Consider the following 276,513-nt stretch of genomic DNA (forward strand, 5'->3'; position numbering starts at 1 on the left):
CTCTGGGGTAATATGCACCCATGATGCCACTCGTGGCTGCCCCATGGGGGTGAGGTACGTGCTAGGGCAGGGGTTGTGTGCCATGTGGTAGCATGTGCTGGGGCTGAGTGCAAGCATGAGGACAGGGGCAGCTTCGGGACAGCGTTAGCAACCCTGCCAGTGTCCAGTCCTGGAAGCTTCTGAAGTCCAGGATGCTCCTGGGCGCTGCTGAGCTGCATGGGTTTGTTGGGATGCTTTGCAGTGTGGTGGGAGGAGCTGGAGGGGCATTGGTGGGTGGGGGCATCTTGCCCACCCAAACAAGCCCCTGGCCAAGGCTGCAGTGGGCTGTCTCCCAGAGAAGCCAGCAATGACAAGCTTTAGGGGACTCCTGTGCAAACCAGCTGGGCTCGTGCTGAGCCATGCCATGATAGGACTTCTCCCTGCACATGCTTAGGGGGAATATAAAGAGCTGTGTGCTGCCTTAGTCCAGCAGCCTCTTGGCAGCATCACTGGGCAGCTGTGGCAGTGCTGTGGGTCTCCTTGACCGAAATGCAGAAAGCCTGTGTCACCTCTAGCTCCTTCACCCTGCACCTTCTGGTCTAGTTGTCTATGGGTGCTGTCCAGGGTGTCCGGGAAGGCAAAATGAAGCCCAGGCAGGAGCAGTGGGGATGCACCTCTGCAAACTGGGCCGCAAACATAATTTAAGAAGAGGCCTTGAATGCAACCCCCTCCCACTGGCAGCCCTCAGATACCATGGGGTAAATCTCTGGCTGGTCTGGAGGCATGCATCCCTCCATGTCCCTCATTCCCACAGCTGCCCTTGCTTTGGCTGCTGGTTAAGGGGAGGCCTTGTATTGGAGAATGGCAGGGAGTGCAGGGTTATATTTTGCGTGGATATGTGGTGGCTGGGAAACTCGTGCTTGCTTTGTATGGGAAGAGATTTGGAGGTCCTCATGCCTCAGGAGCAAGGTGTGTGCAGAAAGGGGGAGACCCGGGCTGCAAAAGAGGGGTTGGGGAGCACCAACACTGGCTGGTGGGGCAACGTTGGAGGTCCTTTGCCACCAGTCCCGGCATGGGACCGAGCTGGTCAAATCAAACCTGCTGAAGGAGCTGGGGTGCAGGTTTCTGGGTGCTGCTCCAGCCCAGAAGCTGGGTGGGTGGCTGGTCACGGGGTGGCCGAGCTGTCCTGGGCGGGCAGAGACGCGGCAGTTGGCTCGGTTGTGCGCCCTGTCCTTACGCCCGGTGTGTGTGCAAGGGGGTGTGCCCGGACGGTTCCTGCTCTGTTTTGGCGGAGCTTGTCTCCTTCCCTCCTTTGTTATCCCCCGTCTGCCCCCTCTGGTATATGTGCGAGTTCCCTTTCTCCGATTGTCAGAAATTTCTTTTCCACTGTGTGGGCAGGAGACAGATTTTAACTGTCTCTATTTTCTCCTTTTTTTTTGTATTTCGTTTTATCCCCCCTCCCCCTTTCGTCTCGCATTCCTTCCTTCCCTGCTCCTCTTGTCTCTCCGTCCCTCCTTCCTCTCCCCTCCCTCCCTTTCTCCCTCCCTTCCCCCGGCTCTTTTTCTCCCTTTCTATTACAAATAATGTCTCTGGAATAATATCCCGACCTCGCCCAGCTCTCCTGCAGGAGCCATGCCTCTATTTCCAGGTAAGCGGTAGCCGGCGCTGGCTGCTGGCAGGGATGGTGGCCCCGGGGAGCTCCCACTCGCTTTCCCAAAGTAGACAAACGCTGTCGCCGTGGGGACATCGTGTCCCCCCCACTCGCTGCTACCTGTTGGGGACGGCCGGGAGACGGCAGTCCCCACCAGTTGGGGCTGTCTCCATCCTCCTCCTCTCCTTGAGCGATTCGGTCTCGGTGGACACCTCATCTCCTCCCCTCCCTTCTCCGGCGGCTTTTGTCTCATCCTGGCCGCCGGGGATGCGCTGAGCTCCGGGCGCACGTTGCGCCGTCGCTCCGGGGAAGGAGGACAGGGGAAGGAGCCGGCGGCAGCCAGCGGAGAGAGGTGGGCTGTGGCCCCGGGGGGGGGGCTCTTCTCCCCGCACGGGAGGATGGAGCTGCGCTTTGGGAGGGGACCCCAAGTTTGAAGCTCGACTCCCCGTTTTGCTCCTTCCCGAGGGTTTCTCCGCGGCTGGGGCTCGGCCGTGCCTGGGAAAGCAGCTCTGCTCTGACAAAGTTTTTATTAAGGTAGCCTAGGAGCTGCGGGAGCCTCGGCGCTCTGCTTAAGGTGGCTCGCCGGCCGAGGGAGGGGGGCCGGGGGCGGCCGTCGGGGCCCCGGGCGGCGCGGCGGTGCTGAGGCTCCGGGGCCGGGCTCGGCTGGTGGGGCTGGGGGTCCCGCTGCCCTCGGGAAAGAGCGTGTGGGGGGGCTGTGCCGGGGGGCTGCCCTGCCTCATGCCCCGGGTGGAGTGGGCAAAGCCGGTTCGGGGGTCTAAGCCCCCTCTCTTCCCTTGCCTCAGGTGCCTGAGAGCTTTGAGGGCCCTGGAGAGCCCTTGATCGGATGCAGGGGCAGTGGTGGTGTCTGGCGGTGGGCTGGTTCAGCTCCAGTCCTCCTCTGCCAACCCAAGGCCTCCCAAATGTGCAGGGTCTGTCTTCTTCCCTGGCAGTGCGCAGGCTGCATGGGTGCCCTCACAGCCTCCCCTGCCTGCCCTGGGCACCCAGTGTCTCGTGTTGTCTCCCTGCGCCCAGTGCCCACTTTCTGTGGGTTCGGGTGCCGCTCCTAAGTTTGGTCCCTGCCCAGGTATAGCTGATGGCAGTGATGAGCGAGTGGTCCCCAAAATCAGGGTTTGTTTGCCTTGTTCCTGCAGCTCTCCCGGCTGCTCTTGCATTGCAGAGCGTGTGTTTTGGTGCTTGTGGCTCCTGCTGGCTCTCTGCGCAGCTGGAGGGGGGCCAGGGATAACTCCCCCCCCACGATCCTGAACAGACAAGTGCTACTTGTACCCTGGACCACCCTGCCTTCCCCCATGGGCCGCATCCCCCCGGGTGGGTGATCTCATCCTGCTCTTGGTGCTGACACGAGGCCAGGCTTGGTCCGTGCTGCAGATGGGGAGGTCTGGGCTCAGGATGCTGTGGGATGTGGTGACACTCTTGGCTGGTCTGGATCCATGGCCAGGGCTGTTTGGCAGATGAGGCACAGTGTTACGGAAGGTGCTGTCAGCGAGATGAGACACACATTCACAGCCTCGGCTGCTGCTGCTGGCATCTTTGGCAAGACCGGGGCATAGCTACCACCCGCTGAGTAATTGGAGGCCTAGCGCCATCCACATGGGAGTGTCTTTTGGAGGGGTTCCCTTCAGCTCCCTCTCCCCAAAATGTTTGCATAGCGTTGCTGGCACACGGCAGCAAGCGGGGTGCCAAGGAATCAAGGTCTTGGCTCGCTCCGGTTGGCTTTTGTGGGGGTCTCTCTGCAACACGGATCTCCAGCAGCACAGCACAGGCAGGCATGGCAGAGCCACAGGGCAGGTCTCAGCGCTGGTGGGCTGGGCTCCCCTGGATGCGCATCTACAGGTTTGGGAGATGGAGGAGATGGTTGTGGCAGCAGGCTGTCCCGTGGCACTGAGCTCCCCCATGGTCTCCGCTTCTGCCTGGCTGAGTTTCCTCACTCCTTGGTGGTCCTGGAGGACCTGGAAAGTTTGTTCACTGTAGTTTGGGATGCATTTGCATCCCTTGAATGCCTGGGGGTTTTCTCCTCCTCTGCCTTCACTCAGGACAGTGTAAACCCAGTGAAAGGCCAAGCAAGAGCGTGGCCCATCCCCGTTGCACCTTGGCACCTATTTTGGACAGGCGACAGGTTGATGCTGAGGTACAGAGTCTCCCTCGGGTTCACGCATGCTGCTGAGGGCACTGATGAGCTGAGCATGTGTGTGGGATCTCCCGGCTGGTGGTGCCTTTGACCCCCTGCAAACAAGACTGTCCCTGTGGCCGTGTGAGTCTGCAGCCCCCCGCGCCCCCTCCCCGGTGTGGTTGAGTCAATGCACCCACCCACTGCATCCAGTGCGTGAGTCACAGGCTTTTCATACACTGGTGTGAATCACTCGCACACAGCCACACTGATGACTTTAGTGACAGCTGAAAAGAGAAAACAATCCCCCCACCTCTCCCCCATCACCACTGCTGCTGCCACTGGGCTCCTTGCTCACAGTGACCCAAGAAAAACTTCTGCGAGTGGCACCCTGGTACTGGCAGCTGGAGTTTCTGCTAACTTTCTGCATTCCGTGGTTGGGTTGATCCATGGATGCCACCGAGGATGCTCATGGCTGAAATGGATGGCTGGACACTGGGCTGATGCAGCCTGGAGGATGGCTTTTCTGCCTTGGTGCTAAGGAGGCTCTGCTTGCTAGATTGGGGTGAGTGTCACGGTGTGCTCAGCCATCCCTTGGCTCATCCGTCAGGGCAGGGCACATTTTGGGCCAGTTTTCCCAAGGCTGTTCCATTTTCCACCTCCATCTCTCTGGGGACGCCATGTGGAGATCTGGAGCCCCATCCAGGCGGCCTGTTCTTCCCTCTCCCCTAGCCCACTGGGATGCAGTAGGACCGTCTGGGCCCCAGCGTGAGTGGCTGGTGATGAACAAGAGCTGTCAGTGAAAAAAGCCAGATCCCCCCCCATGGCTTCGGCTGCTCCTCTCCCCGGTGCTGCTGGCTGGCAGATGGTCACGGCCAGCATCTCGGCTGGTGGCTGGGATGCTCTTTGCTCCCCTGCCAGAGGCTGGGGCTGTGTCTCCACTTCCCCCCCTGGGGCCGGAGGTGACTGTTTTAACAGGAAGATGCTTGTTAATTAACCTCCCCAGGGATTGCCTTCCTGGCACTGCTGGAGAGAGCCTAAAGCAGGGGGCTGGAGGAGGCTGGTGGGGATACTGCCTTCTCCTGCCTGCCTGGGCAGGGGACCAGGGCAATCCCGCATCCCTCACCACCAGGTACAGGCTCAATAGGAGTTAGTGGAGCATCCCTGTGCCCCACTCAAGCAGTGCAATTGGAGGGGGATATTAAATAAATCCAGTGCTTTGCACCTCTACAGAGCTCAGGGAAGGCACAGGTGAGGAGCGGATCAGACAGGCTTCCCAGGTGCCTTCCAGGTCCCAGCCTGCCCCTCAGCCATCTCCTGCATCTTTTCCATGCTGCTTTGCTTTATTGCTGCCTGTTGCTTTTGTAAAAGCTCTTCCTGCTCCTCCCTCCTGGTGCCGGTTCCCCACCAGCATGTCCCCTCCTTCCTTCCTGCTCCCCGTGGCTGAAATGAAGTGCTGGAGTATTTCAGGGATGTCAAAACATACCATTAGTCACAGCTGTGAGGTCTCATGCCTGGGGAGAGGCTGCTGAGCTCTCTGTCACGCTGAGAAATGAGCAGGGCAGGCTGGAGCCGGGGATTGGGGGGCAAAGGCTTGGTGGCAGCCCAGTGAGGGCTTTGGGGTTTCTCCCTTTCCGGTATCTCTGGCATCACTGTGACTTAGCTTTGAGCAGCAGGTTGGATCAGAGGTCCCCTGGCATGAATTATTCTGCAATTCCCCTGTGATATTGAGATGTGGCATCTGCAAAATGAGGGGCTATGTCCCCCCAGCAAAGCAGGGGGGTTCTCCCCAAAAATACCATGCCAAGGGGACCCTCCAACTGTGTTCAAGTTCCTATGTTAGTTATCGGCTCAGAAGGGATGTTTTCCTCCTCTTCAGCACAGAGAGGTGTTATCTTTAGTGCTTTCCATGCTGGGTTACATGCCCCCTGCCTCAGAGGCCACCTCTTGCGGACCTAAATCAAATATTGGGTTTCCTGGGCAGTTATTTAAACAAGGCAGCACGGGCACAGAAACACCCGCTGCTGGCAGAGGCGCAGAGCCCTGCTGCCCCACTTGCCATCTGCAAGCATCTGTGCTTCCCAGCCCAGCTCAGGTTTGTTGTTCTTCTATTTCTTTGGTACCAAAATACTCTTATTTCCTTTCATTTAACAAGCAGGGAATGGGGGATCCTGTTAAAAACACACTGAGCTCCTGGTGTAAAGCACCTGTCTGATGGCATGGGCAAGATGCTAGAGATGCCGGAGCCTGATTTTGGTTCTCTCTGGCACTGCTCCCCTCTCCCCTGGCTTAGCCAGTCGGCAGAAAGCTGCTCAAAGTTGTCAAGCTCCCTGTGGGAGGGGTTGAGCTTCATCTCCTCCTGTGATTCTCTGAGGATTGCTGTCTATAAATAAGGACCAAACCAGCCGGAAAGGTGCCTTAAAGCACGGAGGTGTAGGCAGGCCTGGGCGATGATGAGCCTTACCCCTGTGAGCAGATTCCCGAAGAGGGCCGATTAAGCTGTGGCTAATGTTTTTATGAAGCTTTCTGGTTCAGCAAAGCATTTGCATTTCCCCTGCCTTGTTTTTCCAATCTGTGTGCAGAAGGTGGGCTTTAACCCCTTGTTACCCTGGGTGTGGCAAGGGGTCCATCTGCTTTGTGCCCTCCAACGGGGACCAGCACAAGTGCTTTTAGGAAACTGGTTCACGCTGGGCAGCTCGTTTGATGTTGACCCATCCTTGAGGGTGACTTTTGGGGATGGGTGCTGGAGGGTGAAGGGCTCTGTGCAGCCTGGCACTGCTAGCAAAGAGCCCTGGAGAGCTTGCCTCTTCCTGCAGGCAGAGTGAGCCTGCTTCCCAAAACCAGGGCAGCATGCAGGCACGCTGCCTGTGCCGCCCTGCCCGCCACGGGGGTGCGAGTCTTGCTGGGAGCAGGGGTTTGTGCGGTGGTGGGAGCACACAGGCACAGCTCCAGAGAGAAACCCCAGCTCCGGTCTGTGCTCAGGGCATGGATCCAATCCCCGTGGTGGGTGGGAAAAATGCAAGCCTCTCCCCTCCAGCCCTACAGCATCTGCTCTGCAAAGCCAGTGTGCATTTGCTGAGGCTTCCCGAGCAGGGCTGGGAAATAAAACCCAGTTTAACATTAATTAAGCTGGGTCCTTCAAGGAAAGGCGCGCACCTCTTCTGCATGTTTCCATGTCCTGGATGAGCCCTGTGGTGGGCCAGGGTGGCTACTTCCAAGTTGGCTGCGTGGTGAGTTTTAATTGAAATCTTGTGTGCTGACTGTGCCTGAGAAAATCAGGCTGTAACTAACGGGAGTTGCTCAAGACAGTGGCTAATTACCATGATTAACTGAGCAACACTTTGGGTGACTCTTCTGCCTGCTCTGCACTCTGCCAATCATCCCAGCCCCTGGTGAGTGGCTGCAGCAGCCAGGGCAGGATGGTACCCTGTTTACCCAGGGGTGTGGGGAGGAGGGTGGGAGATGCTGCACAGCCCCCTGGCAGTGGGGCAGTCTGTCTGGCCATCGCTGCTGCTCTGCTTTCTGTATAAACAAGGTTTTTGCTCTCTGGAGGCAGTGGGCGTGGAGGCATTGGTTCCATGGGCATGGCTGGAGCTGGGACCCCTCCTGGGGGGTGATACGGGGTGAGAAACTCCATCTTAAAAGTGTGAGTTGAGGCATGAGGGACCATGCTGGGAAACGGGATCCAGCCCTTGAGTTGTCCCCATCCCATCCTCTGTGGGATTTTTCTCTCTCATTGGGTCCCCCCTTCATTTCTGCCGCATCAGACAATGGCTTTGCCTGTTTGATCAGTAGCTTACTAAGCAACCTTAAAAAAAAAAAAACCCACCCAAAACTGTTTACAAAACATATTTCCACTGATGCAAAGTGAGTCTGGTTCTGTGGGCTGCTGCTCGCTGGCTCTGCTCAAAATGTGTCACTTGCACCGATGGTTATTTTTAGAGCCAAGGTTTGCAAAATGCAAAGGCTGGGCAGGTTTTTCCAGGGTGCCAGATTTCTGGGAGGAGGAACGGGGGGACCAGGGTGATCTCTCGCTCTGTGCCGGTGCGTGGCGGCTGCTGCTTTCACCAGTGTCCTCTGGCGAGACAATGCTCACGTGGCTTTTCCCATCTACATGGGGATTTATAAATGCTTTATATGCCTTCTCCTTTTCCTTTCTCCTGGTCCTCCTTGCTTTGTGTTCAGTGATACTCCATCTTCGACAGCTGGTGCTTCCCTGGAGGCTACTCCAGGTCCCCAGTGTCTCTGTTGAGGCCAGCTGCTGTGCAGCCCTGCCTGTCCTGCCGGCCCCTCTCCTTGCCTGTACCTCCTGTGTTTCTGCTCCAGGAGCTCAGGACCCTACCTGCTGCCGCCTGCTCTGCCGGCGGTGTGAGCTCAGGCTGTGCCAGGGCAAACATTTGGGTACAAACAGCCAGGGAGGCAGTGGGAAGGGGTTGGAGGAGATGGGGAGTGCAGCCCCTCTGTTCCCTGTGGCAGCCGAGCTGTCTCTAAGTTCAGTGTCGGGATGGAAAGGCAACAGGAATGGGTTGGATGTCAGCCCTGCTTTCTCCTCAGGCGCTCTGGGGCTGGATGGGTGCAGTGACCCCGTGCTTATGGGCCCAGCGGCTGTGGGAAGCTGGTCCTGACAGGAGAGCATTGCTTCGTCCATGTTCACCTTCATACCTGTCTGTGCATCTCTTCTACCCCCTTCCAACCTGCTTCTGACCCAGGCTGGAAAGCCATTGGTCTTGCACCCTATACCCTGACCCCAGCCTACTGCTTGGCTTCTCTTAAACCCTCTCCTGCTCACTTTCTCAGCTCATTGCAGCTGGGTGCTGAGGTCTGGGGGCTGCATCCCCTTCCAACCCGGCCTGTCCCAGAGCTGTCATCCCTGGGACTGTTCCAGGGCCATCCCTTCAGTAGCTCCTGGCGGGGGAGCTGGCGCGGGGAGTGGGGCTGGGCTGAGTGCACCCCCAAGCCCCTCTCCAGCATCAAAAGCACTGCCGGGTCTTGGAGCACTTTGCGGTTGGAGGGCAGTGTCACAGGGGATGAGGGATGCCCTCAAACGCCTTCTTGTGTGTTGGGGTGATGCTGAGCAAGGAAAGGAGGAAGACAGCTCCTCATGGTGCAGCTTCGTGGCCCGGGGAGTCTGTGGGCATCCTGTGTGTTGGACCAGCGTATTGCAGTGCGGTCTGGTGGCCACGCACAGAGGTTTCCCCAGCCTTGGAGACAGCAGTTTGGTTGAAGTTAAAATGCTTCTGTGGAGTGAAGCTGGTTTGCACCAGGCAAATTCACGAGAACAAGCAAGAGGGGTGAGAAGAGGGTAAAAGCTTTGAAAAAACCCATATTTGATGTTGCATGTTGGAATAGGAGGTTGAAGGTTTGAAGGCTTTAGGTTTGAAAGCCATTTTTCAAATCTGGTGGTGTTTTTCTTCTGGTGGATGTGATACAAAAAGCAAAACTGAAATGAAGTGTCTGCTGTGGTAGAGTAGAGTAGACAGTTTCCACCAGCTACAAATGACCTTTTTTTTCCCCCTTTCTCTTGGCACTTTTTTCCCCCAGCAACTTCTGGAGCTGACACTTTCTTTGCTCAGCAGGTCTCTCCTGCCCTGGGCACGGCTCCCTGCCCTGCACCCTGGGCTGGCAGCACTCGCATGTGTTGTTAAAGGTCTGGGAGGGGGAATTTCTCACTCTGCTGCGGGGTTTTACCCTTCTCCCAATGAGTTATGACAACGCACAAGTATTAGCCTTGGTCCTTGCTCTTGTGTAGGACCTTTGGAGAGGTGTTGCTCTTCTCCCAGCACCGCATGGCCGGGTTACAGCTGGACATGGAGCTGGGCAGCAGGGATGCTGCAGCTGGCTCTGCCTGCTTTCTTTTCCAGTGCCTGTTTCCAGCCAACTGTCAAAACTTACTCAGTCGTCCTCATGTCTCACTTGACTTACTTGTGACTGTCGTGACTTTGTTTTAGTCACTTTATCTGTTTTGCTCATGCAGAAAGCTGTTAGTGTTGCTGGGAGGGTTTGTTAGCCTTGAAGCTGTCACCTGTTTCCTACTTGTTATTCCAGGTAGTTAATTTTCTTTCTGCTCCTTGAGAGCTGGAGCTTGTTTTCCCCGTGATTCCCTTCAGAGGAAGGCGGCTTTCCAGACTCTGCCCTGGAGAGGGCTGCTGGGGTGATGGAGACGGCTTTGGTGTGCCTGGGGATGGGGCTGTGGCTCAGACCCGGGCTCAGACCCGCCGCTATCCATCGTTGGGATTTTTGCGTGACTCGAGCTCGCTCGGAGCAAAAGCTGCAATCTGAATTAATGTTTTAATTATCTTGGCCTCTTCCCCAAAGGCTGTTCTCTTTGTTTTTAATTTTGGAAAGCTCTCATATGCGATCTCTCTCTTCTCCTGCTCCCATAATCTGTACCGTGCAGCTCACCCCAGGAAGTGAGCCGAAGGCGTGGATGCTTTCCCTGGCATGAAACACAAACTGCTGCCGGGGGCTGAGGAGCAGCTCCTGGAAAGCAGGCAGGTGGGCAGCTCAAGCACTGATCCCACCAGGGCTCCTGCCACAGCATCCGCGCACCAGAACAGGCGAGTTTCTTGGCCCAGGCTTTCAGAAGAGGCACTGGGTAATGAGATGGGGAGCTCCTGCATTGTGGATCTCCTAAAGCTGCGTCTCCCAGGGGTGCAGGTGATGGAGGAGAGCGTGATGCTCTAATCTGAGCATCTTGAAGGTGTCACCAGCTGCTTTTGTAAAGGTGGACCTTTGTATGCATTAGGCCTGTAACCGCGAGGGGTGTGGGTCTTGCTGGGGTGCTCCGTGCCCTGGGGAACGGCACGCAGGTTGCAGAGGATGGGGGCAATTCCCGGGGCTGATGAACACCGTCATCTCCGCACTGAAGCGAGGAGGGGGGTCAGTTCTCAGCAGCACTGTGCTCCTCCTGCCAGGGGAGACATGGGCAGGGGAGGGGGCTCTGGGGCACTGCTGCTTGTTTCTCTGTGCCCGGAAGAGGGGGAGAAAGGAAAGCATGTGCGCACACACGTGTGTGTGATACTCTAGCCCTGTCATCTTCAGAGCAGTATCCTACCTTCGGTGCCAGCGCAGGAGAGCTGGGGTGAGGCGATGAGAAGAAAGGCTGAAGCTGTTTTATTGGATCAAGTATGTATTTTATTAATAAAAGGCTTATGCTGTGTTTGGAGCGCCCTGCAGCAGGAGCAGTATTGTGTCAAAATGAGGATTTAAATGCTTAAAAAAAAAATCAAGTTGGGCAGATATGAGAGCGCAACTTACGGTATTTTCATCTCGCTCTGTTATTCATCAGTTCCCTTAATAATTCAGGTTTGTTTTATATTAGAGGAGACTAGACAAGGCAAATAAGTTAAGTGTGGCTCTTGGAGTTACAGAGTAAGTACTGAGGCTTGACAGTTCTCCCTTCCAGGTGATATTGGATTCTTGCTATTGGAAAACACGAGTACCCTGCATCAGGAACCGATCACCCCATTTCATGCTCTTGTAGCACATCAATATTAACACTGCTTTATGGGATTGCGTTGAGAAATGTTTATATCTGACCAGGTGAGGCTGTTTTGCTGTGGTGGTCTAAACTGTACTGGCGTACTGGGGTGGGAAGGACCCTTGGCTCAGAAGTGCAAATGGAGGTCTCAGCTGTATGGTGATATTTGTGTGTGTAAAATGAGGATTGAGGGAGATCTTTGAGTGCTGACCTTCCCAACCCCTGCCTCGGTGTGGGGCTCCTCTAACTGAGGCTGGACTGGGTGGATGTAATCAACAGAAATAGGTGCTGCCTGCGTGACGCTGGCGCCTTTGTGCACGTCCTGCACTGCTGCCGTTAAATCACCCGGGCTGCCGGTGGCTATTGCTGTGCATCACTGGGAGGAGAAGACAAATAACTTCCCTCAGGCTGTGCGCGGTTCCCAGCACAATACATAAAAGCTGTCTCAGAGTATTTAATGTGTTTCCAAAGGGCTAGGGGGTATGGGTGGCTTGAAACGTCTCCTTGCGTGCTGGTTGCATTAGATGTTGTTGGATTTTAGCCCCTTTTCTCCCCCTTTTTTTTGGGGAGGGGTTTCTAGTTCTGTGGATTCAAGGGTTGAAGGCTGCAGGCTCTGGGCTGCCGTATCATGCTGTTTCCTCCAGCCAAGGAGATGCAAACATTGCATTGGGATATAGAAACATGTAAAAATCATAATTTGTGCTCTAAAAAATGAGCTGAAAACAATTAGCGCTTCTTGTATTCATGTTTTCTGGTCTATCTCTGCTTTCTGAAGCTTTGGGGCCAAAGAGGGAGTGGAGGGAGGGCTGAAAGGGACTTCTGGTCCAGTCTTGTTCTGGCTGGGGAGCAGTTTATTCTGGTGGCCTCTCAGCGATGCTTGGTGTGGTTGAGGATGTTGTTACCTCTGTTTCCTCTTCTTAATGCCAAACAACTGCACTTCTTCCCACCTTTCCTCCAAACTCATGCTTTTCCAAATTGTGCTTTTTTTTTCTGGACTCTTCAGTAAATCAGCATCTTCCTTGGTGTGTGTTTTGTTTGGTTCCCCCCCCCCCACCCTGAGGCCTCAGTGGCTGGGGTTGCTTTAGGGATTGTCAGACAACGCTGCTCATCTAGTGCTGAGCCAGGATTGCACCTCTGTAGCAGGTGCGTGGGGCTGGTCCAGCCCTTCCTCTTGAGTGAGCTGAGACTTCCTCCATTTCCTGACTCCAGGCCCCAGCATTTTCAGAAATAACCAAAACCTCATTAGATTTGCAGGATCCCTCAGGCACACAGTGGTGGATTGGGATGGCAGCCTGTCCCCGGCTACGCAGCAGGACCTAGAGGCTAAGCTTTGGTCAGAGCATCCCTGTGGTGCTGTGCCCTGCACTGGGGCTGGACTGGCTTGGATGCTGCAGCTGGGTGGCACCACCATGACTCTCTCCCAGCCCGGGATGGTGCACGCCAGCAGGGTAGGTGAGATGCATGGAGAAACCCTGTGAGGAAGAGGGGGGAGAGCTCACTCCAGCCAAAATGCTGTGGCTTGGCCACCCACTCGTGCCTGCCTGTGCTGCTGGGGGCCGTCTCCCTCCCCAGTGCGGGACAGGGTGTTAGTCACATGCCGCCAGTGTTAGTCACGTCAGGAAGCGTGCCGGGGCCAAGGTGATGACGCCCATGTGAGCCAGGAGAGTCATAGGTAGAGCCTATTTTTAACAAGGATTACTCTGGGTCCAGAGGGGATTAATTGGTCCTGGCGCAGTGGCTGACATGGGGTCCCAGGACACCATGAGGGTCGGGTGAGCCATGGCAGGAGCTGCAGGAGACATGGGTGGTGCAGCCCAAGGTGAGCACCCGTGGGCTTTCCCCCCCTGCACACTGTAAGCATGCTGGGGCTGTGCTGCTGCTGCGAGGCTGGCTGGGGTGAGGGGCTCGCTGCCCAAGGCTTTCCTGGATGAAAAACTTATGGCTGGGTTGGAGCTGGCCCTGGGGATGCCAAGGAGTATCAGTAGCTCCATGCAGGCTTGGCTGGTGCCAAGCCCCTGTCCCTTGTCCACCGCCCTGCACTGCTGTGACCAGGCGCTTGGCATGGGAGCGGGCCTGAGCCCTGTGCATCCTGGCACATCACTCTGGGGGGATGCGATGGTCCCTGGGGTGAAGCACAGCAACAAGGATGGGTGAAATCAGGCCAGGTCCTATTTGGTTTAGGATGAGCCCTTGTCCCTTCTGCCAGCCCTGGGTAAGTCCCTTTAGGTGACAGCATGGTGGCTGCACTCTCGCCTGGGCAGTGTGGGGCCAGCCTGTGTTCCTGTGCCCTGCTTTGGACCCGAGGGCAAAGGTGCGGGTTTTACTACTTAAATAACAAGCTGCTGAAGTGGATGCTGAATATGAAAGCAGCAAGGGACCGTGGTTAGTGTTGTCCTTTTGGAAGGAAACACGATAGCAAGCTGTTATGGAAGGGTTTTTTCTTCCTTCTTCCTTTTGACTTAATTTGGCATTCACAGCGCGGGGAGTTTCTGGGAGATGGCATGAGGCTTCTTCTACTCCGGGTTTTTTCTTTTCCTTGCTACAGTAGCTTTAGAAATTTATCATCACTGCTCTGGTTTTGGGCTTTTTTTTCTCTGGCATATGGAAGTAGCAAGCTTGGAATAAATGCGATTCGTTAGCCGTTTCAAGCAGGCTGTACGTACACGGTGCTCTACGTCTCATGGCAGACTGGGATTTTTAGAAATGCTCTGTACTGGCCTTGTGTTAAAGCTCCTGTGGGCTGCGGAGAGCACCCGAGCCTCTTTAGAGGATGCATTGCTTGGTGTGTAGCATCCTTGGTCAAAACCTGCTCGGGGGGGTTAGGCTGTGCAGTGGGGTCTGTGCCCATAGCACTACTTCCTGGGCTCCAGATGTGCTGGGTCACATCTGGACCAAGCAGTGCACCATAGCTGTGCGCTTAGTGCTGTGGTCCCCATCCAAATTGTTCACTTTGATTTTCAAATGGGATGAGAAAGCCCAAAGGCGAAAGGAGGCGTTGGCTCGGCTCCTGGCTGTTTGATGGGGCGGTGCGGGAGACACCCAGCTCTCGGCAGCGGGGTGAATACCTGGGCTTGATCTTGGACCCACACCAGGCTACAGGTGATTCAACGCTTTGGCTGGAGGTCCGAGGTGGCTGGAAAGAGCCTAAAGCCGCTGTGGACTATTCTTGCCTCTAAGAAGTTTCTCCAGAGGGTTAACTTGGGCACTGAGGCTGCGTTGAGTCTTGTGTCTAGAAGTCCCTCAGTGGCTGTGTGTGATCTGCAGTCAGCCTTGCATCCCCCGCACCATGGGGATGCTGACTGCTTGGAAAGTTCTTCACGGTCGGCTTGACAATTTTTTTGTGCACTTGCTGGTGTTAACAAGCTTCACTGTTGCATTTCTGAGGCCAGGTTTTCTGTGCAAAATAAAAATAAGTGTGGTGGAAATGAGCCACAAGTGTGAGCAGCGAGGAGTGGCTTGGGGAGGGGTGTGGGTATGAGTGGGTGCTCTGGCAGCCGGACCCGCAGTCGGCGCTGGGTGATGCAGGGTGTCTTGGGAGGCGCAGGAAGGGCAAATATTGGGAGTGCTGCAGATGTGTATCCTCAGTGAGTGGCTTGTCTCGTACGGAGCGAGACATGGTCTGTGTGTGCAAGCCCAGTGATGGATGGGGAGATGTCCTGAGGGTGTGTGGATTGCGCCTGGGAGGTGGCTGGTATGTAGGGTGTCTGCTCTGGTCTGTACTTGGCTGACAAAGGGGGTGGCCCATGTGTAGTAGCTTTGACTTGAAGGTGCTCAGTACTTTGGCTCAAGGGTGTTTTTGGAGGAGAGATGGGACAGGTTTATGTCTTGGTGTCCAACTGGTGCTTCCTTGATGAGGGATTGTGTCCAAGAAAGGGAAGGGCAGGGGGAGAGGGGACAGCGAAGGGCTGGACACAAAACCGCCTTCTTCCCCATTGGGATGCTAAAATTTCACTCGGAGGCTTTAGGCGAGAAAAAAGGACCAGGACAGACCAGTTGCCTTCACCTATTTTCCTGGACACCAGTGCAGGTTATGAGCTGAGCATCACTTGCAGAGGGGGTGATGAGCTGAGCAGTGCTGACCCCTGTGGAGCCTGCACCGGGTGCTCTCTGAGACTGAGAATCCCGTCTGGGTGCTCACAGGCTTTAAGCATCTTCTGTTTTCAGCTGGGGACTGTAACAAATTGCTGGCCTGTTTGTAGGGGCTGTCCAGCCCATTGCAGTCAGAGGGAAAGGTGTAAAACCCAAGGAAGCATGAATGTTGTGTTCCTGGATGGTGATTCTGCAATAGCGTGTAGCATAACAGGGTTTTAATACAGCCCCAGGCAGACCAACAGGCACTGGAGGAAGGCTGGAGCCCTTGCAAGCAGTTCTGTTGGTGGCTAACACACAAACAAGGTTTAAACCCAGAAAATGACCTGGTTTAAACCCTAAATGTTGTATGGGAGTTGTGTATCAGCTCCAGCTTGGGAAGTGTGGATGTGTCAGCATGGTACCCTCCTGGGAGGGATGAATTTTGGTCACTGCCACTGGGATGGATGGAGGTGGGGGGCTGGGGACCATGAAGATAATTTCTTGCATCACCCCAGCTTGCTCAAACATCTTGCTAGTGCTCTGAAGCCTGCCGGCAGACGGTGGATGGCTGACATGGGAAAATCCATGGCGTTAAACTATTTAGGAAGGAGCAAGTGGGCAAGAGGAGAGAGGGGGAGTGACGCTGCCAGAAATAGCGTTGCCCGTTTCTGAGTCGCTGAGGCTCTGAAAGTGAATGGTCTCTGGTGTCCAGCATGAACATGCACAAGGGGGTGGTGGTGGGCAGTGCCAAATTACACGGCAGCGCCAGACAGCTGTGCCAGAGGAGAAACCCCCGGGCGGCTGCAGGCTGAGTGACAACCGCCGGCAGTCTTGCGCTGCTGGTCCTCAGCCATCCTCGAGATGTCTAAAAATTACAGATGGCAGTTTCCTAGTGTAAAAAGAGCTGCATGCCACCCGTGGAAGAGCCTCGTTTGCCTTCCTGGAGACAGAGAGAGAGACGGATGGGGGGGCCACCAATTAGCAGCCGTTTCTGCACTCCACAACATGATTGCCGATGTTTGCAAATATGATAAAGTCCAAGCACAAACACTGTTGTAAAAGGGCCAAATTCATGATAGTTATGAGCTAATTCAGCTGTCGGGTATTATTTCAGTGAAGAGATGGGGCTGACAAGTGAAGCAGTCGGCTTGGGTCAGAGCAAAGCTCCTTCTAGCTCCGTGCCTGGTGTGGCTGCTCAGCCAGGACTGTGGAGGATGCTGGGCTGGACTGGTGCATGTCTTAAGAAATATAAGGAATAGTGTAAGAAATAGGATGTACGTTGCTCTTTGCCTGCTGGATCTTCCCAGGCTCTGACTATTGTCGGTGCAGAGCTTGGCGATTGCAGCTAGGCTGCCATTCCTGGCTGTGCCTGCCCTCCTCTCCTCCATGAATTAGTCTCATCCTTATTTTGAGCTCGTTTGTGCTGTGCGTAAGTGTCCCACGAAGCAGTTATCTGGCAGGAAGGTTGCTTTGGTATAAATTATTCCGAGTAACGTGCTTCAGAGGGATGAAAGAGCAGCAATGAAATAATGCCACAAATAAAGAGGAGAAGAAGGGGAGGCAATCGTGGTATTAACAGCTCTATGCCAGCAATTGTAGTAAACTGGTAAAAGAAGGGGAAGCGGAGTGCATGAGCTTTCTTCAAAAGAAGGAAAATTTTGAGGAGGAGAGGGAGCCTGACGATAAGGTGGTGGCTTTGATCCCAAAGGGAGGTGCTGGAATTGCTGGTGCTAATGAAGCAAGGCAGACAGTGGGCGATAAAACATCATTGTCGCTGGGGTTTGGAAGGGGAATTGGCACCAGCATTTGGGGGCAAAGCTGCATTGTTGGAGGGAGGGGAGGCCACCGATGGCAGCTGGGGTCCAGCTGGACATATCCGAAAGAGCAGCGCCTAAAAATGCTGTGCTCTGTGCCTGTCCTCTTGCCCAGGTGGTTTCCAGAAGCGCTGACCTCTTGCTTCGCACCTTAGGGAAGCGGCTGGGCTTGTGCCCAGGCTGGCTTAGCCCACGACTCCCCAACGTGTCCACAAGCATGGACATGGAGCCTTTAGGAGCCCGAAGGAAGCACCCAGGCTTTCCTGAGGGATTTGGTGGCGTCCCCTGAGGAGAAGGGCTCCTGGGACTTCCTGGGAGTGTGTGCATTGGGTAGGAGGTGAGGACTGGGCACTTGCTAAGCCAGGTTACTAGTCCTGGTGGAAAAAGCAGGACTGCCAAAATGTTCTTTTTAGCTCCCCATAAATATTTATTTGTTTTCCTCCCATCTCCCATACTGTAGGAGACTGGGGAGAAACTGGGCTCAGGGAATGAGCTCTGGGTGTGTGTGGCAGCTTGGAGAGGCTGAGGGTGGAAGGGACAGGTGAGGATGAGGAGGGGAAGGAAGGGCAGGGGCTGGCCCAGGCTTTTGCCCCTGAACAGCCGGGTGTCCTGGGACATGTTCTCCTACCCTTTGGACCCAGCAGGGAAGCTGGTTGCTTGCTAAAGGGCCCTCAAGGCCCCATTTGTGCATCTGTTATGCTGACAGGCAAGAAATACCTTTTTATTGTCCATTTATCCTGACCCAGCTCAAGCCAGGATAAGGTAAAATGCAAATCCACTCAGTTCCCTGCAGTGTGTAAGGTAAACAGGGAAGGTTTATAGAAGACCTGGGTGAAGGAGCAAAAGGAAAACCTACCTTTCCTCCTTTTAGATTGAATCAGGAAAATCTTGCTCTACTTACCCAGTAATTTGGCCTGCTTGTGTGATGCCCACCCCATCAGGTGCTCTGGCTTGTCCTTGGCTGGTGAGGACCTCGCAGCCGCGTATGCATAGCACACTTTCTTCTCCTAGTCTTCAGCATGGCAGGACAGACTTATTCTCTATCCCCTTCCCTTCTTCACCATGCAATTTGTGCAAGAGAGTGTCTTTTTTTTCTTTGCACAAACAATAAGACCTTTTCAGTGAGTCTTTGTACATAATGAGAACAAAAGTCAAAGAAGAATAAAGCCTGCCGTCGCTCACCTTTAAAGCATCCCTTTGTTTTAACCTCTCGGGGTGCTGTGACTCCTTGTGCCGGGAATCTGATGTTTGCATGATCGTATAATTGCTTTTGTGGGTCTATTAAGTAATGACACACATTGTGGTTTGTGAGTCACCTCAGCGAAGGCACCGTTGGAAATGAGAACTCTTTCTCCCTGGCTTTGCTAGGTTAAACAAGAATTTTGTTGTTATTTTTGTTAAGTTTCCCGGCTGGAGGGAAGGAGGGCAGTCTGAAAGGGCTGCCAGTGAGCCCGGTTGGGGTGAAATGCAAGGAGGGAACCCAGAAGGCTGGCCTGGGAGATGGCCATGGGATGCTGTAGTCCGAGCCATGTGTGTCCTTCCTGCCCCATCCCAGCAGGCAGTTCCTGGCTAAGCCAGACGTTTTTGGAGAAGCTGTAAGCCGTAGCACGAAGCCAGAATCAGGCATGTGCTGGCGATTCCCGGGATGCACAGGGTGCCATCCAGACCGACAACCACCCTCTGGGGAGCCCAGACCGAGCAGCTCCTGGGTCTCATGGTCCATCTTGGGACCGTGTGTGTTCAGCCTGCCTTGGCACGGGGGAACAAACTTTTCCTGGGGCAGTGCTCTGGAGGCCTGAATGCTTCATGGTTCCCCATTTTTCCTTCTGTATTTGCATCAAATCCTCTTTGTATCTGTGGTTTCAAGCTGACCTGGGTTTCTGATCTGCTACATCAAAAGCAATGCCCTGTTCTCAGCCCCTTCCTGCATGCTGCCTCATTTCAGGTGCTCCAGAGTGAGGAGCAAGGGCTGGGCTGTCTTCTGCCAGCAGTGTTTCCCAGAGACCTGTCTATTTATTTTTTTTTTTAAAGCATTTCTTTTTGTGTTGCACAGCAACTTCTAACACACCCTGGTTCATGCTGGCAGCTCCTCTCTATACCTTGGCAATTCTTGCAGCTGCTTTTGGGCTGAGAGTAATGGGGACTGATGCTGAACCCTGATGTCATTTGGGGTCACTTGTCCTCTTTGAAATGAACTAGTTTAGGCTGAGTTACGGGGCTGGGCTCGGCTTCCCACATCCCCAGGTGCAGGAGCAGCCGAGGTGTGACGTGCAGAGCCATCTCTGCTGCTGCATGCTAATTAAAGCATAAATTCAGGCTGTCCTTGGGATGGTGGTGCTCTGTCTGTGACTACCTGTATGCACTGGCTCTTGGCTTGCCAAATATCCAGGGAATGGCAGGCTGGGATGTGGAGACGCTGCTCTCCCTGTGCCCATGGCTGTGTGAGGGGACGGTTTTGAGGCCTATGAGCTCAGGGCTGTTTCCATACATGCACTTTATGTTGGCTGTCTGCCCTGCATTGCAGGAATGATAGGCAGCCCAGGAGGATCGTTGTGCCTTTCTGAGGAAAACCTCCTCGCGGTGGGAGCCAGAGGGAGGAGGGCAGTGTGGCCCCAGAGGGGTGACAGCCTGCACTCTTGTGCAGGAGCAGAGTTATATTCCTGGAGGGTGGCCCGGTGATTACAGCTGGAAATTATCTTAAGAAGTCCTTGCTCTGCCCTTCTTTGGAAGGCAAACTCCTAAGGGCACGCGCTGTGCATATGCGTGTGCATATAGTTCCAAGCACTGCTGGTTTCTAGATGCTGCTGTTGCACAGATCACGGCTTTCTTTCCTGTGCCCGATTATTTCTATTGCCAGACTTGGTCCTGTGCTGTTTGCAGAGCAGCGGTGCTGTGCTAGGCGAGTCCAAGTCCAGCACTTGCCTGCTGGAGTGATACCTCTCCCCTTGGCCCTGCTGAGGGGAAGAGCTTGTACGAGGAAGGGAAACGCTGAGCTGTGCCGGGCATCGTCCTGCGTTCCCCATCTCTGCCCATGGCTGATGGCACACACGCTATTAGGTCTGCCTGTGCGTGTTTTCTCTGCCTTCTGGGGTTGGAACTGGGATGCTGGTGTGGGGCTGGTATTGGGGGTGGCAGGTTGCAGGCATGATGGATGTGCGATGAGGGGTACCTTGCCTTGAGATGCAGAAACATCTGCCTGTCTGGCACTGAGGGGCGCAGGAAGAGGTGAAGGGATGAGACGGTCCCAAAGGTGGTGCTGGAAGAAATTTGGGCATCGAGTTGTTTGTCAGGATGGGCATTCCCAAGCACCGGGACACCTTGCTGTCCATGCCTGGTGCTACCCCATCACTGAAATCCCTGTGTCAGGCCAGCCAGAGCCTCACTGCCGCCCCAGCAGCATCGTGCCTGCCCCTGGCTGTGCCCCGAAAGCATCCTCAGGCCTGGGGCTTACTGCCTACAGCCAGCCCTGGGGCTGGGGGTCCTGCTGCCCTGGCAGTCTCTGGCTCTCCTGTCTCTCTGTGCCGGAGATGGAGGGCTGATTTCTTTGACATACATTTATATAAATAATAGTGGTGGTGTTTAACAGTTGCTCTTAAAGGAGAGATGAGATAATTTCATGTTTTGATATTCTTAAAGCTGATTCCCCTGGGAGCGGTGCTCTTCGGGAGGGCTCTGGTATCCGGGGCTGTGCTACCCCGCTGCTGGCACAGGCAGAGCCCTCGCACCCGCCATGGGCTCGCTGGCCTTTGAGATGCCTCCTAGTTGGGATGGGGTCTGTGCAGCAGCCTGGCCCCATCCAGGCTCAGCGTGGCTTTTCCCGGGAAGCAGAAGTGGTGCTCAGCCCTGGGGAGTGGGCTCTGCCGCTGGAGCATCACGCCACCCTTGAAAACCCTGGCGTGGCAGAACAAAAGCTGTTTCCCAGACAAAAGGTTGTCTGTCTGGTGCAGGAGCATCTCCCAGTCTGAAGCAGCCCCTGGGTATTCGGAGCTGTGCTCTTTCCTCCATCTGATCTTTACAGTCATTCTAGGGATCTTTGTAGTGTCTTGGCACTGTGAAGGCCCAAAAAATAGTTTATTATATGTGAAAGGGTGATGAGAAATGAATGCTTCTTGAGAAATGAGCCCAGCGGCCCTTCTTTGGTTGCACCATGTCCCTCTGCCCCAAACACGCTGGCGTGTGCGGTGCTGCCTTCCCCCGGCTCTCCTGTATCGGGACGCTTGACCTGATCCTTTCACCTGCACCTTTTGCTGAGCATAGGAATAGGTCTGCGCAAGGAGCATTTGCCTGTAAATGTCTTTTTCTTTCTTTCCCACCTTGCTTAAGTCTCTCTATTACTGGTGTCGTACAAAGCTCCCAAGCATGGGATGCAGCACTGGCTCTTGCTGGGTACGTACCAGGGATGCTGGGAGCAGCTCTTCCCAGCAGAGCCGCTGCAAACCTGCCAGTGGTGGGGGCTATGGGAGGGGGGTTTAATCCAACAAACTTTTCCCCAGTAACAAATGACTCAACTAAAAATAGCTCACCCTCGCCAGCTGGCTCCTGCAGCCACCGTGCTGCGCAGACTCAGCTGCTGCATTTGGTGTAAGATGGAGGAGCTGGAGGACTCGGGGGGGTGTCCACTAGGGCATCCGTGCCACTGCGAGGAGAAGTGCACGTGGCAGGAGAGGAAAAGGCCATGAAGATGAATCAGTCACTCACAGCCCATCTGTCTCTATTTGGAGGGGCCCCATGCTGAGTTTCTTCCTAGTGCTCTGAGGTTTAGTGCTCTGCTGAGCTGTGCTGCATGAGCTCTCCTTCTCTCCTTGAGCAGGGACTAATGATTAGCAGCTCGGGGTAAGCATGGCTCAGTGGAGAGAGGCAGATGGCATTTGATTGTCCTGAAAACCAAGTGGCCTCTGTGGCCTGGGAGAGGCAGGTTAGTGAGCCAGAGGGAAGGAGTGGCAGTGGATGGATTTGGAGCATCCTTGTGCCCCAGGAAGGATGAAGTGGGGCTGAGATGGCTGAGCATGTGAGTTCCCAGGGAGACCAGCCAAGGTTGGGGAAGAGACATCCCCTGTGGGCTGGTGAAGCGGAGGAACCCTGCCTGGCTCGGGGTGTCCCCAAGATGCTTGGGGGCAGCATCCTAGATGCTCTCCTATATATATATATATATACACACACACACACACATATATATATATATATATATACACGTGTATATAAATATGTGTATATATACACACACACATCTTCTGGAGGGGTTTGCTCTTGTCCCTGTTGTGCTTTCTCCTTGCTCATTCAGGAGAGAGGAGGGACACTTGCTCAAAAGGGGAAGCAGGAAGATCAGAGCAGCTTCTTGCTCTGATGCTGCTGTTGAAATCATCCCCCAAATCCCCAGGGAAGGCTGCTGGGCTGATGGACCGTGATTGGAGGACTCTGGCAGCTTTGCTGCTTGTTGCGTGCAATACAGCCGGGGTTTATCCATTCTGGGCTGAGGCCTCATGTCCTCTCCAGGAAGGGGTCTCTGCCTCCCTGCTCACCTGGGGCTCGTGGCAGCGCTGGAGCTCAGTGCTGTGGTGCCGGACCCTTGTGCTGCCTCAGGAAGGTCAACCCCCACAGGCCAGCACAACATTAAGCCTTTCTGCTTTAACTCTGGGGGTTTTGGTGAAGGTTATTCAGATTATGGAAGCAAAGAGCTCTCCCAGAGCCTTAAGTGCCGAGTGTAGTTATTATGGTAATACATAGTTACTTGGCTAAAGACTTGATTGCTGCCATTGTAACACATACACAGAGAAAACCCCTAAAAGGAATTTCCTGTTTGTAGGTCAGTGGTGCTGCTGGGAACCTGCTTCTCACTGCAACTCTTTATTAGTTAATCAGCTGCTAGAAGGAAAAAATGAAGTATGGTGTGAGAGTCCAGGGTCTCCTGCCTGCAGAGGCTGTATTCCTTGGCTGTGGCGTGTGGTTTGGGTTGAGATAACGGGGTTGAGTCACCTGGCAGCACGTGGTCATCTTTCAAGGATGTCGCAGAAGACCTGTGCATGTCTCTTCTATCACTTGTCATGCTGGTGCTGAGGTCTCGAAAAAGCTGTTCTTGGTGGTTTGTGGGGTGGGATGCTGCCCTGGGTTGTGTCCCATTTCAGCCCGTGTTGACGTACAGGCCAAGGGTCAAGAGGTGCTCACTGCGCTGTCCCTGTTTGGCCGTGGCAATCCCAGCATGGGAGGGGATGTATGGATGCTGGGTGTGATCTCTCTAATGAGATCCCTATTAGATGGGGTGAGCTCCAGCTGTGCGTTGTCACAGCTGGGTGGTCTGTGTCCTCAGATGTCCTGCACTGCTCCCAGCTACTGTGCAGGTGAAAGCAAAAGTGCCAGCATTTTCACAACTGAATATCCATACTCTAATTCAGTTTGACTGCTCCCAGAGCCCTGTGGCCATGGTTTTGTCTCGACTTCTCTGCTGCAGGAGCAAACACTAAATTTCCTCACTCTTATTAGTTTTAGCCCAAAATTTGGGAGCTAAGAGCCTCTAGAAACTTCATTTTCTGGTATTGAAAGCCTGCTATGTGTCACAACAGCAGCTGTTTCTCAGCTCTCCTGTATCAAATGCAGCCAAAGGCACCGTTGCTGTGCAGTGATGTCCTCTGCTGCTGCAGCAGTCGGGTGAGCGGAGGGCAGCGGGGGCTGCCTGGAGCCGCGTGCGGCTCTGTGCTGTGCTCTTGCCATGTCCCGGCTGTGCAACCAGGAATACAGACCACAAGCATCAGCTGGAGTCACCAGTGGGAAACCCGTGCGGTACCATGGCAGGGGGTTGGACAGGTGGATACACTGGTTTTTTTTGCTTTTTTTAGTTATTAATTGTCATTAACAGAGCTGCAAAGCCATCTTCTGTGCAGCTGTTAACAAGGAGCTGTGCGGCAAACCTGAGTTTATTCCCACACGAAGGCTGATTTGCAGCTGGAAGTGTTTGGAGGCACCGATACACACCTGAGTTGTATGTTATTAAGCAAACCCAGTGTGGAGGTAGGACTGCCGGCTGGCTGCGTGGTCCTGGCTTCGGCCATGGCCTGTTCCCAGTGGATACCGAGCTGTGGGTTTCCACAGACAGGATCAGAAGATAACTCCATGTTTTCAAAACTGACCACGTGTTGACTTGCCATAGGTTTCCCTTTTGTGGGAGGCAGGGCTGGCGTTTAAACAGCAGAAGCTGAATTATATGAACAAATGTGGTGTTTTTCCCACTAATCCGGATTTTGTGTAAAAATAAAGTGAGCTTGTTTTCGGTGTAAAGGGGGAACCAAAGGCTAGAAGATGGGCAGATGCCCTGATGTCAGATGCTTCGTACGCGGTGCGTGGCATCCCATGAGCACACTTGTTAGTGCGTAGCCTCATCGGCTTTCCTTAACAAAATGTTCTGGCATCCTCCCTTCTCTGCTTGTCACTTCTCCGGAGGGAACGTGTCTTGTTCCGCTGGCAGTGTGAGCCCTGTTTGCTTAGGCGGAGGCAGAGCTAATTATTTCTGTTTATTTCCTCAAACTTTCTCAGTGTTTCATTTGAGGGCTCTGCTTGACCTTTTTTCACTTGTCTCCAAGCCTGGGAGTCACCAGTGTCCCTGGAGCAAGCCTGGTGGGAGATGCATTGGTAGGCATCAGGAGAGCCGGTGTCCGTGTGCATGCTGGACCTGCCCTTGGGATGTGCCCTCGTTTGCTCTTAGCTAATTGTCCCTGCAGCTCTGCTGTCAGCCATGCCGTGGCTGAAACCTGGAGTGCTCGTGCTTGGTATGCAAGAAAGCCTCCCATCCTCCCCGAGGGAAATGCTCAGGGAAGAAACAGGGCTGCAGAATTGTTGTTTAAAAAAAAAAAAAACAGAACCAAAAAACCCCACAAAAACAACCAAAATATAAACCAAAAAAAAGCCCCCAAACCCCAAAGGAAACCTGGCGTGGTTACGTGAGTTAAACTTTAGCAGGGGAGGGCTGAAAATGAACAAAGCAATATGAGAAGGAAAAGCATACATTAGGAAAATCAGAAATTGTAAAGGTACCCAGGACTGGATTGAAAAAGTAATTAATTAATGCCTTTAAAAAAGTAAGTGGCATGGGTAAGCAAAGTAGTGAAGTGAAGAATTTGTTTGTAGCTTTCAGTGGGAGCAGCCAAACTCTTCTTATCGATGTGCTAATTAATTTGCTGAGGCTCTTAACGGTAGTTGCCTTCTTCTTTCTGGAGAGCTTGCCAAGGAGTGAGTATTCCTTGGGCCAGGCAGGTTTAAATTTTGGGGCAACTTTAGACACTTCATATTTGCAGTGCAGCACCGCAGACCTGAAGGAGATAGGATGCTTCCCTGGCTATGCTGTGCACCCCTTCCCCTGTAGCGTGGGGGTGTCAGGCTTATTTTGGCTAGCATGGGAGCCCATGCTTTGTTTTGTCCCCTCAGTTACTCTTGGATTTTTGTCTATATTTAATTTCTTTTTGCTCCTGGTGTGGTGATTTCCCAGCTTTTCTCCCGACTGCTGTTCTTGCCTCCCTGATTGCCCTGGAGGAGGAGTTCAAGGTGCCTCCAAACAACACCCTGGGAAGGGGCTAAGATGACTGATGTGCTCAATTTGCTGCGTTATTGCCATATTTCAAGAGGCTTAAATCTTCCTTTCCCTTGCTGGGTTGTTTTCCCCTCATGTCAGGGATGTAGTTAGGAAGGGGGTGACAGCCCTGGTGTGAAGCGCCTGCTGCCTTGCTCTTTTCTCTCATCCTCTCTTTCATCTCCATCACGGAGAAGCGCTGGGGAGGGGAGGGAATTTCAGGGACTGCCGGAGTGAAGCCCTTCCTGCAGCAATAACGTACTGAACGGAGCTTCTCCAACATGACAATAAAGCATTTCACCACGACAAGGCTTCAGGTCTATTCTCAGACATAAGCATCTCCTGTCTATAGAGCATCATCTATTTTGCTTAGCCAAGGAGCGTTGCTTGGTGCGATGTTTCTGGCAGCATTCCTGCACCTTTCGCTCCAATCTGCAGTTCCCGAGTCAAAGCTGCGCATTGACAAATCCAGCCTCCTAAGCTGCTGCCTGTCTCTGCCAGGCTGCCTGGCTGTCATCCCGCAGGCGTGGGGCTGGAGGGAGGACATGGCTGCTCTGGCCAGGGATGCTCCAGTGCTGCGCCCACCTGGCAGGCAGCATGCGAGGGCACTGCACCATCTGCTGGCATGCCTGCCACTTGCATGGCCCCTGCCTGTATGGGCAGCCGAGTGCGGGCAGCGGCTGGCTTTTTGGCGAATGCATGGCTGCCTGCTGGGCTGGATGGAGAGAGCTGTACTGTGGGTTACCAGGTCATGCTCTCAGCTGAGCTGTGTTGTGCCAGCCCCTTTTATTCCCCTCAACCCCCTGCAAAAGCAAAAAAAACCCAACCCCAAGAGAAAAAAAAAAAAAATAACAAAAGCAGCAGAGTAGTGGTTTGATCCAGGTCTCCCAAATCTCCTCTTTTACTGTCTATGAGACAGCGTGGGGGCTCATCACGTTGTGATCCAGCCACGGGGAGCTGTGCTGCTCTGAGGACCCCACGGAGGGCTGGCTGTGGGGTCAGAGAGCTGCAGGTTCAAGAGGTGCAGGGGTGCCCAGATTGGGAAGGAGGAGGAAAGCAGTAAGGCAGGAGGTGCTACACGTTCCCCTAGCCTTGGGGATCCAGTGTTGTGTGCCCTGTGCCTGGTTTGAGAGGGTCCAGCCCAACAAACCCAGAAGAACTGGGACTTTCAGTTGGTGTGGGAGGAAGGGAGGGAATTGGGGGGCAAACGGAGCAAACCCCTGAGCCTCCCCTCTCTGTCTTGTGCCCCTCTAGAGTGATGAGCTACAACAGCACCAAAGATGCTGGGATTTGGCACGTGCTCCGTCAGCGCCCCAGCGCCGGGTAGGGCGGCTGAGCTGGATGCTGCCTCCCCCCGCTATGTCCTGGCCCTGCCCGAGGAGGAGACGTGGCGCAAGCACCGGCTTGGCCTGATGCAGACCACCCAGTCCTGCAACCTGCTGGAGCCCGAGAGCCTGGCTGAGGCCCTGGTCTTGCGCGCCGCCAGCTTCGATGCCCTCTACGAGCCCCAGTCCCGGCATGCTGATGCTGGCACGGAGATGGGCAGCACCTTCGACCTGGGGCTTGGCCAGTATGTCCCCGTGAGCCCAGATGTTATCAAGCGCCGGCGGGGTGGGCTGATCGAGCAGAGGGACATTATCAAGGCGCATGAGGCGCACAAGATGCAGAGCACGCCGCAGGCACGGAGGAAAGAGTGGGAGTAAGTACCGGACAGCCCCCAGCCCAGGTGGGCAGCTGGGGGGAGCGGGAGCATTCGCAGTTCTCCACGGGGCTGGTGGGGGGGTTGTGGGGTGTCATGTCAGTGTCACCCCCATGGAATAGCCAACACCAGCCACGCTCGATCTTCTGGTGCTCCTGAGCTGGGCTACTTTTCCCCATTGCCTTTGTTTTCCAGGGAGGGTTTTTAAAGATAGGGAACAACTTGAAACAGAGGGAATGAGATATTTTGGGGTTTTTTTCCCCACCCTGCCAAACCTCTTCTGGGTCCTTTAAGGACCCATCTGGGTCCTCCCTGTGCTCTTAAAACTGATGGGATGTGTGGTCCTGCCTCCGGCAGCTGGGACCTCGTGCAGCACCCGTCCTGCTCTGCCCTGGGGCTTGGCACATCCCACAGGTCCTGTAGGGCTTGGGCTGGTCTGAGCCGGCTGGACCATGGTATTTTCCTGATGGGGTGAGTTTGCGGGGTGTGTGCGAGAGATGGAAAGAGATACCAGTGTGCCATGTGTGGGAGGCAAGTGTTTGTCAGCCGAAACGGTCAGAGGTGCTTCTCTCGGCTCTGAGCACCTCTGGCTCAGAGGTGCTTCTCTCTGGCATCTGATGGGAATGGCGCAAAGGAGCCTCTGCGGAGGAGGGGCTTCCCCAAATCGTGGGGCCGTTAGTGGGATGGAGAACCTGGTAAAAGGGAACTTGGAAGTTCTCTGTCTCTGAGAACTGGCTGGGATGGAGTTCCCCTTGGCTGCGGCAGGGCTTTTGGATGCATTTGGGATCATCGCCTTCTGCTTTTACTGTGGCTTGAGCCCTGCTGCAAGGGGATTTGTATTTAATCTGAAGAAGTGGCTAAGTTCCCCTGAATCAGAGCAAGCTGGAGACATTAATGAACCTGGGAGAATGGAAGAGAAGTGTTTGGCAGAGCTAGAACCCACTTATTTTACTTATTATTTTCCTTTAATTAATTTCTTCCTGTAGTTTGTATTGGTGCTGCAAAAGAAACCTAGCTCCAGGTCCTGTACTGTTCTCCCTTGCCCAGCATTTGCTGCACAAACTGTATTTAAATTATAAGGTTCCCCCCCCTTGTGTCTACTCAGCAAAATTGCCTGGGATAAGCTGCTGCAGAACATCGTGCTCCAGTATCGCTGGTCCGGAGCAGCTCCCTGCATTGGGCAGTTTATTTGGGGAATAATCAAAGTACTATAAAACACTGGGGTGGTGAAGGAGGTGGGAGCCCCTCTATTAATTAGATGCGGCATGTTGTTTCGGTGAGATCCAGGTCAGTGGTCCACTTGTTTGAAGCGGGTGGGATTTCTTTGGGATGCTTTGCATGATAAAATTGCTTGTGATAACACTGAGGCTGCTCCTGCCTTTTTTTTTTTTTTTTTTTTTTTTTTTTTCAGGGCAGCCCATCAGCAAGGCAGGCTCTCCTCAGCCCTTTCAGCTCAGTCCTCATCCCTTTGCACTCAGGGAACCTCCTGGCTGGTGACTCAGGAAGCCCCACGCAGGGGAAATAAATTGACATATGGGCTCGGCAAGTGCTCGGTGCCTTGTTATCTTTCGCGACCCACCAGGGATGCTAGATGAATAAATCATGGCTGGGCAGGAAGCAGAGGGATGGCCTCGTTAATTGTCGACTGGCGGAGCGAGTTCCTAGAACGGCTGCTTGCTAATTAACTGCCTGGATGACTACAGCTCTATTTCGTGGCAGGGAGATGAAGCCGGAGCCCTTCCTGTTCATACCATGTGGGATGTGCCCCTTTTGCCGCTGCCGGCTTCTCCATCTAGCAGTAACTCAAACACAAAGTCTAATATTTCTGTCTTTAATGCAATGGGAATATGCAGGTGGCTGCCATCCCAACCTCTCCCTGTTTAATTGGGTGTTTCCCCAGGCTGGTAGGGTCCAGTCTTTGCATTTCCCAGCTCTTGGATGCTTGGTTTTGGCATTTTAGCCTGCTTTACAATGGTTTTGTTGGTGTGCGTGGGAAGTCATGTCTAAGGCAGGCGTCCCTGAGATTTGGGATGGGCTGTGCTCCCTTCACCAGCCTGGGCTTGTTGTTGTCAGGGTCTGGCCGTGGGGCTCTCTCTTTGCAGATGCCCAAGTCCACGGCCCGCAGGAGGTGGAGATACTGACACTTTGCAGAAGCCCCCAGTGCTGGGGGGACACCAGGTTCTGGCACGGACAGCAGCCCTCAGACTTCGCAGACCTCATGTCCCACCAAGGACCGGAGAGCCCCACTGCCTGTCCTGGCCAAGTCCCTTCCCGGGGAGCCGGAGATCTCGGCACAGCAGGCTGAGCCCCAGAGGGCTGGATCTGTGCCTCTCCCAGAGTTAGATGCCCTGATACCCCTTCAGCCTGCAAAACCCACATGCCAGAGGCTCCTGCTTTAACATCAGACTCATAAACCAGTGAAGTTTCCCCCAAAACTTTGCCAAAGTCCAGGCTGGTATGCAGAGCTGGTAACCCCAGTGCTGTAGCTGCTCTCTGGGACTAGATGGATAGCATGTGGGGGAGAAAAAGCAAATTAATTTCCTTATCTATGATTTTATTAGTAATAATGTGGTTGCCCTGTGATTTAATTTTCAGAAGGGCCCATCTCGCAGGTGGGCATGGGTTGAATCACCCTAGGGGCTTTTGCCTGGGAGGTCTGGTGCTAACTCTCCCGGTGAGCACTGCTGAGCACGGAGCTCAGCCATTGGTGGGGGTGGTATTCTCCCATGGCCCCAGCGTGGTGGTGGGCTTTAGATGGAACATGGGAACCAGGAAAATGGCTTTTCTGCTTGGTTTTGAGCTGTGGCAGACCCAGGGGGATGGCTGGCTTGCCCATGGGGTCAGGGCAGGCCCAGAATAACTGCTTCCCCCCCCCCCCCCCTTGTTGTCAAAACTTGATGAGTTAAGTCAGGGAGGTTCAGAGAGGTCTGCACCTCCTTCACAAGACTTCTGGGGAGTTTTTGGTTAAACATTGTGCTCCAAGTGCTGTCTGTCTTTCACGGGATAACTCTGACACGTGTTTCTGTCATGAGTATCTGCTTGCCTTGGTCAGGGCTCCGGGAGCGACTGGGTAGCTGCTGGAGGTCCCCTCGGGCTCCTGTTTGCCAGCTGTGGCTGGGTGGCGTGCAGTGGGGTGGGCACGGGGAGCGAGTGCCACGTGTGCCTCTTCTCTGCTGCACAAGAGACATCTGCTCCCCTGGGGCAGCTTTGTCTTTGGAGATGCGGCGTTCCTGGTGTGCAGCCAGATGTTTGTGTGCAGCCGCTCTTGTGCTGGGTTGCGATGAGGGAAGAGAAGTGAAGGCTTTTTCTTACTCATTGGTGTTAGCGTCAGCAGGTCTGATCCCTTCCAAGCCTCCATCCCTGTTGCCTTTTGCCAGTGAAAAACCCACAAGTGAAATGTGCTTTCCCCTTAAGATGGAATAAGAATAGGAGGGGGAAAATGCTCTTTTCCCTATTTTTTCATGGGGAAACTGAGGCAGAGAGCAGAAAAAGGTCTACCACGTGCTGCTCAAGCATGTGCAGGGCAGTGGCTCTGTGGGAGGCTTAACTTTATGGTGAAGGGTTCATGTACCAGCCCACCTTGTTCTTGTGTTAGGGGACTTAAGCCCAAGGCAGACACTAAAACCCATTTTCCAGCGTCCCAGCCTGATGCCCTGCCCTGCATCCCACTATTCACACGTTAGGGTTGGCGATGGTATTTGCTGTGCTTCAGCAAGGCTTGGCCTACTGCTGCTTCGTGCAGTGGTTGAATCACCGGTGTCTTTGCTGTGTACGCGTGGCAGCATCATTTGGACTATGGCTGAGAGAGAGCTCAAAAGAAAAGCTCCTTGTTAAAATAAGCAAACTGGGAACCTCCTGTGGCTTCTCTAGGCTGAGCAGCTGCTTCCTTAGCTGATGGTAAGGACAGGTGGAGCTACCCGGGGAACATCCCAGAAAAGCCTCAAGCTGAGTTTGCAGCAGAGAGGACCCAAACCTGCCTTGCATGGCTTAAAAACACGCGTGCATGGATATTTGTTTGTGCAATTGGGGGATGCAAGTTGTGCCCTCATTTTGGAATGATATCTACAGCAAGGATGCATGGAAAAGCCTGATTCCCAGAGGTCAGGAAGGGAGCACGGGAGATGGGGAGAATGGAGGGAAAGCAGCTGGGTCGTGGTACAGTTTGGAGGTGATAGTGTGGAGGTGGGATGCTGTAATTCAGTGTTGAAGTACCTGGGGCTCAGAGGTGATGGGTCGCAGGTTCCAGTGTCCTGTGGGAAGTGATCCCCTCTGCCCATGGTGCAGGACAGAGCTCCTAAAGGATAGGGTTGTTAAAAGCAATCTCCTGTCTTGTAGCATCCTAGAGTTAATGGCTTTGATGCTGGGAGCTTGCTAGGTCTTCCTTGCATGGTATGATCCGCAGTGAGATCCCTGTAGCCCATCTGGGAGCCCGTGGTCCATGGAGCGGCAGGGCAGGAGAGCTTTCTGTTGCTTGCTCAGATCCGTACCTGCAACGCAGATCGTGGGGAGCCTGTTGGGCTGGAGCGTAATGTTACTGCAGCTCTGCCTTCATATGGTTTTATTGGAAGAAGTAAGAGAACAGAAGAAACTGTGAAAACGCACAGAGTGTTGCTAACAGATCTCAGGGGCTCTTTACGACTTGGCAGTCTCTGTCTGGTTATGTGCACACTCTGCATCCCAGATTACAAATGAAGCTGACTTTTTTAATCTTTTTTTTTTTTTTTTCTCCTTGGTGCTGAATGAGACAAAGGGCCCCCTTGGCGTGTGCCGGGCTGCCAGCTCCATCGCTGCTTCCCAGCATATTCCCCGGTGCATCGCACTATCTGGGTTTAATTGGCTGCAGTGATGGAAAGGGCAGGAGCATGCATGGGGTGGCACTGCTGCTTGCTCCTCGGTGCCAGCGAGGCTGCCTGGGAAATGCCCCCGGGCTGGGGCTGCTTTGGCAGCAGCTGGCCCTGGCTGGACTAGCGTCTGTCACCCCCCCCCCCCCCCCCCCCCCAGCTCTTCAGGAAAGGGACAAGCCCCAGGATGGTTCTGAGTTGCCATCACAGATGCCAGTAGCTCTGTGGCACAGTTTTGGGAGAGGTGTTGGATGTAGTGGGTGTTGCTGCTGTGCTGTAAGCAGCAGCGCTGCTCTGTGCAGCAGCTCCTGCCCATCCAAGTGGGCTCCGTGGGGGGCTGCTCGGTGCTGTCCTGCCCCAACATGGGGCTGGATGCGAGGGGCTGGAGGAGGGCGCTGACTCTTGGCTGCAGCGTTGACATTGGGAGGGAGGGACCTACGAAATGGCAGCCCTTGCTCCCCATAGGTGCTGCCAGGGAGGGAGAAGGTACTCCGGCATCCCCTCCTGGTCTTGGCTCTGGCACCAGTGTCCATCACCCCTCCTCGTGCCTCCCTCCCTGACCTTGCCCTGGGAGGTAGATGACCTTCCTCATCCAGTACCTCTGCAGCGTCGGTCACTGTTAGAGGCAGCTTAGCCACGTCCTTCGCTGCGGGCCTCTGTTCAGATGTCTGCTGCTGCGTGCCCAGGAGCTTGGGGGAACTGGGTGGGAAGGTCGGGGCAGTGCAGGCAGCTGGCAGGAGCTGTGGGGCCTCTGTGGGTGAAAGCCCTGAGGTGTGGGTGACAGGCAAAGCCAGGCTCCTGCACCTGGGAGCATCCTTCATGGAGATACATGCATGTCTCCTATGCAAGTCCTCTGCAACCTAGGGCAAAACAATTAACCTCTCCGAGAGTCTAACGAGTGTGTCTCAGTTAAGACGACTCTCCCTGCTTATGTTTTACCCTGCAAGAGTAGCAATGCAGGTGGTGGAAAGGGCTGTGGATGTGCTAAACCTGGGGACAGTGAAAGACGGCTTCTATCATGGTAACTTGGCCTTGAGCAGCAGAGAAGCATCTCTCCCAGAGGTATCTGCCCTGGACCTCCCTGCGCTCTCCCCCCTTCCCTTCAGTGCAGACCAAGGTTTTGATGCATGGGGAGGAGATTGCTTTCTGACCCTGGACGAACTCGAGTTCTGCTGAATGTCCTGGCAACAGCATGGAAATAGCAGCATCTTTCCCTGAACTGCCTCAAAGTCTGGGTTTCTGGCACACCCTGGAGGAAGAATTCCCTTTTTGAGTTAATTCAGGTGACTTTGCAAAGCCTTCCAAGGGCTGCTGGGAGGGTAGGCACTTACGGTTGGCCCCAGCTTTCCTGCACGGCTGAGGCCACTCTTCCAGGGAGCTGGGCTCGTTAGGAGCTGGTTGCTGAACGTGGAGGACGAGGCGGTTCCTGGTGGATGCCTCCGCTTGGGAGCTGTTGCCTCGCGTTTTGTCACTGCATCCTGGCACGCCTCGTTTCTGCTTCCCTTGCTGGAGTCTCAGCTGCAGCTGTGGGTGTCGGAAAGCTTCATTAGCACATCTTGGGGCTGTGTTGAAGCCATGTACCGTGCTGGGACTGGTTGTGCTTCCCAGGAACCAGCCTTAGGAGAGAGCTTCCCCCTTGGCCTGGGGCTGGCCAGGGCTCAGAAGCAAAGAATTGCTGGGAGGTGGTGAGGTGGGAAGGACCTCTGGAGGTCAGCTGGTCCATTGCCCTGCTCAAGCAGGGTTACCTAGAGCAGGCTGCCCAGGACTGTGTCCAGGCAGGTTTTTTAGTATCTCCAAGGATGGAGACTCTACAACCTCTCTGGGCAACCTGTCCCAAATACTCAGTCCCCCGCACAGTCAAAAGGTTTATTCCTTTGTATAAATGGAGTTTCTTTTATTGCAGTTTGTGCCCATTGCCTCCTGTCCAGTCACTGGGTGCTGCAGAGAAGAGCCTGGCTCTGCCTTTACTCCCCACCGTCCGGTATTCATACGCATTGATAGGATCTGCTCTGAGCCTTTTCCAACCAGGCTGAACAGCCCCAGCTCTCCCAGCCTCTCTTTGTAGGACAGATGCTCCACTCCTTTAGTCACCTTTGCTGGAGTTGCTCCAGTAAGTCTATTGTCTCTCCTGTCCTGGGGGGCACAGCACTCTGGATGTGTCTCACCAGGGCTGAGCAGAGGGGAAGGGTCACCTCCTCAACCTGCTGGCAACGCTTTGCCTAATGCAGCCCAGGAGGCTGTTGGCGCCTTTGCTGTAAGAGCACACTGCTGGCTCATGGTCAGCTTGGTGTCCACCAGATCCCTCAGGGCTTTCCCTGCCAAGCTGTTTCCCAGCCAGCATGTACTGGATTGTTCTTCCCCAAGTGCAGGACTTGGTATTTCCCATGAAGCTGAACTTCATACTGTTCCTCTGCCTGTTTCTCCAGGCTGCTGAAGTCCCTCTGGATGGCAGCACAGCCTTCTGCTTTACCAGTCCCAGTTTTATATCATCTCCCTGCACTGTGAGCATGATTGAGTGCAGCATACATGCAATGAAACTTCTGGTATTTCATACTTGTTTGCACCTTTGTCCTTTCCCTCCCCTGGAATAATCCAACCTGTTCCCCTCTCCCAGGCAGCCCCTAGCTGTCCCTATGTGATTCTGTTGGGGGGGTGGGGGGGCCTGTCTGCTGGCCAGGAAATGTTTGTGAGAGAGGTGCTTTCCAGCCTCTCAAGTGTGTATGGTTCACATTATTTTCTATTCACATTTTCTAAGGTGTAGTACACCCCACCCTCTCATACTATTTGTATTTAAGAGATGACAGGGTAATAAGATCATTCAGGGTGGAAGGGACCTCAGGAGGTATCTAGTCCAATCAGACTATAACTTATTTTTCATTTAACTCAACGTTTTACATTTTAAAACATAGATGATGTCTTGTTGCGCACTCCCAGAATGGCATTTTCTTCATTTCAGACCACACAGTCTTCAAACTTGAGAAAGGTTTTTGAAAGTTTGGTGAAAACCCAGCTGTAAAGATTAGTGCACAACCTGTCCCCAGAGAGACTTGATCCTTGCAGACTTATCTGTACTATGGAAATGGTACTCCCACCTAACTGCACAAACAGATGCCAGCGACGGTGAAATTTCTACTCTGTGTGTATGTGTGGGACACGGTCTCAGTTCAGCTGCCTCTGAAGGCTTATGGGCTTTTCTGCACTTGCCAGTTCGTCCTTCCTAGTTCAAAGGGTGTTTGCTGTGTTTGTGCATGACAAACATTAATCCCTGGCTTGGACCGCTTGTGCTACGTGAGAGCTGAAAAAAAATCCATGTGAAACGTTAGGAAGGTCCCTGGAATTGTACTAAAGCAGCTTTCAGATGTGGCTTTTGGTTTCCCAAGGTGGCTTTGAAACATCAAGAGATGTTTCTTAGTAAAGCAGAGAGGAGAGATATGTTTCTTGTCTCTACTTACCTTTTGCATGCTCGATGGGAAAGTCTGTTCTGATCCTTCGGCGGAGGGTTATGGGTGCGTGGGTTACCCAAAACACGTTGCTGTTTCTGTTGCTTGGCTTGTTTCAGGCTGACGCTATGCATGCCAGCAAGGCTCTCGCTCTTTAACTGAGAAAAACATGCTGGTGCTTATCCCTAGCCGTGGGGGACCGCACGGTGCCGAAGGAGATCAGCATGGCATCGTCCTTCCCAAAACACACCTGAAAGAGCCAGTGTTGTCTCCTCTTTCATGGATGATGCTAATCAGCTCTGTGAGGGTTGCTTGATGGGAAGCAGCTTTCCTGTGAGCTTGGGGCACACCACTGTGGTGGATGATGCTGGAAAACATGCGTCGTCTTTGTGAGCTCTGATACCAACCACGAGTCCTTTTTTGTCATCAGAGGGGTTCCACAGGGGTCATTTTTTCCCCACTCTAGCTCATGAGATGATAAAACAGTAGCTAACATGCTGTAACTCTCTTCTCTGTGCATTTGCTCGAGTGGAAATAAGCCTAAAAATTCTTCAATGAGCTTTTTCCCATTGAGGAATTGCACTCAGCCGTGCTTTCCTGGGGATGGGCGAGGGTGTTTGCCTTCGCAGAGGCTGTCGAGCTGATGACTGCCTGTCGCTGCAGCAAGGGGGACAGTTTTTTCGCACCTCCCAGCACTGAGTAGCTTTTGGAGAGAGGTTTTGCTCTTTGGCCTTTTCTCTTTCACAGGTTTGGAAGATGGAAGCAGCATCTCCTTCCTGGCTGCATGCCAGGGCTGGGGCTTCTCTGGCTGTCTTGAGCATCAGCTGCTCAGCGTAAGTTCAGACTTGCCGGAAAATTTTTTCAACAGCTCCATCTTCTCCTGGCTCTTGTCCTGACAATGTAATTTTATTGACGGCACCCCTGTTTGCTAGCAGGTTGCTTCTGAGAAAGCTGAGCCTGTGAGTTTGGCTTCATGAGATTGGTGATGGAGATGGTGGATTTCTGGTCCAGCTTTCTTTTGATTGCCAGGGATATTTGCAGCCCAAAGGCAGGAGGCTCCTCCGTCATCCTGCTTGCTGGTACCGTGGTTGCTGTGTTTGTCTGACTTGAGAGCCTTGCAGGGCAGGCAGAGGATCAGAGAAAGCACAGATGATCCCTGGGCATGGACCTGCCTTTTGTGGGGATGAAGAGGAGATCTAAGGAGGAGAAAATCTTCCGCTGGCTTTGGCAGGAGCTATCGCTGCTGTGCCAGAGGGGTCACGAGGATGCTGGTGGAGAAAGTGAGGGATTTCTTCCGCTTCGGGTAGTGCAGAGGTTGAAAAAATGCCTTTAAAAACATCCCTCTCCAACCCTTTGGCAGGCTAGAAATAAGCTTTCTCCTGTTGACTGTCTATGGCTGGCCCTGGGGATGTCTTTTTTTGAGCTTGATCTCCTCATTCCCACGCATGCATAAAGCTTGGCGGCTTGGTGTTTCGGTTTTTGGCTGTGGCAGGATCTGCCCCCTCGAGCCCTGTTCTTGCAGGGCTTTGGTGGCAAGCAGGGAAATATCCCCCCGGGTCTGTGCTCCTTCCCTCCCTCCTCTCCTTGGTCTCCTCTTATCCATGCTGCCCAGTCCCGATCCTTTTGTCAGGGTCATTCTCAAAGAAAGATCCCTATTTTTTTCCCATTGGATCCTCTCAAGTCAGCCTCTCTGGAAGTACAATGCCCAAAACTGGACCCATCAGAGACAGGGGAGGATGGAGAGGTTATATCTCACCTGCTGCCAGCTCGGTTACTGTGGGGCTGGGATGCTTGGCCGAGGGGAGAGATTGTGCAGAGGGATTTGGGGGCTGGATGCAGGGATGGAAATTCGCTTTAATCTGGTGGAAAAAGCAGGGGCAGGCAGATAGCTGTTCTCTGGGAGGTGGGATTGCTGTGTGCCTGCCCGGAGCAGCCGGGATGCGGCTGAGAATGCTAATTAGAGCCTGACTCGAAAGGCTAAATAAAGTAGCAGGGCACTCCAGACAATTTATTAACGAGTGATTATTTCAGGCCTCCTCAGCTGAGCTGCGAAGCCTCCTGGCCTAAGGCAGAGAGAGGTAGCCCAAGGAGCACTGTGGTCATCAGAAACACTCAGCGTGGGGTGTTTCAGTAGGAAATAAGAGAGTGGGCAGCAGCAGGCCAGGGGATGCTTCCCTCCTGCATGGCATCGCTGCGGCCAGCACCAGGGCAAAGCAATGCTGCCTCTTGGCTGCAATGTTTTGGGGGGACGGGGTCTCACCTGCCTCTACCTGAGCTGTCAACAAGCCCCTTGTGCTTGTTTGGTGGCATACACAGCTGCAGAGGCGGCCCTTGGCTTTGCTTTGGGCTTTTTGGAGAGCACAAAGACTTGCGCAGCCCATGGGGAGGTGGGTGAGTGCAGACACCAAACTTCATGGTGGCAGAGTGAGACCAAGCATCAAAACCAACTCCCGTGGGTTTTGCAGGGCTGGATGCCTACAGCTCTATTGTGTCCCCATAAATGCACAGAACCAGAGGTTTCTTGGCTATCCTCTAAACCTCTCCCAGCTCTTTCAGCCTGCGATCATTTGGTTGCTGAATCCCCCTTTGATTCAAGACACAGCATCCTTCTATTTTATTGGTAGCTCTGATGTATGGGCTGCTCCAATCCCACAGCGACGCAGTGTGGGGGAACATCCAACTTCAAGGCTCTGTGGTGCATTTGGGCACTTTTGGTGGCTTCAAGAGGTACATGAGGAGTTTAGCTTGGGGTGCTTGTGATACCAGGGCACTGTGGGCAGTAGTGAGCCCTGGGGCTCGGGCCACCTGAGCAGGACCTGGTGCTGGGCTGCGGTGCCGGCATCTTGGCACGCCTGGCCTGCACCGAATAGCACTTGGGGAGTGCACAAGAAGCAGATTATACACAGCGCCTGATCCCTGTTCTGACATCCCGCCTGGCTTGCAGAGGCACCTTTAGCATGTCTGTCCTTTGCTGACACAGATGGATGTCACAACAGATCAGCCACTGGGAAGCATCTGCATACGCGCAGTGAGGGGAGGAGGAAAAGGGATGGAGGCTCACTGGGTTTTCTCCAGGCTCTGCCCGGAGCTCCCTGATGCTCTGGGCTGCATTCTCTTAGGCAAACACTTGCAGAGAGGTTAGGGAAAGGGATCTCTGGGGTGGGAATGCAAGGTATGCTGCATCTTGTGTCTTGGGAAGGGGATGCAGGGGGGAAGGCTGGGTGAGAGCTGCTATGGCACTACTCCTTCTGCACCTCCATCACCTGTGCTCCTGCTTGCGAGAGCTTGTTGGAGGGGAGATACAGCAACCAAAATCCACATTTCCAGAGGGTTATTTCTCCATCCCAGGAAAGAGAGCTTTACAAGATTGTTATCCCATTGATTTTAAAGATGCTAAGACTGGATGTTGGACTCGTGTCTTGGTAATTAAAACCAGCAGTGTTTGTGAATATGGGTATGTTTTATGGCAGCATGCAGCAAATTACACTTTCAGTTTAAAGCAGTTTCAAGTTTTTCTGCCACTGCTGCTGTGTGACACCTGGTATGGCTGCTTCAGCCGAATGACCGGGAGGCGTTTGGTGGAGCAGTGGCAGTTGCTTAAATTTGGATGCATAGTTTATAGCTTGGTATGAAATTTGCTGGCTTTAGCTAGTCTTCCAGCTGTCTAATTTCTCAGTGAATAAATTACGGTGCTGACCCTGAGAAGTCAGCCCTTCAGGTCTGTGTTGGGGATGTGTCCAGGCAGTTTTGCAAGAAGATGATGCTCCTCTCTGTCTTTTGTGCTGAGGAAGGCACGTTCCGGTGAGGCAGGCAGCTTGGAGCGAGCAGGCATGGGGAGCACTGACTTGGGCAAGGCTGCTACCAAAAAAAGTGAGCAGACAGCAGAAAGGAAACACTTGCCCTGGCTTTAGTGAGAGTTGCCTTACTGCAAGGCAGTGCAGACTTTCTGCAGCGTAGCCGAGGCTGTTGTGCCTGGCCCGGGGCTTTGTTGGCAGGAGAGATACCAACAGGGCTGTCGTGGCCCATACCACAGCTGCTAAGATCTGCACAGATGAACATCAGGCAGAGACTGGTGTGGTGCCCTCCTCTGGAGATGCCATCCTGGAGCTGCTTGGACCTTCTCCACCCGCATGCCCGGGTATCCATGGGTGAGCTGCACCAGCCCGCGGATTCTGCCTCCCTGCTGCAGAGGTGTTTGGCTTGGCAGGGATTCCCCTTTGCAAATGGGGAAAACGTCTCTTCCTAATCCAGCAGGTAATGAATTTGTTCCTGGAAAAAACCCCTTCCATTCCTGCATGGTTATAAACATGCTTCTGAGTCACAGCTACCCAGCCCCAATTTGAAATTTGGCCAGAGCACCGTAAATGATTCTCATTTGATCCTATTTTTTTTTTTCCTCTCAGCATAGCTAAAGCCTTATTTAAAAAATAAAATCAAATCAGGATGCCAAAAGCCACTTTCTAAGATGAGTGCAGCCCATCAGAGCTCCTGGGAATATCAGTCACCAAAGCAGAGCCTGTCCCCCCTCTTCAGACCCTGCCTGGGCTGCCTTAGGGATCTGTCCCCTGCATGATGCCGTCCCTGAGATGAGGAGCAGCCTCTGGCTTTCTGAGCAACCCGGGGCTCGGCAGAGGATGCTTTTAACGATATTGCCAGTACCCAGAAATGCATAGGTGGGAGATTTTGGGTTGCCTGGGGTGAGCCAGAGGCTGCTCCAGTGACAAGAGAGCCGTGGAAAGGGATGCAGTAGCTGCGCGGGGGGCTTTGTGCATCTGCTTCAAAGCACCCCGCGGGAAGGGCGGGCAAAGGGAGGGCTCGGCTCGGCTAACCCCGACTGCAGCCGGGGGAAGAAAAGCCGAGCCCCTCTGCCTGCTGCCGGGAGGCTGGGATGAGCGGCGGGAGGGGCTGCAGGGAGGGGGCAGCGGCCGCTAGATGGCAATGCCGGAGCGGCGGCAGCCCGGGCGCACCGGCCCCGGCCGCGTCCCTGCGGCGGAGGTGGCGGTGGAGGTGATGGGGGGCGCTTGGTCCTCCCCTGGGAAGGGGTAGCCCAGTGTCTCCGGTGATGCCCTGCTGTGCAGGGGTAGTGGCGTGGCTGGGAGAGGGGAAAAAAAGCAAGGAGGAGGCTTGGATGGCAATATCAGTGTGAGGACGGGAGTTAGCCTGTCACTGTAAAACCCAGCGCATCCAAAGCACCTTCCTGTCCCAGCACCCGCTGTTGCCCTGTCTTCTTGGACTTCCTTCATTCACAAAAAAAAAAAAACCCAACACCCAACCCCACATAGCCGGCTCTGAATCTCTGTGCCATGTTGAATCATGCGGGTATCAGCCACACTTCTCCCTGACTCACCGATCCCAGCGTGCTGGGGTGAGGGTCAAGACGAGAACGGCAATAAACATCCTGGGAAACCGAGCCTGCATCTCTTGGCACAGCCAGGGACTTTTTTTTTTTTGCTTTCAATCTTCTCTTAAGGAGCTGCTTTCTCATAAATATCCCATCCTTTAGCACCGTCTGAGCAGGAGAGAGGCTCCCAGCGGGGTCATCCTGTGCTCTGCTCTGCAGCATCAAATACAGAGTAGAGCCAAGAGCGAACCCCTGGGCGCAGGCATAGCCCGCTGCCCCAGCAGAAGTGTCCAGGTAAGGCTTGCATCCCTGCTTCAAGGGGGCAGGAGGAACACTGCCTTCCTCCTCGGCCCCTTGCACCGAGCGGTGAGGCAGGCGTGGTGCCTCTGAGCCAGGCAGGGGATACAGCGGGAGTGCTGCGTCCAGCCTTCCCCATCCTCCTCGGCCTACAGGTACCACCCAGAGCCTGAGCATTTAGGCTGGGTGGAGGCTTGCCTACAGGCTCAGGGGGATGGGAGAGGTCTGGGGGGGTCAGGGGGGAGCTGAGGCAGGAGCTCTGCAGGGCTGAGCATCTGCTCCTGGCAATCGGCCCAGCCTTGGGCTTAATTAACAGTGGCTTAAAGGGTTGAAAGGTGGGAAGAGTGGCATTGCTCCTGATGCCATGCTGGTGGTGGGAAGGAGGAGGCAGCAAAGGGGATGAGCCACAAATCATAACCGATTCGTTTAGGGCAGCGTCTTGCCTGGAATGAATCGAAGGGACTGGAATTAGTCGGTAGCTGGTGTGGTCTCCTTGCTGCCCATTGTTAGTGGAATGAAAGCCCAGGGTCACTCTGGTTTGTGCCGGGGCCAGCCGGTGGTCTGGGAAGCATTTTGGGAGGGCTATGCCCACCCGTGCTCCACTCTGTGCTGCAGTGTGGTGGTGGCAGAGCTGGGGAGCTTGCTGAACCCCCCAACTACACCCACGTCTGCTATAAGGCTAATTGGAGGAGCAAAGTCAAGCAGGGATGCAGCAGACAGGCATCATGGTGAGCTGGTGGGCTCTTGGTGTCTGGGTGAGGTTGGGGGAATGATCCCACAACCTGTTTGCAAATCTTCCTCTGTTATCTTGCTGTGGAGGGCCTGATCCTTCCTCTTCCTTGCCTGGCTGGCCCAAGGGCTCCTGGCAACGCACCTGTGAGAGCTTGGGCCAAAAAGTGAGCCCCGTGGCTCTTCAGTCATGGTAGTGCCTGGAGGGTGGGGAAGTCTGTGGTGAGGTGCTGCCAGGCTGCAGGAGCAGCCCTTGCCCAAATAAGTTAATCACATAAATTGTTAAGGGCATGATTTTTTTTTTTTTAATTTCTTTTTTTTTTTTGAGCTGCCCCAAGTGTTCCTGGCTGCTGCACAGCAGATGTGGGGGACAGGGCAGCAGCCACTATTTGCAGAGCAGGTTGCTGGTGGTGGGGTGGACAGGGAAAGAGCATCATGGGGACGCGGGATGTCTTGTGACGCCGGCTGGAGCTGCGGGGGCTCTTCCTGCGGGAAGGGCAGGTAGCAAGCACCGAAAGCCCTGGGGAGCCCTTTGGACGCAGGGTTGAATGGGAGGGGTGGGGGATCCTGTGTGTGAGCAGCTTGCAGCGTCTGCTGAGTGGTGAGGCCAGTGCCCTGCCTGTTGGCTAGGGAGGACACTGGGGATGCCCCTGGGGAGCTGCATGTCCCCTGTATGTGCTAAAGGGCAGGGTGGGTTCCCCCAAAGGCGGGTGGGCAGGCAGCCCCCGTGCCAGGGCGCAGCCCAGCCCAGGGGACCCTGAGCATCCCTGGGCGACCTCGGCACCCGCATGGCTGCAGAGGTGAGGGCACAGCACCAGCCAAGTCCCTGGTCCTCCACCTGTGGGATGGCTGGGGGGAGTGGGATCAGTGCCAGACTGGCCCTGGGGCCAGCCCCTGCCCCATGGCAGTTGTTGCAGGGACACATCCAGACCAGGTTGTTTACACCTCTCTGATGAGCTCCTGCTTCTTCTGGCCAACATCAAGCATCAAAAAGAAAATACCGAGGTGGGGGGGGTGCTAAGGAGGCTGATCTGTATGCAAGTGAGCAGGAGGGCTCTCCCCGGGCAGCTGCTGGCATCGGGGTGGCTCTGGTGGGGAACCAAGAGCCCCAAAGTTTCCCAGGGATGGGGGGACAGTGCATGTGGCCGGAGAGATGCTCAGTGCGGGCTGAGATGGGGTGAGCCTCTTGCCTCCCCTGCAGGCAGGGGGGAGGCAGAACCCCCTTTGTCCCCCCTTGCCCCCCAATTTAGCCACTCACCTAAGAACACCCCTGTGCTGGAAAGCCCTCTGCAGCCGGGGTGGGGGGGCTTCTTGCAGGCTGGGGGCTCCTTCATTGCCTTTGTTCCCTTCAGACCCTCCCCTTGCCTCTGACTTTCCTTTGCGGCAGCTCCCGTGCTTGCCAAAAGAATGCACTGGATGGAGCGAGGGAGCGAGCCGGGCGTGCGTGTGTGTGTGCGCGCTTGTGTGCGCGTGTGTTGCCACTGACTTCATTAAAGCAAGCTGTCCCTGAGCTGCAGAGGCGCGGCAGCCTTTAATTTTGTGGCCCGGCTCCTGTGGGAAGCTGGTGTTGCCTTTGCACGCTCCTGCCCTGGCAGCGAAGGGCTGAGCATCCCTGCCGCCGCAGGTGCCTGCCTGGGGGCTCTGCTCGCCATCCCTGCCCGCTGCCCCGGGGAACCCGCAGATGGGTGGCTGGGCTCTGGCACACTGCTGAAGATGGAGTCGGGAGGAGGGAGTTGGACACTTGGCTCCAACTAGGCTGGACCACGCTGCAACCTGTTCCCCTGGCCTCCCCTCTGCTGCGCTGGGTGCTGTACCAAATTGCGTCGTCTTTTGCGACGGGGCGGATGGAAGGACTTGGATCCCAGCCCTTTCCCTGTCTGATCTCTGCCAGCAGGCAGTCCCTGGGCTTGTCTTGCTGGGCGGGGGTGGGGGGGGCGTTAAAAGGGGGCTGGTTTGGGCTTGCAGGCAGAGCGGTGGGAAGGATGTGGCTGGGTTTAACCCCTTGCTTTGTGGCGGAAGGTGCTTAGGGACTGAGCCCTGCGGCCTCTGCTGAGCACGCAGGACGGCTTCCTGCTCTCCCCGCTGGCCAGGCTGCCCGTGTGGCTGTCGCGGGGTGGGGGGGCCGGAGGCAGCTGGTTGCCCACCATGCTGCGCCGGAGGCGCTGAGCTGGTGCCGCGCGTTGCCACCTCTCCTTCTCCACACGGGTCCCTGCTCCCCTGGAGGGATGGTGTAGAGACGGAGCTGAGCATCACCCGGAGAGGAGGAGGGGGCTGTGGTTGGCACTGTGCCCCGCAAACCCCCTCCCTCTTCTCCCCCCCCACCCCGCTGCCTCAGTGGTGCTGCTTTGGCTCACCTGTGTGTTTTCTTCCAGGATGGCTCGCTTTGGGGAGGCGGTGGCCGGCAGGCTGGGCTCCGGAGACGGGGGGTCCGACCAGAACCGGAGCCGGCAAGGACCTCCTGCTCCTGCGGGAGGGACCCCGGGAGCCTTCAAGCAAACCAAAGCGCAGAGAGCCCGGACTATGGCTCTGTACAACCCCATCCCCGTCCGGCAGAACTGCTTCACCGTCAACAGATCGCTCTTCCTCTTTGGGGAAGAGAACATAGTCAGGAAATACGCTAAGAAGCTCATCGACTGGCCATATCCTTTCTGCGCCCCCCTGTGAGCCCCCCCCTTGCTCCCTGGATTTGCCTCGGTGGCCGCCCAGGACACGTGTGTGTGGTACTAGCCGGCAGGTAAGCGCCTGCCTTCTGCTCTGCTTTGGCTTGTGGAGAGGGGTGCCCTGTCCCCTGGGGATGCTCTCCTCGCCCTGTTGCTGCTTCCCCTCCTGTGCTCTGCTTGGTGCCTGGTGGGGAGCTGAGCCCCTTCTGCCCACAGGGACCCCCCCGGCCCCTCCTCAGGCTTGGATTTGGAAGGCCCCCATGCTGGCAAGGGGGGTGTCTCTGATCATGGTTTAACCCTGCATGCTTTAGGGTGCCTTGCGTGCATGTGGCTGGGGGGGGCATTGCAGCCTTTCCTCTGTGCCTCGACATCTTGCTGGAGTTTTGTCACCCCACCTGGAGCCACCCATCCTATTGGGGATGGGCCCCCAGGAGCCTGCTGGGTGGAGGCTTTGTCCCCTCCTGTACCTGCCAGCGTGTGCCACCTCTGCTGCTGATCACACCTGGCAGGGCATGGCCATCTGCGCCCTGCAGCCCCCGGCCCCCCACGGCAGCTCTGGGAACTGGCTGCCCCCTCCCTGCGGCAGAAGGGAAGATGCTGAAAACCTCTGGCTGTGCCCCATGGCCCCTTGGGGGGCTGGCGCAGGGGACCGCGGTTTATCCCAGGGACGCCCCTCCTAGGGCTTGGTGGAGAGCGCAGATCTCCCTGCTCCTTCCCCTGCTCCTCCATCCCTTCATACAACTCTGCGTGCTTCTCTCCCCTCCCACCCTCCTTGCAGGTGCCCCCGGGTGCCCTGGCTAGTGCCCAGCACCGCAGCACGCAGCTACCCATCAGCCTGGGCTTGGTGGTCTGCTGCCTCCCGAGACCCCTCCTGGGCTTTGCCCCCCACTGAGGACCAGAGCCTGAAAACTTCAGTGTGGCCATGCTTTGGCTTTAGGACCCTCCCTGTGCTGTTTTCTGCAGTGGTGATTACATGCAGCTCTTGCTGCTGCTGCTTTCTTTCCTTGCAACTTGTTGGTTAACTTGCTGGCTTCTCCAGCGGGCGTGGGAGAGCTTGCCCCGGTGCCAAATAGCAATGCCTTGGTCTGGTGCAACAGGTACCTTGGGGAAACCCCCTGGTGAGATGCAGGGATGCAGGACAGGTCACCAACCCTGCTGAGCAACACCCTTTGCAGCTCCCATATGTCAGGTCAAGCCTCTGCCAGGCAGGAGCTGGTCCTGGCTGGGGAGCTGCAAAGCCCCCAGGCTTGGGGGGGGGTGACCTGGGTGTGAAGGGGCAGCTCAGGGGGGCTGAATTCCCCGTGGCATCCCTAAATCTGTCCCTGCTGGCAGCACCCCCTGGGTGGGCAGCTGCAGGAGCATCAGTGCTGTAACCAGGATGGGGACGTGGCAGCTCAGCTCAGAGCCCTGCAGGGCAGCGGCCAGGCTGGCCTGCCTGCTTTTCCAGAATATGCCAAATTCCTGTGCTTTTTCAGCACGGTGTGGGAGGGCTATTGCCCCTTCAGCTTTCATTTAAAGCAAGAAGGAGCTGGGGTGCTGCCGCTGGCCCGACATGGGCCAGGGTCCCGTGCTGGTGTGGCGCAATGTCTCATCTCCAGGCAGCCGCTGTCTCCTAGAGACTAGAGCTTCACCACCACGCGGTAAAAACTCCCTAGCATTATTCTTTCCTGGAATTTACAATGCATGAGGGAGATGGGCTCATTTTATACTTTTTTCCAGAATTAAGTGACTTATCCCCATGTGAGTGCTGGGAATGGGTGTGCTCCAGGTGTGGGAGCTGAGCATCCCTGGCCATCCCCCGCCTAGCTGTCCTCTCTTTCCAAGAAACTCATCCACCCCAGAGCTCCTCTGCACTGCTTGAGCTCTCGAGGGCTTGGGGATGGACAAGGCTTTTTGGTGATGAGCTTGGTGATGTTGGCCAGGCAAGTTGTTCCCATCCTTGTAGTTGTAGCCTGGCACACGCAGCTGGTGCCTTTCGGTAGGGCCAGGGAAAAAGTGTGAGCATCTCAGCTACCTGGCCTGCAGCCCATGGCATCGCTCCTGGGTGAGGGTGGTTTGGGGAGGTGAGTGTTGGATTTCAGCCACAGTCAATGAGAGCTGCTGGCCTCAGGAGGGAGATGGACTGGTCCCGGCACTGCGGGTCAGAGCAGGCACAGCACTAGGGAAAGCCAAGGGGGCTGGAGTGGAGTGCGGGAAGGGGTGGAGGCTCTTCTTCATCCAGCTCCAGTTGACTAGGTAATAGGGCTAAAAATAACTGGTGATTCAGGCCTGTATATCTGCTGGGTAACTGTATAATTATAACCAGCAGCCTCTGCAGTTTGGCTTCCCAGTGTAAATAGGGATGATGCATGGAGGGGAAGGAGGAGAAATACGAGCAACTGGGATTGGGATGCTGCTCTGTGGGGAGATGAGTCTTTGCCGCTGGAAAGCCCAGTGCGTTACCTCCACTGGAGCTGCTCTTTTTACTGGTCCTGCTCAAAACATGAGGCAGCTGCTGGTTTGGCTGTAGGAACATCTACTCCTTTGGAAACAAAACCTCGTCCTTCCTGCTCTCCTTCTGCTGATGGCCAGGCCTTTAGCCCTGATTTCATTTGTTTGGCTGCCTGGAAAGCTGCAATTCAGTTAGCACATGAGATGGGCTGCAGCTCATCTATATCTGTTCGGTTCTTCATCCACTTAATCACATTTGACCTGGATAAGATCCCTCTCCTGCCCCAGAAAGGCCAGATGACATCGTGTGGCTCTGGCTCTGTCCCCAAGGACAGCCTCTGGCTGCAGGCGCACAACGTTCACTGTACCTGTCCCCCCAGTTTGGCAGGGGAGAGCGATGTCCATCAGTCAATCCTCTGGGGACCTTGCTGTTCCCTGCAGTGAGGGCTTTCTCCTATCTCAGCCCCTTTGAGGACCAAATCTGGTGTTGGGCTGGCCAAGAGCAGCTGGGGTGTCTGCAAAGCCGCAGTGCACATCCCTGGTCCAACACACACGGGGATTTTGCTCTGTGGGATGCACACCCATGTATGCCTGAACCATTTTGCTCGTGATGACTCCCACTTGACCCGTGCATCTCTGATGCTGTGTGGGCACTACCCCTCGGGAACCCTGGTAGTGTTATGCCACACCTGGGCAAGCATCTCCTGCACCTTTGCTTTTGCCCAGCCAAGATTTCGGCAGGTCTTGCATCCCCACAGGAAGAGCTGCGCCATGTCATGCTGTCCTTGGGCAGCTCCCTCCTTGCGCTACCCAAGAACATCTCCCCCCCCCCCCCCCCCCCCCCCCCGCCCCGGCTGTTTTCTGTGCCCTTCATTCATCAGATTTTTAAAATGTTTTTTTTTGGGAGGGGCGAGTAGGTGTAATGGCAGGTCCATCTTTTTGACAGCCGGAGAGAGCGAGGCTGCCTGTCAGATGGTGAATTTAAACAGAGGCAGCTGTTGTCATGGTGATGCCAAGTTGCATCCTGTTGCTGTGGCAACCAAAGTTAAAAAACTGATGTTAAGGCAGGAAAATCACATGATGTGGTTCTTTTTTGTTTAAAAAAAAAAAAAAAAAGAGGAGAGGATTGAGATTTGATTTCCAGTTCTTATGTGCAGGGCGAGGTGGGGGAGAAGATGCTTCTCCACAGAGCTCTTTGCACGTGGCAGGCAGATGCCCTGCATCCCTACGGGAGTGGCAGCAGTGCGGGCAGCTCTGCCCCAACCGGCTCCTGGCTGCTACTGCCTTCGGTTTAGCCCCTGATGGAGACCAGACCACGACGTTTCGGAGTTGTAAGCAGTGACGTCTGTGGCCGCAGATACTGAGTGGAGTCTCCCCAGCTGAGGCATGTCTGTGCAGTGAGATTTAGGCAGGCTGAGCACCTTGCCTGGGTGCTCCCTGTGAGCTGCACAGAGACATGAGCACAGCCCTGAGCCCACGGTCGCTCTCCTGAGCCTATTTTGCTGCATGTAACAGGCACGCAGGAGCTGGCTCGCGTCCAAAGCATGGCTGGAGGATTTGGGGTCTGTTGGCACCTTGTCCCTCTGGACATCACTTTTTGTCAACCCCAGCAAAGCATGGATGGTCTGGGAGTGCTGGGTGGCATGACGCAGGGATGGGGACATCCACGAGGGGCCACAGCTCTACGACTGCTTGAGGGAACTGGATAGCCTTATCTGCTGGGGGAAGATCCCCTGTGTCTTCAGGGACAAGCCGGGGAGGTGCTGTGGGGCTGGAGAACCCCAGAGTTGAATTAGGACCACTCATGGTCTTTGCTTCATTTGGCATTTTGGGTTTCTCTTGGAAAACAGCCTTGGAGAGGAGGTGCTTGCTTTTCTGCTGGGGTATGGAGCTGAGAGGGGGGAGGTCGGGATGTTCTAGGGATGGGGATGTTGAAGAGGTGGGTGGGTCTTTCTGTCACACCATGTCTGTGTGGGACAGGCAGCAGTGGTGGGGTTGGGACCAGCAAGATAAGTCCACAGATGTAGGAACTGAAGCTCCCTCTCATTGACACCTGGGGAGCAGGGAAAGCCTCTCAGTGCAGCAGGTCCTAGGGGAAGATGGGGGAGTGGTAGGAAATGGAGACTTAAGTTTCTAGGAGATGTTGGAGCTGGGCTGGGTGATGCAGGCAGGGTGAGGCGTTAAATCGTTCCTGCCCTTCTTGCTGGCCCTCTGAGGCAGACTTCCCCTCTGAGGTAGGCTTCAAGAGCCCTTTTGGAGATGTCCATGTGGTCTCACTCCTCTGGCTCTTCTGCTCCTTCCCCACCTGCCTGCCCAGGAGCGGGGAGAAGGCATGGTCACTGAAGTGGAGAGATGGAGGGGGCCTCTCCACAGCTCCCAGCCCTTGCCCGCATCCAGGGCAGGATTTATCTCGGACCCATCCTCTTGGGGAGGGTTGCATCAATGTGCCATCAGCACCATAAATCCATCTTCAAGGCTTAGAGCTGGGCACACTCCCTGCGTTAGCGATATAGATGTTCTGGGTGGGCTGGTTTCGGCTCCTGGCTGGGGAGGAAGGAGAAGAGGAAGGTCACAGCTGGAAGCAAGGATCCACCGGTGGCTGGACATCTCCCTGGTTCTCCCTGCCAGCTCCTGCCAGACCCATCAAGGAGCTCCAGCTCCAGGCATGGGGTTAGCTCACAGTGCCTGCTCCGGGTGGGCTGGGGCATGGGTCGGGGTGGTGGTGGTGGTGTCCATGCGGCCTGGGGGCATCTTCCCCACCTCAAATGCACTGGGAGGGAAGTGTGGAGCTGCAGGTGTGGCATGCACTGGGATCGGCCGAGTTGCTAAGGAAACAATTCAACGGTGCAGGGGAGAGAGCATTGGGTAAAGGAGATAAATCAATAAGAAAACCTATTTTTATCGGCTCCCTAATGATCCTCCAGGAGAAGCCAGACGGAGGAGGAGGAGAAGGCTGGAGGGAGATGGGCTTTCATTACCGGGCTTGGAGGGAGGCAAGTGCTACTCTGCATTTTGGGTGGCTGGAAGGTCGTGTAATTAGACACCTAATGAGAGAGGAAACAAAGGAGTGCTAGAGCATCGTCTGGTGGGCTCCAGCCCTGAGCTGGGAGGATGCTTGCTTAGCAGAAGTGAAGTGTGTGGATAAAATTTCCCCTGGTTCAGCCAGATGTTCCTGCTGTCCCTTGGGGAGGGTTTTCTTACCCTTGGCCTCTCAAAACCTGGCACAGCTGGAGCTACAGGGGCTTGTTTCTGTGGGGTTGATGCCTTGCAGCTCTCACCCAGCTCCAGATGCGATAACCCATGCTTGGGTCCTCAGAAAACTGGGCCAGCAGGGCTTGGAGAGTCACTTTTGGTAGCGACCTCGTGCTTAGGTCGCTACTTAGGGCAGCGATTGCCCTGTTTCCCTTAGACTTCATATCTGCTGTGTGCAGATGTGCCTAGTGCCTGGGGAGCTGGCTGCACCGCCCCACTAACATGCTGTTTTCTTTTAAGCCTGTGCTAATTGCTCGCAGACTTTCAGGAAAATGAAACAAAAAGACCCCAAATAGGCCAGTGGCTCGGGGCCAAGCGCCGTAGTCTGCATATCAGCTGAAGTGTGCGGCCAGAGAGGGGAAGCAGGGAAAGTATGTGGCTTTCGCAGGAGCCATGCAATGAAATCCTCACTTGTATTAAGCCTCAGAGGAAAACTTTTGGGGTCTGGCCTTCCCCCACCAAGCACAGGAAGCTGCTCGTGATTCGTGCTGGGCTGGCACAGAGGTCCGAGCCTGCAGCAGTGAGCTCTGCAGAGGTCTTCCTTTTGGTTTGCCTTTAACTTAGCAACCATTAATTTCACTGAGTGGCCTTTTAAATGCCTTGGCTGAATCTTTCCTGGCTCTTCTCCCTACTGGGCTAAATACATCCCAGCTCCTGCAGGCTCTCCTTGGCTGCCCCTCCTGGCCAGCTCTCCATGGACCTGCTCGGATGCCCGGCCCCACTCCCAACTTGCCCGTGAGCCGCAGTGTGCACGGGGTCTCTGCTGCCAGGGTTGCTGCAGCCGGGGTCACTTCACGTTTTCCAGTTTTCCATGCTCGTGGCCAGCACTGGGATGTCTTCTCTTGCCCATAGGCTCAGGGCCACTGGTTTAAAGCATGTTGCTGTAGTCAGTGTCTTCGGCGGCCAAAAGGCAAGGTTGCAAAAGTGAAAATCGTCCCTTTTCCTGGGGGTGATGGCACGGGCATTTGGCACCTCCTGGCCTGAGCAGTGCGAACCTGAAGCTGCTGGGTCTGGAGAGGCCAGGTGTGGTGGGGAAGGGCTTAACCGGGGCGCTGCTCCCTGTGCCGGCTTGGTACAGCAGGAGCGTGGATGATTTCTTTATCAGCAAATCCATCCCAGGTGGGATCACATCCCTTTTCCACAGACATAAGCCTTGGGAAGGTGGCTGTTCCCTCCCAGGGGATATATAGCTGTGGGTTTTTGGCATGGAGGGAGCGGAGAAGGGGTGTGCTGCCTGCTGATGAGTCTCGCCTCATTTTGTTATTGAGGACAACAGGGCTTTTATTGCAAAGATGTGGTAAAGATGGATGGGAAGTCAGAAAGATGTGGCTGTCCTGTTGCTTGGAAGTGCTTTGTTTTCAGGGCTTGGCAGTGGACCAGGCAGGAGGAGGAAGCTCCACACCCCTGCCTCACTCCTGGCAGCCCCTGTGAATCAAAAGGCAGGAGGGAGCTGAGTTTGGGGTGCTTTCCTGGGTGTCAGCATGCCTTTTCCTCTGCCTCCCCACTCACTCAGGTCCTCAGATCCCAGCATCTGCTGCCACTTGTCCTGGCGCGGGGTTGCTCCCGGAGAAGGGTGTGTAAGCCCTAGACATGGCTGTAGGCTTTAGGATGCTCGTAAGGGTCCAACCAGATCCTGTTGATAAGGTGCCACTACCCCTTGGGGTCTTGCTGAAGTGTGGCCAAGCTGGGATGTCTCTGTGGGGAGTTTCAGCCCTGCCTGAACTGGAGCTCGGACCCAGGCATCATCAGTGTCTTGAGCTGCGAATGCTTAGCTGGTGCTCTGCAGCTCCCAGTGCTGCCTGGGCTCAACCTGCCACCCACAGGGTGCTTGGCAAGGGACCCACGGTTCCCAGGGCATGTCCACCTTACCAACACGGGGCACAGGGTGGGCTGGTCTGGGTCGGGTCCCCAGGACCTGCCAGGGATGCCCTGTCCTGCTCATGATGTGCAGATAGTCCCTCCCACAGGGATGCTTTAGGACCAGGGCTGCTGATAGCCCGTGACACCCCATCTCTTGCTGCTTCATGTTGGAAGGGAGAAGGCAAGCAGCACGGCCATGGTGTGCAGGGACATGCCAGCCCTGGCCATCAGCATGCCGTGCCAGGGAGAGCTTCCCTGACACAGCCAGGGACCACACCAAGCCCTTTTCCAGATGAAGCCCAACCTGGTCAGAGCCTAGTTGTCTACCTTCATACCTTTGTCTGTCTTCTGGGCTCCCACCACAAGCAGCATCTCTCTCCCAAGAGAGTTCAGAGCCCAGCAAAGGCCACTGGTTAAATGTCCCATTGCCTTGGGAAAGAGGTGATGATGCTCAGCAGGTGTCCAGTGAGGAAGGTCCTGGGGACTCTCAGTTCCTGTCACACTTCCCGTTTCCAAACACCACCAAGGTGGGCTTCACCCACCTGCCCAGGAGCAGCAGGAGCTGAAAGCTGGGCTGTGAGTGTGCATGTTCCTGCGGGGAAAGTGGTGGTGGCAGCTAACGAGCAGGTGAAACGAGGCATGGGCAGGGGTGGGCTGGCAGGTTGGGGATGTCATCCACCTCTTCTCTGCTCCTTAACTCCCCTCCACTCCCTTCGAGTACATGATCCTGGCGACCATCATTGCCAACTGCATTGTGCTGGCTCTCGAGCAGCACCTCCCTGAGGATGACAAGACACCCATGTCACGGAGATTAGTAAGTACCCCGTGTCCATACGTCTCCGCCCCGTGGGTGAGCAGGGGGACCAGCTGAGGGGAGCCACTCCATCCTACCAGCCAATTTCTGGTGGTTTCAGGGTGGTAGGGCAGGAGGTTTCCTCCAGGACCAGCCCCTCCAGTCTTCCTGGGGCTGCTGTCACATACTCCTCCTTCATGGAAAGGGTTCAGGAAGGTTTAAGCCCCTTAAAAAGTGGTGTAGAGAAGGGGGACTGGGCAACTTGAGTGGGTCGTAGCCCCCACTTTTTGTTTCCAAGGCTGATGCTGGCAGAGGAAGGGCTGGGAAAGCTCCCAAAGGGGAGGATGGGGCTGGGGAAGGTGGGATGGGATGTGAGTTGGGTCAATGTGGAATGGCTGGTGCTGTGTTTGCCCCGTCTCCATCTCCCCCTCTCACCGTGTCACTGGTTCCCCTCCGGCAGGAGAAGACGGAGCCCTACTTCATCGGGATTTTCTGCTTTGAGGCTGGGATTAAGATCGTGGCTCTGGGGTTTGTTTTCCACAAGGGCTCGTACCTGCGCAATGGCTGGAATGTCATGGACTTCATCGTGGTCCTCAGTGGGTGAGTCAGGTGGCGCGGGGCCATTGGTGGGTTTGGGCAGCTGGGCACGGGGGCTTGTCCTGGTGGAGACATGAGCTCCAGGATGCAGGGCAAGACCCTGGTTTGCTGTTGTCGGTGGTGTTTCTTCATCGCAACGAGGGAGGGGAGGATGGTTCCCTGCGCTGGAGGCTCCTGCATTGGCTTTGCTGTGGGCAGCTGACGGTGGGACAAGGTTTCCCATCGGGCAAGGAGGGCTGGTTCTGAGGGCATCGTGTCTAGCTTTCCTCAGCTGGTGGCCTGGTGTCTGTCATCCATCTGGGCATGGGGTGAGGTGGGGATGTGGTGGGAGTACGACCTGATGAGCAACTGGACATGGTTTGGGAGAGGTCTTGGTAAAAGCCTCCAAGGGGAGGGAGAGAATCTCTTCTCCTCTTGCCTTCCCAAGTGCTTTCCAGTCTTGGCCCGGTGCCGGGGGTTTGAGAACAAGGTCTGGGTGGGGCTGCATTCCCAGGTGATGCTTGTTCAGCATCCCAGCACGCAGTGGTGATGCTGGGGGTGGTAGTGCACAGAGCTTCGCGGGTGCTGGTTGTGTCACTGGTGGTGTCATCTGCCGGGGACATGGCCCAGATTTGAGTCCTGCTTGCGGTGTGATGGGCTGTGCTGGTGACATAGGAACAAACAGGGGCATTTGGGCTTGTGCTAGCCAACGGTGACAACTGACTTGAGCAGAAGCCTCCCAGGGTGACCTCCCAGCACCTCGCTGTGTTGGAGGGCAGGTGGGTGCTTGCAGCCATCCAAGGGCCCCAGGGAAGTGGTGCCTGGATCGTGGCTGTTGCTTTTTGCATGCCGATGGAAACACCACATTCAGAGGAGCTGGTTTGATGCATACAAACAGATGGTGTCTGTGGATCTCTGAGCACTTCATGAGCTTTGCTGGGTGCAGAGCAGCTGCAGGGCTGGCTGGGAAACTGAGGCATGGGAGCCAGGTGAGATAGTAGGGGTCTCTCCCGAGTTGCTTGCTGTACAGTCCTGTCTCTTGGCTTGCAGTCTTCTCCTGAGTGGTGGCACCGTGTGGGACATGATACCTGTTTAGGTGTTTGGAGGAGGAAGGCGACGCTGAGCCTCGTACTGCCAGGGATGTGGTGATGGGTGCTGCTTGTTTGTCGTGAAGAGGTGCAAGTTGGGACTGTGCTCAAGAGAAGGCTTGAAGAGAACATGGTCGGGAACATTTTGACTCCCTTGGTCCAAGGCGGACCTGGACGACCTCGCTGGGGAGTGGGACTGTCTCTGCCTGTGAAGGCAGGGTGTCTCTGTGTGCTGGTGGTGGCGTGATGCTTCTCAGTGGGCAGCGAATGGGCTGCCTGTGGGTGGTGCAGCCATCACACAGGATGCTGCTGGCTCTTCTGCATCTGCAAAGTGACTCTCAGGGGAGGGCTCTGTGGCCAGGCAGGCTCGCTGCTGCGGGGAGAGCGGCCGGGCACAGCTCCTGGGCTAGGCAAAGGTGGTCACATCCCTGGTCACATCTCTGGGGGCAGTGTGGGACACGTGTCACCTCTGGTAGCAACAAGAGGGGATGTCTCGGCCTCACTGTGCGGCTGTGGTGCTGGGCTGAGTGTGCAGAAAGTGGCTGGGTGGTTGGGAAACGCCCATCGGCCGTCTCCTGGCCTGGGCATCCTTTGGGGCCTGGGCCAAGGGGAAGCACTGGGCTGAGCCGGGGGGGGGTTGCCGTGGACCTCTCCCTGCCCTCCCCACAGCTCCGGGCGAGCTGACTGTAGCCGATCTGGTGCTGAGTCAGCGCTCGGCAATTACTCACTCACAAAAGCCTCGCCAGCTCCTTTCAGTGCCGCGCCACGCCAGGCCCCGTGCCAGGGAATCAATTGTCCATGAAGGGCTGTTAGTGCTGTGCCAGCTGCCCTGCCGGGAGGTGCCCAGGTCCCCCTGACACTGCTGGTTATGGGACGCAGCCCTCTGGGGTCTGCTTCACCACCATCAGCCCCCTTGTATCCTGAAGTTTGCTCCAGCAGGACGAAAGTCTCTCCAAGAAATGCCTGATTACCTGCCGGCTTTGCCCCAGTGGTGCCAGTGCCCGCTGGGATGGGCTCACTGGGCTTTCGGGGTGAATTCTGTTGTATGATGGGTGGAGGAGACAAGCTGCAGATTTTCATCCTGGACCGGTTTTGGGGAGGATCAGGTCACTGGGGGATCAGCTGGACCAGGTCATGGGCTCCTCTGTGCTGTTCAGCTCTTGCTTTTGCCGTGCGGTGCTGGCAAAGCTACTGTTCTTCAGTGCCGTGGTTACACCTCCCTTGCAAGAAACTCTTGCCTGTTTGATCTGCTGAATTATTGGCAAATTTCTTCAGTAAATAATCCTTGGCTGGCAAATGACTTGCAAACAGCTTGCGGGAGAGGGTTTGCACTTGGCGGTTCACTCTGCATTGGTTGCGTAAGGCGAGTGGTGGAGTCTGCACAGGGGATGTGTGTGGGCAACCGGCCGGTTCAGGGTCATCTTTGCAGACTAAAACTTTACACTTGATTAATATGTGAGTGTCTGGACAGAGACTATTGAGCTTGGGAGAATTAATAGTCGTTGGGATCTTGTCGCGACTTAGCAAGAGGCAGTGGCTGTGGTGGAGGGGATGTTGTGAGCATCAGAGGTGTAGGGTAGTGCTCGCCTCAGGATGTGCTGACCAGTTTGGGATGCTGATGCATCCCATGATGATGGACCAGAGATGATATCCACGTGAGCAGGACCCATCCTATCCCTGATGGACCCAGACAGACCCAGCATCACGCTTGCTGGCCCTTGTCCCTCCAAGGGTGACACAGGGTATTACTCTTCCTTTCTGGACTTATTTTTTGCCATATGTCCAATGGGAGAGGTGCTTAATGCAGGTGGTGATGCAGTGTTGGGGTTTCCATGAGCCATGGGATATCCTGGGCACACTCTCCCTGGTGTTAATTAGCCTAATGAGGGGCTGCTGCCGCGAATGGCCTCCTGGGACCCTGTGCAGGAATGGATGGCACTGTCTTGAGTTCAACTGGTGTTTTCTTCTTATGTCAATAAATCCAGATTTTTTCATCTCGGTGGAAATCAACGCCCACCTAAAACTCCCTGATGCTAAAGCTTCCACTGGGGAACTAATAGTCACATTTGTAAACCTGCTCTGTTTATAACCTGTGGTTTCCAAATCATCATCGCTGCCTGAAAAAAACAGCCTGTTCTCCCCCAGCTAAAAATATTTTTCTCTGAAAACGTGCATAAAATACTGGCAGAGCTGGGGAGGGGAACGTCTGTGTTTCCCCTGGGGCTTGGGGATGCTCGTCTTGCCCATGCGTGAACCAGACTTGGCTGGGTGCTGAAGCTGGACTCGTGACCTGCTCGATGCAGTGTGTCCTGGACCAAAAAGGGGAAAACTGCTCAGAAATGGTCAGAAGGGGCAGCGGGACCTTGGCGACCTCTTAATCTGTGGTTCCAAGAGGGACACATTGAAGGTCCTTCAGCCATCAGAAACTGGAGCATCAGCTCCCTGCTCCCCGGGTGCCGTTAGCGTAACAAATAGAGAATAGACCCTACACCAGCCCGCCTTGTCCTACACCTTATTTGAAGGAGCTCGTGGGAAAAGAAGGGTTAAACTCCCTCTGAAAATATCCAGGTGGGTGTGTGCTTCACACACTCCAATGCCTGAGCATCGTAGCACCACCACGGTGGCTTTTTTTATAGCAGTTGCAGCAGTAATACAATAACACCTTATGTGAAAGGTGAAGGGGTGGGGGAACACTTCTAACAACAGGAAAAAATCAAAATGGAAATCAAAAGGCCCTTGTTTGTGAAGTTGTGCTGCTCAGGAGCTGGGGAAGCAGCCGCTGAAAACCCAGGATAAATACATTGGGGTCACTAAAAGGAAGAGCTGGCATCAGGGTTTTTTGGAGGGTTTAATAACAGCTGCTACACCTGGATGCCTTTTGTGAAGCCCTTGGGCACCACAGTTTTCATTAAGGGATTTTGTGGAGTGGAGTGTGGCCAAGGGAAGGCAGGAATGAACGATTGCCGGCGGTGCCTGCTGTGCCCTTAGCAAACCCAGAGCCGACCGGAGGGGCACCAGCCCATGCCAGCGGAGGAAAGCCCAGCTCTCCAAGCCCTGACAGCTGGCCTGAAAACCAAAGTCCTCTCCCTGCAAAGGCAAGTGGCAGTTGTGAGCCCAGCCTCTCCCTTTGGCCTCCCGGTGAAATCCTGCGCACACCTATGCCCTGATTTTCAGCCGTGGCTGGGGTGAAGCAGGAGAGAGCAGTTCCTAGGAGGCTGCTTCCCTCTGTGCTGCCAGGTTGCAACGTGAGCATGGGGATAAGGAGGGCAGGTTGGCTTATTGCTCACTGTGGTGCTGCCTGGATTTTGGGATGACTGTCCTGGAAAATGCCCAGTGCCCTTTTTGCAGTTCCCCTGAGCTCCCCCATGGCAGAGGCGAGGATGCTTTGCCCTCTGGTATTTTAGTGCACCTTGTGCAACCCAAGTTCCGTGTGTCTTAGCTGGTCTTTTTGGTCTTGGAGATCCAGAGATGGGGGGTGGGGGGGGTGGGGGGGTGGTCCTTGAATGGGTGCTGGCTGAAGCTCTGTGTGGGAATATTCATATGTTGCATCTCCTTGTGGTTTGAGGTGTCAGCCCCAAAACATGCACAGCGCACCTGCAGGCAAGGAAGTTTGGGGGAGTGGATATGAGGCATGGAGCACAAGTGCAGCGTCCTAACAGGATTATTCTGCTGGAGCCTGTACACTGCAAGGACTCTACAGGAGCCTGCAGGGAGTGTTGTCCTGTAGGGTAAACCAGTAAAGAGAGAACCCAAGTCCAAAAGCAGAGCAATGCTTTGATCGTACCAGACAAGACTTTTTTCTTCTTCCCTTCTTTTTCTTGCACCCAGTCTCCAACCTGATGTCTGCCCCATCTCCCACCCCCTTCCCAGCTCTTTCCTTCCAGGACAATTAGTAAAGCATTTGGTCTTTCGTTTGGATGAATAATTAATTCCCTAGCTTTGTGAATGATTCATGTGCCATATGCCACGGCGACAGGACGTGCCTGACATCGACACCTCGTACAAAGGGCAGTGCCGTTTCCCTGGCCCGACGAGGGGACGGGGTGGGTGATGAGAGAAAAGGCTTTGCGCTGCTGGGGACGGGTGGTGGAGGGATGTGGGGTGACCCCTGGGCAGGCAGAACCCCACGGCTCTGGCTTTGGGGGAGACAGGCATCCTGCCTTCCCGCCGCGCAGGATCCAGCCCACGTGCAGCTCACGCGCTTCGCCCGATCCTTCCCGGCTTCTCTTCCCTGGCGGTTCGTTTCCCACAGCCCCTGCGCGGTGGAGTGAGTCAGTCCCTCCCACGTGGCTGCTGGTCCCTGGGGGCATTGCCTCCCCTCCCAGGCACCCCTCTGCCCCATGCAGTCCCCAGCGGCTCCTTCCACATCCCCAACACCCCTGCTCCGCATTGCTGGGTGCAGAGCTCCCGGGCTGAGGTGAAGCCCTCGTCCTCCCAGGGGGTAAAGCCTTGGGCCAAGCTGCAGAGTCCCTGTGCACCATTTCTTTGCACTGCCATGGACCTCGCTCTGGGAGAGGTGTTGCAGAGTAAAAGGCTGGCTTGAGGGAAGGGTAAAGGGGTTATTTTCCACCACATCCTCACGTGGGGAGGTGGTATCACCCAAGCTTGGGTGAATATCCCTGGGGTGTTGGACCTCTCCTTTGGCATGAGTTCAGCCAATTCCTGCCATGCTATGCGGTTGCGTGTGCTGTATTTGTCTTTGCAGGGCCAGCTCTCCAGCCTCCTGGCAATGACTTTAGGTTTCCACCAGGTCCCGTTTGTGCAAACACGGTTTCACCAGCATCTCCTCCCCCTGCCAAATCCTGCATCTGCTGACAGGCATCGCAGGGGCCAGAGGGAGGCACAAGGTGGGCTTGCAGAGGGGATGCTCCATTGTGTGCCAAATCCTGGGGGCTTCTCCAGGAAGAGGTGGCCTTGGGGGATCATTTTGTCCCCCAGATCGAAGGCTGGTGAAGGCAGATTTTGTGTTCATCCTCATCACACCTTGCAGGGAGTCGTTGGTGCCCATTTCAGGGCTTTCAAAGCTGCCAGGAAAGATGGGATCGGCAGCTTTGCAGCAGTGCAATCCACTTGTGTCATGGCCCTGAAACCTGGAAAGAGCAAGTGGAGATGATGGAGACTTTGAGGTTGCTCTGAACTGTGCCAAGGGCAGGACTTGGGCCTGGTGTTCCTGTCTCCTGGCATCCCCAAAGCAGGAGTACTGTGCTCTGCTGGGGCATCCTCGGGGTGGGCAACCCAATCCTGCTGGCCCTGCCTCGAGCAGGGTTTGGACCCAAGAGCCTAGAGTCCAGCCTGCTGCTCATGATGCTGTCTGCAGAGAGGGGAGGGATTGATTCACCAGCAGAAAAGGGCAAGAATGGGGTAAATTCATCAGGTAACTTACTTTCCCTGAGCCGTTTGACCAGTGTATTAATTATGAAGTAGTCTCCCTCATAGAGTCAGGTGGCAGTGCAGGCCTTCAGAGGCCTTTCCACTTAATTATAAATATTAATTTGCGTGTCAGCCAGCCAGCCAGCCAGCACCCTCCCTGCCCCAGATTTTGAGCTGAGATTAGTCTGTCTCAGACGATCCCTCCCTCCACCCAGCACACCCTGGAGCCGCCCTTTGCTGGGGCGGCTTGTCTGCATGTGCCTCTGCAGCGGTCCCTGATGGAAGTGGTCGAGGGATGCTCAGTTTGGGGTGGGGGGATGAATCGAGCGTCGATCTGATTATTTGGGGGTTCAGCCTTTGCTTGGGGTCCTCGGTGCAAAGTCCTTTGCGGCATGCCCCAAGCTGTGTGTGTCATGACCAAGGGCTGAGGCTTCAGGGCTGCTGGTGCTGCTCCTGATGGGATGATGGAGACGGGAGTGGGTGCGATGTGCAGCCCCTGGCACGGGCAGCGGAGGCATGGTGGGTGCTGTAGTGTGTGATAGTGCCTGAATTTGGTGCTGGCTCTGTGCTAGTAAAAAGGCTTTGTGTGGGCAGGGTCACTGAGCATTGCTCGTGGTTTATTCTGCTAAGTCCCAAAGAGCAGAGAGTAATTTTTTAAATGTGATTATTCTTTTTTTTTTTTTTTTTTTTTCCCCTTCCCCCTCCTGGGAAGAGAAATCCATAGGTGCGGGTCTTCAGCTGGAGGCGAGGGCGTGCGCTTTGCTCAGCTGCTGTGAGCTGGAGCAGTGCCCGAGGGCTAAGTATCACTCTGCCGGCAGCCAGCCCCAAAGCCTGCAGGTGCAGCGGGCCCAGCGGGAGCTCGCCCTTCGCTCCGCAGCCTGTAAATAAATAAAATAAAATAATCATCCTGGCTGCAAACACAAAGCATTGGATTTTTTTTTTTTTTCCCCGCTGAAAACATGTTTTTGTCTGCTGGTGATTGCTCACTATTCAATTATACTTTGGGGATTAGCATATATTTCCCATCCTGCCTCCTCTCTCATTTGCATTCTTCCAATAGCTCCTCTCTGCTCTTTTCTCCACCTGAAGTCTCTTCCCCCTTTCCTCTGAAGAAGTAAAACTAACCCCTTTGCCTGGGTGACCTATAAAAACGCCTTCATTTTTTTTTCTTCTTTTTTTCTCCAGTACATATGATGAAAAGCATGAGATCATTGTGATTTTTATAGCCCAATCTGGCAGCTTTTTCAAATAACTTGGATGGTGAGATGTAATTTTAGTTTGGGTCCTTGCCTAAAAATAAAGAATAATTATTAGCACATCAGACGTGGATATTGTAAGTGTTTGAAAAGGGTTTAAATTGTTCTACAGATACCGGAGCAGCCACCCTGTGTCAGCACAAAGGTCTGTCACAACCTGAGTCCCATCTCTGCACCGTGCATCTCGAGGAGCTATAAGAAATGTGTGTCAATAAATAAATTGGAAATGGGTTGTGCTGGGTGATACGGGTGGCCCTCTGGAGAAAAAAGAAAAAAAAAAAAAAGGCATGCTTAGAAGGTTAATAAGCAATTAACAGGTGAGATGCTGAAGTCCGGAGCAGGAAGGTGTGTTTTGCATGTTGTATTTATTATTAGCGGTAATGTGGTGGTGGTGTCTGTGTGTACTAGTGAAGCCTGGCTATCTGGGAGAGGTGATGTCTGTTACTTAGAGCCACTGAAGGGCTTGGGAAAAGCAGGCAGAAGCCAGGCTCGTGTGCCTAGAAGCTTGCTTAGCTTTTTCCAGCCACCTCAATTGGTCTAAAAATGGCCCAGGGCTGCTCAGACCCTGCTCGGAGGCTCTGGGGTGTCTCAGTGCTCTGGGATGGATGGGTTTGCCAGGAGCAGCTCCAGCAGCACGTGCTCCTAGTGCATCCACCCTCGCCAGGAGACGCTGGCTGTGCCTGCAAAAAGATGCGCAGGCACCTATTTCGTAGCAGTGGGTCATCTTTCTGTTGTCAGTCGGGAGACACGTCTGCACTGCAACCGCCTCACTCTGGTGATCTGTCCAAACCCACTTCCGAAAGAGCTCGTGATGTCCCTTGTCCCCCAGTGAGGACAAGGAGCATGTCACCTTGCCACAGAGGAGTCCCATTCTTAGCAGCTAATTTAGAGCACTGGGAAGTAGTGCCCTGAAATCGCCTGAACCTTGCCTGAAGGCTCAGTGCGACGGCTCCTGAGCCCTTCAAACAAATCTGGGTTAGCAGAGGACTTTGCAGCCAGGGCGCTCTGCTCCCCTCTGCCGTGCCAGTCCAGGGGTGCCTCAGGTGATGGACCTGCCCCAGGGAGATGATGTGCGGTGGGGCTGGGAGCCGTGATGGCTCCACCTCCATCGCTCCATGCGGCTGTGCAGGACCACGGCTCGTGCTGCTCCATGGTGGTAGGAGAGAGCTGTCGATCCCACTCTGCTGCCAGGAGCGTTCCAGCTGGGCTTACATCAGCGAGCCCTCGGGAGAAGGGCTGGAGCCCATGTCCAGCCCAGGAGCATCCCTGGCCTTCTGGAGATGCTCAGCCTCAGCTGGAGTTGGCGCAGGGGCTGCAAATACCTTTTCCCCGTCCCTTTGGGAGACTGGTTGGACACCAGGTGTTGGGATGTGAGGAGCAAAAGCTGAAGGAGGGTCTCGGGGTCTCCAGCGTGGCGTTGGGCACAGCATGTCCTCTACACCGGTGTTTTGGGGAGTACTGGGTTACTCTGCTCTCGCTGGCAGGTTGCATGAAAGAGATGAAAGCACCCGTGCTCTTCTCTCTCCCACGTGCTGCCGAGTGGCCGTGCTTTATCATATTTATTGATTTTGATCTTACAACCAGTTTAACAACGCAGCTCTCCCTAGCCTCTGGGTGCTTCTGACTTAATTAAGTCCCTTTTCTGCTCTCCCATCAGCCCCGTGGGTAGCGGGGGCTGGTCACTGGCTGGGGCATGGGGGAAAGGGAAAGTGCCATCAAGGGTAAAAGGTCCTCATATATATCGGGGGTAAGCAGCCTGATACACGGGGAGTTGTGGGCGATGCTGGGGTGATGCATCCCGGCTGCTGCTGGGATGGGTTTTGCAGCTGACCCCTTGTGCCTGGAAAGGGAGGAAGAGGAGGCTAGGAAAAGGAGTTGAAACAACCTGGTTTACTGATGTGAGAGCATTTCTGCTGTCAGGGTATCCTAGGAAACCCAGCTGCCTTTCTGGAGGGGCAGGTTGGTACCTGCCATACCTCGGGGAGAGGGGGAGAGAAAGAATGCTAATTGCTCAGCTCACCAGAGAGCTGCTCTGGCCTGTAATTAGATGAATTAGTGGAACAATGACCCAATTTCCCTCGGTTTTTGGATTACTGCAAACAGCCCCGAGGTTGCTGCCTCCCTCTGTCCTGCTCTCCTCCCCATCCCCTCCTCTCCCATCCCCTGCTCCTCCACTGCAGCCCTCCCTCCTCCTCCTCCTCATCCAGTGCCTCAGGGACCAAGCCCGGATGGGAGAGGAGGCCACGAGCTCTGGCACCGCCATCTGTGCTCCCACGGCTCTGCCAGCATCCCTGAGCCGCAGCATCCCCGTCCCGCCAGCAGGTACAGGGGCCCCAAGTATTTCCACTGCTGGACTCAGTGTGTACCTACTCCCTTCTGCCCCAATTTGTTTTCCAGAGATGGGCTTGAAAAAATCTTTGTGTTTTAAAAGAAAACCTCTGGAGTCCTTCCTGTGCCTGCCGGTTGCCTTCCAAGGTCATCAAACTTTCATTACTATAGATTTTTGAATGCATGTGAGGTTCTCTGCTCCTTCTCGGCAGTCCCAGAGGTGGGACTTTAAGGAAGCTCCATGTGTGGAAAAAGCCGGAGCAGCTGATGGATGGTGGTGCTGCCAGGGGAGCATGGGTGACCATCAGGGGAGCAACCCCCATCTCTGGGGCACCATCTCTGGTCCATGTGCCACCTGCCTGGAAGAGAGTTTAAACCCATTCAGCTGTGATGAGCACTACATCTGCAGCGTTGACTGCATGGCATGGGTGATGACCAGCACTGCGGTGTGGGGCTGTCCCCAGCCATCCTGGCACACAGGGGGCATCAATGGGGGGCTGCCAGCGCTGGCTGGCCCCTGGGTGGCTTTGACTGGCCAGAGTGGCTCATGAGCTTTGGTGCCAGTATCAAACAGGGCTCGCTGGCATGTGGGCTTTGGGAGGTTTTGAATCTCTGTATCTGCCCAGGGACATGGAGCTCCTCACGGGTCCCCCCGGCCTGGAGTGAGAACATGGCTCTTAGCACCAGGGTGGCCGAGGGCTCTGCCTGGGGTAACTCTGCTCTGTCTGTCTGCCCACAGCATCCTTGCCACAGCTGGGACGCACTTCAACACCCACGTGGACCTGCGGACGCTGCGGGCTGTGCGCGTGCTCAGACCTCTGAAGCTTGTCTCGGGCATTCCCAGTAAGTTGGATGCTCCTAGTCCTCCTCCCGGGGTGTCTGCATCCGTCCCTGATGTCCTTCAGAGTGAGAGGGGTCCTCGTGCCACCTCAGAGACGTAGGGTGAAATCAGGGAAGAGGGGGACAAACCTCCCCATGCAGTGGGAACTCTAGGATGGCAGCATTTGTTGTCCCCGGGTGGCATTTCCCCTCACCCAGCCTGCTCTGTGTTGGCACAGGCTGGGCTCGGCGGCTGCCGGGGCCCGCCAGCAGCTCCGCTTCCCTGGCCAGAAGGCGGTGGGTGGATCCTTTTAGGACTGAGGTTTATTCAGGGGAAATTTTGGGGTTTTTGCAAGATTTCATCTTCTGGCACGGGGATAAATAAAGAAACTAGGCTGCTGCTGGCTCCGGTCCTCCTGTCCTTCCTGCCCTGGGCACCGGCTGGGCGGTGTGCTGGATCCGTGCCCTGGGGGCAGTGAGGGGGACAGAGCTGCATGGGTCATGTCCCACCAAGTCCGGATGGGACAAGGACAGGCAGGACACCAGAGGGGGGACCAGATCCAGAAACCAGCCCTCCTGGAACCTTGCTCTGCAGCCTGGCCCTCCCTGCTCCCCCTGGGATGGTGCTTTCCTCCATGGTCCTCAGCTGCCCAAAGAGATCCTCCAGGCTGTGCTGGCCTCTTGCATCTGTCTGATGACTGTCCATCCTCTCTGCTCACTGTTCTCCTCTTGCCAGTGGTGGGATGGACGTGCCCCAGGCAGGGGGTTTGCATCACTGTGCTGAGCTGTGCTCTTTCTTTCTCCTCCCAGGCCTGCAGATTGTGCTGAAATCCATCATGAAGGCCATGGTGCCTCTCCTCCAGATTGGCTTGCTGCTCTTTTTCGCTATCCTCATGTTTGCCATCATCGGCCTGGAGTTTTACAGTGGGAAGCTGCACCGAGCCTGCTACACAAACAATTCAGGTGGGGAGAAGGGCTCTGCACCTGCGCCACATCCCACGGGTGGAAAACAGCCAGGGCAAGTGCATGTTGGTATTGTGGGAAGCCCAGGGCTGAGAAGATTCTGCATTTTGCTTTGGGCACACCAGGCATCACCCAGTTGCATTCAGGATGTCTCAATTTCTTACGGGAGCAGTTTGCGTGCAGCCAGGGCTAGTCCCAGCAGGGTCCCCTGCTCTGCCCCAAGCCCGTCTGCGTTCAGGCTCTTCCCCTTGCCTGTCCCCTGCCTCTCTCTTATCTCTGCCTCCTTTGGCTCTCTGCTGTGTGCTTGCAGGTGAACTAGAGGAGCTGGACCCCCCCCATCCGTGCGGGGTGCAGGGTTGCCCCCCAGGCTACGAGTGCCGGGAGTGGATTGGTCCCAACGACGGGATCACGCAGTTCGACAACATCCTCTTTGCTGTGTTGACCGTCTTCCAGTGCATCACCATGGAAGGGTGGACCACAGTCCTGTACAATGTGAGTAGCACTGCTCTGGGGTCTCTTTGGGCAGCTGGAGATGGGGATGGGGAGCCACAGACCGGATTTCTGTGTCCTGGGAACCTGTGAGATGCTGAGTTTCCTTCATGATGGAGATGGGGTCAGTCCATCCCATTTGGGCAGGAGATGGGGAATAAAGAGGCGTGTGTTACATGTCTCTGGGCAAAGGGAGCTCTAAGGGCTTTGGCCCCCATCTCTGGGCTGGTTGTGCAACCCATTGCAGAGAGCAAAACCTTGTGGGCATGGGCTGCAGCAAGCAGCCAGGCTGTCCCTGGGGAGCAGGGAGGCATCCTTCCTTCCCTCCTCCTCCTCCTGTGCTCCCCAGGGCAGCGCTGTAAGAGTGGACGTGGTTTCTGGGCACTGTGCATCCGCTCTCCCTGTGGACCAGGTGGTGGATGTGCCTGCATCCCCGTGGCAGCCTTGGGAAGCCCCGGAGGTGGTCTCAGACCCCCTCCCTGGGGCAGGGGCAGCGTTTCAGTGTCCGACAGGGAGGTGAGACCTTTGGTATTCGTGCTGCAAACGTCTGTCGGTGCTGATGAAGCTGTGCTGGGTTCCTGTGGTTTGCAGATGCTTGAAGTTGCTGATGCCCAAGCTCTTGGGGTACACAGGGAGCGAACTGGGGGCAAAGCTGGAAGCAGGAAAAAAGAGCTACAGGCAATCACAAAGTGCGATGTTGTTGTGGGTGATTGGCCATATACGTACATTTTAGTTTATGGGTGAGAAGCAACCGTGCCAGTTCTGTTCCCAGCCTAATTTCAGCATCAATTTTGGCATCGTTGCACCGGGAATGTTTTTATACCCTGGTTCCTATAAAGCCTGGAGATTTGCAGAGTGGTATTGCTCTGCGGGATGCAAATTGGATGGCTTGTGATGGGGAAACATGCTTCAATAGTTACTTCGTCATGAGCAGAAAGGCTGGATTTTAACCCCAGGCAAAGGCACCATGCTGCCAGCGTTGGGGTCCCCCTCCTGCTCAGTCCCTCCCAGGGTCCTTCTGGGGGTGCAGGATGGAGTGCGTGGGCAGACGGATCATGAAACCCAGGCTGGGGTAGAAAGGGGAGAGTTCGTGGCAAGGGCTTGACCTTGCCACGAGGATTTGGTTTTCTTCTTCCTAAAGGAGATGGCGGTGTCTGGATCTTGCTGCTTTGACGGGGGAATTAGGCAGGATTGAACCACCTGGGAGTTCAGACCGAAAAAAGACCATTTCTTGGCTGCTTCTGGCGTATCAATGAGATTAGAGACTTGACTGCAGCACCTATTGCCCAGGCATAATTGAGTATAGCAGGAAAGGTGAATTTTCATGCCTGGCGGTGTGGTTCCCCTGCCTTTATCGCGGCTGTGCAGCTGCTGCCTGCTCACACTGCTGTGCTGCAGCCCGTGCGTGCCCAGCACTGCCCATGCCTGGCACCAGCGACCTGCCCTGCACCTTGTTTCTTGCATTAATGACCGTCTCTCTGCAAAAGCCAGGGGCTGCTTCCATCGGCGCTCCTCATGTGCCCTCGTCCCTGTCCTTCAGCGCCTGCAGCAATTAGAAGCAGCGCTCCCCATGCTAGAGCCCCAGTTGCGGTGTGCAAGGAGCTGGTGAGCTACATGGATGGGCAATTTATGGTCTGATCGACCTCATGGGTTTGTACCGGCAGTTCCCGAGAAAGTCTGGTCTCCTGCCATTTAGGGTGTCCTTACTGGGAAGGCTGGAGCTGATCCATTTGATATCTGGGATTTGCTGATCCACCATCTGGATCTTACTGGGGGGTAAGGGTGGGAGATGCTGCTGGGAGCACTGATAACCATGCTTCGCAGGACCTACCCGCGGGATCCCCTGTTTACCACCATAGCTGCTAAATCGGGGGCTCTCTGGGTCACTTGGGGAGCCACAGCCCTTGTATCCGAATGCTTTTCCCAGCACCAGTCGCAATGCTGGGCAGACATGCTCTGTCACGGTGTCCCTGATGGCTGGGACCATAAGGTGCCTCCCTTTCCTGCTCCTCTGCAAAGAACCAGCTATTACTTATCTATAATGGAAAGGATTAGGGACCTTCCTTGGCTTTTAATTGAATGAGGATTTGGGCCTTAGTATAGTAAAATGCTGCTGATTCACTTTGGGAGGCGGCGAGGGACAGACACTGTTCCCAGCACTCTCGGGCTGCGTCTCCCACCCTCCCCAGGGACAAGGGCTGTCTCACAGGGTGCCTCTAGGTTATGGGTGCTCAGTCCTTTCGCTGCTTGGAGGCAGCAAAATGGGCTTTTGCCTTTTTTTAAATAGAAAAATGAGGCATACATATCAGGGATGAGGTCTCCAGGGGATGCTGGAGGAGGGCTGGGCGGGGTGGAAAGCCACTGGGATGCTCTGCCGTCACCTTCATCACTCGGAGGAGCAAACCAGAGCAGGCTCCCACTGCTAACCAGCGTGGACCTTGCCCGGACCTTGCCCAGCACATGCCCCAGGTTTGGGGGGATCGGTGGGGGACTCTGCTTTCCCATCAGAGTAAAGCGATGGGAGGCTGTGTCCTTGCAGGTTAAAGCTGCGGAGGAGAGGGGGATCGCAGGAAAACCACTTTAGCAATCTCTCAAAGAAATTGCTTACTATAGTATTCCCCTGTGTAACTGTATCGTGATTTTAAGATCCATTTTTCCACAATTTTACCAGGTCTAGAAGAGTGGCTCCTGGAATTTGTAGATAGCATCACGAAAAGCTAATCGGCCCCATGGTACTTTCCACATGTATTATTTCACGGATGTGCTTGCCTTTTGCCTTGTTTTCATCAGCCTTGCCTGCGTCAAATGCTGTCTTGCTAGGTAGAAATCACAGTATGGGTTAAAAAAAAAAGAAAAAGCCTCAAATTGCAGGGTGTTATGGCTTTTCCAGCTCCCGTCCTGGGAGCCTGAAGGACTTCTTTAATTTCTTTTAGAGGGGAGTTTCAGCTTTGTGGTTCTTCTGGCTGTCTCTGTGGTCCAAAACAGAGGCTAAAGAGTATTTTGCTTTTCTTCTTATACTGGAGCAGATGCCCCTTCTCGGGGCTGGCTCGAGGCCAATCCTGACTTCTGTAGGGACCAGAGGGAAAAATAATGCTGGCAAAGAGGCTCGCTGTCCTACTTCTCCGCCTCTGCCGGCGTGCCGGCATGGGGCAGGGGCCGCGTTGCAGTTCTGTCATTAAACAGCAATGCTGGGGTCCGGGAGGGGTTGGCTGTGTGGTGAGGGGCTGCCGGTGCGTGCCACGGGGCTCGCCAGGCATGGCACAGGCGCTCGGTGGTGCTGGTGGCTTCAGATGCTCAGCCTGGCTCCCCCGGTCCCGGAGAGCAAACAGGAGAGGAGTCTGAAATCGTTATTTCCTTTGAAACGCCAACTCGAGAGACTGTATTTATTCACTGAGATTGTTTATTTGCTTTCCCATTTGGAAGTGCTCAGCTGCTGTGCTTGCAGGTAGCGAGGAGGAGCCTGGCTTTCTGGGAGCTGCCACTCTCCTCTTCCCCCACGCTGCCAGGAGCTGAGATGGGAAGAAAAACACCCGTGGCAAGCATGTGCTGGGGCTGTGGGCTGGCCTGGTGGGCTCTGCAGGGAGAGGGGTCAGCCCTGCCTGTCCCAGCTGGGTCCCTTGCCCGGAGCACTGCTCTGTGCTCTCTGGAGCCGGTAACACCAGCCACGTGGCACGGGAACCGCAGCCCCCAGTTGGGCATTAGTGTTAGGTTAGTGTAGGACAAACAACAACACAAGTGCATGGAGAAAGCTGCTCTTTATAGCTGTGGGAGCAATGCGAACCTAGACAGATGCAGGCAGAGGAGCCAGGGCTGCCTGCTCATCCTGCTGGCATTGCTCACAGGGTCAGAGGCTGCCGTGAGGTGCAAGTGGTTGCAGTTGCGAGCGGTTGCTGAGGTTGCATGCGGTTGCAAGGGGTCACGGGTACAAGCATGGGCACGTGTCCGACCGTGGCCCTGGGCACCCTCTGCTTGCACCGGGAGAGGCTCCGAGTGCTTCACAGGTACAGCACAGCCGGTGCAGAGAACCAGAGCCTGCTGCGTGGGGAAAGCCTGTTTCTCTGCATGGATCTGGCCATCAGGTTGAACTCCTGATTCTAATGTTGTGGCTCCAGTAAATTACCGAGAGTCGGGGCAACCACCAGACAGGCAGGAATGCCTGCACGGCAGTGATAACCAAGCTGCAGCTGGACCATGCAAAGAGCTGACTTGAGTTTGCACAGGGCCACGGCTATTAGCAGTGATGGGTAAAAACATTTGCCTCCTAAGCACACACATTAAAGCAGCACTGGAAGAGCATCCATACTGCTAATTAAAAATGCATGGCAAGGTCTAACGGGAGCAAGCTGGCCACAGTTTCTTGCTATAAATCCAAAAGGCCTCTCGTGGCACAAGGGATTGGGACTGTAGGGAAGCAGGAGGGCAAAAAGGTACAGGGAGCCTTAGGAGATGCCAGGGCTGAGTGCGGAGAGCCTTCTGGGTGATTTTGCAGCAGGAGGAGAGCGTTTGCTGGGGGAAAGAGAATCAAGTCCTTGGCAGCTTCCAAAATACCTACCAAAACGCAGTGGTTGTGGGCAGATCCGTGTGCCATAGCCTCGGAGGAGATGGGGTGTGCAGGTCTTATAGCCTCATGCAAAGCTGAACAGCCGCCTGCAAGCAGCCAGGTGGTTGCAAACGCGCTCGTTAGGTGCGAAGCGCAAGCCATGCATGCAGAGCCTGGCAGCACAGACTCTCAAGAGCGGCTGTAAAACGCGAGCTGCTGCAAGGAAAGGGGTTTGCAGTGAGCGTGACTCAACTGCCACGTGCTTCCAGCACGCCTGACGTGCTGCGGCCAGGAGGGTGCAAGGGGAGCCCACCCTGCAGGAACGCTGAAGACCAGTACCACCCTGGTGTTTGGGATCTCCTCTAAATGTGGGGTGCAAAAGGGCTGAGATGAATCTCACCACGTGCACAGGTCGGGGTTTCATGCTGCTGAGTGCAGGGCTGGATTTTGAAAAGTTGGCTTGGGCTGGTTTTGACTGTGAAGCACCAAACCTGAGATCTTCTGCTGGAGCCTGGTTTTCAAATGTGGTGAAACATTCATCCTTTTTGAAACAGGGACTGTTCAGGCAGCCCTGATTTGGGGTGCTGGGAAAGGGAGGTGTCTTAAATCACTGGCCATGCTGGAGCACACAGATCAGAGATGAGTGCAAGGCTCGGCTGTCCTGCTCCCTGCCAGGTCCCCGGTTGCACTAGTCGAGTGGCCTTGGAGGGGCTCAGAGGAGGAATCTGTTTCAAAGCAGTCATTTTTCCGTGTGTGTGTGTGTGTGTGTGTACAAAATTGCTCGTCACTTGTTGGCATAAATTCCCGGGGTGTCACGGTCGTCCCTTGAGATGCTCAGCACTCAGCTGCTCTCCCCAAAGCACCTGTGTGAACAGTGTGAGTGGGACCTGAGCATCGTGCAGGTCTGTGTGTTTCTCCTCCCTTTCGGAGAGCAAGGGCAGTGCCTGTCTTTATGTGGGACAGCCAGGGGCCAGTGAAATTAATGACTTGACCAGAGAGGAGTTTGCTCCTGTTGGGGTTTGCTTGGACTTGGAGCTGAGCTCAGAAACCTCCCTGAGCCCTGGTGCTTCCAGGAGCTGCTGCAGCTCCTTTGGACATCAGTGCCTGTCCCCTGGGGTCCCTGCTCCCAAGGCAAGGGCTACAGTGGTGCCAGCCACGTGCCAGGGGTCATAGGGACTCTGCAGCGAGGGCTGGTGGTGCAAAGATCCCCCCAAAACAGCACCTGCCCTGACACCACGGAGGTGGGCAGAGCACTGGAGGAGCTCAGTACAGCAGTGGTCCTGCAGCTGGGGGCTGAGCCTGCCCTGTTGCTCCTTCGGGCACTGTGGAGGGTGAAGCTGGGAGTGTGATGGGTAACGGTGGCTCCCAGCAAGGAGTGGCACTGGCTAGAGATGATCTCTGGGGAGAGGAGGAGGAGGAGGGAGAGAGGTTGGAGAGCGGAGGAGATGGGAGGGATGGCGAAAGAGGGAAACCACTTGGTTTTTCAGGCTCTGTGCCCTCGGACATCACCAGGCTCTCGAGCTGGAACACTTGCAAAGGGAAAAGGAGTCCCTTCTTGTGTGTTTTAAATTAAAACGCAACACAAAAAAATATCCTGTCAGGGAGGTATGAAAATTTAATCAACACCCAGTGCTCTTAGCAGTTCGGTAGCAAGCACAGATCTTAATGCCTCTGCAGCTATTCCTGGCGGCTCCCGACTGTGCGGGTGAAGCAGGGTGTGCTGTGTGCTGAGGGGGGACGGGGGCTGCCGAAAAGTCCACAGCATTTGTGGCACTGCAAGACGGAGCCCCTTCCTACTTCTTCCTCCGAAATGTTAAATGCTGAGTGTTTTAAATGCAATTAAGTTTGCGAGGACTTCAGAGAGGAGACTTCAAATTCCACCCCGAAGTTTTAAAACCTTCCGAACTTAACGAGATGATCTGTTCTTCCCCAAATGACTCCTGTTGGTGCCCGAGCCGGCAGCTCGTGTGCTGCCAGCCGTGGGTGCTGGAGCCCATCCCCGACGGGCACGTGTGCAGCAGACAGCCTGCTTTATCCTCTTCTCTCCCTTTGGAAGAAACGGCTCTTTTTCCGCACTCAGCAAAGCCAGACCTTCACCAGCTTGCCAAATGTTCCTGCCTTTTTTTTTTCCCCTTTTCCCTCTGTGTGTGCGCTGAAATGACACAGCAAGAAACAAACTGTGTCTGCTGGATCCCCAGCTTTGCAGGCATGTTCTGTCAAAAGCTCCCTGCCCACAGCCTCCTCCCTGCCCGCGCAGGAAAGTCTCGCTCCTAGACCGTCTGCCGGCAGGAGTGGGGGAGCTGAGGGGCTGGCGGAGGCACCAATGCTCCGGCACCAATGCTCTGGCACTGCCCAAGAACTCCAGGCTCAAGGAGAGGAGGTAGCAGGGGGTCTCGGTGCTGCCTGGCCCCCGCTGCTCATCTTCGTTAAGCCCAGGGTCTCTAATTTCGTTAGCAGATTTGGGGCTGAAAATTGTGCCAGTGGGGCTTTGCAAAGCTGTTTGCACGCCCCTGTGCTGGCGCCCTGTGCTGCTGTGCATCAGGGCTGGACCGGGAGTATTGGGGTGAGTTGGGGTCCTTGAGCAAGGTCGCATGTGGGTCTGTTGCCCCAGAGCATTGCAGCCAGGGATGTTCCTGCATTTAGGAAATGTATTGCAGGACCTGAGCTGCCTCTCTGGGCTTGCAGCATGCTCAAAACAAAGTAGGGATCCAGCCTGGCAATCACGAAGCCCCATTGAAAAAAAAACCCCAAAGCTGATCCCATGAATATCATGCCCCACTGCAGCGTGCAGGCTCCAGGTCCAGCAGGAGAGGCAGCAGCGCTGGCATGTGTCCGAGCCCGACGCTGAGGATCTGTGCTGGGAATGCCAGTGCTGCCTTAGCCAAGTGCTGGGTTTGATGAAGGCTGCAGAGCTTTGCAAGTACTCCATAAAAGTTCATCCTGCCGCCAGGGCAGCTAAGCGGGCGCTGTCGTCTGGGGCTGGGGAAGATGCAGGAGGGGTCCAGGCAGGGGGAAGGTGGGGGTTTGGGAGCAGAGGTGGGGGCAGCTCGGGGTTCACAGCAAGGGATGGCTGCGGGGAGAGGAGGAGGCACACGTGGGGTCAGGGTCTGCGGATCGATGCTGGGGCATCTGGGTGTGATTTCTGGGTGGATCAGAGAAGAACAGAGCAATAATTGGTCTCCGTGCCCATACCAGATGTTTTGAAAGCACTTGATTTTTAGTAACGCTTCTAGCAATGCATTTTTTGCATTCCATTTAGAAAACAGAAAAATGAAATATTCTGGGTTTTTTCCTGTTTCTCCACTCCTTCCCCTTCCCTGCACACGCACAGACACAAGCATGCCCACACGCTGTGGGCTTTGATGAGCTTTCTGGGCCCCTCTGCAGGGACTCCTGCCTGCCCCTGGCACCCCAGAGCACCCTGGGGCCAGCGAAAGGCAGCGCTACAGGCAGGGCATCAGGCAGGAGGTGCCCACCCTGCCTGGAGACCCCGGCGTGCGGCCGTGGCAGGATGCGTCCCGCCGCAGGCCGCACCCGGCCCTGCAAAGGAAATGTACCAATTTCCTCATTAACCTGATTTGGAAAAACAAAGCATTTTCATTCAGATCTTGTCCAGCGCTGGGGTCGCTGATGGATACCAGGCAAAGCTGGCGGGGAGTGAAGCATGGCCCTGCATGCAGGAGATCAAATTACCGCTATTAAAGGGAAGAAAGAGATCTGTTACTGCGCTGGGGAGAGCGGCAGCAGGTGTCAAGGACTTGAGGGAACTGGTTAGGCCAGGGATTCTGCTGTAAGGTTTGTTTTTGGGTTTTTTTTCCCCCTTTTTTGCTGGTGCGTGGAGATTTTGAGGCTGTTCCTGCTGGCCTGCATGTGTTTCTCAGCTGGATGCAGCCGTGGTTTGCAAGGAGGATCAGGTCGGAGGCCATGGAGGTGATGTTGGGGGATGGCATCAGCCATGGCAGGGGCATGGTGGGTGTCACCACCAGGCAAAGACCATCAGGAGTTGCCAAGCCAAGGATTTGGTGTACAAATCATGGAAGCTGTGGTGTTTTCGCACCCGCTGTCCCGACAGGTCTGCTCTGCCCCCACGCCGGGCAGCAAGCCCCTGGGAAGTGCTGGGGAAAGCAGGCACAGAGCCCAGGGCAAAGCCTCCTGAGATCCTGGCTTTCCCCATCATCCCTAAACCCCCTTGCTAGGGGGACAGACAGACCTCTCCTGCCCAGCCATGGTGGTTGGGACAGTTTGGTCACCCCATCCCTGCCCGTTAAAGCCTGCCTGCAATGCAGGCAAAGCTGTGGGTCCCCACGGGAGCTCTCCGTGGGGTGAGAGATCCCTGGCAGAGGACCATGATGAGAGCAGGATGAGGCTACCTGTGCCACTGGAGGTCCCATGGATTTCCACACCCGCCCCCCGTAGTGCAGCGCTGCCGTATCCCCTGAGCAAGTCATGGCCAGTTGGTTACAGTAATGAATGTATATTACCCCAACCTAATGATGTGCCATTTTGGTCCAGATTAAAACAGAAACCACAGAGGCTCTCTCCTAATGCAGATGGATTTTGAGAGGGGACTTGGCTGCCTACGGGGCATCAGCGCAGGCAGTTGATGTTGGCCAAGCTGGTCGTGGAGGTCTCCAGGACGCGTGTCCTGCTGGGGAAGGGGCAGAAAGCTCCCCTCCTCTACTGGGAAAGCCTGAAGTGGGAGCCCGGCCCTGTTACTAGACACCAGAGAATCAATGAGGGTGGATTGCTGTGTGAATGAAGTCCAGCAGTTCCCCATGTCCTGCTGCTCCCTGAACGAGATGGGTGCCCAGAGCTTTGGTCAGCCTGTCCCCAGTTCCCCTCCCTGAGCTGGTGGGCAATGAGCGGTCATTAAAGGTGCCCTGCACAGGCAGAACATGCTCTCTGTTTATATTTAGGTAGGAGAGATTGAATTTGTGGGGTTTTTTGTTGTTCCTCCCCCCTCCCCTTCCCCTATAGCAAAGAAAACCTAAAGTTTCCCATGCGAGTGCAGCCCGAGGGAGGGTACGTGTGGGCTGCGAGCTTGTGCTTTGCATTCGACTCGGGTATATATTTAGATTTCTTTAGATTTCTGGCCCCCCGAGTGAGACCTGCTTTTGCAGCTCCCTGCGCCTTTTCCTGCCCTTTGAAAAAAAAAAAAACAACAACAACACAAGAGCTGCCAAAAGAATAACCTCGTGCCAGAGGTTGAGAAGCGGGAGCCGGCGGGGGCTCCTTCGCCGGGTGGGGACCTGCCGTGCCGGCTCCATCACCCCACGAGGGTCCTGCTCCCACGCCTTGGTGGTGTCGTTTATAGGCTTGGAGGCTTTGCCGGCAGCAGGATGGGTCGTGTCCGAGATGTGAGTGTGGTGGTTCAGCTCCGGCTGGGGGTCTCCACCGATGCCTTGGCGTGAGAAACACCCTTGGGTATGTAGTCCCTTGGGGAAGCTGTGGCTTCCGAGTCTTCACTGACAAGATCACGTTGGTTGTGTTGGTGTCTCGGGTATGCCTGGGGGCAGTAGCAAATGTGTTTCTTGGTCTGGTGGCCACGGGAGAGCCTGGGTGGTGGGGTGCGTAACGAAAAGGTGGTTGTCTTAAAGGAAAGGGAAGAAGCAGCAAAGGTCAGCCGTCAGGCAGCTCCTCTGTTTCCCAAAGGGCTTGGGTGAGCGATGAGACCTGGTCTGCAGCACAGGGAGTCGAGCATTGCTGCGAGGCTGGGGCAAGAGCAAGGAATTTCTTCAATAAAGGAGTTACCTCATTCATGCAATTTGGGGATTAAACTCCTTGTGTCTACCCTGACTTCTGCACATGACGACCTCCTGGTACCTTCAGCAAAGGGGAAAAAACCTGTGGGAAGGCACAGTGGACCAAGGTGATGAACCACTGCCTATGGAGCAATATTAAGAACAAACGATGCCCCAAAGGGATAGGAAAAGGGGCTGCTCAGTAAAGACAACTACATCTTGGTGCCGAAGAAGTTGGGAAGTGCTGCGGGAGCTGCCAAAAGTCATGCCAACATGGACCTCATGAAGGATGCTCAAAGCAGTGGCAAGCGGTTCCCCACCTCTGCAGATGGAAGCAAGGCACAGTGAAGTGACAGCTGAGGAGATTTGGGCACAGATGGATATTTCACCCTGGCTTTTGGTCAACACAAAGACAGAGGCCATAAAAAAGCCTGGATAGTGGGAATGAGGACACGGCCACGAGCACAGCTGATGTGGAAGCCAAGTGCCGAGACCATCGTACCCATCAGTCCTGCGCTCGGGATGGTTTCTCCCCCCTCCCTGCTCTTGGAGGCAGATGAAATGGCAGGTCTGGTAACAAGTATTTTTAACAACTCCATCGAGTTGGGGGAGGCACCATCTGACTGGAGAATAGCAAATGCAATGCCTATATTTAAAAGCGGGGGGAGGAGGGGAAAAAAAGTAAGGCAGGCAGGAATAGGACTGTAAGCCTGACCTCGATTGCATGCCATTTCAGAACAGATTTGGAAGGCAAAAGAGGAAAATGAATCGTGGGTTTGCCAAAGGTAGGTCACACCAGGCTAACCTGGCATCAGAGACCTGGAAACGTGTAGAGCTGCTCTTTGTAGTAAAGCTTTTGCTATGGGGAAGTGTTAATGAAGCGGCGAAGAGGGAAAGGAGAAGAGGAGCTCTGCAAGGCTGGCAGGGAAGTGAGCAGTGCTGGGATGGCGCTGGGTGGTGTTGAGGGGACATAGTGGCTGGTGGCGACTGGCGGGGCTCCTCGAGGATGAGTTGCAGGCTTTCCTGCTTCCAGCGTCGGCTAGCTTCCCGGAGCTGAGGGGACAGAGGCTGCCACCCCGAGCTGGAGGAGTTTGAGGGCTGGAGGAAGAGATGTGGGATGCAGTGAGAAATGGAAAGCCATGTGCTTGTTGAGGAACAGCAAAGATATCTCCTAGGAGCCCAGGTCTTGCTGATTGGGAAGTAGAAGTGTGGAGGAAGATGAGATGAGAGAGTGACCGCAGGGTGACCTTAGGCCAGCAGTGCCCTGGAGGAGCAAGGAGGTTTGCAGGCAGGATGGCAAAGTCTTGGTAGCATCGTGCAGGGGTGGAGTGGGATGCATTAGGACCTCTTACTTGGGTCTTCTGCATCCAGGGAAGATGAACTGAGCCTGGACTGGAGCAGGGAAGGAGCTACTAGATAAAATAGGGAGGGATAGCCAGTCATACAAGAGAGAACTGGAGGAAGCTTGCTTTGGCTAGCAAAGCAGAGGCTGGGGATGGCCATGATAGCTATCTATAAATACATCAGGATGGGAAACAGTATTTCAGCCAAAGGCCAATGCTGGTAAAAGAACAGAGGGATATATAAAATGACCACAAATAAATTTAGGCTGAAAATTAGAGCAGCTGTTAGATAATCTGCTTGAGGAGCCTTCCAGTGGGAATAGTGAGTTTTTAAGGTAAAGTTGACCAAAGTCTGGGGGAGATTGCATGATGCAAGGGGGTCTGGACTCAGCAATTCTGTGAGAACCTGTCAGTCTGCATCCTCTCTCAGGCAAATGCAGCCAGGTGTTGTAGTTCCTTTGGTTTCCTGGGCAGATGTGCTTCAGCTTTGGGAATGGAGAGATGGGAATACATCCACTCGTGTGTATGCACACACGTGCATGCACGCATGTTGTTCTCCGTGCTGATGTCCTGCTGCCCTGAATGCTTTGTGGTCATGCTCTCCACCACGGGCTAGAGAAGCAGTGGAAGATGCAGAGCCTGTGAAATGCCAGGCCCCTTGTCTTTCCTAAACAAGCCCCCTTGTCCCCCCAGCTGGGCCCTCTGCAGCCTGGGTGCTGCAAAGGTACTGGAGCAACTCTTCCAGCTCCTTGGGGAATAAAAGGGCAAATTTTGGCAGTCGAAGTGGCTGAGCAGGTACCAGATGATGGGCTGGACCCACCACAGCCTGGCTGGGCATCACCAGCTCCTGGTTTTGTAGGGAGCATTGGGATGTGCCCTGGGAAATTTTATCTTGGGGCTGGAGGGTCCTGTCAAAGCTGGCACCAGCCAGGGGACCCGTGTGGCTGCTCAGGGCAGGACTGTTCCTGAGCCTGCTGGCATCATCCTGGGTGGCTGGGACCATTCCTGAGCTTGCTGTGGTCAGTGGTGTGTCCTTGGTTATGTGGGGTCCATGGCCACAGCTCCTCATGACCTCTCACCTGCCCAGCAGTGCCCCTCCTGGAGTCACTGGCTGCTGGCAGTGCTGGACACGTAACGCCCCAAACCCCCTAAAATCTCTCTAATCCCCTTTACCTTCAGCCCCATGGGAGCTGGGTACACAAATGCACATAGAGGTGGAGATCGCAGACAGCCTGTCCTGGCAGGGCCCTGCCGAGCCCCTGCCTCAGCTTTCCCAGATGTGGGTCCCTGGCGCCACCAGCTTTGGCCATGTCCACAAACTGCAGTGGGAAGAGGTGGTCTGGGTGCTGCTACTGGTATCGCTGGCTGATAACCCCAGGGAAACTGCCCTCTGCTCCATCATCTCATCCCTGTCTCCCACTCCATCTCCTGATGCGCATCACTGGAGGGGAGAAAGCCAAAGAAGGGGTGGTGATGGCCCAGCCCTGGGGGAAGATGTCTTCTTCACCTGTAGGAACAGAGCTCATCTGTTTTGCATCCCCTGTGCCAAGGACTTTGGGGAAAGCCCATGGTTTTGGGGCAGGAGCCAGTTTCAAAGGCGAGTGATCCTGGCACAGGTGGCAGATACCCAATGACATCTTGTTGGGGAGCTGAAGCCCGGCCAAGCTCGGGCTGAGGGGTTCCATGATGCCTTGAAGACTAATGCCATGGCAAATGGTGCTGTCAGAGCAGAGCGCGGTAGCCTGGGTGTCTCTGGAGGGCGGTGGTGAGCATGTGCTATACGGGATTCCCATGCACCATTCCCACCTCCCTGCATGTGCTTCTCCCATGGCCCTGAGGAAAGGGGCTGGTGGTGGACTGGGGCTCTTGAAAGGTGCAGGACCTTGAGAAGACACGCGTGGTTTCCCCGGTGCCAAAGGAGGAGGGTGGTGAGACTTTCCAGATGCTTTCCCCAACCTCAAAGTCCTTATTGTTGCTGTGTGCCAGGCACTCCTCAGCACTGGGGTCTGCCCACAAGCATCCCTCTCCCGGTGCTGTGGTTGGTGCCTGCAGCGGGATGTGCTGGCACCGCCCTTCCTGCCTTGGGCTCAGCGTCAGGGTGGTGGGGACACCCGGCTGAGGTTCCTGCTGACACCTTGGTCACCGAAGGAAAACTCCAGCGTGGTGACTTTCTCTCCCCCTCAGAGATGCACTTCTCCCCTTTCAGAGCCTCGTCTTGGCTCCTGCACTGGCCGACCGGGAGACGTGGTGCCAATGACTCAGACGAAGATGAGGGCTTAATTAGCATGGGGAGAGGGGGGAAGAGAGAGAAAAGAGAAAGAGTCTTTCATTGCAACAAGATTGATACCACCTCCCCCAGACAGTCACGTTCTGCCACATCACCCTCCAGCCCGGTGTCATGTGCGCTGTGCCTGACACCAGAGGACAAATGGGGCCTGGGAAGTGGCTGTGAGGTACAGAGGGGCACTGCTTTATTAAAAGCCTCAGTGAATAAATGTCTGGAGGTATAGAGCAGGCTTGCCAGCAGCCTTTTTAGCTGTTGGGCTTTGCCCTGTGGTTAGAGTGACTCTCCGCTCTCAGCTCCTTGGGGTTGGGGTAACGCACCTGGGGCAGGAGGGTGTCTGCAAGGTATTAGCAATGATGCCGTCAGCAAAACGCCCATTTGAAGGTGTGGGGCTTGTCTGCACCAGCCCCTTTCCCCCTGTGCATGGAAGGACAAGCATCTTCTGTCTCTTCTTTAGCTGCCAGCTTTGCTGGCCCTAAGGCACCTTACAAATCTTTCCCTCTTAACCTGCACCATGCTCAGCAGGCGCTGCTGCTGCGAGGCTGCTTTGCCCTGTCTCGGTGGGATGTGCAGGCGAACACCAAATCAAGCTGCTGGGGGGAGCACGCTCAGGGTGGCCCCTGTGCTCTCAGCACCCCGATTTTGGGCCGCAGGGCCCTGCACCTCCAACTATACCATTGTCTTGCAGCCCCTGTGTCCCTGCAGGGATGGTAGGAGGAGGCAGAGGAGAGTGGTCCTGCCCAATGAGGGCTGGAGACCGTGGAGGAGAGCATGGCTGGGGTAGGATGCAGAGGGGCATCAGGGCACTGCTAGCTGGGAGCCCCCATCTGGGCATACTTGCCTGCACAGGCAGCTGTCTGGTGCCCGTTCAGGCTTGGCGGACATGGCCACAACACGTCGAGGAGCCTCGCGTGGTCAGCCTGGAGGGAGAATCGTCACCGTGCCTGAGCTAACGCACCCTCCCTCTGCCCCGGGTGCTGGTGTTGAACATAACGTCACACATGTTTTTTCTTTTCCCCTCCAGACCAATGATGCCTTAGGAGCCACCTGGAACTGGTTGTACTTCATCCCCCTCATCATCATTGGATCCTTCTTTGTCCTCAACCTTGTCCTGGGAGTGCTGTCAGGGTAAGCAAGACGCCATCCTTCCCCTCCAGGCCATGCCTGTCCCCTGCCTCTTAGACCCAAGGTTGGCACCCAGTACTGCCGTGCTCCCCAGGATCCCAGTAGCTGGTTCCTCCCGTCCCCTCCATGCCTGCCTGCCCCACAGTGAGGGATCGCTCCCTGGCTCTGCTTACCTCCTGCACTCCCTGGGGAGCCAGGGAAGGGGCAGCGTTGAAGATGCTTTCTCATTGTTTTGCCTTGCTGAAGAGCTCACGGGTTTGGTTACCTGCAAGAAATGGTCAGTGTCAATCTTCTGGCTGCTTGGGACCTGCTGGAGGGGAGAGATGTGGGGGAGCCTTATGGAAACGTGCTTGAGTCTGGGATGCATTTGTAGTGGGGTGCACGTTTGCTGGCTGATGGACTGTGGTGGACATGGGTTGGGATGGGTTTGGGGCATGTGTGGGAGCGATGAAAGGCACCTCCATGCTGTGCGGGCCGTGGCTGGGAGGATGTGCCTGGCGCCAGTGGGGGATGCACAATGGTGAGAGTAGGGGTGCCTGGGGTGCGTGTGGACAAGCCGGGGACATAGGGACAACGAAACTGCCCCTGTTCTGCTCTTCCTAGGGGAAAGGAGGTTTTAATCCATGCCATTAAGCTGGGTTTGGAGAGAAAAAGGCTTCTTGTCTCCATGACAATGAACTGTGGTTGCATCCACATAACCTCAACTGCTGGCAGGGGTTGGTGCATGGGGAGAGCATGCCCTCTCCTGCACTGGAAGGGGAATGTGGGCTCCTCTGCCCTCACCGCAGGTGGCAGCGGGGACCCCGTGCCCAGCAGCAGGTCATTTTTTTCCTAATTGCCCCTCATGGCAAAAAAAAAGCCACTGTAGCACTGGTTTGGCCAGCTGGAAAGCCCTTAGATGCTGGGATCAATGTGGAGACTGGCCCTGGTCATCTCTGTCACTGTCCTGTGTCCTTTTGAGTTCAGGTGTGATGGTGGTGGTTTCAGGAGTGCTTCTGGAGCAGCAGGCTGGGCTTCAGGGTCTGTTGGTGGGTTGAATTTCCCCAGCTCTCAGTCTGGGGTCTGACTGAGTCAAGGGGCTCTGGGGACAGGGTGCAGGAAGGGCTTCATGTTGCCTTGAAGGGAGCTCTTACGGAGGCTGAAGACATCCAAGCAATGTTGGGTCGCTTTTGCATTTCTTATGCCACATCCAGCTTGGGGATTTGAGCAAAGTCCAACTGGGTGTCAGTGTCAAGCAGGGGCTTTCCTACAAAAGCCCAGAGAAGGAAAGTTAGGAAGCTCAGGGCTAGGCAGCTGGAAAAGCCCCTTATTGCAGTGTTGAATCGTGCCAACATAGTGTGTTGTGTGGACACTGAGGCTTTTGGTGCTGGTGTGATGCTGAGAGCAGCCTGGGGACACAGCAAGGTAGCACTGCTTTGGCCTGCAAGCCAGGCACTGGCAGGAGGACCACAGGGTGGCTGGTGGGATGCCCGGCCCGTGTCCTGGTCCATGCTCGGTGCTTGCCTGTGTGGGGACTGCATGAGGCAGCTGTTCCCGCGCCCGCAAATTGGATGCAGTTGTCTAGGGCCCTTCCCAGGCACCGGCTGGCATTTCAACTGTTTGTTTATTGCTAATAGGGTTTGTATTGGGGAAGGATGCAAGTGGGTGGGTGGCCTAATTGGCAATGGAGATGCTCTTGTGGTGTGCCAGCTACCTAGGGAAAAGCGTGACTGCTCAGCTCCCCGGAGGGCTGAGCGAGGTGAGTGGAGGCGGCAAGCTGGGCTCTGCCACCCGATGGCAAGGCCACCGTGCATGCCCTCCTGCCTGGCCATGGCCACAGACATCCTTTGCAGCTCAGTGGATGCAGTACCTTGGCGGCGGTGAAGCATCCTCTTGCCAAAGCTGCTGCCAGAGCCGTGGAGGGGTGCGATGCAAGGCAGGAGAAGGTACTTCTGCACACAAGCAATGTGTGTCCTTGAGTGCAGTAAGAAGGGCTTCGTTCCTCGCTTTGCTTGCTTAGTTTTTATTGTTTTTAACACTTCTTGGAATCCTCTTGTGCTGGAAGAGAGCACTTGGCTCTGCTGCGGGAGGGAAAGGGTGACCTTTCCATCTCCCAGCCTCTGAGCTGGATGAGCAGGCAGGGTCTGGCTGGATCCCCCTGCACGCCCCACGGCTGGGCTGAGCTGGGAGGAGAAGGTCACTTTGGGGATGAGCTCCATGGAAACACCTCTACGTGAAGGAAACCTTCCCCTGGCATTGTGGCACTGCTTTGGGGGAAGACAGGCAGCCATGCCCAGCTAGCTGAAATCACGGTCGCTCTGTTAACTTGGGGCGCAGTGATGAGTGGCGAGCCCTGGTAGCCCGCTTGCAGAAACCTGGACCCACGTTGTCTGCAAACTGCACCATCTGCACCGGAGAATAACAAGGTCTGCTCAGGATTTCCAGGCTTCTTCTCGAAGTTCATGCTCACAAGCTGCTGCAGAGCTGCCTCTCTGCCTCTCTTCATCTCAGCAGCGGTTTTCTTTGAGGAAACAAACACTCGAGGCAGGTCCTGAATGTGAAGAGGCTGCAGGAGGACATTTGTATGTTTAACTTGCCACCATCAGAAGTTTGCCGGAGCCCAGATTTAGCAATCTTCTGGTTGTGATGCGCATCTCTCCCAACAGTCAGTTCCCCAACTGTTAAGCTGAGGCATGACCTCCGTGATGTAAACAGCCTGGATCCATCTGCTCCTAAGCACAAAGTATGTGGGAGAGGAAAAGAAATTATTTCCATCATAACGAGACTCCTTGATTTTTCTCTCTAAATACTAACACGCACACATGCACTGGGATTGCATGCAACGCTGTTAAGAGGAGATGGAGTCACTCCAGGCAGGGGCTTGGAGAGCCAGTTCTTCTGGGGCTTTGGCATGTTTTACTGTGTCTATTAACTTTCCACCTCTATGGGTGCAATTACGGATCAATTAATTCTAACTGAAAGCAGGGAAGAAAAAAAAAATTGGCCCTGTTCCTCTTTGAGAGCAGGTATGAAGCCCGAGGAGATGTGACTGTTCAGCTACACAAGCTACCGAAATAATCCTGGCAGAAGAGAGTCAGTGGGAGCGAGCAAGGATGGAGCATCAGCTGAAATGCCCTGTTTTCTGCCGCGTGGCAGCCGGTGGATTTGGGAGCTTGGGAAGATGCTGAGACTCATATCAAGTGTTGCCTGCTGCCGTCTTTTGGCCTGAGGTTGGTGTCATCCAGCACCCTGCTGCGGTGTGGCAGGGTGCACCTGCAGCTCTGCACCTCTTCTCAGGGAGAACCGTTGTAGTGCAGAGAGAGAATTGCATGCTGCAGGAGGAGTTAGGAGGGGTGGACGGGACCTCCTCCTGCCCTGCAGCTGATGGCCTGTTGCAGACGGTGCCCTGCGGTCGGTCGGCTCCAAGTCAGGGGGATGCAGAAGTTGCATGTGCCCCGTGCTGGAGATTTGCAAAGGTCTGCTCTCCCTTCTTTGTGAAATGGGCTTTTGTTTTTTGGCTCAGCTGTTTCTCATGTAAAACAATTTGGACCTCTGTGTTTGGGCTGCATCTCCAGAGCAGCAGAGACCGGGTGAGAGCCACGCTGCCCCGTCCCTGCCGCCTGTGGCATGCGTGGTGCTGCAGTGGCAGTAATGCCATCCCAGTAATGACCACAGCTCATCACTGGTCCTGTCCTAGCTACTGCAGAGGTCCTGCCTGCTTTGCCCCTCCTGGCAAGAAGATGGCTTATGTCTAGCTTGTCGCTGGGAGCAAGAAGATGAAAGAGTGAAGATAAAAAATAAGCCATGCTTGGAGGTATAACATTGAGGACTCATGTGGAGTTTCTGATACCAGACAGGCTGTGTTTTGACTCTTTTCCATCTCCCTTTCCCCAGCCCCTGCAGAGAAAACATGGTTTGTAATCGCCCTCCTCCATTCATTGCAGCATCTGTCCTCCTGTTGAGGGCTGTAGACTCCTTTCCCCTATCCAGTCTCATACTTCCAGCCTCTTTCCAGGGTGACAAAGCTGCCATAATCACCGGTATTCGTGGTCCGCAGCAATAGCTGAGTGGGTGCAGAGTGGAAGGGGATGCTGCCTGACCTGGGAAGGCTACATCCTCGGATCTGCCAAGGAGAAGACCTCTGGAAGCTGATGGCAGAGCAAGAAGTTGAGCACAATGGCAAGAAAAATGAAATCCATCTGCCTTGTACCAAACAAGAGAGTAATTTAAATCCTCCTAATTGCTTCCACTCATCCTGGTGTTGTTAAGTCTTTTCTCCCTTTAAGTCTTTTCTGCCCCCCACCCCCAGCTCTTGCACTAAGCCTTTGAAAGAAACGACTAATGTTATAATTAAAGGATCAATTTGGCAAGATTTCTTTGTCTTAAGATCTTCTTTCTTTCAGGTTGGGTTAGTGCTGCGTTCCCAGTCTCCGGAGAGTTTTCTTCAGCTCCTTCAGGAGCCTTCTGTACCATCTCTGAAATCTTTTCACTTCACTTAATTTGAATTTTTTTCCCATCCAATTTTGAGGCATAACAAATGATGAATAAAATTAAGTTTTATAGCAATTAATAATAAGGGCGTTGAAGGAACAAGTGTACATTTTCAATGGAGACAGGAGTTTTTTTGCTGGCTCTACGCAAAACCTGGGCCCCGTGCATTCGAGCTGGATCAGGTGGTTTGAAGCCAAAAACGCTGGGAAGAGGATTAATGTCTCAGAGGTAGGCGGTTTGTGGAGGGGAAAGCAGGGAGACGCGTTGCCACAATGCAGGAAGGCTTGTGGGGAGATCATGAGGGATAGCAAGATGCCAACAAACATGCTCGAGAAATACTGCATCGGAAGCGTGAAAGCTTGGAAGCATTGGTTTGGTTTTTTTTCTTTAATGGTTGTAGCATCTCAGGCTCGGATGAGATGTAAAATGGCTGTGCCCATTGTGTGTTTGGGGATTCACTAGTTGGAACCACTTTTGAATGGAGGTGTGGGTGTAGTGGGGAGGGGGGCTGCGATGCCTCCTATCAGGTCCCCCAGCACCATTATGGGATGCACGTTGGTCAGGCCACGCTTGGTGAGAAACGGCCATGCTTGTCACTTTGTTCTGGGGAAGCTCTTGTGTCATCGACGTGATATTTGAACATGAGTGAAGCAAAGGAGCCTTTGAGATCTTCATCTATATTCAGCAGCCAGGTGGGCATCCATATTCAATGAGTGCCTCTCTGCCTTGCTCTGTTGTACCACCTTTCTGTGGAGGGCCTCCAAGCCCTTTGAAAATAAACTGCCTGACAAGAGACACGCGTGTCTGGTGTGCCGTATCCCCCAGTGTTACAGGGAATAACGAATCATCTTACAGCCAGCCGGACAGGATAAAAAAAAAAAATCCACAACAAAGAGATGACTTGGTGACTTTCCCCTTTGATTTCTCCCTGCAAATTATTTGCCAGTGTGTCTCAACTGCTTCAGATTTGCTCTTATTCGTGCTTACTTGCAAATCTGCTGTGGACTGCGCGTTGTCTGCAGACTGTGGGTGAAAAGGCTTGGTTTTGATCCTCTTGACAAAGCACTTGGCAGATAGTTCTTGCTTAGAGATTGCTTTTGGAGTTTGTTCCAGATCTTCGTAATTTCCCTCATCCTGGTTAATGACAGCAATCGTGTGGCCATGGCTGCAGCTCTTTGACTTGGCGGATGGCTTTGGAGATGCCCAGTTCCTCCATGACCAAATCCATGCTTGCAAGAGGGTGCTGGGCGCTCCTGTTGGGTGAAGTAGACAGGATGTCCTGAATGAATCATGTAGCATTATCAGTTCTTTGTACATCATGGGCAGCTGTTTGTTTGTTTTGCAGTGGCAAAGTGACATATCTAGCAGTTGCATTGTGGGTTTCACACTTGATGGTTGGTTCTGAATTCATTGTATCTGTGTGTTAAAGGCATCAATTAGAGTGCTTGAAAGTTCCTGGGAAGTTAACGTGATGAAATGTTGAAAATTGGTGATTTTTTTTACATGCTGTAACTCACCTTCAGTACTGGCCCCCCACCCCGCATCTGCAGATCGCTGTCACTTGCAAAGGGGGACTATAAAACTGTTCTCCACTTACAGAGGATAAAACTGGAACATAGGAGGGAAGGGGAGGAGTGACATTTTCCCAGCACTGCATGAGCCAGTGGGAGTGATTGCGAACAAAGCCCAGGGCTCTTGAAGCAGTGAAGCTGCACTGCTCATACCAGCCCTGCCTGATAAGAGCGAAATAAAATCCAGAGCTTCCATCTCTGCTTCTTGCTGCTGGGGCTACCAGACCCTATGCCACCTTTTTGTAGCTTTCTTGCAGCATGGGTTGGCCATGCTATTGCTGCCTTTGGTGCAACATTGCAAACAACAGACTTCTCTGGGCAATGGGGACAGAGATGCAAACCTCAGCGTCATTACCCTTGGAAAAATGTTGAAACTGAGACTTTACAACTGGAATGTCGGTGTCTCCCTTCTCCTGGTGATATTTGTCCTCTTTGTCATTTATTTTTCTCTACTTCAAAATGATAAGCTCTCCAAACTGTTGGGTGCTCTGAGCCCAGCCCAAGTGTCGTGGAAAACCTGTCTTTTTTTTTAAAGGTCACAGCAGGGTTGAGCTGAATACAAAGCAAGCATCCATGCATGCTTTTCTCACTTTGACCATGGAGTACTTCTTATTCTTGGAGAGCATGCGTGAAGGGTGTGGAGAGGCATCGAGCTGCCTGGAGCTGATCCCACCCTGAAACGCAGAGGCTGGACTGGACACCTGTATCTCTGCTGGGATCCATCGGTGAGGGACAGGCTTTGCCGCAACATACAGCTGATGCCCAATCATGTTCCCAAGCAATGGGTGAACCTGCTCTTGGATGAATGAGAGCCTGTTGACTGAAGCTAACTGTAGACAAGAAACGGGGGTTACTGGAGAGAAGAGGGGAAGTATTTAAAGTCCTTGCTGTTCAGTGGGCTGCGTTCCCCATGAGCAGATGCAAAGTCTGAGTTCTCCTGTGTTTCTCACTGTTTTGAATCATTTCAGTGTCTCCATTGCCGCTCTGGCTCTGCAGCAAATACCAATTATTCGAATTCTTAAACTTCATCTTCAAAGCTGCCCAAAGCCTGGACCCAAGAGATCTCCAGGTTGTCTGATCTGTCCTCCCATTGCCTGTTGGCAGCAGCACCTGTAACAGAGTTGCTCCTTGGGAAGAGCGCAGTGTCCCATAATGCAGGCAGCCAATGGTGGTCTTGTCCTCGCTGCTTTGGGCCCTATGTGGAGCCACGATGGCCCATATCTTTTTGAGGGACAAGCTTATAAAAGGAGCTCTTTAGTGCTGGGAGTCTTGACTTTGCTTCTGGTGGCTCCTCATCTGGAGCCCCTCTGTCCTCTCCCCACTTGTGGAGACAGTTTCCCATTTGGGCTGCCTTCTCCCTGTGTCTTCATGTTGTCATTGCCTTTCCCTTCTGCCTCTTATTTTTGTTCACTTCTCCTGTTAGCATGGGGTGTCAACGCAAACTAGCATGGCAAGGTCTTTCTGAATTGTTCATGCTGTTTGGTATCAATCCTGTCTAATACAAGCCCCTTTAGGAACTGGTAAAAGTGACAGATATCAGCGAGTACCTATAAGAAAATCTGATTTAAATCACAAGTTTTCTCCAAGGTAGAAGGTAACCACCAGCATCCGCCCCTTCCTAAATGGGACAGTGATGTAATGGGTAATCTCAGGGCTGGTATCTCCCAGCTCCTTCCCATTTTACCATTCGATGTCACCAACAGCTTGTCAGCTTTTCATTCCCCAACTCATGTGTCTGCCGGCGCTCTATAAATATGCTCTCTTTAGCATCATCAGCTGTATGCTCTGTTTCTTGCTGCAGCTTTGTCACAACGCAGCGAACACGTAGCTCTCGCCAAAGTACACAGGGATGATGAAAAGCTAACAGCCACTGCTAAAAGGGAATACAAGAAATGATGTTTCTGTTTTCTTTTTTTTTTATTCTTTTCACCAGTTAGTGCTTCATGGGAAAACTTTCTCAAGGCAATCCAGTTTTGTTAAGGAATCGTAGAATCATAGAATAGTTTGGGTTGGAAGGGACCTCTAAAGGTCATCTAGTCCAACTCCCCTGCCGTGGGCAGGGACATCTTCAACTAGATCAGGTTGCTCAGAGCCCCGTCCAGCCTGACCTTGAATGTTTCCAGGGATGGGGCATCCACCACCTCTCTGGGCAACCTGTGCCAGTGTTTCACCACCCTCAGTGTAAAAAATTTCTTCCTTATATCTAGTCTAAATCTATCCCCCTTTAGTTTAAAGCCATTCCCCCTTGTCCTGTCGCAACAGGCCCTGCTAAAAAGTTTGCCGCCATCTTTCTTATAAGCCCCCTTGATGTACTGATAGGCTGCAGTAAGGTCTCCCCGAAGCCTTCTCTTCTCTAGGCTGAACAACCCCAACTCTCTCAGCCTTTCTTCATAGGAGAGGTGTTCCATCCCTCTGATCATTTTTGTGGCCCTCTTCTGGACCCTCTCCAACAGGTCTATGTCTGTCTTATACTGGGGACCCCAGAGCTGGACGCAGTACTCCAGGTGGGGTCTCACCAGAGCAGAGTAGAGGGGCAGAATCACCTCCCTTGACCTGCTGGCCACGCTTCTTCTGATGCAGCCCAGGATACGGTTGGCAGATGTATGAAGCACATCTTCCCCCAGCAGAGGTTTTTGTACCTTTTGGACTCCCTGCTCTAGCCTTTACTATTGGTTCAGTGCAATAATCCCAGTCCGCAATGCCAGTTCTGCTGTGTCTGCTTGCCACCATCTGTTTAAGTTGAAGCACCAAGTTACAGACTGCACAGTTAGTTCAACACTCTTACTTTAGTTCCTTTACACCTCTTGGATAAATACCATCTGATCCCCCTGGTTTGCAACTGTCTTATCCGTGTTTTCCAAACCGTCTGTTGTCAGTTCTGTCCCATAACCTTCCCTGACACCCTCCTGGAGTCGAAGGCGGTTTTTGCTCAAATTGTGGTGCTGAAAACTGAGTCGGAGCCATGAGCTGAGACCTCGCGAGTGCTGAGGAGAGCAGCAGTATTACCTGATGTCTTACAGATGGTGTTCCTTGCTATACGTCCCATTATATATGTTTTTTTCACAGCAGCACAGTACTGCTACCTCATCCTCAGTGTGTAATCCAGTATTTCTCCTCTTCCCACCCCATCCTTTCTGCTGCCTCATATCATTTTAAGACCTGTTTGCTAATTGGTTTGTTGGAGGCGTCTTTAATGGTGGCAAAATGCGATGAATTGATGGGTTTGAAGATGTTTGGCTTGTAGTTTCAAAGCATGGAAGCCACGATGTTGATATGACCAGTGCTATATACCCGCTCAGGACTCAAAGAAGATCCAGAAAGGATACATGTGGGTTGCAAGATCTGTGATATTTTTTTCTTAGCTAGTTTTTGGGTTTGGGGTTTTTTTGTGGTTGGGGTTTTTTGGGTATTTTTTGTTTATTTGTTGTTTCTTTGTTTGTTTTTTCACAAAAAGGGACCCATTTCCAAGCTGGATGCTTTCACATGGGTTCTTCTCCCGGTAAAACCAGACCTGGGCTCTCCAGCCCTTTGAGCGGAGCACACCGATGTAGTAAAAGCATCGCTGCCCTGGTGCAAGTGAGGGCGTGGGAGCCCGGGGAGGAAGGCGGCCGAGCGCGGCGGTGTCCCCCAAGGTCTCCTGCTGGGAGCAGAGATGCTCTCAGGCCATGTGAGGGGAATGCCAAGGCTGTAGAGGAGAATTTGCAGGCAGAGGAGGAGCGAACCATCTGTGCTCCAATCGCCCCAGCAGGCTGGGCACGGCATGAGGATGGATGGTGCCCTTGAGTGCAGGAGGACAGATGGCACACTGCTCCCCAGCTCCCACCATGACCTTCAGCGCTCTCCTCCATTGCTCGCTGCGTGTCTTTGGCTTTACAAGGCCAGACGGGGAAGGGCTGCAATGACACAGGGTTGGCATGAGTGGAGTTCGGCTGTCGTGGGTGGACGTTTTCATGCTGGAGGCATCAGGATTTGGGGCCAGGAGACCCAGGTGGACAAACAGAGGTGTGGCTGGTAGGGACCGTGCTTTCTGCTGGTGTCCTCTGAGCCCCCTCGCAGGGATCCCATGGGACAGCACAGCCTCAGGCTCTTTGCAAGGCAAAATTGGGCCATCCTTGGCGATGTAACCCAAACACGCCGGGGAGCAGACCCCTTCAATGGGAGGCAGGCGCCCGGCTCTCTCAGCGATGTGATGTCGCCCTGCCTGTGACTTGGAGCCTTCCCAAGCGGCTGTCAGTCACTGTTGCTGGCCCTGTTCTCACTCACATACAGTATTATCTCTACCCGCTGCTGCAAATTGGCTCTGAGCAATCCTTGATCTGTCAGCATCGCCTACCCACTCTCAGATGTCACCAACCCCCGCTGCTGCCCTGCTCGGTAACGTGTCTCTCTGAAATGTAATAATTCATTAAGTTGAGCTTAACTTTTTTTTTCCCCCTCCCCTTTCTGCCACCCCTTCCTCCTTCTAATGGACAAAAGCAATTAAGCTCCATTAGGGATCACGTGTGTGGGAAGCATCTCCCTCGGAGACGCTGCTGCAGCTCCACGGACCTTGTCCCTGGATGCATGTGGCACCAGCTTCTTGCAAATTAGGGCTCCGTGAGCAAACAGTTGGGTAGAGGGAAATGGTGCTCAATGAGGGGGGCACTGGAAAAGATGCTCCCATTCCCTCCTCTGGGAAAAGGTGATTTGAGGCTCAGCTGGTCCTTCTGGGTTTCATTGTGGACACATGATGATGGCTCCTCTCACCGAGCAGCAAAAGGAGGCACTGGCCTCAGCAGAGGAGGAGCTGGAAGACAGAGGGATGGGCAAGCAGGAGGTGGCAGAGAGGGGCCAGATTCCCAGCTGGTGTAAATCAGGGAAAGCTTTCCAGGTGTTTCCGGTTGCAGAATATATCTGCAGGGTCTGGCTGGCAAAACTTCTGCCAAGGAGCTGGCTGGTGTGAGGTTATGGCCCATGGAGCAGAGGTTCAGCGCATGGGAGGACCAGTGGACCAAACCAGAGGGTGAGAGGCAACTTCCCCGCTAACTCTGACTGCAGATGGCATCTTCTCATTTCTTGACATCCAATTTGCTAACAAACAAAGGCCGGTGGGGGATGATGGCACAGCCAAAATGGTCCTGCCTTTCCTCCAGCTAGGGCAAGGAGGGTTTTTGGCATGGCATGCCCAAAACTGAGACTGTGTTTTGCTGTTGGCTGTGGGAGGTCCTTCCTTCTCCCCCGTCTCCTCCTGCCCTCCTTCCCTCCACTTAGCCTGCTTTTCTCTTCCTTGCCTTTTGTTCTCTCCCCCTTCCCTGCCCTAGGAAGAAAGTCTCATTTCAGTCTGAAAGCCCGCGATGGAGGGGGAGAGTCATTTGATGCTTAATGCCAGAGCGGCAGGAAACTTCACCTTCCTGGAGTGGAATTAAAAATGCTTGAATTGTCTGGGAATCTTAAACAAGAGATGCAGGGAACATTCAGGGCTTTTCACACAAACATGCACATATACACACATGCAAAAGCCCACACAGCATTAAGGGTGTAATAGCTCAGCTGGGGTAATGCACTTGAACTCTCTCTGCAGCAGACAGACCAATTCTTTCAGTTCTTTTGAATATTTTTTTTTTAGACTGGAGATTGCTGCTAGTCTCCGGGGAGAGAGACGTTTGTCTTGCAGAGAGAACGGTGCCATTTGTTCTTCACAATCACGCTTCCCTGGGAGCACCCTGGGACCGGGAGGAGGCTGAGGGCATGGGCTGGGTTCCTCCATGCAGCTGGGGGCTCTGTAGCTGCTGGGGCTCAGGGACGGGATGGGGAGCTGCAGCCAGCAGATTGCATCCCTGTGATGTTGTTGCAAGGAAGGAAGGAAGGGTATGCTTGGGGATGTCTGGTGTCAGGGATGCTCCTTGTGTGCAAACGTGGTTGTCAATAGAGATATAATGTGCGGCTTGAGATGCCCAAGGTATGTGGTGTGTGTGAGCACTGGGTGTGGGACCTCCTAGAAGCAGGTCTGGCCGTGTTGTCTCATGTATAACCCACGGTGTGGGTGGGAGATTACCTATGTTGCCACCCCTGTGCTTCCTGCCAAGTATTTCCATTTCTCTGTGTGTGATGGCCTTTGCATACATGCTTAGGGCTTCAGGTGCTTCTTCGTACAGGGTGGGTGAAAACCTCAGGAGGGCAGCCTGCATGGGCCTTCTGTGTGTGACCATGAGCATGTGTATACCAGAAAGCAGACCATGCTTACCAGCGTGGTCTTGTGTTTTATCTGCACGTGAGAAGGTGTATATAGCCCTAGCTACATATGGGTGTCTTTGGACAGCTCTGGGCTGGGCTGTAGGTGAAATCATATATCTTATGTACTGAGGAGTGTGTTTATGATTGTGCCTAGCAGTGCATGTGAGCACGTGGATGCTAGTACATCTGTGCACCACGTGTGTTAGAGACTGCATGAGCAGTGGGCATGGCATTAGCTCCGGCCGGTGTTGTTCAGTATTTGGCCCCAGGCAGGCAGGTGTCTTTGCCTGCGCAGAGCCCATGAGGTCCTGCCTGCCTTCCTGCCTGCTGCGGCGCCAAGCCAAGCTGTTGTCCTTCTCTGGACTGCTCATCATGCCTGGACAGTTTGCGTGAGACACTGAAGTCCAGAGAAGGACAGCAGGGATGTCTCAAGTCCTGGGAAAACTCTCCAAGGAGAGGCTGGAAAGAAAAAGGATTCAGAGGAGGATGTGAAGGCAGGGTACAGGACCTGCCCTTCTCCATTGCCTTGCTGCCTCCTCACAGTGCCCGGTTTTTATTCCCTGAAGGGACACACAGAAGCTGAACTGGTGCTGGAGTTGGGTGGTGCTGGGAGCATCCTCCCCGAACAGCAGCACCTCCCAGCCGGGGCATGCGGGGCTGAGTGACCAAGCAGGGCGTTTGCTCACGTCTGTCTGCACCTTTCCTTCTGCAAAGAAGCTTCTCCTCCTCTCTGTTCATTCATCCATCCCCTGGCCATGCTTTGGCTGGGGATGGCCATGCATTGCCCCAACATGCTCCAGCAGCCCTTGGCTTGTGCTTGCCCTTGGTCCCTGCCTCCCCTCCCTGCCCAGTGGTGCCCCCAGCCCCCCTGCGCACCCTGCTGCCCCCTGGCCGCACTCTCACCACCTCCCTGTGCCCTTCCCCAGGGAGTTTGCCAAAGAGCGTGAGCGAGTGGAGAACCGCCGAGCCTTCATGAAGCTGCGGCGCCAGCAGCAGATCGAGCGGGAGCTCAACGGCTACCGGGCTTGGATAGACAAAGCAGGTAAAGGCTGGTGGGCCAGGGGGACTGCCAGGTGGGTGGTGGGCACTGAAGGGTGCTGGTCATGCAAAGTGGTGGGGACGGGAAGGGATCCCTGAGCATCATCCAGTGCAACCCCAAAGTTGCACAGGTGCTCACATGGTGGCATTGGGTGCACGGGTGAGCTTGGCCCCAGATGGTGTGATGGTCCGGCCAGGCTGCAAGCAAGGACATCACCAACAGCTGATGAAACCTGTGGCATGAAACTGTCCTATGTTGAACATGAGGCGTATTACATCTCCAGGGAAGGCTGTGAGCATCACTGCTGCGAGCTTTGCTCTGCCATGGTTTCCTTTCTCTTGATGTTTGCTGGAGTCCCCTGCAGTGGTGGGAAAGTAGAGCAGTGAACAGTGACAGTGGTTTTCCAGTTAAACCTGCTCCTGGAGCAGGCTGGAGGGGATGCACTGGCTAATTCCCAGCTCAGGGCTCCCACCTGGACCTGGGTGAGGGCTGGGGATGGTGGAAGTTTCCAGGCTTCCTGCTCACACCCAGCCATGCACAACAGCCCATGGGTCCTGGTCCCCAAACTGCCACAGCCCTTGTCCTTGCTTGCACCTTGTGGGGATCAGTTCAGGGTGTTTGGCTCTGGGAAGGGAAGATTTACACTTTCATCTAGCATTCAGACTTGAAAAAGGATGGTAACTTGAAACGAGGCCTGAGCCCCAGACCTCAGCTTTGGTCCTGGGTTGGGATGTTGGGCCCCAGACCTGTCTACAATGTTTAACTTCTTTAGTGGGGTTAATTACAGTGGAGGAAGAAGGGTTGATTACAAGTAATTTTTCTTTCTGATGCAATGTGTGGTAGCTGCCACTTGCCACCCTCCAGAATTTGCTTTTGGACACTTAATCAATACTTGACAAGAGTTTGCAACTAGAGCGACAACCTCCAGGCTGGGCAAAGTGTTTAGGTACAAGGCAGTGAGGTCTGATGTGCTCAGCCAACTGTGTCTTGTCTCCTGATGCTGAACTCTGTGTTTTGCGTAGAGGAAGTCATGCTGGCTGAAGAGAACAAAAATGCTGGGACCTCAGCCTTAGAAGGTAAGACAAGCAAAGTCCTGCCTAAGCACCTGCCTGCCCTTCCTTCTGCCTGTCCACTGTGATGAGAGGAGGGAGGTTTGGGGATGCCCCAGTGAGGTCCATGGCCTGAGAGAGGGGTGTGGGGAAATGGATAGACAGCATAACCCCTAAGAGAGCATGGAGGCCAGGAGATGTCTGATCCCACACAGGGATATTTCTGGACTAGGGTCACCTGGGTATCTCCATCCTGTTACCAGACTCGAGTTAGCCAAGTACTGATCACCAGGTCATGGTCCAATATGCTGGCTACTGTCAGAGTTGGGCCACCAACACCCCTTCCTCTTCCCTTCCCAGTGCTCAGGCGAGCCACCATCAAAAGGAACCGGACAGATGCCATGAACCGTGACTCGAGCGATGAGCACTGTGTCGATATCTCCTCCGTGGGTGAGCGGAGGCTGGCGCAGAGAAGACCTCTTCATCCAACATTGGGTTAGTGCAGTTTTGAGCTTTCCTCCCACAAACCTCTGCCAGTTTATTGAGTTGCGAGGGTCATACCTGTCATGTGGAGATGGTTGCAAATCAGCCATCTTTGCTAGTTTGACAGCAAAGGGGGCAAACGACCCACTGCCCCCTGTACCATTTAAAAACTGTGTGGTTAAGTCATGTCCCATAAGTGCAAAGTCTGTGAGCCGTCTGTCCTGTCTCATGTTGTGGAGAAGGCTGGAGCACCCAACTCCTTCTCTCACCTTGATTGGAGCGCCCAACTCCTTCTCCCCCCTCTTTTCCCTTAGGTAACCCCTTGAGTCACTCTGGCCTCAAAGGCGCCAGAGTGGATGGTGCCTCCTACTTACGGCACAAGGAGCGACTCCTGCGCATCTCTGTTCGCCACATGGTGAAATCCCAGGTCTTCTACTGGATCGTCTTGAGCCTGGTGGCTCTCAACACTGCCTGCGTGGCCATTGTCCATCACAACCAGCCAGCCTGGCTCACCCACTTCCTCTGTGAGTCCCTGGGCTTTGTGTAGGTGTGAGAGCACTGCGTGGGCAGGCAAAACCTCCTGCAACCTTTTTATCTCCAGCAGCCGGAGGTTGCAGCACGTCTTCGCTCCTTGCCCCAGGGCACATGGGGATGAATCCCACCAGAGTCATGCTGGTATGGAGCTGGGTGGGGAATAACCTGAATTACATTCACTGTTGATAAAAAAAGGACTGTGTACAGCCATTTAATACAGCTTTGCCCTTGGCCCTGTGGCCACTGATGGCTGTCTCAGCCCTATGGGCAAATGTGGAGGAGCTTTAGTGGCCTCATGCCCTTCAGGTCCGATGTGTTTGTCAAGAGAGACAAACAGACTGCAGGTCTCAGTTGGGTTTATCCTAAAATTGTGAACAGTGGTGATGGAAAGCTTGCTGGAGATCCATCTTTGAATGCCCACAAGCAATTGCTGGAAAGGCGTGAGTTTGCAGGGATGGGACTGGTCATGGGAGAACCCCCTGGTTAAAGTTTTGGTGCAGAGCATGGCATGGAGATCCCAAGCTTGAAACCAGTTACTGGAGCATCCCCCAGTGCACCGTGGGCCATGGTACAAGGTCAGGTCTCGGAGGCAGCACACCCATGTCTATTCTAGCGTGGTGCTAACTGCAGAGCAGCGTGGTCAACCCCATGGCAGCCATGTGTTACTCCTGAGCTGCTGCAGTAGGGACAGTGCTGCTTTCTCAGCCATGTTATTCTTATTCTTACTCACCTTGAAAACGTCCCCGTCAAGCACCGGGCCTGCCCAAATTTGCATTAGCACGCTTAGGCCTGCCGGGATCCCAGCACGCCACGGTGTGGTACGGCAGCTGGTCGTGGTGAGAAGCATCTTTTGGACAAGGTGAAGAGCCAGACTCTTGCCTGCTAATGTTCATGAAATAGCTGGAGAAGCTTTTCACTGGCTGTTGGCTGTTCAGCTTGGTTACCCTGGCTAAGTTCCAGCCATGCAATGATTTAAATCCAGGTTGCTAATATTCCCCTACAGTGTCGTGTGGTTAATGTCTTTGCAGATGCCTCAACAACTGTCATATAATGCTAAAGAGCTGCTCTGCTCCATGCCGGCCATCTCTGGTCTTCTCAAACCCCTGGGACACTGGTGCACCTACCCTGAAAGATTAACTTGTGGGGTTGGTGCTCTGTTATACACAATTTAGCCCCTCACAGACAAGCTTCCCTCGTCCCAAACCCTGAGGGCTTGGGGAAGCAGCGTGGTCCTCGACTTGTCCCATCTCTGTGGTGTGCTATATGGGGCCACTGGTGGGTGCATGCAGGATGCTCCGCGTAGCTCGGTGCCCCAGGGTTAGCGCGTTTGGGTTTTCTCTTTCAGACTATGCAGAGTTCCTGTTTCTTGGGCTCTTCCTCCTGGAGATGTCCTTAAAGATGTACGGGATGGGGCCACGCCTTTACTTCCATTCTTCCTTCAACTGCTTTGACTGTGGGGTAAGCGGCCCCAGAGATGCTGTGGGTGTGGGGAGAGATGTTTGGCAGGTGTCTGCAGCGCAAGCACCAAGGGGGAGAAGAACGGGATGGCCCTTGCAGTGGGCAGGGGAGCCCTTTCTGCTGGAACAGCCTGCCTGTGCCAGACCGAGACACCAGGTCTTGGGTAGGGTGGAGGGTGCCTCGTCTTCAGGCCTGTGAAGATTTCCTGCAACGGCCCGTCCTGAGCCTGTCGTTGACTCATGGCTGTGTCTGCTTCTCAGGTCACGGTGGGAAGCATCTTCGAAGTGGTTTGGGCTATCTTCAGACCAGGAACCTCTTTTGGGATCAGTGTCCTACGAGCCCTTCGTCTCCTGCGAATATTTAAAATAACCAAGTAAGTACCAACCATGTGTGCCTGTCACCCTTCATCTCCGACTGTGGCTGCAGCCCAGATTCAGTCGCTCCTGCTCTCCTGTCAGCATCACTGCGAGTGCTCCAGCAATGTCTCTGTTTTCTAGGTACTGGGCATCCCTGAGGAATTTGGTGGTCTCGCTGATGAGCTCCATGAAGTCTATTATCAGCCTGCTCTTCCTCCTTTTCCTCTTCATTGTAGTCTTTGCCCTCCTGGGAATGCAGCTGTTTGGAGGCAGGTAGGTCGTTTCAAGTCTGGGGAAAAGGAATTTCTTGGTGTTAAAGCCAAGTGATGACACCCCCTTAGGTGCCTAGGAAGACTGTAGCCTTGTCCCTCAGTCTGCTGCTAACAGTGGTACTTCTCCCGTACAAAAGTCCCTGCTCGAGGGGTGCCTTTGGGCTGTGTGGGTCCTTCTGGCCAGGAGACCTTTTGAGTTCTGGCACCAAATGCTCGAGAGACCTTCCTTAGCGTGGGGAAAGGTCCTCCTAAGCACAAGATAGCTGATAGCACAGCAGTCAGGGGTTTGATGACCTTGGTACTCCAGCCCGTTTATGTCCTCCTGGTTCCACTTCCAGGTTTAACTTCATTGATGGGACGCCATCAGCCAACTTTGACACTTTCCCTGCGGCCATCATGACGGTGTTCCAGGTAGGAGCTGGGCTGCAAGGGGACACAATCAAAGGGACTTGGGACCACCTGCTCCCTGCCCCCTGGCTGGAAGGGGCTTTTTAAACCAAACAAGTTCCCTTCCATCAGCTGTTAGGATATAACTCACTTCCTCCCTCTCGCCTGTGCAACACAGTGGATGGCAAGAGATGGAAACTCTTCCACCTGTGTTACAGAAGGTGGAAGATTTTCAAAACTCTTCTGAGGATACCTAAATCCTCAGCAGTGTCTAACATCATCTCCCTCAATTGCTGCAGCTGTAGAGCTGGGTTATCCACCACACAGGGTCTCTGTACTTGGCTCCTGTGCATTTGTGGGATGGATCGAGGGGGCTGTCCAGGTGATGAGAAGGTGCAGGTGACAGAGCTGCTGGCTTGCTTTCCTGCAGATCCTGACGGGTGAGGACTGGAACGAGGTGATGTACAACGGCATCCGCTCTCAGGGAGGCGTTCGCTCAGGCATGTGGTCCTCCATCTATTTCATCGTCCTCACCTTGTTTGGAAACTGTATCCACCTGGCTGCTGTTCTTTTAGTGGAGACAACCCCATCTCATCTCCCTCTCTGGAGGCACCCCCTCCCCACCCACTGCTCCTTCCTCCTCTCCCAGTTGAGGGAGTCCCATCAAATGTGCAGCAGCCCTGGATATCCCAAATGCAGAGAAGGAGCCCTCTGGAGGTGCACTGGGGGCTGTATATATGGGATGGGTCAGGAGTTTGTCCCTCTGGCTGCTCCTCACTAGGCTGGTGAGGAGCCGTCAGGGCCACCCTCCCTTGGTGGCTGCAGACACCCATGTCCTTCACACATGCCTTGTGCATCCTTAGCTGCTCACAGATACTCTGCTGAACGTGTTCTTGGCTATTGCGGTGGACAACCTGGCCAATGCTCAGGAGCTCACCAAGGTATGTTCCAGTTGCTCCTTTTTCTTCTCTTGCTGGTGTGAAGAGAGTGAAGAAGAGGGCCAGCAGGGAAGGCACCAGAAGCACTGCCTGTGACTGTTCTCACTCCAGAGCCGGGACCACCTTGTCCTTTAGCTCAGCCTGCTTTGGAAAGAGGTCAGGTCAAATTGCAAGTGGGGGCTCTTCCTCCAGGAGGGTGCACAGGGTGCTCCCCTGAAACACAAACCCGTATCGCTGGGCAAAGCCATTTAGACTTTGATACAGGAAAGCACTTAAACCTGTTGGTCTCATGTCTTTCCAGGAACAGCCACACTTCCCATCAAGTGTGGCTTAACTATTTCTCCATTTAAGCTCCTCAGTTTCGTTTGCCTCCAGTCAGATCGAGATAACCCTCATCTATCTGATGGGGTCTGATGTGGGGACGGTTATTTGCTGAAGCACTCTGGAGATGCGGAGTGGGAAGTGCTTTCCAGTGGTGTCAGTATTTATTCCCCATCTGCCTGCGGGGCAGTGGACGTGATTTAGGATGCAATTTAGGATGGTGCTTGAGAAGGTTATTTGGCTTAGCTGTTTTTAAGACCGTGCTGGGAAATATTTGGGGAATGCTAAAATGTTGGGCCACCATCTGGATAACGGTGAGTAGGCGAGAGCTGCAAGGGTCATTGCTGCTCCTTGGAGGGAACCAGCGATCCTGCGGTGCCCGTTTTCTTGCAGAGCCCATACCTATTACTCAGGTCTTTGGGGCTTACTGAGAGGCCTCCACACTGGTGTAAATCTGACCTGTTAGCAGCAAATGAAATGGGGCATGGTGCTTGTTTGCCTGAAGGGTGTGTGCGGGGGTCCCTGTCCTCCCACGGTGGGTGCAGGTGGCACTGCTGGCTGCCGCTGGGGTGAGAGGGGTGGGAGAGCCCCGCGGTGTACCAGTAGTATCAATTAAGGGCGCACTGAGTTTTTGAAAAGGCTGAATGCATTCTAATGACTCCTAATGACATTTTTTGCTCTGGAGACACAACCATACTCATTAAAGCAATACGGTCTCTGCCGGGGTCATTCATGGATGCCTTGCCTCCCACTCCATGGATGCCTGTCTCACCCCTGTGGCTCTGAAGAAGGGAGGGCTGAGTTGGTCTACGCCATCTGGGGCTGTTCTAGCGTGCACAGCCCGGCTCTTGCCTGGAGTGTGCTGGGTTCACGTATTTAAGTAGCACTGACACCTTCAGTAAGATCTGGCATAGCGGGGAAGTTGCATCCCCATAATAAAATAAAGGCTGTCTCTGGAAATACAGGTGCCGGCTCCCCTTTTCTCCCGCACGCCTTGGTATCTAAGGTAGCCCCGTGCATCCTTCGCTGCCTCCGATGGCTGCACCTTCCCTTGAAACTCCAGCATCCCACTAAGCAACTCCCCTCTTTCCTCCGCAGGATGAGCAGGAGGAAGAGGAGGCCTTTAACCAGAAGCACGCCCTTCAGAAAGCCAAAGAAGTCAGCCCCATGTCCGCCCCAAACATGCCTGCTATCGAGTGAGTGACCCTCTCCGACCACTATCCCGGTGTCCCCCCAAGGCCAGCGGGGCTTCTCAGCAGGGTGGAGAGCTGAAGCAGAGCCTGGCATGGCAGCTTGCGGGGCTGCCGCAGTAAAAAGGGGTCCCCGCACAGTGTGACTCCCTCTCCAGGTGTCTTCCTGGGGATGGATGGAGATCTAGGAGCATGCTCCCCGTGAGCAGCAGTGCCTTCGGAGAGGTGTCGGAGCAGGGACCAGCTCACCCCACGGGACCTGGGCTTGCTCACCCTTGCCCTGAACAGCAGCCTCAGAGCTTGGGCATGGCAGAAATCCACTACAAGAAGCTTTCTGCCCCAAATGTACAGCTCAAACACTCAGGGCTGCTGCTAGGGGTGGGGAAGGAGGCTGGGAAGGAGGAAGGTATCTCATTTTTTTCTTGAGGAGGGGTAATATTTGCTCCCGGGGAGCGTTTCTTCATGGCAGAGCTGTGGGATTGCAGCCAGGGCTGGGGGAGAAGGGAGCAGTGGTGTCACAAATCTCCCCCAGGCTCCTTCCCTGGTAGTGAATGCAGTTATGAGAGATGGAGCAGGTTTGCAAAACCATGTTTGATTGTACAGAAATTTGATTTGGGCAAGGAAAAAAAGCCCCAAACCACATAAACCCCCGGCGTGGTGTTAAGGAGCCTTGTCTCTGCGTTTCAGCAGAAGAAAATTCTGTTTTTTCCTTTCTAGACACCTTTTTTCCCTTTATTGTGCAGTGTCATATGGTCTAAATCACATAAAACTTTCAAAGTCAACATTGGAATGAGACGTTTTGATTTGTTTCCCAAAACAGTACATTTCAGTATGGCTGAAAGGTTTTTTGTTTTTTTTTCTTTTTTTATAGAATCCTTTCCCAGGGAATTTTAGGTTTCGTTATGCTTTGAAACCCAGCCAAGCTCATACACAGCAGAATCTCTTGCAGATTTGCCGAGAGAAACCGCTGTCTTCAGGCGAGCACTGATCTGGGGGGGGTTGGAGGCAGCATTAGGAATGGCCCCAGCTCCCTGGCTTGGCAGTGGTGGGATGCGATGGTCGCCCATCCTGCATGCATCACCCGTGGTTTTAGGGGCAGCAGGAGCTGGGGGTACTTCTAAGCCCTGCCTGGTCTCCCAGCAGCCACAGATATCGCCATGGTTTGGGGGTGATGGGACGTTCATAATAAAACTGTGCCTGGCCAAGTACTGGGGGGGTTTACAGGAGAGAGCAGAGTCTGTGTGTCGTGACCGTCTCTGGCTACCAGTGGGAATGTATCAGATAAAGCGAGGGAATAAAGGGATATAGGCAGCAGAAGAGGCTGGAGGATGGGCAGATAGGAGAGAGGAAGAGAGAGAGATGGACTATGTTAGGGCATTAAAGGATTTGCCCACGCTGCACATCCCTACTAGAGTTTTCTAGCCATTGTCAGATATAGTTGGTTAGGAAAACAGATCTCTTTAACCTTTTGTTGTTGTTCTAGTGGCATTGAAATGGGAGGTATTGATATTTGCAGATCTTTTTTCCAGCTCCTCCCCCTCATCAGGATGGATAGTGTCAGTGGCAGGAAGGGGGTGCAATGCCATGGGGGTGACCATCTCCAGCATCAGGTCTGATGTGCCTTTGGCGGTGCAATACTGATGCCAGCAGCCAGGGAGGGCTGGTGGGGACATCATAGCAAGGGACAAACCAAAGCAGAGCCGGTACCAAAGGGCTGCTGAAAACTCGGGACCGTGAAGCCAAGCCGGTCTCTGCATTTGGGTGTGCGCAGACACAGATGGCTTCATTTCTATGTGGGTACCCAGCGCAGGCAGGTTTGGTACACGCGTTCCTGCCTGCAGAGAGGTCCGGTGGTGCTCAGGGATGAATGCTCCCACGTGGCCAGGTTGGCGTGGGCAGCTGCGGTGCCGATCGGAGTATTGTATTTGTACATGGGCGCCGTTGGTGCAGATGGCTCAGAGCTGTTTGACGAGTGGGTGGCCAGATGGACGCATGCGGATGCTGTCATGTGTTGGTGCATAACGTGGTGCGTGGATGCGTTTGAAGGCTCGGCCACTTGCTGCGGGGATGGCGGCGGGTGCCTGCAATTCACTCTCTGCCTTGAGCATGGCACCGGGCTGTTCCCGTGCACGTGGCCGTAAGGAGGCAATCACCAACGTGATTCACCCAGGGGCTGAGGGTATCGTTGCACTTGCAGGATGGCAGCGAGATGCACCCCGTCTCACCTGCGTGAGCTCTGCGTGCACGCGGGCGCTTAGTCCCGTGTGGTTGGAGTATATTTGCTTGCATATCCTGCACACACACACGGCATTTGCAAAGAGCAAAACTTGTAAATCACTGCATGCACATATGCTCGTGGCTGTTTGCTTGGAGCTGTGCATATCTGAATCTTTTCTGTGGTGACACAAAGGATAAAGCCTTGAATGTCCCAGCTGCCTGAAGTCAGTGGGGGTGAAGGGCTGACAGCCCTGTTAAGCTTCTCTGTATCAGGGCTGCTCAGGTGACAGGAGCTCTGTGGCATCTCAGCCCTGGGCTTGTGCCTTTGCTTTTGCTGGGGAGCTTCACGTTCCCCTCTGCAGTCTCAGGGCAGCATCAACCCATGGTGACGGCTCTGAGCAGCTCGGGGCTGGCCTCTGACACATTGCTTCCTCTGCAAAATTGTCACATGTTGCTCGGGAGAAGTGAATTTGGAGGAGTTTGAAAGAGCTGTTAAATATCTAAGGATGCACCAGGGCTTCTGAGGTGCTGCAGCCTGCACTGCTCTCCCCATGCCACTGCTGCATGGCTGGCTGGTGCAGGGAAGGCTCTGTGGCCCCCACGAGATGGATCTGCATCCCCAGCACGAGCATTGCTGCATGCATCTCCCTAGATGGCAGCGACGTGTGCCACGGTGGGATGTGGGAATCCGGGTGCAGCACGTGAGTGTGAGCGCGGGCAGCCCTGCAGGCAGCTCGTTGCCGGTGTGCAAGCGTGTATGTGCAAGAGGTTCGCTGCTGGCTGCTGCGCTCCAGCATCCCAGCAGCCTGTGGCCGATAGGCAGAGAGATGCTGGCTGCCCGGGGCGGGGGGACATCTCTCTGCCTTGCCCACACAAGTTAAAGGAGGGGTGAAGGGGGGATTGAACCCATTTGTTTTTCCTCCCCAGAAGAGACAGGCGAAGGAGACACCACATGTCGATGTGGGAGCCACGCAGCAGCCACCTGTATGTGGGCCGCGGGGGCGTGTGTCGTCTGTGGCTCCTGTGCTTTCTGTGCGTCCGTGGGGCCGGGACACACGCCGCTCCCCTCCGGCCTCCTCGGTGGGGGGGGTCATGTGTGTGTGCCTGTATTCAGTGTGCTACTTTGCACCCCTGTTTGTGTGCGTGTGCGCGTGCATTCATGGTTTTGTGTGTGCCTAACCCGCTTGTGTGTGCACCGTGCACTAAGTGTGTGTCGGTGCGTGCCGCTACCCGTGGATGTGCTCCGGGGGTGAGCAGTGTATGTGTATGCACACGTGTGTGCTCGTGGGTGTTTCCGTGTGCCTCGGTGTGTTGGGAAGGGCACGTCTGTCTTCTCCAGGGTGTTTGTGTGCACGTTTACGGCACTGCAAAGGTTTCATGGCATAGCCCAGTCCTCCCTAGAGCACACCTGCAGGAACATAGAGAAGCCCAGTACAGCTCCTTCCCCCACCAGCAGCCAAAACTGCTGCTCCCCGAGCCTTGGTGCAGGCTTCCTACCCGGGATGTGCCGGGCGAGGGGCTGTCCTGGCCGAGCATAGCTGAGCGCCGGGAGGGAGGGGGCCTTCTGCGCCCAGTGATATTCTCCGTTGCAAATGTCTCAGAGGGCCATCTCTCACCGAGAAAGGCAGGTCTTGTACCTGGCATCTTTTTCCCTCTTACCACTGTCCCCGTCCCATCAGGGCTTCCACCCTTGCCAGCAAACTGGCTCTTGCGCCAGCATCCCCTGCACCATCGTTTGTACAGTTAGGGCAGCGCTGCTCTGAAAAGAAGCCTGGCTCCAAGGAGCTGGTGATGCAAAGACACCCCCAGTGCAAGGAGGGATCCTCGGCTGCAGTGAGAGGGCATTGCCTATATTTAAGAAGGTGTCCCCAGGCAATCACGCAAGAGGAAGGTGGTCACCCCCTGGGTGGGATAGGGCAAGCCGGGGTGCTGGTTGCTCCCAGCAAGCTGGGCATGCTGCCTAAAAGCTTCAGGGCAGCTGTGAGGCTGCTGGGGCTGGTCCTCCATCAGCCTGATGTGTCTGAAGGGGCAGAAGTACAGTTTCAGCCTCATTTCCAGCCCCTGCCAGCACCAGAGGGATGCTGGAGGGCTGAGGACGAAGCAGGAGCCCAGCCCGTAGCCCTGGGGATGGCATTTCCTTCTCCCTGGGATTCCCAAATTAAATCCAGGTGGATGCTTCACCGGGGGGGGGGGGGGGGGGGTGAAGCACCAGCAGCAGGGTGGGTGTCCAGGACGCCGACCCCTCACTGTCCCCCGTTGCAGGCGGGAGCGTCGCCGGCGGCACCACATGTCGGTGTGGGAGCAGCGCACCAGCCAGCTGCGCCGGCACATGCAGATGTCCAGCCAGGAGGGCATCAATAAGGACGAGCCGCCCCTCATCAACCCCCACGCCAGCATCTTCCGCAGGAAGAAACCCGGGGACGGCGTCACCCTGGAGAAATGCGCTGAGGAGCAGGGTGGCAAGGGTGAGCGGCTGCCGGCTGAGGGCCCCGAGCAGCCGACCCCGGGGGCCAATCCTGGCAGTGGTGAGGACAGGAGGAGCCCGTCGCCTCGGGCCAAGCGAGACAAGGAGCTGTGGCACCAGAAATCATGCCATGGGAACTGTGAGCCGGGTGAGCAGGACGGGGCAGGAGGCGGCACTGAGGACAGGGCGCGGATGAGGCAGAGCCAGCGGCGCAGCCGGCACCGCAGAGCCCGGATGGAGGGGAAGGAGCCAGCCGGCGCTCTGGGGAGCCGCTCGGCCAGCCAGGAGATGGGTCTGGAGGAGGCCAGCCCCACAGAGGGGGCGCAGGATGGGGACCAGTGCGGCGATGCAGCCTCAGCGGAGGCACTGATTCAGGGGGAGCTGGAGGCGAGCGGAGAGCCCGTCAGGTTGGTACTCAGGGAGGGCATCTTGCATTTCCCACGGCTCCTTGTCCCCTCCCCTTATCTTCTTGCACCTCTTTTCATCCCACCTCCCTCCCCCAGGACAAACGGGGTCCCTGCTGGCGATGCCAAGCTGGTTGGGACCACCGAGGAGGGGAGCCCCCTGCAAGCGGCGCCCGAGCCCCCCCGGCGGAAGACAGGCAGCCTGACGGAGCAGGACTGCAGCAGCCTGGACACCAGCGAGCAAGCGCTGCTGGAGGCCAGCCGCACTGTCAGCCGGAGCGAGCCCGACCTCTCTTCTGTCACCCCCAACACCGAGAAGGCCACAGAGAGCACCACCATCATGATCGATGTCCACGACTCTGCTGTGGTACAGAGTGAGGACCCATCTCTCTTTCCTGAGCCCCTCTCCTGGCCCTCGGGGACTCTGGGGTGGGATGGAAAGCCGCTTGCACGGCTTTTCCTATCCGTATCCATCAACTGGGGGGCTTTCCTTGCTGCTTCTTGCAGCACCTCTCTCCAGCACTCCAGTTTTGCAGGGGAGCCCGAACGCAGTGCTGATGTGCCACTGTCCCCTGGGGAGCTTCTCCCTTTCTTCCCTCCTTCCCACCTGCCCCTTTGCCTGATCTCTCCTTCCCTCTTCCTCCCTGCCCAGGCAAAACACTCACATTCCCTGTTTTTCCTAACACATCCGCAGCCCCTGCCCAGCTTGCTGCCACTCAAACCCCTTAACAGCATCCTCGCTGTCAAGGTGAGCTGCTTTAAATGGTGTTATTAATTAAACAGCACCGTGAAAGCTGGCCTTGTTAAAACCTCTTTCGTCTGCTTCATCCCGGCAGCTTGTGTCTTTTCTTCCCTTCTGGTTCCTCTCCCTGTAATGGCACGGGGATGCAAAGCAGAAACCCGGGGGGGTTGCACGTGCCTGGGTGGCAGGGACACCCCAGGGTGCTGCCAGGGTCCAAGACCAGGCAAAGGCTCTCGCTTTCCTGCAGTTAGCAACAAGACAGACGGCGAAGCCAGCCCCTTAAAGGAGGCCGAGGCCAAAGAGGATGAGGAGGAGATGGAGAAGAAGAAGCGGAAGAAGGAGAAAAGTGAGACGGGCAAAGCGATGGTGCCGCACAGCTCCATGTTCATCTTCAGCACCACCAACCCGTGAGAGATTTTTTGGACCATAGGAGCCCGGGGCTGGGGAGGGCTGCAAGGGGAAGGACCCTTAGATGTCACTGAAAACCGGCGACCCCCCTTGGGAAGGGGGCTGTATATCTCCCAAAGAGCCTGGATAACCAGCCACAGTGTTCCCCAAGCCCAGGGACCATTCTCCCTCTGTGCCAGCAACGCTCGTGGCTTTCTCTTCCGACTGCTGATTGCTAGCTGTGATTTTTATTCAATGTTTGTTGCATTTTTCTGCAGTTGTCTGCTCCCCTGTAGATCTTGCCCAGCTCCAGCAGCCTGGAAGAATAAGCCCCCCAATTTCTCAGGGACTCTCCCTGGCTGGCCACAGGGTGTCCGGGGGGCTGGGACAGCCAAGCAAAGGGGTCAGCAAGCCCAAACCACCCTCGGGCTCCCTTGTTTTGCTCCTCAGACTTTGCTGCCCATCTTTCTGCTCTGGAAGCTGGCGATGTGGGGTCGGTTTTGCACGTGGGCCATGCCTGGGGCATGCCAGGGGCTCACAGGTCGGGGTGCGGGCTGTCTCCCTGCAGGGTGCGGAGGGCTTGCCACTACATCGTGAACCTGCGCTACTTCGAGATGTGCATCCTCCTGGTGATTGCCGCCAGCAGCATCGCCCTCGCGGCGGAGGATCCTGTCCTTACCAACTCCGACCGCAACAAAGTGATTGCAAACCTCCCCTGCTCCCCCCATCCCACAGGCAGAGGTCCTGTAGGATTTTAGCTTCCATGGTGGGGCACATGTGGGACATGGATCAGGGCAGCTGGTGGCAGCGCTTGCACCATGCCATGGGATCTGACTTCTCCCTCCATTGCCTTCCTTTATAAACCCTGGAAATCCCTCTCAGCCTCCCACACATGGGGTTTAGAGGCTGGGGAGCCGACCAGGGTGCCTTGTTGATAGTAAAGTAGCTTAAACCAGGGAGATGCTGATGTGCACAGGGAGTGGTATGGGGGAGCATGATTTCAGCTTGCAGCATGATTTCAGAGCTGCTTGCACCATGCACGGAGAATGTTTCTTTCCTGCCTACGCAGGCTGGGTTTATGGCTGTCCTGAACTCTTAGGTGACAGGCTGGGTTTGGGGCAAGCAAAACTGACCCTCCGTTTGCACCTGAGCCAGGCGAGTGCTGGGTGCGGGGCAGAAACAGGGTCTGGGTGGGCGCCAGTGAGCCCGTTTGCTTGGCAGCGGCTGCAGAGTGCCTGTGCCCTCTCTCTGCAGGTCCTGAGGTATTTTGACTATGTCTTCACTGGCGTCTTCACCTTCGAGATGGTTATCAAGGTAAGAGCCTTTGCAGGGCTGCGCTGGGGGTGCCGAGTCCCGCAGCGTCCTTGCAGCGGGTAGGAAATAGCTGTTTTTCGGTTCTGGTCCTAAATTTGGATGATGAAGACTTTAAAGGCTGGTTCTTAGCGCTGGGAGTCGAGAGTGCTCAGCACCAGGCTCCCAAAATATGATGCTCTTTGATATATACCTGGGTCGCAGGGACAGGTCCGCTGCTCCCCAGCGATGTCCCTGTCCCCAGCCCATCCCACCTACAGCTGCTTCCACTTGATGGCCGAGCTGCTCATTCCCTGCCTGTTTTTCTCACCATTTCCCCCCCGCAGATGATTGATCAGGGCTTGATCCTGCAGGATGGTTCCTACTTCCGAGACCTCTGGAATATCCTGGATTTCATCGTGGTGGTGGGAGCACTGGTGGCTTTCGCCTTGGCGTAAGTGGCTGTCATCCTTGTCAGCTCTTTGCCTTCCCTTGGCTGGGGAGGGAGGAGGATGCAACTGTGTGTTATGGCTACTAGACCCCGATTTTTTTTTTTTAATTTCTCTGCACCCTTCTGCTCTGCTTCTGGGATGGCTCCTGGCAGTGGTGCGCAGCTGCTCCAGAGATGTATTTCTCCTTGTTTGTCAAATGCTGGTGAGCAAGCAGGCGGGGGGCAAGGCAAGGCAAGCTGGAGATGCTAGGAAGAGATTGGTGGTGAAAGTGAACTTGAAAGAGGGCAGAAGGGGCTGTTAGAGAGGGAAAAAGACCTAAGGCTGACAGAGCTGGAGTTATATGCCTGCTACGCATCCCGGGGCACACAGAGACAGCAAAAGCAGCAGCCTGCCAGGTGGAGCTGCCCTCTGAACGTGTTTGTGCTGGAAATGGTACCCCCAGCCGGTGGCTTTTCCTCTGCTCCAAGGGGGAGCATTGCCCCGAAGCCCTGCAGGGATGGGGAGGCAGCCAGTGGGGTTTGTGCCTGCATCCTCTGCAGCATCATGCTGAGGGCAGGGTGCTGTGTGCTTGCTCTGCAGCGTGTTCCTGCTGAGCATCACCTTGCAGGTGGGCTCTGGTACCGAGCTTGTGACACCTGGGGGTCCTCCTCCGCAGGTAGGTGCAGGGTGGCTCAACGTCTGCAGTGCCCATGCCATGGAGGGGAGAAGTGTCCAGGGATGAGTTTCATGCCGCTCTGCCCTCCTCTGTGCTGCTGGCTGGGGCAGGCAGTGCAGTGTAAGCTTGAGGAGGGGACAAGCGGGTGCCAACGTGATGCTGCCCCTGGTCCCCAGGGCCGTGGTGCCCCGTTGGTGCTTGAGGAGGAAGAGGAGAAGAAAGGAGGGGCTGGCACTCCTTTGTCATGCTGTTGTTCTCTCTTTGTGCCTTTGACACTGGCGGCAGTGGCGTTAGTGCTGGTGAGAGGGGAGGGCTTGGCAGCAGCGCATACTGGAGCCCTGTCCTTGTCCATGGCTCTCAGGTACCATGCGAGGCTCTCGGGGTGGCTGGCTCCGAGTCCTGGGGTCACTTGATGGATTACAGCCCATAATCCATCCCTCCCATCTCACCCCTGGCCAGGCGGCAGCTCCTTCCCTTCACTCTCACCCACTTGCACCTTCCCTTGCTCGTTGCTTTTGCCTTCCTCACCTTCCTCACCCCCTTCCTTGCCTAGTGCTTTCATTTGCTGCTCTCTCCTTGGGAAGAGCACGGGAGAATTCAACTCACTCGGCAGAGGGATGAACCAGCCCCTGGGCAGGGCAGGGGGCTGACCGCAGACCCTGGCATGGGGAAGGGGCACGGGACAGGTCTGCTGGCTGAGAACATTGCTCTGAGCCTCCAGGAGGCCACCTAGGCCACCATGAGGATGGACTGAGTATCTCCAGAGCCTGGCTGATCCCTCCTCCTCTGCCAGGGCAGCCCTTCAGAGCATGTCCGGAGCAGGGGCTCAAGGGCATCAGCAGCCTGAAGATGTGCTGGGTGGTTTGAGGGGTTTAGGAGGACAAGGGAGCCTTTTCCTTCCAAGGCATCTTTCATCAATACTTTTTGATGGCTGAAGGAGGGAAGGTTGATGGCTCAGTCCGCTCCCAGGTGGTTGGGTGTCCTCGCTCCCGCTAACAGTACTGTAATCGGCACTTGCTGTCCCCTTGCCTCCACCCCACAAAGATGGTGACATGGTTCCTGGAGTGGCCCCTGGAGCTGGCAGGGTCCCCACGTGCCAGTGCCGAGGACATGGGGAAGCTGCCTTGCCCCTTCCAACCCCGCTTGCCACTTGCCTGCCTCCACCCAGCCTCCCAAGGGAAGGACAGGTCCCTTTGGGCACAGGGCAGCTGAATTCTTGCAGGCAAGGACCCCCATCGGCTGCGGCACCAAACCCCCTCACATGGAGAGGGTCTTTGCATCTCCACGTATGTTTGCAGCAAGCATCTATGTCGCCTGCCTACTCTTGTAGCTGTAGCTGGGTAGATACTGAGTTGCTTGTGTTGTGGATGAGGGCTCTTTATCATGTAAACCTGCAGGATTGTCCCTCTCCCCCATGTCCAATGGTGGCTCCTGCTGGAGGAGATGATCTCATGGCTTCAGGGTTGAGCAGAACAAAGGAACTGGAGCGATTTCCGATGGGTTTATACATTATAAAGCATTTATAAGAACACCTGCCTCTCCCCTTGGCAGCCTATCACTGCCGTGGCCCCGGGAGCCACAGGATGTTCGCCAGCTATAAATGTCCCAACCTGCAACGCTCCCTCCCTCCATCCTCGTCTGGAGAGGAAAACTCTGGAGGTGACATCTGAATCCCTCTCCTTTTCTCCTCCCTTCATGAGCTCTTTGATGTGGGGCTGGGGGGGCGATGTGTCCTCCTTCTCCCCCTCCTCGCCTCCATGGCGCTGGGTGGGCAAAGCCATGCCCACAGAGCAGCTGCGGCAATTACGTGGCTGAGAGTCGCTGGTGACCAGGTCCAGGACTTGCCAGTAGAAGAAGTGCTGGGACACACCATGCCATTCGGGTTTTCTGCCCTTTTTGCCTCCCTCTGCGGTTCGGTTTTCCTGCGGGGGGTCCTGGGTAGCCGTGGGCGCAGCAGAAGGTCTCTGAGCTGGTCCAGCGGTGCCACCATCATCTGCTGGACATCAGTGCCACATCAAAATCACCAATGAGCAAGTGTCCACCTGTGAAGCCGTGTCTCCATGTGCCATCATGTCTTGTCCACTGCCCCCTTGGAGCCCGTACATCCTGAGCAAGAGGTCATCTTTGCTCATCTGTAGCTCTCTGCGTGGAAAGCTAATAAGTCAATCCAAACGCAGCCTAAATAAAAAGCCCAATATAAAACTATAAATCTCCAAAGAGTTCAAATTAAATTAGCTGAAATAACCAGAACCATAACTAAAGACTCTGCTGGCTTTTGCCTCCTGTGGCACCCTCCGAGGAGGCATTGTGCAGAGGAGCAGCGCTTGCTTGCAGCTTTGCAGAGCTGCCGAGAGGTGGTGATGCCTATGCCTGCGGGCTTCCAGCAGCAGGAAAGGTTGAGCGGTGGAAAGGTTGAGCAGTGGTCAGTGCGTAGCCCTCGTCGTCTCACCTGGTCAACAAGGGCAGGAGTTTCTCCACCCAGAGGTACCCAGCAGAGCTGCCTCTTTCTTTGCGGAGTAGCATCTCCTTATGCTTGTCGGCACCAGTGTCTGGAAGCAAGAGGGACCCCTACGTACTGCGAAATAACCTGGTGTGAGGCTGGTCAGGACAGAGGTCTGATATCCCATCACAGAGGTGCTGCAGAGTTAAACTATCACCTTTTCAACACACCTTCCACCTGTTTCACTAACATGCAGCCAGGGTCTGGGGTTATTTTTATGGTTTTCAAGAAATGTTTTACTTCGTAGGCTTGCCCCCAGTGCTGAGCCCTCTGTGTGCACGTGGCAGGGACTGAGCTGAATCAGGGATGGAGGTTTGGTTACAACTAGGGACCTTGTAGACCACCTTGGCTTGTCTGAGTGGGTGTCCTGCTGGGTTGCAGGAGATCCTGTGCTGCGGTTCAGGCTCTTAATCAGTGGATTTCTTGATGGAAATGATTTACTAAAGTTAGCCTGTCTGGATGGGAACTACAGCCTTGCAGGTATGTTCCCTCAGAGGCACCTGCCTTTGGCTGGTTGGGGCCAAGCCTCAAGGTCCCTCCCCGATTCCTGGCTGAGGAGGACCATGTGCCCGCCCGCTGTCACTGACCGTCCCGCTCTCCACGGGTTCTTCTTGCAGCAGAGGTTTCACTACGCACCCCTCTCCCAAAACCTCCAGCAGGGAGGGCAGGGGCTCCCAGCTCACTGGATGAGTCTCTCCATGCAGATGAGCCCCATCCTGGAGGACACAATGTGGTCTAATCACTGTGCCTTTCAACCCAGGTGTGGTGTGGTGGAGTGCTGCCTCAGGGTCCCTGCTGCCTGAAGGAGGCGGTCATCCCCACACAGCTCCCCACTGCTTTTCTTACCTTCTTCCTCTCTTCTCTCTTTTTTCCTCTCTCCGTTGGTGCTGTTTGGTGGCTGCCGGGCTGGATCGCTGACAGGAATGCTTTGGGGTAACTATGCCGTTCGGGTCGCTGCGGGGTGCCGCCCTGGGGAGCGTGGGGGGATGGGCACAGGTGGGTGTCTGTCTGTCTGACACCTGTGCTGACCCTTAGCTGCGTTTGCAGAGACTGGAGTACGTTGCTCTGCACACACACCTACATTGCCCCAGATGCATTAAAGGTGGTGTGCTCCGGGAAAGTGCAGGCGGGATTTTTCTTTGCAAGCACTGCAGTCCCTTGCCTTTGAAGGAGGGTGCTTTCATCCTGGATCTCGGTGTCTGTGCAGTACCCTGAGATGGTGTGAAGCACACCCAGGGGAGCAGGGCACGGGGAAAGTGGTGTCTGCTGCAGAGCTGAAGGCTCTGCCCCAGAAGGGGCTTTGCCTGCACTGAAGTGCTGCAGGGACTTCAGCTCTGATGTCCTCCAAGGGCATGGGATGTGGTTCATGCCAAGCTCAGGGGGCTGGGGAGAGCTCAGCCTCGGCCGTAGAGACAGCAAAGCCAGGCTTTCCTCCAGGCATTATCCAGCTCTATGTCCCATATCCATGTTGGATCCCAAGCAAATCCACAGGAGGTTTCCTGAGGTCTGAAGAGGTCCCTCCTCAGCAGATGTAAACCACTGCAGCTGAGTTGCCCTTGATGGCAGCTTGCACCAGCTGAGCGCTCCCCTCAAATCCTCACCCCAGCCCCGAGTCGGATGCCCCAGCCCTGAGTTGGATGCCCCAGCCACTTACCCACACCCTGATACTGAGCAAAGCAGGAGACAGGTGGTGCAAAGTGAGTCCCAGGGCTGTTTGTACAGTTGCTTCCCGTGCATTTGTGGGGCTGTGCTCCTAGGGAGGACTATTAATTAGTGATTTTGTTTACATCTCTTAATGATTAAGCCCATTATTGTGCTCCCTGTTGCATTAACCCTCGCAAAGGAGCTGTATAATTTGGAGCATCTGTTGTCGTAAGTCATTTCTTTGACCTTTTTTGAGTGTGCATGGTGGATCCAAACTGTGCCACCTTCACCAGGACCTCTCTGGTGAATCCCATCCTGGGATCCAGCCCATGGGCTCTAGTTAAAAGACAAGAAAAAAACCTGGTATTGTGGTTGGGATTAATCGTCATATTCAAGAAATGAGGGTCACAAGGGGGCTTTTCTGGATAATTCTACTGGTAAGCTCTACCTCTCTCAGCTGACTTGGGGTGGAGGCAAGTGCAGCCCTGATCTGGAGAGGGAAGAGAGGGCTGAGATGTTACATGCATGTGAGATAGAGGAGCAGGCTGACCGTGTTGGGTAGCACTGATGGAATAAGGCAGAAAGCTGTAAGAGACAGCATTTGTGTGAACAAACCAAGCACAGAGCAGGTGCTTCCGTAGGTAACGTAAGGGCCATGAATCTCGAGTTCAAACCAGGGTGGAAAACCCTTTGTGAGACACCTGCATGTAGACCCCATTGAGTGCATCTTCCTCATTTTATTATGAATTTCTTGCAACCAGTAGTAATGGTAGAAAATAATTTGCAATGGTGGGTGCCTTTTGCAAGCCCTGTCTGCAAATGGCACATGCCTGCAATAGGGAAGCAAGCCTTCTGGCCCTGTTGAGTGGCGTGGCTTGGGGACATGGGGGAGGGCAGCGTGCCACAGCACCCTTCGGGCAGCTGCCCTTGCTCAAGGAGAGCACTGCATCGCCTGCCCCAGCCCTGGCATCTCACTGCTTCCCACAACGAGGGGATTTGTTAAGGTCGCTGCTCCCCAGCAAAGGGGAAAGGTGCTAATCCCGAGGAGGAAAGGATTGCTTTATTTTTCATCTCTGCCAGCTGTCAGCGTGTGTGTTGGAGAAGACTTGTTTAGGTGGGCTGAGTGCTCAGCAGTCACATGTTTGTGGCCCTCCTGTTCCCATCCTCACATGTGCTGGGGGGGGTTGTCAGCAGCTGAAACCCCCAGAGCATCCAGCCTCAGGTCTGCAAGGTTATTGTCTCTCCGTTTCATTTTTGGGTGCGTGTGCCTCCCTCCGACACGGTAGGACCAACAAGGGCCGGGATATCAAGACCATCAAGTCTCTCCGTGTGCTACGGGTCTTGAGGCCCCTGAAAACCATCAAGCGACTGCCCAAGCTGAAGGTAATGATCCCCATTTATCTCCTGCCTTACATTTGTCTTCTCCAGTGTGGGCCGGTGGGTGCGGGGACCACGTGCATCGATTTACTTGTGAGCAATGAACAAGTAGTTTTCAAAGCATTTGCTGTGTTTTAGGAGCCCCATTTTCAAACACAACAGCCTTCAGGCTGCTTCATATCTGGAGGTGCAATGAGTTATTAAAAGCAAGCCTGGATCTCTGCAAGGTGTCAGAGTTAGTTCCTCTGCCAGGGAAAGTGGGGCTGGAGTGGACATGAGACAACAAAGCCCAGATACTCTCCTGATAAAATAGGCTGCCCTGGCTTTGGGACAGCTCAAATCTCTTTCCAAAGTTCATTATCTTTCCCACCAGAGCAGCTTGCAAACAACTAGGGATTTTGTGTGCTGTGCTGTCATGGTGTTGCACTGGAGGGGGATTTCCCATCTGAATAGAGGGATTATTTATGCAGCACAGGTAGCATTATGGATTTCCCTACCTTAGCCGATGGGGTATAGAGCCAGAAAGGAGTAAGAGACCGAGGAAGCCCTGAGTTTTTTTCACAAGGCGGTATTTGGCTAATGGATGAGGCCCAGGGTGGCACCCCAGAGACATGAGTTTTGACCCCAGCTGTTCTTCCCAATCAGTGGATGGATTCAGCCCATGTCAGTTCATTTCTGGACACCTCTGTCTTCACCATGAAGCAGGGATAAGGACATTCCTCTCTTTCTTAAAGTGCTGTGAGAGCTAGGGCTGAGAGCACAGCCTGGGGAGGCGCTGCTATTGCAGGCAGAGGCATTCACTCTGCCTTGTTATTCAGGGTGATGCAAAACAAAGAAGTGTTTACTAATTGGTCTTGGGTGCTGCTAATTGCATCATCAGGGCCGTCCCCTGTCTGCTGCCCTGGTTGCAGAGAACATTGGAGGATATAAATATCCATCCCTGCTGCTGTCTTAGGGGCTGCTCGGTGTCCGTGTGTGTGCTGGGGGGGGTACTCCAGGTGTTAAACTTGCTCAAAAAGTAGCCCTTTGCCTGGGAGAAGGCCCAGCTCTTTCCTCCTTTCCACCCCAGGAGTGGGAAATGTCTTTCCCCATGGTAGTCTTGAGTAAGGTTTTGGTCCTGCCCTTTGCCAAGGCTGTTGGTTCCCCAAAGTAAGCTATGCCCTCTCCTGCAGGCCGTCTTCGACTGCGTGGTGACTTCCCTCAAGAATGTCTTCAACATCCTCATTGTCTACAAGCTCTTCATGTTCATCTTTGCTGTCATTGCTGTCCAGCTCTTCAAGGGGAAGTTTTTCTACTGCACTGACAGCTCTAAGGACACGGAGAAGGACTGCATGTAGGTGCCCTGTTCAGTAGGTCCGATGCTGCTGACACCTCTGGCAAAGGCAGGGTGCTGGGTAATGTCATCTTTGGGTTCCCAGTTAAGTCCTTGGTCACAACTCGCTCTTGGCCATAGTCTCTTGAGGTTGACGGCATGGGCTGAACCCTGTCCCCATTGCTGTGTCAGCGCTATGCATCCTTGCATGGGATGCAGGATGCAGAGCCCTGTATTTTGGTCCTGTTCTCTTTCCTCCTTCTATCTTCCCTTTTGCTTTCCTCTTCTCTCCTTTCCCCCAGTTGTTATCCAGCCTTTTCCCATTTCTCCCTCCAGCCCTGCAGGAGAGATGCCCCCACACACCGCGCACACACGCTGCCCCCAGGGTTTAAAACCACTGTCTCATAGTCTGGCAGCATAAAAAGCAAAGTCACTGCTCTCTCTCAACGTTGCAGAGGGAACTACGTGGACCACGAGAAGAACAAGATGGAAGTGAAGTGCCGGGAATGGAAACGCCATGAGTTTCACTACGACAATATCGTCTGGGCTTTGCTCACCCTGTTCACAGTCTCCACCGGCGAGGGTTGGCCCCAGTGAGTATTCTGCTCTATCCACCCCCCTTGAATTAGGGTGGGCATGTCCCCATTGGGGTGGGGTGGGACTGAGAGAGAAACTGCTGGGCAGGAAGGAGGAGAGGAAGGACGAGAAATTATGTCAGGACAAAAGAGCTTTAGCCCCCATATGAGGCTGGGACTGTGGCTGGGGTTACCTTCTTCCTTAGGGAGTAAATGATGGATAATCCTTTCTCCTGCGTGGCCCTGAGGTATATCTTAGCTCAAGTTTAGAGATGACCATAGGACTAGCCCTTTCTTCATGCTCATGTGAGCTTGGGCAATTTTTTTCTCTGTATGTGGAGCACTGGAAAATCCATTTTCCATCAGGGACACAGGCAAAGCACCATAAAACAAGCTGTAGCCACTTAGAAGGGTTGTCCTTGTAAAGCAGATTAAGACAGAGGTTTATCTTATCATTGTTACAACTGTGGACAGATAGAGCTGACTGTACAAAGTGGGTCCCGTGAGAAGTGCCACGTGGTGACAGTCCTGATGGGCATATCTCTGGTTGCTTTTCTTCACCTGTCTGCCCACAGGGTGCTGCAGCATTCGGTGGACGTGACAGAGGAGGATCGTGGGCCCAGCCGCAGCAACCGCATGGAGATGTCCATTTTTTATGTCGTCTATTTTGTGGTCTTCCCTTTCTTCTTTGTCAATATTTTCGTGGCTCTCATCATCATTACGTTCCAAGAGCAAGGAGACAAAATGATGGAGGAGTGCAGTCTGGAGAAGAATGAGGTACGGTCTGGGGAGGGGGAAAGAGGACATTTCCATGGGTTTTCTGCAGTTTGGGAGCTTGGAGCTCCCTAGATGTTGAAAAGGTGTAAGAAACCTGTGAGCTACCTGCCTGCCCAGCCCATGAAGGAAAGAGGTGTGGCAGCCACCGTGCCCCACGTTACCATCGGCCAGGGGCTGATGCACGTTATTTTATTCCAGAGGGCCTGTATTGACTTTGCCATCAGTGCCAAGCCCCTCACGCGGTACATGCCCCAGAACCGGCACACCTTCCAGTACCGGGTCTGGCACTTTGTGGTCTCCCCATCCTTCGAGTACACCATCATGGCCATGATAGCGTTGAACACCGTGGTGCTGATGATGAAGGTGAGCCAGTCAGAGGGAGCCTGTCCTGTTTGGGGCAGTGGGGAGAAGGAGGATCGGTCAGGATGGGATTGGAGGGTATTTTGGTTGTTTCTAGGAGATGCTTTGATACAGAGTCTGAGCATGTATTCCCTTGGCATAGTCACTTGAAACACCACATGCCCCAAACTGGAGGCGAGATCTTCCCTAAACGAGATGACCCAAACGATCTGGACCTCTTAACTACTGCAGAAGGATCTGGATTTACTCTGTGCTTCCTTCTCAGAAGGAGTGGCAGCTGTCCTGGGAGAGGGGTGGAGAGGGGAAGGAGGAGATGGTCTTGAGGCACCCACGGCAAGGAACATGGACCACCGCAGGCCTTTCCTGGGACAGTCATCAGCCAAGAGGCTGGCAGACCCCCTCCTGGCTAGCTATGTCTGTCTCTTTCCAACAGTACTACTCTGCTCCATACACCTATGAGCTGGCCCTGAAGTACCTAAACATCGCATTCACCATGGTGTTCTCCTTGGAGTGCGTCCTCAAGATCATTGCTTTTGGCTTCCTGGTGAGTCGCTGCTCAAGTTCTAGATGAGGATGTTAATTTGGACTTTGGCAGCACACAGGTCACAGAGGGAAGGTGTTAATAATGTGAGGTTGTTGCTATTTATTTTGGGTCGAGCCTGAGAGCTGCTTTTAGGTTGAAATCACTTCTTTGGTTCTCATTAAACTTCCCACTGCTGGATGCTGGTGGGGGAAGCCACGCCGTTGCTTTACTTTTTGCCTTGTTTCTGTGGTACTTTGGTGCCTGGACCACATATATGCTGTGCAGCCGCTCTGCTAAAGCCAAGTGCTGCTGCGATCATGCTGGTGGCTGCAGTCCCGTGTCCCTGGGAGCCACGAGATGCTGGTGCATTGCTGTCCTTGGGCTGTATCAGTTGGACCAGACCTGACCAGCAGTGAGACCTCCCTGCCTAATTCACAGTCCTCAAGTCCCCAGCTGCTCATTTAAGATTTGAAGCCACGGACTGCCTTTTCTTCAGCTACTCTTTGCTGCTTATGAGCAACTGTTGGATTTGCTCTTTTATAGTTTCTTTCCTGTTTCTAACCCATACTGGGAGATGAGGTCCACTAGCAGGATGGTTTCTAGCCACCCTCCCTGCTCCCAGCAGACAGCCATGGTCAAGTCCAGTCTTGCACCGGCTGCTGCACAAACAGCAGGGGCTGAGGTGGGTCTGGGTGCCCACAAAGAGGAGGGCAAAGCAGCCTTGTGGCTGTGAGGGGCGGCATGATGAGCTGTAGCAGCCTGACCAGGGCTGGCTGTGGCCGCTTTTCCCACTCCTGTTCACCAGGGTGGCCTGTTGGATGCGTGAGTCATCTCCCAGGAGAAGCAGCTCACTGCAGACACGCTTAGGTCTGCCACCATCTCAGACGCAGCATGGTGCTCCAGACTACGGCTGCATACAAATGGGCAGCAAGGTCTCTGCCACCGCTGCTGTTGTCCATGAGCAGCCTTGGCCTGTGGCCCAGTGCCCTTCAGACCTGGCATCACTGAGTTCAAATTCATGTTCTCTCTCTCCTTCCTTTTGCAGAATTATTTCCGGGACACCTGGAACATCTTTGACTTCATCACCGTCATCGGCAGCATTACAGAGATCATCCTGACGGACACCAAGGTGAAGCAGGGGCTGGGAGCAGTGGGGTGAACTGCTGTGGGGTGGGGGACTCCCACTTCCCTCTGACCCTCTCATCTCCTCCCAGCTGGTGAACACCAGCAGCTTCAACATGAGCTTCCTGAAGCTCTTCCGGGCTGCTCGGCTCATCAAGCTGCTGCGCCAGGGTTATACCATCCGCATCCTGCTCTGGACGTTTGTGCAGTCCTTCAAGGTAAGTCACATGTGTCCTGGCCTCCTCCCAGGCCACAGTGCTGGGGTGCTGCTCCCAAATGCAGGCTGTTCCCAAGGTCTTGCTGACTTGTTGGCTTGTAGGAGAGACGGATCAGCACAGCTTACCTGCTCGCTGTGCTTTTTGTACTCGTCTGGAGCTGGACCTGTGCTAAGTGAGATGACTCATCTGCTTCTCTTGCAGGCTCTCCCCTACGTCTGCCTTTTGATAGCCATGCTTTTCTTCATCTATGCGATCATTGGGATGCAGGTGAGCACAGACATCTCAGTGTGCATCTCTCTGGCGCAGACAGGCTGGACCAGCATGTCCTCAGCATTATGCACAGCAGCCAGCCTTGTGCTTGCCCGTCATTGCTTCACTCAGTCATGGTGTCCGGGAAGGTTCCGAGGGTGGAACAGCTTGTTTGGGAGCTGCAGAGCCACATGCCCTGGTGGAGCTGCCATGGGCTTGTTCAGTCAAGCTCCACAGCTGCCTTCCCAACTTGTACCCTTGGAGATGTGGCCTTGCGGACTCAGCTGGGCACGCTGTGTGGTGGCGGCTTTCAAATCGCCACCCCTTTGTTTAGAAGTTACACCCTATCTCCAACTCCCTAGCAGCCCCCAGAGATTGATTTCATGCCTAAGGGACCTGGTGAGCAGCATTCTGCCTTTCCCATCCGAATGGCTGGATCACGGTGGTGATCCCTGCAGCCCACTGTCCACCATGTCCCTCTGTGGAGGGTTTATGTTGCAGCCGTGCTGCTGATGGTCTGCTTGGGCTCTTGTGCTTAGGGACCTGCAATGACCTACCAGATGGTGGGAGGTCTGCAGAGCATGGGAAGATGTGAGCTTTCCAGGCTCCAGCTGGTAAATAAGAAGCACGTGAGCTAAAACCCTCAGCTCCACATGTGCCGCGGGGCTGGCTCGGTTCTGCGGTGACTAAATCCCACGCTGAAGATCTGACAAAGCATCTTCGACGACGAATGCTTGGGATCTGGAGCCGCCTGATGAGCGAGCTGCCGCAGTACCCAACACCATTGCCTGACATGCGTTGCCAGGACGGGCAGATTTTGGGGAGGCAGTGGGCAGCATTGTGGCCTCCCGCTCAGGCTGCTTGGCAGCGCTGGTGTTTAGTCTCTTCCACACCCTTTCTCCCACCCCGAGAGTCGCGTGGCTGGTTTTGGCCACTCTGTCCTACACATCTCAGCACTGGCTCCAGGTGTTCTCCGTGCTAAACAACCGCCATCTGACTCAGCCCCCCTCCCTGCTGTGTGGTAGTATTTGATTTATTTTATATTTTTTAACACCATTGTGAACAAATCCCCAAGCAGTAAAGTCTGTGGGCGTTATTTGAGCAAAATAGCTGGAGGCAGAAAATATTCTACAATTACACATTCCAAAAAACCTGTACAAGGAAAAAAATACTCTGCAGTTAGTGTATTTTTAGGTTCACGGAAAGTGGAATAAATATTTAACAGTAATAACAGCACATTTTTCCTATTTGAGGCACTTTACGAATGTTCGTTATGTCCTACCACGGCCTTGGCTGAGGGTCATTATTAGGATATTGTCCACGTTTGGGACTTCGTTGCCTCTTTTGGCCCTGGGGATGGTAGTCCCTGGTGTTTGGCTGTCCGTGGTGGGTTAGCAGTTGGTCTGTCCCTCCCACACTGAACCCTTCCCCACCCTGTTTGCACTGCTGTGCCTGACCCTGACATCACGGACCATTTCCCCACCAAGGGAAAAGCTCCTGGGAGTTTCCAGGACTGTGACCCAGCACCCACCCAGGGTGGTGTGACTCATCAGTGTGCCTCCAGCACGCTCGGGACCTCCGGGTGCTGTGCGGTGCTTGGATGCTGCCCGTAGCACAGCAGAGGAATGGATGAGGAGCGGTTGGACTAGGTTGATCCCAGGTCCTCCGTGCTCCTGTTTCCATGGCAGCTCGGCCTCTCGCAGCCTTTGCCGCCCACTGCAAATCACTGCCGAGGAGAGGAGAGTCTCCTTCCCCAATGGCTGCTCAGCGCCAGCTCCTCAGCATGCTGGCTGTGCACCAGCGTGTGTTTCCTGGGGTGCTTTTCCATGGGGGATTGCACAGAGAGGGTGGATGTCGGCTGTTTTGGGGGCCAGCTGTGCTGAGAGTGATGGACCTGGGGCAGGATCGGTCCCTGCAGCACAGGGGTATGTGCCCGTGAGCCAAGGTGAACGTGCAGCCACTTCCCTGGCTGGCGAGCTCTTGCCTGAATAACTGAGCCCTTTTTCTCCCTCCTGTAGGTTTTCGGCAATATCAAACTAGATGAAGAAAGCCACATTAACCGGCACAACAACTTCCGCAGCTTCTTGGGCTCCCTCATGCTCCTCTTCAGGTAAGCCACCATAGAAAACTCCTTTCGCAGTGTTTTTGGGTGCAGGCATGCCAGGAGCCGCGCTGGGCAAGTTCTCACCACAGGCTGTTTGGTGGAGGTCAGCTTTTGGTGCTAGAGAGCAGCTGGGCAACACAGGCCACAGGAGCTCAGGAACTCCTCTTTTTTTTCACCCTGCCCCAAAAAGGATGGCTGTCTCCCAGCTCTTTGGATAGGCTGGCTGGGGGGAGTTGGCCCCGCGTGCCAGGAGCTACACCCTGGCACGGCTGCGCTCATGTCGGTCCAGCTTGGTTGCTGCTGACCCAGTGCCTTGCTCCTTTGCATGCCAGAGATGTGCTTAATTCGGGTAGGGGGTTGCGCAGCTTCTTGTGAGGCTTCTCCTGGGGGCATCCTGCTGCAGCTCCATCCCGTGCCACCACGAGCTGCTGAACACGGCTGTGTTGGGTGCAGGAGTGCCACGGGAGAGGCATGGCAGGAGATCATGCTGTCCTGCCTGGAGGGCAAAGGCTGCGAGCCAGACACAACGGCAACATCCGGGCAGAACGAGAACGAGCGCTGTGGCACCGACCTGGCCTACGTTTACTTCGTCTCCTTCATCTTCTTCTGCTCTTTCCTTGTGAGTTCCTCCCCTCTAAGAGCCCTGGGGGTTCCTCTCATCAGCCCCCTAACCTGCACCCCCGCCATAGGGTCATCTGCCATCTTCCATCTTCCCACGATTACCCTTCTTTCTCTCCCTCCCTTCCCTTCTCTGCTCCCTCTCCCCCCACTTTCCTTTCTTTCTGCCTTTTTCCCTTTCACTTAGATGCTCAACCTGTTTGTGGCGGTCATCATGGACAATTTTGAATACCTGACTCGGGATTCCTCCATCCTGGGACCTCACCATCTAGATGAGTTTGTCCGGATCTGGGCAGAGTATGACAGAGCAGCGTGGTATGTAGCCAGCTCCTTCTCTCCCGAGCAACCTCTCAGAGCTGGTTTTAAACAGGCATCCGTGTTCTGCTATTGGAAACCCGCTGCAATGCGTGGGACGGTCAGGGAAGGGCTGTCGCAGTCGTTACAAGGGCAGCAGCCGGTTCCTACAATGCCTAGTGGCACAGGCGTCTTCCATGATGTTGACGGTTTGCCATGGTGTTTATCCTGAGTGCTGGAGGTTCCTGCTCTTCCTCTCCTCCCCGGCCAGGAGGCAGGTCCCTCTCAGCCTCCTTCCCTGTCCCTGTGTGCCAGCTGGGTGCCTCTGTCCTGAGAACAGCTCCATTGCCTGGTCCCCAGCACCCACAGCTCCCCATCAGAGCAGGGCTGAGCGTGTCTCTGTGGGGAGACACTGGGGGACTGCTGGGCTCCTGCCAAGTCACCTATGGAGGACCTTGTTTGGAGTGTGTTTGATGGGCTTGGGGAATTGTGTTCCTATGCTGGCCAGACCTCTCACCCCTCTAGAGACGGGAGGACTTTGTTTCCTGCACTCATGCCTTTGCTGATGAGGACCCAGCGAACAGGGCTCCCGTTTGCAGGCAGCAGCCTGTTCCCAGTAATGGGATGGGTTCACAGTGGCTATATATACCCTGGGTGACCAGGCTTTGGCTCTGCTCCTGCTGCTGCTGCAGAGGAGCTGCTCTCCGCCACTCCTCCCAGCATGGTCTGGAGCATCCCTAGGGCAGTGTGGAGCCCTTGGCAGCTCTGGGACCATGTTTGCCCTCCATTCATTCCCAGCTCCATGAGGGCACCTTGTGTGGCCCCATCCTCCCTCCCCTAGCCCAGGGACAGCCTCTTTGGAGCCATGACCCACTACTGTTGTGCCAGGGAGCATGGGCGATCTTAGCTCAAGAGCCTTTGGCAGCCACACGTGCTCCCTTTGGAGACTCTTCACCTCCACTGCTAACGTCCTGCCCCTTGAGAGACCAGCTCCAGCCAAGATATTTTTTTATGCCTAATATCATCAGCTCCTGACATAGTTTCCTCCACCGTTTGTCCAACCCTGTGCAGCTCAGTGCTGGCCAGGTTCCTCCCCACATGGCCTCCTCCAGCATTCTTGCTGCTGTGCAAGGCCCCCGTGAGCAGGTGGGTTTGCTTGTTAGTGGGCGACTGTGCCTTGTGCAAGGGGGAGAGGTCAGCATGGGTGAGTAGATGTCCTGATGGACAGCTAGAGAAGGGAGAGGAGGTGAAAGCAGTGAAACACCCAGCCGCTCAGTGTGGGGCTACTCACCTGTAGCTTTTGGGAAGGATTTCTTCACACCAGGCACTTCATTCACTCTCGCCCCCCATGTTGGCAGCCTGGGTCTCCAGAACAGTCACTGAAAAAGTGCCTGAGCTGTCCTATCGATGCCATGCACCCCTCTGATTTCTGAGCAAGCCGTGCTCTTTCATCGTGATATGTAGCCAATGGTTAGGGGACGTGCACAGGAGCTGGTGGTGCTGGGCCCCTGGGGGCAACCCTGGCCCCCATGGCTGGGTGAGGAACGGGTGAGTACATCTGAACGGTTCCTGAGTGGGGCAGCAGTTCTGCATCCTGACACCAACACCATCACATGAAGGTCTCTCAGGGAGACCGCCCAACACTGGGGGACTCAGGGATGGGTTTTGTCCGGATGGTTGGGTTAGCTCTGGCCAGCGATGGAGAGGGGATGGGAGAAGAGCAAGGAGAAACCAGAGGCAAAGGCACCAGGTAGGACGGTAACGCTGATCTTTGCCTCCTTGTGCGGTTTCCCTCCAACCTTGTCTAAGGATGCCCAGGAGGCTGCAGCATGCTGCACCTCAGCACTTCCACCCCACATGGTCCTGCTTCCTGAAGGGCTCTGCTCTGGAGCAGAGTGGGGAGCTCAGCATCCAATGGCCCCTGCACCTTCTCCTGCCAGCTCTCTGCCTCGACAGCTTCATTATTTCGGCCGGTGCAGGAGGGATACGTGCCATATCCTGCGATGACTCCACCCGGGTTTGGGAAGATGTGCTCTTGTGGGCGAGAAGGGGTGTGTGTATGGGAGGGTTTGCTTCTAATAATGTGTACCCTTGGCAGAGCGTGGTCTCGTGGTCAGAGCACAGGACTGGACCGTGGGAGACCTAGGTGCTAGTGCCAGAGCCACCGGTCACCAGCTGGTCACATTATCTCTCCCCGTCTCAGGTTCCCCAGATATTGGAGATACAAGTGACTCAGCTGCCAACCTCCTTGGGACCTTGTGAGGACTAGAGAGTTGGCCGTGCAAGGGCAGGCTCTCTGGTGGTGTGATGGGACACAACTCCATCAAAAGGGCTCGTGGTGGCTAGAACCCAACCAAGCTGCAGTCTCACCCTGTCTAAAATCCCAGCCCTCTCCCACCAGGTGTAGGCGGCCAGGGGCACGATGAGGAAGGGTGATGGGGTGGTGTTCACCGCCAAAACTGTCCTTCTCCAGGGTCAAGATGGGTCAGTGTGAGGAAGTATGAGCTGACTCATGGTGGGGAAGGCAGTAGCTGATGCTCACAGCTTTCCCCTCTCTGGGTCTGACAGAGCCAGAAGGAGAAGAGCTGTGCACCCCTGGGGGTCTTGCCCCACAGATGGCCCCAGCATCCCCCCATTAAGCTCTCCATCCTCCCCTCCACCCTCTCAGTGTCCTATTAACCCACCTGTGCTTCCTTTGCAGCGGCAGGATCTCGTATAAGGATATGTACAAATTAGTACGGGTGATCTCGCCTCCTCTGGGCCTAGGAGAGAACTGCCCCTACAGGGTGGCGTGCAAGGTTTGCCTCCCAGTCCTCTGCCACAACCTGGCCACGGGACGCACCATCCACCCCTCCTTCCCCCCTGCTCCACCGCCACCGCGCCTCCCGAGGGAACCCTGACGTTGCTTTCCTTCGAGTTTAAAGAGGTCCGCGGCCTCCCAGAGCCAGCAGCTGTCCTCCTCGAGGGGAGGCATGAGTGGGGCCGGGGGGGCTCAGAGCCTCCCGGGGTGGGTTTCGACAAATTGCGTCCCCCAGCCAGCCCCCCGCCCTGGCTCTGTCGGTGCAGAGAGCCCCTGAAGGGTGCCAGGCCAAATGCCACCATACCTGCTTGGCTTCTCAAAGTGCCCTCACGTGGGAGCAGGAGTTTTTTTGGGGGTTCAGATGTGGTTTACTCCTGGGGAGGGAGGGGGGAGCAAAGGCAGGAGGATGTTGGGGACTTTGCTGTTGTTTTGGAGAGTGAGGACTGGGGGGAGGATGGGGAAGCCAGGGTGACCCCTAACTTTGGGGGACGCTGTGCTGTGCCCAACAGACACTGCTGCAAGTGTGGCACTCAGAGCACACACTACCACCTCTCTGGGGAGCAGGACTTCTGCTAGTCTTGCCCTTGGCTTGCCAGACCTGCTGGGAGGAGGTGGCACCTGGGCACGTCTCTGGACCTCAACAGTTCCTCTTCCTCTGCTTGAGCCGAGCTCCCAGCTGCTGGCTGTGAGTCCACAGCAGTGGTTTGGCCTCCTTGTGTCTCTCTGACTTGCACATCTTTTAAAAATTTTATTTTGGGGTGACAGTTGAGCAAAATCCTGCACCTGCCATCTTCTCCGAAGTGCCACGACACCCATGCCTGTGTTCATGGCACAAAAGGATGAACCACAGAGCCCGTTCTTCCCTCTGCATCCCTCGCAGCATCTAAGGAGATGTACAAGGGAAGCTCAGATGCCCCCAGACTGTGATCTTGGCTCTGCAGGGGAAGAAGGTTCCTCAGCATGGCATGTTGTAGCCGCCACATCCTCCCTGCCACATCAGAAATGCTTCTTCCAGCCAGCATCCCTGGAGCAGGTCTGTCACCCTCCATGGTTGGTCATGGGGATGATGCACACATTTGAAATCTTGAAGTAGACCACCAGAAGTAAAGCAGAGCAAGCGAGACAAGGCCTTGGTCATCTACTTTATGAAGAGGTGTTTAGGTGTTAGGATTTGCAAGAATCTCAGATGTCTCATCTATTCAAGAAGGGGCTCCTTGCAGTCTTTCCACTCTTCTCTGTTGCATCCCTGGTAAAGGATGGTGGCTTTGCCAAGGGCACTTGCTCAGGTCCCTGCAGACAGAAGACACCTTCAGGAGGAATTCCTAGTCTTTCTCATTTGACATCAGGGCTTCACTGGCAAATGCTGCTCTCCTAAGCTGGATCACCTGGTACTCAGAAAGGTACCTGTAATGCTTCCTGGGAAGAGGGAGCTCTGCAGCAGTCTGGGCTTTCTGCTGACTCGGTGAGATGGACAGAGCAGTGAAGGTAGATAAACTCAAGGGGAGGTGAAGGCAGAGAGAGAGAGAGAGAGACCAGCTTCTGCTGTCATGTGAGGGAGACCATCCCCATCTCTTCCTTGTGTTACTTCAGTCTCCTCCTCCCTGTGCATGGGGTATTTCAAGGACATGAGAGATTTTCAGGGATTCCTACTGCCCTGGAACAATTCCCAGAAGGCAGTTGATGAAGAAAGAAAACCCACATGGTTGTTGCATCTTGCCACCATGGTCCAGATCCCAAAATGCCAACCCAACTTGCTCGTCTTTCAGTTTGGTGAGCCTGCCCTGCACATCACAGCGCACAAGTTCACTTTCCTGGAGCCCACACCCCTATCCTGCCAGGCAATGTGACAATGATGACTTGCAGAAGCAACCACCAATGTGTTTATGGAGTGGTGGACAGCCTGCTCTGGAAGAGATGGTTCTTGGGCAAGTTCAGGATGCAGCATAGTAGTGCAACATGGTATGGAAGCATACCCACTAGGCTATCTGCAGGTGGGCTAACAAAGGGGCATTGATGCAGGAAGACTTCCCATGGAAGTCCAGCAAACTCTGTCCTTATACTGGGGAGAGCAGGTCTTGTAACCAAATCTTGCTGGGACTGTATCCTGGCAGCCAACCCCGCTTCTTGGGGCTATCTCTACCTTTCTTCACCCTCCCTGCTTCTAGGAGTCATGCAAAAGTGAGCCAAGGCATCACTTTTGCCCCCTAAAAGTAGCCCTTGAGATGGTCATGGGTCAGGTGAATGCTCCACAGACATTCATGTCCCTGTGGACATCTCCTATTCCTGAATCTACTCTCACATCACTTGCTGTTCTGGTGCTCTGTTCCTAACAGCCTGGTACAGCACAGTACTTATTTCCTAACCACAAGAGGACAGATGTCCCCCAGATTTCCCCCTCCATCACTCACAGTGTTCTGTCAGAGCACCAGGACCCAGCCATTAGTGCTTGATGGTTTTACAGGCCACCCTGTGCCATAGCCACAGGGCACATCTCCATCCAGACACAGGACAGATGGCCAGCTCTCCCATCAAGGATGCACCCATGATGGGACCAGCTCTTGGGAGCCATCCTGTTCAGATGGATGTCATTCCACGTGCCTTCCTGTGCTTCACTCCATGGGGATGTGGTTTCTGGGCACTGCTGTGCTGCTCAAAACACTTTAAGGTCTCTTCTCTGAGAAGCAGCAAAGTATGCAGCCTGTCTGTGACAACAGACAGTTTGGTCACTGATGCAAACTCTTCCTTTCATGGGAATCCATTCCTCCTTCATTGTGCAGAGAATTTCAGTATGAAAGACAGAGTCTGATGTGTGCTGGGTACACTAAAATCCCCCCTGCCAGGAAGGGTGAGTGGAAGATCACTGTCTTGCTTCCTTTTTGCACAAAGTTCTTGAACATGAAAATTTTGCAGTCATCTTCTCCCCTTCAGACACCTCAAGTCAGTGCACATCCAGCTCTGCCAAGGTGCTGCTTTACGGACTCCTGGACCTGGATATTTCCTGTTGATCATCCCACTTAATAGTCTCCAACGTTGTTATCAATCCTCTTTCCAACGCGTTTAGGTGTGTCAGGTCTCAAAGGGGGATGGCTTGCCCAGCCTTTTCTGTGCCTGCACCCCGAACAGCTCCCATTGTGGGTCATCACCATCCCTAGTTCACATCCAAAATGTCAGGACTAATCTCGGTGGGGGCCTTTTTGGCCAGGGGGCTGCTTCCAAACCAGCCGGTACCCCCTGAGAAGAGGAGATACCTTCTTCTCCCCTTTTCACACTGCTCTCAGCACACGGATAGGGAATTGGCCAGGATCCCATGGGGAGTGCTTAATTTTTTGGCAGTGCCCTCTCTCCCAGGCCACGCTGGCTGAGACGGGTTCCTCTCTAGAAGGATCCTCCCAGCCCAGCGGTAATGGTCGATGCCTTTGCTGTTGTGAGATTGCCCTTGCCCATTAACCATCCTGAATGTTGCAGTGCAGGTTGGAAGCCTGGCACAAGGGGAAGAAGAGGAGGCTGAGCCCAGAATCCCTGGGAGAGATGTACTTGAGTGGCCTCCTGGATGTGCAGAGAGAGGGAGGCACAGCCCAAATATCTCAGCCTGGCAGAGGGCTCAAGGCATCCTCGGGTGGCCCGTTTTTGGTAGCGTTCCTCACTGCAGCAACCCTAGGCAGGTCCTTACAGAGCAGAGGAGCACAAGGTGGGGGTCCGTCCTAGCCGCCTCCCTTGGGAAACCCAAACAAACCCCAATGTTGGAAGGCCCGAACAGCTGCCTCTGCTGAGACTCTTTAAACTCCAACCTGGTGGAACTTGCAGCCGCATGTGGGAGAGAGCCAGGGTGGGAGCATGGCATGTACAACTTTTCCTCCCGGTTTTGTTTTTTCAGCCAATTCAGCATGCCTTTTGCACTGGTGCATGGTGGGAAAGTGGTCCATCCGCAGAGCCAGACAGAAGCAACTGGGCATCTTCCTTTGACAAGTGACCCTGGCCCACTGCCTTCTATGCAAGATGCTGCCTCCCAATTGCATAGACCTTATGAGCTGGGGATACACAGCCTTCTGGCTATGGGTTAGGTGGCGATGCAAAGCAATACCCAGGCCCCCCCCGGGAGGGAAGATGCTACGGAGGCCACAGAGCACTGTGGTGCAAACCACCATTATCTCAAATAACCCATGGCTTGAGTGCCGTGTATCTGATTTATACCACTCGCACACAGCCCTGGAACCTGTGGGACAAGTTTGGGGGCTGCTGGAGGGCTTTAGGAAAGGGGTTGAGACCAGAGAAGGACTCCCAGACTGCTAGTGAGACAGGCGCTTGAGGCCAGCAGCAGAGATGAGAGGGGTGAGTTGCTTTCTGCCAGTATTCCTGGGCCTGTGTGAGCAGTGCTATAAATCCACATCAGGACAGTCTCTCATGTATGATTTGCCTTGATTAACGGGTTTCCTGTTTTTTTCCTGTTTGTCCGTTTGTTTTTTCTCTCCTGTTTTCCTGTACTATTTTTGTTTGTACGTTTTTCTGCTCTCTGGGAATGCCTCCTCTCTCTCTGCATCTCCCTCCCTCCCCTTCCCCCTTCATGAGCAGTGGCCGAATCCATTACACTGAGATGTATGAAATGCTGACTCTTATGTCACCACCGCTAGGCCTCGGCAAGAGATGTCCTTCCAAAGTGGCCTATAAGGTAGATCAACCCTTCCTTCTACGGGGGCTAGAGCTGAGCAGGAGCTGGGGCTCAAGGGAGCTGTGGGAGGTGGGGCTGGGGGGAGCCGGGGAGGCATTGGGGGTATCCAATGTGTTTAGCTTGCTCCTGGGGAGCCTGGTGTGCTCAAAAGAGTCCTGGCCACACTGGATGGTCTCCACTGCCCACGCACATGATGCTGCCGTGGTCACTCACAAGCCCGAGGAGCTCTGGGGTGGAAGACCCCAGTGGAAGAGGAGGGGCAGGATCAGCAATAGTGTGGAAGTGGGAGCGTTGGAGAAGATGAGGTGAAGAGCAACCCCGTAGCACAGTTGGGAGGGTGGGGTGTCCCCAGGAGCTCACTGGCCCAAGCTCGTCCCCTGGGCTTGGAACCATCTTTGTCCCAGCCAGCACAGAAACAGGGCTAAAGCCCATGGAAATGGGAAGCAGGTGGGCAGCAAGGACATATCCTGAAGGAGCAGCTCTGCAGTTCGTGAGGAGCCAGGTGCATTGGCACGAGCTATCCCAAGGATGGCTTGTGCAAGGCAAAGCCAGGTGCCTTCAGAAGCAGCTCTGAGTTTACCCCCCTTGCTCCTCCTGGGGTGGTGGCCGGCAGTTGACTCACGGCACAGGCACAGCGTGCTCCCAGCTGCCTAGGCATGGAGCAGGAGCATGGGAAGCCCTGAAGGACATGGAGTGGGAGCTGTGTGGCTTTGCTGAGGGCAGCAGCTGCTAGGACAAGACCCAGAGCTAGAGAGCAATGTGTTGTCTAGGTCTGGAGCAAACTGAAGCTTTCATTGGCCACGGGCTGCTGCCTGCATCTCTTTCAGCAGCATTCAGGGCTAGTGAAGGGGGGATTTCTGTATACTTGCAAACGCACTGCCACCCTCTCCAGCTCTCATGTGTTTGTTCACGTATGCATACCTCCACCATCGCACTTTTCAAGGAGAAAAAGGGAGTCTTGAAGGCAGGGAAAGGACCTGAGAAGCCGGGGGAAAAGGAATGGGCAGGGAAGGGATGACCCAAGGTATTCACAAAGCAAAATATACTCTCTGGAAAGTGGATCTGGCCACTTCAGTTTGCACCCCGCCTGCCCAGGGTGGGGAAGGAGCATGGCGTGTCTAACCTGCCTTGGTTGCCCTTCTCTCTTTCCTTCTGCACTTTTTCTACCCCTCCTTCCCTTCCCCACCCTTGGATAATTTGGACCCTGTGCATGTGCTGGCAAACTTCATCTCTGAAAGACGCAAAAAGGGAGCGCCAGGATGTAGCATGCTAGAGGAATCCAGCCGATCTGAAGTCCCTAAAGGTTAGGGACACTCCTCTCCCCTGCCCCAGGTGGGAAGGGTTGAGAGCCGGAAAGTTGAACCACCCAGGAACGGAAACCTGAGCCCCCTCTCCCCTTCCCGAGCATTCCCCACGCCTGCATCCCTGACGGATCAGGCATGTCTTCCCAAAAGTGCCGGGAGGTGCCGTGGCAGCCCTGGTGCCGTGGGGAGGGGGGCTCAGGAGCCGTTCCTGAGGCACAGGAGTAGCCCTGGAAGGCAGTGAGCCGGTGTCCTGGGGTGGAAGGAGCCAGGGGGGTGGCGGGGTGATCCTTGCCCTTCTTTTTTGGCTGTGCTGTTTTGACGCTCTTTGTTGCTTTTTATTTTTTAATTTTAATTTTTTTCCCTTTTGTTTAATGTTTAATTTCTTTTCCTCCAGCCTGGTCGATGTGTTTTTCGATATTGTTTTCCGTCCGCTGTTTTCTTCTCTCTCTTGCGCAGAGACTGGTGCTGATGAACATGCCTGTGGCCGAGGACATGACGGTCCATTTTACCTCCACCTTGATGGCGCTGATACGCACGGCCTTGGACATCAAAATTGCAAAAGGTAAGGTCGGTGGGGTAGAGAGGGGACAGAGCTAGGAGGGTTTCAGAGTGACCAGCACTCATCCTTTGGGCAGGCTGAGGACATCACAGCCAAATTGGGGTTGGCTGCCCAGAGCCTGGCATGTGGATGGAAGTGATTACCTTGAACAGGCAAATTTCTGCTGCTCTCTATAAAAAATCTATTTCTTTAGGGAAGAGGTGGCCAGTTTTCCACTAGAAGCTGCTTCTAGAGAGCAGAAACAGCTTGATGTCCACCGTGTAAAGGGGGATAGAGAATTCCCCTTCCTCCCCATATACAAAACCCAACCAAGGAGGGAAAAGATCACATGTGCTTGGTTTCCTAAGGCTGGGAAACAGAAATCTCTCTCTCAGGGAAGATAAAATGTTCAGAGCAGGAAAACCTGCTTTGTTGTTGTTGCTGGAACGCTCTGATTCATCAGATCAAAAGCTTTCTGCAGAAACATGCCATTTTCAATGAAATGTCCCCTGGGAACAGCTCAGCTGTTGGAGAACAGAGAACCCAACCCAGGGCAAGATATCAGCAAAAGCCCAGTGCTGAGACAGCTCCTTGGGTTCGAGCCCCTCTAGATAAAGCAGAGATTTGAACCTGGGTCTCCTACAGCTCGGCAGAGTTGCCCTGGGCTTGGGTGTCTCCGGTTGGCGCATATTGACAGCTCCCTTTGAGCCTGGGTCTTCCTAAGCTCAGCAAATCTCTTCACCGCTGGCCAGAGAGCTCTGCTCTTGCACAGCATCGCCGAGTATTTAAGGATTTCAACCAAGTGGAGCTGCTCTTTCACATGATCTGCTCACCAGAAAAGAGAAAGTGGGGCAGCAGCAGGTGTGTGTGGGCTGGAGTAGGATTGGAGCCACAGAGACGGACCCAAGGCGAGCTTGAAGATGGCAGCTTTGAGTGGGAGGGTAGGGGATGGGTTGATGGAGGCACATATGGAAGGGATGGTAGGAAAGTTTCCCTGCAAGAGTAGGAGACCAGGCTCGGTGGTGCAAGATGGCCCTCCCAGCCCAGAGAGCTGGTTGCTGCTTGTGAACCTCACTGCAGGATGGGAAAGGGGTGTTTTTAGTTGGACCCTGGTGCCAGGTCTTGATGTACGTGGGCCATGTTTTTTCCCCGCTGTTCAAGGTGGTGCAGATTGGCAGCAGTTAGACTCTGAGCTTCAAAAGGAGATCCTGACCATTTGGCCTCACCTGTCCCAGAAGATGCTTGACCTGTTGGTACCCATGCCAAAAAGTGAGTCTCTGCAGGGGCTGTCATCGCTGCCAAATTCCCGTCATACCTGCAGCAACTTCTTCCCAAAGGGAGGTGGGGACTGGTCAGACCTGTCCCCAGCTGGGGGGAGAAGTGGGAAAAGGGTTTGTGTTGCTACAGGCTGGCTTCTGCCTTCCTCTGCCTGGCTGCTTGGGAACCCTCTTGAAAAACGCCCAGTTTGCAGGGATCTACTCCTGCCAAACCCAGTCTCCTGTAAATCATCCCTGGAGCATACAAGGGCAGGACGCTGAGCATCGCTTGCTCCGTTACATATGATGATGTGATGAAGATATGTGTCTTGGTGGTTTATGATGATGCTTTCGAGCCACCTCCATCCATTTTATCTCCACGCGGAGTGTCTGGGTGTTCATCTCTCTCTCTTTTGGAGCGGTGAGCAGAGTTTGAGGGTCACCAGGGTATCCCATAGCAGGGCTTGTCCCGAGATCCGCGCTGGTGCCTTCAGACCTGCTGTTTCTGTTAACACACAAGTGTCCCCACTTTGTTCCCTCTTATGCTCTCAGCCTCTGACCTGACTGTTGGCAAAATATACGCAGCCATGATGATCATGGATTACTACAAGCAGAGCAAAGCGAAGAAGCAGCGGCAGCAGCTGGAGGAGCAGGTGAGGCTCAGCAAGGGCACGTAGTGGGCAGGACAGGGATGTTCAGAGCACCCTCGCTGCTTCCTACCACGTCCCAACCAAATGTGTAGCCAGCTGCATGGGATGCAGCTGAGGGATGAAGATGGTGGTACAGGTTTGGGTTTGGTGACTACAAGGCATGCATACATGCATCCTCAGTCCCCAACAGTGAACATGAGCACGCCGTCGCCTTCCCAAGCGGTGGGGCTTGGCTGGTGAAGCACTGGATGTTCATCTGCATTTCCTACAGGCTCAGCTTCTTCCTTTCTTCAATACAGAAAAACGCCCCCATGTTCCAGCGCATGGAGCCGTCCTCCTTGCCACAGGAAATCATCTCGAACGCGAAGGCTCTGCCTTACCTCCAGCAGGACACCCTCTCAGGCCTGTGAGTATTGCCCTGAGAAGAAGGGAGGTATTCCTGTCACTTTTCTGTTTCTGCAGCCCTCGTTTTGTTCTCTGGAGCTGGCACTGGGATGCACAGAGGGTTAAAGAGCGGCCAAGAGCAGGGGAAACCCAGTCCAGGGCAGAAAGCTCCTGGCACAAAGCTTTTGCAGGATCCCATGTAGCTGGTGTGTGTCAGCATCACCAACAGCAGCGGAGGTGGCCAAGAGGAATGTCCAGGTGTCTGCATGGATGCTCTTCTTGCAGGACCATCCTGGCACTAAGTGCAAATTCTCTTACCTAGGAGGGTCTGGGATGGACCTGAACCTCAAGAGCAGTTGAGCAGCAGGTTCCTGGGTGCTGCAGGGTCAGTGGGGGATCCCAGAACCCTGGCTGGTGGGAATGAGATGGTGGGAGTTGCTGGCACTGCACTTGGGATGTCCCACTGCTGCCGTGGGACCTGGGACACTGGTGTCCTCACCTGCTCGGGCACCACTTCAGCTGTCCAAGAAACAACATGTTTGCCCTGGAGGTCTCAGCCTTGACAGCCTGGGGGGCAAGCACAGGGGCTCCCCAGCTCTGAGCCACTGGAGAGGCGATACTCAGCGATGGCAGCAACCGGCTTGTGGCCTCCCTGAAGCTGGACCATCTTTGCAGGAGCAGCCGGAGCGGGTTCCCCTCGCTGAGCCCACTCTCACCACAGGAGATCTTCCAGCTGGCGTGCATGGATCCAGCCCACGGGCAGTTCCAGGAGCACCAGTCTCTGGTAAAGTCACATACTGCCTGGCGGGCACTCACCTGCGGTCCCAGCGAAAATGCTGGTGGGCACAGGGAGGTGTGGGGTTGCCGGCACAGTGGTGAAATGCTGCTCCCTGCCCCTGTGGCAGCGAGCACAGCAGAGGGATGGCAGCTGCGGGGTCACACACAGATCTGAGCAGGGGACAAACGTCCCTGGGTATCCCCCAGCTGGGCCTCTGGCCCCTCGTCTCTGTCCAGGTGCTGGGGATGTAGTCATCCCTGGACCAGCCCTGGCTGGTGGGGCCAGGCAGCAGCAAGTGCTTTGGGGGCGAGAGCTGTGACCGGGGTCCAATGTCCTGCAGTAAAATATCCTTCTCTTCACAGGCTGCTCTTTTTTCCACTGAGTGCTCATTTCAGTGGGTTACCCCATGCTGAGTGATGGTATCTGATGTTTTCAGATTCACATTCATTTTGTTGTCAGTGCTGGTGTCCCTAATCCCAAACTGAGCTGTCAAACTGCCTCCAATGGCAGCACACCCCTCCGGCTTCACACACATGACGGCCGGCAGCAGCAGTGTCTGTCTGTGTGTGTGTGTATATATATATATATACGTATCTATATATATCTCTCTCCATGTCTGTGTGTGTGCATTCGCGCACCACCCTGACGCTTGTCGGATGCAGTGTTGTACCACTGTGCATCTCCAGCCCAGTCCGTGTCCCCGGGGTCTGTAGTACTCTGTGTGAGCTGTGTACCGTGCAGGCAGGCGTCCCCTGCCCCGGCCACCCTGACCATGCCACCGTCCTACCGGCGGGGAGGTGGCAGATGAGGCTCCCCCCTCCCCATAAAGTCACCTTCTAGCAGATCTCCAGGGTCACGCCCTGCCCATCTCCTTGACACCACATCCTGTACAAAAGAGTCCCCTAAATCAGGAATTAACCAAAGCGCAAAGGTGCCATGGTCGGCATGCTTTCTTTTAATGGGGATGTGGCCAGAAGGCCTTTAAGGCAGGGTCAGAGAGAAAATCCCCTATGTTTGTCCCCTTCTGGCACAAGGAGGAGGAGTTAAAGCCTGGGCAGTCAGGGCATCCCCAGATCTAGGCAGGGTTTCCACTGCCACTGAAGACGTGCAAGATGAATTGGCCACCAGGCAGGCCTGAAGCACCACATCTGGGCTCACCTGCAATGGATTGTGAATCGTAGATTATTTTTCAGTAGCGACATGACGGATGATATGTCTTAGACTCCCTTTTTGGCCCCACTTAAATTCTGCCCCTGGTTGAGCGAGCAGGGCTGCCCTCTGCAAACGGGGCAGAAGCAGTGCACTGCCCTGCTCCAACCCCATCCCAAGAGCTTGGCTGTGTGTTTATTTCCAGGAGCCAGAGGTTAGGGAGTTTCAAAGAGTGCAGCCCTCTAACCGTGGCAGCTGCCTTCCCGTGGACACTCAGGACCACGCTGTCTCTGGGAGGGCCTCCTCCATGCCTCGTCTCACTGTGGATCCCCAGGTAAAACCAAGAAAAGCCCCCACGGGTGCCGGGTCCAAGCAAAGCCTGGGGCTTCTCTCCGCGCTGAGCAAGTCCCGTGGCTTCCCCAGTGCCTCAACATCAGAGCATCTCCCCACCTTTGGGGTGCTGCACAAGTAGGAGAGCTGCTGTTCCCCTACATGGGGGACACCATCAGCAGAGAGCAGCCAGGGGAATTGATCTCCTGGCTCATGTGGGAGGTCCACGGTGGAGCAGGGCCACGCCAGGAGGTTGCAGGGTCCCCCCATGATGGGACACCCCTCCTTTCCTCCAGCCCCGGGCACTGGCTGAGGTTCGAGGAGTACCAGCCCAGCTGTCAGATGATCTCCCAAGTGATGAAACACCTTTTCCTTCCTTTCCCATTGTCCCAACATACACGCTTCTCTGTCTGTCCAGGGGAACCCAGGCCACATCTCACCTTCTCATTTGTCTGCCCAGTTTCTCTGTTGTTCTGTCTTGTACTCAGCCTCCACTGAGACACAGATGCTCTTATGGGATTCGGTTTTGCTGTGAAGTCTCTGGGTCTGCTTTCTCACAGAGGTCCTGGTGTCGGTGCTGGTGTGACATGTCATGGCACTGTGGGGGGACGTGAAGAGGAAGGGAGGCTTTGCCTTGTGGGCTTTATTGACCATTTGGCAGCAGGGGAGATGATCAGAAGGAGAGGATGGGAGCAGAAAGGATATGGTGAGGGGAGAGGAGACAGGGAGAATGGCCTGAGGCTGCAGAGGCAAAAAGCTGCTAGAATAAAGTGAAGGAAAATATAGAAGGAGGTGATGTTTTCCACAAAATGTGTGAGAACACAGCTAGAAGGAGGGGAGAAGGTAGAACGGAGAAGCATGGGAGAGAGAAAGAAAAGGAGAAGAAAGGTAAAACAACAGTGTGAGCGGGGAGAGAGGGAATGAGTGCAGGGGATGGGGATGCAGGAATAAATGAAGAACCAAGGAGGGGTCTGGAAAAGTGGCAGCAGCCAGGAAAATAAACACCGAGCAAGGGGCACTGGAGAATCCCCTTTCTGTCAATGATTTCTTCTTCGATGTCTCTATTTGCTCCGCCTGAACCTGTTTTCAAGGCGGGGAGGGATGCTGAGATGGCCTGGGGGGGCAATGGCCTGGTACCCTCCATGTCCCCACGCCTGGGGCGGGATGCTGCTGTTCTTCCCCTGACATGCTGCGCCTTGGCTTGAACCATAGTTGCTGATTTGCCTGTGGAGCACAGTTCCCAGCCAGCTGGGGCAGGGGAGCTCACAAGCACAAAAGCTAAATCCCACTTTCCTCCTGCCCCTGATTTGCGCAGAGATTATTTGGGGGGCTGTCCTCAGGCTGGCCGCCCCCCCCCACCCCGAATCTCCCCATCCCAGAGGTTGGTGTGCCAGTGATAATGGGTGAACCATTGCTCGACCGCAGTCCCCCCCAGCCCTGCGTGGCGCTAACGCCATCCCCGGCTGGCCGGGGTTGCTTGCAGGTGGTGACGGACACCAGCTCAATGCGGCGATCGTTTTCCACCATCCGGGACAAGCGCACCAACAGCTCCTGGCTGGATGAGTTCTCCATGGAGCGCAGCAGTGACAACACCTACAAGTCCCGCCGGCGCAGCTACCACTCCTCACTCCAGCTCTCTGCCCGGCGCCTCAACGCCGACTCGGGTGAGCAAGGGTGGGTGGCCCCATCCCACACCAATGCCAAAAAACCCCTCAGCCGAGCATCCCCTGCTCCTGGGGAGGGTACAGTGGGGACTGACGGGGATGTGCTGCAGGCCACCGGTCCGACGGGCATCGCTCAGGTGGCAGGGAGCGGGGCCGATCCAAAGAGCGCAAGCACTTGCTGTCCCCTGATATCTCCCGCTGCAACTCTGAGGAGAGGAGTCCCCAGGCGCATGACGAGTCGCCAGAGCGGCGGCGCGAGTCCCGGTCACCCAGCGAGGGCAGGTCGCAGACACCCAACAGGCAGGTGGGTGACAAAAACCCCTTCCTAAGCACAAAGGGAGGCATAGAAAAAGCTCCTTGCCAAAACCAGGAAGATAAGCCCCAACTCCAGGAGCTCTGCGCTGTCTCTCCTCCCTACGGTGGCATCTCCCTGTTCCCCTTGAGCTGAGCAGGCTGGGGCTGCTCTAGCACCCTGCAGAGCATTTGGGGAGAGGGGTGGATCTCCACACTGATCCTCTCACCACTGTGGCATCCGTTCCCTGCCAAGGTCAAAGTGTCCCAGCTACACAAGCCTGGAGATGCCAGTGCTTGAGTGTGCTTGAAGCCCACGGAGATGCTACCTGTAGAGACCAGCAGCTGGCGAGCCGTTAGCTCTTTCTGCAATGGGTTTGCAGGTGCTTTTTACTTTTGCCCACCAAGAGCATACACCATCCTCATCCCTGGAGCAGACCCCGAGGCAGGGATGGGGCAGGCAAGGGTGCAGCGGGGCTTCATCCAAGCGGGAGGATGCTCCGGGGAGCCCAGGCTCAGGGTGGGAGGGAGTGGGTGCATGGCGCTGCCCATCGCCCCTGTATTCCCCAGCATGTCTTGGTGCATTGCAGGGAACGGGCTCCCTGAGTGAAAGCTCCATCCCCTCCATCTCGGACACCAGCACCCCCCGGCGAGGCCGCCGCCAGCTCCCACCGGTGCCCCCCAAGCCACGTCCCCTCCTCTCCTACGCCTCCATGCTGCGGCACACCGGAGACGCCTCGCTGCCCGCCGAGGAGAGCGAGGGGGGGTCCCCGCTCCTCTCCACCCTGGAGCCCAACGCTGCTGGCCTGACCGAGTCTTCCAGCTCCCCAGTGGGGAAGCAGAGCCGACAGTCCACCCCGCAACGCTACATCTCGGAGCCCTACCTGGCCCTGCACGACGACTCGCACGCCTCAGACTGCGGTGAGGAGGAGACACTCACCTTCGAGGCGGCCGTCGCCACCAGCCTCGGCCGCTCCAACACCATCGGCTCAGCCCCACCGCTGCGGCACAGCTGGCAGATGCCCAATGGGCACTACCGGCGGCGGAGGCGAGGGGCAGGGCAGGGTGTGATGTGCGGGGCCAGCATCGACGTGCTCAGCGACACCGAGGAAGATGACAAGTGCTAGAAGCTGCCCCCTGCCCCGTCTCAGCTCCCCCCTGCCCCGCCGCCGCCCTGCCCCTCTCCAATGCATGCTCTTCGCCACGCCTGGGAATGAAACAAAACCAAAACCAAATGCAGGGGAAAAGGAGAAAACCAAACCGACCGGAACAGAGGGGGAAAAAAAAGAAAAAAAAAAGTCTTTGTGCAAAAAAAAAATTAAAATCTGTCAACTTTCATTTATTACTATCACTTTTTTTTTCTGCACAGAGAAGTATTTGATGGGCGGCGGAGCGGCCTGGCCAGGCACACGTGCTGGGGGGTGAGTGAGAGCCCCCCCAACCGTGGCCCCACTCCCTGCCCTGAGCGGGACCCCCGGGAAGGCTCATCCCGATGGTTTTCTGCTCCCTGAGGCTGGAGAGTCCTAGTGAGGGGGTACCATGGGCCCCCTTTGCTCTGTCACTCGGGTTTGTGCTGCTGTGGCTTTGAATTTCCCTCCCCAAGGGTGTCATCCAGCCCAGAAAAGGGGTGAGGTGTGATGGCGGGGTGTGGGGAGCCGAGGGGTCAGGGTGAACCAGGCAGACCGGAGAGGCTCTGTCTGCTGGGGGAGGGGGGGGGGGGGGGGCAAAACGGAAGCCAACTGGTTTGTACTGGGGCAGGCGGGAGCAGGGCGGGGGGGCTCAGTGCTGCTGAATGTATCCTGTCTCCCACCGACATATGTTTGTTTATATACGGAGAACTCTAGGTGTGCCTGTGTGTGTATATACGGTATGTGTGTGTATATATATTTATATGCTGTATATATAAAGATATACACATACATGGATTTGTTTTAGTCATCTGACAATGCTGGGGAGCCCCTTGGGATTTTTACTGCCTGCACCCCATTTGGCAGGGGCAGGACCAAGCCTCCACAGGAGCTGCTGCGCACCCGTCACTGTAGTAGAGCATTGGGAACATCACCCCGCTCCCCTTGCCCTGTCCCAGATGTTTCCAGTGGTGGGAATTGCATTTTCTTCATTAGAGGTGGCCATGGCGAGGGGTCTTTGGGCAGCTCGGCTGCTGGCTGTGCCGTGTGGTGCCTGCAGCAGTGGGATGCCAAAGGGATGAGGACAGGGCTGTCCCTTGGGGGTATGGCTCGCTTGGCGCCAGTGGTGCCGAGGGGGTGATGGCAAACCTCTCAGAGGCCTCTTTGCTGTGTTTTCCCAGGAAAAGAAGATTCCCATGTCCACAGGGGAGAGAAGATGTTGTGCATGTGTGACGGTACCCTAAGATCTGTCCTCCAGGCAGAGGAAGCCTGGCTTCAGCACCTCCCCTGCCTCAGTTTCCCCTGCAGCCATGGCCCCTGCCTGCTCCCGGGGCCTGGCACCACCTTCAGAGGGGGGCTGCCATGGGGGTGGCTGGGTTTGCAAACCTCATGGCCCCGGTGCGGGGGCAGGTGGGTGTCTGAGAGCTGGCCGGTGGGGCTTTGGGAGAGGAGCGTGGTCCGGGGGGTGAGCAGGGTGGTTTGCGCCTCCTGCAAATACTGAAAATGCAGTATAGGGCCACCTTCCAGCACTGGTCATTTAATTAATCTGGTAATTATGTGCTGTCAGCACTAACGATCTGCGTGCACCCTCGGCTGCAGGGGCAATGCTTTGCCTGCCAGCCCAGGGAGATACTGGTGGCCTTGTGGTGATGGGTGGCTCACCCTGGTGATCACCAGTGTGTTTCTGCTGTGAGTTGCGTCTGTCATCAGCCCGAGCGTGGTCCTGGGGAGCTGGAGGGTGCTGTGCCTTTGGAGCCTCAGGGAAGGGCTTGCTCCGTGGGCTGGGGGTCTGGTCAGTGTGGTTGGACCAGGCATGGCCATGCGTGTGGAGATGGGGTGTGGCCTTCAGCCGGCTGGGCTGGGTGGGGGGAGGCAGCGCAGCCCTCATCCTGCCCTTCCTCCTGCCTATGGCTTTGCTCTGCTGTGGGTTGTTGTGGTCCGGGTCCTTGGGGCTGTTCTCCAGTCCCTCTGGCTGGCCAAGCCGCAGCTCTGGCCAGGCTTTACTTTGGTCCTGGATAACCCATGTCTTCTCCTCACCAAAAGATGCTATGGGCACAAACTGCCCTGCTCCTGCATGTGCAGAACAGCCCCTGCCCCGATCACTTTGTGAGCTCCCCCAGAGGAGCTCTGCTTTGTGAGAAGCAAATCCCACCAGCTCCGAAGGCTGCCCGCTCCTGGGCTCGGTCATGGACCAAAACCCCTCTTTCTAACGATCAAGCTGCCCTCTGTGCACCCAAGGAGCAGGTTTCGCTTATGGGGCCAAAGACTCCTACTGCCTTGATTGGTCCCTGCCGGTGGGTGGCACCTCTGCTGTCCCTGCTCGCCCCGTGCTTCCTGAACAGCCACTTCCAGCTGCCAAAGGATCCAAAAATTCCCCAGGAAGCCCTCTCCATTGCTCTGGCTCAGGTCCTGCATCCCCTATCTTGGTGCTTGGGGGCAAGCCATGCCCCATGCAGCTGTGGGGAAGGTCCCTGGTGCTGGCTGGTTGCATGGGCATCTCCTGTCCCCTTCTGGGCATCGCCTGTCCTCCCTTCCAGCCATCTGTGAGCAGTTGGTGGCTTCAACCTGAAGCTGCTGGAGCATTGCTCCCTGTGCTGGAGTTTGGGGGAGCCAGGCCTGATGGGCAGCATGGGACCGCATGGAGGCTGGGGCCAGGGATGCGGTGGTGCTGGGGCCGGGGGAGGCGATGCTGTACGTGCTCTAAATATAGGTGCTGGCATCGTCTACTTCTAAATGCAGAAAGGTGTCTGACAATACGCTGGGCTCTGAGTAACAGCCCGCGGGGAGGGGAGGAGGTGGCTTTTTGTGTCTGTGCCTATTGGGTGGGAGGGAGGGATGCTCGGGGCGGGGGGGGGGGGTCACGTTTCATGTGGATTTCAAGCTTTGGGTGTTTTTCTTTCCTCAGCCCCAGAATGGGGCTGGCAAGCAGTGTGCGGCAATCCTCTGCAGTGGTGGTACGGGCTGGGGCAGAGCCCCACAAGTGCACCCACATGTGGCAGTGGGCTGCAGCGTCCGAACCTGAGCTTTTTGGCATGTAAAACCTGTGTTTTACTAACGTACAGAAACTGAAGCAAACCAGAGCCCCTTTTTTCCCAAGGGGGGCCCAAATATGGCCTGCTCCTGTCTTTCCTGCAATAGCCGCAGTCCTGCTCCCGCGGTGGGAGGGCAGGCAGGGACCCGTGGGGGCAAGGTGGCACCTCCAAAATACGTCTCTGAAACCAAAAACAACCCCCAGGAGAACCACGGAAAAGACTATGCTGAGGGGGAAGGAAAAACAGCCCCGCGGCACCATTGCAGCCTGTGTCTCACTTTTCAAGGTGCTGGACTCACTTTGCTGCTGTACGATCTCTCATCCGTGGCTTTTTGGACATCTCCTTTGCCTCCCGGACACCAGGGATCTGCCACTGCGCTCGCCGTCAGTGGCTGCTGGCCATGCTTGACCATGGGAGGGAGAATGAGAAAGCGGGGGGATGTGTTTCAACCTTTGCCTGCATGGGACAAGACCCTGCCCAGGCAGGAATTCACCAGTAGCATGCAACTGGATCCCAGTTTGGTGCTGGGATTGGGCTCAAAGCCCTGCAAAGCTCCTGGAGGGACAGCAGAAGGTGCGCGGGGAGATGAGGCAGCCCCGGAGCATGGAGCCCCACTGTCCCCTCCAGACTGGCTGTCCCAGCCCCATCCTCCTGTCCCCCCATGAGGCCTCGGAGGGCAGAGCCCGCCGGTGTGGGGCTGGCGGCTCCTGGGGATGAGGGAGGGTGGGTGGGATATGCTCTGCCTTCATCCCCCAGGCACTGGGGTGGGATGTTGTAATATAACATGCTCGTTTGGACCCAAACAGGGAACCGAACTGACTGACGGCGATGTACAACTTCAATGTTTTTTGTCAAAAGGAAAGAAAAATAAAACCTTGTTGTAAAGAACCACTGTGGACCTCGTATCGTTGGCACCCCACCACACTGGCGGGGCTGTAGGAACCACGGGTGAGATGCTGGACCCCGGCAAAAGGTCCCCATGGCAGGGAGGGGGTGGCACACAGACTGTGCTGGACAGCCCCATCATGCGGGATGGGGTGTTGCCCAGCGTGGGCACAGGGGCCATCCCCTGCCAGTGCTGCCCTGGCATCCCTATGGTCCCCAGGCAGGGTAGGGGGCTACGAAGGAGAGAGGCAGGGAGCACATTTGGGAAGGGTTGTCACCCCAGGGGAGCTGTGGCTCATGCCTGGCTGCTTCCAGACACACCAGCTGGGGGGCACTGTACAACTGGTTTGTACACCACCAGGGGTTTGGGGGCACTGGGGGGACCAGGGCCGAGACCCTGCAGAGCTGTTTTATCAGCAGCACCGCAGTAAACTGGCCAGGGGAAGCTGAGAGCATCGCGGTGACATCGTATCGCTGGAGAAATGCAAGGGAGCACCAGCCTGTAAACCAAGGGCTTGGAAAACTTGCTGGGATCCGGGGCTTTGGGGGATTCAAACAGCTTGGCCACCCCTCCACACCTGTGCCCAGGAGATGTCAAGTGGATTCAGATGCTGTTGCCCAGTCTGAAGCTCACGGGTGAGTTGTCAAGCAAAGATGATGAAGTCAGGTCTTATATTTCTTTTTTGCAGAGCTGTTCAAAGCACAAAAAGTTCTTCGGCGGTCAGAGGCGAGTCAGCAGCCTGTGGCAGTCTGCAGGCTGAACACGGGTGACAGGGATATTTTATGGCTTTTCAACAGGACTCTTCTTTTTCTTTCCCAGTGATGGGAGGGTGCTGTGCCAAGAAGAGCTCAGGGAAGGATGAAGGCAATTGCTCTGCTCATCTGGACCACTTTGAGCCGAGCTTAACCCTGTGTGTCTCCCACGCGCTGCTGCCCTTCTCTGCATGGTGCCACCGAGGACCAAGCCCAAACGTCGTGACCTATAGGAACTGGCTTTATGTTGCCCTTCACTTTGTGCATCTTTCCCTTTACTTCCCAAATGCTGTCAGGTTTGGTTTTCAATTCTTTGGCTCATGAAGTGCTAAAAAGCATGTTTTCAGCGGGAAGTGTACAGTTCCATAGGGATATCACCCAGGAGATGGCCCAGCTTTGAAGGCACTTGCCCAGGCGATGGATGCAGTGACAGCAGGGACTGGAGGTAAAGCCCAGCATTTTTCAGGCTGAGAAGCACATTCCCATTTTATAGCCGAAAAAGTGATCTGCATCCCTGACTGTGGGGAAGGCTCTGCAGGGTGGTGATGCCTTCTTCATTGCTGAGGGCTTTGCACCAGCGCTGGAAACAGTTTAACGAGAGGACCTCCTCCTGTGCAGGCCAGAAGTCCTGCATTAACATTTTTTGAAGTGAGTGTCTTAAGTATGAACTGCCCCAAAGGCTTTGAAAGTGGGACTGAATGTGCAGGTCTCTGATGGACATCCCATGGAGCCCTGCCTGGGAGACTGGTGCCAGGATGAGTGATGGATGTAGCTAGCTGAGTGCTTAACCTCCTCTGATGCCTTTCCCCAAATCCCCTAACATATCTGGGGCCATGAAAAAGATACCTGGAGCAACGCAGTGAATGCAGAGCTTCACCCTAGCAAGGGAAACCGGTGCTGCAAAATGGGGAGCCTTCGCTGTCGGAGAGCCAGTGCTCTGCCTGGCAGGCGCAGAGGCTAAAAAAAGCCCCTTGACAAATGGAACAGAAAGGTTAAAATTATCTGTACATCATCTGAATAACAATGGCAATGCAGATTGTACCTGCTTATAATAGCTCCAGGAGACAGGGGATAAATCGGGAACAAAAGTACCCCAGAAACAGATGCTGCTGGTGTGCGGCTGGCAGAAGTGCTCGGGCTGCTCCTCCTCGCTGGGGCTTGGGGAGCCGCAGGGGACAGGGCAACCAGAAGCACCAAAACCTGGCCTGTGTGTGCTCCCCTCATCTTACCCATGGGTGCTCCAGGGCCCTTCCAGCCCTGGGTGCCAGCGGAGCTGCCCAGGTGGCTTGCAGGCTCCCGGGATGTGGGAGCAGTCCCTGTCCACAGTACTTGCATCACAGAGAGTGTTGTGCACGGCTCGTCTTGCCTCCAGGTACCTGGGGGACATGAACAGTCCTTTTTCTGGGACTGCTGCAGATCATCACCCTGTAACCTGGTTCTTCTTCCTGGGAAAAGACCCTTCCCAGGAAGAGAATGGGATAAGAATCCCATCTTATTAGATTTTTTCTCCCTGTCTCTGCCCTGCTTTCCTCCTACTGCCCCCTGCAAAGCCAAATGAAGGCACATGGCGCTGGGTGCATCTGTAACTCTGCAGGCACTGGCTCTTCCCTAAAGGCTCCCCAGATTATTTTTAAGGCAGGATGCCAGCAATTGTGCAACCCTGGGGGGTTGCGAGGGAAGCCTGGCTCCAGTCCTTGGGCACTCAAACACCCCCTCAGTCAAAAGCCTGGTGATGACCATGCTCGCTCCTCCAGCAAAACAAGGAAAACTTGGATATGAGAATGCTGGAGTCAAACCCAAGCCCCTGGGGGGAGGAAAAGACAAGAGGGGGGGACTGGGAAACTTGAAAGAATGAAACCTTTTGTCTTCCTTTTTCCAGTCCCAGTGAGGTGTTTAAAATCCATACGTACAAGGCTGAGCGGGCAGGGGTTTGCTCCCTCTGGGGACACACCTGATGGCTTGGAGGGGAGACACCAGGGGTGGCTCTCGTCCCCCCCCTTCCTTTCATTCCTCTGGTGGTACTTACAAGTGTGCTCTCCCAGTGCCAAGGACGTGTGTGGGCTCTGAAGTGGGGCTGGTGCTTACTCATGCCGGGAGCCACATGGCATTGTTGGCTCATGGGCTGGCAGAGCCGACAGTTCCCCAGGCGAGCATCCCCCCCATGGGTGAGCATCACCCACGAGCAAGCACATGCAACCGCTGCTCCTTTCTGGCACCACCGTGGCTCCCCAGGGAAGTGGAATGCGCTCACGAGGGTTATCCTCCCCAAAGGGCTTGAACAGCCCAGCCTGGTTCAGCACCTCTATTTTTTATTCTTCTCATTTATTTGTGTCTCTTGACAATGATCTTCCTTGCTCGGTGATGTAGTGCTGCGCATCCACACTGGCTGTGTTTGCCAGATCCAATGTGAGCAGGTGAAATACCATGGACTGCCCTGGAAGTTGGCCCCTACCAGTGCATGGAAGAGCAAGCTGGCAAATGCTGTCTCCCAGAAGCTTTTTGGGAGCTGCTTTGTGTCACCTTTGGCTTTACGGGCAACAGGGAGCGAGGGGGTGGGCAGGGCTGGTCTCACCCCTGCCTCTCCCATGGGCTTGTCTTGTCTCGGTACCCACCGCCCCATCTCCTGGTTAAATGCCACAGAGCAGGAAAGAGCCCACTGTGCATTTGCCTTTGCTATTTCTGTGTAGATAATTAAAAAAAAAAAACAAACCAACACAATTCTGCCTTCTAAATGAATGCAAAAAGCATTAATTGCTCTCCTTCCCCAGCTGGTATCTTCCTCTCACCAAAGCGGGGCTCTCCAGGTGCCATGCACCCCTGGCAATGGGCAGTCGGGTGCTGGGAGTGGCGGGCGAGCATGTGGAAACCCAGCAGTGGTGATCTGCAGCCAAAATCACCTGGTGCACTCGGCTCAAAGCCATTACAGGGCTGAGAGCTGGATGTTTCCACAGCAGTCCAGCACACAAGCGAGCTGCCGTAGGGACCAGGGCACGATGCGATGCACCTGGCAGGCCGCTCCAGCAGACTTCAGCAGAGGTACCAGTGCCTCTTGGGGTGCAAGGGAGAGGGAATAGGGATAAGGGTTAAGGATGCACAGTTATTTGCTAAAGCCAGGCCTAAGCTAGACTCTCTTTCCCTCCTGCGCGCGCTCCCCTGGGACCCAGTCAGTCAATTTATGGAGCAATCTGCCATAGATGATGTGATTTTCAGATTGATTTTCACAGATCTGCATCATAGCCGTCATGAATAATGTGGGGTTTATTCCTTTCCAAAAGGGGAGAAGCAGAGGCAGGAAATAAATCCAAGAGTTATACCTCCCAGCGGAGTTTAATCCTATGGTATCTGGGCAAACATGCGGGCTTTGGGCCACAGCGTCACACCTCTGGATCCTCTGGGCGAAGCATGGAGCATGCAGGACCATCAGCCAGAGCCACAGCTCCCAGCTGCCCCCTTCCCTTGGCCTCTGATACATTGACAGGGGCTTGCAGATAGCCTTATTTCATTGCTAATTTATTTTAGGAGGAAAAAAAAAAGTGCAATCAAGATTTTTTTTAGGTTTTTCTCACTGATCAAAGGGTGGGCTTCATTTACACAGCCATAATTTTTTTAAGGACCTGTCCCAGCTTGAGTCCCTCTTTCTCCAGCGTGTGATATTGTGCTGTATCAGCAAGTCTCACCTCCTTTAGCAGCTAGGAACACATTAGGAAACCAGTGTGAGCTGTGCGAAGGAGCTGTGAATTAGCAAAGCCTCCCCTGCCCCTTGGCAAAGCCTTGTCTTACACCTCCTAGCAGGAATAGCTACAGCTGCTTTCTGCAGCAGAAGTGAGAGCAGAGGGGGTGCAATGGGGGGCAATGGGACAGGGGCCATGAATCCTTGCATCCTCTCAAGGACAGAGCCTCAGATCACAGCCAGTCTGCTACCCACAGCCCAGGCTATCCACACCGGTCCTGGGAACAGGGGCTTTGCTGTGGTCACCACATCCCCAAATGCCCGGTGTCTCCAGCTGCGCGTGTCCCATGGTGGATGGACCACCCCGCTGCAAGGACAAACATCCTTGCCCCCAGGTCTCAGTGATCACTTAGGGGTGGAAGATGCCCTAGCGGGTCAGGTAGCAGGGAAGGAGAGCAATGGAGGGTGCAAGCCAGGCAGAGAAAGCCACCCATGGCCACCCACTCCTCTTAGCTGCTTGGGGACATTTCTGTGATGAGTGTTGGCAAATCCCTGCTTTGCCTGGTACTGGTTTGGGAAGAGGGACATCTTCCCACCATGCGCTGAGTGAACCAATGCTGCAGAGAACCAGCTTGCTTTTCTGCGCCTGCGACATCTCAGCAGCGCCGGCGGGGATGAAGACCTACGGCTGACAGAGAAAAAGGCAGATGGGATTATCAATCACATGTGCCACTACTCTCTTCTTGTCTTAGCCTCCTTTCTCCCTGCATTAACTCCTTGAGCGGGTTTTCAGCCTGTGCTAGTGACAGCGATTTGATGCTTGACACAATCGGCTTCTTCCCACTGTCTGTGAGAGGCGGGTGGGTGTTTAAACATACCCAACGGGACATTTCTGAGCAAGGCTGGCCTTCCTCCACATCGCGCCCCAGAAGCATCCCAGCCGGAAAGCCTCCCTGGGTGCTGGAGAGCCCAGCAGCTCGCAAGGGAAAGGCCTTTGCAGCTTCTTTGCCCGCTCCCACCCCGGTTTATGCTGTCCCAGATGCAGCCCACCACCATCTGCAAGACAAAAAGAGGCTGACCTGCCTAATTGCCTTTGCTAATTTTCCCCTCTCCTGCATCACTCTCTTTGCGCCAGTATTTAGCGATCCTTGCCCCAGGAAGAGCTTTAGAGATACGCTCCGGTGACAGCAGCCAATGGCTGGGAAGTCATCTCAGCCACAGCAGGCAGCTTTTGCTAGACCTCCTTCTCCTTCATGTGTGCTCCCTGAGCGCGCCTGCCAGAGGAAAAGGGGTGAGAGAGACAGCTGGCCCAAAGCTGGGATTAGCCGCCAACTCTGGGTGCTACACATGGATTAATACCAGCACAGGCTTGTTCTAGAATTACTTATCACCTCTGACTGTAAAGCTGTGGCTGCCCTCTGAACCTCTGCTTCCACCACACCCCCTGCTAGAGGGACCCCTTCAAAATATTCAGCCAAAGCAAGCAGACTTTAGGAGCCTGTAGCAGAAGGAGATTTTGCAAGTAAAATCTGCAGCCCCTGCTGGGATTAGCTATTCCCAGACCCTGTTGTTTGCACTTGCTATGTGCACACACCTTCCACCGACGCACATGTACCACTGCGAGGCTCGTGCAGTTTGGAGACAGAGCTGCTGGCACCAAGTGTGCCCCTGGGCTTCCCGTGAGATGCTCTGCAGCGGGCTTGGTGCCGGCTCCAAGCTCAGATGCCCGTTCCCAGCTGTGCAGGGTGGAGATGCTGCAGTCCCCAGGTGTGGCCTATGAGCCACCTCTTAAGTAGCAGTGATGAGGCTGAGGGGCCCTCCCTGCCCTTCTCCTGGGGGAGTTACAGCCGGTCGCTGCAGAGATGGGTCTGTCCTTCAGCCAAGACAGGCTTTCACCACCCCTGAGTCCAGTCCTGCTCATGGTTGGGGAAACTGAGGCACAAGATCATAGGGCTGAGAATAGCAGCTCCTAGTGGGTTGGGCATTGCTCCTCTGGACTTGGCAGGAGCTGGTGCTCACTGCCTGAATGCTTTAATCATGTTTCTTAAAGTTTCCCCCTGTAGAAATCCCTTTTTGCTCTGCTTGCAAGGGTTATCTGTTGGGGGATCAGGAGGCTTTCAGCTGGGGCTGCGCTTGCTGGGGCTGAGCTGCTGCCCCCATTGCCACCGGGGCTCTCACCTACCCCTCAGACCAGCCTCTGTATCAAGAGAAAGAGGTTAAGTCATATTTTTGGACACAAATGACTACAACTCTAGTGAATTAACTCAGGGATGTTATTACAGGCCATGAGAACAGGTCGGGTTTCAGTCTGGGAAGGAAGCGGATAAGTGATGTTCTACAGTCGTCTCCTGGCTGAAATCAGGCCAGAAAATAAGCTTTTTTCCATATTCTGCCCCTTCCCTTGGCTTATGGTGCTGGGGGATGGCTCTTCCACCCCTGCGTAGTGCTGCAGGCAAAAGGGAGCTGGGAGGATGCTGTCCCACAAACAGGCTGGGGCAGGGGAGAAGCTCCAGCAGTGCTGGGAGGGAGTCTGGCTCTTCTCCCAGCAACAAAAACTTATTTTAGCTGGGAAATTGGAGGTCAGGAGGGCTAGACAGACCTCCCAGGCTGAATTTCACAGCCATGAGTAGAACAAGTTGTTGATTTTGCCAGCGCTGCCATAAGGAGACATGTTGCAGACGGAGAACGCTGTATTCTCCGTTCCTGACAAACGCCTGTCATGATAGCTTGCATATAAAGCAGGGGCTTAGACAGAGGGAGCTTATTTAGTGTTTGTATTTTTCCATAAATTCATGTTTCTATGTAGATCACAAGAACCTCCAGAAGCCCAAAGCAAAGCCAGGGCTCCCGTGTGCACAGCAGAAACGCAGGAGTAAGCCCCATCACCTGCAGGCTGGGTCCTGCAGAAGAGGAAGCCAAGCCACAGTGTGTTGGCATCCTCGTCATGAGGAGGCAGGCAGGCACAGAGGATGGCAGTGATATTCTCATGAGGTACCTGGACTGGATGGGCCTGGTGTTGCCTGGTCCTACAGCACGGAGCCTTGTCTTATGCCATAAAGCCGAGAGGACACGTAGTAATGCTGGTGGCCAAGCCACCAACCTCCCCACCCCAGTGTCAATGCCGTGGGCCCCTGCCAGGACGTGCTGCGGGGAGGAGGGAGGGCTTCTTTTTGCCAGGGTCACCAAGGGGGACCCTCCTTGGCATACTCCTCCTGCTCAGCTCCCTTGTTCCTCACCATTTGCTCCAGCAGCCCCCGTGCACCCCCAGAGAAAGGATTTACTCTGAACAGGGTCGTTTCCTGGCAGTGTCCACCACCCCACCTCTGTCCTGGCAGTCGGAGAAGTGAGACAGACAATGGCAGGACCAACGGGACAGCTGAGAGACGAGTGGTAAAACTGCAGACAGATTTATTTCAAGATGCAGCTGGAATTTTATCTCATTCCCTGTGCTTTGTGCCTGATGCTGCGGCATATGGGGACAGATGTGAAATGTGGCTCCACTTAGAGCCCGGGAATAGCAAAATCTCCCTTGAGCAGCCATGTTTTAATTTGTATTTCTAGGGCTCTGGCAGAAACCTGGGTGCTGTGGTGTAGTCAGCAGTGGATGCACTAAATGGCCATGAGTTTCTATATTGCTGACCTGCTGGGGCAATCTGGGCAGTTGGCAGACCCGATAGCTCTCCTGGTGTTAACACAGCAGTGCTGTTTGCAAGCAATAGCTTGGGAACTGGGGGGTGGACCAGCTGGTGGGATTTTTTTAGTGGGTTTTGGTCTGTTAATCCAAACCTCAGCTTGGCTTGACTTCTTTGGTGCAGCTGGTTGAATAGGCTGCAATGCAGGATTAAATGTCACTGTGCAATCAAATGGGTGATGGGTGTAGAAAGGAAGGGAGGGCAAAAGCAAAACGGAGGGGAGAGAGCAGCAGGGCTGGAAGGATCCATGCAGACTCTGTCCTAAGAAACACAGTCCCCAGGAGCATGAGGATGAACTTCTAGAGAAAATAAAAGGAGGGAGCTACCACCAAACAGCTGCTCTTTCACACTCCTTCATAGAGCTGCGATGCTTGTGGGTAGGACTCGCGTGGTCACGGTGGCAGATGTCTGCAAGGTGCTCTCACTTTTGTACCAAAAGCTCTCTTGGTTCTCCTCTGATGCTGTCAAGAAGCCTTGGGCTTGCTGCTGCCATGTGCTGCAGTAACAGCCTGCCTCTCAGTGGAGATGGGGTTCCTGGGGGTGGTGCCATCTGGACGCACAGGAGGAGACAACCTTTGATCCCTGAAACATGTCAGCTCAGGGTGGGAGAAGCAAATCCTATTTTATGGAGGCACGAACAGCTTCATCGATGGAAGAAGGAGACTTTACTAGAGGTGGTTATCAAGTCCTGAGCATCCCAGTTCTGGCTCCAAGCATGAGTTACCTCATGACGTGAGGTCTCAGTGGTGGAGAGAGCAGAGTGTGCCTTTGGTGAGAGCAGATGCTTGTGGGCAGCTTGCTTGCTTGCCATATAGGCAGTGGTTGCCTGCCTTGCCTGCCCATTGCAGATTGAGCTCGCCTGGCACGGGGCTGGCTCCGTGCAGACTGGTTGTTTGCATGCCTTGTTGGCTGCCTGTGCCTCGTGTTGGCTGGTGTGATGCTCCCCAGGGCAAGGATGGCTGCAGATGTTTTGATGAAATCTAAAAATCTTTCAACAGATAATCAAAGTGCACCCAGCAATCGGCCCATGCTCTGTGACTTGGTCAAACCTGGGATGTCACAGGGGTCTGCATCTCAGGAGATGCGTGCAGCGTGTCCCAGTCAGAAAAGCCCAGTGTGGCTTTTCTGTCACATGGAGGTTTGTGTGGCTTCCCCAGTCAACAAAAGAGGCTGCATGGCAATGGCTTTGCAGCTGTGGCTGAAAAAGATTACTCTATCCTCCGCGAGGCTGCAGCAGCTGCGTGAGGTCACCCAGCAGGCATTTCATGGAGCAGCAGCAGGGCAAGAATCCCCTGTAAAAGGGGATTCTGGCATTTTCTAAGTTCTCCAGCAGCAGCCACAGCCACGAGTGTCTCATAACAGCCTCTCCCGCAGGGACCCCGAAGACTCTTCAGCAGTGATCTTTCAGCACTGAGTCAGGAAGAGGAGCTCTCCGGGCTGAATCACAGCAGCAATCACAGAGTGTGCCTGACAACCTGCTCATGCAGGTGTGGGTCCTGCTGGGCTTTGGTCACTTCAGCTGAACCATTCAAGTGAACACAATGTCTGTGTTTTTTAAATGAAACCTGCTCTTTCTTCCCTTCGGTCTACTGCACTTCCAGCTGTCCCCATGTGTCTGCTAAGTGCTAGGACTGTCACGGATAGATGACCCAGACTCATGGCTCTCATCCCCTCGGACTACCAGCTGCTGTCTGGAGGACCAAGTGGCCCGAGTTTCTGGTTTGCTCCCTGTGATGCCACTGCTGTCTTGTGTGGACATCATAAGCCTGCAGGGATGTGCAGAGAGGCTTGTCCTTGCCCTTTCTGCAGCGATGCTCTATCACTCTGCAGGTATCTGTTGCTGTGTGTCTACTTGGGCACTGATCTTGCAGACCAAGCCAAGGGTGGATGAATTTCTTTATTTTTAAACAGAGGCTATGCAGAGGCAGCTGTGAGGCCCTGCCAAAGGAGAGTATCTCTTGTTCTGCAGGAATGCAAAAGCCAGATGATTTCTCAATGTGCCCAGCTAAGATAATACCAAATAATCCTGTTTGCATTTCAATTTCCCAGCCCTGTTGGGAAAAGCTGATACACCACCATTCTCCCCCTCCGTGGGTGGTGTGTGCCTGCAAACATGCTTGTCAGAGGGTAACACTAGCAGCAGTTGGGCTTACCCTGGCTGTTGCTGTCTGCCAGGAGCCACAGATCAAAGGGACATCGAGGGCTCCAGGGACAACTCCAGGGTGGCCAAGAAAGCGTTGGAGCTCTGACAGTGAAAGCTGGCCCACTGGCTGGAAGGCACAGCAGGACACTTGGCTTCTTTTCTTCGTGTGCCTCACAGAGGCTGGATATGAGTGGCGGCTGCCTCCTGCCCCCTCCCCGGTGAGGTTTTCCTGTGCTGAGAAAATGTCCAGCTCCACCTGGTTGTTTTTCCTGGCTGGTGGAGCTGAGTCATTGCTGTTCTTCAAGGAGAAAGTTCATTTGCCCCCAAACGGTCCCTCTGTGCAGCGAAGCCTGTGTCCCTCTCGAGACTGCTGTAATTTTCTTCTTGTGAATCCATGGGTTTCTTTAGCTGAGAAATTTGTTTACCATTCATATATCCCTGTTCCGTAAAAACGGCCACTTCTCTCTGGGGATGCACTGTTGGGAGGCAATGTTACACCTTCATTCATGGATCAGCCCGGTGCGTGTGTGAGAGACCACTCCACGCAGCTGAGTGCAGCAATAAACCCCATCTTTGGTTCCCCATCAGAGAAGCAGGCACTCCTCAAGGCCTGAAGTCATCCCATGGGCTCCCCAAATTCAGTCTATGTGCAGGGGAAGGATCTCTGCTTTCAGAGGAGCAGGCATGCAGATGAAGGCAGTGTAGGTTGTGACCCCATCCCGGTACAAGAACACCTCTCCCTTGGCCCGGGCAGTCCAGCCTCGCTAGCCGAGTGCCAGCATCCCCGAGCCTGACCCCACTGCCATTGCCCTGGCAATGCTCTCGGGTTTTGTTTGCCTTTCCTCAAGACAACATAGAATCATAGAATCATAGAATCATTGAGGTTGGAAAAGACCTCTAAGATCATCGAGTCCAACCGTCAACCCAACACCACCATGCCCACTAAACCATGTCCCTAAGCGCCTCATCTACACGACTTTTAAATACTTCCAGGGATGGGGACTCAACCACTTCCCTGGGCAGCCTGTTCCAATGTTTCACCACTCTTTCAGTAAAGACATTTTTCCTTACATCCAATCTAAACCTCCCCTGCCGCAACTTGAGGCCATTTCCTCTCGTCCTATCGCTTGTTACTTCGGAGAAAAGACCAACACCCACCTCGCTACAACCTCCTTTCAGGTAGTTGTAGAGAGCGATGAGGTCTCCCCTCAGCCTCCTTTTCTCCAGGCTGAACAGTCCCAGTTCCCTCAGCCGCTCCTCATAAGACTTGTTCTCCAGACCCCTCACCAGCCTCGTTGCCCTTCTCTGGACACGCTCCAGCACCTCAACATCCTTCTTGTAGTGAGGGGCCCAAAACTGAACACAGTATTCGAGGTGCGGCCTCACCAGTGCCGAGTACAGGGGCACGATCACTTCCCTACTCCTGCTGGCCACACTATTTCTGATACAGGCCAGGATGCCATTGGCCTTCTTGGCCGCCTGGGCACACTGCCGGCTCATGTTCAGCCGGCTGTCGACCAACACCCCCAGGTCCTTCTCTGCTGGGCAGCTTTCCAGCCACTCTTCCCCAAGCCTGTAGCGCTGCATGGGGTTGTTGTGGCCGAAGTGCAGGACCCGGCACTTGGCCTTGTTGAACCTCATACAGTTGGCCTGGGCCCATCCATCCAGCCTGTCCAGGTCCCTCTGCAGAGCCTTCCTACCCTCAAGCAGATCAACACTCCCACCCAACTTGGTGTCGTCTGCAAACTTACTGAGGGTGCACTCAATCCCCTCATCCAGATCATCAATAAAGATATTAAAGACCGGCCCCAGTACTGAGCCCTGGGGAACACCGCTCGTGACCGGCCGCCAACTGGATGTAATTCCATTCACCACAACTCTCTGGGCCCGGCCATCCAGCCAGTTTTTGACCCAGCGCAGAGTCCACCTGTCTAAGCCGTGAGCCGCCAGCTTCTCTAGGAGAATGCTGTGGGAGACAGTGTCAAAGGCCTTACTGAAGTCCAGGTAGACCACATCCACAGCCTTTCCCTCGTCCACTAGGCGGGTCACCTGGTCATAGAAGGAGATCAGGTTGGTCAAGCAGGACCTGCCTCTCATGAATCCATGCTGGCTAGGCCGGATCCCCTGGTTGTCCCGCTCATGCCTTGTGAGCGCCCTCAAGATGAACCGCTCCATAATCTTCCCCGGCACCAAGGTCAGGCTGACAGGCCTGTAGTTCCCCGGATCCTCCTTCCGGCCCTTCTTGTGGATGGGCGTCACATTGGCAAGCCTCCAGTCGCCCGGGACCTCCCCCCTTAACCAGGACTGCTGATAAATGATGGAGAGTGGCTTGGCGAGCACCTCCGCCAGCTCCCTCAGCACTCTCGGGTGGATCCCATCCGGCCCCATAGACTTGTGAGTGTCCAGGTGGCATAGCAGGTCATTGACTGCTTCCTCCTGGATTACGGGGGGTTCGTCCTGCTCGCCGTCCCCGTCTTCCAGCTCGGGGGGCCGAGTACCCTGAGGATAACTGGTCTGCCTGTTAAAGACTGAGGCAAAGAAGGCATTGAGTACCTCAGCCTTTTCCTCATCCTCGGTGACAATGTTCCCCCCCCACATCCAATAAAGGATGGAGATTCTCCTTGGCTCTCTTCTTGTCGTTAATATATTTGTAAAAACTTTTTTTGTTGTCTTTAACGACAGCGGCCAGATTGCGTTCTAGCTGGGCTTTTGCCTTTCTCATTTCTTCTCTGCACGACCTAACGAGATCCCTGTACTCTTCTTGAGTCGCCTGCCCCTTCTTCCACAAGCGGTAAACTCTCCTTTTTTTCCTGAGTCCCAGCAAGAGCTCCCCGTTCAGCCAGGCCAGTCGTCTTCCCCGCCCGTTCTTCTTACGGCGTACAGGGACAGCCTGCTCCTGCGCCTTTAAGACTTCCTTCTTGAAGATCGTCCAGCCTTCCTGGACCCCTTTGCCCTTCAGGACTGTCTCCCACGGGACCCTCTCAACCAGCGTCCTGAACAGGCCAAAGTCCGCCCTCCGGAAGTCCATGGTTGTGGTTCTGCTGCCCCCCCTCCTTACTTCACCAAGAAGCGAGAATTCTATCATTTCATGGTCGCTAAGCCCAAGACGGCCTCCGACCACCACATCTCCCACCAGTCCTTCTCTGTTTGTAAACAGCAGGTCGAGCGAGGCACCTCCCCTAGTAGGCTCACTTACCAGCTGTGTCAGGAAGTTGTCTTCCACACACTCCAGGAACCTCCTAGACTGCTTCCTCTCTGCCGTGTTGTATTTCCAGCAGACGTCCGGGAAGTTGAAGTCCCCCACGAGAACAAGGGCTAGCGATTGAGAAACTTCTGCCAGCCGCTTATAGAACGCTTCATCCGCCCCTTCATCCTGGTTGCGTGGTCTATAACAGACTCCCAGCAGGATATCTGCCTCATTGGCCTTCCCCCTCATCCTTACCCATAGACACTCAACTGTACCATCATCACAATCGTTGAGCTCTATACAATCGAAACACTCCCTAACATACAGGGCCACCCCACCGCCTCTCCTTCCTCGCCTGTCCCTTCTGAAGAGTCTGTAGCCATCCATTGCAGCACTCCAGTCATGAGAGTCACCCCACCATGTTTCTGTGATGGCGACTCAGTCATATCTCTCCCGCTGCACAATGGCTTCCAGCTCCTCCTGTTTGCCGCCCATGCTGCGTGCATTGGTGTATATGCACTTGAGCTGGGCTATCGATTTCGCCCCTGGCATCGGCACGCCACCCCTTGGCTCATCTCTAGCGAGCCTGGTTTTATCCCCTTCCCCCTTCGAACCTAGTTTAAAGCCCTCTCAATGAGCCCTGCCAATTCATGAGCCATGATCCTTTTTCCCTTGTGAGACAGCTGGACTCCGTCTGTCACCAGCAGGCCCGGTGCCATGTAAACCTCCCCATGATCAAAAAAGCCAAAATTCCTCCGACGGCACCAGCCCCTGAGCCATGTGTTGATCAGGTGTGTTTTCCTGCTCCTTTCGGTATCCTTCCCTGCCACTGTAGGGATAGAGGAAAACACTACCCATGCTCCCGATCCTTCAACCAGTCGCCCCAGTGCCCTGAAGTCCCTTTTGATCGCTGCAGGACTTCTCTCTGCAACCTCATCACTGCCAGCCTGTATAACCAGCAGCGGGTAGTAATCAGAAGGCCGTACCAAACCAGGGAGCTTCCTAGTGATGTCTCTGACCCGGGCCCCAGGGAGGCAGCAGACTTCCCTGTGGGATGGGTCCGGTCGGCATATTGGGCCCTCTGTTCCCCTCAGAAGGGAATCGCCTATGACAATTACCCTCCTTTTTTTCTTAGCAGCGGCAGTCATAATGCGTGGGGCTGACTGCCTCACCCTAGGCGACCCCCCGGATGGACCTTCGTCTACATCCTCACTTGCCTCGCCCTCAAGTTCCAGGGCCCCATATCTGTTGTGTAAAGGCAACCGGGAAAACATACCATGGTCTAAGAAAGTCTCATCCATTAATTTGTTGCTTGCACCCCCTTATGTACTTTACCAAACGTGTGGGACCAGCATATCTCCACCCCTCTACCTGGTGAGGGGAATAGCTACTTCTTACCACTTTGATCCAATACCACCTACTGGTGGTGAGCACTGGTGTAGGATCCTGCAAGCCGGCCCCTTCCCACTTTTTCTCCACCCTGCCTGTCTGTTTTGCAACTCTTTCCTTACTCTGGAAAACTGTGGAAATAATCAAGCGTTTGCAACAATTTTCTACAGAGCCCGTTTCCTCAGAGAGCTGATTAAAGGTGAATAGGAGAGAATCTAATTGCATCCGTGCTTTTATCTCCTCCTGAGGCATCATGATTTGCCAGGAAAACAAGAAAATCCTGGATTCTGCGGGGTCAAGGAAACTTCTCTAATCTCCCTCATCAAACAGAAGTGGCAGCTTTCACTGTGTTGATAACGCCGTTGGTGTCAGCGGAGTTGTACCAGGGGTGAATTTGGCCTGGCTTGTGTCAAGCACATGAGAAGAGATGGGCAAGGCTCTCAGCAGACACCCCGCAAAGGGAGATGCTGGGCAGAGGCAGCCACTGACACTGGGGCTGCAATGTCCCGTCCCACACGGGATGGAACAGCAAGTGCGGCTGGTGAATCACAGGCTGAGCATCGCTCAGCATTGATAAGGATGCAGGAAGGTTTCTCCCAGCAGCTGCTGTGCTGCAGGGCGATGCTGCAGTGGTGGGGCGGGATGTTGCGTCTGCCAGAGCGGCAGGCCTTGCGCTGCCCACGCCCCTCGCAGGCAGTGGTAGGATGGCAGCTTTCTGCCTCGTACTTTCATCCTCTCCCTTAAGAAGATGTCGTTTCTGCCTTTCATCCTCTTGCTGTTTTACAGCCAGGCTCCCCTCATTTACCTCTGAGCTCTGGAGGGGTATGGCTGGGGACATCCCCATAGGGGGTGCCAGGACCTGCCAGAAGATCTGCTGTGGCAGAGAACACCAGCTCCTGTGTCCGGTGGGGACAGGCTGGGGGTCTTGTCATGCACCCGCACTCAGCCCCATCCAGGAGAGTGGAGGCTGCTGAACACCGCAGGCGCGTGAGACATCTCCTGTGATGCACAAGGACAAGCCCTTGTGTTTTCCTCACTAATCTCCATCTTTGTCTCATGTATTTTTCTAAGCAAATCTCTATGGAAACAGGTACTGTTTGTAATAAAGCCTCTGTTTTTCACTTTGCTTCATTGCTCTCGAGGAAGGAGGGGGGGCAGAGACCTATAAAGGGCAGATGAGGTTTAGGCAGGGAGAGACGTTTCAGCTGCCTTGGCCCTTGGCACAGACGGGAGCAGCCTTAGCATCCCTTGGTCCTGCCCTCGCTGATGGGAGACGGAAGCTGAGATCAACCAGACCCCTTCTTGGCTCCCTCAATTTTGGTGAGGACTCGATGCCCGGCTTACACAGCCCTTCATCCTGTCCCAGTTGGATGGAGGGGAGCACTGCGGTGTTGAATGGGGGGTAAATCATTCTTGCCCAGAGTTAATAACACAGATTTCATGTCTCCCCAGTGAGCTACCAGCCCTACAGCACCCTGGCTCTCTTGAAGGTCACCGAGTGCTAGTCCTGTCTTGGTGTCCTGAAAGCACCCACTGTGACATTGCTACAGGGTCCATGTGAGCCACCTCCACGCTAGCTGCGGTGTGGGGGGAGTGGGAGCTGCAGGGTGTGATGCAAAGGGGCCGGAAACCGCCATGAGACAGAAGGATGCACAAGCCCCCACCTTCATGGGACACTGGAGTTCCGTCATCTCGCAGAGCTTCCTGCCCGCAGCCCGTTCCTAGGCTCGTGAGCTTTCTAACTTGTTTGTTTATTTTGGGGAGGGATGGGGATGTTTTAGGAGCTGAGAGAGGAATGTTTTAAAGGAGGAATTCAGTGCTGGATTGGCATCCTCTGCATCAGACAAAGCAGCACACCAAGGCATGCTCAGAGCTGCAGGAGGGAGCTGTGTTTGTCAGCTCCTTCTGCTGCAAGTCACCCTTGATATTCAGCAACCCTGGGCCTTTCCAGGGGCTACACTGGCTGCAGGGGCTACTAAGTCCAAAGCAACCAGCAGTAGACTAATACTCAGATCCTGGCATTTTTTAGGACACTCTAAGCTGTTTCTGTTTTCCACACAGACAGAGTGAATTGGGCTCTGAATCAGATATAATTGGCTTTTGACACAAAGATAAGTCTATGGTGGCACCTGGCTCTCTGGGTCTGGAAGGAGGGTCTTCCACCCCGACCAGGAGCTGGTGTCCTCTCCCCACTGAGAGCTGGTCCTGCTGCCCATCACATTGGCCAGAGGCTCCTTGGCCCACGGAGGATAGAAGGATGTGCTGTAAGAGGTCTATCTCCCCACCCTGCTTTTCTTTAAGTAATTCTTTGTGTTCAGCCCAAACCAGCCATGTGTAGCCACCCTGCAGGCAGGGCTTGCTCCAGATGAAATCCACCTCACCCGTTCCCCTACCCACTCTGCTAAGAAGCAGAGCCCAAGGGCTGCTCTGCTGGAGCTGTCAGGGCTGATGTTTGGAGATCATCAGCTCCAGGTCGCTCCAAGGGCACTGAGCATGGAAAACATTCCCTTCCCACTGCTGTTTCTGGGAGAATTATATTTGCTTTAAGAACAGGGATTCAGACTGTAATGCTAATGGTGCTTCTTTCCAAAAGGAGTCAATATTACAGAGTCTTTGTGGTTCTGCTAGAATTACAATACGTGATTACTGGGGTTGAAACACTGGTTAATTACCTAGTCATTTGTTGTAATGCTCCCAATTAGCTTGTGAAAGCATAGCAAATGCATTACTTCACACCTGTTTTTAATGGCTTATACAAGGTTATTCATAGATAGTAGAAGATAAACAGTGTTGCATATGATACTAGGGTGGTATAACACTTTCCTGCTTCCTTGGGTGTCCTTTCTTAGCCTGGGGAAGACAGGAATTCATACGTGAAATGAAGTAAGCACCTTGATGTGATTCATTTCACATCCAAGCTGATCACATTATCTTGGATATGATTCAGTCAAGCACGGCTTTCGCGGTAGGCATGGGAGCCTGTCAAACCCCATGGCAATGCCAGCAAGGTGGGATGCCGCCTGCTGGGAAAACTGGTTGAAAGGAGGTCCTGCAACATTGTCCACCTTTCTGAGCCTTGTTGAGCTTAGTTATCCTGGCCTTTTGGTGTGGGGAGTAGAGGAAGGATTTTCATGCCCAGGCAGAGGGGCCAGCCTTCACCCAGCCCCACTTCTCGCCGCCTCTGTGCACTGCCTGATTTCATGCCCACAAGAATGTGTGCGTTGAGGCAGTGTTTGCCCATACAAGTGCCTGTTTGCCCACACAACACATTTGTACATCTGGCTTGGCAGATTGGTGCACATGCAAAAATGGGCAAGAAAACACTGAGGCCTGGATGGCAAATTGGGTCTGTTTTTCCTTCCTTTTTTTGTGAAGGTGCTGCTCACAGTTACCTGGTTACAGCTGCATTGAAACATGCCCTTCAGGAGAGCTTTGGCTCCCAGATATTGCACACCAACAGCCTAAATTTTGTCTCCATGTTTTGTGCAGTAGGTCACCTAAAAATATTTCTTAGCTTTTTACCCATAAAGCTTTCTAATGACCCTTTCCTGAACTTGGTGGCTCAAGGCATATCCCTCCTGCAAGGCCCTGCCCCATGCTACCCCAAAGCAAGGTGGTCTGTCAGCACAAGACATACCACCCAAGGAAGGATACTAACTCAGGTCTTAGACCCAAGCCCGGCGCATTCATGTGATGATACCCTAAGGGGTAGTGATTTAAAGCAAGCTGCCCTGCCCAGGGCAGACTCAACCTGCCCATACAGATGCCAGGAGGTAGCCTTAAGCTGCCAATAACTTGGTTGTGTGTCTGGACCCAAGATCATATATAAGAAGGACAGGCTACAACAGAGTATCTTCTCCAGCCTCACCAAGTGCCAATGGCTGTTGCGGTGTCCAGTCAGAGAGACCTGGCAGGGCCAGCACTGGCTGAAAGGTAAGCGTTTCTGAACGTGGCTTTCTTGACTTACTCCATCTGCCATTTCACCCTCTTTTAAGCAGAGGTCTGTGGGAGACTGTCTGCAATGGCTGAGAGACAATACATGGACATCTAGGTGCAGCTCCCCATCCAATTTCCCTGCTCAGCAGACACACTCGAGAGATTATCCCAGCGCTGGTGATGGTTTTTAACCACAATGGCCATGAAAGTCTCCATTATTTATCTCCAAGCTGCTTAGTGATAAAGTGGGTGGAGAAGGAAGCCACATTTCCTGCTCAAAGAGTATGTGGGAATACCTTTCAAATGTTAATTTCTCATGTTTTTCAAAAAGCTACCCAAAGGCACTGGTCTGAGCAAACGCTAAGAAGCCTGTGCATATTCAAACCAACTAGGTTTTAAAAAGTCTGCAAAGATATTTGGGGGGGGGGTGGGAATAAGAAGGAGCTCCAGGAAAAAAACCCGCCACCATTTCCGCCACTTCAAAATTAAAATTAGATGTGCACATTTCCCTCTTCTCTGATGTACCTCCCTCCAGGGGAATAGGTGATGAATGCAAAAGCCCGGAGGGAGCAGGATCAGCCAAGGGGTTCCTCTCCAGCAACGCTAATGAATGTCCTTCTCTCAAATCCTTCACCCTATGGGCACCCATCATCAAACCCCAACCAACTGGTAAACAGTAAAACCACCAGGCAGGGCTGATGGGGGCTGGCTTTGGACAAGTGCCCAAGAGATACAAAAAAACACACATCCACACTTCTGTTTTGCATCTGAGGCAATCTGGTTCTCCAGTATTAAATTGTCCCACTGTAAAATTCATCAGCTTCCAGGACTTCATTATTGATAAAAATCCTTTCTACAGGAGCCGCCCAGGCAATATGTGGCTAATTGGCTGTTGTTAATACACATCCTAGGGTTTTCTGTTGTAGCTTTTACTTTAAAAGCAAAAAAAAAGCCATGTGTGATTTTAATGCAGATTTGAAAGAAAAGAAAAAAAAAAATCTCTGGTCTGTACCCACCACAAATTTTAAAGTGCAGAATCTGTGTCTGTTATTGAATAAGAAATGCATGCCGACTGCCAAATTTCAGCTTGAAAGCAGCCAGAAGCTATCTGGGAGAAAAAAAAAATGTTTTACAAATACCTTTTGTAATTGTAAAAATAAAAAAAAAAAAGAAAAGAAAAAGAAAGAAAAGAAGAAAAAAACAGAAATAAATCAACAAGTTATTAACCCTTGAAAAATACAGGATTTTGTATAACTCAGAGCCCGGAAGTGACATCTAAGCTGAACAAACTCTTAAAAACACGAATTCATAGTTTGCATCTTATTCCTCATAGCCAAGCAGTTTTATAACCAATAGCTCTTCATCCCAAGTGCTCAAGCAAGAACAGAAAATGCCTCAAGCCTGGCAGTAAATGTGGTGAGGGGATATGGATCCTGCTGTCCGTAAGTACAAATTCCCTCATTTGTAAGGGTTTGGTTAACTCTCATTTTGGCCAGCCCTGGAACAATAATGTCCTCTCTTGGTCTGGAAGTTGTCATCATCGAAAGGGGACATGCAGCACCCAAGAGAATCATCTGATGGTCTTTGCTTGCCTCTTGCTTTTCCCTTGGCCAAGCAGTCCTGGGAAGAGATGGGGATGTTTAGTGAAACCCCTCCCTGCTTGCTCCTCCACAGTAATGAAACACGAGAAGAGGCTTTTCCACTGAAGAATAAGAAATCTGCAGTAAATGAAAAGAGGATGGAGATATCTCAGCTGGACTGTGACCCTGAGCTGTGCTGCGGGTGTGCTTACAGCTAGGTGAGCATCCCTTTGCACCTCGGTGAGCGGGCGTCTGCGTCAGGCAACACGGTTCAGGAACTGCACGGCCCCATCATGGTCAATATCGACTGTGTCTATCTGCAACAGCTCCTGAACTCAGAGTCACTAAAAGTAAGGGGTTTGGGGTTCAGCAGGGGCACCTCTTCCCCATTACAGCACCCTGAGTGCGGGGCCGCACAGCTGATGCTGATATGCTTCCTTTTGCCCTCGCTCTCCTTGGGAGCCCCTCCTGACTTAGTCTGCATTTGCAATCCCCACTCGGCTATCAAGACACTTAGTGCACAAAAAAATAAATCTTTGTGATGCACAAAGCAAAAGAAATCATGGGGAAAAGCTCTTCAAAACATGCATTTTTTACAGATCAAGAATTTCACAACCTAGTGGAAAGCATAAACAATACTGGACCAGGCATTTGTAATATTTGGTGCCTGGTTTGTGCAGCTACTGCAGCTAATATCCCCAAATAAATACTTCCGTGACTAATCCCTTGGAAAGAAAAACACAAAGAAAGAGGCTGTCACATGAAACGAGACGATTTTGATGTTTGTTTTGTATTTATGAACACAAATTTTGCCTCTTGGGCTGTGTAATATGCTTCATCTAAAACCCTGTTAGTCTCTCACTAGGTAAATATGTGTTTGCTTTCTGTCATCATCCCATCCCTCTATCCTTCCCCAGAAGTCACCCAAGGAGTCCTTATACTCCTTTCTGGACTCAGGCAAACCTCTGCATATTTTGCTGAGGATCTAGAGGTACAAAGTTTTAAATTCTAGAAATAATTGCAATTTCATTCAATGTGATTATACTATGGAAAATTTGTCCTTGGGATTTTTTTGCGTAACAGCAACAATAAAACCCCATAAAGAAAAAAACAAAACCTGTTGGCGTCATCAGAACCTAAAAATAACGGGAAGATGACTGCTGGTGCCAGAATGATACCAAACAAAATCTATTATTGAATTAGATTCTTTGCAATTGTTGTTCTTAGGAACTTATTTCCCTTTTCCCCTCAGGGTTTGTTTGGAGCCAAGGTATTCTGCCTGCCAGTGCCATTCCAGCACTCAAATTAACAAGAAGTGATGTCTCTTCCAGTAAAAACCAATATCTATTAAAATATTGATGAAGGTGAATAAGCTAAGGAGTTTGCGGTGTCTGGTTTCTAGCTGGCAGTCAGGGGATAACTTTGAACGGAGGAGAGAGCTGTACAGCCTCACCCCACTGCCACAGCCAGGACAAGCCTCCTGTTCCCGGAGGATGGACCTGATGTCCCAGGAGCAAGCAGCAGGAGAAGCCTGACTCCAGGTACTGATGTAGCTCATGGTGTGTCTGGAGCACCCGGCACTCTTTCCTCCCTGCTTTTCTTCCACTGCCAGATCAGCAGTATCTGTTTTCTCTCTGGTGTAGGTTTAGAGGCCCTGCTTGCTGGGGTTTGCTGTCCATTCATTTAAAGGGTTTCATCTTTTATTTATTCCCCCCATCTTTCACTCTAATTAAGCTCCTATCAAGCTCGTTTCATTGTAGCTGAACATCTTGGCAACCGTGGGACTTTCTGCTATGATGGAGAAGGGACTTCATCCAACAGGTCAGCTTTTATAGCTTAATCTACGCTTCTTTCCTGCTCTAGCATCTTAGCATTATTTTAAGGGTCTCCTGAAATCATCTGTCACCATTTCTCAGAGTATGTCTTGCTCGCTGGTATTGCTGCCCCATCATTACCATTATCTTGACCGGCAAAAATGGGCTGATTGCTGACGCTGCAGTGAGGCCGTCTTGAAATGCAGGCTGCGCTTTCATTAGCTTAGTGGCATGCACTTAATCTGCAGTACCACCCTGAATTTATCTAACCATGTCATCTTCATCTGTAAGGATTCCCTGACCGTTATATTAATACTGCTGGCATCCTCCTCCTCTCTGCCCTGGTTGCTGACTTTCTCATGGCGCAACATTTCAGGCCCTCCATCAGACTGGAGCTCGCCCTTTGCATCCCCGCTGTCACAAGCGAACTTGGTCCTGCAGACACGGTGTTGCTGAACAGACCCACCATGAGGGCTGGAGGAGTCCTGGCATCGACCCAGGATCGGCAAAAAACATCCGTATTACACAGCATCCTCTCCTGAACTTTCCTGCACTGATGGGAGGCACATGAGATGACCAAAAGCTGGTGCAGTCCAGCAATGCAGCCAGGGTGATCCCACTGTTAGCATTAACATCACTGACCTGCTTTACCCTGAGTGTTTTTTCAATAGCCAGCAAGCGTGTCAGATGCGAAGCCTTCAGCTCCGCCATCCAGACGCACACTAAATGACACAATCCGGGCCGGAAGGAGCCATGTGTTTTCTTCTGCATGCAGCTACCGCTGTGCTTCCAAACACGTTTCTCCTCTTTCCTTTTTTTGTACGGTAACTTTGCACACACAAATGTCAAACAGCAGCTGTTTGGCCAGCATTTTGAAAAGCAACTAGTGATTTTAGCTGCCTTAATTTTGAAGCTAGGGTTCCCACTCCACACAGTAAAAAGGCTTCCTTTTCTTCTCCAGTAGCTGTAGATATTTTTACCTATTTCCTTTGTAAATGTGAACCATGGAAACAGTCAGACCTTATCAGGCATGAGCGTCTTTGAGGTTTCCCCTTGTAGAAAGAAAATGTCACGGTGCCTGTCAGAGCCAAGTTACTCAAGGTTTTTCCTACTTCAATTAAGCATGAGCAAACCTATAATGTGTCAGAGCTCATGCTAGGTAAACAGCGTGCTGGATAATTTTGGAGGTGACTTCAATGCTGGGTTTGAAAACTTGAGCAGGAAGCTGTGCTGAGAAGGGTTTCTTGAAAAATCTTTTGCTCCTGTCTGAGCCATCCCATCCCCAGAGCCTTTTCTGGCGGTTTGGCCCCTCTTGTGTCTGGCTGGAGCCTGAATTGAAAAGCACATGTGCAGTGTTTGGGAAAAAGGACTCAAGCCACAAGTCAGATCAAGGCTTTGAATCCTCCAAAGTGTCCAAAGGAAGCCTGAAAAATGCAGCTGAAGGAATTGATTTTTAGGGCACAGATTTCATCTGCTGTAGCTGAAAGGTCACCTGTTAATAGTTTGGGGTTTTTGCTGTGGGCCCAGAGCAGACCTCTAAGCTTGCAGTGCACGGCTGTTGCTTTTCCAGTAAGTAGTTAAGAGCAGAAGGGAATAAAATTCAACAGGTGTCCCCTTGGGATCAAGCTAGGAGCACTCAGCGAATGACGTGCTGTTCACTGGGGGAAAAGCTACAGGATACCGATTTTTTTTCTGTCCTTATTTGACAACACGAGTAAAAAATAGTTTCTTTACTTGTGCTGGAAAGCATTAAAACAGAAGTCCTAACTGCAGAGATGGAATCAGTGCACCAAGTTAGCTGCGGACAGCCACGCTGGTGTGCTCCCACAAAGGTGTGGAAAAAGGGTCAAGCCTATGTACTTCCCAAGGTCAGGATAAAGCCAAGTATCCCACCTCAGAGCATCTTCAAAGGGTTTTGTTGATACCCCAAAGGACAAAGGACAGCCTGGCAATGTCTTTCACCTTTTGCCTAGAATCAGCACCAGGACAAAGTGCCCCAGAGATCAGCTCTGTATTCATCAGCCTCTCATGGATGGAGGCAGGGCAGCAACTGTGCAGCGTGCAGGTTTGCCTGTAAATCCCATTCATCACACACCAAGTCTTCTTCTGTGTAATCCTCTCTTCTTCCACGCATGACTAAATGATTTCATTGCAGCAAGACAGTTGTCCCTGATAACATGATAGGATGCGATTGCCTGACTGGCTTATGTCAAACCTCAGAAAAATGAATTTTAAAGAAATGTCGCTATTAATTTATCTACTTCCCATAAAATTCATCTTGCTAATCCTTGCTTCTCAAACACCTTTTTTTGGTGGGGTTGACTTCAGCCCACACCTAGGCTGCTCAGAGGGTGCGTTGCCTGCCCTCTGCCACTTCTCTACAGGGACTAGCCCAGGTCAGCAGTCGAGGGAGGGAAGAAGTGGGGAGATCTGATAACAGACTGCACATTTGTAAAAATCACGCTCGCCACACATGGGCTGGGTGGGAGAAGAAGGAGTAGGCTCAAACAATAGCAAAGCAGATGCAGTTTGAACATGACAGAGGAGGGAAAGAAAACATGGTCATGATAGGTATAGGGTAAATGCTAGAGCAGATCGTGGGAGAGATCACAGAGGCTGCGTCTGAAAAGTTTTTGTGTGGAGCCCATTAAAATTCTCTTTCTGGAGAGGATTTTGGTGTAGATGACCATGCCCTTGTGTTAGAGAGGTGAACTGCTGGACCTCTGCAGTTCACTTCAGCCTTATTTTTTATGATTTTTGTAGTATCGCTGTTGGAGATCAGGAAGAATAAAAGGGAGCATCTGTCTTCTCTTATAAAACTAGAAGTAAATGCATAACACAGCTTAATTGAAATTACTGACTTCCCCAGATAAGCTGGATGTAACTAGATCAACAGTGATCTGGTTAATATAGAAAAATGACTTGTGTTATCCAGTGCTCACAGATTAGAGCACTGAGGATGGAGTGGCGAGACACTGATAGCGAATCTCCGTGGGGAAAGAAGACGATGTAGATTTGCTGCTGCCACAATAAGGATAACTTGAGCAAAAATGAAATCCAGTAGTGCAACCCTAGAGCAGAAAAAGGAGGGAATGAGGAACTGGTTTTAACAGCACCACCCCTGGGGTTTTGGTTCTTTGTTGAGTTTCTTGAGCAGTTGCCTGCTGTTCTGGACCTTAGTTGAAGGTGTAGGCGCAGTATGATCTCTAAAGTTGTGGAAGAAATGAAGTAATTTAGGAATATAATTGAAAACACAACAAGTCCATTGAGCTGAGCTGAGTGCTTTGTCCTTGAGTTCGGCTGGAAACCTGTAACATTTGAGGGACACACTAGAGGAAAAGATGACTATTTAAGGAGCATCTGGAGAGATGGGCTTCAGATGCCCTTTTCCCTATTTACGCTTATTAGAGATGAAATTGAAGTGCAGCATGATTAAAGTATGCATATAAAGAAGAGCTTCCACAAACAAGAAAACATAAGCAATGTGGGAAGGAACAGAACTGCAAAGAGAACGAGAGGAGCAAAACCAAACACGATGCCAAACTGCAAAAGACATTTCAACAGCACCTAATTAAAACTGTTCACATTTGCAACAGACAGAAGGTAAAGACATTCACTAGGAAACAGAGGAAAGGAGGAAAAGCATTAAGAGGAGTGATTTAGTCAATCACAAGAGATTCTGGAAAAATAGCAAGCTTGAGCAAAGGCCAGTTGCAGAACATGAAATGCATTTAGAGTTGGGGGGTTATTTCCATTTGTCTTGCAGCAGAACTGACTCCAGCTGGTAATAATGAAAAATATAATGTGCAGCAGCCCCTGCCCACAGTGCCTGCAGCCTATGGGGAGCTGGCACCACCAATGTTTTGTGTTTATCTCCATGCAGTGATTTGAATAAGATCACATAGCAACCAGTCCAGGACTGAGAAATCAACTCAGTTCTCCCAGGTCCCGCTCCAATAACTTAACCACAAGATTATCTCCCACCTTCTTTTGTTAATTAATGAACCTTCATCTTTTGGCTTCAGAAACCATAGACACAGCAGTAACAGTGAGGCTGAAAATCCAGCATGATACCTTTGTTAGCGGGATGAACTAATAACACTTTCTCTCCTGAGACACCTTTCAAAACCTGACATGTTCACCACTGGGTTCATCTGGTTTCAGATGTGTAGCAGAGCAGCACCAGCTTGAAAGTGGAATAATCATGACAAATGAGTCCTTAGCCGTCTTTCAAAGAGACTGAATCAAATCTTCACTTGTGTGACAAAAACACGGAAGATGAAAAAACAAGAAGAAACTACACTGTACTTTGCTTGTATCTGTCTAAGCAAAATCATTTTAATAATTGGTGAACATGGAATGAAAAGTGGTGAATAACATTTGAAAGGGAAAAGACTGTCGTGTAGTATGTCTGAGAATGAAAAGGGGAAGGTTTTTTTTTCTTCTTGCGGTAGAGCCTTCACTTTCAGAAAGAGCCGTCTAGGTGAAAACTGAGCTTTCTTGCTAGAGAGAGGCTGATTTATGTGTACACAAGAAATCTCACTGTTCAGAGATAAGACACCTAAGTGCTTCGTTAATGATGAATGATGAAGCAGCAGTCAGAGCTGTAGGAGGGAGCTCTTCATTAAGTAAATCAGGAGCTGTCAGAAGCCTTTGGTAACCCACCAGTCTAGATGCTGCCTGAGATCCAGCCATCCTCTCCTTATCCACCCATGATGCTACGCGGAGATGCCATAAATCACTTGTACAGTCCATGAAGAATTACCATCAGACCAAAGGTGCGTGTTAAACAATCCCATGCTGGGGCGGCAGGGGGATGTTTGCTTTTCCCTTCTGCCTGGATAGGTCTCAAATAATTAGCCCTGTGTCAGTGGATGGCAGCCAGCAGAGATGTCTTATCCCTCCTAACCCCCAGAGCAGGAGGGTGCCCAAGGGGCTGGAAGTCCTGCTCAGGCCAATCCAGGTTACTCTCTCGCCTTTAGCGTGTTTGTGGTTTGGCCGTGAGGACCAAGACCAGACAGCACTATTGTTCCTAGCCCTGACACTGAGACATGAGCAGTGTCACAGAGAGACAAGTGGCCCAGGCATGTGGCTGTAGTCATTGTCCACCCAATAATGTCATTTTTGCAGGGGCAATAGGAGGAGGAAGAGCAGAATCCCCCCCGGACTGCTGCCTTCTCGGGGAAGTGACTGATGAGCCTGGCAGCCTCTGAACAAATATTTCTGATGCAGAGAATTCACTTGTCAACTTGGAGGAGCCCCGAGAGGAAATTTCCAAAGCAGATCTGTCGGAGATAATGACACCGCACAAGGAAGCCCTCCTTGGGAGGAATGTCTTCAGAAGATGTGGTGTGTTTGAAAATACGATGCTTCTGTGTGTTCCTGTTGATGAGTTAAAATTCAGGCAACCGTGGCTGAATTTTTTATCTGTGAGCTGTAACAGATGAAGCACAAGGAAGCAGTGATTCATTTTTTCACCTTCCCTGATGCTTCCTTGGTCAGTCAGATATTTTTTACCAGAGCAGAAACCTCTTTTTAGGCCCGAGATAACTCGCCATGTTCTGCATTGTCCAGATTACAAACCAGGGAATTTTTGTGCATCTGGATGTTTGTGTAATTGCCTAATGCTGTGAAACCTCATCTCAGCTGAAACCTCTTAGCTCCACTGTTAGATAAAAAGCAATTAACAGTAACTATAACCAGAAACACTTTTAGTGTGAGGACAGGCAGCAAATGGCAAATAGATACATCAACAAATCTGTTTTTGCCTTGTACTTTGCTGTCTGCAGTCAATGGGTCATTAATTTTTATATGGGTACCATGTACTTATAAGCGGTTTGGGAATCTGAAGTTATTACCTATGACAGTGGCTTTGATTATGTTGGCTGCTCTGCATTGCCCGTGATCCGTCGATTTAAGAGCCACCCAAAAGGGTACAGCAGCCAGAATCGCACCCCAGGGCAGTCCTGGGTACCTAAAGGAACCCAGGCTGTGTCCTAATTACTCCTCACACTTGTTGAACCTCTCAAATATGTTGCCTCAAAACAGGGCTGGGTTTGTAAAGCCATTTCCCCTCTGAAAGCTCATCAGCATGCACACTTCATAGGTGTTGTTCAGCTAGCTCTTCTAAGTAGCAGTATTTTATGCTGTCAAATATGAAATTGGCTCAGGTCAGAAATTTTGTGCTGAGCTAGCCAATCTTTGTGGTTTTCACTAATTAAATCTAGGACAGATAACCAATAGATTCTTCAGCTGAACAAGAATAGCTATCTTAACCTTTTTTTCCAGGTGTTTTCTGATCATTTTACATTTTCTGATTCATTAGCTCGAGTTTCAGTTCTCTGGGAAAAAAAAATGTAGGACAACATATTTTATTTGGCAAGTTGATCGTTTTATATAAAATAAGGTTTACTTTCCGTGTGAAGTTGCAGAGGCACTTGTAGAGTATATATGTGTAAAATGATGTGAATAATGTTAGCTGGATTCATGCAAGTGGTGGGTTTTAATCTGAATAACTGCAGAGTTTCAAAAAAAGCAAATACAGAGATGTCAAGAACAAGATTGCCCGTTACCACACGCTGCACTGGTGCAGTGCTTCGGTTATCAGTTATTTTTAATCTCTCTCTCCTGGATTGTTTGGCGTTAGCCTGTGTCTCCAGATAATCTATCAGCTATTACCTGTTTAGTTTTATTACATTTTGTTCCCTTCTGCACTCATTCAGGACTTCATTTGCTCCCACCTTGCAGACAGTTTTAAATGTTAAGCTTGTTTTCCTACCAGATGGAGAATAGACGCCTCTATTTCAGGTAAGCGTTTTGCGATATCTCCCCGGTGTAAGAAGACGATACTGTGTTTGTTACACTTCAGGTCAGGAAGGCTGCTAAATGCAAATCAAACCAGACCTTTTGTGCCTCATAGGTTAGAGGGGTTTTGCTGGGATATTTGTGTGTTTGATGTAAGTTGGGCGTCCTTCTCTTACAGTCAGTATCTGTGGGCAGTGCAAAGGGATTTTGCTGGAGCAGTTCAGCTTGGAAAGCTATGATGCTGGCACGAACCTTGCCAGTACTGCCATGGCCACCTCGTATGCGTGGGACGGTACAGGTTCATCTCCCTGCCAGAGAAAGGCTCTTACAGAGTGTTTGCAGGGCTGAAGGCAAAGCTTCTCTGCTGCCCTGAGTGTGCCTAGTCCCACACGACCATTTTCACTCCAAGTTTCTCTTTCATGGGAGATGACAGACTGCAGTGGCTAAAAAATGGCCAGCCTGGGCTCAATAGCTGCCTGTTGGCAAGGGATGTTTACGTCTTGACTCTTTCTGAGGATTATAACAAAGAAAACTAAAAAGGAGCCATGAAAAGGCATTAATACAAACATGCAAAGACAGGCACTTTGGTCGTCCCAGCAGTGACCAAAACATTCAGGGCAGAGGGATTCTCTCCGTTGAATGATGTGACCTTTGTGAACACTGTCCCCAGCACAGTCCTGCAAGTGGGTGCGCAGATCCCAGCAGCGATGTGAGAGGGATCCGTTCTGGTGGCAAGGGACTGTCTCCACTGATCAAGCTGTGGTCCAATAATTCATATAATGAGAGTTTGCACACATAGGAGAGAGGGGAAAGTAGGTGTTTCTATAGTTTTTCATTTTTTCCCCCTTGCTCCTCTTATAAAGGGTAAGTCTGCTGTACAAGTTTCCCGACAGCTGAATGCAAGCAGACTGCCTTTCTTATCTCCATTTGCCCCCTTCTGTGCAAACGCTTCAGTCACTTCCCTGCAAATTTAATGTTTTTTCAACTACTGACTCATTCCTCTTCCCCACTCTGCAATTATGAACAGATGTGCTGATGTTTTAAGTAAAATGTTTTGTTTTAAAATGTGCAACATCCAAATTTACCAAAAAAAAAAAAGAAAAAAAAGAGACAGCTCCCTCCCCAAATTCTCTCTGATGCTAATTATAGAAATCTCAGCTCTCCAGCAGAAGCATCAGTCAACAGAGGTTTCGGCTCTTTTTAGAGGCTGAAGCTTTGGAAAAATATACTGAGGATGGTGCATACAACTGGGAGATGTGGCAGGTACATGCTGGAGGTGAATGCTGAGTGTTTGGAAACGCAAACAGATTTCGGGGTCTGCCAGTCCCCTTCCTCCCCCAGCACCTAGAATATTGCATTGTTGGTTGGTCTTCAATTTTAAATCATCTAACGGTATGCTGTCAAGACACGTGTTGTTTTCATAGAGTTGGCACCAGAAGTTATTTTCTTTTTCCAGCTCAATTTAGAGAAGGGTAACAAATATTCTGGGTTTGCTCTGAAATTTTTTACAGGAGGAGATCCTGGATTATACATCACGGTTGCTCCTGCAATGAAAGTGCATCTACTCTCTCAGAGTTTCAGCCTGGTGATGTTTCTGGCTGTTAGGATGAAACCCCAGACTCTGTCCCCATCACAAGAAAGGGTTAGAATATGCTTGCAAATTCATTCCAGCACTGATTTTTATTAGGGAATCTTATTTACGTACGGCATTCTCTTCTTGCACGAGAAAGCTGGAGGCGTTTTTTTTCCTTCTAATGCATTTTAGAGGCGATCAGACATTTTCTAATGGCTCTCAGGTAGGTATAATTCAGCCTGTTCCATCTCTGCGTTTTCCAAAATAACATTGGAAAATTATTTGGGTTCCTGCTTTTTTTGGACAATCATTACTCTCACTTTTTCCAGGTTGACCTATAAATGTCCATATGCTGCAGGATATCTGCAGTAGGTGTAGGTTCCTTTGGAGACAGTCTTGTGTGGGAGACAATATGACAGCTCATCTGCATAGCACAGGCATCATACCCCTGACTTGATGTAGCAAAGAGTCCTGGATCTGGAGGCTCCTCCCATATAGCCTGTATATTTAGGGGATTGCTCATATACACACACACGCTGTGCACTCACGCTCTCTCGTGCAGTCATTTTTCTGTTATCTGTGGGCAGCTCAGCTGGTTTGGGAATAAATCACAGCGTGCAACAGGCGCGGCAGACTCCAGCTTGGGGGCATGGCCTCTGCTGTAGCCAGACATCCACGCTGTATCCAGACATCCTGCGTTGTTAAAAGATGTGTGTTAATGTACAGCCGGAAGTTTTTATGTGAAAAACTTTGCGTTGACTGTGTGTAACAGCAGTGATGAAGGCTGTACTGATAAACTGGTGGAACTGATGTCCCCAGGAGAGTGCTCAGTCTTCCAAATGCCATGACTTTCGATTAGGAGCTATAAATTGTCCCTAGAATCGTTGAACCTATGTAAGACTCTTGGGGGGAAAAAAAAATCTTGAGAAGCTGGGGTGCAGGTTGTCGGCTTGAAATTGGGATGAGGTGCAGGAAAAGGAGCTGTGTCACACCACGCCTCAGCATCCCTAACCCTGTTTCCCTAACCCTGTTACAGTTGCATGTCAATGATTTTCACCGGGCAGCTAAAGAATTTGTGGGCATTTAGGTGGCTTTGTACCAACGTATGGCCAAGTCAGGTGTTTATTTTAAAGACCTCCAGCAGACAAATATCCTTCCCATCTGACAGGTGTGTTTTGGAGAAGGATTGAGCAGGTAGGCTTGAACACATAACGGAGATAGGGCACTTTTATTCGTTTTGGAGCCCTTTGTGCTCTGACAAGGTGTTTTCCATGGCTAAAGACCCTATAGAACAGTGTGCTCCTCCTGTGAATGCAGCGGTGCCGTCTCCTGTTGTGTTTTTTGGTGTTTTGGAGACTCCTGTGAGCAGAGGCTGCTCTCTGGCTTCCTCAGCCCCACGGAGGGATGTGGCCTGCGCTCACCAGATGTGCGAGGAGGGGGGACATCACGGCCATGAGGGGCTGTGACAGGCGACTGATCTCTGTCAGGCATAGTGGGGGAGTGGTAGGCGTGCTGGCATTGTTTGCTGTCAGGTTTTCTGGGCCTGTGTACAGGGTGCCAATGGGGTGGTTGCCCTGGGTGTCAGTCAGACTACAGCTGTGGAAAGATGAGCTGGTCTACGGGTGTGTCAGCCACACTGAGGGGCTGTAGTGGGAGCTGGACTCTGGCTGTGACAGACCTACGGGAGGGTGACAAGGGCTGGTCTTTGAGTGACAGTCTCACCGGGGGTGGTTGTGTCAGCCTCATGGGAGTGTGATGCTTCAGGGGACAGGGGTGGTGTCAGCGTGTCAGTCACATTGGGGGTTGGTCCCTGGCTGCGTCAGTCGCACAGGTGTGTGTGACAGCGCAGCAGCCTCAGAGTCTCAGTCACACTGGGAGAGTGACGAGGCTGGTCCCTGCCTGTGTCAGTCGCGCTGGAGGTGTGACAGGGGTGGCTCCTGCCCGTCTCAGTCACACTGGGGGTGTGACAGGGGCGGTTCCTGCCTGTGTCAGTCACACTGGGGGCGTGATGGGGCGGTCCCTGCCTGTGTCAGTCACATTTGGGGTGTGTGACAGGGGCGGTCCCCAGCTGTGTCAGTCACAGTGGGGGTGTGACGGCAGCTGGTCTCCAGATGTCAGTCACACTGGGGGTGTGATGGGGGCTGGTGTCTGACTGTATCAGTCAAACTGGGAGAATAACAGGGACTGGCGTCTGGGTGTCAGTCACACTGGGGGAGTGACAGGGGCTGGTCCGCGACTGTGTCATTCCCACTGGGGCAGTGAGGGGGGCCAGCCTCTGGCGGTGTCAGTCATATTGGAGGTGTGACAGGGGCGGCCTCTGGCGGCGTCGGTCACATGGGAGGCGTGGCAGGGGAGGTCCCTGGCGGTGTCAGTCACATTGGAGGTGTGGCAGGGGCGGCCTCTGGCGGCGTCTGTCACATGGGAGGCGTGGCAGGGGAGGTCCCTGGCGGTGTCAGTCACATTGGAGGTGTGACAGGGGAGGTCTCTGGCGGTGTCAGTCACACTGGGGTTGTGACAGGAGCATGTCATTCACACAAAGGGTTGTGCGAGCAGCTGGCCACCAGCTGTGTCAGTCACACTGGAGGTGTGACGAGGCTGGTCTCTGGGTGTCGGTCACACTGGAGGTGTGACAGTCACACTGGAGGTGTGACAGGGGCCAGCCTCCAGCTGTGAAAGTCCCGCCGGGGGTGTGACAGGGCCCGGTCTCTGAGTGTGAGTCCCATGAGGGTGTGGCGGGGGCTGATCTCTGGCGGTGTCGGTCGCTGGAGGTGTGACGAGGGCCGGTCCCCCGGTGTGTCATTCACTGGAGGGTTTGAGGGGGGCCGGCCCCGACCGCAGTGGGTTGCGTCGGACTGCCGTTCGCGCGCGCAGCGGTTGGTGACGCGGGCGCTGCCCGACAGCCGGGATGCGGACGCCGATTGGTGGCGGGAACTGTCCGTCAGGCCGGGGCGGGGCCACGGCCGCGTCATGAGCGGGGCCGGTTTGTTTACCCCCTCCTTGCAGATAGTGCCGGCACGACATGGCGGCCGCCGGCCGGGCCGCGCTGTGAGTGCCGCTGCCCTCGCCCGGCGCGGGGGGAGCGCGGGGGGCAGCGCACGGCCCGGCCCGGCCCCATCGCCCACGGTGAGGGGGTGCGGGCGGCGGGGGCCGCTGCGGGGAGGGCCGGGCCGGGCCGGGCCGGGCCGCGGGCAGTGTGAGCTTCCCGCCCGCCCATCGCCCTTTTGCCCTGGGAGGAGCGAAGGCCGAGGTGGGGCAGGCCCTGGGGGAGAGCGCTGGGAAACTCCCCTCGCGGGGTTTTGCGGTGGCTCGAGTGAAGTGCCGTGTTTCAGTCAGAGCTGCTCGTTCGGTTTCCTTTTTAATCAAAAAAGGAACTCGGAGAGAGTGTGTGTTTTCCTGGGGCACCGCTAAAAACGTCCCACTTACGCTTAATCAGGTACTCCAGTAAAAATCCTTTATGCTGAATGGTCATTTGAATAGATCATCGAATGCTCTTCTGAGTCAACCTATTAATCCAAGAGTTACAATAAAAACAAGTAAGTACAGATCAAGGGTATTGAGATAACTGTTTAACAGGTACAGATTTCTCCTTTAACTCTTTAACAAGCTTGTGTACACATTTTGTGGGTTTTCAAAATTAAGCATGTATAAGGTACATATGCAGATAACGGATACATCTCTTCTAAAACCACAGCCCGCCATTGCAGGAAGCCATAGGGCATGGATGTTCTTGCATATGACCTTCTGTCCTGCACCAGAAAGGTCAGGTTATTGCTTTGCAGACTCCTTTGCAGTCTTCCATGTCCAGCACTTGAATTGAGCTGTCAGAGTTGAGCTGGGGATGTTAGCAAAATCACACACGAGTTTTGCATAGAGATTTGTTGGCAATCTAGATCGATATGTGCAAAGGAAAATGCAAGTTTGAGAAACAAGAGCATGCCAGAACATTACTACTTGACTAACATGCTTTTTGCAGTCCTTGCTTAGTTTCCTCCTATTAATTGTTCCATGTTCTTTACAGCTTGACTCTAGATTTTGTAACTGTATCTGACTTTGGCTGTAGTTAGGACTTGTTTTCTCAACAGGTTCGTTTCTTCCAAACGCCTTTTTTATGAGATGCTAGTTGACTGGGGCCCAACGACCTAGAAGATCCTGGCAAGCTTCACGGAAAAAAGCATGTTATGATAACAGGCTGGAGCTGGCTAGAGACAGTGAAACGATTCCTTGCTCCAGGTGATTTGAGAGAGGACAGCATCAGAGATCCTGAACCTTCTTTTAATCGTACTCTCAGCAGGGTACTGCTGGACTGTTGGCTGCTTGCTCTCCCTCTCTGTGGCTGTAGCACATAGCATGTGGTGTAATCAGCTGTGGTAGGAGAGCACTTGCTGTTGATGGTGTTCTTGCAAAATTCAGTATCTCTAACAGTAAACAGCTATTGCTAGTCTTTCATCAAGAGTTCAGTGTCCTGAAGGGAGCCCATCTTTCCTCTGGGGAGTTAAAAGTTCGAGCTTCAGCCAAATATCAGTTAAGTCTCTCTGAATTCAGCTCTTACTTAGAAGAAAACTTGGGGGTTTTTTTGTTTTGTTTTATGTAGAAGAGTCTGAAGCTCTCAGATGTTTAAGGTGTTTATGGCAGTCCTAAAAAAAAGTAGCCAGATGTCGGGAGAGAAACCTATATGGGCAATAAAAATTCAAATTTGATTGGATGTGATTTTAAAGCCTTCATAAAATATATTAAGCTCCCATTGTGACAGCAAGGAAGTTTGCACTTAGTGAATTTAACGGAAACATGGGAGTGTGGAGTCTGATCCTTTAAAAAAAAAAAATATTCCAAAGCAGATGTAACTGACAAATAGTAGGTGGCAGATACTCATCTGTCCTGACAGTCTCTTCACTTTTAAAACATAAAAGTGAGGTAGCATAAAGAAAAAGAAGGATTTGGGATCCAGATATTTCTGTTGGGAATATAAATGTAGGACGGGTACAAAGCACCAATAACATAATTTTAATAGGAATCATATATTGTAAAGAGATAGGTGTTTCACTTATTTTTTTGCCTCCTTCCCCTTGAGGATTACAGCTTATTTTTTGCATGTGCTGGGATAACTCATCAAGGCTGATGGGAAACGCTTAGAATGCAGATTTTAATGAAATCACGTGCTCATAAATACAACATATGAAATAGAAGGCAGAGTACATTTTAAATACCTCAGTATTAGGAGGAAAAATTAAAATATGTGGAACGTGATAGAGCTAAGTATATTAGTCTGAAGACCAACCTGCATGAGATAAGATCTCCAAATTTCATTTTTTATTTTAGGTTAAAAGGGCAACCTTAGTAGAGTGGCCTGCTCTTCATTATTGAAAGCAAGAGGCTAGTTTTGGGACCATACTCATGAATTTTATGAGTGTGTTGACACTTTTGTCGGTCTAAGTGTTGGGGTGTGTACATGCTGGTTTTATTACCTTGCCATAGAAGCCCTTTTCTCTCTCCTCTCAGACCAACAACAGAAGACTGAATAGAGTTGCCCTGGGTCCTTGATCTAACCCATGAGACACCATTTGGAGTGTTCTGCATTATGTATTACTACTAAAGTATTTTCAGTTAAACTGACATCTTAAATGCTAGCTTTGCCTGGCAGATAATGAAATTCTTGTTTCTTTTCTAAGGAAGCTGACATGAAAGAAGCCAACCATGAGAGGTCACAGGAATTTGTACTGCCTGTCTCCACCATTACTAACAAGTAAGCACTATATGGTACCATAGGATGGAGGTGGACTTTGTTTCTATTACTGACAGTTGTCACGCAGGTGAGAAACACTCAGGTGACTCCAGACAAACCTCAGAAAGGGTGGGCTGCAAAGCCAGCCCGCAGCCGGAGGTGGAGGAAGATTACTCACCGCCTTCTAGTCCTGGGTGCATCCTGCTAGACCTTCAGTCAGACAAGAAATCCATATAGAACTGCAGTGCCAAGAAGAGGAGACCTTGGAAACTTACTGCTGGAAGCGTAATTCAACCAACCCACCAATTTTGACCTGCAGCGTGAAGATGAATGTTTAGAATGCTGTTCCTCAGAACACTCTGAGGAACCTCAAGAAGGGATAAGTGAGGATGATGAAAGCATCATCCCTATTGATGCTTTGGAGGAGGAAGAGGAGGAGGACCTGCAGCCCATCTCTGGAGATGCTTTGATCATTTCCTCCATGATCCCTATGAGGAAGACCATTGTTTGCTGGCATTGGGCCATTCCTTGGCAGCTGCAAGAGGAAATGCTGCCATTGTATCAGGTTGAAGTCAAAAGAGATGTGCAGTTGTTGGATATGATCAGGACTAGCTGGACTCATCTGGGCATCTACGCTTGTAAGACTGACATGTTAAATTAGAGCTTTTGTGTGCCTGTGGTCTCCAAGTTACAGTGTTGCTGTCTAGATTATGAGCACCCTCTGGGGTTGGTTTTGCAGAAGTGTCACTGTTAGGCTACACAGCCCACTTGGCCAGAACGACTCATCCATCTCTTCTCTCCATACATCCTCTCATGTTGTAGTGCATTAGCTGTAATAAGCTGTGATTTGGATTTTTTTAAAATGGCCATTTATCCTCTGCACCCCACACAGGCATGCTTGGCTGTGGCGATATTGGTGCTGTATGTGCTTATATATTACTCGAGTTTTCCTTATGAGAACTGATGAACAAGGGGAGGGTTGTGTGCTTGTCTTGCACAAGGGAGGTGGAAGGGGTATGTGATTCCGTGCGTCTTGGGTCTAGGTGGAAGAAAGCCTTCACCCTGCCCAGCTACTGCATTCCAGTAAGAAACGTCTAAGAATTTTAAATTCAGAAAAACGGTAATAAAAATAATGAAAATCTTCTGAGGTTTTTTTCCTAGTTTGTGAGAGTTGGAATGACGGTTCTTTCTCTGCAAGGTTCGCCATACTAAGCAGCATGTGGGTTTCTCATGGATCCAAGGACTGCCATTAAAGGAATGTTGTTAACTTATTTTTTAACTGCCTGATCTGAAGAAACTGAACTGCCACTTACTGTGCTCTCAAAAGTAGCTCGCTTTTCCGTGTGAAAGGAGTAGGTACGTTTCTTTTCCTCACCCTCAACTCCCAGCAGAGTAGTTTCTGGTTTCATGTTTATTTTTAGAGAGATTTGTGAGATCACAAAAAAGCAGAGTATTTTTAGAAAGATCTGTGAGATCACAAAAAAGCAGAACATTGAGCATTTTTATATACCATATTTGCATATTTTGCTAGTAATGTACACTCTTGTTCATTTTTAATTTCAGTTCTGTATTTGCCGCTAATTGTAGAAGCCCATTTCCAAAAGTGAGAGTTTTGTTTGGCTGTCCAGTGTGCAACATAACTGCAGTGTTTAAAGCAGGAGCAATCTCTGCGAGGTTACACGGTGATGTTGGAGAGTAGTTTTGACTACAGGAAGCGCAGAAGTGGTCAGTACGGTAACGGGGGGACAAATGCAGAGCGCTAAGGGGACAGGGTCGGGGACCACTGGTTGAACAGAAGCTGTTGGGGGCTTCCCAACGGTGCTCCTGGGGGATTGGACCTTGGATGACTCCTGTTGAACGGTTACGTTATTGATGGGAACGTAAAAGTGGACATGTGCTGACGGGGAATATGAACAGGAGGGAGGGCTGCAGAGCCATGGAAGAATGAGAAGTCTTCCAGAAATGGCAGTAGAGAAACGGTGAAAATTTCTGCTCCAAATTGGTGGGTAATCAGCTATAAGGGATGGAGGAAAAGAGCCTGAGAATGCCTACAGGCTGTGATCCTACTGTGGCTTTGAAAAAGGCAAATGGGACCCTAGGATGTGTCGGGCAAAGAACTTCCACTAGGAGTAAGGAAACGGTGCCGCTGTGAAAGGCCCTGGTGAGACTTCGCTGAAGATACCGAGTGCAGTTCTGGGCACTCAGGGTAAAGAAATACTCATTCAGGTTGGAAGCGAGGCACAGAAGTCGGGGACGTGGACAGAGCCTTCCTCACAAGAGCAGAGCCTATTTCTTCTGACAAAGCAAAGCTTGAAAGTGAACCCAATCGCTGCCAAACTTCTGCGGGAAGACACACGGTTATTGCCATTGCGGGGGGGGTGGAAACACCCCGTGAATTGCTGCAGGCTGGAGCTGGGGAGAAGGCTCCAGTCCCCCGGAGCACCGAGGGTTCGGGAGAGCCTTTCAGCAGGAGCGGTGGGAAGGGCACCTGCTCGCTTTCAGCCAACGCTTGACCCACCGGGATGTTTCTCCGCACCTCGCGGCCCCGCCGGCAGCTGCCGCAGCCGTTTGAAACAGGCGCCGGACCCGGGAGGGGGCTCCCGGCCCACCCCCGGTCGGCGTCGCCGGAGCGAGGACTGGCGCGGGGGGGCTGCCCGGGTCCCGCCCCGCTGCTGGCAGCCGCCGGCCGCTGCGGGCCTCGCCGCGCTGCGATTGCGCCGCCGCCGCCGGGGGCCTCCGCGCCGGCGCGAGGGGCTGCGCGGTGGCGGCGGGGCCGAGGGCCGCGGGGCGGGAGCCCCGCAGGTAGGGCGCGGGCAGCGGGGCCGCTCCGCGCCGCAGCGCGGGGGACGGGGGCGGCGGGCGCGGCGCCGGCGTCTCCGCAGCGGGACGGCCCCCTGCGGCAGCGGGAAAAGTTTGGGGTTTCATTCTGCCTGGAACAAAAAATCGTTCGTTTATTTTATTTTTATTTATTATTTTTAAGCCTACATCGTGATTTAAATATCCCCCCCCGTGGAAACCGGACGGGCCTTTGTCAGGGAGTTTTCCTAAGCCAAGCAGTGCCAGGCTCCCTTGAAAAGTTTTTTTCTTCGACAAAGGAAATAGCAGATCAGTTACACGGCTCGGGAGCCGGCGGTGTGCTGCTGGAGGTGCTCAGCCCCTTGCAGGAGGTGAGGAATAGTTCCTGTTCTCATGCGCGCGTTATTAAATTAATGGGAACGGTCGAAGTTGGGGGGTGACTTGAGCCATTCTGTTCCAGGCAGTGACTAATGAAGAAGACTAATTCAGCTTGTTCTCTGTATCACAGCAGAAGAAAGCGCAGCTTGTGTCTCAAATGAAGCTGGCCTTTCTGAGATGTGAATAAGACCTTTCACTTAATGCACATTGCTGTAGTGCCCTTAGAACTATTTAAACCTACTGAAACTAAATAGGCAATCTTTATGTACACATGTAAATACAGAAATATGTCCATTTTTACATATATGTTTGTATAGATATATGTGCTCATATTCAGAGGAGTCTCACCTAGACAAAAACAGTCAAAAGGAAGTGAAGAAACAGTGGGAGCAAAGACAATATGGAAAAAGTGGGTGTGAAGGAGAAGGTGGGGGTTGGAGGACCAGCCAAGGTGTCCATCAGGATGGGAAGAATGCACTTTCTGAGGTTAGACTAGTGCGTCTAAACCTGAATGCAGGTTTAAACCAGATGAGTGAAAGCTCCCTGTGGAGCTGCCGTCAACAGGCTGCCTGGACAAATCCAGAAAACCTCTTGCAAATCCACACTTTGATACGGCATAAACGAAAGCGTCTTCTTCACAAGAAAGTTTGTGACTCAGACAGGTATTTCTGACCAATTACCATTGCTCATATTTTCTGCTAGCAAGGCTGGTCTGCAAAGGGAGTTTACCCAGAGAATTTGAAGCTGTTCATTACTAGCTGTGCTTTGAAGCCTGGGAGGACGATTAGTAGTCCAGTTTCTGGACAGCTCTTTCATGCCTTTCCTTGCATATGTCTTCTTTGCATGGTGCTAGCTGGCAGTGGCACAGGGACCCCAAATATCCTCAAGACAGTTACAATAATGCTGGTCAGGATGGGAGGCTAAAGGTGCTCCCGAGCTCTCCAGACCCCCCTTCCATACATTGCTTCTGGTTTTGGCTGTTTGGCTGACACAGTTTCTGGGTCTCATTGCATTACCTAACTGGTTCCTGAAAAAAACCACCTTGTGACTGGTGCTCCTAGTTCGTATTTAGCAAGGTAAAAACAAGGATTAAGCATGAATCCTCGGAAAAAGATCTGTGGTGGGGGCAGCTATGGTGTAGGACTTGCTGAAAGTGTTTGCACCCTAGAGTTCTGAAAATTTCTCATCTTTAGGTGAATTTAAAATGGAAATTATCAATTTCTATTTGTAGTGAAGGCTGGATTATGATAGAGGATTTATCGTCATTAAACGTAGTCTGTCTGTATTTTGTACGCTGAATGTATATTTTCTACATACATAATAGTAGATGATTCTGTTTCTTCTACTGCATAACTAATAGTCTGTCCCATTCTTTTGATCAGAAAAAAATCTTCACTGTGATAACTTTATCTTATGTTAATATCAGAAAAATCACTGATGAAATGCGTGTTTTATTTTCTAGGGAGGACTGTAAAGAGAGCTGAGAATGAGATGGACTTACCATGAAAGAGCAGAAGCTCTTGGTATACACATCATCGATGAGCTGCAGATGAACACAGCGTACGCCTCAGAGGATGAATGTCAGCGTGGACTGGGACTCTGAGAATAACATTTTTGACACAGATGAGAAGCATTCAAATTATTCCAGAAAGAACACTAAGCAGGTGGGCCACACATCTAGCCTCCAGAAGGAGGTAGACATGAGTTATTCGCAGACGTTCAGTCCTCGTTGCAACTCTGCTGGACCTTCAGGTAAGCAGGAGCTTCCTGCAGAGTTGCAGTGTGAAGACAAAGAAACCTATGAGACCTACTACCAGAAACAAGGTGAGAGTACACCTGGGGTATTTGTCCCCTCCAGTACCAACTTTGACCTGCAGTGTGAAGATAAATATTTAGAGCACTGTTCCTCTGAGCGGTCCAAGAAACCACGGAGAAGACTATGTGACGATAATGAAAATACCGTTCTTGCTGATGTGTTTGATGAGGACCTGGAGCCTGTCTCTGAGGAAGCTTTGCCGTATCGGTGCAAGAAGTGTGGTTCCTCTTTCAAGGGTATGAGCGAGCTGCAGGAACATAAGCGAACTCACCTTGTGGAAAACTCATACCGATGTCCCGTCTGTGCCAAAGAGTTCTTCCGTGCAGCAAATTTGCGAATGCACAAGCTCATTCATTCTAGTGACAGGCCACACAAATGTCCAGAGTGTGACAAGGGTTTCATTCGCACAGCTGATGTCTGGAGGCACCTGCGCAATGTGCACAAGATAGAGCGCTCCATGGTGATCTTGGGAAATGGCATGGCTAGGAACCCGTGGTCGATAGTGCACCGTAACCAAAACACTGTTGAGTATGCTGATCAGCCTTGTGCAGAAAACCAAAAGTCTGAGGAAGACGACTATAAACCTTATGCCTGTCCAACATGCGGCAAAGGTTTCGATAAGCCTAACCTGCTTTCCAAACACAAGGTGATTCACCGACAAGACAAGCCCTATAAGTGTCAGGAATGTGGCATGGCGTTCGTCCAGCTGCTCAGGCTGAAAAGACACCAGCAGACTCACTCTGGAGAGCGCCCCTTCTATTGCGAGGAGTGCGGAGGGACATTCACCCGGCTGGCATCGCTCCAGCGCCATCACCGCATCCATACTGGAGAGAAGCCCTACTCTTGCAATTACTGTGGCCATTCCTTCACCGAGTCAGGTACCCTACGGAGGCATGAGCGCACACACAAATTGGACAAATCTTAATTCTTAGTTCATTTGTGATTGTGGTCTCCTTGGTTGCTTCTTACCTGAACGAGGCCTGCTCAGTTGGGCTGGAGAAAGCACTCCACTGCATGCGCTCTGGCCAGTCCAGACCCACTTCCCAGCAGTGGCTGATAGGGAACACTACATCATGGAGATCTCTGGAACTTGTACTGGTAGAGATTGCACTCACTGGCTTTAAACTGGCTTTGTATGAAAAAATAACCTAATTACCCGTGAGTAATGAAATGTGAGACTTGAGAAGACTGAAATCACTCACACGTGCTAGCACTGTCTCAATTCGCTGAACTGACGATGCATCAGCTTGAGCTTTTTGCAAGGATGCATGGGCTATGAGACTTCTCTCTGCAGTCTTGGTCACTGGATAAATTGGCCCTGCCCTCTTGAGTGTGATGGCTCTTTGGCACTGGGTTTGGTGATCTGTTGTTGCAGGTCTTTGCTAAGTCAGAACAGTACAGAGTTGTCCCTCTATCTCTTCTCTCCTTGTATTCTGCTGAGTTTTTCTTTCCATTACTTTTTTTTATTTGGAGGGGAAGTATCATGTTGGTTATTTAAAAAAAAAAAAACCAAACCACAAAACAGTTCCTTAATAAACTCAACAGTTACCAGCTGTATTTCATAAATGTTTCTATCCAAGGGAGTACCGATCCCTTACGCACTTCTGTGTGATTAGTTGAATGTCTGTTAATAATGGAAAAAGCTTTATTTTCGCTATGACAGTGCATGTTCTTGGGGTGAGGGATTTGAATACATTTGTGTCTCTGATGGAACTGTGCACTCTAAATCTGTCCAGCTGAGTTTTACAGTAGGAAATGTTTGAGAACACAAAATTCAAAGAGCAGAAGACTAAATTTAAGCCACCTTTGCTACTCGTTGCATAGGAATCTTCTTCATTTAAACGTTTTCACACATAAGGAAACTTCTCATAACAAAACCGTGTTTTGTGTTCTGTGACGTGTCTGAGTACTACCCAAAGTGTCTGCTAGACTCTTCACTTTGATTTAGCTTCAAATGATTAGTGAAGAAAAATTTCCTTAGAAACTAGCCTTGCACACTCAGGTAGGTGCTGCCAAATACCCCAAGGCTGTAACTTCCAAAGAGGTATGTATTGCCTCAGTTATGGCAGTGGGGTTTGTAACTTTGAAACTTAATAATGACACTTAATCTACTGTTAACCACTGTGGTGGAAGCATCCAGTTTGTCCTTAAGTTGCAGCCCTAATTTCCTTTCCGTGTCAGAAAGCTTTGCTTCCTTCCCCTGCCAGCTGCCATAATTTCACTAATTTCTTTCTAATGCATTCTGCCTTTTCATCAGGAAGTTGTGCAGCAGAGTGAAAGTAAAGCTTCGGGGTAATGTACCTTTGCATTTACTACCAGGCTATTTAATGTAAAGTACTGATTGTGTCATTTGTTTGCATATTTCATAGAGCAAAAAATGGTGATGGCTGCTCAGCACCTTCCACCCATGCAACAGCTGAGCAGGCATTTTACAGTTGTGGGTACTGTGTTTGATGTGAGGTCCTCAGCTCAGATCAAGCTGAACCACTGTCCTCAGCAATACTTTAGCTTGATTATGAATGGGAGACTAATTCTCCCGGCCTCACTAATGGGACATTTTAATTTCATTCCTCAAAGAAGTCTCCAGATTAGGGAACTGATCTGCATCCCATTTCTTAGGGATGTGTTATGTTGTCTCTGAAATGATGTACTTTTGTAACGCAGATGCCTCAGCCGGGATGACTGGACCCTGTGTACCATATGCATTCGCTGCAGCTGTGAGTGAGACTTCTCCAAACTCCCCTCTGCAGGTAGTTCCAGTATGGTTTTAGGTTTCCGAAGGGTTTTTGATGGGGCCTCTTAGCAAAGGGATGGTCTTATCTGAGGGCTGCTTAGTCTCTCTAAGAGGAAAGATCTTTGCATGTAAAAAATCCTGGCTGAAAGGAGACTGGGTAAATGATCTGCAGAGAGAGGTCATCAGTGCTGTTCTGTGGGGACCATGCTGTTCAACACAATCTGAAATGACCTGGAGAGAGGGCGGATAGCAAGGTGAGGAAGCCATTCCAGAAACTATTGTGCATTAAGTTTCCACCCTCATCTTCTAAACCCATTTTGAAGTTCTCGGCTACAGTCTTCCCTTTTCAGCATCCTGCTTCTCTCTTGGGTACGTGGTGCTCTTGCTGTAGAGGGTTTTAATATCCAATTAAACTGCACCACTATGCGCACCTTTATGTTGTGTGACTGTTCTGCTTAGACAGTTGCAGTAATTGGGAACATCTATTTACTCTGCTTTTTGGTGTTAGAAGTTGGTGGAATTTGTACCTGTAAGAGCATAATGGTGAAAGTGTTCTGAACAAGGCCTGTTTAATGGGAAGAGTAAATGGTTGGTGAAATGAAAACTACTAGGCTTAACTAAAAGGTTATTAAAAAGATACTTGCCTGGAAGGTTGACTTGCATATAAAGTGCTTGGATGTGTGAAAGGAGTAATTAAAATGTGTGATGGTTTCTGGGAAAGTGTGTTGAACCCTCTTCAAAGAAACTTCCTCTAACTCCTGCGCAAGCTACAGGAAATCCCTTGGAGCTTAATTTAACCCAGAGATCGTCACTTCTGCACTTTACATTTTTAATATAAAGGTTTGGAAATCTCTCCCAGGCCCTGACACTCTCACAGTGTCACTCTGAGTTGCTGATAGCCTACAACAGACATAGCCAGTCATGATATCTAGCTGAAACAGGAAGAGAGAGAGTGAGCAAATATACCTGCTCTACAGCATTGCTTCATTAGAGAGGTTTTGAAGTGTGTCGTTTCAGCAGAAGTCATTTTTCTTTGTTCAGAGTAGCCAGTATATCTGTAGCTCATTTTTGTCTGTAAAGGCCATGGAAGAAGCCGTTCCCTCTGATGCTGTGCTGTGCAGAGGACTCGCTCACAGGGTCTCATTGCCGGGGCATTTCAGGAAGCATTCAGACACAGGCACAGGGCTGGAGCTCTGAGCTAGGCAGGGGATCCTGATGGTGCAGGTACTTTTGATTGCTGGACTGTGTTTGTTAACAGTGGAACATAGAAATACCCTTTGCTAATTTTCCTGTCCCCTCACTATATCGCTTCTGCCCAACTCATTTCCATCACAGGAAAGTTGTCTCAAGACTAAGAAGTTAGAATAGCTCCAGCACTGCAGAGTCCTGGCACTTACTGACCTGGAATTGCTAACCAGTCCTTGGCAGCTACGGTACTATTTTCTCACTTTGTTAACAAAGGTGTTGCATGGTAAATACACCCGTGCTTGTGGAGTGTAGATACAGCACCTTGCACAAAAGAAAAGCTACTACTGTACAGTCTTTCTGCTCCTCTGCATACCATCATCCTCCTCTTACACTATTTGCCTTCTCCCAGCATGGAGGAGTCTGAAGCAGGAGTCTTTGATGTAAACAGGGAGCACTAAGCAATCCATCATTTGTCAGTTAATCTGAGCAAAGGGCATTGAAATCTCTGGAGTAGGCAGCTTTTATTTAAAGTGAGGCTTCATCGTGTGATGATCTGCCTCTGATCTTGTAAAGTTTCTGTTGGCATAAGGAGCCCCCACTACGGTTTTCCTACTTACAGACTGAAAACGAGCAGGGGCTGAGATCTCGCCAACAGAACGGCAGATGAATAGCATTTCACTAGGATAACATACTGGAAGTAGAAAGTAGAAAGGAAAACACTGTTTTTATTTTGGTGTTCCCAGCTGTGTCTGATGCTTTGAGAAGTTAAAAAATTGTAGGCCTGTGCAAGGTTAGAGTCATCTTAAAAGAGCAACCACTGAATGGGAGCTAGCCCATGAAGCAGGTAATACCGGTCTCTGCAACAGAGTGCAGCCCACCTGTAAACTCACTGTAGGATGGCTGTGCTGCTGAACTGCGCCCTACTATGTGGGAATGTTGTTTTCCAGAGGAGGGTGTGGTCAAATGAATGTGCTCATGCAGTTCATGTAATGGCTTTCCCCTTGTTTATGTGCTAGAAGAAAACATCAGAGCTATCCACTTCTTTTCTCATTAAGGGTTTTATCTTAATTGTTGCTTACATGCTTCAAATCTGAAAGCAGGAGTTCTGAGCAGGTCTGTTTCTGTACAAGCTACCAGCACACATCTTGTTGGCTGCAAGGGACTCTGAAGGAATAGGTCCCTGGGCTCAGAGCCACGCACAGGTAACAGGAAGGTAGCCTAGCTGCCAACTTGCCATTTAACAGCTATTCCCAATAACTACCTGGCATGTTTTAAAAAGAAACATATTCCTCGACAGAAGGGGATGTTCTTTGTTGAGTGTGGTAAGTTTTACCCCAAAAGAGTCAGCATGTTTTGCTGGCCTGCTTGCCCAGCCTCTGTTTTCCTGCTTGAAAGAGGGTGTGCTAATTGTCTTCTTCCTTGATACCTTGACCATTGTTGCTGCTCCTGAAAATACTGCTGGTGGTGTCAGCAGGGATGGTTTAGTGACTTCGGTGGGTTCTTTTGGATTGCCTGGTGGACTGACAGCAGTTTAGAAAGAGAAGTTACTAAAACCTGAGGTGTCAGCAGTTGTTATAAAACTAAAGGCTTTGGTCTGAAGACTTTTGCTTGGTAAGTGGTGTGAGTGATGGATGACTTGTTTTCATTGTTTGGGAAAGGGAACTGGGAGAAGGTATGATACAGCATTCAGTCTCCCAGACCCCAAGATTAAAGTGTGATCTAACTGACCTTCCTTGTGGGACCTCTTAGGAAGATTGCTAGTATGTATGTCTTAGTACTTGCATTTAAGAAGCTCTTGGACCAGTTGTTAGCTAGATTTCATGTTTATACCTTACTTGTTTAAAAAGAAGATAAACTGGCTTGTAGAAGTCTGTCTGCTGACTGTGCAAAATGGTTTGCCCCAGGAGCCTGAAAAAAAGAAGGCATTGACTTTTGCATTGAGAAGAGTCTGTACTCTGTAACGTGGTTCAGTGCAGCCCCACGGAAGTATTTCTGCTGGCGCAGTGTTACATCTACTGGATAAAAGCTGACCTTGCCAAAAAGCTTGACTGTGTTGGAGCACTGTGGGAAAATGTGGGTACTTGCACCACACTGCCTCGGCTGCTGGTGCCAAATCCAGCAGACTGGGGATGTTTTTCACCTGGTGCAGTGTGCTTTGGGAGATGCTTCCTTCTCAGAGAGCTGGGAGGTCAGGGGCTGCATTTCCTGAGTACAGATGGTTAGTTGGTCCTGTCTTCACCTGCACATCAGCTCCTGGTTACAGCACAGAGGCGTGCGAGCACGACAGAAGTGCAGTACGTGGAGAAGGCTGAGGTCTGTGTTTGTGACTGTGGTCCCACAGGTGGAACCCTGCTGAGACAAGGCTGCCTGCACACTCACTGCAAAGCCTCCCCCCAGCCTTTGATTCTCATGTACCAAACCTAGGGATACCTGCAGGCTTGGGTTGAGGTACAGGAAGACATCTGTGAGTAGCTGCAAGACCTCATGTCCTGGTTTACTTCTAGACATGTGCAGGTGCAGAGTCTTTGCATACAGTAATAGACACTGAAATATGCTATGCATCTGTACAAATACCTACATTTGCTCAAGACCACAGCAGCACATGTGAGCTAAAAGCACAAGAGATTTTCTTTTAGACTGTTCATGGCATGCATGAGTAGATATTGAGTATTTATTTCCAGTGTATTCACTTGAGATGCAACAGCGGCTTTAAAATAGCTCCAGGACTGGGGAGTTCATGTAAACATAAAGAATATCCCTCATTTTAAGTACATTATTTCCTTCTCTGTTCACATACTATGACACAGCATCCAGTTTGTGATGATCAGACAGTAATCACTGCCAGAGTAAAAAAATAAAGCTAGGCTCCCCCCGCCTGGACAGTCCTTGGCAGCTACAATACTGTTACAATACAAGCACATTTATTATTAGCACATTTATATATCATCATTTACAGATATATTTACATGCCTTTCAATAGCACTGCACAGCCAGGTGGTCTGGGACCAGGGCTCAGCTCTACAGCAGGTTTTTACCACCATGAAGGGCAGAATAAGAAATCCAGAAGCAATTTCCAAGCAATGTGGGACATCCTCCCAAAGTGCAGGGGTGTAATGCTGGCAGTAATGTTGTTGTAAAGGTCTGACCCGCTAAGGCAGCAAGGTGAAAGACCTCTGCTCCTCTCCAAACTGGAAACAAGGACAGCTCTCTTTTTGGATGTACTCCCTCAAATTGATGTGATTTCTTGCTGCCATTGAGACAGAAGACGGCCAACTCTGAGTGAGGAAAGGCCTAGCTTGATCTGTTTTATTCATACTCTCAAAAGTATGAGAGTATGAATACTCTCATTTTGAGGGGCCTTTTGGCAATTTCCAGTGCAGAGCCTTGCTGACTGCATTGTGCACTCACCTGTCTTTTGACCTGACTTTCTTTTTATTTCACAGTTTGCTGTAATTGTTTTTTCTGCTTCTCTCATCAGGAAACACCCTTGAGAAATAGTTTTAAGTGACTTTTCTGTCTTGTAAAGATTTTGCTGGCTGACTGTGTACAGACCTATAAAAACCATGACCACCCCCCTGGCAGTGGAAACGATGGAGTCAGCCTAACATGCACCTTCCTTACTCTTCCAGACTGGTCCCCAAATCCTTCCTGGAAGAGCTTGCATGCAGGAGGTTAGACACGCTGAAGCAGAGCGATACGGACTCTGGAGCAGCACACACCCGCTACGGTTCTGGGCTTCATCCCTTACCTGCTCATGTTGTGGGTGAAGGGGATGCTCGTCCTAAAACCACACAGAGCCCTGTTCTCCCTTCCAGAAGGTCAGTGCTAAACACCAGCCCAGGGTATACTCAGCCTCGCTCTGCATGAGAGAGACTAAAATCCAGGGATACTCTGACTCGGGGAAGCATCAGAAACTTTCCTATACTGTTGTTGTCTCCTGCAAATGAACCTGGTGTTGGGCTGGCATGGCAGGAAGGTTGGAAGGAAGGGCCAGAGGCAGGGGTGCCCTTGGGTGATGGGCTGAAGCATAAGCCAAGCACACGGCTGCTGGAGGTAATGATGAGGGTAAGGATGACTTAGGGTTGTGTCAAGAAGCATGAGGTTCATGTGAAGAGCATCCTGGGACTCGGATTCTGACCAGGCTGACATCCGGTGAGCAGGCACTTAATAAATATCACTCTTTTCTTTTAGCTAATGAGAAAAGTGGAAGGGGCTTTCTGTTTTCTCACACATGACAGGGCCCTTGCTGCAATGAAGAGGTCAGTGAGGCACATCTGTTGTGTCTCCTGGCCATTCCCCATCTTTCAGGCCCACCTCTGGTCCCATGGGGCGCTCAGGCTGGGGGTGACTCTTCCTTCCCGAGCACTGTGTTGCCAAGGTAGCTGCAGATACCTCTGCAGCAGTTCATGGAGTTGTGAAAAACAGCTGGGAAGTCCCTTTCCAGAGGTGATCAGCTGAGTTCTGGGTAGGAGCAGGCAGCATAAGCTCTATCTACATGAGGATGCTCCAAGGTGGGTTCCCATCCAGAGGACTACTTCCCCTGCCCGAGAGGCTCAGATGCAGCGGTGTAACTGGTGGGGAAGCAAATGATGCTGGACGGTAAGAGACAGCAAGGGATGGGACTGCAGTCCCATCATGGAGCTGCTCCCAGGCAGTTGCTTGGAAAGACCTTTCAGGCAAGTGCTGTAAACCAGAAAATGAAGCTCTGAGCCCTTCACGTGAATAACTTGAGCAGGGGGATCTGGCTGGCAAAATGTTGTTTATCACCAAGTGAGACTGGATAAACGAGGTACTAACCACTAAATATCTCTGTCGTCATTTGGAAAACCCTTGGGTTCTAGCATTTGGGGATGCAGCAATAACTAGCAATTAATTATCAAAAAAGAGAGAGGAAAAAAAAAAGCCAAAAATGCTTCTTGCCCTTTTGTTCTTCACAATAGACGGGTGAGAACAGGATGTTCCCAGCAGTAACTTAATTATTTCACCACTGCATCTCTCTCTTACAGTACAAGTTAGAAATGTCAGTTTAATTTTGTTTTAATTGCCTCAGCTATCAGGTACCTAAGAAAAGCCATTTTACCAACTGTCTAGTCCCTGTTCTTGGTCTCAGAAAGCAGCTTATTGCTGTAGAAACACTCAGTGTACTTCTGCTTCGGAAAGGGGCTCTCCCGGGAGGAGAGTGAGGGGTGCAAATATTTTGCCTGTAATTACCATATCCAGCGTGCTCTGCATGAAAGGACAGGGTTGTGTTTTGCAGCGTTCATCTCATTGACAGCACAGGAGGGTTCGGACTTTGGTTTGGTTTTCCTTGCCCATTTCCGTGTGGAATTTAAACCTGGTATGTATTTGCTTCACTCACAAAGGTGTCGGGGTTTTCACCATCCCATGAAATGCGTGAGGCGCCTTTGCACGGCCAGGGCAAGGAAGATGGATCCCGTGCCAGCCAAGCTGGGATCCTGTTTTCCTGGAGGGAGAGTGCTCAGAAATAAGTAATGCATGAGTGACTGAGCTCTGCCTCTTTCCCCTGTGCTTGGGCAACCAGCTTTTCACCGACTGCCTCCTCTTTCGCCGACGGCCATGTGCCAGGGGCTCCATGGGGTGCAGGGGCACTCACAACCCCAGATGTGGTTTTTCCCCAGCCATGCTGGGGAGGCCAGGGCTCCTCCGCACCATGCTGGGAGGTATTGCAGTCCATGCAGAGGGGCTGTTGGGGTCGGCAGGGTGCCGCACCGGTGCAGGGAGCTGCCGTGGAGCTGCTGGTGCCACTTGAGGGTGGCCGCACGGGTGAAGGCGTGGGTGCAGTGGGGGCGGGTGAAGGCATGGGTGCAGTGGGGGCAGGCGAAGGGTGGCTCGCCAGTGTGGGTGCGACGGTGGCGGGTGAGGCAGGAGGACTGGACAAAGGCCATGCTGCAGTCGGGGCACTCGTAGGGCCACTCACCCGTGTGCAGCGTCTGGTACTTGAAGAGGTTGGATGACTTGGTGAAGGCCTTGCCGCATATGGCGCAGGCGAAGGGCCGCTCGCCGGTGTGGACCCGCTGGTGCTCCACCATCCGGCTGGCCACGGCGAAGGCCTTCCCACAGTTGGGGCAGGGGAACGGCGTGGCCCCTAAGTGTGCCCACTGATGGCGGAGCAGGGAGAGGGGCTTGTTGAAGGTGCGCCCACAGTCGGGGCAGGGGAAAGGCTTGTTGTTGCGGTGCATGTTGCGCTGGTGCTTGCGGAGTTCGGAGGAGGGGGCAAAGGCCTTCCCACAGTCAGCGCAGCCGTAGGGGCTCTCGCCCATGTGGGTGCGGATGTGCTTGCGGTAGTTTGAGGACCAGGTGTAGGTTTTGGCACAGAAGGGGCACTCATAGGGCCACTTGCCCATGTGCAGGTGGTGCTGCTGCAGTGTGCCCTGGTGTGAATAGGCTTTGCTGCAGAGCTCGCAGAATTAGGGCTTGGCCCCGCTGTGCGTTTCCCAGTGGCTCAGCAGGTTGCTGGACTTCTTGAAGGACTACCTGTACTGCTGGCACTGGTAGGGATGCTCCTCCAAGGTGGACCTCTGTGGACCCCCTGGCCTGATGGTCTCTGCGCTGGCAAGAGCCGACGCTCGCTCAGTGACATAGCTGGAGCGGCCATCTCTGGACTCCTCCCCAGAGTTGCTCTCCAGGGTCACTGCGGTGTGCTCAGTGCCACAGGGCCCGGTGGCCCCGCCGTCCGTCCGGGATGGGTGCTGCTGGCACAGGGGTTCCCCGTGTCTGGGCTCGCCACCCAGGGCACGAAGGCTCACCAGCAGCTTCAGCTTCCTGGCCACAGGAAGTTAGTGTTGATGAGGGTGAAAGTTTTGTAGAAGACCTCACCTTCCTGGCACAGCAGGTCCCCAGGCACATCCTCCCTTGGGCCATTCCGTGGACTGCTGTGGTTGCTCTCCTTGGTTTCCTCCTCATCAGCATTGCCATCACCCTCCTCTCCAGGCGGTGCACATCGGACCCCCTTCCTCTCCTTCAGGCTGCCACAGGGGTACTCCTGGCCCAGGCATTCGGGGCACTTCGGGCTTGCCATGCTCCTCACCTGCGTCAGGCATGGACATCTCTAAGGCTCCTCCACCCCCGGTGCTGTTGCTGTAGGGGACCTGGATTTTGGAGCAGGAGGGGACAGGCGTGAGGAGCAGAAAGCAACCAGGCAGCTGTTTCTTAATGTATAGCTGGTTTTGTCTTTGGTCACATTGATTTATGCTTAGATCTCATCTGCTTTTTCCTTCTTCTCATGGCTGCAATGCTTATTTGAAAGCATGGATTTTTATTTTCTGCACTTAACTTACTTTTTTGCTTTTTTAAATACAGAACCACCAGGAAGCAAAATGCAGATGTTAATAATTACAGAGGCCCTGATGCTCTGCCAGGTTTCAGATCCGGTGGCTGTTTCTCTTGACGGCTAAGGAGCTCACGTGTTACAATACCAAGCAAACAGTAGCTGCTGCTCCCATTCCTGGAGTGCCCAGCAGAGAAGAGAGCTCTATGTTAATGCAGAATCATGCAGTATAAAAAATATGATCTTAATAAAGGTCACCTGGCCGCACAGAGCATTTCCAGAGAAATAAAAATAGCAAGAGCATGATAAACCAAGGACATCTTGGAGCTGTGACGGTGAAGGTGGGAAAGTTGCCTGACAGGCCCTCTGGGCTGGCTCAGCAGAGCGGATGCCCTGTGTGCTGCTGACAGCAGATGTGGGCAAGCCAAGCTGCCTCCTGCCCCTAGGCACAGGAGGAGCAGTGCAACCACATTTCTACTCTCCTTTTTTATGCAGAACATTTAAAGATAATTAAAATCAGACCTTGACCATGAGCCAGATGCAGCCAGCAACCAGTGGGTTTGCTGTTTATGGGCCGTTGCAGCACCGAGGAGGGGAGGTTAGGCCCGTGACAGTTTTATTTTCACCAGTGCTCTTTACAGTTTTGCAAGCGAGTCAGTGGGCTCTGCCCTGCTCTCACACGCTTGTGCAAAATAGCCCAAGGAGCTCATGCTGCATGAGGGGTCTGAAGAGCAATGTGTATCTGCTCCCCATGCTGCAGCAAGGCTGGGGAGGAGGGCGTCTGAGCAATCGCCTTTCAGGAAGGCAAAACTGTTCGCAAACCCCAGCAGATAAAGGGAGAAGCCCCATTCTTCTCACTGACGAGGGGTGCAGTGAATTCCTCTTTGGATGCTGATTTACTAGTATCCCCCAGCACCCTTGTTCAGAGGCTGCTGGATAGTTTGAAGCCAGCTGGCTGAGCCTGAGCAAGCCTGCTGCTGACAGAGACAGCACTTGCAAGCGTTGGGAAATGCTAACACTGCTTTTATCTATTTCCTTGCTCCCCAAGGGGAAAGCTATAGACAGTTGTGTACAGGCTGTCCAGCCTGCTGCAGCCCACTGCTGCAGAGAGGTGGGAGACCACCTGCAGGAAAGCCGCTCACACTCACCGCAAGGGCGAACCTGTTTCCCCGAAGCAGCTTTCCAAAGACAATAATCCACCCTTGGTCTGCCAGGTGATGCCAGGGGTGTTTGGAGGTTTCATTGCAGAAGGGGACAGACCCCAGCAGCCTCTTGCCTGTGCCCTCTCTGGGGTCCCCCACCGGTGTTGCTTCCCATCACCCTCAGGCCTGCCTGCCTGCCTTCTCCCACCTCCCAGCTCCAACTGGCAGAGCCTTACCTGCATGGGTGAGCATGGGTGGGCAGCCGGCCCCGGCAGGAGCAGCCCCCCGGGCTCCTGCATAGGAGATGAGGGGGGCTGGCGCAGAGCATCCTGTGCAAGTGTGCTGGTGTCTGGCTCATCCTTTTGTGTCCAGCAGAGCAACTGCTGAGCCTCCGGAGGTGGGGCCTCTTTCCTCGCCCCAACCTTGCTGCCTGCATCGCAGAGAGCAGCCTGGGAAATGCAGCAGGGCTGCCCTGCCTGCCTGAGCCCTTCCCCTGTCCTCCACCCCACCAGCGATGGAGAGCACCAGCTGCCCGCTCGAGTTGTCCCTCCCACTGCACCTACCAGGAGGCTTTTGCCTGCTCCTGGCTTTTAGATGCCATTTCCCCTTCTGCTGGAGAGATCCCCAGCACCAGTAGTGCTGGCTGGGTGCTTTTCCCCTGCCTGCCTCCCAAGACTTCACACTGTGACCTTCAATTCATCTCCGGGGTGTTGCACTAAAACCCTGCTTTTTTTCCCTTTCAGGATGTGTTTGTCACCATCTGGTTGTTCCTTGGCTACCGCTCGAGCGGTTTCTCCTTCCTTGCAAGTCCAATGTGTGTGTTTCTGTCTCTCCCCAGTGTGGAAGCTTTCCCTCAGGGATATTTCCTCCCTGCTTCTCTTACTGCCTGTCTCGCACACGCTGCTTAGCTTTCCTTTCCTCACAGTGGGGATTTCTGTCTCCTCTCTGGCATCAGAATCAAACTTTTCCCCTTGTTTTGAGCTGACCCACTTTGTAGGCAATCTCAGCACCGAGGACTCTCTGCCTACAGTTGGTTTATTTGGGATTAGCAGAAGCAGATGTGCTTTGCTGCTTGCAGCTGGAAAGGGAACAGCCCCCCACATCAGCACAGCCAAGGGCAGCAAATTGCAGAGTAGGGAAGGGAGAAGTCGGGGGAAGGTGAGACCAGTTCAAGCTTGTGTCCCCATCTTGCATCATGAGACTACCACCTGCCCCAAAGCCTACATTGTGCGTTACAACTACCATATTTTTGCAGCTGATTTTCTTTTTTACTATATGCAGGATCTTTACTATGTGCAGGATCATTCCCTTGAATCCCAAAGACAGCCACGAAGACAAGATGGCCTTGGCAATGAGAAAAAGAAATGAAACCCCGAAAGTCCTGGGAACAGGTAGTATTTCAACAAAAACACTACAGAGCAGCCTTGAGTCCTGAACTGCTGATCAGGGCTTTCCACGTGCAAATATGGGAATATGATCCTGCTTTCAGGAACTGGGGGATCACATGGGAAGGGGTAGTTACCCCCAGGCTGCACTCGGAGCATCTTGAAGATGGTCCAGAGCATAGTACACTCGCCAGGTGGACACGTGACAAAGCTGTTGCCATCCCACTGCCTGCTCCCTGGGTGCTCATTTCCTCTGGTTTTCCTCTCTTGGACAACTTGCATGCAGTAAATGAGAGCATGTGTCTTGGAGATGGCTCTAGATCCAATAAATCGAAGGAATTAATGTTGTGGCGCCCACAGGAAACCAGAGACATGCAAACCCATTTCTCTCTGGAGTCAGAGCCAAGTCGGCCACAAGGTTGCTGCTGAGAGATGGCGTACGTGAGCACCCGTGAGCAGGCTGCTTCATCAGGGCACTGTTGCTCTCCTAGGGGCTGAAACTATTATTTATTGCAGGGATGTGATGTAAATGAGCTGGCTTCCCAAAGAGTATTCTCCATACGTTAGCACACTGGAGCAAACCACACCATATCAACAAAAAGCATTTGCTTGGTCTTGGCAGCAACTCTGCAAAGCAGAGGGGTTTAGCTTGGGTTGGGGAATAGTGTTAGGAGTTGAACCTGTGGGGAAGCTGTCACTGAACACAAACTGGGGATGGTTTAAAAACCAGAAGGCAAGAGAAAGTCATAGGAAGAGATCTGCAGAGGTTGGAGGCAGGTTCAGCTCATTATGGTGAAAGGAGCATCCTTACTGGGGCCAGCTGAGGCCTGTTTGCAAGCTACAAAGAGAGCAGGGACAAGGGCTAGAGCACTAACACAGGCTGCCAAAAGTAGTGCCAGGCTGGCATGGTCCCATGGTGACCCTGGCATTGCTAGTCCACCTCCAGACATGCTGGGTGTTTTGGGGTATCTGGGAGGGGATCCCTCCCCATGCACAGCTCTTTCACTGTCCAGGGCAGGTATGCTGCTATGACCAGCCTGAAAGAAAAAGAACTATCGCAGAAGAAAAAGGTAATTTTGATGAATATCACTCTCCCCTTCAGACTCTTGAAATAGGGGATAAATGTTGTCAGGGAAAAAATACAACAAACTGTCCTCCCTGCTCAGGTCTGTGAGTAACGTGTTCTCCCGGGCTGGTTTCTCACTGCAGCAGAGCTCTATGCTGAAGATGCAGCCAAGAAAAAGCTTTATGAGATGCCATGTACTAAGAAAGCACAAAGTCATACAACCTGGGTGAGAAAATGGTGATTTAAGAAGAAAAAGATGTCACAAAATCTATAGCATGCAGGTAGTACATTGGTTTTTTTAGTTTTCTTTGTGAAGTCCTCCCTTTTTCTTTGCAGTCCCTGGACTGATCTGAGATCTGCCCAGTATTTTCCCTGGTTACCACTATTAGGTTATGGGATAAACATCACGTTGCACATCCACAGAGAAGCAATAGGGGTGGGTGAGCCCAAATAATGTTCTGTCCTGGCTGCTCCCAGGCCCATCACAGGAGCCGTCGGAGGCACAACGGCACATGGGAACCCGAATTACAGGCTCAGAGGAGGGGACACCATGGCTGGGCTACTCCAGGGCTGTCTCAGGAGACCCCCAGCCCCATGGACCATCAGGATGAGGGAGCAGGAGCAGCTCTCCTGAGCACTTTTGGCACTGATGTCCCTGCTTTTTGGGGATGTCCGAGGCCACCTCCTGGGGATCTGTGCCACAACTGCACTGATGCTGTGTCATGTCCAGGTGCCAGCAACTGGGAAGACTGGGATCCAGGGGCAGCTACTGGGCAGGTTGTGTGTCTGAGGCCACGTGGGAGGAAAATGTAGGAAATAATACTGCAGCATTTAGCAATGGCACAACAAATCTCAGTGCCAGACCTGATAAGAGGGGAAGGTGACTACTTTGCTTTCAGACAAGCCTGATTTCACTCATTCGCACTCTCCCTCATGGCCATGTGTACACCGGCACGAAGGCACATGGCCAAGTGGCCTGCCCAGCAGTCGGCGTGTGTCCGGATAGTCTGTCCAGGATGCAGGGGGACACCGGCTCTCGGCTTCCCTCAGGCTGCATTCAGGTTGGTGATCCTGTGCTGGTTTCGACTGTGCATTTCTGCACCCTTTAGGACCCGAGAGCGATGTGAGCTTGGACAATTCAGTTAATCTCAGCATCCTGGAGTGCGAACATTACCAATCTCCTGTGATAACTCACCGCAGCCCTAAAGTGGGGGTGGCAGATGCACCCGTTAGATTTGTGCTTACTGTTGATAACAGGAGACACATCCATCCCCACTGAGAAAAGCAGTTTCTCTTGTTTGGAGATGGAGAAACACCTTAAAATTAGATTTTTTTTTTTTTTATGACTATTTTGGTACTGACACTCCTGCTTTGAGGTCCTTTCTTGCTTCTAAATTCTGCCATGGCAGCTGACCTAGAAAGCAAGCCCCCTCGGTCCAGGGGCTAGGTCCCACATCTTGGATAACTTTTCTTTTTGAGTGTATTGCTCAGCACTTGATTGTCTCAGATCCTACCAGTGAATTTCAAAGCAGAGCCCTCAGCCTTCTAGGCCTGCTGGGCTGGTCCTCAAGCACTCCGTATTTTGGCAGGTGGATCCAACTGCTGTTCAAATATAAAGCAGGAACTGATAGTGAGGATTGCATCCGTTCACACTAGAGCTCTCCTCAGCCCTCACTGCTATTCAAAATAAAGGTTAGCAATCCCTTGCATCCAACTACTTTCTACCTCCTATGACAGCGATCATAGAAAGCCTGCTGTACACCTTCCCCCTCTTGCATCATCCAGCAATTAATGCTGGTACCTGCTGCCCCCCGGCATTCTCCACCAGTTAATGCAAGAAACAATGTCGTACACTGTTTCCTACAGAAGCACTGCTGTGTTTACAAGTTCATGTAAGAAGTCATCTAGACCCCTGCAGCGGTCGTATCGTGTGATGCCTCTTGTTGACTTTCAGCCAGGCTTTGGGGATAGTCCCCACCGTCACGTAAGCAACTGGGAAGGAGAATCCACATTTCTCCTCTGTTTTTTGCCTGCAGTGACTTCCAACAATGTGTTACCATGCCATCTACCATGGCACTGTCCCTCTCAAAGTTCAGAGCAACCATCAGCCTTAGTCTGTGTCGGTAACCTATAAACCCAGGCCTGCTTGTGGAAACCTCCTGTCTCAGGTGGGTAGTTTCAATTATAAACCGCACAGTCTCTTAGAAAAGATCAGCTTAAAAGCATTTAACAAGTATAGCTGGAAATCCAATTCCTTCTCTAAAGGTTAAACTTCTGAACTGCAGATAATTACTACTCTTCTCCTCCCTTTTATGGCATCTTCTATCTTAAGCTGTAGAAACAATATGTAGGTGCTTTAAAGTTTAAAATAAATGAATGTATCTTGGTATGGCTGTGAGTTAAAAAATACCATCTTTGTGTTTCCAGATGAAGAACCCAAGGCAGAGGAGCTGGAGGTGTGTGTTCCCATTCAGTGGGTGAGTCACCAGCAGAGCCGAGGGCAGCACTCAGTGCCGGGGTCTTGCTCAGTGGCAAGTTTGGGGCACTGATTTGACCCAAAGGCAGAAATTTTTGTCCAGATCAATTTCTAAGGTATTTTGCAAGTGGTTTATTGTAAATAAGCAGGCTCTACAGTCACATCTGATCACTGACCGCTGTGCAGCCACCTCAAGCTGGAGCTGCTGGCAGGTTCAGTACCCACAGGGTGTCAGGAGTGCTGACACTGCTGTCATGTGGCTTCCAAGATGCTATATTTTTGCTTTTAAGTGTAAAAACTTAGTTGCCAGTTTTGAATATGCCAGTTTTGAATATTCCAAGGAGCTTGAGAGAGTAGCTTATCTTTCTCCTAAAATGTGCTGGCATGACAGGTTTTTGATGAATCCGCCGAAAGAGTGTGTGGTGAGGCTGGTGCTTGCAAAGCTGGGCTGTTGGCAGGGTACACTGTCCTGGTTTGAGACACTACTCTGCCATCCCCGTGCTGCTGGGCAGTTGCATTTCATTAGCTGCAAACGAGCGTACCAGCCACGTACACAGCCCTTGAGTAGGGTAGACCTGGAGGTGCTTGGTGGGACTGAAGCACGGCTGCCTTGCGCTCCTTGCTGCTGGGCTGGAGCTGTGAGCTCTGTGCTGCCCACAGGGTTTGGTGCCAGTGGGGCATCCGCGAAAGGCGGCTCTGTGTGGAGATGGTGGCGTGGGTGCTGCCCCAGCACCTGTGGCACTCGGTGCTGGAGGTCCCCGCAGGCACAGTCCCCTGCAAGCAGGGATGGAGGAGGGCCAGGGCTGGGTGGCAGAGGCAGGCTGGCGTGTCCTGCCGAGCAGCAGGCAGCAGATGGCAATGTCGCCCTGTGAGAGCCGCAGGCAGGGAGGCAGGCAGGCAGGCAGGGATGCAGGTAGATGCTTGCTGCGCTGACAGCTTGGGGACAGGGGACAAAGTGACTCCCTCTGCAGTGGGTCCAGCTTCATTTGCAGAAGCCAGAGAGTTTCAAGCAGCGTTGGGTGCCAGGTAGAGATGCTCCTTGGCCCTGGGCTAGCTCGGCTCCCTGCTCCTTGTGGCCACCCAGGCAGGAGAGGCGAGCAAAGGGGCAGGCAGGGGCTGCCTGCTGCCCTCCCGTCCTGCCTGGCAGAGGCTGCTGTGGGGCTGCCCGCACCAGGCTGGTCACAGTTGGAGTAGCCCCAAGATGTAAAATAGCCCAGGCTGGCTCTTTCCAGGCCTTGGGGAGGTATGATTTTGGCAGCTGGGCAAACTGAGGCAGGGGAGCATGCTTGTGAACTGGAGACGCTATGGAGCTGGTCAGCTGTCGTTTTAGCAGTGGGGTGAAGCTGCTCCCACAGCTGAGCCTGATAAAGGCTTGGTGTGGCCAGGACATGAACTTCGGCAGGGTGTCGTGCCTCCTCTCCCCGACTCACCCTGGTGCCAGCAGGTATTTTCTGGGTGCTGCAGGCTGCGGGGCTCAGATGACCGCATCTCCTCCCTGTGCTCAGGGACAGCTCCTATACCCCACAGAGCCCCGGCGGGATGGAAAGCCGGGCTGTTCCCTGCAGCTGTCGCTGCCTGGTTTGGCTGTGTCCCGGGGCCACGGGGCCATCCCGGAGCCATACCTCGGGGACTTTGCGCTGCCGTGCACTCTCTATCTGATGGGAGGAGAGCCAGTGCTGAAAGCGTTTTCTTCTCCTTTTCTCTGAGCAGCTCCATCCCATCCTTTATCAGGCAGGGCTGCTGAGCTCAGGGAAATGGGAGCTGTTTGCCTGCTCAGAGCAGGCTCCTGAGGTGTGGCTGTGGGTTTTGCTGACTTCCCCGGGCTAACAACATGCTGGCAACTGTATCAGTGGTACAGAAAATGGGGCTGGCATCGGCCCTGGGTGCAGGTGGGAGCTCCTGGGTGCTGCCACTGCAAGTAACATCAGCAGCCAAGGCACCTCATCGCAGGCCTGTGAAGGAGAGGCCAGAAGGTACTAAGAAATAATTTTGAGTTGTCAAAAGGTGTACTGTGGGTCCCCTTGGCCTCCCCATTGCCCGGCTCCAGCACGTCATCTTGGTTTGGGACCAAGCTATTCCCCAGGGAGCAAGGCACTGAACTGCACTTACCGGGGCCATCCTCTGCTCCCCAAGCAGGAACGCTTCGAATCGGCACAGGGCCATGCCGGTGCTAAAAAAACAAATTAATTTCTTCCAGCTGAGCACTCCTGATTCAGCATTTCTCCTGCCAGCACTTTACAGCAGGTATGAGATAACAAGAAGATACTGTGCGCAGAGGGGTGGCGGTTGTCCGGGCTGGGTATCTCCTGATTAGGGATTAGGTGCAATACAGAGATACCGGCTGTGCACTCTCAGCACGCCGGGGCCAGAGGTGGGGTTTGGCAAAAGGGTATGCGGGTCATGGAAACAGGGATGGGTCCTCATGGTGCCCCTGTAACCAACCCTCAGCTGTATCCCCAGCTCCGTGCTAAAGCATGTGAGTACCTTGGAAGGTGCTGGTTTTGGGATGCTCCTTAAAAAAACTAAGGCTTTATGCTAGAAGGCATCAGATCTGTGTGGCCTGAGCCTAATCTCTTCCTCTTAGGAGAATTTGTGTGGCTCTGTTTTCTTTTTGCATTTACCTAAAGCGTGGCATTGTTGTCATCCATTAGACAGTGGCCAGGCTCCACTGCAGCGGCAGCTGCGTGTTGGGGGAAGGAGTGTCCTGGGCTGATACATCCATGAAACATCGCAAACGGTGCTCATGAGAGAGAGATCAGACTGAATGAGAGGTCCTGAGAGAGGCACTGAGGTTTTCAAGCGGGGCTCTGCGCTGATGCTGTGTGTGGTTTCATGTGCTCCTTCCCTCTGAAATTATGCTTTGGTTTACAGGAGAGACTTGACTTTTCGCTTTCCTCTTTGCTGGAGGAGCACCAAGGAGACCGAGGCACAGTGTGAAGGCGCAGAGGTCTTCTCTGTCCAAGAAGATGGTGAGTCTGGCATGTAACAAGCGGGGACCGATGGCAGAGAGGGGGTGCGGATACCCAGAGAAGGGGACTGGCAGTGCTAGAAAAGCCATGGCTAGAAATGAGGATGAAGGAAACCCTGCCTTGGAATCAAGTGCATAACTGAAGCAGATCCTTCTCCACTTGCTTTGTGTCCTGATCACCTAGAAGTCCTGGAAAAATTAATGGAGAGGGGAAAGCAATCAAAACTTGGATGCATTGCATGTTAGTGGTGACCTTCCCCTGCAGCGGAGATAAGGAATATGCAGTCTTTGCAGTCAGTGGAAGGAGCCGATTTCAGTCCGGGACCAGGAGATGGCTATCTAGCTGGACATTGCCTGTGCCACGTAAACCTGCTGGGAGTCAGATTGCTGCCAGCATTATAAACCACTATCATTCTCCGGATGCCAATAGGCCTTATCTCTTAAAGTGAATCTTATTACCAGGAGTGGACTTTGCTGCCTGTATTGTGGTCTTTAAAGCTCACTTGAGGTTCTTCACCCTCAAATGAATCGGAGAGGGTTTGACAAGGTGGAGGAAAAGGAAAACAAAGTGGTGTCTTCCAATGTGAGCTGCTCTGAGCCATGGGTGTCCTGCCAGCCCCATGGCTGGGTGCTGCTTCAGGAACAACTCCAGGTTTGCTCCAGTGCGATGATGGGGATCCAGGGTGGTCTGGGGGCTGTGCCAAGCTCTCAGTTTCCTCTGCACTCGAGCAACCCAGGTCCATCACACCTGCAGGGCCTCAGTAGGGTTCTACCAACTCCAGCCAAACCAGTTGGGATGCTCTTTCAGCCCAAGTTTGGAGCAGAAAGCTGCCCTCACTCTGCAGTTCCCCTGGCTGGTTCAGAAGAGCTCGGCAGAGGCACTCGCACACCTAACACTTGTCACAGCCGCTAAGTCCACTGGTAGTGGACTTGCAGCTAATGATGCTGGGCTACAGCTAACCTCACCTACAGTCCTGTGAGCAGGCACATCGCAAGGGACCTTTCTGGGCCTTTGATTAATTAACGTCTATCTTTGTGTTCCCAGGAAGGCTTCTGTAGCAAGAGCAGTAATTAATTCACTGAGGTCCTGGTATGGGCGATGTCTCCGCTTCACACCTGATCCGTGCAGTTCCTGGTAAGGCTCTTCTGCTCCCCGAGACAGTTTGGACCACCAGCCTAAACTCCCCGTGCAGCTGCTTCCCTCCACTATTTCAAGATAAAGCAGCACATTTCTCTTGGGAAAGGGAGCCTCTGGTCAAGGGGAAAGGGAACATTATCTTGTCCCCCATGCTGGCTCCTTGTCCCTTAATGCTCTGCCTGTCTTGCCAAGCGGTCCCCCTCCCCATTGCATGGGGAAAAAGAGCATTGCTCAAGCCTGGTCGGTGGGACTGAAGAAGGTAGTGAAGATGTTCTGGTTTCTTTAGGTAGCTATAACCTGCAGGTATGAAGTCGGCTGATGGGACCACCTGGGCCTCTTCTACCAGCTTGGCTTCTCAAACAGCTGCTCCAAGAGCTGTGATTAACAGCAATTTATCAGTAGAGAGAAAGGTCCTTTCTCTGCCTTGCCTGCAAAGAGCTGGCAGGGAGGCTGGAGGCTTGGCTGCCCGTTCAGAAGTTTGCAAAGCTGCCGAGCCCTGCATGCTGCTTCTTCCTGCATCTCCCTTGGTCGCTGGATCAGCAGGGGGCACTGCATGTCCACACTTGATCTGCCTGGGAAGGGAGGGAAGGTCCTCTCCACCCCTCCAGCTCCAGGAGCAGAGGAGGCATGGACCAGCAGTGATTGCTCTCTGACCACCAGGTCTCTCCCCCAGCTCCCTGCCAAAGAGCCCCAGGCTGCAGGGCCACCTCCCCGATGGAAAGATCAGGGCTGATGAAGGAAACCAGGAGGCACTTGGTGAAATGACGGGCAAATTTAGATCAAATGGCAGGAAATCCGCTCTCCGGCAGCGCAGAAGAGCCGTGCTGTGGAAAGCTCTGGTCTGGCAGGAGGTCATCCAAGACAAACATCGAGCTGCCTTCTGGGGCGGACTGGCCGACCGGCAGGATGGGCGAGAGCTGGGGATCTGGGCAGGCGAAGCCGTAAAAGCAGTTTGGTTTTGTGCTCTGCTGCGGTCGCTGCAGGCGGTCAGGGAGGAGCTCCCACCCTGCCCAGAGTGTGCAGGATGGTACTCCCAGCCCATGCAGGGAGCAGAAGGAGCCTTTCTCACCATAGCCTGAGGCAGTCTGCTGAATTTTTTTCATCAGGACAGGATATTTATCAGCCTGAGTGGTCAGGGACCGTCAGCATGGTCCCAGCCAGATTTGGTGCAGATCATATCATCCTTGGTGAGGTGGGCTGGGGGCCAGTGTTTGGAGACAGGCTTTGGACTCTTCCAGTGGGAATATTTGTGTGCAAATGTAGAGATAAATGTCCCAAAGGGGACGTTCCCATGATGCCTATGGAAGTAGCTGCTCACTGGAGTGAATGGGGAGCCAGATGCTACCTCTTGCATTGCTGTAGTACTGCAGGGTTTGAGCAGTAGTGAATTCTCCTCAGTGGAGGTCTCTTTGGCTGAAGAGGCAGCAGTAAAGATCAAAGGCTCATGGACTTTCTTGGATGGCATGTCCTACTGGCTTTCATGGGGCAGGAAGGTAGAGTGATTGAATCATGGAGTGTTTCCTCTCCAGTTTCTTCACTGGTTGAAATCTGGGCTTGTCTGAGAGCTCCTGCCCTTGGATAGTGATTTGGCAGCTCTTGGATGACCACCCCATAAACCTCACCTGGCTGGCTGGTTTCTGCAGAGCAGAAGTTACAGCTGAAACAGTGGTTAACCCCAACAGGAGAGCAGCCTTGTACCTGTGGCTCGAGCAAGCCAAAGGCTTCACTCAAATGTGAGCTGATGTATTTCTAGCCAGTAGAGGTGATTGCTCCCTGGGAACCTGCCTTGGAGTTCATTTGTTCACTGAAACCTTTATCAAGAGAGTGAAGGTGATTTTCCAGATTAGTTGATGTCCTCAGGAGATTGCAGTGTCTTGGAAAGCCTCCATGCAAGCTATCTCAGCTATTGCCCTTTGACAGCAGCAAAGATAAAGATACATGAAGCTCCTTCCTCCTCTTGCACCGCTTCCTTGAGATTAAGCAAGAGGAAGGGATCTCATCTTCTTGAGGCTACCTAAACAAGTAGCTGTTGCTCAGGAGGAGAGATGAGAAAGCTGAGCTAAAACCACATTCCCTGGCATGATAATGCCTGAAACAGCAGTGTGTTTATGTAGGGCTGTAAAGGAGCCAGAAATGCCACCAGCTTAGCCATGAATGTCCTGGTGAACCTCCTGGAGCCCACAGCCATGGTCTCAGCTCGCCCCTTCTGGCAAGCATCAGACCCAAAAGGGAAAGAGGTCTGTAAGTGGGACCAGCTGGGGAGCTTGAGGCTGCACAGACCTGATATCAGAAGGGCCTGTGGCAGTGCCAGTCAGCAAAGATGGAAGGGGAGGTGAGCTCCAATGAGCTCTGGACCATATCCATCTTGCAGGCTCTCCACCCTCACCCCCCATGGCTCCTTCTGGGAGAGGGAGCTGGGCTCGCCTGCTTGCCACCGGGATGCAGTTTCAGAGGCTTTCCTCAGATGAAGTGTTGGGAAGAGTCCTGGGCTGTTGGGCTTAGAGTCCTTGGGCTGATGAATGCAGATGAGAACTCTGCTCACCACAGGCAACCTGCTGGTACGAGTGCTTCCAGAAACCAGTTGTGCTTTGTCTTGAAAACAGGTTAGGTTAGGGTTATTTTGTGTCTGCTGGTCCTCTTAGTAGACTGCCTCGGGGACCTTCCATCTCAGTTGTTAGGAATCTTCTACAAATTTCCAGCACAAATGTATCTGTGGCCGGCTTTTTACTCATTTGTTCTTGAGCCAGAGGATAGTGCTGGCACAAACAGCTCTTCTCCCTGCCTGTACTCTTCGATGTTGATTTGAAATAGTCTTTCTTTGGCCTTGGGTTTCAGAGGGATGCGTTTCAAAACCAGAAATAAATGGGCTTGAAATATTTCCCATAATTTTGCAAGATCTTGACCCTCTGATAGCAAGATTAGAAGAAAGATAACAACAAAATCAGCATTCAGGCTGGACCACTATTGTTAAATAGGCAACACTGTAAAGCCAGTACTTCTTGTTTACAATTGAACTCATGAATTTTTAGGTATTAATGTATGAGGGATTGAGTAAACAACCATTGTGCCTCTAAGGAATGAGTCCCAGGCTGTCCTGAGCTGGAATACTTTGTACTTTCCTGATTGCCTTCCAAGAATTTCAAGTTACTTCGTAACAGAAAAACAAGCCTGCTTCACAAGACGTTTGTGAGGTTCTTGGGACGGCCTTAATTCCTCCACACTGTGATGTGGCTGGTTTTGGGGCAGAGCCCTGCCTTTCAGGAGCAGCTAGGATGCTCTCAGGCATGGGTCCATGGGAGTAGCTACCAAGGACCAGGTGGCAAAGGGACATGTGGGCAGGGCATGTCCCACCCTGTGCCCTGGAGAGACTGTGCCGTGCTCCCCAGGGAAGCTGCAGACCATATTCTATACTCATGGGCTCTCCAGGCTTACCAGGGTGTTTCTGAGCATGGTGGCCCTGACACCGCAGGCTGTGGTGCACTTGCAAATTGTCCCTTATTTCTGGCTGTCCTATGCTGAGCGAGTGCTCTTCAGGAGCAGCCAGCCCGTTGCCTAGAGTCCCTCCAACCAAAAATACCACTTGGGACCAGAGACCAGCCTGCTTAATGTCCCTGCCAGCCCTGGGCTGCCCAAGTGCTGTTTGGCTAGTTTTTGAGCTGAGACCAAGAGCCAGAAATGGAGACATCTTTCTGCTGGTGCTGGTGGCTGGAGGCCATGCAACAAAGGCAGCTGATGGCCTGGCAGCCTTGAGGTGTCTCTCTCAGCCAGCCCAAGTAGTCCTGTCTTGGGCATCATGGCCAGCACTTCAGTAAAGCAGGCAGGATGGGTTCGTCACTACCTGGGTCGTTCTCGGGTTTGGTTTCCAAGCCAGCAGCCTGGAGCTGTGGAAAGTCATGAATTTGGGTTACCAAACCATCTGCTGGCTGCATTTTAAAAAGCAATTAAAGCAAAATTGTTTCCAGCCCTTCTGTTTGCAAGATGTAGTCTAAAGAGAGATAGCCAAGCCAGGATTTGCCTGATCCTGCCGTGGCTCCAAGTATGAGTTAATTTGATCTAATCCCTACGCTGTGCCTGCTGGAAAGTGAGGAGTTCCCTACTAAGGGCTCAGGGATCATGCAGGTAAACAGAGCTGCCGTGCTGTTAACACAGAGGTTTGTGTGACGGTGAAACTCAGGAAACTGACATTTTGATACTTTTTTTTAACTGCTTTTAATCAGAAATTATTAAACAGAAATGTAGAAAGTAAGAATACTTTTGCATGGTAGAGGATGATAGCATGTTGCCGAAGACATGGATGGCAGGTCTAGGCGGTGTTGGATGGAGCTGCTAAAGCAATGGGTCTTCCCAGGGTACCCCACAGGGCAGGGGGACTGGTGTGGCTGGATGGGTGGGTGGGGGCATGGGGCCCTTGAGAGCCGCCTCTGCTCATGCACTGGCACCCAGTGACCTCTCAAAGCATGAAACTTCGCTTTCTTCCTTTTCCCATGGTGAAAGGCATGCAAAGAGAGCAAAAAAGGTGTAGGGATGAAAAGAGAAGTTAGGGTGACATAATTCTTCCTTGTCCTCCTTTGGCAGCTGTCACCTTGCCAAATCAGAGAATAACCTTGTGTTGGAGGGGAAGGTGAGGCCATGTCTGATGGCGAGGGGCATATACGTAGAGGATTTAATACTCCTTCCTGGGTGTTTTTATGTCCGCAGGGTTTTCATTCCTGTTCTGCTGAGAGGTCATGCCCAGGAGAGATGAGGAAATAAGTCCTCGTAACCCATGCAGGGCATGTGTTTGGGGACGCCCTTAGGCCTGGGGACTGCTTGACAGCCAAAGACAACAGGATCAAGACGCCCTTATAGAAAGCAGGGACAGTTTGCCCTGGTGCTTCAGGCTGTGCCTGGTGGAGAGGATGCACACCCATGTCACCAGTGCCGAACCTCTTGTGACTGCCCCTGTGATGCTCTGGGTGCGAAGCAGAGAGAAGTGAGGTCTGACGTTACGGAGCTCAGATTTGGGCTGAAGCCTCTCCTTTTTCCAGTAGGAGAAGGTAACATGCCCCAATGCTGAGTCTTGAAGAGGGTGGGATGAGGTGAGATGGTGACAGCTCATGGTGTTGGGTTGAGTCTGGGGACTGTGGGATGCCATGGGGACAGCCCGGCTTGGCTGTCCCATGCCCTGCCATGCCAACGACCAGCTGAATGTAGCATGGTTGTGTATCGAGGGGCTGCCCATGTCTCATATCTTACTTGACAGGGGGGTTGGGGGTGGAACCCAACAGGCTGGCAAGGAGGCAGGAGAGGGGTCTTCCACAATGAGCGGAGGGGGCAGCGCAGCTGCAGGGTCCCAGAGAGGCTCTGCTGGGGCAGCTGCTTGGTTTACAAGAAAAAAGCCCTGAGTGCAGCACCGGGCCAAGCCGGCAGCTTATGTAAGAGCTGGCAGCGGGGCCAGCAGTGCGGAAACCCAGCGGGCTGCCAGCAGGGCGCAATCGCCTTTGATTTTCTCCTGTTTGCTCAGCAGCTTTCATGCAGCGGGGGAGCGGGGCGAGGGCGCGAGATTCCTGCACACTGAACTCCTCTGTTGCTCTCGGCAGGATAAACAGGACATAAAACAAAGCCCTGAGCCAGCCCTCGCCTCCGAGGCAGCATGCTGCCAAGCCCTCTGTGGGGCAGCCCATCCCCTCGTGTGCTCCCTGGGGAGCAGCCACCCCATCTGGGGTGCCACAGCCTGGGATACAGGGAGGTTATGGGAGCCCACCCAGGGGGGTTTCTGGGCGCTGCAGCCATTTGTTGGTGAGGAGCAAGCAGGAAAAGGGGCAAAGATCCCTGGCAGGGCTCAGGCGGCAAGTCCCATGGCCTTGGAGAGCCGAGGATGGGTGCTCCAGAAGTGACTCCAGGCTGGACACTGTGCAGACACCAGCCGGGCTGAGTGTCCTCTGCAAGGGTTTTGCTGCAACCCGGCTACCTGACAACGCACAGTCCCAGGCGTGGAACCAAGCCCCATCTGATGTACCGTGGGATGCAGCGGGGCGAGGAGGGGGTCGAATGCCGGTCCTCTCTCTGCAATGGGCTCTGTGCGTGGGGTTTCAGTGCTCCCTTAAAGCTGGGCTGCTTTATTTATAACTTCCCCTAAGGAGTAATTTCCAGGCTCTCTTGCCCCCATGCTAGATGCCTGTCAGTGGCAGAGGGCGATGGGGCTGACCTCAGCCCTTTCCCAACACAGTATTAGCTAAGCTGACTCCCCAGAGACGCGCCAGCCCAAGCCCATGCCAGCTCCCCTGAATTTCCACAGAGCCATGATTTCACCACTGCCAGCCTGCTGTGGGGCAAGGTGAGAAGGCAGAGAGGAAACCCTCACTGCTGGGGTTTGAAACACTTCCAAGAGTTTCAAGTGGGATTTGCTCTGGAGCAAAGTGTCCTGTAACCACCTTAAAGTCACTTGGTTGGGGAAAAGCATTGGCCAAGTGCGAGGCTGCAGCAAAACTCCTAGGAAACACTATCGCTGCTAAAGCAATACGAAGGAAGGATGGTTTGGTGCTGCACCTCTGTCCTGGTTGTCTGTCCTGCCGGCCACGGTGGGCGGCAAGGTCCCCTCTCCTCCAAGGCGCTGCCGGTGAGTTTTCCCGAGCTGCCCTGCCCCAGCCCTGCTGCACTCCTTGTGTTGCTGCATGCAGTGGCATTGCTTACTTCTGCTCTCAAAAGGAAGAGCTTTGGCAGGGAAAAAGCTGCCTGGGCAGAAAGCTGTTTTCCTGGCTAGGATCTGGGGGCTCTGAGCTGCACACATAAAAACCCATTGGAAATGCAGAGGTAGGAAAAGCAGGTGCTGCCTGCTGCAGCGCTGAGCTTGGAAAGCTGGGTGGCCTTCAAGGTCCCTTTTGTGTGCCTAGATGGGAAGAACAAGCTGGTGGCTGGAGCTGTACAAGGGCTGGGGTTGGTGAAGGCTGGGGAGGTATGCGAGGCTGCCTCCCCGTGCAGCTGCACCAGCCCTGGGCAGGGGAGGCAGGGGAGGCTTGAGGAGCAGCATGCCCAGGTGCCTGCTCTGGCTGCCGGTTTGTGGGTGCTGAGCACCCCTGCAAGCACTGGCGGCCAGCAGAGCTGAGCTGTGCTCCTCCGAAACCACTGGGATCTTGGCAGGGGGTGCAAACCCTGGGGCCGCTTATCCAAACCTTTTGGCCTGGGGTTTTGCGAGAGCCGGCTTTCTCATAGGATTCCTACTCTGGGCTTGATGGGTTGGAAATGCTGCAAGAGCAGCCCCTTTTCTGTTGTGTTTTGGTTTTTTTTTTCCCCCCCCCGGTGTTTGTGTCTTTCCACTTCCGTCTCTGGCCAAGGCAAGTGATGCCAAGGCACAAGAGCCAGGCACACCCAGAAGGAGGAGGAAGCAAAGCACCCTCAACCCACAGGAAAACGGGAACAGAAGGCAAACATGGCAGCCGGAGGCAAGGAGGAGTGTTTGCTGGCTGGCTCTGGCTGGGGGATGGCTCTGCTTGGGGACGTCCATGGACTCAAGGTGGGTATCGTGGCTCTGATTCAGTGCCCCGTCCTCTGGTCTTGCACTGATGCTGGTTCACCACGGGAGAGACGAGAAGGGTCCGTGCTTGGGGTGCACAACAGGGCTCAACACCCTCCCGCTTCCCAGCCTGCCGGTTGGGTGTCCCTGGCCCCGCTTTGAGCTACAATATGGGCTCAAGCTGCACGAGTTGAAAAGGCTCAAGCTCTCAAAAAGCAGTGCGAGATCAAAGATTTCTAAACACTCAGGGCATTTGGCCCGGGAGGTTTTGTTCTGACTATTTATAGCAGTTGGGGCCAAGCAAGTTCAGAGTTGGAGGCAAACTTTTCCAAAGCTGGGGGCCATTTGGATTAGGGAGGTGGAAAGGGAGTTCAGCCAGGCCTGTTTCCAGCAAACGTTGACTCCTTCTCTTAGGTATGTGTTGCTATCCATGACACACTAACAACAGCTCCGCACAGAAGTGCCTGGCTGGGGCTGTAAAGATTGAAACAAAAATGTGAGTTGGCTGGAAAGGAGAACATGAAATAGGGAAAGTTTCCAAACAGCAAAGCTGTAGCATTTGAAAGTGAAAACTTTCCTTAGCAGCTTGTTTTCATCCTCTGGTCAACATCCTTCAATTACAAATACACTCATATTGTTTTCTAGGGGAAAGCTGGTAATGATTTTAGGGCAGAAAGACCAAGGTATGGCTTCCTGAAGCATATGCCATGCTTAGAAAAGGAGAGGAGGGGTCTTTTTATCTTCAAGGTGAATTTTTTTTGTGCTGTCACTAAAGAACATGTCATTTTCCTGTGCTACCCGCTGTAGGCAAAGCCAGGCTTAAATTCTGAGCAAGCAAACTAGCCAGGACACCCTTGAAATCATGTCACATTTGAAGCTATAGCCCTTGCAGAGCACGAAGACAGAAGCTAGGGTTTTCCTGTCTGCCACGTGAATTGTGCTAATGATGATGTTTAATCATGAGGAGTGTGAGCAGCACGCTTTAGATACACACCACAGCTTTTTGCATGCCTAGATCCACTCGCTTGATCTAAGGCACTCAGTATAGGTTGTAAAAATATCCCTCTAATTACCAGTAGCTTCCCAGCATGCTGCCAAATCTCTGCTGCTCTGTAGGAGCAGTATCTCTGAGCTTCTCCTGAAGGAAAGGGTGCAATTAGGTTGGCAGGTAATTATAATCGGCCTAATGAGGGGACGGCTCAAGGGAAGTGGGTTCGGCAGCTGGTTGGTGTCTAGCCCAGGTGGGCTGTTACAGCGAGCGACGTTATGCTCTTTCCTGGCAAGGGTGGTACGGGTTTTCTGCATGCTGCTCCACGCTGCAGGAGCTGGGTGCTGTGTCAACAAACACAGCCCAAGTCTACCACATGTGTGCCTCAGGTTGTTTTCAGGAAGAGAAATGCCATAGCTGGAAGGCTTCCTTTCATCTCTGACATCCCCACCAAAGCCTGTCCTCTGATGCAGAGGATGCCCATCCTTGCTGTGGACAGTTGGACTGCACTGGAGAAGCCAAATTGTTCTCCTTCAGGGAAGGCTGCAAGATCTCCAATGGATTTTGAAGAAAGAAATGATCTGTATGTGGTTGGAGACTGGGATGAAGGTGGGTCTGGGCTGACTGCACATCAGGTGGCTATGGCTGGTGTTAAAAAGGGAAGCGTCAGGCAGAAGGGAAGGTTTCCCCTGAAGCTACCCAGATGTCAGCCTTGGGGCCTGTCTTGCTTCGTATTTCTGTGAATGACCCAAAAAAGTAGAAGAGCAACGTTGAGATGTGTGAATGAGGCAGAGCTGAAGGGGTATCAACAGTACAGGAAGTTATAGGTGTTACAAAAAGAGAATTGGATGACCTGGAAGACAGGAGCAACAACAACGATATGAAGCTCAGCAGTATAAAACACAAAGTCTTTGAGCTTGAGGAGCAACAACATATGATAAGATAGGACTTCACATTTTCTGGAGGTAACAGAGAAGGGCTTTGGACTATCCACTGATCTCACACAGTACCTCTGAGCCACTGACTGAATGCTGTCATGCAAAAGGCAGATGCACCCTTAGAGGACTCTGATGATAAGGCCTCTCCGTTGACCTTAAAACCCTCAGGGCAAGAGCCATCAAGACCTCCACTGGAACAGTGGGTACAAATCTGATCATCCTTTCCCTAGAAAAAGTTAGAGTGGAGCGAGTGCAAAGCAAATCAACTGTTCTGATTGCTCCAAGGGTGAAATAGGTGTGAGGGTCAGATGTGGTTGTCCATCTCCCATCTTGGTTTTTCAACATGGCAGAGACAGGCTCTGAACCCAGTTTCCACCCCTACCCAGCAGAAGAAAATGTTCTTCTCATTTTTGCATCCTAATGATGATGATGACCGCTCACCTCTTGTTTTGTATGTGTCCTTACTATGAAAGACCGTTCTTGTGCTCGGTGCTAATGTTCCCAGCTCTTGGCTTGGAAAGGGTACACTGGCCAACTGGACAGTCATTTGTTTCGCTGAGAGGCTGTCTGTTCCACAATTAACAGACAAAATGCCCACCACTGTGGTTGGAAAGAGGTTTTAATTAAAATCCCTTGGAATTGGCCTTGGCCAGACTGTGCAGTGAATGGGAAGAGGGCAGAAGGCCCAGGTCAGTGTCTTGGGTCACCCTAGGAGAGTGTCCACTGAGCTGAGGCTGAACACAAGGAAGGACCTGGTTTATAATTGCATGGGCTTCCCCCCCCCCCCCCCTTGAGTGACCTGCCCAATGGACAATTGCAAGTTGATAGGAGCACAGATACTGCCAACCAAAAGTTGGGACAGGTCCACAGGTTGTTTGAGTCCTAATGAGGAACCATGAATAGAAGCTCACATCACACAAGTGAAAAACACCTCACCCTCTTCTCTAATGAGCACGGCTCTCCAAATGCTTTTGTCTTGGGCTTTGCTTGGCTTTCAGAGGTGCCTGGGGCTGGATCTTCCAGGCTGGCTTCCAAGCTGCTGTCACCTACCCCATCTTCTCTCTGATGGCGACCGGGAAGGTGCCTCGCTCTGCCGGATGGCAAAGGCAGACCTGCAGCGGCCCTGCGTGTTTATGACGGTGGCGTAGGTAAGCAAAGTCCTGGGAGGGTGAGATGCCCCCTCGGGGGGATGTGGTGGGCCCCAGTTGGCCTCCCCTAGGTGGAAGTTGCCCTCCGTGTGATTGCCTGTGATGTGCTGGGCTGTGGACAAGCAGGTATGTTGTTTCATGCGTGGTGTTCCCCACCAGCGCTGTAACTGCAGGTGCTACTCTAATGAACGAGTGTCTGCTCCTGCCGATGTCAAAGCTCATTAATTAATGTAAAGGTCATGTAATAAGCACCAGGAAACTGGAACCAGGATGGGTTCCCCTGTCATTCTCATGGAGCGAGTGCTGCTTGCTGTTTATATTCCCTTTGCTCAGGACGGGGTGATGGACTTTCTGGTTTGCATGCTAATGAGCAAGCAAAATTAAGAAATTTAAAAAGCTGAAAGGGTACCAACCCTGCAACTTGTCACTCAAAGGCCAACGCGAGCGTCCTACTAGCTAGTGTTACCCTTGACACAGCACCAGGGCCCTGAAGCCATGTAGATGCTCTTCAAAACATTACTCAAAAATCTCTTTTAGTTTTCCTAAGATTTTTAAGGTAACTTTTGGGGGCAAAAGCCCCTCTTTGTTTCATGCACTGAGCCTTGACTCCTGTACCCTTCTTTCAGCATGGCACAGACTTTGTCCGGAGGTACCCCAGCCCCTCACGCAGGAGGATGGAGCGGGCATCTGGCACAGGGAGCTGGGAAAGGATTTTACTTTTTTTCTTGGGCTCTGGCCTAGAGAAATCAATTGGCTTTCACATGTTTTAAGGAAGAAAAAAAAAATCCTTTCCTGCTGCCATTTAAGTTTTTGTCTCCTGCTTTCAGCTTTAATTTTGTGCTGTCAAGCTGCGTGGGAGCGCTGAGCAGCTTTGGAGTTTCTCAGCCCGTTGCTGGTGATGGAAGAGATGCCGTCCAGGTGAACCCAGGGTTTTCCGTTCGGCTATACCCGCACGTGATGGGATGGGTATAGGCGCCCAGGGTGCCCCTGTCCGGCACCCATCCTGCAGGCAGGGAGGGAGAGGGGGCAGTTTGGGCAGCTGGGGCTGGGAAACAGGGAGAGCCCCAGCGGTGAAGCACGGGGGTGGCTCCAGGGACAGGTCAGTGGCAGCGTTTGGGGCCACAAGTATCCAGGTGAAAAATCTCGATGCATTCCCTGCTGGCATCAGTTTAGCCCCACACAGGACCAGCCACCTGCGCAAACCCAGCTTTTGGGATGAAATAACATTTTGGGGCAGCGGCAGGGGGATTTTTTTACTGTTCCCTGTGAAAAATGCCATTTTTAATGCTGAAGTGTAGCAGACAAAGGGGTTGACTGTGTTTTTCCCTTTCCTTTCAATCCCCTTTCTGCACAGTGACATTTTCCACTTCCAAACCCTGTTGGGGTTTTTTTTCCTTCTTTTTCCCCTCCTATTTCCGTCTCCCTCCCCCCAGTATCCCCCTGGGGGAACGGCCCCTTTCCCGGGATCCCCCTGTCCTGGCAGGGTGCCGGGGAGGTGCCAAGGCGTGCAGAGGGGGGATGTCAGCGCTTCCTGCTCCCTCCCCAGCAGCACTATGGGGACATTCAGGCGGGTACTGCATAGCCCAGCACCAACCCAGGGCCAGAGACCCGTCCCCCTGCCATTCCCGTCCCCCCCCTGTTGCCAATTCCCAAATAGCAGCGTGAGACAGAAAGCAGCTGACGCCGTGTCCCAGCACGCTGGCGGAGGCGAACTGGAATCCAGCATCACAAAACAAGCCCTGTGCACGCTCCCCTCCTGACGCAGGCGCGTATGTGTGTCCCCCCCTCCCTCCATCCCCCCAAAATCTCCAAGTCTGCCCAGTAACACCAAACTGGGCTCCCTTTCCCACCCCCCCCAGCCAATCCGCACGCTGCCAACAGGCCAGGGCCTCCGCTGCTGAGATGCGAGGGGCAGGAGCTGGTGGAGTTGCAGGGAACGGCATGTTTTCCTTCTCCCCTTCTTCCTCCAGAGCCGCTTGTTTTTTAATTCAGGGCCAGAGGGGAGGCGTGGGTCGGAGCTTGGAGGCAGCCCCGTCCTTTCCCAGTAACGCAGCCTACCCCCAAAAAAAATAAGATGAGATTTCATTGCTGCTCAAGGAAGCCTTGTTTTTAATTGCAGGCAGATCAGCGTTTTTTTTAGGGGTGGGACGAAGGAGAAAGGAGGGGGGGCAGAGCAAGGAAAGCAGGGCTTCGTCCTCCCTGGGTCCAACCAGATCTTTTCAGGCTTTCCTGCCTGCTCCAAGGGTTTTTTCCCCTCCTCTTTGCTTTGCTGTTTTTCCTCGACTCCGACTTGTGCTTGCAGCAGCTGCTGTGTTTGCAGAGCAGGAGGCTGGGCTGCTGTAAATCCAGCGGTCCTGGGGCACTGGGGGGGTGATTGATAGTGGCTGCCAGTTGGGCTCCAGCCTGCTGCCCCCTGAAACTCCACAGGAAGCAGCTGGGGTAGGTGCAGGGATGAAAACACCGAACAAGCTGGGTTTCAGGGGATTTAACTGAAGGACGTCAGCTGCCTTGCAGGGGAGCTGCCGGTCCCTGTGCCTCCTCCCTGCATCAGGGCTTTTTGCAGGTCCCTTGGGCTTGGCAGCCACAGACCATGAGCTGATGATTACTGGGTGCAAAATAATAAACACATTTTGGTCTTTTCTGGCATGTTTGTGGGGCAGCACCTCAGGATGAGCTTGCCAAGAAGTGAGCCACGCTTAGAGCACAGAGGTATCAGGGACATCCAATGCCCACCCCTGACGTAAGGAAGGGGTGTTTGGACCCAGGACCGGCAGGGCAGGCAGGGTAACGTGTCCCATGTTGCCTGTTCAGATGCACAGTTGTGCTGAGATGCAGCAATGCCCGGTAAGAGGCGGAGGGCAGCTTGCGGCTGCTCTTCCACAGAGTTGGAGGAGCTCTGTTGAGTTGACGGCAGTGATGCTCTACTGATTTGCATCCTGCTGAAGCCTTGGCCCAGGAAGATGTATAGTGGCTTAATGCAACCAAATCCTTATGGGATCTCAGTAAGTTGAGTACTTGGAAGTAGTGGCCTTGTTGCAAAGGGTGGAAAGCAGAAGGCCAGGTAACCACGCAGCTTATGTCTTGCAGGGAAATTGCTGCCAGCAATACTACTAGCCAGATGGGATTGTCTTAACATCCAAACATTTTGCAGCCACCTCGAGAGGAGTGTCATGCTCCCCTGATCATTTTGGGTGTCATGGCACAGCATCGGCTGAAGGGAGGATGGGACAAACATCCTCCTGGCTCCAGGGGCCCTAAATGGCTGGGGAAAAAACAGTGACTGCTGCAAGCTGGTGCCCTAGGCTGCAAGTGAAGAGCAGGCAGGCTGGATCCTGCAGGCACTATGTGCAGCCGTTGGGTAAACTGCAGGAACAGAGGTTGGACTGCAGACATCCCAGGGAACGGCAGGCAAAATTGTGCCAATCTTTGGGGGGTGGCTGGGAGAGGCTGGCGAGGGCAGCATGTCCCTGTGCGTGCTGGTGGTGCTCCACCCCAGGGAGAGGCTGAGCCCAGGGCTTCTTGCATAAACTGTTTGCGTAGGGTGAGGAAAGCCGGGGCCTGGGGGAATGGAGCAGCTCAGGACATCCCGTGGCAGCTCTCCCGCACCAGCTGCTGGAGCTGGGCAGGGACCGTGCTGCAGCTGCCGGCGGGAAACACCACAAATTACAGCTCCTGAGGGGCGAGGGCATTGCTGGGTGAGCGGGACCAGCTCAGCTGTGCGGGATCTTCCCTCTACAGGGGTGGGGCAGGCAGCACTGGCAAGGGCTGTGTTATAGATAAATGGGTGTTACTTCTTGAAATTACTTTGCGGACTTTTTCTCCTGTGCCCTGTTTCCCTCATCTGTTTCCCAGCATCTGCCCTTCTCATTGATGCCACTGAATTATATCAGGACACACAGTATCTGGCCGGAAAAGCACACACCTTGCATGGATGACTAGCACCGCCATCGCTTCCTGGCTCTGCACACCTCCAGCACACAGCCAGAGGAGGAGCGCTGGAAGTTTCAAAGCCCCAAGCTTTAACCCTTACAGCCCTTCTGAATTACACCCATGGACATGATCCCTGCAAGGTCAGAAGAGAAGCCAGGGCCACACCAGAGAGGACAGGTTGGAAAGCGGAGCTGGGAGAATGGCTGGTGTCAGACGGGTGAAGGACAGATACAGTCTTCAGGTAGACTTGATCATAGGCAAGATAGAGGTTCATCCAGCAAACTCACTGCTGTGTTCACCCATGGGTGCAGAGCCAGGGAGAGGGCAGGTGCTGGTTGCCCCTGGGCTGGTTATGGTATTTACTAGGCAAACTGGTCGTCCCAGGTACCTGCTCACTCAGACTTGGGCTTGAGTGAGAAGCAGGATGCAGGCACACTATATAGGTTATCCTATATGATATCACAGTGTAGGATACAGACACCGTCTACATCTTGCTGTAGAAAACATCAGCCAAACTAACAGCTTGAGAGCTGGATTTCATATCAATGTTGCAAGAGCTGCAGTGGTAGGAAATGAGCTGGTTTTGTCCAAGTCCAAAGAAAAGGGGGGAGGGGGTGTTCATTCCCTCCCCGACTCAGGTTCAGGCTAGGGATACGGATGGGCTTAGCAGCAGGACGAGGGTCCCTCCCTACAGGGCAGCCCTGTGTCCATGAGGCAACCAGGGCAGCTGCTGGCTGGGCTCGAGCTCAGCCTTTTATGCTGGGAGGATGGGAAAGAGCTGTCAGGGAGTGGGCAAGAGGGGGACACCCAGCTTTGCATCAAGGTTATGGGAGGAAAAACATGTTCAGGAGGGTGTTAGCTGTGGCATGGCCCTAGGGCTATGGTAATTCCCCCCACTGCCGGTGATTTGAGCTGTACCTCCTGCGGGGCAGCGACTTTGCGGCAGGGCACGCCATGCCAGTCTGGAGCATCAAGGGTGACCTTCCCATCGGTTTTCAAATCTCAGAGGAGATTTCCCTGGTGGAGCAACTCAGTTTTCTTTGCAGCAAAGATAATCTTCCCCTCCTCCCTCACTGCCGAATACTCTGGCATCGCACCAAATAGCAAAGTCAACATGAAATACACTCTCATTTCCTGGGCCTCCTCTTCCCAGCCGTCCTCCAGCAAAGAGGAGTGACATAGCATCTGCTTTTCTAGCCGCAGCCCTCTTCCAGGGCCAGGTCTTTGTGGCTCTTCAGAGGTGGTGCCAAGGGCATTGAAATCCATTCAAGGCATAAAGCAAGGCAGTGGCAAGGAGTGAGCAGCAGGAGCAGCACTGCCTGCGTTAAGCCCTGCCCGCTGCTGGTAGCACCCTGGATGCCTGCTCCAAAGGGCCTCCGGTTTGCTCAGGCTTTTAAGGGGCATCGCTGAGGCCACCATTGTCCCGGGGCATTGCACAACTTCCCCGTTCAGTGCATATGGTGAAAGGAGCCGCTCACATTTCTTTCCTTCCAATGTAGACACAAAGAAAGGTCAGAATGAGGATGTTGGCTCTGCCCCATTGGCCTGGAAACTGCCATCCACAGCTATGACATTGAGTCTAATTTATGGGCTAAGCAGGATCGGGTGAAGCTGGTCAGCAGAGGGGGATCCCATCAGTGTCTGCCAGGCCATTTGCCTCCAGGAACTGGAAGGAAGATGGGATCAAAGGTGCGTATAGTTTCTGCTGCGCCTTCATTGCACCAGCTTCTCATCTCCATCCCAGTTCTCCTGCAAAGCAACTCAGAAGCTGGCCAAGTGGCTCTCCCCATCTCCATCCCCATGCCTTGCTGCAGTGACCTTCCTGGGACATTGCTCCCTGCTCCTCCTTGGCTAAAGGCATGACAGACGCACCAGGATGGCCCTGGGACCAGCTGTGGACTGTGGAAGACACAGGGGGGATCGACCCACCGTCCACACAGGAGTGTCTGGTTTGAGGGGGATGGGGAAAGCAGGGGATTTATTAAATCCTTTGGAAGAAGGATTTAGAGACTGCAGGACATGCCTAGTCAGAAGGAAATTATTTAGTAGCAGGCTGGTATTTTTTCCAGCTTCAGTATCTCATGTTGCCCATTCCTTTGCACTTCATTAAATTGCCCTTCCAGCCACCCCCTTGAACTCAAATCCACTGCAGTATGAGACATAAATTATTGCTGTTGGCCCTGTGATTCCCATGCCCTCCCGATGGCCGTCTTTTGCCCTGGACACTCGGACATGGGCCAACCTGGGCAGGGCAGGAGGATCAGAGAGGGAAGTAAGATCAACAGGAGGGTGAACTTTGGGAATGACATGTTGGACAGGACTCAGGTTGGGCCTCTGGTAATGGGGAAGGGTATATCCCAGAGGTCGGATACCATGTCTGGGTGTCAAAATGGGAAAAGGTGAGAAGGTTGGTGTGTGAATGTGCATGCAAACATATTTATTGTCTCTTCAGGGGTGCATTACATTCAAAATTCATGGTACAGCCTCTCTTCCAGTAGCATTTCCAGGATCCAGCTCTTGTTTCTAGGACCACAAAGATGACTCTGGCAAACGCCATGCAGAGATTTTCTCCCCAGCCCTTGCACCGTTCTGCCTGGGTTTTCCTCTGGTCTGCCCACTCCTCCCTGCTGCGCCCATCCCTCCTGCTTGTTTTCGGCATTCTGCAGAGCCAGACGGGCAATGTGCTCTAATGTTTTCTTCTGAATGATGTTTCCTACAGTAGTAAAAAAGGGAAAATGTGGTTTGTGCTGCAACTGAGAAATGTCCATGCCCTACAGCTCTACCCCATGTGCTCCTCTTCCCTGGAAGCATGCGGGTACCTATGCAGATAGGTATGGCAAAGCCCTCATGTCCCCCTGGTCCCCATTCATTCTCAGCTGCGCCCAGTCCCCTTGACAATAGGCAATGCCTGGGGGAGGCCGGGGATCACCCTGCAACATGGGGCTCTGCTGACAACCTCCAGGTTGGGCTTCTCCAGCCACTGGAGAAGAAGATGATGCTTACCCTCCCCCTGATTCCTCACTGACATTAGCTCCAAATGGATGGTCCTGTGATCCCCACCGTGATGCATGCACGAGAGCCCTGCTCTGGTCCAAGTCTCCTTCACTGATCTCCACTCTCAGACCCCCCCAAAGGTCCCAAATAGTCAATGCAATTCAGAGCATGGGCTTTTGAGCACTGGTGCTCAGGCTCACCTGCCTGTGCTTGCACTCTAAGACAGCCTGGATGCTAAGCCTCCATAGGACAGACACCTCGCAGTTGCTGTGCAGAGCAATTCGTCATCAAGTTTGAGTCTCTGATGCAAAAATCACAGCAAGGCAGTAGTGGCCATTGCCAGTTCCTGTCTGGTGACGCTGCCAAAGGTGGGCAAAAAGGGGCAGAAAGTTGAGCTATAAGGGGAGGAGGGAGCCATGGGCAGCACAGTCATCTCCTACACCCTAAATCGGATTGCTCCATGTCAGTGTTACGGGGCTGTGGCGTCTTAGGGTCTGTTGTTCTGTCTCAGATGAAGGGTGATGTCTCCTCGCAGGCTGTCGAAGCCTTAGCACCAACTAACCGAGCAGAAAGGGGCAAGCAGGGATCTTAAGAGGGAGATAAGTGACAGAGGGACAATTCTGGCTGGAAAACAGCTGCTGTTGGAGGTGTCTCTGCTGCTTCACTCTGCCTGTGGCTATGAGCCTCCTGTTTCTTGCAGAAAAAGCAGACTTTAAAACATCTGTTTGCAACACCTTTGTCCCCCTCCTGGTGTCATCTGATCACTGGTGTAGAAATCCGTGCTTAGGCGGGTTACATAAAGTGAAGAAACAGCTTCCCAGTGTAAAACCCATGGGATGGGTGGATCGTGCCAGGGAGGCACCAGCTTAGCATTTTGGGCAGCTCCCAGGCAGCTAACGAGCTTTTGACTGGTAATGTGGCAGGGCACGGTGGCTTCAGAGAGAGGTCGGTCTCCAACTACCACCAGACACGGGCCATGCTCCTAACAGGTATGGAGCAACCTCTGCGCCGCAACATGGAGCTGACCCAAATGAACACAGAGCAAATTCCTCATGAACCTCTCTAGGAACTGGACCATTGCACGGCCGCATGCCATCTCCACTGCTGCAAAACTATTCATCCACGGTGTGTTTTCGCATCAGCGAAGAGCTGGCTGGCGCTCCTCCTCACCCACTGTGCAGGCAGCACCGGGCAGAGGCTCCTCCTGGGGTTCCTATGACTCCCCATCCACACTCGGCTAATCTGCTGGATTATAGTCATTATATTTAACTAGATTAGACGACTGTTACTGCAGTTACTGTTTTGCACTGGTCATATTTATAGGGTGCACTGGTCATATTTATAGGGTGCACTGGTCATATTTATAGGGCTGCAGAATCAAGTTACAACTTTAAGAGCTCCAGCCATGGACCCTGTAGGTCAAAGTAACCCCGGATAAAGCGGCGCTGGTCCTGCTGAGCATTACCCATCGGTATCCGCGCTTCCAGGGGGCCTTGGTGGCTCCTCACTGCAGGGCAGCATTTTAGCACTGCAAATAGAAACCCCACCTCCCACACCTCAGATTGTGTTTGATAGCAGTGTAGTGTACCAAAATCTTCTGATTTGGGGGAATGGGTCTGGGGAGAAGATCTTAAACCCTTCTGCCTGAAGAGGGGGCAGTTCACACAGCCGTCAGTCCCCGCAAGCCTAGGAACTGGAAAAAGAAATCTTTAAACTGCCTTATAACATCTTTGTTGTCTTTGGGGCTGGAGCCCTGTGGGATCGGTGACCTGGGGATGCCATTTGTCACAGCCCGGGCTGCTGTCCCTTGTAGAAACCTGCACCACCGGGCTTTCTGCTCATCTAGTGAGGCAGGCGCTCTGCACTTTTGGTGATGCTGGCACACTTCAGTGCCACCCCAGAGCACGTATCACAAGGAAAGCCGTGTTCAAGAGCTGAGACAAGCTTTGCCACACACCCTGGCTTTGCACAAGCAGGTGCAAAAGCCCCCCATGCACACTCCAGCCGCATTGCAAGGACAGCTCTCTGCCCCAGTGCCCCGAGGGCACCCCAGGGCCCCGCCAGCCTCCCCAAAGCCGCCTCTCCCTCCACCTTCCCCCACTGCGGGCTCTGCCCATCGGGGTCCCTGTCCCCCCCCAGCAGCCCAGCGGGCAGGAGAGGTGCCGGCTCTGTGGGAAGTGGATGGCTGTTTAGCTGCCGTTATTATGGCAGCAGTAAACACCTTCCCGCAGCTGGCCAAAGTCCAGCGCCGGCATCAGCCCCACGGCTGTGACACAGCCTGTGTCCCGGGGCCAGGAAGCGAGGCAACCCCGCTGCTCATCCTGACCCGGCCCGAGGGCATTTGTGTGGACCCGGAGAATAATCCCCCTCTCATGCTGGTTCAGCCACAGCAAGCAGCACCGGGTATGGACCAACACCCAGCTAAATGTCGACCTCCACTTTGCACAGGTCTTGCTTGTCAAGACACCATCTTCTTTGCATCCATCTTCTTCAAGTCTGGAGGATGTCTCTGAGGGTGCACACACAAAGCTCCTTGTTAGCTGGATTTAAGGATGATGAATATTGAAAAGTGTTAAGAAATTGAGCCAGTCCACCAGGATCTCTTTGACTGCAGCCGATCTCAACTGTGCAATCACACTGCACGTTCAGATGAGCTAAAATTAACTGTGCTCCCATGCAATGGTTGTGGTGGAGCTGTGCTTGGAGCAACGCGTCATTATGAACTGCTGCTGGTGGTTATTAGGTGTTAGTGCATGGTCAGAGCTGTATCTATGCTGGGCAGCCCCTGTCCCAAAGATGAACCTTTTCAAAAGAAACCTGCTTGGAGGCCAGGGTGGGCAAAATGAATCACCTGAAGGCTCATGCTGTGCAATGGCCAAGGCAAAGACCCTGGTCCCACAAGCATGTGGAGCTTCTCTCCACCCCGTTGGGCTTTTGGCTGCTCACCTCCTTGCAACACTGTGCTCCTGTGTCCAGCCTGTGCACCATGGCACCAGCCCAACCTGGTGCTTGCTGCTGGAGGGGAGAAAAACCCATGAGCCCATCAGCAGCCATCCCATCCCAACAGCCCAATGAACAAGTGGGAGGGTTGAAACACCAGAGCTGTGGCTGCTCCCTGAGTGCCAGGGAGGGATGTGGTCTGGCAGAGCCAAAAGCTGGCTCTGGGGTGACGCTGGGGACTTCTGCTGTGGGCAATGCAAAGGAAAAACCAGCTCTTTCCTCGGTGTCTGGCTGCTTATGGATGGTAGTCAGAAGAAGAAAGACACCTCCATTGCTTGGAGACCCTGGGCATCCTCCAGCCCTGCTGCCCAATGCACAGCAGGGACCAGCCTGCCCTGCAAGGCCACGACTGACCCTCCAGCATGGGGACAGGGAGTCCCAAATAAGCTCTTCGGAAGTAATGAGGAACTCCAGTACATGCACTAAAAATAAGGAAACAGCAGGCGAAAAATAAATCACTTGGAGGAGGCCCCAGCTGGGAGGCTGAGCTGGGAGGCTCCCGCGCGCCTGGGCTGATTGAGCCCTGATTTGTGGTCTGACCTCGGCCGCACTCATTGAACTCTTCGAGCCCCAGCTTGCCTGGCTGGAAAACCGAGTAGAATAAAAAGCAGGACTTCAAGGCTGAGCTTAGCTTTTCTTTCTGCAGATAAATCACTGGGAGATGAGGAAATTGGCTGTGTTTGTTCGCAAAACAGCATGCAAAGCCTGCCTGCACAGGGAGGCTGTGCTGGGCAGGTTGCACAGTTGGGGTGGGAGAATGAGCAAACCCCCACACTGTCCTTGTCCTGGTGGGAAGGTGATGGAAAGTTAGCCCAAAGAGCCAGTCTGCAGCAGCGCGGCGGTACGCAGGGAGAGGGAGCGGGGTGTAAACTAGCGATGTGCAAAGGTAAGAGTGGAAGGACCCTCCGCCTTCTGCTCGTGCAATATTTGCACCATGTCCTTGGCGCCTGGGTCGCACCAACACTCTCCATCACTGCACAGTTACCAGGGGAGCTACATAAATCATCTAAAAAGAAAAAAAATACAAGTTTTTTTCTTCAAGCATTTTCCAATCACCGGTGCAAGTTGGTTTTTTTTTTCCTTTCCATGCAAGAAATCTTTCACTTTGTGCTCCTGCATTTTGTGCCATCCCAGTGTATGTTCTGAGGGTGTGGGGCTAGTGTCTGACAGCCTTGCCAATGCTCCCAGGCTGTTTAGGGTATAGTGCTCTGCATAAGGGCAAATACAGCTTGCTTTCCCTTCTCCAGCTGATGGGAAGTCGGGAAAGGTGCTATATTTTAGCTGGTGAAGTAAATCAGCCAGAGAAGCAGGCTGAGCTTATGGATATTCAGATCATAGCAAATGTCTGTAAGTGTTTTCCACGGTAAAGAGTTTATCTAGAGGCACCTTTGTCATTTGGCACCTGCTAGGCTTGATTTGGGGTATCTATCTCAGTTATTAAGTGCTTAACAGAGAAAGCTCAAGGGGACAAAGTAATAACTGCACCCTACTCATCCCTGTTTTCCTTGTGGCTGCCGGTAGCAGGAGCAGAGTTTACTGTAGCTTCTGTTCCCATCTATTGTGGAGCTGAAGCTGTAAAAACAAATGGAGGATGATTACACCACGCACTTGCAAGCACCAAGGAATGGTGCGGATGTGAGAAGCAGAAGAAAAACTTGCTCATTTAGTGTTTTTCTGACTGCCTGCCAGAGCTGCATCTGCTCTTCAGCCGACACAGAGCAAGACCACTAGCTGGCTATTAGACGAGAAGAATTCAAATAATTTTTATCATATGGAGGAAGAGGGAGAAGAGACCCACCCTGACAGCCTTTCTGAGCTGAAAACTGATGCTCATGTCCATTGACTGCTATGTAAAAGAAACCAATGTATGGATTTTTAAATTTTTTTTTTTTAGAGAAGTGCTTTCTGAAACTTTCATAATTTGAGAAGTTAACCAGCATGGCCAAACTGAGGAAGCACCAAGGCAGGCAGCTGTTGTCGTGAGATGAGCTCTTGTCCTTGATCTCATGCTTATTCAGTGAACCTCTGCAAACATGACCAGTTTGCTTTTTTATGGACAAAACTTCCATGGACGAAACAGTCTATTGCCAAGTGTTCAGACAGGCAGGAAAACACGAAGCTGTTAAAAAAAAAAACCAACCTGTATTTAACCCCTACTCTAGGCAGGTATATGTATGGCTTTGCATTGCAGTTCCCAGACAGGTTCTTCTGTTGAAAACAAAGCTCAAAAGGACTCGACCTGCAGGCAAGCCACCCTCAAGAGCCTTTTAAAAGCCTGCAAGCCTGTATTGAGCAGATCCTAAAATCTTGCCCACAGCATGTGTCTAAATCAAATCCCCCCACTTATCTCTCACTTACGTACCCCAAGTCCCCTTATCCTCTGCTTTTATACAATCCATGGAGATCTACATGGATCAAGCATTCTCCCAAGTGAGCTGCTCTGAGAACTGAGCCACATAACAGGCAAAAATGTCCAGTAAAACCAGACCTGGTAAAAGCAAATAAAGCAAGAAAGCTACAGGCAGAAAAGCTACAGCACAGCTGCCATTGCTGGTGCCAGAAAGATGTTTGCAGAAGAGCAGCAAGAGTTGGTGAAAGGTTTCATCCAGTCCCACCTCCCTGACCTCAGAAGACCTTCTCGCTGGTGGTCTGTCATGGAGGTGGGAAGGAGGGAAGAGCATGAGCGGGCGCAGTCCCTTGCAGCATCATGGAGGCACCTGGATTCATGGTGAAACTGCTCAGAAGGCCCTCAGGACCTTCCAGATGCTGGGCTGGGAGAGCCTTCTGCTGCCCGTTCCCCCTCCTTTCTTCCCGTCTCTCAGCACCACCTCTTCGGAGAGCTGGGACCAGTTTAAACCCATTTATTTGAAGCCAGGGAGCGAGGAAGGAGGAGAAATACGATTACCAGCTCAGAGATTTATCTCCCACAAGATGCCTGGCGCACAGAGTGTCTGCTGAAACAAAAATCGCTATTCGTCTAGCCCTGATAATTTCATAAACAGCTCTGGATCCAGGGATGAAATACAGCCATTTCCAAGGAGGTGCCTGCATTTTGACAGCCAAAATGCTCTGTCTGGGATGAGCGGGGGTTTGCTTTGCTCTGCCCAGTGCTGCAGGATGGACCCCAGCAGTGCAAGACGCACCCCAAAATGGGCCCTTTCTTTATACCTATCCCAGGAGATGGCACTGGGGGGGGGGGGGGTCCAGCATGAGCTCGGTGGCAGTGATGCCCTCGGACTCGCTGCTTAGTCACTAATCCCAAGGGACACGCTGGGTGCGCTGGAGGCTGGGAGACAGAAAGACATGGGTCTCTGTGTCTCTATGTCATGTGTTTTAAATTGCATTAAAAAATGCAATGTAAAAAAAAAAATAGCATTTAATTAGGAGGATCCCAAGGCCTGCTGTGCTCTGGTTTGGCCTGGGACAGGGAACGGAGCTGGGAGCTGTAAGAGGGATATAACAAGCAGTAAAACATAATCCTGGGATTACAGGCAAGCTATTAGCACCATGGGTATGTTCGTGTCGCCCGTGCTCCCTGCATGTGGGCTTTGGGCTGTGTTACAGGGACCAGAGCATGTCTCCTACCCGAGCTCATCCCATGCCGCAGTCCCTGGGTTTGGTCTAAGGCAGGATTAGTCCCATGAGCTTGCACCATGCTGCAGTGCCTGCAACATGTTGGCATCACAGTTTCTTAGGGAAATTAGCACTGGCAGAGCCTGGAGGACTCCAAGGAGTGCTGGCCCAGACCTGCGAGCAGGGGAGAGCTGGCGGCAGAGGCAGGAGATGGGGGAGAGGTGCTCCGGGGGGGCAGGATGAAAACGGGAGCTGCAGCCAAGGCTGCGCTGGGCAAGGACGAGCTCCCGGAGCGCCAGTGTGTGCCAGGCGCCCTGTGCCCACCTGCACGGCTCAGCCCGTGCTGGGTGGGAGCAGGCGGCACCAGGCACGTCCCGGGCTGATTTCCAGACCTGTGAATTACAGCTGCAACGGGTGCCTCCTCCCCAGAGCAAGTCACATCCACCCTGGCTTGCAAAATAATGCCCCCCCAAGCATGACAGAGAGGCCGGGGGCTGCAGCGCTGGGTTCGCAGGCAGCCAGGCTTTGCCGCAGCCTCGCTCTGCTTTGCATCATTCATCCCCTCCGAGATGGAGAGTGCAGCTGGAAGTTACGACATGGCAGACTGTTTGTTCCTGGTCTGGAAAATGGTCCCCATGAAAAAAAAGGGAAATTCAGGGAGCCACCGGTGCTTACTTGCCAAGGAGGCACCTGTGGTTGAGTCACCATCCCTGGACGTATTTAAAAGACGTGTAGATGAGGTGCTTAGGGACATGGTTTAGTGGGCATGGTGGTGTTGGGTTGACGGTTGGACTCGATGATCTTAGAGGTCTCTTCCAACCTTAATGATTCTATGATTCTATGATTCTATGAGGCATCAGGACGCACCAAGCGATGCGCCTTTCCCTGTCCCAGCTGTGCTTCCCATTAGTAATCCCAGCCCAAACTTTCATGGCCATCTCAGTAAACACAGCACACGGATTTAAAACTGACTCAGGCACACTGTTTGCTTTATTTATAGGTAACACCAGCAGCCATCAAAAAATAAATGAAACGCCAGGCAAAACCAGCCATAGGGCCAAAGTGTGGTGGGACAGCAGTCACCTTCCCCTGGCTCCCTGCACCGCCATGCCAGCAGCACTCACTCCTCCCTGGGCAGCAGGGATGGAAAACATCCCCAGTCCGGTCCTGGGGGGTATGAAACCGGGTATTGAACATGAATGCATGACTGCTGCAGGAAAGCGAGGGTTGTCTCTAGCTCAGTGCCACTGGCACACCAGAGGGGTTATGGCGATTTGGTCAGTCCCATCCTGCCCCCGTGGCCATATCCCACAGCTGCAGGATCTCATCCCCACTGTGGTCCCCACCAAGCAGCTTGCGGGTCTCATCCGTGTGCCCCGCTCTCCCTCAGGGCTTCTCTGTGCTTCAGTCCTGGTTTGCAGATGTCATTCCTGCATTTCCTCCTTGCTTTTCCAAGGAGCGTGGCTCATATCCTAAATCCACTCCAAGATGCCACCATCCTCCCCCAGCCTCTCCGGCCCAACAGGCCTGTGTGAGCTGCACCCCTCAAACAGCTAATTCTGCATTTCTCGGGGGGGGGGCATTTCAAAATTCAGGAAATTTCCCAAAGGGGGCCGGCTGCCAGTGAGCTGGTGTCCAGGAGAGGGCAGGGTTAGCTGCCACGCACTGTGGCACAGCACTGACATTCTGGGGACACGGGGACCCAGCTGCTGCCATTATTTCCAGCCAAGAGAGAGCTTTGCCTTTTCCACAGCCCTTCTTTTTTGGGGGAGCTTAAACCCCACTTTGCAGCTGTGTGGTTTGTGCCTTTTCTGGCCCCTTCCAGTCCCAGGCTGTCCCTGCAGAGCCGGGGGCCAGCAAGCACCTTGTTTACACCGTGTTCCTGGTGCTGAGCCATCGCAGCTGCTCTTTTGAGAGGTGCCATGTGCCCAGGCGGGGTGGAGAAAATACCTTACATTAATCGAGAGGTCGGCTGCAAGAAGAGTTGTTCTTCCAGGAAAAACGGGCAGCTGTGGTTGCCCTCCAGCCACCGAGCACCAGGGGCTGCAGACAGCAGGGTTTGCAACAGGCTCTGCCCCATCGCAAGGATGCTGGAGTGGTACCAAGGGCTCGCGGGGTGGGGGGGACAGCAGGGACAGCAACAAAGCTGGCATCACCCCAAGAGGCTTAGCACACACCCCAGCAGCTCCTCCTCGGCCAGGGCAACCTTCGGCGGTGCATGAAACACCCTGCCCATGGAGTGGTGCGCTGAACAGCTCAGCAAGCCCCTGCTCGATTAGAATGAGAGATGAAGAAAGCAGGTGGGGAGCCAAGGAGGAGGATGGAGGAAGGCTTTCCATGAACAGGGATGGAGGAGCAGCCAGATGGGAGGGGGTCACCGAGCAGCACAGTGGAGGACACTTTCTTAGCATTGCTTTTTCCAGAAATAACATCCTTCCCCAAGTCACTCCTGAGACTCATCTGGCCTTGCACTGGCCCCAGCCTGTTAATGTTTAACCCACCGGACAGGGACAGCATGTCAAAGCCAACATGCAGGAGATGGTGTCAGCATGTGGGGATGGCAGTGGGCGGCTGGGCACACGCGAGGTCGCCTCCCCACACCGGTGGGACCTGCATCGCCCAGTGTCGTCAGCAGCACCCGGCTCCCACACTGCTCCCATAAGCCCTGGGATGTAGTCGGGGTGAAGCGGCTTTGTTAGGGGTAATGCCAGTTCACTTGAAAAAGGTCCTGCCGGGGCTGTGTGACCCAGGATACCTTGGCACCAGCTTCAGGGCACCAGCTGAAACATGAAAGGGGGGAATGCTGGCTTCGGCCCCCACCCATGAAGTGTAAAGCCCAGCAGGCAGAGCCATGGGGTGATGCACGGTGTGAGCCCAGCATGTTTGCACACATAAAGACCCTTTTCCTCCAGGGACATGGTCCCCAGGAGCCCAAGCAGGCCCAGGGCTTACAGGGGAGGTTGGTGCCGTGTTTTAGGGCGAGAGCTGGTTTGTCTAATGAGGGGAAAAAATACGGTTTCCTTGTAAGCAAACAAAGCTTGACTTTATTGCCTTTAAAGTGCAACTAGAACAAATAGTGGCAAAAGTGCAAACACTGATAATGCTCGGAACATTTTGAGCTGTGCAAACAAGCCAGAGGTGGAGGGGTGTGTTGAAATGAAGGGGTGAGGGGGGTGGAGACCTCCCAGCCCCACAGCCCCCCCCAGAGCTGCCCGAGGCAGTGATGCTGAGTCTGGGTTGGGGGTGGAGGCAGCCCCCAGGCAAGCAGGGCTGAACGGGAGCCCTGCGGAGCACAAAACCCCCACCAAGGTGGGATGCAGATGTTAGTACAACATTTTTAGCCCCAGCCTGAGGCTATGCTCTACCCTGGCAGCAGGAAGAGCTCCAGAACTGCACAGCAGAGCCACCGGGATAAGTCAGAGCCATGCATCCCTTGCCCGGTCACTGCCCACATGGAGCATCCCACCAGTGTCTCAGATGCCGTGTGGCAGACAGCACGCTGCCCCTGCCTTGCTTTTTGCCTTTCATCCCCTACCCCACTTCCTTTTTCCTAGGCAGGCGGCTGCATTGCACATGCTTCGTGCTCCTCCTGTGCCTTGTTCAGCATTTTCTGTCCCATCCATTCTCTGAAGCCTCCTCCAGGTGATGATCCATAAGTGGCTGCTGCATATCCCAGCCCTGCCCCACTGGCTCCTTGCCTGGTGACCAGAAAAGCCTGTTCTCCACCACCCTGCGCTCTTCAGGGCACGTTTTGCCCTGGATAGGGGAGGGTGATGCACGGGAGGCTCAGTCCTTGCAGACGTGAGATTGCTTACAGGGAGCCAGAGCACCAGCACTGTAGGTAGGGATTAAGGTCCAGCTCCTCGAGAGACATTTAGGCATCTGCCTCCTATTACTTAGGATTACAAAGCAGGTTGGGAAAAGCAGGCCACTGCAGACTGGGTCAAAAGAAGAAAGGGAGAGACCGCGAATGGATCACCGGAGAATCAGGCAGGGTGCAGGGACTTCAGACTTTATCTCATCTCAATCCCTCCAGATCCTGATGCACCAGAGGGCCTCTCCAGGCTGTTTCGGCTGCCAGGCTGGGAGGGGAAGAGATGCCCGGAGTCAGGGCAGCCCCATCCTGCACGCACCCCCTGGCCTCTCAGCATAGCCTTCCTCACCCTGGCATGAAGGGACTACCAAGTTTTGCGTCTGGCTGAGGAACTCTTCCCTAATCCAGCCTTGAGGGAGGAAAAGCTTTTCTTATTAAATCCATCGCCCACCCCCATCCTGCACAGGCGATCCCGGATTGCTCCCCTTCCCATCCAGGCTGCTGCGTGCTGACTCGGACACCTCCCCAGCTGCCCGATGCTCCAGCTGATGCGGTCACCACCAGCCGGGAGTTTTCGGGAAACTGGGGATCCAACAAGCCTTTCTCTCTCTCTGCAAGAGATCAGCCTGCCCTCCAGCACTGGCACCTATTTCCCTGCAGCCAGAAAGACCTGAATATTGGGGAGGAATTAACGTCCTTGCCAGACCTACCCAAAATCAGCCAGTTCAGCATGTTACTGAGGGAAGGGACAGGCAAACAGAATGACGACACACTCACTTTTGTAAGGCTTGAGAAAACAGGCTGAAGTACAGTACATAAAATAACAAAAAATAGACATACTGGGGTAAGTTCAGTTGCTTTGGGACAAAGTGATTTATTTTTTTATTTTTTTAAAGCTAAAACTTACTTTGCTTTTGCTCCTAATTCTGCCAAGTCTCTTCTGAGTGAGGGTTTTGGGGATTTTCCCAGCTGGACTCCATTTTCTGGTAGGAGAGGCCAGGGCAGGAGCACCCAGACTCCGAGCAGAGAGGCAATGCATGTCGGACATGACACCTGGGGTGGTTTTGGCCCGGTGTGGCTTGTTGATATAACTGAGGCTGGAAGCCAAAGGCAATAAGGGATTAGAGTAAAATGGCTCGGGCAAGCGAGGGGGTTTTCTCAGCGGTGTCTTTGCTAGGTGATGTGGGTGATGCTCCCGCAAGAGCCGCAGCGCTGGAGTGCACCCAGATGTGCAGATATACAGCAACAGAGCCTGGGACACGCACCCATCACGGACACGCTGTCCCATGGTGGTATCTGTGACATTTAAGGAAGAAGCCAGACAAAATGGGTGCTTGATGCTGTCGGGTTTTCAGAGCAAGCTGTTATTCTCAAACGGGCTCTTTCTCCCTTGCTGCTCACCACAAACACTCACTTTCCTTCCAAAAATCACGACGAGCATCACGTGAGCTAGTGAGCCCCATAAGCCGCATTTTCTCCCAGCCCTGCCCCACGGGGAGCTCCTCTGCGATGAGCAGCTGTACCTCACCCACAGGGTGCTGGAAGCTGTCAGGCCTAAAAATTCACAGCTCCCCGGGGAGCAGGAAAGCTATTTTAGAGGCTTCAAAATTGCAGCAGCCCAAATTATTTCCTGAAGCCTGCATTAAGTTATTTAGGCATCTGGCTGCGCAGGTATAAAGCAGCTCACTCATAAAAATGCTACTCCCTGATAATTTTCTTGAGTTTTCCCACAGTCACGGTTTTTCTCTGTGCTACCAGGATGTGGGGAAATAACCTTCTAGTGAGCTTGTTCAGGATGGGACAGGAGGATATTTGTGTGTGTGCGCACGTGCACACTCACAGTGTCTGCATGCCCATCCTTGGCTTGGAGCCTGACACCACCTTGTCTATGGCAGTGGCTGCATTCACCCGACTTTGGGCAGAAAGGCAACCCGAGTCCTGTAAGAGGTAAAATTTACCCAGGCATGGCTAGCAGGGCAGGTGGGTTTGGGGAGAGCCCTGGAAAGCAAAGCCACCATGTCCCTGGAGCACTCAGCCCATCACAAACATGCTTGGGTTTCCTCTGCAGGGCCCCAGGGAGGAGAAGCCCGGTCGGTGCCCTCCCCACCGGGCAGCCCGTGTCCCAGCCTTATGCCAGGGTCAGGCGCCCGCATCACGCGCCGAAGCATCGCCACCGACTGGCACTTCACAGCTGCTTTGAGGTGCTGCCAGGGACTGTAGGTCGTGACTGCCAACAAATCAGAGCCATTGTGCTCCATCGCTCCCCCCCTTTCTCCCCGTTAATAGCCCCTTTCTGTACCCAGGGAACGTGATTCTGCATCATCTCATCCCACTGCGAACCCCAGCTCTGCTTCAGGCTGGCTGCCCATGCCCACCACAGTAGATGTCCCGGCTGGCCCCGCAGGAGGTGGGTGCACCTTCAACCCTGCAGCCCCCCAAAAAAGCACTTTGATTTTGTACCAGGGTATTCGTATTGGGTTGGTGCATTCAGAAAAATCTCTGCCACCACAGTATCCACAAGCCCTTCCACCAAAAATAGGTCTTATTCTCCAATGGCTGCCAAAGCATCTCCCCCACTCAACCCACAGTTGATGCTTGGTACTTGGTGCAGCGGTGCACAACAGCGAGCGCCCCAATGCGAGGGCTCAAGCAGGCGGGTTGTTTGGAGACTCTCTGGGAACACGAGCCACCTAGCCAAGCTGTTGTTCTCATTTGTTATTCAGTGTTAAGGAAATCTGCACCATTCTCCCGTCAGCCTTCCCATTCTGGAGGATAATTGATGCTAACGTCATTTCATTTTGGTCCAGCTGCTGGGCTCAGGGACAGATGTTTTATTGTTCAAACTGAACACACACAAAAAAAACCAACGCAAAAAGCAACAAAAAACAACTAATTTGTGTTTGTGGTGAGGTTAGCCACAGCTTCCTCTCCCCAGAAATGTGAGGAGACAGAGCAGCAGCCCCAGGGAAGACCCAGGCCTCCTGGAAAGCCAAGATTTATACATCCAGCTAAGTGTCAGCCTCCAACATATGATGCAACATGCCCCCCCAGAAGCCTGCCATGTCCAACAGGCAGACTACTCCCAGCAGAGAGCCATTTCCCCCGACACTGAGATGTCACCTTCAGGTGAGGTGAGCTGTAACAGCCTTCATGTCCTCCCAGGAGCAGAGATCCACCCTGGTATTTGCAAGGAGAAGTGCAGCACTTGCTTAAGAGCAAGGATACGTCTCCTCCAAGGAGCAGACAAAAACAGGTTCAAGAACGTGCCAGCAACATGTGCCTCTCCTGTGCACAGGCAAGTGAGCTCACCCTCTTTTCCAGCTCATTGAAAGCAGCCTGCGCATTTGATGCTTCAGCGCAAGAGCACTGCAGTTTGCAGCCCTAAGGGAGTGCTGGGCACCACACACATAGACACACATTTCCTCAAGAGCACAGGATGGAGGGAGGAGGTCCGTCACTTGCTCTGCAGCAGGTGAACAACAACATCTGGAAGTCACAAGCTGGTCCAGCCAAGCACTCCACTGCATCCTTAAGCATTCCATGAAGCTACCACCAGGCAAGCTGTGGAGCAAGTGGAAAACACTTCCCTGGCTGCCAAAAAGAAATCTGTTAAAAAAAGCTGAAAAAGAACCCCTAAAACCACACAGGTTTATAGATGTCTAATACTCATTTTCTCTCTAGCACTAATAACCCTATAGATAAGAACAGCACTTCTCCCATGCAGAAGAACTGGGAAACACTGGTATCTCTTATACAAACTGGGGAGGAGCTACCAGGAGGAAGGGCATAGCTGTTCTTCTGCCCTGGCCTGCAGAGGCACTTTTGCTGTGGGTGAGACCTGGCCCTAGAAATAAAGGGCTCTGAAACACCCACAGCAAATTGCTTGGATAATTTTCCCTACATGGCCAAAGCAGAAGGCACAGGGCTGCCTGTGAGTCTGATGCGAGCACCTTTTGATGCCTCCTGGTGTGTGCCACATGCTTGGCATTATTTCTGGCAGCATATTGTGTTTCCTCCCTGTTCTACAAGATGGGGGTGGTAGGGATACAATCCTAAGGGATCCAATCCTATACGCAGCGGCATGAAACGCCCTGGTCCCCCTCGGGAGACCGTGCTGGGCCTGGGAACCAGCACGTGGTTTGAAAAGTCCCAGCAGGAGAACGGCCACAGCATGTCCTCTTAGCAAACCAATGGTGGGGGAAAGCCACTGACTTATTATGGTTACAAATAAAATAGACCTTGCCCATGAAGAGCCCCGGGCTCTGCAATACCTGTGTTGTAAATCCAGCTGGCAAGACCCGTTGGGGATCAGCGTCAGCTGTGACTGTCCCCTCGAGAAGAGTGCTGTCAGGGGAAGGAGTCTGTAGGGGAACAACGCAGCAAAAGCAGCAAGAGGCTGGAGGTGGAAAATACCCATTGGATCATCCACCCCTTCTCATTCAGCTGGGCGAGCAGCAAGGATACAGACCCAGTAAGTGTCCCCTCCTTTGCCTGATGGCAAGTTGCTCCCACTTCAAAACAACCTCCCTGCATCCCGCCCATGGATGCTTCATGCCTGCCTTAAGGCTGCTGCCTCCAGCATCCCAGCTGGCTTGGCAGCAGCCCATAATCACAAGCATGTTTTAGCTGCGAGCGGGTGAAGGGATGCGTTGGAGAAACCATCACAGCAAGCCAGCAGGATTCAGTGCCTATGGGGAGCAGCACTGGTCCACGAGCCACCTCATTTGCCAGCAGAGTCCCTGGAGGGGGGTGCAGAGGGGTCACTGAAGCCTTCAGGCAGTGACATTGCATGGGGACGTGTAGGGAAGCAAGGAGAGGGCAGAATCCAGCCCTGTTCCCCGCACCAGTGGAGCTCAGGCAGGCTGACTGCAAACCCAGAGCTGGGTCAGCTATAGGTACAGAGCCCGAAAGGGGATGTTGGAAGGAGATGTCATGGAAAATATTTACTCCGTGAGGTCAGTGCACCCTTGGCTTCTCTTTGGAGGGAACTTTGAACACAGGAGGGCAGATGTTTTCCCCGCATGCTTCTGCAAGCAAGAGGCTGGGGAAAGCAGGCGCTTCCCTCGGCTGGAAAGATGAAAAGCACAAGTGGAAAGTTTCATGCATAAGGCAAAGCAACTGAGCCTTCAGCTGCTGGTGGCTGGGCACTTGCTATTAGAGGAAACAGCCTGCTTTGGAAAAAAAGGGGATGAATCTTTGAGAACAAGACCTAGGAAAAAAAAAACCAGAGGGGATGCCCTGGAGCAGAGCCACATACTTGCAGTATGACACCCAGGAGGTGCAGGCAGGCACTGGGTTGTGTATTAGAGGGAAAAAATCACCCCAAAACTGTAGGGTGTTAGAGGCGAGGTGTGGGCACAGGGTGGAGGGGAGTCCTTGCTCTCAGCATGGACTCACAGAAAGGACTTGGCATGCCCATGGGGCATCTCCTGCCCACTCTACTGCCCTGCAGAGCCAGCCATCCTCTCCCCATCACATCATCCTGTGCCACCAGACCAGGGAAGGATGGCTCAGAAAAGAGATCCCAGTCCCCAAGTCTGAGATCAAAGGAGGGGGCAGGCTAACGAAACGACAGGCCATGCATAACAGGGTACATTATTCCCTGATGCAAGCCCACAAAGTGCCACACAGCAGCCCTGGCAGCCAAAGGCTGCACTGTGTTTCTAGCAATAACAACAGTGCTTTGCATCCCCTTCTCCTGGGGTTCGGCTCCCTCATGCAGGGCATCCTCCTCCTTTGAGGTTCAAGCCGTGGTTTGAATGTTGGTCCTACTGACTCCCATCAGTGTATGTATCTCTGGATGAAAGCAACTGGCCCCCTGCATATGTGATCACCGCTGGGTGCTCGGGCCACCTGAACCGGGTGGTGCCAAGCATTTGGGTAGCTCAAGCAGGGAAAACCATCTCCTAGAAGATCATCAGAAAAAGCAGAGGAAGATGTTTCACACCTCACGAGGAGCAGCTCTCAAACAATGACTCTCAGCATGTCTTGCTTGTCCTAATTGCTAGGCAAATTGCTTGCCTTAAAGCGAGGAACTGACACTTTCTGCTCTTTCTGGAGCATCTCTTGCTACACTTTCCGGTTAGGTCAGCATCCCAGGGGACAGTTTCTCTCTTTATTTCAGGTTTAGCTCATAAAGTGACAATTTTCCACTGCAGCCACCCCACTGGGGCTGTGACTCCATCACCCCTTGGAAGTGAAAGTGGACAGGGGGAGCTCCCAGCGCCGAGGCTGCATCCGGCAGTGCTGCCAGCGGTGATTCAAGAGTTGGGACTCCCGCCCACCTGACTCACTCACTGTCGAGCCCAAGCCCTAGCGAGATGCTTCACTTGCATCATTTGTTGCTGGAGATGATGAAGAGACCCAAGGTGTGTTCTCAAGGAGATGTGCTGTGCCATTTTAAGCCCCCACACATTCCCGTTTGCTAGGTTTTCCCCCCACCCCCCTCAGCTTTTGACTCACCACGTTGCCACTCCATTGAGCAAGCATGGTACACCCTGGCCTCCTCCTCGACATATTTGAGCTCCCCACCTCTCCCCAGTTTGTCCCAGTCTCATCTCAGCATCCCCACGCCCCCAGCTCCCTCAGGGCAGGGTGCCCATCATCCTACCAAACATCCTACCCCGCTGAGACCACTTGCACCGAGAGCCCTCGGGCACCCTGTGCCACCCCGGGACGGGGTCTCCAGCATGGCATGGCCAGGCTCTCACTCCCAGGGGGCTCTTCTAGAAGTGAAAACAGCAGGAGGGCTGTCCTCTGCCCACTGCCTTGCTGGTCCCCAGCTTTTCCACCCGGAGCCCCAGCACCCACCCACCCAGCTGCCCTGAGCCCCTCACCTCAGCCGGGCACCGCCGCAGCCAGGACACTTGAGCCCTGGCTCAGCTGTTGACTCCATCCTGTCCCTGAGGAGAGGGATGGGGACGGGGAGCTGCTCTGGGCTCCAGGGTGGAATTTCACTCACTTCAGTGACCTCGTGCCTGCAGCACGCTCTAAAAATACAAATAAACCAGCGGACGGCATGAAACCCACCCCATTTCCCACAGAGGGCTGCTCAGCCAGGCCCTGCCTCCCCTGGCTGTGTCCTCCTTTGTGAAAGAAATTAAGCTGAGGGCTAAAAAAAAAGGCCAGATCCTGTTGTTCCCTGGTCTCAGCTGAAGAATTTATTTAGAAATCAACTGGGGCCAATTTGCTGAAGACCTGGGCATGGGCTGGGAGGGGGCAGGCTCTGTGTCCCCCTCACGCTCCCTGCTTTGCTAAGCCACACCAGCCAAGCTCTTCCTATCTCCCCTGGGCTCTCCCATCCCTCTGACCACCCCATTGCCCCTCTCATCCAAAGCTGTCTGCTGCAGGCAGGCCAGGCTGGGCGCAGGGGGCACAGCGGTCCCCCGTGCTGTGGGAGCCCATCCCCACCCACCAAGAGCATCTCACCCACATGGTGTCCTTGCCCCCAGACATCTCCTCCTCTGCCACCTCAGACAAGCCCCAAAGTGGCAGCAGGAGCTTGTCTTCCCCATCCTCACCTGCGCAGCTTTATGGTCCGTATTAACTAATTTCACCCCCATTCCTACCTCCCCAGGTCTCACCAGGTCTCACGCTTGGGCTCATCAATACTCAGCCCCTGCACTGAGGTTGTCAGCAGAAACCATCTGAAAGCCTGACACTGGTCTAATTAATATAACTTGTGATTGCGAAATCCCCTTCCCACCCCCCTCCTCTCGCATCTGGGGACACAGCAAAATCAGGACCCAGGCACCCTGCCCTGCCTTCGCCCCCGCGCAGCAGCGGGTGTCCCCTTGTATGTCCCCTCACGTGTCCCCAGCTGGCATGCCAGCCCACTGCCGCTCCCAGGGATGGGGAGCCGAAGGGACGGCAGGCAGCGGAGGTCACAGTTTCCCTGCAACCCAGCAATAAACAAGCTCTCCTGAGCAGCAGGGGAGGGAGGGGGGCAAAAAGCCCAAGCGAGATGTATTTTTGCGAGCAGGCAGATTAGGAGCAGCTTGAGGCGTGCTGGCAGCCGGCGTGGGAGAGCCAGTGTTATCTGTGAATGGGTGCAGGCTGTTACCCATGGCTCCCGCCGCTGCTGGGACAGGGAGGTGGGGAAGGGGAGGTCAGGGGAGATGTGTGCTCCTCGGCCAAGTGGCTATTTCTGACTTCAGGAGCCCACAGCCAAGGCTGGAGAGGGTTTGCAAGCAGCAAACTGGACATGGGCTGAACCTGAGGAATATCCACCCTCCTGGGCTGGAGAAGCTGCCCTGTCCCCAGACCCTTGGTGCAAGCTCCCCCCACCCTTCCCATCAGTCCTGACTCCCCACCGGCAATGCCCCATGCCCTGGGACATGCCGTCCCATGCCCTGACACCCCAAGAAGCCATCAGGCTAGCGAGGTCCCCAAGCAGGGAGCAGCTAATGCAGGGAGCCGATTGAGTTACAGGCCAGCGGCTGTATCATGTTTACCAGCTCCCCGCTGCATATCCTGTGCTGGGAGGATTCCTGGAAGCGGGAGCTGATTTCAGACCCCCTCCCATGCCGAACAAACACACGGACTACGCCAAAAGCAGATCTCCGCACGTGACCGCCAACGATATTACCCAAGCGGCTGGCAGGGAGCAGCCACCCCCTTCCTAGCTCTCCTCCTCCTCCTCCTCCCCTGGCCATACGCCTCCTGTCTCCAGCACAGGGCTGGCCCCATCCGTTTTTTTTTTTTATTCTTCTTCCTCTCCTCTTAACTATGTTTAACTTTCCCATCTCTTAATTTAAAGCAGAGGTGGTGGCCCTGCCGGAGATACCAGAGGTCTCCAAACCTTTGATGGGATGGTTAAATCCTGGGTTTCCTCCTCCCTGTGCCATCAGGCTGCTCAGGTGACACCAGAGCCCCTAAAGTCCTGGAGTCCAGACTCTCTAAGTGGTATATGAACCTCTTACTCGTGCAGGGAAACAGGGCGTGAGTCAGTCGCAAACCCTGAGAATCACTTGCAAATCCAGGTGCTAGGACAGCAGTGTCCAGACCCAGGACACTGGGCTTTGTACGGCAGATGCTGCTGCAACACATCTGGCAGACAGGGATGGAAGAAGAGGTAGAGCAGGAAGATTTTCCCCCCTCCCCTGGGCCATGCATGGACACACTGCACACCTCTGACACCGCACTCTGCTACCCAGAAACTCAGCCTGGAAATCTTCCCTGCGCAGCACCTGAAGGCATCCTCTCGGACGGAGTTCAGGATGTTTCTGCAGCCCTACCAACACATCTTCTCCCTACCAGCAGATTTTGGGGTGGCAGTTGCTGGGTCGGTAGGTCCCACTTCTGTTTTTCTTTCATATCTGGGCCAGCTGACTCAGTGAGATGGCAGGGTGCCCCGGGGCTACCACCCACCCCTTGGCAATAACACTTCACTGGGGATCTTCTCACTGGCGTGCCACTGCAGCAGGATAGGATGCTGGGCAGAAGGGCTGGGACTGGGTAGATACATCACTGGTGGGGAGCATGGGAAAAGCAGCCACTTGGATTTCTCCCAGCCAGCCTCTCCTGCAACCCCGTTAACATCCCAGCAACACCCCTGAGAAAGGGGAAAGGTAGGCCCAGCCGGCAACTGTGCCTCTGTTTTGAGATCCAGCTCCTTCAGCCTTAATGTTCACTGGCACGCAGAGGACACGGCTCGCCGCTAGCTTGCTCACACTGCTCCCTTCCCTGAGCCCCTCAATGCCTCTGATCCCAGCGGTGCAGGGCAGAGGGAGATGAGTGCTTGCAGATGCTGGTTCAAAGCGCTCCTCAGCCTGTATACCTCATTTGCAGATGTGAGCCCTTCTGGACAGGAATTGCATATCCAGCATCAAGCAATAAGCAGCTCCACGGTCAGGAGGACAGCCCTGGCTTTACAGCCCTTCCTTTTTGGAGCAGCGTCACCCACAGCTGGGCTTTACCTGGTGCCCCATCTGAATTACCCTCATTTGTGTAACATCTTCCAGCATGGGATTTCAGATGTCCAGCATCTCCATAGGGCTCCTGATATTACTTGCTCTCTGATTTGCTTTAAATACATCCCTTCTTAAGACAGATTGTTTACATCTTTTGGAGGGGTTTGTGTGTCTAAATCTTTCTATTTTTATTCAAGATTTCTTTTTGAGATAGGCTGGAAACTATCCTGAGTTGCCACCAAGGCAAAGGTTTCCCTCGGATATATTTACACATTCAGGAAGACAAACTACAAGATCTAATCTTGCAAAGACTCATGCACTTGTTTGACTTGAGACACCTGCACCATTCATTCATGGCAAGTGAAACAGCTTCAAGCTGAAAGTTAACCTACACCTACTAGTTTTTTTTCTGATGTGCATTTTTCCTTTGTAAACAAAGAGCCAAACAAAGCACCTGTGCTACCCAGTTGAAAATTCAATTTGGGCAAAAAATGCTTTGGAAATAAATTGTTGGATATGCAAAGGTTCAGCACAGCATCCACCCCAATTGGGTGGGCTCTGGGACCACAGGTGGTTACTACTGCTGCATAAAAATAAGGGGAAAAGAGAAAGGGAAGGGAAGGATGTGAAAAGGAAGAGCAGAGAGCCTCTGCAGGACTGTGGAGAAATGCCATGAGCAGCCCCAAATTTAAGGTGGCCTCTCCCAATGCTCAGCACTGTTGCCACATGGGGATGGATCAGCTCTGACACTGTGCGGGGTCTGGATCCCCATCCCACGCATGAGAACACCCTGTCCCCAGTCTCCCCAACACAGACAATTTGGGAGGGAACCCACACTGATGCCATGGATATGAGTAATCTCAACACTGACTTTTAGCGTAAGCATCCCTTCCTGCGATCTCCTCGCAGAGCCCCAGCCCCTCTGCAAGCTCGGTCTCTCCCATTGCATCTGTACGTTTTTGTCCCCTTCCTCCACCAAACCCCCCTCCCGCCTTCCTTTAATTACAAGTATCATGTAAGCCCAGGCAAAAACCCAATTAGCAGCCAGGCTCCTGTCAGCACCCATTATCTCCGTGTGTTAGCCGTGTCCTTAGCAAACTGCTTAAAAATAAAGGCAGAAGGACATTGCCCATGGGCAGGAATTTTCCACCGGGTAGGTACAGCCAAAACGTGTCATGCGATGCAGGGCCCTGGCTTGCATCGCCCGCCAGCACCGTCAGAGGCAGCTGTGCCTGCGGGCAGCCCCTTCCTGCATTGTCTGAATCCCTCTGCCCGGGGCATTACACAAAAAAAGGCACCTTTCATGGGCCAGTCAAATCCGAAACACCCCTGACCTTATCCCATTGGAGCCAGGACAGGCTCCAATCTCCAAATTCGTCCCACGGAGCCACTAGCTCACTTGGGACTGTCATGCCACAGCATGTCCTTGGCACGAAGCTTTACACATGAAGTGGTTTCATGTTGACCCCTGTCCTTGGGACATGAGGACTGAGCAGAGTGATGCATCTCTTGGTGATGGGTCTCTATGCCATCAAGTTGCCTGCAGGGTTTTTCATAGAGTCCAGCCCTGCTGGTGTTGCTCAGGAGGAGAAGATGAGGACCAAGGGCTGTTTGAGAAAGAAGAGATGGGGACTGAGGGCTGTTTGAGGAGGAAAAGATGGGGACTGAGGGCTCTTTGAGGATGAAGACACATCTGGGAGGGAAGGCATCCTCACCTTTGCTGGAGGGGCACTTCCTCGCTGCAGCACAGAAGGAGTCCGCTCAAGCTGTGGCAAACCAGCTGAATAGCTGGCAGGGCAGCCCAGACCACTACCCCTGGCCACGAGCAGCAAGATACAGAGGGTTTCCAGAGGAAAACTCCACTGCCTGCTCCCCAGCCTTCTTCCCAGCCAGCAATGGGCTGCCTCTGGCTCCCTGCCACTCCACATCTGGAAGGGAAGCATCAGGAGGAGGCACGCTGGGCACTTCCCTCCTGCACATCTGGGAATTGGCAGCACTGCTTCATTGTGCTGCGGCAGGGAAGGTTTTGCTGGTGTTATTATTCCAAGCTGGCCCAGAGTCCAGGGAAGACAAAAGCTTCTTCCTTGCCAAAGGGAGGGCTGGCTAGAGGCAGCCACTGGAGATGAGGGCTGGGCTATTTTCTGGGCTTCTAAATGCTACATTTTGGTGTTTAAATTTAGCCCTAGATTGAAATTTTGCAGACACGAGCCCTTCTAGTGAGCCAGCAGCCTGGCCAGGATCAACACTAGCTTTTGCCATGCAGCGCACTGAGCAAGCACCCTTCCTTCCTCACGGGCTCAGACTCTGAGCCTCCGGTCCCAGCAGCAACGTGCTTTGTGGGGCAGACCCCTGGCTGCCCACAAGCAAAGAAACTACCCAGACATGCTCTGGAGAGCAGCAATGGCTAGACAATGCAGCCTGGTTGGAATAACAAGGGGTTTTAGCCCTCCAGTCTGCACTGAGACAGAGGAAGATGCTTGCAAATTTTTCTCTCCTCTTTAGGCAGATGACCAGCTTGACCACAGAGGACCTTCCAGAAGCAATGGAGATGTCAGGTGTTGAGAGCTCTGGCCGTGCCCTGTGACACCTGCTTTTTTCCTGGGGCACAGAAAGTCATTACGGCTTTTGGCCTCTTGTACTCCAGCCCTTAAGCTTTAGGATGCCAGTCCTTGCCTGGGAAGGGAGCCAAGCCCCACGCTTCTCTTTTATCACCATTATTGCTATCCATTTTCCCCACTTACTCCACAGCACAGTAAATGGCTTTGTTCACAGCGGGTCTCCTCCACATTTACACCCCCAGACGCAATGGGCACTCTTTTTTTTCCTCCCAAATACATAATTTAAAGGCTCCAGCCAGAAGTTGTTTCCATGGTGCTTGATCATACCACCTGAGAAGCTGGGCACAGTCCCATACTTGCCAAAGGCTGCCACCCCCTCCGCTGCCGAGCTCTGTGGCCTCTGCTTGAGTTCGCCATTAGAGTTTAGCAGGCAAATAAGGAATCAGGAGGAACGCTGTTTATTTGCTGGAGTTCTGCAAACAATTAATATGGCCTTGTCCTTTGGATGAACCTGGTTTGATAAGGATCCTATTCATATTCCAGTGATTCCTTAAGAACAGAAAGTTGAATGCAAGTGAGCAATCCAGCTCTTGGTTACTCTGTGCCTGCAAGGGGAAACACGCCTTGGACTCCTGGGAGAAGAGATGCTCCAAGCTTTCAAGGTTTTTCTGCACAAATCCAGCAGCGCATGAGAAGTACCCTACAAATGAGGTGGAAGAGACAGGGAATGGTGGGGAATCGCTCCTATGTAACATGATAGAAGGTCATTTCATACAGCAGCTCTCCTGTAACTGCTTTCCCCAAAAAGCTATTCAGCCCCAAATCCAGAGCTCTGGATCTGTTCAGAGCTGCTGTATGTGTCCACTAGCTGGCTGGTAAGCACTGGAATAGGATGTGGCTGAAGAGACAACCTTACTTTCAAAGGACATCTAAGAATAGAAATATCACAATAGATCTTCTTTAAGATGAATGGACTAAATTGCAAATTTTTTATACACAAATTAGAGCACTAGAATAATGCAAACAGCCGAATACCCAATTCCGTGGCTTATTAAAATCCAGGGGAAGCTGATCCTCTCTGCACACAGCTCCCCAGGGATGAACTGTGTTTCACTGCTCTGTGGCAGGGCTCAAATGCTACAGGGATGCACAGAAAGCTTTTGAGCACAGGAAGTCTCCAGAAAACACAAAGGTAGCCTTGTCTAGAGTATATCGACCTTCTTTTTTCTTAAATACTAATTCTGACTCAAAGATAAATACATAACATGCACGGAAATATGTGCTCCTCTCTAGGAAAGGAACTGTAAATACAGGCTGCCATGCACAAGCTAGGAAGAGCAGAAACGCAGCCAGCTTCATGTTGAAAAACTTTTCTCTGTGACAAAGGGAAGCCGGTGCCAGTGTAAGGAGAATTAAGTGGATTTGGTGAGCTGCTTAAGCATATGTTTGCTAAACTTGTGGCTCATCAAGGAACAATGATCGAAGGAAGATGCTGCCTGTTGCATGAGAGAACCGTAACACAGATGTAATCAAGCTTAGCGACTCTGCTGAAGCTTTGAGTGATCCTGAAGGTCTGGGGAATACAGGTTAGCTCTATTTAAATCAACTCAGTTGCTCCTACAATCCCCATCTTCCCCCTAGCAAGCACTTTTGCTTTTAACCACTTTTATTGCTTCCTTTCCCAGGTGACTTGCAGCCGTGACGGATTCGGCACTGTCAGAAATGCCCACATCCTCAGATTAAAATGTGTGGAAGTGTCAGAGCTGATTTGATCTCAATGACGTGCAGAAATTGAGCCCACAACTGCATCAGCTCTGCAGTGCTACCAAGGAGTAAAAAGGGACAGTGCCACCAAAGCAAGCGGTTGTTGCTCAGAAAACCCACAGCGGATCCAAGCTTCATCGAGTCTTTTCCCCACAGAGACTGCGTGATGTTTCTCCAGGATGGGCTGCACTTGGAGATGAACTTGATAGTTCAAGGACACTAATAAATCCTAAAGGAGAATTAACAAGCTATAGGCATAATGAGAACATTTTGCAGTCTCGGTCTTTATTTCCCAAAGTCACATCTTTGCTTTCGCTTTGCAGGAATCCCTGGTATTTTTGCAAAGGCTTATTTGACCTTGGTAAAAGGAAAGTATTGCTGGACTTGAGCTCCTTTGGGCCAAACTCTGTTCCCTCGCTGCAGAGTGCCACCCCCTCTCACTTCTACATCATTATACAAATATATACGACAACTCTCTGGGTCTTTACCACCCTATTAATTTCTAGAGAAATGAGACCAGTTCTTCCTGGATGCCATCTGATTTCACAAGTGCCAGGAACTTTTTAAACAACTCATAGAAACCAGGGAAAATGCACTTGAAATGAACAAAGACAAATCAGCTGAAAAAAACCACAACCACATGCCTCGAGCTCATCCCATGGACGAGGGGAAGGGGAGGCAGAAAGCCAACACCGGCTTCGACGCTGGCCACGTCCCATTGGTGAGGATGCTGGTTGGGAGGGCAGCCTGGCACAGCCCGCCGCCTCCAATCATGCCGACGGCAGCTCGGGTTGCTATGGCCCTCAGGTCTGAACCTTTGGAAATTAGGTAAAAGGTCTGAACTTTTTTTTTTTTCCTCCTCCCCCTACACAGTGGTGCCCCTTGCCTAGCACAATCCCTCTTCCTGCTGAGCTCTCGGAGGAAAGCAGCTGGGATGAAGAATTAACTCTCGCGGTCCCAGGGGCTTTCCAAAACAGGAGCAGCAACGTGCAACACAAACGGCATTGCGGGGAAGGGGGGATGTACGAGCAGATCTTGCTTCCCACCTGCCTTGAGGTGATGAACCGGAGAAAAAAAAAAAAAAACACATACGTGAGTCTGGATGCATCCTCTCCTATCCCCAAAAAGGGGATGGATTTTAAATGGGTTTCATGCTGGTGGAGCAAGCTGCTTAGACATCCCAGGGGACGGGATTTTTCCATACCCTGGGTAGAAGGCATTCTTAAGGGTGCATCCTAGACCTGGAGGGACTCATCTCCTCCCCTTCCAGAGCAAAGGATACAGTGCTGACACCCACGCACGTGGGTCCCTGAGCTTTCCGTTTAGCCCAGCGAGGGGGTGGCTCTGCATGGCGGAGCTTGGTTTGGTACAGGCTGGAGCAAGGGCATTTCTGGCCAAGGTCAGAGCGCTGGCGATTCGAGGCAGCGCTGAGCTAGCAACGTGCCCACCCACTGCGGACTCACACACTGACGCTCGCCCCGTTCCTGAAGGCAGCCTGCCTACGCCCACTTGCTCTGCGCTACACAGGCATGCCTGCACCCCCTTGCCCACCGGGGCCACCCCGGGCATTGCACAGATGTACCTCGAGAGGCCACCATCCCACTATAAGCATCTCTGCTGTATTGAGGCTGGCTGAGGAGGGTAGGTGCTGGCCCTGTCGGCAGTTTCAGTGGTTACCCCATCCAAGCCCCATTACGCTGCTGCTGGAAGGGAGGCTACATCTCCAGGTGAGGGAGCAACTACCATCAAATTTTGGCTCTGGGAAGCTCGTGGCTGCTCAGCCAGCCTCCCCCAAACCTCTTGTCTCAGTAGCGAGCCAGGCACTGTGCTGGCACGGGGCCAGGCAGTTCTGCAGGGCAGGGCAACTGTGACAAAGGCATCTTTGTTTCTCCTGCCTGCTTGCTGCTTCACCCCAGCCTGGTGTGATACCTATGAGGTTGAGTCATCTTTCCACAGAAAACCTCCAGCAGCATTTCCCGGATGCTGTATCATCGCAGCAGGATCGGGTTCATCACCCACCCCTTTCCCCAGACACCAACCCAGGAGTGGAGCAGGGGAGCCAGGAGCGATCGAGGCAGGATTCGGCCGCTATCTGCTCAACCAGGTGTTTGCATTAATCCTTCCTGGAGCAGACTCCCATCCCCATCTCTGCCTGCTCCCCAAGAGCCAGGCTCACCTCCCACCCACTACACCCCTTCCCCAGCGCCATGGGGTGGGAAGCTCTGAAAAGCACTGTGCGCATTTTATCTTCTCTCTTTCAGCCTTGTTTACATAGGAAAGTTAAGATGGGTAAACGACAGGTGTCAAGTCCTTACAGTTTGTAGGGAAAGGAATTATCTTCTAGTGAGACAGCTAGGAAAACCCCAAAGAGATGCTGGCCCAAATCCATCTTAGGTCTGAAATGGAGCAAGAAATCTTCAAACCAAGGACAGACCCAGGAGCAGAGCCAGCCCACGTACCTAGTTTGAAGCTGGCCATGTCTCTGCTTACACATTTCTTGTTTTCTTTCCCTTGTGCCAGCGGGTTGCCTGTTTTTATTCCAGCAATCCGGTGCGTCTAACAGAAGTATTACCTCTCCTGACAAACGCTGCCTTGCCCGTCACCTGAAATCAGCCCAGCAGCCACAACAATGCTACTACTGCTCAGAAAGCACAGTCTGCCTTCCTGCAGATGATCTCATTGAGAAATAAATCTGTTTGGCACAAGGGCTAGATTTAGCTACGGCAAAATATGACCACTTTTAGAATACCATCATGTTCTTTGACCACACTCTCAACTCCCTGCTTAGAAGAAGCCCACCCTGGAAAAAAATTGCCCTTGGATATTAAACATCTGCAGTTCCTATAAAACATCAGCTGGGGGCATTGAAAAGGAAAGTAGATGCCCATCAGTGGAGGACTTTGCTGCCCAAGTCTTGCTTGGCTGCTCTCAGCCCTGTCAGACTGTTTGGAAACTGTGAGCTAGGCTAGGATGGAAGCTCATGTCTCCCCCACCAGAACAAGCTGCTGAGGCAGCTGCCTCCTGGCGGTCCCCATTCCTGTCCCATGCCCAGGAGAGCAGCAGGAGCCAAGCTGGGACCCAGCAGGGTTGTGCGCCATGTAGCTGTTCAGATCCCAGGCTGTGCTGGCACTCTGGAGGCAGCAATAACCATTATTTTCCTTGCAAACTGCCTTTGATCTCAATATATTTGGGATGCTAAAAATGTGTCCTATGCCTCGCTTTTGCTTTTAAATACAGAGCTGCTTTGCAGAGCAGTGTTCTGCTATGCCACCTGCAAAATAGCACCAGACTCAAAAAACCAAACCAAACAAACAAAAAAACCCCAAAAAACCAAAACCCCAAACGGCATGGCCTTGCTAGGGCACAATTTACCCTGCGAAGGCTGGTTTCTGGAACTGCAACTGGAAGCAGGGGGGATGATGCCTGGGACTCAGCCCACCTCGCACGCAGCTGGGCGTGAGGAGGCGAGCATTGCTGCTGACTTGGAGATGTGTGGTTAGGAGGAATCGAAGCAAAGGTTGAACACTGTGTGCCAGCATGGGTTAAAACCACAGCGTGCAGCCAGTTGCTCACAAGCTCTCGCTCCAGCAGTGGGCGAGAGACTTCTTCCAGGTGGCCACGCTTCCCTGACCTTGCCACCAAGTTAATCATTTCATCGCTCCTGCTGACGACAGACTGCAGAAGCAAGCCCACCCTTTGCCTGGCCTCATTACTCAGCGGTTCCTGGTCCTCCTCCTCTGGCAACCCCCCTGCGCCCAGCCACCCCCGTGGGGACCCACAGCCACTCGGGGCAGGGACCGGGCTGGCCCCTGTGCAAGCATCCCACAAGCCACAGGACCAAGGCAGGCAGGAGGCTGAACTGAGAGCCTGCCCAGAAGGCTAGTTAAATTACTCTCGTGGCCCTGCCCTACCAAAGGCAGAAACAGGAGCCAGGGCTCGCTGTGACCAACACTGGGGACTCAGCTGCTCAGGGCAGTAATCCAGGCAGCAAGGAGGAACGTACCTTGCCCGAATCCCACTCTGCTTCAGTCGGAGCAGCAGCCTCGACACAGGCTAGGCTGCAATTTAGGATGCACTATCCTGCGTGAAGTGCCATGCAGTGACAGCCAAGCACAGCATCCTTTAGCGCCTGACTCCAACAGCCATGCTACATGGTGGTAGGCAATTAAATAACATCTCATTCCCCCTAGGGCGAGCAAAACAATATTCCTCCCTGTCTCCGCAAGAGGAAAGAGAGGGGAAGGATGCAGGGTGGAGTAAAAATTAATGAGGTGTCTTCCCCTCCTTCAGTTCTCTCTTGCCACATAGGGTTTAATGGTTGGAAAGCAATCCGAGATCAGCAGATGTCGACAGTGCTGGAAAAGCGCACCCATGCAAATGAGTCATGTGTCCAGCACACCCAACCAAACCTAGAGACGGAGCAGAAATGTGCAATGCAATAAACCCTGTGCAGCTCCTAGTAAAGAGAAACCAAGTCAGGCAGAAAAAGCCATCCATGGGCATGATTTATTCAATGCCTTCCTCTCACCCCCACTGCTCCCATCACCGCTATTTCCACTCACCGCTGTGTTGAGGGCACATCCACGCTGCTCTGGAGGAGCAACCTCAGCCCCCACAGACATGGCAAGCTGGAACCAGCCAGCACAGGTACTGGGACTGGCACGGCTGGGACAGAGACATTTGTTCTTTCAATGAGGGGCGGAGGGAGGTGCGAAGCAGAGGAAAAGCTCTGGTAGTATCTGGATGATGGACATGGTGCCTCTGACAGCAAAGGTCCCTTCAGTTCCTCAGGACTAAGAACCAAATCTCTGAATATAACAGAAAAGGGCTCTGACAAGGACATGGGTGCAGGCAAAAAACCAAAAAAAACCCAACAGGGTTTTCTCACTGAGAAAGACTGCATGTTTTCTCATTACCAGAATACAATAAATAGCCCAAAGGGAAAAAAAAAACCCAAAACCCACAAAACCAACAAAACCCACCTCTCATCTGAGCATGTTCCTTCCCCTCTGACACCTCCCAGCCTTCTCTAGTCCCCCACATCCTTCTCAACCCACTTCCATGCTGAGCTACCCATTAGTGGACAGACAGAGCAGAAGGATGGGAGGGTTGAGCTGAACATTGAGAGGAGACACTATATTAATGAATCCAGCACACAAAGCAGCTTTGCTGCCCAAGACCTTCTGTGCAAAGGACAGGTCTGGCTGAGAGCATGGGGCAGTGCTGGTACGGGGGTGTCCAGCACGTCCTGGGGGTCAGCAGCACAGGGGCAGGCGCCTGCAGGCAGCAGTGCCAGAGGAATGACTCCTGCCTGTGCCAGGGAGATGGGCCAGCGGTGCCCACAGGCACATCTGCTCCTGCTTTCCGTGCCACCAACGTTCAAAACAAGCTGTTCCTGAGCCCAGAAGAAAGGCTGGCACCTGCCCCGTGGTACCTGGCAAAGGGAGGCACAGCGTATCCTGCGGGACAAGCACACAGTGCTGCAGATGCTTCCCAGAAGGCCTGGATGTTTTGGCAGGGCTGGTGCTCCGATCTTGCAGCATGTACAGGCAGAGTGTAGCAATCCACACTTACACAGCTCCAGGTGCCCTGGACACAGAAGAGTCTTTTTTTTTTCCCCCCATGCTTCAGAAGAGGACTATCCAACAGCAAGTGCTCAGAGACCTCCCCACACAACCGAAATCCTGTCCAGTAGTAGCAGCTGCTGGCTGACTGCACAGCCGAGCTCCTCGCCCCCCTGCTCTGGCAGACACCACTAACAGCATGCATGACTATTTCACCTCTACAAAGAGCACTTCTCCATCCCCCAAAGCCTCAGTCTGGGAGCCCAGTTCAAAGGTGGTATAAAGCAGCTCAGTACTGAGATCACACAGAATTACACCGATTTCCACCAGCCATAGATCTGGCCCGACTTTGCTAAGAACACTTGATCTCCTCCCAGAGCGCTGCCAGCTGGTTGAAATACAGCTGCTGCTTCAATAGTGCACACAGAAAAAAGGCCTCACATTATTCACAACAAAAAGACAAGTATTGCAGCGTTTGCTTTAGATTTCATGTGAGCAGTTTCCACTGGCTGGGTGGGAGGGGGAGACGAGCAGGGTGAGCTGCTGGGTGTCAGAGAGCTCTTTGGGCTAAGTTGTCACTAGCTCCCACTCAAGATGTCCCATGACACCAGGGTCACACGCTGTTTGCACAGGCACCCTGGGAGTGATCCAGCTCAGCTACAGCCTGTTAGAAACCCATTCACCCTGGTCTTGCAGGTACTCAGCAGAACCCATGTGGCATCGCCGCCTTTCCCCCACCTCAACCTTTGCACAGAGATTTGTGTTTTACCAAGACCAGATCTTCCACCAGAAGCTCCCATCTTACAAGCTTAATGACCTTCTCCAGTGCAAGCTCCCCCAGCAAGCCCAGGCTGCCTCTTTGCAAGACACAACATGGAAAAGGGCTGCCTTTTGTTTCAAGAGGAACCATGTAGACTCGTGCCTACCCTTGCGCAGGCTCCAATTGCATGGCCAACTCCTTCCTGGGTGCTTTGGAGCCACCGTGGATGGCTCACAGGAATGACTCAGAGCACTTCTGCTCCTGCAATGCTAAAGCCCGGCTCCCTGTACGCAGGGGTATTGCAGTACTGTCATTCAGGCTGTATTCAACCCCTTCTGCTCTCCGTTGCCTGTATAAGCCAGGCAGACACCTTCTGCAGGGTCCTGGATACTGCCCTTCATCCCTTGATGTTTCTGAGCTATTCTCTGCCCTGTGCAGAGAAGCTGGTGTGAGTAGAGTTTGTCATGCATTAGCTCTACAACTCACACTTTGAGAGTAAGGTAGCACTGTTGCCAACTCTTTTCCCTCCCCAGGAAAACAGACAGCCAATGGCCCAGATGAAACACCTCACTCTGACCAGGATATTTCCATGGCACAGACTGCTAGCATGACACAAATCTTTAGGATGCTCTTTGGTCCCAAACCACCATCCATGGTGTGTCCCTGGCTCCTGCTCTGATACACGGGGCACATCCCCAAACTGGTGTGGAGGACAGCCCTGCCAGAGACCACCTCCCTCCCCAGCCAGCTTCACGACCAGCTTTCCTCATCTTAGAGAGATTACAGATAAAAAACTTCCACGCCAAAGCAACCTCTTCTCTTAATGAAATGCTTCCTCATAGGTCTACAGCCCACAGTGACAGTGTCACCCGCTAATTACTGGCACGGTTATTTGCCAGAAAGGAAGGCATCCATGTTACAGTGAAAGCATTTTAAAGAGCTGATGGAGATCTCGCCAGGAGAGCTAGCCACAAGGAGAGGTGGAAAAAATGGAGCCAGTTAATCACCCTGCATGTGTTATCTGTCTTGGTGGAAAATAGTCTGAAAATATCTTGTATTGCAGAGCAAGTGCATAGTTTTCAGTGATTCAGCCAGCTGAAGCCCTGGCCTCCAAGTTTCAGAGGCAGGCTAAGCCCATCTCTAAGCCCAGCTGTTCCCAGGCAGCTTTCTAAATGGAAACGGCATCTGGACAACGTAGCCCTGGGCATGGCTATTCCTACCTCAAACTTGGTGGCTTGCTCAGGATCCCCTAAACACAAAGAGGCATTGAGCAGATTGCTTTTTGTGGTTGAAGCAAATGTTGATCCTAGCATTTTACCAAATACCTGCTGGCCAGCATGCTTTCCAGAATCCTACAGGTTCAGCTCAGTAGGGGAGGAGGATCCTATTCACTTGCTTTCCCAGTATTTTAGGCATTTTGGCCAAGCTCCGGCTCAGGACAGAAGCAGCTGGGCAATTCAGCCAGCTGCCTAGCATCTCCATGAGCCATATGGATGGGCTTGAGCCACCCAGCTTTGTGATGAGAAAAAGCAGCTCAAACCTGTATCTGATTAATAATTCTCATTTTAACAGCATATTTGGCACTGGGGAAAGCTGCCAGCAAAAACTGTGGAGTCTAGTGCCTCATCCATCCACAGAACATGAAAACACACAGCAAGGCATTGCTGCTGTCAGCTTCATCTAAAACCTGAATGGAGGAAGAGGACCTTTCCTTCTGAACCCACGTGGCCCATGCCGAGCCAAATGGGGTCCTGAAGATCATCAATCCTGAGTACAGGGGCTGAAGACAGCTTGCTCAGGCTGCTGGGGAGCCAACAAACACCCTGCCAAGCACCCATTGTTGTCCTGCACCCTACACCCAGCCAGGCTGGTGCCACAGGACCCTTGGGTGCAGGATCTCCAGGGCTCTCCCGGATCCTTGGTGGGACAAGGGTCATGTCCTGCAGATGTTGCACCCTGGGAGAGCAGTCAGTGGTTAGACAGATGGAGAAGCTGTTGGCACCAACATGGTCTTCCTCAGGCTCTGCAGCCTACCTGCTTTCCATGCCAGCCTGGCAACCCACCTTTGCCACTGTTTTTTGGGCTAGAATTGTAGAAGTCTCTGCTTTCATTTTTCTCCCCCACCAGCCTTACTGAGCAAGTGCAACCTAAGCCACAGAGCACAGAAAGTTCAACAAACAAGGAAGGTCCTGAGGTGTGGTGTGCATGCCTGGGCCAACCCTCCTAGCAGCCAAGGAAAGGGCTTGCTAAGAGGAGTCATGGGCACAACCTGTTGACAAAGGAAAGCAGGGCTCCCACACAAATGAGCTGGCTCCACCTGGGGCAAGGGATTAGAAACCTCAGCACAGCCCTCCGATTTCTCCCAGCAAACCAACTGTGGCTGGAGGCAGGGATTAAACCCAGCAGCGGAGGAATGTGGCTCCTTCCCGCTGCAGAGTCCAAGTTGGCACCGCATCCCCACTCAAGACGTGGCTTACATAATGCAGCTTATGAAAGGAAAACAGCCCAGCCGTGCCAGCCTGTGGGCAGGCCAGGATGGAGAGGAAAAAAGGAAAATAATTTTTTTTTTCGCTGAGGTAAAACCTGATCTGTCCCCCTGCACCGCTACCCCAGCACACACAGCAGTCTTGCACCATCTCACCAGAGAAGGGAGGAAAGGAGCAATGAGGGAGAAGGCTTAGGAGAAGGAAAGGGCCCAGTCCTCCTACAACACTGAAGAGCTGCAGCCCTGGTGCTCATTCTAGAGTCACAGAACATGGATTTCCCCCCCCCAAATTCCCCCTCTGACCCTGGGTTTCTCCCCAGCCAGGCAGTCTCCCATTAAGGTCAACCCATGTATGCTCTGCGTGCAAGGCCACTGCAGGTTTTGGGGGCTAAACCGCAAGAAGCACCCAGCCTCAGATCTCGTTCCTTCCAAACATAGGCCAGACACCTCCAGGAGCAGCTGGGAGAGGCTCTGATCCACACCATCTCTCACTGGGGATGGAGATCCTGGAGACACTTCAGTGAGGAGAGCAGCAGGGCTGGGACATGTTTTCAAAGGTCACTGCACAAGAGAGGGGGACAGTCCCAAAACAGCCAGCACTGGCTCAGAGCAGAGTCACAAGGAGCAAACAGATTTCTTCATGAACCGGGCAATTAACAAATGACACCTTTGGGCATTCAGATGGGTCATTACTCAGTAACTGATATTCCCCATAATCCACGTGACCTCAAGAAAAGCTGTTCGTGTCTCCATACCACAAATCCTACAGATAGGCTGACCCCTTTATCAGCAACCAAACAGAGTCAGAACTCAATTTAAAAGCCACAAGAGCCAGCATGGGGAAACTGGCCACTGCACATAGGTGGTCAGTCCCAGCTGAAGAGCCAGGAGGACCTGCTCATGAGCCAGATCTGACCCTGCATCCAGCCGGCCGGGGAAGCCAGGCAGACCGAAGGAGATCACCCCTTTCAAGAGCTCCCACTTGTTTTCTAAGCGGCTGTCCTCAGTTTAATCAGTAACTGAACAAGTGGGATGAAATCCCGGCTCAGCTGAAGCCGAATTACTGACATCCGTGACAGCAGGATTCCCCTCCTGGCTCCACCACCTTTCTCAACTGGGTCACACAAGAAACTACCAACCGGCCACACTTGACCTGTTCCCAGTGGGCTGGGCTCCAGCCCCTTTCCAGAGCATGCCCTGGCCTCCTTCAAGAGGGCAAAAGACCTCCAGCCCCTCTTCTATGGCTCTGCACCAGCTCACAATGTAGGCAATGAACAGCAAGCATAGATCTCAGCTGGGACTTCTCCAAACACCACACCAGAGAAGCTGCTGGACCTCCAGGAGGCATTTCAAGAGAGCAAAGCAGGGCTGCTCTGATAACATGACGTTCAAGCACAAACAGACGCTCTTGCAGAGCTCTGCAAATCACCCCCTCAGCAGTCTGTGTCTGGCTCCCTTCTTGGGACCATCCCTTCCCATCCTCCATGGGCAGAAAGAGATGCAGGTCAGTCACAGGGGCCAATATCAACATCCCAGGAAAAGGGAAAAACACAGACTCAGAGAAATAAAAACAATTTTGCCTAGCAACAAAGTGCCTCTCTCCCCCCCAGGTAACAGCATCAGCAAAAAGGCAGCTCAGCAAAACCTTACCCACCTAAGACTGGCTGATTTCTCCTCCAGAAGCTGTGTTCAGGAAGGGAGAGGTGGTCACAGCCAGAGGCTACATAAGGGTGCAAAGGCTGATCTACCAAAAAGGGTGATCTAAGAAGATCAAATAGTGCTAGAAAACAAACAAAAAAAACACCAAAAAAAAAAAAAAAAAAGGAAGCAGTATGCAGATACTGGAGCAGCATCAGGGTACTCTGAAAATGTGAAAGGGTAGAAAAAACCCGACCAGACACACCTGCTTCAGCAGGCTTTTCAGGAAGAGAAAAGCCCTCGTGCTCACAGTAATTGGGCTGGCACAGCCCAGTGTTAAAAGATGCTGCAAGGGTGATCTTGATTAGCTCATCTGCTGCAGGCTATATTTGAAGGGAGCTGTAGCTAATCTTATTTTGACTGCCTTAAAATTCAGTTATGGGGAAAAGCCTGGCATGTGAGCAGATATAGTAATCATTTTGGAGCAGCCTTGTCTCTGAAGCTGGTGTTTGATTAAAAGGGAGCGCAACCAACAGGCACTTCAAAAAGCTGGTGCTATTTTTCACTGCCTCATTCGGAGCAGTTCCTGATGCTCCGATGTGCCTGGCAAACCCTTTGGGACCAATACTTGCATTTTCTTGTATTCAGTGAACATTTCTACGTCATTGTTCACATTTTAAGGATATGTGAATAAACAGAGAAAAGGGATTTGCTTCCTCCTGAGATGCTAAGATTAAAAGTCAAAATGTTTTATATAAATACATAAGCAGTAAATACAGCTTCTGAAGGTTTCAGGCTCAATTTGCAAGAGCTCCACAGTCTTAAGAGGAGGCCTCTCTACCCCATATATTTGGGAAATATATGGTTCTAAGAATGATATATGATATATATGAATGATATATAATCTTAATATATGATTCTAAGAAGGACATTGAGGTGCTGGAGCGTGTCCAGAGAAGGGCAACAAGGCTGGTGAAGGGTCTGGAGAACAAGTCTTGTGAGGAGCGGCTGAAGGAACTGGGGTTGCTTAGCCTGGAGAAGAGGAGGCTCAGGGGAGACCTTATTGTGCTCTACAACTACCTGAAAGGAGGTTGTAGCGAGGTGGGTGTTGGTCTCTTCTCCCAGGTAACAAGCGATAGGACGAGAGGAAATGGCCTCAAGTTGTGCCAGGGGAGGTTTAGATTGGATATTAGGAAAAATTTCTTCACCAAAAGGGTTGTCAAGCATTGGAACAGGCTGCCCAGGGAAGTGGTTGAGTCACCATCCCTGGAGGTATTTAAAAGACATGTAGATGTGGTGCTTAGGGACATGGTTTAGTGGTGGACTTGGCAGTGCTAGGTTAATGATTGGACTTGATGATCTTAAAGGTCTTTTCCAACCTAAATGATTCTATGATTAAGCATCAAACTCCTGTCCTGAACTTATGTTCAAGGCAGCTGGAGAAGCAAAGAACTGAAGCCAAGCTCCTGTTATCACCCTGATGGCCAGCCTGGCCACCATGGAGGTGGCATCCTCTCAGCATCCTCTTCAGGGGGACACAAATGCTAGTCCACTTCTCTGCATCGATGAGGCTCTGTCAGGCACAGAGAGATGGTGTTTAGCCCCAGGGCAAAACCTGGCTGCCCATCAACTACTGCCTTGGCTGCTGGTGATGCTTGGTGGCCAAAACCAAGCCGTGCCCACTTTTCCCAATTCCTTTGTTCCCCAGGAGAAAAGGGTCTCCGGAGGGACAGGGCTCCAGCCTCAAGGATGCACAGTGTTCGAAGATACAGGAATCTCAAAAAAAGCATTACCATGTCTTGTCCCTCCTTATGTGCAAATGCCCTTACAGAAGTTCCCTTAATTTAGGTGTAATCCATTTTTTCCTCTGTAACATTTTCTTGGAAGGCAGAAAGAATAGTAGCTGCCCCCCTGCACCCAAATCAGCAGAAAACCCCAATGTCTCTGGACTCATGAGTTACTCCAGAGCAGCGTGGGTTTCTTCTAGCTGCAGTACCCCTGCTCCAGCCCAGACAGAGGCCAAAGTCCTTGTGGTCATGTCACCATCAGAGGAAAGGACATGGTGTCTGCTTCACTTCTGCTCCAGTGACACTCCACCCTGCACAGGCACAGGGAGATAGGGTAATTTTGGAACCGTGGTGAGGAAGGTGCTGCCTTGAACATTCCCCAGAAGGGTGATGCAAAAGACCACTTGCTCCATAAAAATGTGAATGCAGGAATAGCCTCATCAGCCCAGCAGAATGCTCATGTGTGGTTAATCTATAGTTAAAGATGGGAACAGTTAAAGCATCCACCCCTGAAGAAAGTACCTGTTGGGGAGGTGGGAAATAGCACCACAGACTCAATAAAAGACTTGGGGAGCAACATGACACATTTCTACTACCTTGCTTACTTTTCTAAATGCCCGGTTTTATACCAAAGGTGGATGAGCTGCATTTTCTCCACAGGGAGAGTGAGAAAGGATCCTCTTCCACAAAGCCTTTCCTGAAGTTCATGAAGTTTGCTGGAATTTTATTTTCTGTGGGATTTCTACATCCTGTAGAACTTGTGTGGAGGAGGCTGGGGAGATGCACAAACACCTGTGCTTACCCCATAATCCTCCCTATGGACACTCACAAGCCCAGCCCCTTTCCCATACCAAAGAGAACCCCACTCCAGTCACAGCTAGACAATCACCCACCAGAGAACCTACAGCCACCTACAAAACCCCATTTTCTGGAGAGCACACATGGATTGCAAGATCCTTACCCCAGAAGTGAAAAGCCAAAGCCTAGCCACTATCAGGGTCAAATTCCCTTCAAATGGTGAAGGCAACACGCATACGAGAGAAGCTGTCAGGATGAGTCACAGAAAGGAGGCAGAAGTCGCAATTAAGGTTTTGTTCTTTTTTTCTTTTTTTATTATAAAAAAAAAAAAAGACTATTCGGAAGAAGTCCAAATGCAATGGAATATAACTGGCACCATCTAAGATACCCAAATGTAAAATCCTGGAACATTTGAACCCCCCAGCATGAGCTGGGAGGTGCCAGGGCTGGCCGGGAGGGACAGGTGGCCTCTCCCTTCTCCTAGCCCCCATCACAGCAGGCAGCCCAAGAGCCAGGACACAACAGTGACATCAACGGTCTCTGTAAAACCATTCAGTTTTAGAAACTAAGAACATTATGAAAGAAAAAAAATCTAAAACTTTTTTTCCTTTATCAAAAGCCCTGCTTTAGTGACATGCTAGCCCCGCTGGAAAGGTAAAACACCCACAGTTCTGTCCAGAACGTGGTTAAGTTGACCGGTCAACTCCTAGTTCAGGACACCCGCCTCCTGTTGATCTAACACGCTCCTAAGCGCGTCGCGGCTGCTCGAGTTACAGTAATAAATGCTTCTGTGGGCTTCCCGGATCTGGGAACCGCCTACTGCAAACTCCACTCCATGCTGAAACAGATCTCATCCGAGTCTCCTCCACTGAGCCCTCCAAGCTCACCCTCAGTCCCACCTGGAGACGCTCCGACAGCATCCTCAGGAGCTCTGCCTGCTCTAGCCGGGTGAGTCATTGGAACGTCATCTCTTTTTTAAAAAAAAAAAAACACTTTCATATATGTATTTTTTTGTTGTTTTATATTTAAATAGAAAAATACTACTTCACTCTGTGTTATGAGCCAGAGACCAGTTGACTTCCAGTGACAGAACCAGGAGTTCTCCTCAACTCTCCTACACTGAGCTCAATGCCAGAAGATTCCCAGAAACCTCAGAGTGGCCAGACGGTGAAGATCTCGCCATCACACCATACAGGCAGGAGCACGCGGGGCTCCATCGCAGCTCCCATCTTCCCTTCTCTGCAGAAAGGCACCAACCTTAGAGAACCATTAGCCTGCAGAGAGCCAGTGGTGGGGCTAACACCCCAAATTTGACTCTTGGGGGAGTCAGCTGTAGTTTTAAGCTTTCCACTCACCTACTCGCTTTTTGTGTGTGCAGTCTGTCCCTGGAAGCCACTGGATCCCATCAGATGTACACATTAATTAGACAAAAAATAAAACAGTGGTTAAAAGTTCTCTAAAACCCTCTCTTCCTCTTGTCTTCTGAAGAGTCAATGACAAACAGACATCGATAAAACTAAATTTGCCCTCCTCCCCACCTCAAGACAACAAGAGTTACTGAGACACAAAATGTGTTATCTTGTACCCTCGGGATTACATCTAGAAGGGAAGTTTAGGGGTGCAGGAAGTGTGGGGGGAAGGCAGTGTTTGTGGGCGCAGTCCACTTAGTTCTTGTACTCAAAAGGCTCGTCTCCAGTTTCGTTGAGGAGACACGTGCGGACGAGGGCCTCTGTCACAGCATAAGGATCACAGTTGGCGGAGGGCCGGCGGTCCTCAAAGTAGCCCTTCTTCTCGTGGCCCACGTTCCTGGGGATGCGGATGCTGGCGCCGCGGTTGGCCACGCCAGCAGAGAACTCGTGGATGTTGGATGTCTCGTGGAAACCTGTCAGGCGCCTGGCATTGTCCAGCCCCCCTTTGGGGTCGTAGGCACGGATGTGGTACTGGTGACGCTTGCTCAGCCTCTCAATGGCCTCTTCAATGTGCCTGTGAAGGGAGCAAGGAAGAGGGGAAGACACAGTGAGTGTCTGATGGATGGTATGAGCATCCAAGTGACAGCAGATTCACTGCTGTCCCCAAGCCACTTTATGATGAAGCCTATGCCCTACAACCCACTTTTCTGATCATCTCAACACAGGGCTTCTCTCCACTCCTACTTCTGACCCAGGCTGGTTCTTGGAAAAGGATCCCCATGGCCTCAAAAGGTTCCTCAGGAGTGCTGTGTGTGGGACACCACCAGTTCGACCCATGGCCAAATCCCACAGACACATTGCCCTGCAGAACCTGCTCTCAGAGGGGGGATTCCTTAACACAGAAGTTTCTATTTGGGAAGCTCACAGAGTCACGGGTTGGCTTATTATCTCAGGGCATCACTAAGATTAAGGCAAGAAAATGCGGCTGCCAGGAGGAATCCCTTCATAGAGCTCCACTGCAACCCAGTGCTGTAAGGTCCCTGCCTGCACATCAGCACGTCAGTCCCATATGGGAACTCTGGTTTTACATTTGCAGGATCTTCCTGTTTAAGAAAACATGGCATTTGCTTCCACAGCCTAGCCTAGACAGAAGCAAATGGTCTTTCTCTTTTATCATGGTTATAAACAAAAATAGGGCCTATACTGAGTTTGTTTGTTTGCAGCACTGGCAGATGAAGAGCTGGACAGCCCATTACAAATAGCTGCATCCTGGCCACCTCTGCTTCCATCAGCACTGATGCAGCTGTACTGCTGGCTGAATTTCCCACCCAGCATCAAGAAGGGAGTATATCATTATACAAAAAAAAAAAAAAATATCCAGAAGAAAGGTTCAAACATAATGCCAAGCACCAGAGTGACATCTCCCATGTGGTCAAAAGCTCTGCAAAAAGCTCACTGCTACCAACCAAGTCCAGCCTGCTGCTTAGCAAACAGATACTACTGGCCCATCTCAAAAAAAACTTACTTGAGACCTCCATCTTCCCTCATGTTCTTAGTGCTGAAGTTGGTGTGACAGCCAGCGCCATTCCAGTTCCCAGGGATGGGTTTGGGATCAAAGGACACAATGACACCGAAGTCTTCGCACACTCGATGGAGGATGAAGCGTGCAATCCAGAGGTGATCCCCCATCTCAATCCCTTCGCATGGTCCCACCTGGAACTCCCACTACAAAAAGGAGGAGCTGCTGGCTCAGTGGTGCAGAAACACTCGCAGTGAGACACTTCCCACTCCCTCATGCTCTGATCACTGATAAAACTACACAGCTCAGAGCCAAAAGCTCCCACTGCCTGGGATTCTTCTGTACTGTCTCATTCCACAAGGCACCTAAAACAATTTACCTGGGCTGGCATCACTTCTGCATTGGTTCCTCCAATTTTCACACCAGCATAAAGGCACGCTCGGTAGTGGGCCTCCACAATGTCTCTGCCATAGGCTTTGTCTGCCCCTACCCCACAGTAGTATGGACCTGCAACAGCACAGGTGAACAGCAAGAGGAACATGAGTTTCCACGAGGAAAAAGGCTTAAATTCAGCGAAGACTGAGCACACACAGGGAAGAACTCTCCAAAGGCTTGGGATGTGTGGAAGAGCCTCAGAATCTGTTTTTCATGGGAGCACTAGCAGAACAGAGCACTGACATAAAGCAAGTCCCTCTGAAAGTCTGAGCTTGTGCTCCGTCATGCTGGGAAAAGTTTAAATCACCTGCAGACTAACAAACCAAGCAGCAAATTTAGATGTGGCCAATCTTCATCTTAACCTTTCTGTAACAATCTTAATTTCACGGGTTAGTTTTTGCCAATATCCTGCTTGCTATTGTCCACCTTCAGTTCTAGAATCACCTCGAATCTTTCAGCTCGCCTGAAGCACGTCACACAGATTACAGTTCAAACACGGCGACAAGGACTCCTGATTTGGTCCAGCAGAGACTCCCGAGAGGTTACCTTGGGGTCCAGGGAAGCCGTTGGAAGGCCAGCCAAATGGATGTCCATCTGTCCCCAGAAGAGTGTACTCTTGCTCCATCCCAAACCAGGGGTGCTGGTTGGACACCATATCCATAATCCGCCTGCAGGTGTGTCGGAGATTTGTCTCTAGAACGGAAAAGCAACACGAGGCTTATTAGCATCTCCACCTCCATTTCCCATTTCCACTTTATTTGCAGTTTGCTCCCAGCAGTGTTGGTGAAGAATCCCAGGACCAGCCTTTTCTCCACCACCGGCACTTTGTTTGCCTTTACTTTCAGGGCAGGGATTATTTCTGTGTCATGCATGATACTAAGGGCACAAACAGCATTTGGATAGGTGTCCCTTTCCTCTCCCCCAGAAACACCACCTCCACGAGGAGAAGGGAGAAGGTCCATTCACCTGCAGACTGGCGGTTGTATTTGAAGACTTCACAGAGAACTAGTTTATTGGGATCCTTGCGAAAAGGGTCCCGAAACATGGCAGCAGGTCGCAGGTACATGTCACTGTTGGAGCCTTCAGCCTGGAAGGTGCTGGAGCCGTCGAAATTCCACTCAGGGAGATCTGAAGCGGAGAGAGGAATGAGCCATAGTGACCCAGGGTCCTTGGTCACCAGGAGGATGGGCTCCCTGCCGCCCTCCAGTATTACAGAGGTGAAGATGCTTATAGAGAACAGGCCTACAATAAGTTTAATCCCAGCTCAGCTGATTTTGTTCCAAATGGGAAGCAAAAAAAAAAAAAACCCAACAAAAAAACCCAAGCAAAAAAACCAGGGGAGTGCAACTCCCCAGCCACCCTGGGAGACACAAGGAACTGGGCTGCTGGCCAAGACCAAGCAAACCGAGCAGCACTGAGGATATTTCCCATGTCGCAACAACCACTGGGATGAGCAGAGCACCCAGTCTCCTCACAGAGGTGGCCATGCCAAGCTGGGAGAGCGCAAAGCATGAGACATCTTCAAGCTGTAGGAATGAGGGGAGTCATGAAATACCCTTATCCATGTTGCATGGCCTTGAGAAGGTGGGAAAGCAAATCACATGTAGGTGGAGTCTCATATGGAGGAGGAGTATGGCCAGCTTGGCCCCCTCACCCACCCCTCCTGGCTTTCCACTGCCCTCCAGGTCAAAGCACAGCGGGAGCAGCAGTGAACTCCACCCGGGCAATGTTATCTCCTCCATATCCTGGGGGGAAAGTGGGAGGATGGGAAGCACAAAGATTTCAAAGGAGCTGTGCCAACCGCTCCGTTAGAGAGAAAAGGGGAAAGAAGAGGGGAGGGGGGGAAAAAAAAAAAAAAAAAAAAAAAGATAATTCTGCTCAGTCACACACAGTATTTTCATTTCATAACTGTCTCCAGCCAGTACCATGGCAACCTGGGGAAAATCCTAATGCTATTATTGTGTAAGCTGGGACTGTTTGTTCTGAGGGACACAAGCTCTTAATTACACCGGATAGCTCCATTCTTTCCCCTCCACTTTCTTCTGCCAAACTACTTCCGGCCAAAACGAGTACTTGAGAGTCAATGGGCCGCCGAGCCCCTGCCAACAGCCCCCAGCCCCTGCCAACAGCCCCCTCCACAGCAGGGGCAGCGCAAGGGGCAGACTCCCAACCCTGGGCATCTCACTGAAACTCCACATCTGGAAAGCTGGGAACACTCCCCTGGGGTATCTGGGGAAAGAGGTAACTGGAAGGAGGTGAGAAGCAATGTCTTCCCCAACACCATCCTTCTGCCATGAAAACAGAGAAACGGCATGGCATCTTTTCTCTGGAGCAGCCAAGCACGGCTGCTTTCTCCACCCGGTGAGGGGCTGTGAATCCTGCACCTGCGCTCTCACCTTCAAGGCTCTTGGGCTCGTGGTCCAGCGTGCGGGTTTTGCAGCGGAGGTGCTCCCCTGTCCCATCGATCCAGATGTACATGGCTTGGACCTTCTCCCCCTGCGGCAGCTTCATGTACATGTGCTTGATGGCTTTGCTCAGGTGGGAGCTCGCTGAGGTGGCCATGGCTGCAGACCAGATGAGGGGGTTCCTGCAGGGAGGATACAAAAACCAACCCTAGCCATAAGCCCTTCCCTGCACTCCCAGATTTCTCACCCCCCAGCCAAGAAGGAGCACAAGACAGCTCGACCACACGGCCAGCTGCCATCTCCAGCAGTCCCATGCCATTCTGCAGGCAGAAAACACAGCAGCTCAAGCAGACGCAGGCAGCTAGGAAAGCCCTGCTCCAGAAGCGATGCCTTCAAAGCATCCCATTAATACCCAAACTCCTGCCCACATCCTGCCAGTAAACTAGGTCTTATCCACCAAGCAACAGCCTTCAAAAGTACTCCTTGGCCCTGCGTGAACTTTTCACCTCCACACTCGCCACCGCTCCAGAGCGAGGCTAATGCACAAGGAAAGCTTAGCTTGGGCTTTCTTAATATACTTGCTTCAGCGAGGAGGGCTTGCCAGCCCCAGCTGCCTTCTCAGATCAGCTGGTCTAAGGTTATAGAAGCCTTGTCTAGGGCAGGAGACGGCACAAAAGCAAGCAACAGGCAGCACAAGCAACCCCTGAGCAACCCAGACAGCAGCCTCCAGGCAGCGATGGGGAGCCTGAAGGGGCTCTGGTCCCAGGCAGCGAGAGCTGCAGCATCCCCACAAGCCCAGCACAGCCTGGAGCTGGGCTGCCAGGGACAGCCAGCCCACGTGTGTCAGGACCACGGCAGCCGGCGTCCACGCGCGTTTGCAGGAGCTTGGAAACGCAAACAATTTGGAAATTTGAAGCGACTCGGGAAGTCACTCCAACACCCTACCCCTCTGCTCGGGCTGCCGGACCATCCCTCCCCAGCCCACGCTGCTATGGCGGGGCTCCTCTGCGCTGGCCGCGGGGCTCTGCTCGCCCCGGGGGGCTCCCCACCGGCCCTGCTCCAGTGCGGGAAGCGTCACCCACGCGTACATCTCCTGGCAGGGAGGAAGGTACCCGTATTTAAGCAAGCAGCTAAAGAGCCTTGTGAAGAAAAAACTGCAAAAAGCATCTGTTTTCGAGAGGAAACTCGAGCTGCCTCTCCATCCCCGCCCCCCCCCAAAAAAAAAAAACGAGGCAGGAATTTTCCCCTAGAAGGTCTGTCCGCCGGCTGCCAAACAGCCGCCGGGGAGCCCCGGCCCAAGGCGGAGCTGCCCCCCCCGCCTCGAGGGGCTGAGGCGAGGAAGGGGCGGGTGGCGGCCGGCCGCGAGCACCCCCCTCCCCCGCGGGGCCGTTACCTGGGCGCGGCGGCGGCTGCGGGCGGGCGCGGAGCTCCCACGCTCGGTTCCCGGGGCCGCGCCCGCCGCTGCTTTATGGCGCCGCAGCGCCGGCCCCGCCGCACTGATTGGGCAGCCACGGCCGGGCTGGGGGCAGGGGGGGGCCGGGGGCAGGACGAGGGGGGACAAGGGGCCACCGCCCCGCCTCCTCCTCCTCCTCCTCCGGCGGCAGCAGCGACGGCACCGCGGCCGGGCTGCCCCTGCCCCCCCGTCCCTGGGAAGAGGGGGGGGAAGTCCCCCGCTTCGCCCCGCACCGAGGGAAGGGGGGTGGGGTGGGGTTGGGGTCCTTTTTGCAACCCTCCCGGCCCGAAAAAATAACCCCTCATCTCGCATAGTTCTGGGAGAGCGGCGGCGGGAGCAGATCCAGGGCTTTCCGCAGCGTTTACATTAGCGGCTGCCTTTGCATAACTCGGGGATGGAAATCAGCCGTCCTGCGTAAACAGGGCGGCGGGGAAAGAGAGGGAGGAACTGGAGCCCCCCCCGAGCCTTGGGCCCAGGCTATGGCTTGGTGCACATGTTTGGGGGTGGGGGAACAGGCAATGCTTGCTCTATGCCCCGCTTTGCCCCTTGGAGCAGGTAACAGGCTCCAGCACCTGGATTTGCAGCCAAGACCCTCGCTCCAGGGCACAGGATCGGTCACTGCCACACGAGGGAGGAGAAATCCCCCAGCTCCACTGTAGGTGCGGGAGCAGCCACTTCAGAGGCACCCCGGTGCCAAGAGGCACCCAACAAACTGTAGGCACTGCCCAGTATTTTTCCACCCCGGCAGCTGGCTCGCTGTCCCATCCCCGCTCCTGTTCAGCCCTCTGCACCTCCCAGCCCGGACCCAAGGGGTGGGAGAGCGATGCCAGCACTACCAGAAAAGAGCTGCTGCCTGCATGCACACGCAGGTACCAGGCCAAGCACATGCCACCCACACGCCTGGGCTGCCCCGTGCCAGCCTCCGGGTGGCACCAAAATTGCTATCCCTCCAGAAACTGGACCCTCCTGACCATCACAGCCACCCTACTGAAGACACAGCCTCTCTACAGCCAGAGCCTGGGGGGAAAGTGGCCAGGGAGAGCTGGATCCTCAGCCAGGAGGAGGTGGAAGCGCTGGCTAAGGCCTCACCTTGATTTATTGCCCATCTCAAGAGCGGGGTCCCCACCCTCCCTCCAGGGACAACCTGGCTCATTCTTTACCACAACCTTGCGGTAGCTATAAAGTGTGTGTTAATCCCCCGAGGCTGTCCAGGACCAAGGTGAAATTCAGGTGCTTTTCACCTCCTCAGGTTGCTTGGGCAGGGCAAAGCCACCAAGCATTGCAACAGAAACTGCCTTCCCCCAATACCCCAGTTCCTGCACCCTATGTATAGAGCAAAGGTTTCAACACAGAAACAAATGCTGTGTTTTACCCATAGAAATTAGCTCAGGATCCCATATTCAGACCAAGTTCAGCTGTGGGCACCTGAATCTAATGGCTCAGCTGAAGAAAAAGGAGGCAGAAGCTGGTGTTGAGACCCAGTCAGGCCAGGAGAGACCCAAAATAGCTCCCATAAAGGGGAGCTGTAAAGCCATGCCCAACCCTTTTCTCTAGGTTTGCAGAGAGGGTTTGTTTAATTGGGACACTGACAGCTCCGATAGCTCCAAATTCTTGGAAAGGTGCTTCCTACCTGCAAATTTCCCAGAAACTTTGGCCACCAGAGGTGGCTGCAAACAAGCCCAGAGTGTTTACGGGTGGAAGTCCTGGTGGTGTGGGGTGACCCTCATGCCATCCGGGCCTCGGGGCTGGGCAGCTCCTCTTTTCACCTGCTGAGCTCCAAGCAACCCCGAAGGGAAGCAGAGAGCAAAGGCAGCTTGCAACGTAAACACATCCTCTCCATCCAATAAACACATGCCAGCTAGCAAACCCCTGCCTGGGAGAGACCCCCAGCATGGGCAAGGGTTTCATGGCTGGGGTGGGAGGATGTCGCTCCCTGTCCCAGGGGAGGTTTGGTGGCAGTCCTATGCCCATGCCCTCTCCCTGCACATGTTCACAAGCCAGCGGAGAAGAGCCCGGTGCTGCAGCTGCGGGGCCAGCTCCCTCTCCCGGGAAGCCGGCGGGGGGAGAAGCATCCCTTTGCTGTCTCACAGGGCTCACTGCAGCTTGTTTACCGCCTGCCTTCCCCTCCTCCCCTTGCAGGCTGCTGGGTTTTTTTTGGGAAACACAGCTCAGCCTGTGCTTTTGCCCAGCTGCGTGCTCCAGTGACCCTTATTGTCGCCAGTGTTCAACGAGACAAAAACCTCATCGGAGAGCTGGGGAAGGCATGATGCCAACAGGTGACACCTCCCAGGAGTGGATTTTAATCAGCCTTCAAAGGGCCCCGCTCTAAATGCGCAGCAAGCCCACCAGAGACAATGCGCCGCTCCAGGGGCGAGTCCCAACTGGCACAGGTTTTTCTTTCTTCCTCCTATTAATTCGTGGGAACACCTTTATTCGCCTGCCCCGGCACTTCCCTCCGGCGCGGTTTATATCCTGCGAGAATTGCCAGGGTTGGAAAGCGCCTGGTGAGCTGGGAGGGTCAGTCAGGGCTGGACTTTGCAGCCTTCTGCCTCCAAGGCAGCAAAGCAAACCCGGCAGGGACAGCACACAGCGAGGTCCCCAGTCTCTCCAGGAGAGGTCTGGGGACCAGGATGGTCGAGTCTCTCACGATTAACATGAGATATGCCTGCTCTGATGTGTGCCCAGTCCGATACCACCCTGGCATCTTTTTCCAACCCCAGCCAGGAGCCAAGCAGCAGCAAGGCGCCGTGGCTTCCCTCCCCACCATGCCTTGCTGGGGCTGCTGTGACCCCTCCCTGTCCTCGTGTCCCCAACTGCCCTGGGCAGTTTGCTCTTGCCACAGGGGCCTTGCATCCCCGCCTGGCTGCAGGGACCCCCTGAAAGTTCAGGCTCATGAATTTGGGAATGCCTTAAAATGCAGAAATGTCACACCACAGGGAGAAAAATAAAAGGGGGGGAGTGGAATTCAAGGGTTAAAAAGGCAGGATATGAAATTTCTCTGTGGCTCAGGCCCCTGGGGCAGGTGGCCACTGGCTTTGCTCCTGCAGTGCTGGTACTCTTTCCCAGCTCCCTGGGGCCATCTCAAAGGGCGGCCCCTCACTGCTGCCCCTGCAGCTGGAGAGCTGGCCACCCCCGGTATCTCAACCCCACCAGGTTGCAAACCTGGTCCACTAAGCCCAGGTACCCATTTGCCTTTCACCAGCACTAAAAAAAATTTCTTAACTAGAAATTAATGATTTCTTTTTTAGACAGAGATATCACACAGGGAGGAGGAATGGTCCACTTCTTGTGACTGGTTAGACCCTAGGAGGAGGCCTGATGCACCTGAAATGCCCCAGCCTCCAGCAATGGCACAGCGGGAGGGAGGAGGGATGAGCATCTCTCCTCTTCCTGTGCCCAACAGCTAACATATTCTCAGATTCAGATACACCATTTTCAGACCCATCTAGGAAAGTGCTTTGGGCTGCAAGGTCCCGCATAAGGAACTGAAACACACCCGAGTGAGACCAGACGTGGGCTGGATATCCTGATGGTGCATCACCTCCATCTCTGCCCACCGCTGGGCACAGCTGCTTCTGCTTGGACCCACCACAGCATGCCTACTGCCACTGGGACTTGGGCTCCAGAGGGACTCACGGGGCTGGAGGAACTGGAGATGCAGCCCCTTCTACCCTTGATTAGCAAGGGCTGGAAAAATGAACCTAACGCCTTAGCAAGACGAGCAAGCACTTAATTAACAAGTTGCCCCAATAAGACTCGAACAGCAGTCACCAACTGAAGACAGGGAGCTCATCACGGGGTGGGGGAAATGTCTGCATCGGGGGGTACTGACCTTGTGCAAGCAGCAGTGGCCGACCGGTCTCCCCTGGAGCGCTGCGGGAGGCTGATGAAACCCCCCAAGGCAGGGAGGTGGTAGCTGGTCGCCCGATAGGTGAGCAAACATTGCACGCTCCGCAGCAGGCCCATGCTCCCTTTGAAGATGCTGCCAGGGTCAAGGGTAGCCGAGGGGTGCTGACCAGAGGGCTTTTGGAGGCAGAGCAGATTACCTGGGCTGCACAGAAGGGCAATTTAGGAAAGCCAATTAATAAATAAAAATGTGCAGAGGCACACGCAAAGGAAAAAAAGCTCCCCCCGTGCAGCTCAGCTGCAATACCCACCCATGACGCATTTAGGGGAAGAGGGGCCATGGACCGCAGCAGCCAGGAAAGCCTTGTGCAACCCCCCCCGGTTGCTTGTACCTGCCTCTCCACCCCTTTCTCAGCCACCTTGGTGCCAGTCGCTGTGTCCGATGCCCACCTTGCCACCCCTCGCAGGAAACCATGGCATTGCTTCGTCCCCGAGCAGCCCCCTTCCCCAGCTCCCCTTGGGGACGGCTCTTTGCAGAAGGGGCATCGCCGCTGCCAGCTCCGGGCCAGTCAGGCAGCAACCCTGGCAGGCAGCACCTACCTCTCGCCCGCTCTGCCCTGCACGCATGTGGACCTTGCGCAGAGGCCGAGCGTCTTCAGCGAGCAGGAGCTGCTGCCAAGAAGCATGTGCTCACCTTCAAAAGCAACCAGGGGAAGCTGGAAGATGAGAACATCAAGGGCAGGCGGGATTTGAGACCTAGAAATTGCTTGGCTCGGTTTGCCCTGTACAAGGGTGGAGAATATCCCAGGGAGTGCTCAGCACATGCCTTTCCCTGCAGTTGGAAATTGGTCACAGTGTGCATTGGCAGGGTTGTTTTGGTTTTGGGTTTTTTTTTTTTTGTCTTCTTTTATTAGCTCTGTTCATGCTGCTAAATGCACTCCCAGCTAGGTCAGGGCTGTGTTAACTGGCTGGCAGATTAATTTCAGCCTAATACACTTCACAGCTCCATAAGTGAGAGTGCAGAAATCCTCAAAGCACTGCCCAAGTGGATTCAATGGTAGGATCCAGGCCCAACATTGTAAATCATAAAATGTAACTGCAAAGTACTGTTGTCCGTGTCCCTTTCTTATGGCTGAATTAGGTCCCCATCTTGCCACAGCGCATGCTTAACCTGGACTGGTGAAGTCAACAGACCCGGCCACACGTATAAGGTTACACGAGCAATTTTGCTTGAGCTGGAGAAGAGGCAAACAAACGCAGAGCTTGCTGCAGGGTCTGTCAGGTGTAATGGGTCAGAGCTCAGCCTTCACTGTAAATCCCAAGCAAGGAGACTACAGACAGATGGCAATAGGCTCAATAGTACTTCTAATTAATGTAAGGAAATACCAGAGATGTGCTCACTGAGCAAACAAGTCTTATGCACTGAGGAGACAGCAAGAAAAAAAAAAAAAATCCTAATATATTCAAGAAAGGAATGAGTATTTAAAGCTGAACTGCTATACCTGAGATCTCAGACAATTCCAGTTTTAAGGTGCTACGGGCCCAAAAGGATCAAACCTGTTGCTGACGCAGTCTTTGAGGTGTCTTAAACTATTTATACGAGAACGGGCTGGGGCTGTATGAGGGGGGAAAAAAAACCCAGTCTTGCCCCAAAAGCTCACTCTGGGCATATGATACTTGTGCTAGAGGGAGAGCAGGTTTTTGCAGAAAGGTGTTTGCACTGATCTCTCATGCTGGAGTTTCCCATCTTGCAGGAGCTGTAGACCATCTGAGACCAAAAGCAATGTAGAGGTGTTTGGGGCTGCCGTGGGTCAGTGGGTACCAACTGCAGGTGGGGGGGAAACAACCACCACCCTCCCCACGGCACCGAAAGGGGCAGGTTGGGCTGCCTGGGGAGGCTGTGAGTGGCCAGCGACCACAGGCATCGAGGCTGACCCTGCAGTTGGGCAGCCTTGGACTTCACTGCCGCAGCAAGCCATGCCAGTTTATGTTGGGCAAGGATAAGAAAACCAGCCCCGTCCCCTCTGCAACCCCGGGAGCGCAAGGCTCTGCCGCTGGCGGAGGTGGCCTCAGGTCTGCCAAGGGTGGGCTGCTCCCTGTGCGGGGGGATGGACGACGTGGGTAATTTGGGCTCGGACAGAAAGGGAACAAAGCCCTTCTGACGTGTTTGGTGTTGCAACCCTGCCCTTATCTTTGTACAAAAAGTCCGGCCACTCTGCACTCCTCTCCGAGCCCCGTTCTAAATCTGGGCTGTGCTCATGTGTCCATCTATTTTTTTAAGCCTCTTTTTTTTTTTAAGCATTTTGGGTTTTTTTCTTAATAGCCGCACAGCTCATGTGAGCTCCTTTTGCAAGGAACTGTTGCAGCAAGATGAACAGGGCAGATGTACCCGTGCACGCACCAAGCAAACCCGGGGAAGCTGCAGCCAGGCTGAGCGGGGCTCCATCCTGCCAGACCTCTTAGGGTCTCCTCTTTGGGGGAAGACTCCATGGAAATGGCCCCGTGCATTCCCACAGTAACCGTGTCGGCCTGTTCCTGCTCACAACCTTGGTCCTTTCCCGGCAGAAACTGGCACAGTCCCGCTGAGGTCAGCCCAGAGCCGGACGGGCACCAGCAGAGCTACACCAGCCTCTGAGGAGCTCACTGGGCATCTGCTCAGTTGCCAACTGGAAAATATTTTTTTTTGACAGTTGCAACCTTTACCTGAGGACTTTTGAGTCTTTCATATGTGAGACAGCCACCACGCCAGCTCATCCCTACCCCCCCTCCTCTCGTCTCTTGGGCTTAGCAGCAAAAATCCTTATGAATTTGTAATCGGAGCTACTCCTCCCCAGGGTCTCCCACAACTCCTTCCTGCAGCTCTGCCTGGCACCACTAGAATAAGCAGATATTTTGCGGCTCATGGCTTTGTTGTCACCACGAGGGCGCACATCCCACATGCACCACAAGGATGTGCACACCACCCACCGCTGTTAAAACCAACAGTTTCAAGCATTTGAATTAATGCAGTGTAGCCAGTGCCCTGCAGCGTGGCAGAACGTGACCTCCCCAGGGCACACGTGTGTGCACGGAGGACAGTTCAGGCGTGATCTCTAACACACTTTCACAAGTCTCTGTCATGTCCCTCCTGGCCTGGTACAGCACCACAGTTATCCTCCTTGCACAGGGCAGCGCAGCAATGCACAAAGAAACGAGGTCACTTACTCGGGGTGATGGAGCAAGCCAGTGCCAGCAGCCCAGAACTGTCACCCTGGGGTCCCCAGCACCAGCCCCACAATTAACTAGGAGTCGTCCCTGTACTAATTGCGGCTG

At 53.3% G+C, this 276,513-nt stretch overlaps 4 protein-coding genes and 2 long non-coding RNA genes across 17 annotated transcripts; 3 read left to right on the plus strand and 3 right to left on the minus strand.

The window, feature by feature from the left end:
* The first annotated feature begins 1,507 nt into the window (after positions 1–1,507).
* On the plus strand, positions 1,508–140,651 carry CACNA1E (calcium voltage-gated channel subunit alpha1 E). 7 transcript variants are annotated; one of them, XM_076339702.1, is made up of 50 exons: positions 6,904–6,985; positions 26,929–27,373; positions 44,394–44,659; positions 52,931–53,037; positions 53,477–53,616; positions 64,374–64,477; positions 65,264–65,416; positions 65,727–65,908; positions 80,838–80,941; positions 94,119–94,234; positions 95,254–95,307; positions 95,641–95,775; positions 96,078–96,287; positions 97,643–97,755; positions 98,016–98,128; positions 98,253–98,384; positions 98,722–98,794; positions 99,201–99,318; positions 99,644–99,711; positions 101,128–101,225; positions 104,364–104,420; positions 105,699–106,307; positions 106,404–106,678; positions 107,294–107,453; positions 108,002–108,131; positions 108,688–108,747; positions 109,071–109,177; positions 113,252–113,263; positions 115,261–115,357; positions 116,524–116,684; positions 117,119–117,256; positions 117,814–118,015; positions 118,214–118,378; positions 118,809–118,919; positions 119,944–120,027; positions 120,113–120,238; positions 120,440–120,505; positions 122,506–122,597; positions 123,045–123,210; positions 123,397–123,524; positions 130,873–130,969; positions 132,730–132,835; positions 133,973–134,080; positions 134,620–134,720; positions 135,017–135,123; positions 135,777–135,885; positions 137,234–137,362; positions 138,842–139,022; positions 139,133–139,326; positions 139,904–140,651. In XM_076339702.1, the coding sequence occupies exons 2-50, from the start codon at positions 26,955–26,957 to the stop codon at positions 140,438–140,440; spliced, it is 7,320 nt and encodes a 2,439-aa protein (XP_076195817.1). In that variant the 5' UTR covers positions 6,904–6,985; positions 26,929–26,954; the 3' UTR covers positions 140,441–140,651. The 7 variants fall into 7 exon arrangements, with proteins under 7 accessions (XP_076195812.1, XP_076195817.1, XP_076195811.1 ...); XM_076339697.1 differs by lacking the exons at positions 6,904–6,985; positions 137,234–137,362 and adding an exon at positions 1,508–1,627 and having other exon boundaries at positions 130,870–130,969; XM_076339696.1 differs by lacking the exon at positions 137,234–137,362 and having other exon boundaries at positions 130,870–130,969.
* A 36,909-nt stretch (positions 140,652–177,560) lies between these two features.
* Positions 177,561–187,164, plus strand: LOC143161098 (uncharacterized). 6 transcript variants are annotated; one of them, XM_076339705.1, is made up of 5 exons: positions 177,926–178,021; positions 178,332–178,431; positions 180,565–180,638; positions 183,598–183,784; positions 185,254–187,164. In XM_076339705.1, the coding sequence occupies exon 5, from the start codon at positions 185,366–185,368 to the stop codon at positions 186,530–186,532; it is 1,167 nt and encodes a 388-aa protein (XP_076195820.1). In that variant the 5' UTR covers positions 177,926–178,021; positions 178,332–178,431; positions 180,565–180,638; positions 183,598–183,784; positions 185,254–185,365; the 3' UTR covers positions 186,533–187,164. The 6 variants fall into 6 exon arrangements, with proteins under 6 accessions (XP_076195825.1, XP_076195820.1, XP_076195823.1 ...); XM_076339708.1 differs by lacking the exon at positions 178,332–178,431 and adding an exon at positions 178,981–179,128; XM_076339706.1 differs by lacking the exon at positions 177,926–178,021 and adding an exon at positions 178,981–179,128 and having other exon boundaries at positions 178,075–178,431.
* A 7,911-nt stretch (positions 187,165–195,075) lies between these two features.
* ZNF648 (zinc finger protein 648) lies at positions 195,076–196,568 on the minus strand. Its single transcript, XM_076338002.1, has 2 exons — positions 196,362–196,568; positions 195,076–195,948 (listed from the first exon to the last, which is right to left on the minus strand). Exons 1-2 carry the CDS (start codon positions 196,566–196,568, stop codon positions 195,076–195,078), a joined length of 1,080 nt encoding a protein of 359 aa, XP_076194117.1.
* Positions 196,569–214,276: 17,708 nt separating this feature from the next.
* Positions 214,277–218,461, plus strand: LOC143160460 (uncharacterized). Its single transcript, XR_012995385.1, has 3 exons — positions 214,277–214,484; positions 217,409–217,558; positions 218,386–218,461. It is a non-coding gene; the product is annotated as an uncharacterized LOC143160460 (long non-coding RNA).
* Positions 218,462–223,910: 5,449 nt separating this feature from the next.
* On the minus strand, positions 223,911–242,486 carry LOC143160461 (uncharacterized). The gene is made up of 3 exons (XR_012995386.1): positions 242,453–242,486; positions 241,706–241,858; positions 223,911–224,201 (listed from the first exon to the last, which is right to left on the minus strand). It is a non-coding gene; the product is annotated as an uncharacterized LOC143160461 (long non-coding RNA).
* Positions 242,487–262,419: 19,933 nt separating this feature from the next.
* On the minus strand, positions 262,420–269,345 carry GLUL (glutamate-ammonia ligase). The gene is made up of 7 exons (XM_076339711.1): positions 269,296–269,345; positions 267,894–268,084; positions 266,464–266,625; positions 266,044–266,190; positions 265,442–265,569; positions 265,069–265,268; positions 262,420–264,117 (listed from the first exon to the last, which is right to left on the minus strand). Exons 2-7 carry the CDS (start codon positions 268,057–268,059, stop codon positions 263,799–263,801), a joined length of 1,122 nt encoding a protein of 373 aa, XP_076195826.1. The 5' UTR covers positions 268,060–268,084; positions 269,296–269,345; the 3' UTR covers positions 262,420–263,798.
* Between the last annotated feature and the right edge of the window lie 7,168 nt (positions 269,346–276,513).

Source organism: Aptenodytes patagonicus, chromosome 5, assembly GCF_965638725.1.
Source record: "Aptenodytes patagonicus chromosome 5, bAptPat1.pri.cur, whole genome shotgun sequence".
In the NCBI taxonomy this organism is placed as follows: Eukaryota; Metazoa; Chordata; class Aves; order Sphenisciformes; family Spheniscidae; genus Aptenodytes; species Aptenodytes patagonicus.

Bases quoted from the DNA above. Each gene is read 5' to 3' on its own strand.
- CACNA1E (XM_076339702.1), top strand. From the start codon at position 26,955: ATGCTGGGATTTGGCACGTGCTCCGTCAGCGCCCCAGCGCCGGGTAGG. The intron at 106,679-107,293 runs GTGAGGACCCAT...GCTTTCCTGCAG, and splicing joins CGACTCTGCTGTGGTACAGA to TTAGCAACAAGACAGACGGC. The intron at 118,379-118,808 runs GTGAGCCAGTCA...TCTTTCCAACAG, and splicing joins CCGTGGTGCTGATGATGAAG to TACTACTCTGCTCCATACAC.
- LOC143161098 (XM_076339710.1), top strand. From the start codon at position 185,366: ATGAATGTCAGCGTGGACTGGGACTCTGAGAATAACATTTTTGACACA.
- ZNF648 (XM_076338002.1), bottom strand. From the start codon at position 196,568: ATGGCAAGCCCGAAGTGCCCCGAATGCCTGGGCCAGGAGTACCCCTGT. The intron at 195,949-196,361 runs GTCTTCTACAAA...TAATTCTGCGAG, and splicing joins TGCTGTGCCAGGAAGGTGAG to CTCTGCAGCAAAGCCTATTC.
- GLUL (XM_076339711.1), bottom strand. From the start codon at position 268,059: ATGGCCACCTCAGCGAGCTCCCACCTGAGCAAAGCCATCAAGCACATG. The intron at 266,626-267,893 runs GTGAGAGCGCAG...TCTCCGCTTCAG, and splicing joins CGAGCCCAAGAGCCTTGAAG to ATCTCCCTGAGTGGAATTTC. The intron at 265,269-265,441 runs GTAAATTGTTTT...TCCTTTTTGTAG, and splicing joins CAGAAGTGATGCCAGCCCAG to TGGGAGTTCCAGGTGGGACC.